Here is a 268,797-nt window from a genome sequence, read left to right as displayed (position 1 = left end):
TTGCAAACATCGATATTTCATCAAAAGAGCCCATAGGTCAGCATAAGACTTCCTTGTGGTGGTTGTCATCAGCCATCGTCTTTGGCCTCTGGGAGCTGTATGGCTTTGCCCACCTGAGTGGCAAAGGAAGGAATGGGAAACCAGAAACTTTTCTTCCTGCGAATAAGATCCTAACCATCCAAAGCAAATGTGTAAAGCTGCACTGCGACAAGGAGGAGTGCCAAAGATTATCTCCCCAGAGAATGCAGTTTCACCATTATCCCTCCATCCGTGAATGCTACAATTGAAGTATTTAGAAAATTCCAGCACACCCCAGGCCAGGAGCCTTTGAGCAAAACAGCACCCACAAAAATATTTAGAAGAGAAAGTATACGGCACAGGAAGTGTTACTCATTACTGCTATAAACTAGTCTTTAGCACAACAGTTTTGCTGCAGAGCTGTTTGTTAGGATCATAAAATTTTATGCTGCCAAGATAATATACAGAGGGCCAAAGGGATTTTCCAGGACAAAGGGCCGAAATAGGTTTGTGTGGCTGAGACGTGGTTTTTGTGTTGTAGCACCCCATTATCTCTGTCCTGGAAGATGAGGAGCAGATCCAAGTGGCCTTAACACGTGAGGACACCAGGAGGTGATGTGCACTCTGGTGCGAAGAGGGAGGGCATAGTCTGATCATCCCCACCAGGGAGGCCATGGCCAGTCTCATTTGATTGGTGATTGCTTGAAACTCTTGTTGTTTAATTATGATTTAGTGCAATGTGTGCATGGTGAATTATGGTGGTGTTACGAAAGGAAAGCTCTGGCTGAATGTCCGGAACAAGATCTGGGTTGTGAAACCTCTGTGTGGTGAGGCAACGATGGCTCAGCTGGCCTTCAGGGCTGGCTCAGGTAAGGCTGTGTCAGCACCCTACCACCCATCCCACTGCCTGGAGAGTGAGCCATGACCTGGGACATCATTTCCTCACTGATAATCCCTATGCCAATGGGCCTTGTTTGCACATAAAAATATACTTTGACACGTAAAGTTCCAGCTCCTGCTTATACCTTTTCAGTTAAGTTGGGCAGGGTGAGACACAGCCTCATCCAATAGCATATACTGGTTCATAAGCTACGGGGTTTCATTGGCACAGCAGCAAAATGTGTGTTTGCTAACCCTTATGCACATCAAACAGGTGCTGCTGGCACAAATGTGTTCTGCAGAAGGTCCCAAGGAACCTCAAGGTTCAAGAACAGGGTGCCATAGAATCATCTCTTTTCCGGCCAGCAATCCTTGGAAGTCATTCAAAACTACCTGTGACTTCTCCAGTTTAGTTCAACTGGAATTGGGAATTAGCAAGAGAAGCATGTGAAAACATCTGTGTATGCCAAGGTAGAAAAAGCAACATACAGAAGACTGTATCTAGGTAGCCTACATATAAGTCCAAGGGAACACTATAAAGAATATACACATTTAAGCATTTATATGTTTTCCAGTAGATTCTTAAGAGCCACATTTTAAATTCATGACGCTGAAAGTCAAGAGGCCTTGACTCAGAATGAGATCAATCACCACTAAGTCTCTGGTAGGAGCTGGTGCTTGGTGTTTCATCACACAGTCACAGTGTGCTGTTGAGCTGTATCTTTTCGAGCTCTGTGAACTAGGCCCAGTCTAGAAAAGCTCCCAGGTGTGTGTTACTTTAGACATACAAAAAGCCCTTTGTACCTCTGTGATTTGAGCCGAGCTCCTTATGTTCTTCTGTGGTATGGAGCTGCACATCCAGGTTCATGAGTAGGATCCAGATTCTAAGCAAGAATTGAGAACATCAATGCCTTTGTGAAATTAAACTTCTCAGTCAAGTCATGGATATTTTCCTCCAGATAGTCCTTAAAACTTAACATTAAAAAGAAAGAAACCAAACAAATCATAAATCTAGATGCGGTCTAGAGATCTCTAATGAGATTCAAGTCTACAGCAAATACTCTTCTTTCATCAAGAAGTGGAGAGCAGGGTGAAATCTGCAGAAAGTACCTATAATTCTAAGCTTCTTAAAACTCATTAAAAAATAAAATCAGCAACATAAAAGCCTAGTCTAAGCAATCTCTAGTTCTCTTTTGGGGAACTTCTTTAACTAATTTATAGAAATTAAGTTAGAATAAGCTCCTGCAGTATAAAAGGCTCCAAATCTCACAGGAATTTGTTAGTGGTTTGCAGTAGGCTGTGATGAGACTCATCTGAATAGGACAAAGTAGGATAAACTGTATGTGGATATCCAGCTACATAATCGTTTTCCTAGTGTGCTTGCAGGCATGTCCACATATCGTCTGAAATGGAGTCTTGTGAACACCAATTCGGTGGGTATGAGCAGAAGAGAAATAAAACTAAATCAAACAAGCCGACAGACAGATTGCATTGTATGGGAGAAGCTGTTCACCGTTTCTGTGTGGACCCACGCTGAGACACCTCATCCCCACGTACCACGCTCCACCTGACAGCTACAGCGTCCTGAGTGGTGCATCAGTTCGGAGCTGATGTGGAGCTAGGAGGGGGGCACGGAGAATCCTCTGCTTTCATTGTATTTTTGACTTTGGCACAATCAGCTTTAATAGGTTGGTTTAAGGATCCAGTTACAATATCTGCAGGGAATCTCAGGACCAGGACAGCTGGGCTTGGGCAGCCAGCACCGCTGTGCCCAGCAGCTCAACTACTGCTCTCATCCATTGGCCTAATGCTGGCACAGGCAATGACAGCAGAAAACCCAAATAAGACTAGTCTTTGCTTTTGTTTCTTCATCTGTGGGAAGTGCACAGAGGACTGCAATTGGAATCAAAGGGTTTGCAGTGAGGAAAATAAAAAAGCCCAAGGGACTCCGACTGGTTTGAAAGACTTCAAGTTTGTTTACATCCCCTCCTTTTTCCTTTTCCCTCATTATCTGGGGCTTTGGGAAGTCTGTAGCACGAAAACGTCTTAAAGTAGAAAGGCTGGGACGCTCAAGGAAAGATACACACTGAATAAGGTTCCAGCGTCAAGTGATCTTCTAACAACCAGCAGTGGTAGCGTGCTCAGGGTTACTTTCATGTGTGGGCTTCAGATTTACGCAGCCTATCTTGACTCAAAGGACCTTATGGCTCCTGCAATTATAAATGGGACTGAATGAACTTTTCAGCAGCCCTGTTTATATTTACACATTCTTGTCTGGTTCAGAATTGGATGGTTTTTTTCGTTTTTGTGGGTCCTTTGTGTTTTGTCTCTGTGACTGCAGCATATCTGAAAAAGAACCCTGAAATGTCAACTGTATCAAGAGGAGACAACAGTGACTGTCTGGGATTACTCTAAGCACTTTCTTTCCTACAAAATAAGAATGATAAATTTATATCTGCTTTTATGCCTAGGGGAATATCTTAAGTATTCCAGGAATTATCTATTGTTTAGACAATTTTTGTTGTTGTTGGGGGAAACAGCAAAATTGGGGACATTGCTAAGACATGCCTGCGTCTTCAGAGTTTCCTGAAGACTCATATGCAGTAACTGACCTCCCAGCTCCTCCTTCTATCCCAGCCACATGCACCTTCACTACAAGGCTTTACTTGGGTATGGAAGTCGCATGTCAGTGCAGTGGTCATGTGGTGAAGTTTTGAGGGTACTCTATTTTTTCAGACAGAATATTACAGCTCTCCCTCTTCTGTTACCTCTGTGGCAGAGACCAGGGATATCTGGCACATCTTAAGTAGTCGTAAAATTTAGATCTACCTCTTCCTTGTGAAAAGTTGGGTTTCTTCTCATTTTTTAATGTGTTTTAAAGTTGATTTGCTTTCTAAAAGAGCAATATGACAGAAACATGTACTTCTCCTGTTATAAAAAAAGCATGTCTTAAAGAGATGAATGTGTTTCTGCTAAATCTATGTTAATTAGTGACACCAGCAAAATTGAGATAACTTCTTCAAGTGTTGGGGTTTCCTCTCTCTCACAGCCTTTCCACTGTTTTTCCATCAAAATCAGTAGAAGTAATCTGACTCAGAGTACAGTAATTGAGGCTTTTTCTGACATCTCCAAAATGCAAGTGAAGATCTAAAAATGAAACATTTTTCAACCCTTTGTTGAAAAACCTATACACTACCACAAATCTTTCTGCTTCTGTCTTTTTCACAAGGAACACTTTTAATCCTTGCTTAATTCTCTCTTGAAACTTGTTTTACTGTGTTCTCTTCCATCTTCCCCTTATCCATCTGCAATATGCAAAAAGAACTTTCCTTTCCCCTTCTGCCTCTATTTTACTTTCTCTTCTCTCATAATGACTCAGGAGAAAAGGAGTCCGTCATCTGTTGTACAGAAGAGACATGCACAACCCAGCGTACTCTTTACTATTTTTCATAACAGCTTGACAATATTGAGTCATTGCATCCTATAAGACCTTGAAAGTTGCAAATCTAACTGTAAAACTTCACATTCCTCTTACTGAATTATTTTTTCAAACTATAATACTAATTTATCAAGACCTTTTTACATTCCAGTCCTGTTCACCAAAGTGCTTGCTACCCTTCCCAATATAGTGGTCTACAAAATGAGAAGTACGAAGCATACTCTTTAATGCATTATTGAAGTTACTCATGAAATATTGAATAGCAAAAGACTTAGGCCCTTGTAAATGTCCATTTCACCCATTTCACACATGTCCATTTCTTTTCTTATCACAGATCACTCGTAACAACTTTCTGAATACAGTTTTCCAACCAATTTTTTATTTCTATTGATTTACTGCATATATGTAATGGGCATGAGGATGTCATGTGAGCTGGTTGCAAGACCTTGCCAAATGGAAGAGATATTGCACCTCCACTATCTACAAAGAATATAATAGAAAGAATAGAATAGATCTATTTCCTTGTCTTGGAAGGATGTTACCTTACTTCAACATGATCTGTTCTTGAAAAAATTTGTGCTAAATTATACTTTTGTCATATTTTTTTTTCTGAGACTTACAAATTTCTGGTTTGTGTCTGACTGTAAAGTCTTTAATGAGTAAATGAAATTTCCAATTCAAAGTAAGTCAGAAATAAATGGGAAGTTTTTCAAAGGCTGAACTGAGCAAATTCTGCAAAATAAGCAAGATGGTCTCAATTCACTTTCCAGTAGGCAGTTGTACAATGATGTGCAATGGGGATGCAGAAGCAGAGCAAGCGCTGATGCCAGTAGGCATCCCTTCACGTGTGCCTCCTCAGAGCTAACCTTTTTGTCAAAGCACACATTTAGTGTTTACCAAAAGACCTACATTCCTAATGGCTAGATGCTATTTGGTTTTGTTTGGCTTTCAGATTGCAGCCTGTGGTAGGAAGAGTTAGAGGGTACACCATATGGGAGGGATTTCAAAGTCCTGCAGTATTTGCATCCCTCTGCTCCAGTAAAATCAGTGGCAAAACTCGGGCTGACTTTGGTGAAAGCAAAGCTGGGTGATGTTTCAATGTGTTTGAAAACTGTTTTGTATTTGATCCACTCAGTTAATTGGCTGAACAATACATACATTAAATAAGAACTCACTGGACACCTCTTCCCTCTTACATACCAAACCTGGTCTGCTGGAAGATGTAAAGTCCTGCACCCTCCTCAGCAAAGGACGTCAGCAGATGTGAGAAGCGCTGCGGTCCCTGGTGGCAACCCCTCCACTGGACCCCAGTCCAGCCCACCCGGTGCCATCCCAGTGGGGCTCTGGGGGCTGCAGTGAGGCTCCCAGAGGGAGCACTGGAAAATGCAGAGGTGTCTCATCCCAGGTCGAGGTTAACTTTTAGAGTAGAAAGGATTAAAAATGCAAAGAGTGTGGCTGCTTGTCTTTAAAGCACCCCTGCCAACTGCAACTTCATGATTTACTGTCCCCTCCAAACCAGGGCTGTCACAGCTCATGTCTCAGCAGGCAATACTCGGGGGCACTGTGGCAAGGATCAGCCAGTGTAATCTGTATTTTGTACCCCTGAAAAGGGACATAGCCTGCTCACGTGGAACAGAGTGGGCAGAATTATGGCTTTTTATTGTAGACCAAAGTGCTCTCTTCTGCAGGTCACTTCAAACCTATTTCTGATTTTAATGGGACTAACGGTAGTACTAAATAGTCCCCTTGGTAGCAAGTGAGTGCAGCCCATTCGACTTAACAACAATAAAATAAACATAACATTTTCCTTCTGAAAATAAATGGGAATAATAAAAAATGAACCTAAACCAGGTATTTAAGTCCTGAAAAAGACCTGTCCTTTTTGTTATTTCAAACCATAATAATTTAGATTTATTTCAACTCCTTCAATAGCAGCTAGTGGCAATGAAGTAACAGAGAAAGAGCATAAATCACTGAATCAGAGCTTACTAAGTCATGTAATATCATGACCTATATATTCCTATTTAGGTGATTTGCTACATTTGCATAGTTCCAAGTTGAAAAGAATGTGTGTTTCTTTAGGAACATATAGCTGAGTGGTTGGAAAAAAGCATATAGAGGATAATAATAAAAAGGCATGCCGCTGAATGTGGAAAGACAAGGCTGAGTTACTGTCGTACTTTTTCTCAAAATCCATCTGTTTATCATAAATTTTCATGTCTGTACAAGCATATTAAGAGATATTCAGTGATGTGGTAGTTATTGGAATCATTACAAAAACAATAAACCTGAGGAGAAAGCCAGTTTTTCAGCATTTTATTTATTTTACAGGACAAGCAATAAAACGCACTTGTAAAATTTTGAAACTTCACAGTTACACCAAGCAAGCACTCAGTAAGAAAAGCCTAGTTTTGCAGCAGGTTTCAATTACATCTATAGTGGATTTCAGGGCAGTTACATCAGCTCCTATACGCTGGGCAAATCAAGAAGCTGATTAGCGTACATGAATTGTGCAAATAGGGAGCTTGTGGTTCTTGTCTTGGTTGTTTCAGCTCCATTTTCTTCTGGAAACACACAGGTTTCTCCAGAAGCAGTCAGTGTTTTCAAAATAGCTCTGTACTGAACTGTAGGCAGGATTTTACCTGCTCAGAGAACAGGCTGATGATGAAATTGCTTTTCCTGAGAACCCAAGAGTCCATGAACATGTTGGCTGTATATTTGGGTTGTCTATTCAGATTTATTTTAAATTCTTACCTTACACAGGCACAATTTCTATTCCACTATTAAGCAGAAAAAAATAAAATATTAGCAACACAAACATTGTCCCAATTTGATCACCGAGCAGACTGTGGTGTTTGGTGAATAGGTTTTTAATAGGAGAGGGAGGAGACTTCACAAAAGATTAAATGATTTCTTATTTGGTGATGTTTTAAAAGCAAACTGAGCATTGGAAAAAAAACAGCTGTAGCCTAAATATGGCCTCTCTAAGCTTTAAAAAACCCCAGTACAGAGTCCTGCCAGGCCTTTGGGAAGACAATTGCAAAATCAGCAAGCCAAACACCACAATCAATTGCTCGTCTAGACATAGTCCTCCCACCTCCTTTCCAGCCCTCATCTCTCTCCTCTGCCATTCCTGAAATACCTCAGCAGCGACTGCCTTCGCATCCTTGCAAACAAGCAAGGAATCCCCCTGTGATGGTCCAAACATCCTAGCGATTTATTCCTTCTTGCCATTTGACTCGGGGAACAAGTTTCCATGGAGGCAAGAGGAAAGCAGGGAGGAATCGTAGGTCTGAAATGATGTGCTGCCAGAAGACATGGGACATGTTTTATGCAGGCCCAAGGGGGGCAGTGTCCGTGTGGCTGTAGTAGGGGGGTGCCTGTGAAGGTGGTGAACTTGCCAAGCCACCCAAGGAGGAGCTCATTGCCTCGAACAGTGCTCCCACGTGGAGCAATGGAGCCCCATGGAGGCATGGGAGCCATGAAAACCTGCTAAAAAGAAGGTGCAAGCAGCCATAGGAGGACTCTTTGCCTGTATGCCCTTTTCCTGGCCTTCCCTCTCTGCTCTCAGCAAACTTGGAGGTGAGGAGAAGACTGAAGGACCTGCAACCCAATGATGCGGCTGAGATGGAGGCAGGTGGGGTGACTCCTTCTGCCCACAGGGATGTCTGGCTATGGCCATGGGCCCCATGGGCTCTGGGGTTCACAGTGGCGGTAGCAGATCCCAGCTGTAGGGAAGGGGTTTGTAGGAGGGCTGGTTCCCCAGGGGGTCCCAGAGCTGGTGGACAGCATGGTCCTTGCACAGGCACTGAGAAGGCAAGGGGCTGGTGGACGCACAGGGCTCTTGGTGGTCAAGGAGGCTGTGAAAGGAGGTTTGCTGGGAGCTGGGGTAGAGGGCTGGGTTTGCTGGAGCAGGGGGATAGTGATACTGTAAACCTCAGAGCCATCAAAGGGGAGCACACCGAAAGGGCTTCAGTCGGTTGAGGACTGCAGAAATCTGGTGAAATGCAGGACAAACTCCTGTCCTGTCGTTGCATGGCTGGCCAATGACTTAAGAGATTCAGTGCAATTTCCTTTCCAAAATATGTTGTTTTGAAGTAAGCCTGTACATTTCACAGATGTGCCAATATACTGGCTGACACAGCTCCTATTCCAGAAGAAGAATCTATTATTTCTTCTTGATAGGAGGTCAAATAAAGAAGGGAATGGACTGGAACCACATTCCAGTATATTTGTTATTTCCAAGCTCCTAATTGAGAAAAACAGAGTTGCACAACGTTTTTTGCGATTTCATCCATGATTGTTCTCCGAGGGATCAAACATTACAAGAGACACTCATGTGGACAGCCTGGGCAAATATCTCCTTTAAAATTCCAGCAGGATGAAGAACAAGATTTTCTGGAAACCACTCAGTGCAAAACACCATCCAAATTCCATTTGAACGAAAAGGCACGTCCGCAAATGAAACACGCGGCCAGCTTCAGGCTTCAACAGCAAGTCCTGTTCAGTTCAACCTCTGCTGTCAGGTGGGAAAACTCCTGTACTCTTAAAAATGCTTCTCTTTTTTCCTGACAGGATCTTGTGGTTTTAGCTTCTCACTTTTGGAGTCTCCAGGGTGAGACATTATGGCAACAACATCTATTTCGCTCAACAGAAAAGGGCTGGGGAGTCAGCTAAAGCCCTGGACATCTGATTGCCTGCACACTTCACGGTTAGCTGTGTTTTGGACTGCTCTGCACAGCTCTCTCTGGCGTGAGCCTGACCTAGAAGAGCCCTAAGCAGCACAACTGTGAACCCTTCAGCGCTCCTTGGACTTGGTACATGGCCCTCGTTAGTTTAGCTGTGAAAAACTGTCCTCCAAGTCCTGCTTCTCTGGAAGACCTGAGCATCCGCAGTCTCCACTGCAATTGTTTTCATGGCGTATTCATGGCAGTCTGGGATCCAAACCCCTTAATTTCCTTTGAATGCTTTGATCTGGCTTTTTAAAGAAAACAGTGAGCTCTGTTGTGTGCCTGGAGGATGTTGGGTTAATGGCTGTGTTTTCTTTTTATCCTGCAGTTCAGCACCCTGCTGAAACCTACAGCTCTTCAGTATTTAAGTTTTGGGAATCCAAGATAGTTCACTACTCTGTATTGCAACATTTGGCAAGACAGCGCTTTGCCTGTGATGCCTTGTGTGCCATGTATGTGTTTCTGAAGGGCTGGACAGCTGATTTAATTGTTATTTGCTGTACAAGGCACAGGCAGAGGAGCACACACATGCTTAGCCAGAGGGAAAGAAGTTAAACCACTGATCCCAGAAATACAACCAACGTGGTCCAGGATGACTTAACTGGGTATGTCAGCAGAAATCACCTCCATTCCTGGCAACAGTGCTGCAAGGGCAGAGGAATTTATAAACAGAAGTTGTTTCTTGCCTCCAAAAGAGTTGCACCTGCAACACGTATTTTGACTGAAACTAGGACCATAAAATTCATATGCAGGGACTATCCTTCCACATAATATTAGGACAATAGTTACAGATTAGAAAGACCAGTCAGGCTCTCCTTCTGCCCATCTTGCTGGCTACCACAGGGTATTGTTCTGCTTTCAATTTCTTCAGCTGTGGAGTTGTTGAGACAATTTCTCACCACATGAAGGACTGCGCTGGGAGGAGTTTCACCTGACCTCTCTGGCTGTAGGTGTCACACTCCATTTTGGCACAGTTGTATCTCATTATCAGACAGGAAACAAAAAGTCATTGCTTTTCTTCACTAGCATTTGTGGTGTCTAAATAGTATCTGCTCCTCCCACTGCTGCCATTTAATCAAGGTGCATGTTCTGATGGTGGTCTTGCCCCAGAGGTCGTGCTGATGAGCCCTGTCACCCCAGGGAGTGACTCTTCTTAGCCACTTCCTCAGTCAGCCCAGTCTAATCATGAAGTGCCTCAACTGGACCTGTTGCTGCAGTCATTTCACAGAGGAGGGGAGCTACATCCCGATTCTTGGACAAGCATTTTTGAGGGACACCTATGCCTGGCTTGTATTTCTACTCCAGCAGCACTTTAAAACCTTATATCCAAGTCACTTGTTTCTGCACTGTGTCTAGATGGCCCTTGGCTTTGCCGCTTTCCAAGACCTCATCATTCTCTACAGCTTCCTGAGGAGGGGAATCATAGAATGGTTTAGGTTGGAAAGGACCTTGAAGATCATTGAGTTCCAACCCCCCTGCCATAGACAGGGACACCTCCCACTAGACCAGGTTGCCCAAGACCATGTCCAGCCTGGCCTTGAACACCTCCAGGGATGGGGTCTCAACAACCTCTCTGGGCAACCTGTTCCAGTACCTTACCACCCTCAAAGTGAAAAACTTCTTCCTAATGTTCAATCTAAACCTGCCCTCTTCTAGTTTAAAGCCATGCTGCCTCGTCCTATCGCTACCTGCCCTAGTAAAAAGCCCTTCCCCAGCTCTCCTGTAGGCCCCCTTTAGGTACTGGAAGGCCTCAATAAGATCTCCCTGGAGCCTTCTCTTCTCCAGGCTCAACAGCCCCAACTCTTTCAGCCTCTCCTCATAGGAAAGGTGCTCCAGCCCTCGGATCATCCTCGTGGCTCTCCTCTGGATACACTCCAGGAGGTCCATGTCCTTCTTATGTTGGGGACTGCAGAGCTGGATGCAGTACTCCAGGTGGGGTCTTACGAGAGTGGAGTAGAGGGGCAGAATCACTTCCTTTGACCTGCTGGCCACACTTCTCTTGATGCAGCCCAGGATACGGTTGGCCTTCTGGGCTGCGATTGCTCACTGCTGGCTCATGTTGAGCTTCTCGTCAATCAGCAGCCCCAGGTCCTTCTCCTCAGGGCTGCTCTCCAGCCATTCCCCACTAAGCCTGTATTTGTGCTTGGGATTGCCCCGACCCAGATGTAAGACCTTGCACTTGGTCTTGTTGAACTGTATGAGGTTGGCTTGGGCCCACCTTTCCAGCCTGTGCAGGTCCCTCTGGATGGCATCCCTCCCCTCCAGCGTGTCTACCTCGCCAAACAGCTTGGTGTCATCAGCAAACTTGGTGAGGGTACATTCAACCCCACCGTCCATGTTGCCAACAAAGACTTTGAGCAGTACAGGCCCCAGTACTGACCCCTGAGGAACGCCACTCATCACTAGTCTCCACTTGGACATTGAGCTGCAACACTTTGAGTGCGACCGTTGAGCCAGTTCTTTATCCACCAAGTGGTCCATTTGTCGAATCCGTGTCTCTTCAATTTAGAGACCAGGATATCGTGTGGGACAGTGCCAAATGCTTTGCACAAGTCCAGATAGATGACATCAGTTGCTCTTCCCTTGTCCACTGCCACTGTAACCCCTTCGTAGAAGGCCACCAAATTTGTCAGGCATGACTTGCCCTTGGTGAAGCCATGCTGGCTGTCACCAGTCACCTCCTTTTTTTCTACGTGCCTCAGCAGAGGAGTGGAGGAAGTGGAGAGGGAGGTGCTGAGTTCTTCTGCCTGGTACCCAGTGCTATGACGCATGGGAATGGTTCACAGCTGCACCGGAGGAGGTTTAGACTGGACATTAGGAAGGATTTCTTTACCAAGAGGGTGGTCAAACACTGGAACAGGCTTCCTGGAGAGGTGGTCGATGCCCCAAGCCTGTCAGTGTTTAGCAGGTATTTGGACAATGTCCTTAATAACATGCTTTAACTTTTGGTCAGCCTTGAATTGGTCAGGCAGTTGGACTAGATGATTATTGTAGGTCCCTTAACTGAAATATTCTATTCTATTCTATTCTATTCTATTCTATTCTATTCTATTCTATTCTATTCTATTCTATTCTATTCTAATTTCTTTTGGGGTTCACGCCTCTGGGATTTCACCTTGTGTTAACTTCTTTCAGTTTATAAGGCTGAGTGCAGTTTTTGATCTCATGATCTGATCCTGTTCCGCAGATTTCATGGCAGTTAAAGGGGAGATCTTTTCTCTCAGCCTGCATCTGTCTTGGTGGTATATCTGCAGCACAGAGTGTGATATTTACACTCTTTACTTCTCTGTGAAGAAAATAAGTAGTTCGTGGCCTCTCACCGGTCACCATCCTCCGGCTCAGATTAGACTGCATTCACTCTGCAGGGACCTCACAATTTAGTTCGAAGTAGTCACGGTTTGAATTGGCTTGTTGCATTTTCTGCTTGTGTTGTCAGACCTATAGCCCTATACCAAAGAGCTCTAAAGAGAAATCTGCTTTCTCTGAGTAAACCTGCAGCAGTCCAACTCTGCATGTATCCTACAGTTCAGCCCTTAATGATAAGTTTACAAATGAAGGATCATTGCTCATTCAATAGACAGTCATTTTGCAGCTAACACACTCCTGCAGGCTTGAGGAAATCCAGTAAAGTATAGTAAGTGAAGGAGTCAAATAAGGGGAAGAAAAATGTGCAATGCTATAATTAAAGCCGCCAAAGAAAACAGGGTTCTGGCACAGCAGTTATTTAAAGACAAAAGCTCTTATCCACACAAAAATTAAAGTACATACTAGCCTGATTTCCAAATACAATGTGACTTGTGCAGCCATAGTGCCTGTCTCTGTCTTTAATCTCCTTTCAAACAAATTTTGACACCCTACCCTTCCGCCAATTTTGGGTAGGGAAGACTGCAGGTATCAATTTTGAAGATACCACATTCTTAGAAAACCAGCAGCCATGTAGGGGAGGAAAATGCAAATAAAAGCTACTGTGAAAGGGAAACCAGAGAGAGCTCCATCCTTACCCACTGCATATTGCGGCAGCCAGGGTGTGCATGGTGTCGGGCGGCACAGCTGGCAGGGTGACACGAGCAGGTACAGGTGATATGGGAAGGAACCGGTAAGAGGTTGGGAGTCTTGGAAAAGATATGGGACATTTCTTTGGCTGTTTTAATTTTGGAGTTATAGTTCTTTTTCCCCTTTTTAGGCTTTGTGGTTTTCTTTTTTTGGAACTAATGCCATATGAATTCGATTGTATATGGGATAGGCAAGAAGCATAGCCAAAAAAATAAAATAAAATCAAAGAACAGCAAGTGCAGAGGCCGGGACAGTGTCTGGGGTTATTGCAGTAGGATACAGGTCACTGAACAGAAAAAGCCCACAAGAAAGCAGATTTTGTTGGCTCTCCTGTTCCCGGACCCGGCTTGGGCTTTTTCTGGGACTTTTTTCCCCTCTTATTACTTTCCAGGCTGGCTAAATTTCTCAATAACTCCTTAAATTCAGAAGCAAACTGTGGTTACAGGAGCATGTCTGTCTCAGCAATCACAGGATCGCACATTCTTGTTTTCCCTTCCACCGCCACCAAGCAGTCCTCAGTCACAAAGTTTAGGTCACTGCTTGAATTCTTGCACCGTTCTGCCTACACAAGCCTGGGGCTTTGTGAGATGAGGATGTCAGCTAAAAAAAAAAAAAAACCACAACCCAAACCAAAACCGAAATGGCTTGAGGCATCCTTGACTTGCATTGCGGGTAGTCACGTGCATCCCTCAGAACAAGGGTTAAAAATGTTACCAATCCAGAACATCACCCTTGAGCCCCAGGTGAGGGGGATGTCTGAGCCTCACAAGGTGTGAGGCAGCAGAGAAGAAGCCTCCAGAGAGGCTGGGGCAGGACCTACACCTCTCCTGAGTAGCAGTCTTCTACTGTGGCCACAAGCTGTCCTGAACTCACCTGCTATTAAACCTACCACAAAAAGCATCCTTAAATGACGGCGTTTATGGGGCAGTGTTTACAGGCAGCATTCATAAAAGTTTTAGAGAAGCAATACATAAGGAACGTTGCTCTTCCTCCTGGCTGGCAGCTGCCAGCTACGCACAGCTGAATCCATAAGAATTTAGCTCCACTCTGCTTCTTCCTGAGGTCCCCAGCCCTTATCTTTTAGTAAAAAGCACGTTCAGCTTTACCTCAGGCTACCTCATTGTGTAATCTCAAACATCTTTATTCCCTCGGGCACAGACATTTGCGGCAGACTCACTTTACAGGAACTATCATCTCATGCACTGGAGACTGCATCATGCTGGGCGTCTGGTCCCCGCGTTTCTGCCCCTGCCAACTCCACCGATGTTTCAGTTTATGTGGTGCCGCTGGTGGGGGGAAGCCTACCCCAGGTGGGCACCCTTTCAGCTGGGATCCTGCTCCCCATTTCTCTGTGTCACACCAGGATCAAGTTTGCTTCATCCCAGCAAGCAGGTGGAGCAGTTATTTCTCTCCCATACATACACTGAAAGACTCTTCCTAATTCCCAGTTTGCCTCAATAAAGGAAAAAGACTGAAAACAATCTAATATTATGTATTTCATCTCAAGGCAACTTCGTCTTTGCCAGCTTCTCCTGGGGGAGGGCAGGCCTGCATGAGAGGGACACCATGTGCCTGAAGAGCAGCGGAGGAGGTGAGGGCCCATCCTGACCGATCGCTGCTTCAGTAGATTTGGATGTGGCCTCACTTACTGGAACAAGAATCAACACTGTAAATGTTTGCTATGCAATGAAGCCTAATGAGCCTTTCTTCTCTCAGCGTTTTCATGTTGTCAAGGTGATCAGTAGGCAAAAGGCACGGCTGCCCAACCACTCCTGTCTGTCAGACTGCAGATATGCAAAAGTCAGGGATTTCTGCTTCTTTGCAGTGAAAAGAATGATTATTGTTTCTGACTCAGCTCAGGAGATTTTGTCATGTCTGATTTTGCTGGAGGCTCCAGCCCTTCACACCAAGTTATGGTATCACACAGCAAGAACAGCTAAACAGCCCCAGATGGCCTGGTTGGTTCGCTTTAGCCTCCTAGGTTTTTAGCAGCACTGTCATATACCCTGTTACTCTTGGACAGCGTAGAGATTGCTTTTCTGAGCCAGGTTTGTCAACAGTCTAGGTGGATTCTCCAGGGCTCCGTTCTGGGACTCAGTGCACTTTGGCTTGGCGCATGTTTAAAGTACACTTCGGTTTGGAATAAATCATATCCCCGCATACTACCATGAAGGAATGTGGATGATACTCTTGAGGTTATCCACAACATCTTTGTGGAGATTTTGGGAAGAAAAACAAATAGCACCCGTCCAGATATTTTGAAATGCTACCTCCGACTGTGAGGGAGAAAAGGTTTAAAGAGAAATTAAGCTGTCGTGAGTTGTTTGGACTAATAACCACCGATAGAAGAATAAGCTTGCTTCTAAAAATATTGTTCAGCCGAAACCTCTGTGGCTGATTTTTTTTTTTACTGATCTATGCAGTAAGGCACACATTATAAAGAAAGGCTAAATATTCAGTGACTTGCTCAGTAGCTAGTGAGCTCTAAAATACAGTTTCATTGCACAGATGTTGGCCCGCATAAACTGAAAGACATGGCAAATTCGGTATTGAGTGTGGTGGAGAAGCATCATCATCCATCATCTTTTAAGGTAGCTCATTTTACTGGTAACGACTCCAGTTGTGGTCTCAGTCAAGATACTCTACCTGCAAAGGCTGAATTAAAAGGATCTGCAGTGACTTCTCAGTGTGGTATAGTATTTGCTAGATTTATTGAAGTGTTAGTTTGGGGATTTGCTGTTCAAGCATTCCTTCATCGGGATGCAAGAGATACTTTGACAACTTGTTCAAAAGAAAAATCTGGTCTCCATTATGTGCAAGTGCTATGTCATATTAAGCTGTAATAGGAAGACACCATTCTTTTAGCTCAGTTTGGGTCATTATGACTGTATCCTGCCATTGATCTATATCTGGGTCTCCAAGCCGTGTCCATTAAGAGGCCTGAAAAAGTATCAATGGCAGGATATAGCCCTTTGTTCTTTCACATTACAATCACAAGGAATTAGAGCGGTATCTGGCTCCCAGGACTCTGAGTTGGCCTGCAGCTATTAGCTTTATGAGAATGGCTTGCATCCCTCAATGAGAAAAGCCTTTGGAAAAACAGGCCATCGTCGATAGCTTCCAAGCTCTGATATTGGCAAGTAGCAACTACTTTCTTGTTGTAGGAGCATACCAGCCATTGCAGAGCTTTGGTGGTGGTTTGTATTTAATAACAGTGTGTTCTCGGGTCTTTCTGGCAATGCTTCTTGACCTACCTCCATCTATTATGTTTTGATCCCTCATCAAACAGATGTTTGATTTCCCCAAGTGCTTTTGCACCCTGTACTAGCCCCGTATGAGCAGCAGAGAGGAGGGAGGGGAGAGCTCAGAGCATGTCTCTCTTGGAGTGTCCAAAGCTGCCTGGCTGCTAAGGGCTCCTCGAGGTCCTTAAATCCCCAACATCCTTGCCCTAGACCCCATAAACTTGCTGCATCTGTGGTTATGCGCTCTGCAAAGGACAGTGGTGGACACGCTTTTGGTGGTCCCAAGGAAAGCTCTTTCTCTCCAATGTCAGGTCCAGCCTCTTCCAGTGCCAGGACAGGGTAGGTCTAGAAACACTTCAAACCCAAAACATATGAAATACGTTTGTTATAGCTAGATGGCATAGTGTCAGCTCAGTAAAGCAAGATTTGATGTGCTGTCATAAATGTCTCTGGAGAAGTAAATCTCGCTGATAATGAACCAAAGAAAGGTAGCAGCCTTGCAGTCAGTGATCAAAACCCGTTCCACCCACTTCCATTCACAACCCATTTGATGTTTTGCGTCTAATGCCAACCAGAAGCCCATCAAAGCTCTTAAAGTACTTGAGCAGGAATACTATTTTGGAATTTAGGCCAAGTAACTCAGACCAATTCATTTGTCTAAATATTTTCCTTGCGGAAACTTATTTTCATCCAGAGCACTCTTGTGAAAATTATTTAGGCATTGTATCTGTTGTGAAAAAAAAAAAAAAATCCTCTATAATTCTGCAGTCTTTGGGGCTAATTTAATATTGACTACTATTAATAGATCAGGTTAAAAAAAGCACCCTTTTTAAAACTAGCTCTTGCCTAATGGAAGGAATTTAGATGAAGTCTTTTATTCATACAGGACACGTGCAGGAACTTAAGACTGTGTGTTTATACATATTATTTTATTAAAAGATTCATAATATCCTTCTGAGCCATCCCAGAAGTCGGTTTTACAATGAGATACTTGTTAGTGAAAGGAGGATAATTTTGATGATGATTTTATGTACAAAAATTTTCTAATCACAGAAAATCTGCAACTTATTTCTGAATTGCAAATTGAAACCTCTTTTTTCTGTATTTGTATAACATTATCAGGTACGAAGAACAATGCAGAAAAGAAATATCCAGAGCAAAAGAAGTTTAAGCATAACATTATGTGGTGTTCCAACTAATTTATAGAAGTTTACTACTGTACTGATCTAGTGATTTCTCACATGGACTTCAGTTCTAGAGGACGTACAACTGACCAGCCTACCAACTCCCAATTAACCAATACTAATGCGTAGGTCGTGTCCAACTGTTAATGTACCTATTTTTAAACATTTTGCAGTTTAAAACAACGTTAAAGGAAAAAGATCTTGGTGTAACCCTTTAAAAATAAAGTCTGTTTCACTATCAGTCACAACACTTGCATATTACTGTCACCTTCACGGTCAGGGTGACAGCGGTAATGTGCTGAATATAACACATGGGAAGCAGTTTCAAAGCTGTCTGCTTTGTCAGGTGTGAGGCCCAAAATCCACGGGAAAGGGCAACGAAAGGAGCAGACTCGGAGCTCCGGTGGGATCACCACTTGCCCTGTCTCTTGACTCTTGTATGTTCGTTTCTGCCAGCCCCACATCCCTGGTGACTTCCGTTCATGGGGTTTCCTTTTGCTCTTTCTTTCCATCAGTTTGGAAGGAAAAACTTGCTGTCCCCAAGAGCTGGAGGCAGTGAGCCCTGAGCAGCCCAGGCACGGGGCTGTAGGTTGGCTGTGAGCTTTGCAAACTGTATGGCTCAGCAGAGAGCCCATGGCACATCCTTCACCTCGCACCCCCGTCAATCCTTTCACTCCTGGCTCGTTGAAGGAACCTCTGAGAAGAGCAGGAACACTTTGAAAATTGAACACGAAGAGGCAATTGGGGGGTTCAGGAGAGGACACGAGCTTGATCAGTAAAACACCATCACACTGAGCTGCTTCTCCTTGTAAATCTCCTCAAGTAAGCGAAGATGCAAAACAATGTCTCCTGCTGGCTCCAACCGTTCCTGCGTAGGAGCACAGCTCTGAATTCAGTTTCCACAAGGGAGATTTCTTTTTCTTTTCCTTGGATAGTGGTTAAACACAATATTTGGGTTTTACGTTTCTGTCCTTCCTGAAGCAACGCCTCCCCTGCGTGTCCCAGGCTGCTGCTGCTGTATGATGGAGAGGCAAAACACAGGCTTTTGTTTTGGACTACCCATGGGTTTGGAGGCATTTTATGCCTCATCATAGCCAATGCTGGGAGTCAAAGCTCTCCTATGTCTCCTAATTACCCTTCGGGGAGACTGTAAAACAGAGTCTTTATGGGAATCTCTGGGCTGCCTATGCCTAGAGGAAAAATATGAGTGTGATTAGCCACGTTTGCTAACCAGAGCATCACAGTGATCACCTCTATGTCCCTGTGCCCAGCTTGTGCCAGGCTGCTTGGGGGCATGTTTACAACTCGCCTTCTCACAGCCATTCTGAACACTGACACTCTCTTGGGAGGGAAAAAAGACGCAATTTGTTAAGTATCTTCCTCTTTCTGAAATTAGCACTTCATCCAACCTTCCGCCAGTGGACTGCAGACGTCCCGGTTTAAAGTAGCAACACTGCAATGGCTTGGTCTAAGGCAGCCGAGGGCAGTGGCGGGGTGCTGTGGGGAGAGGCTGTCCATGTACCGCTGAGGCTACAGCCAGATTTACTCCTGGTGTCTACCTCCACCATATTACCCGTGACATCCGTGGCAGCGGGGTGCTGGGAAAGGTGCTCCTGTGGCTCTCCAGGGCACTGCGGCTCTGTCTTGACCTGCGCTGCCCTGCCAGGGCTGCCTCAGGCCAGCCTGAGAACACACGCAGCCAAAAGCCAGCCTCCTACCTGCCGCTTTACCTCCGGCCATATGGGATTTCCCCCTTTCTTTAGTGCCAGCACCAATGCTTCTGACACCACAGCTAGCACACAGCAGGGGATGAGGGAATGAAGGGTGTTTGAACGGCTGGGGACTAGAGGGAGCATTAAGGCGCCACCTTTGGTCACCATCTAGATTCTATACACATGTATATAGAGAGAGAGGTTATAGCTTTAAGTGCATCATGAAGCTGCACCAGGGTGTCCTTGAGCCATACACCTGGCCCCACATCTGCAGAATAGGCACTGTCACCTGCCCCTTGGGGTTTGTGTGACACCATGCTGAAGTGCAGCAAAGAGCCAGCACTGAATGCTGCTGCATCAAAGAGAGGGTCTATTTGTGTTCAAGAGGAGAGGAGGTGAAAAGAAAGAATTTACATGTAAAAACAAACAAAAAAAGAGAAGTGGATAAATACATTAACACAATTCCTTCTGAGATACTGAGAAAAGGAGAGGTGAAAAGTAAAGCTAATGCAAAGCTAATGGGAGAGAGTAATCTTGTCCCAACAGCCGTGCAAATCCATGGAGAGCCTCGCAGGGGCAGGGCTGCCCGGTGTTCCTGGAAAGAAGCTGCTGGGCAGCATCAGGCTGGGGAACATGCCTTGTCCGTGCCACGCTGCCATGCCTGCCCCTCTGGGCAGGCTGCCCGCCTCCTCGCTGCCCTCGGCGCCTCTCAAAGGGAGATGCAGCCGCAGATTGCTCCCTTCACACTTCCCCTTGGCCTCGGCGCAAACACTGAAGACACAAAATGCTGGTCCCTGCCTCCACCCATGGAAACCTGGATATGCTTCTGGCCCCGGCCCAGAAGAGTCACGTCGGGCTGGTGGTGCAAATAGCACCTCATTTTGTGGATTTGAAGGTGGCGGGGCAAATTAAGGATAAAACATTTTCTTTAGGCTTAAAATGACATGCTTTTGCCAGATTTGAGTCACACAAGCTGTTTTAAAACTCTCTTAGAATGCTTTATTTTATTTTTCAAGAGTAATAATTGAAGATGGGCCAGATTAAAAGCTGTGGTCCAAACAGTGCTGAGCTTGGGTGGGGGTCAATAAAAAACTCCATCACAATTTTCCAGTTTGGCTCATCCCACTGTAATAGACAGTCTCCAGAGGCACCACAGTTGTAGGAGATTTTTGGAAACTATCTCGTACTCAAACGCTCTTCGTGCTCGAGGTTTTCCTTCCACAACTTCACTTATTTTGAAACTCATCAAAGTGCAGTTTGAATGAGTATTTGCTTGGCTGTGGTGAGCTCAATTTTTAAAGGGACAAGGCTCATAAGTCTGAAGATCTGGTAGATCCCTGCCAGACTGAACTGTGAAATGGAGTGAAAAGCAGCAATTTTGATTTGAAGTTTCATATGCAGAAATCTTTCTATCCTGGGGACCTTGAACCCAACCAGCTTCCTCCTTGAAGGAACCAAAAATTTCAGCATGAAACCCTTCCTGGAAAGACTTGCATGCTTGAGCTGATGAGGTCATGTGAAGAAACTTTGTCTGTAACCACAGAAACTGAAAATTGGAATACAGTTGATGAGCCTGAGCTTTATTTCTGTCAAGAAACGTCCTCTTTTGCTAGGTCTGGATGCCTGCTCCTTCTCCACCTCTGCTGTGCTTGATGCTGTTGGTCCACCAGGAAAGAAGTATCCGTCAAGTGCCTGGTGTTGTCCACGTCAGTTAGGGACTGATGTCCACCTGGTTCCTATGTTACCCATTCCCCTTGATGCCTGCTGCTTCTTGGGATCAGTGGCAGCAGCCTCTGATGTCCCAAGTGGTGAGCAGCAGTGTTTCCAAATCACAAAGTCAAACTACTGGCATCCCTAAAGTGCACCTGGACATGCGGGTGAGTGGCAATGTCTCCCACAAGTCACACCCCTGCTGCCAGCTAGAAGTAAGTGGGAGGCATTGGGTTGGTGGCATGCCTCCAGGACGTGCACGCTCCTGGGCTGGCCACTGAAACCAGCTGCCAGGAGCCAGGGCAGCCAGGTGTGCAACTGGGGTTGGTGTGGCTGCAGCATGGGAGGCTGGCCATGCAGACGAAATCAATGCAAACTGAAGGTCTTGCTAAGGTTGGAAGGACATCAAACATACACACGCACGCACACACACACACACGCACACACACATATCCTGCTGCCCACACCACACTGAAAGGCACTGGACCTTCAGAGGTGCAGGGACTCCAGGAGACCTTGTGGGCCAGAGGCAGAAGAGCTGGGAATCGGTTGAGGAAAGCACAGCCTGACATCCTTGGCTTCAACCCATGTTCCTATGTGCCCTTTTCCCAGAGTAGGAGTCTCATAAATAATGTACTCAGAGGGTTGTCTTTCCCTTGACAGTCTTCCTGGCCTTAGCTTTAAAGCCACAAATGCTTCCAAGTGATGTCGAACGTAAGGGAAGCAGATATCTGCTGCTGGCGCTTGCCTTTTCGTGACAAGCTGTCCCAACACACAGAGGCAATGTTGGGTGCGAAGCTGCTGAAGACGACACCTTCTTCTGTTCGCATGCATTTTTCTGAACTCCATAAAGAGCAATGACAGAAGTGTTAAAAGAAGTTAATTTAAATGGTTGCCAGGAGGTAATTGCAGACAAGCCTCGCTCACGACGAGTCTCAACTTAGATTATTGATTTACTGTTTGTGTGGTACACACCTTCACGTTTCAAAGGCCAGGAAAGTTTTTGCAGCAATGCCAAAACATGAGCAAATAACACAAAAATTAAATATCCACAAGCAGAGGTACTGTATGGGAGATTCACAGCCTCAGGAGGTGCTCTACTTTCAGGTCCTGCCCAGTGTGGGCCTCTATCCCAGGGTTCCCTGTGGGATAACCTCATTCAGATAAAATGACAGATTGCTGCACAGTCTTTCCAAGGAAGTTACACACTTGCTAGGAGCCTCTTTCAAAGTGAAATCCCTCTGAATCGTCCCGCTGAGGTTTTTAGATCAGGCCCTTCAATGTCAGAGGTTAAAGGAGCATGGATGAGATAATTTTCAGCAAGAGCACATAAGAGGAATAAAGGCCTGCACCTCATTTTCCACGACAATTTTCTATATAGGGATTGGAAGTCATGGGCACGAGCGCTCCCAAGTCATTATGCTTCATTTCTGGAAGATGGTGAAGATGAGAAAAATGCCAAACTTCAAGGTCAGGTACCTTCCCTGTGAGTAGCATCTTTCTCATGTGGTTCCCACTTTGATACCAGCCAGTGGGGTGAGCTGGTTATACACAAACCTCTGTTTTCCATGTTATTTGACTAGGAAAGGTCCAAGCTGGTAGAGTCTTAAATGGGAAGACTTGAACTGCAATTTGTGATCATTCTTCTCATCCTCAGTGCTAAAAATATGGCTGATATCCTGACTTTATGGTAATGAACGACAAGAAATGCCTGTACGCAACGGATGTCAGGTTGTAATTTTAGAAGCCTAGCAGTACAATGACAAACAGAATAGAAAATATGACTGCTGTCATTCTAGCACAGGATAATAAACTCTTTCTGGATGTGGTAAATTCAATCCCAGAATGATGCAATAATTTAGACAATAATTCACAACAGCCGGCAAAATCAGACAAAGTTCCCATTGACTTCAGCGAGGGCAGGATCGGTCCCAGAGGACACTCTGGCCTGCTTTGGCCAAAAGCTTACAGTATTTAACCTCATGTTTTCCAGTGGAGAGAGCCACGCAAGCCATCTCTTACCTCACTGTGTCTCAGTGCTCTGAGGCTGCTGTAAGAAAACATCTGCTGAAGAAAGCACAGGGGGACAGGATGGGACGCGGAGGGCCTGATTTAGGTACCAAGCTGGCACATGCATTTCAGGTCCTAAGTAAAGCCGTTCTCCAGCAATAAGTGCCAAAGTTCCCTGTATGATTACCGGTGGCTTTGCAGTTGGGTCCCCACAGACCACCTTCCAGCCAAGAAGCATGGGTGCATGAAGTGAAGCCATGGGTGTTGTCCCTAACCTGCAGCTGTGGTGATGGCTGGGCATCACCTGGTCCTGGGCGCGGACAGTCCCCCATTCCTAAATAATCTCTTTTGTGATAAAACCCCAGACTGTTTGCCACAGAAGGTGAAGTTTTCTGAGTGCTTTGAAGTGATCTAAGTGTGGGCTGCTGCTGATGGGAGCCATCTCATTCTCCCCTCGCAGGGCTGGTTCCTGCCGTCCTCTGTGCTGCTGGGACTACTCATCTTTTTGTGGTAGACTTAGCTTTGAGCCAGAACATGTCCCCTGGCTGACTTTGACATTCAGCCTCACAAGCCTGAGGTCCAGGACAGGAGAACCTGGTTTTGGGGGACTGACCCTTCAGTGGCATTTCAAAAAGACAGCCCGTTTGTGAGCAGTTCTTCTGCTCATTGGTGCCACAAGTAAGGGTGAAATCCTGACTTTTGCAGTAGAGGGCAAAAAGTTTTGCAACAGACGGGATGTCTGGAGCCACACAAGGCAAGGATAAACAAAAGAGTCATTCATTATTACCCCTGCTGTCATTCGAAGCTGGGGTAATAAACCTTATGGATGTCGTGGATGCAATCCCAGTATACCACAGTGATTTAATAATTTACGCCTTCAGCAGCCGTGCAACCTTGCCTGAGCTGATCATGAAACCATATCCTACAAGGTGCTGAACAGCTATAATCTTACCAAAAGTACTAAAATAGCCATCTAGAGAGGGTATCAGCTCTCCTAAACTGTCCATTTGAATTATGTTTGCACAAACTGTCCCGGGTGAAGGACTGGGATGCAGAAGACGGGTATCAGGTACCATGCAGGTACTGACCTGCTGTAGACCTGAGCTGAGCTGGATCACTCACATGTAGCCCAGCTCCTGGGGATGCACAGGGAGTCGGGGCTGCTGGCAGAGGCTCAACACCCTCCCCAGATGTAACAGTCTTAGTTAAAGCAGGCTCCCAGACACGAGAAGGACTAAAGGCTTTGGCAGGCGGGAGCATCTTGAGACAACGTGGAGCTGCCAAAAGCAATTTAGGGAGCAGATCTCTGAAGATGCACCCTCTCGACTGCACATTCAGTGAGGTGGGCTGAAAACGTAAGCAGGCTAATTGCGGGCCTGGCTCCGTGCCCACGTCTGGCAACCCTGTGCCAGCACAGCCGGCCAGCGGGTCCCAAGGACACCGCGGCCCCTCTGCACCAGCTGCAGCAGGTACAGGCGCCCTCCTCCCAGCCCAAGTGGCACAAGCTGAGCTTCGTTAGCATCTCTGCTGGTATAACGAATTAGTGGACAAAGAGAAACAAGAGCAAGAGTTGAGGGTTTAAACAGGGGAGCAGTCTGGGCCCGGAGGGGCCACCAGACCTCTTTTTCCTTTCTTTTCGGCAGCAGCTGACAGGCATTTCTGTGAGCTCCTGTTTCAGCAGTGAGGCGGGCAGTTAGAGGAGACAGTGAAGATATTTAGTTCCCCAGGCACTCCCGGGGTGAAATTCTGGCCATAGAGAAGCTGGCGGGAACGCTGCCATTGCCTTCCACTGAGCCATGATTTCACCCCATAGGTATTAGTTTTTCCTCTCCTCCCAAGACCAGTAAAGATATTAGAAAACCACAGCTATCAGGGTGCTGCAAATAAATACTCCAGGCCACAAACCTGGTTTCTTTGTCAAGAGGGACATAATGAATGTAAGAGGACAGGCCGGAGAGCGGTGGGGATGCAACACAACGAAGCACGATTAACACCAGGTGGAAGAGACAAAAAAAAGCAGCTTCTGTCTTCAGTAGGAAATAATATTGTGTTCTGCAAAAATAATCAGCTGACACATGCAACTTAAAGCACGTTATGAACTTTGTTTTCCTGCAGTTATAAACAGACTCTTTCAGTGGTACACTGCTCACGGCCTTCAGCTGCCTTTCTGCCCAAGAAACGTGCAAATCAGATGAGATGATTTATGCCCAGCATGACACACAGAAAGGCCCTTCCTGACAAAAGATCATTTTCTTGATGAACTAAGTCTAAACGCAAATGAACTTTTTATCACCGCAGGAATGAGATGGCAGTGTGTGGCATGGGACCAGGGAGATGGAGATGCTCCTCTTACCTTTGCGCTTTCTCCAGCCTGGGCCAGAAGATGCACCAGGTTCAGTTTTCATGTAGGGAGAAGCAGAACAGTTACACTGACTAAAACTTCTTTTTCCTGTTTTTCACATCAATGTGGCACCACTTCACCTGGTCACCGAGAGGGACCAAGTGATGGTGCCACCTATATGACACACATGGTCACGAAGGCGCTTTCCGTGGGTGACCCTTGCAGGCTGCTCCCTTGGGCTTTATCTGAGAATTGAACTCAGTGTTTTAAGGTGGGCTGGTTATGAATGCCGGGTGCTGAGGAAGTGCTGCGTAGTTAACATGGCTTCTTTCTAAAAGCATCTCATCCTAATCTGGACCTCTGTCTGTTTCTGTCAAACATGATAAGAAGAGCTGCTGTAGTGAGTATAAATGAAACTAACCAGGAAAACAAAACTGATGGTAACATCAAAAATATAGATGGGGAAGGGTGGCTTTTTTTAGACACTTCTCTTATTGTAGCCCAGAGGAAATCAGCTGTGTTGCATATTTTTTTTAAAAAGGGTTCAGACGCGAAACCTGCCAAATGACCCAAAAGCCATGCAGATGGAGGGGAACACAGTCCACTGTGGCTGCCAACCCACAGGTATGGAGGGAATTTTGCGAAGTATTGCATCTGGTAATGGAACTGGGGAAAGAAAACCAAAAATTTACACAGAAGACAGCTTGCTCCTCATAAAATCTGCTGAAGATCAATGGCCTTTCCCAAGATAATTGCTGAAGATATAAATGCATTTACATGCTGCAGCCAAACATGGCCTTCTTGTTTTCAGTGTTTTTTTCATATTTGTGCATATGAAGATACTCAGCTACGCTGAGGGCTCCTGCCCGACCAACCTTCAGGAACTCACACAGACAAAAGCCCAGCACGGAGCCCTTGGTAGGGCTGCAGCCTCCTGGGCTGACCCTGAAGGAAACCAGCTGAGCCAGTCAATGGGACGTGGACAACATGGAGTCCTGGCTCCTGTCACCACTGGCTTTTCAATCTGGAGGTTTCCTCTATGTGGAGACTATTAGGATCTTTGAACTGGTTTGAACCTGTGTTTCACATCTCTGCTGGGAATGAGGCAATCTTACATGAAACCTTGCTGCTCTCCCTCAGTAGAACAGAGTTTGAAAAGGAGGAAAAATGGTCTCAACTTTGATTGAGTGACTTAAATTTCAGTGGCCACCAGCACTGATCCCAGGGCAGCTGCCTGCCTCCAATGTAGGGAAACCATTTTCCCAGCTGCTTTCAGAGAAGGGGGTGAAGTTGTAAAACCAGCTCTGCTAAGGGGGTGTCCGAAGCTGCTGCAGAGACCCTCTGGCAGATGAGATCGGACCAGGAACATTTCCACAGCCAGATCTCCACAAACCTGTGAGGAAAAGTGATGTGCAGAGCAGAGACAGTTGTGACCAGACAGATATTAGACAATCCCTGAGATGCCTTACAGCAGTGGGGATCCTGACACAGGGAGGAAGGGGAGAGGTTTGCTTGGAGCATTTTTTCCCCCCAGACCTGCAAATTTTGAGCTTTGACTATGCCTAAGGTGTCTCTGGTTCAGAAAATCCTTAGCGTCATCTGCATTGCCTTAACCATCACAGTATGTCAAATAATGAATGGAGCAGTATCTTTCAAACTGGGCAGTAGTTTGAAAATATTCTCATGAAAAATACCCAAAGAAGTAATTTGAAACTCCAGAGAGATCACTAAGCGGAAAAACAGGCAGCGCACTATCGAAAGTTGACAAAAGTCCCTGTCAATGGCATCTCCTCTCCCAAGGAGAGGGAGGCTGAAGGAATTCCTGAACTCCTAACTGGAGTTAGCATGAAGACAAGTGGGGGCTGGATATCCAAGCTGTTCTTGGGCACAGGAATGTCAGAATGGTCAAAACACATCAAAGCACGGTCCATCCAGCCTAACATTATTTCCAAGCCAGTCATCAGGAGAAGAGCCACCCCTTCTGTCTCGAACCTCCCACTTGCTTCGGGTGCCCCCAGTTCACAGCAACACACATGCAAGACTCAAGGGCCTCCCAGGTCCTGAGATGGCATCCGAGGGCCATGGTGAGACATTGTGCCAGGGGGGCCAGAGGAAAGACCCTAAACCTCTGGAAGTTCGAAAGCAGATGGGATGGACAGGCAGGATGGAGATTCACCAGGGGAGCACAGTGGGGCAGCTCACAATACTGTAGATGTCTGTAAGGTATGCAGTGAACATCTGGTAAAAGGATAAAAATACAAAGCAGTGGTGGATGATAAATAGAAGTACAGTGAAAAAGAGAGGCTTGGCACTACGTCTGACAAAGCTGCCATAGGTAGAAGCTGTCGTGTCAATAAGTTTTGTACTTTATACTCCTAAAAATACAGTGCTCTTCAGCTGTAATCTGTGTTGGGTACTGTAATGTGCTTGGACAAGAGCTAACTGATGGGTTCTCCTTATATACCGTATATTATTTAATGTTCTGGTCCCTCTCACTTCTTGTGGTTTTGTGGCTGAAATAACTCCGATGTTCAATTTTTCATCAAGAAGTAGGTCCCTCAATCTTTGCTATATTTTCTAGGCTCTTTCTGTCAGTCATGGTCTATTCTGCTTTGTTTTGGCTTGAGTTCATACAGCCCACCACCTTTTCTTTTGGGATGGTCTCTGTGAGCTTTCCAAAGAGATATCCACAAAGATTGGAAGGGATAATCAAGGAGTTAAGGTCAGACTACTACCTGATGGGAGGGCAGCATTTTGGAGTTAGGCTGTGAAATCTGCTCTGATATACAATATCTACAACGAACTGGGAAGATGAGCCATGAGCTGGGGAAACATCTCAGACTGATTGTCACGCACATGAAGTGCAATGTCCAGGGGAAGAAGGTCACACCATGCAGCATGCCAGATCTGATCATGCCTCCCATAAGGGGATCATGCCTCCACCTGAGCCAATGTGTGAGGGGTGTTCCCGCAGAGCAAGACAGAGGTTCTCAGAAGGGTTTTCCTTATTCAGATTTGCAGGGACAGCTGCCCAAACATCTGACCCAGCATTAGCAGCTTGGAGAGGGAGTTTCACTGATGTAAAAGCCCAAAGGAGAAAAGTAGGACTGTCACCCACTGATCCTCATCCAAAACACCAAAGACCCCCCTGGTCCAGCACAGTTGGACTGTGCATCGTTGGACTATGAGAAAATATCTTCCCATCACACCATGGGCTTGAAGAAGTGGGGTCCAGCCAGGGCTGTCTTAGGGCAGTATCATATGCAAACTCATCACAGCAGGGACAGGGAATACAGTGAGAGAAGTTTCTGTAATCGCCGGGGACTCACTCACGCAACCTGGCTCCACTAGTCATGCCCCTAACTCAGGGCACCAGCGTTTTCTGATTTCCAAAAGAAAACAGCAAAAGAATTTAAAAGCTATTTTATTTCTTCTCTGGAGGTTGCTGGTATATATAGAAGATGGAACATTCTTGAAAAATGGGATTTCCAGCTCCCACAGGTGAGACCTTTACTCTGCAGCCTGAGTTGCACTGTGCTGTGGCTCTCATCACAACAGGTCCCTTCCGGAAGGTGATGGTTTTCAGAGGATGACTCCCTTTAAAGGGTCCCTGAAAGACAGCTGAGAAAAGGCAGGCTATTTTTCAGAGAAGTAAATAAACGCAGGGAACCCACACTGCCACAGGGAAATGCTTAGGAGTCGGGGACACATGAAACATTGGCAAGCAGTGCCGGAGAACAAGCGGTTTGTATTTCTGGCTGCTTACCCTGTGTGGTTTCTCCTGCGGGCTTTTTTCTTTTTTTTTTTTCTTTTTCTTTTTTTTTTTTTTTTTTGCATGCAACACCACACCTAGTTTGTTTTCACTGTCACTTGGTGTAGGCATGCAATGGGGGATCTGCTGGCAGACAGTGCGATACAGAATGATATTTCCACATCCCAACAACTTGCTTACATACACCATCACGGTAAATGCTCTCTGCGTGTGTTCTTCAGTCATGGGGTCCTTGGAGACCCAGATTTACTACAAAGTTAAGTGATATTGGAGAAATGTCCTAACTGCCAGCTGATCTACACTAACTTTTACAGTTAATCAGTTTTACTATTCCCTGCTCGCTTGGTTTTTTCAGTAGCTATGAGGACATCCAAGCAGATAAACAGGAGAAAACAGGAAAGCTCTGGTCTCAACTTTAGTATCTTGAGTATTTAATTTTTTCTTGTACCAAGAGCAACTGGATCATATTTTGCAATCTAAACTTTAATGTTTTATTTTCTTAAGCTGAGGCTACCAGAATTTTGCGCTTGTGCAAAAGTAGTACAATTATGGTGTCTCTCTGCATCGACACCACAAAAAAGAAGTCAAGCTCTCATTAAACCCATCCTCTCAGAAGACTGAAACTTTCTTCACCACATGTCAGCCGAGAGCTCCCACATGGGCAGTACCAAGCCTCTTCCACAGGGCTTTCTAGTGACTTAAACTTGTCAGTTTAAATTTATATTTCTGTATGTTTTTTGAAAGGAAAACATGCCAAAAAAGTACTTTGGCCGGGCTCCCCCATCTCCCTGGCCATGTGGATGCGCAGAGCCAGCACCTCTCCTGCCAGGCGGCGGCTCGGTGCCTCTCGCAAGCTCTTGGGATTCTTGGAAACCCTGTGTCCTCACGGCCAGGAAGCAAGCAGCGCTGGGACATTGTGTAAATCTTCCTGTAAGTCACTGAATGCTTCTTCGAGGTCCCGAAACAGGGAAGGGAGGAGCCTTCTTCAGCCGAATAAGCCTCCATTCATGTTTAGCTGAGAGGCAATCCTTCCTCAGTTTTCACGGATCCTCCCTTCCAGTGATAGTACTCCAGCAGCCTCGGGCCTGGGGAAAACATCTCCAGGGCTGCCTGCTGCTTTTGGGATACACCACGAATCTGTCATCAAACAGAAGTGCTCTCTTACCGCTTCCCAAAAGCAATGAATTTCAAAGAGGTTGGCACCTTGTCCCCGGGGCCTCATAACACCTCCTGCTCCATGCCCTCTGCTGGGAGGGATGCTCAGGAAGGCAGAATGCCGTTAGCGCTGGTGTCAGGCCTGAACTACTGCGTATTTTTGACGTAGGTGGGAAGACAGATTGATAGAAAAATCAGAGTCCATCAGGAGGAACAGTTCTCCACCTTAGCTCCGAGGACGATGGTAGTACTGACACGCAGTTGTGGCTCCCCCATCTACCTCCTGTACTCTGGGAAGCAAAACCTTATGAAAAATAGAGAGTTGCAAACAATTTGTTATAGATACTCGGCTCTGGCCCTCAGTAGGATTGCACTTTGTACAGCTAACAAGCTGCGTGCGCCACATCTCCACAGGAAAGCAGCAGGAAGACATCGCTCACAGAAGACTGGTCTCAACACAGCTTCCCCACAAAGTGTGACTCCTTTTACTTTCATAGATACTTGACCTGCCTCTGTCAGTGGGACCCCAAAATCCTGCATTGTATCAGGTCCAATATGGTGTGGGGGGAGTTTGTTTTGCAATATGCTGCTCTGCTCTTTTAGAGAACCGCTGGAGGAGCCTCTGGCAAACAGAGCTGATTTTTTGTGCACGAGCTGGACAACTATTACCCTGTCTGCTGCCCTCCAGAGAAGCTTTCTTGACAGGGGTCTCACAACGGCTGATTTGATGAAGGAGAGATGACCGCCGCTCCAGGAGGAGCTGCCGCCAGCCTCAGTCAGTGGGGAACCACACCAGGCTTCGCTCGGCAGACTTTGACTCTCTGGCTGCCACAGGATTTGCATCTCTTTGCAGCAACTGCAGTTACCTCACAAAAGCATGGAATGTGGGGGACACACTTTGGTGTCTGGCTATAAAGTACCTGGCTGGGGCCTTGCACTGTGGGGCCTCACGTTATTTCTGACCCTTTGCATCGAAAGGAGACAGCAAACCAAAAATATACCTTTGGGTCAAAGAGGAACCACCTGTGGTTCAGAGGAGACCCAGGCCAAGCGCGATACAGCATGAGAGCAGCCGGCATGCTTTGAATGTGCCTGACATGGGGCCGGTGAGAGGCAGTGGCCTCACGATGGGTGCCCAGTCCTCTTTTATTTAGCAGCATAGGGGCTGGAAACAAGCTGGTGAATGGGAATGAGAGGTTTTCAGGGCAGGCTAATTTTCCAAATCATCTCTTCTAGTGTGTTTTGATGCTTAAACTTTTTCCAGGTAGTATGGAAAGGAAGAGAAGACAGGTGGCATCCAATGGGGGAAAGAACAAAATAATCAGGCCTCTGCTGGCAATTTGTTGAGAGGCCTTGAGCAGTTTCTTTATGGCATGTTGTTTAACTTTGTCTTCCCCAAGATCAGGCATGGTCTTTGTAGGGGCCGGCTGCAATGCCAGCCAGCTGTGGTGGCTGCACCACTGCGGCCTCTCCTGCAGGGAGCTGGGCAACAGAGTTCAGAAGTGGTCCCTGTGCCAAAGATGTCCCCATCTGAGACGGGTACAACACCGCACAGGAGAAGGACAGACAGAAACTTTATATTCAACAAAAGTACTTTGTGAACCTTGCACATTTAAGTCTCATCCCCCATCAAAAAAAGTCCCAGTGTATGCAGCTGGATGCGTTGGATGTACTTGGAATATTTGTCTAGCAGTAAGAGACTCCCGTACCAAGAGTCTTTTGTGCCAGCAGCAAGAGAAACCCGGTCTGTCACTTGCGGTAGAAATTAAAAATTTCGAAGAAACAGGAGGGCAAAGTAGTTTTCTGTCTGGCCATGAGGTAGCACCGTTGAGCTATTCACAGCAAACCCCAAAGCTCCTCTCCCTCAATTTTACAAGCAGCCCTTCTGGAGGCACAAGCTGCCTGTCATCTTACATTGACCAGATCAAGAGATTAGGTTAACCACTGTGCTAAATCTTTTGCGATGAGTCTGGCCATGCCTACCTCTCTTGGCCATTTTCCCCCCTCTGTGATCTTTCTATGATCTTACATGAAAATCAGCATTTTATCGATCGTGCTCACATCGTGTCCTTTCCCAGCGTGTTTCTGGGCACCTGCTGAGCTCTGGTGAATGCTGGTTCCACCAGGTTCTGAGCAGACAGGTGCTGTCTACGGCCATTCCCTTCACACGGCTCTCCAAGGGACAGAGGATGAACAGAGAAAGCTGGACAGGCTCCGAGAGCAAGGATGTGGAAAGCAGGGGCTCTAAAAAAAAATAAAATTTACAGATTTGAGTGAGGAACTGAATATGAGCTCCTAGTTTCAGGTTGCACCCTAAAAGGGTTAATGTGGGTTTTGGTTAAGTTGATGAAGAAATAGATAGAAACAGGGAAGAACTGGCAAATCTATTCCTGGACAGTCAGGTCTGATTACATTATTTGCCTTTTGAAGATGTTGAAGAATTGGAAAAGAGTTCAGTTTGCTGCCAAACAGAGACATTGTCTGGAAAACATCATATCATGGCCTACAGGACATCCACTTTCCTCCAAGGCAGCCTCTCCGCATTGTTTTTGTATGCTGTTGCCAAGCAAATCAGTTGGTCAGAAGAGGGTGAAGAAATCCAGCTTGCAGAGACGCCTTGCTGGCCCTGCAAGCCCATTGCTGTAAATGACGTATTTCCTCCAATAAAAATGATCTCAGGGAAAAGAATAGAAAGACTATCTAATGAAAAGCTATTTCCATCTGCATCTACAAGGTTGATGAGACCCGTTGAAAGGCAATTAAAGTGACCCTACCCTTAACATTTCAAGGAGGCTGCAAGAATGTCAGATTAAGTTCTTCAGCCCTAGAAGACGTTTACATTAGGAGAAGGAAATTATGCTCTCTGGAGCTTCTAGGGCCACAGGCTGTGTGCTGAGGTCTGATGAGATTTACTTCCCTGCGCGGCGCTGCCAGGGGCACTGTAATCATTGCCCAACATTTGTTGCTGATGTGTCTGATCTACAATTGGTTTGACAACAGCAGTGACTGATTTGGTTGCAGCAAGAGATAATGTTTGCTTTTGAGGAATACAGCAAGACTTCCCATGGGCATGGGAAGCTGGTGGCAGATGTACACTGGTAACTTGGAAGAAAACGTCAGTCCCATTGATGGAGGCAGGGCAGAGAGGGGAAAATATTACTAGAGAACAATGGGGGAAACGGGATTTTACTCAGCGTATTGACTACTCAGCAGCAAGCCTCATGCTTTATAAGATGGAAAATGACCTGTAGTTCCAACAAACACCATAGGGCTGCAGCCGTGGAGGCAAGCCTTATGGGAGAGAAAGCTATGGTGACCTTGGAATATCTTTTTGGATGCCTCAGTCTGAGCTGGAGCAGCTGTGCTGCAGACAGCCCTACTCCACTGAGGACTAAGTGGCGGCCCTCAGGGGTCAGCACTGCTCAGGCTCTTCAGCCCTCTGGCAGCCTGTCTATGTGAAGGTTTGCTGGGAGGCTTCGGAGGAATTCTTTCATAATTCTTACACTCAGTGGAAGACCCTCCTCAGTGAAGGGCCTGCTGACAGACAAAAGTTTCACACTCTACTTCTTTCTAATCCTCCAAATGTCCCAGTGAAAAACAGTCCTCTAGTTAAAATACTGCAACAACTCATTCGGTGCTGTTGACACGTACCAAGTGCAGACAGCCATGGCAAACGAGCAAGCCTTACTGAATGCACATGTGTGATAAGGGTACATAAATGTCCCCCATCAAACACTTCTTCTGCGTCTGGCTCTGCTGAATTTAAGCTAACAGTGGCAGCGATGGAGTCTGTGGCTATTTTTTGCACCTTCCAAAACAGAGGTTTCCAAACACAAGCTCACATTGCCCAGAGGGTTTTGTAGGACCAGTGGCTCTTAACAAGAAATGGAGTAGGCAACAGAGAAGTTTGTGAACTGCTGTCCCATACAGAGCAGGTGTTTGGGGTGTTATTTTTCAGGTTAAGATCTTAACTCTTGGTTTCAGTAGGATTTGAAGGGGTTTAAGACCACACAGGCCTTCCTCTCACCAAAGAATTTGAGCAGGGTGCTGCTCGCTCTCTGGTCCACAAGAACTGAACGATGAGCAGCTCCAGTGACTTACCTTGCCTGACCCCACAGGTCATTGGGGGCACTGAAGTTGTGTCCCCTAGATGCTGTCTAGGGACTACTTAGTGCAAATCATCATCCACCGGGTCCTCAAAACTGAATCTAAGTCTCATTTTGCTTGCTGATAGTTCAAAACCCTGAGGGTCAAGCTTTTAAAGGACATCTAACAAGAGAAAGCGTGCATGACTCTTGGGCTGATGTATGTGTTTCATGCTGTCATTGCATCAAAAACAACTCTCAGAGACACCTTCCAGATCCCTACACCAGAGTGGTGTGGAAAAGTCCTCTGTTAGTGAGTCCTTGACTACTGGACAGCCCAACTATCATGGAGAGGTATGAAGTGTATCTGGACAGTGATTTGGGTGTGGGGCTCTCAGTGCCTGAGGAAGAGGTGGTTTATCATCTCATGCATTTTGCTGGGCGTTTAAAGCAAAAAATGATCCATTCCTAGAGAAGAACTTTGCTCTCACTCACCCACGAGGGCAGCAGGCTCCAGAGAGCGGCAAGGGTGAAGACTGAACCTCCAGGAGATTTCTCACAGCTGAATTTGTTCATGCCTTTCTCATCTTTTTGAGTTGCCAAACTCAGAGAACTTATCATTCATGGAAAAATTTTCGGCAAAGTTTTCCCCCAGCCTTTGAAAACATGTATGGTAACACACAGTGTTTCCCCACATTAGTGGGAAACAGCCTCTTTACTTTCTGTTGAGTGGAAATCTTCTAGCATCATCTCACCTGTCCCTCATAACAGAAACAGAATAGATGGCAGAAGAAAGAATATTGTATTTAACACTGCTTTCCTCTCCCTCTTAAAGGCTCTTGCATTTGCAACAGATACATTTTGGGAAGAGCAGACTGAGCACACCCCCACTTCTCTGGTGCAAGATGAACTTACTTTCTGCATCGCCCCCAGCCCTTCCCACCAAATCCGCTCCTTTGCATTATAGAAGCAGGACCCCAATGAAAGAGAAAGGTAAAATTTAGGCCACAGAAAGTGGGTGCGAGACAGACCAGCAGCAGGAACCTACATAGCAGGCAGGGGTGAGAGCAGATAGTCACCTAAATGCAAAAATACATGTCAAAGGAAAAGGAGAGTGGCTTCAGCGTAGCCCTTTAGAAATAACCATTACAGACCACAGCATCCTATAATGGGTGTTGGTCCTCTGTGTAAGGTGACCTGGTTATATGAACAAACCAGGCTGAAGCTCTGCTTTTCCATTTTAATTAGCATCTGCTTCTCAGCTGGTCCTTGTCAGCCCTCATGGCCAAGCATGAGATGCTCCAGCATCTGGAGGCCGACGTCTCAGCTCGCCAGTGCATAAAACATCCAGTCTCTGACAACGTAGCTGAAAGCAGCCTGTGCCACAAACACGCAGCTCCCGCCAGCCCACCTTTGACCAGCCCTGTCCCCGTGTCTGCCCAGGCGAAAGGCACAAAAAGCTGCTATTTAGTGGTGTTGCAGAGGAGGGGCTTGCCGAGAAGTGCTCTGCTCCCAGGTCCCAGCGTTGGCTCGAAACTCAGGCAAACATTTCTCAAGAAGGGATATCTGCAGATCAAGCATCACGTGCCTTCCAGGGAAAAACACCCAGTGCAAACAAGAAGAAATCAGCTGATCTGCGCAGAGCAGGGGGAAAAAGCCACACACAGAGCATGATTTATGCTGCCTCTTCCAGGATGTGCCCTGGAGAGGTGCTCCACAGCCACGTGTTACAGCCTCGCCAGCACCAGCCGGGCACACCTCTCCTTGGCAAACTCCCTGGGCTGGCACAGCCCTGCCAGTGGTAGCCAGCAGCGTGCGGGGAGCAGGATCTGCTCCTCCCAGGAGAGCTGCCAGCAGCCACCCCCAATGCCACAGGTGGATGGAGGCAGCAGAAGGGGCTGGGGGAGGTCAGGTTTGGGTTAAGGTGTGCTGGGGAAAAGGTCTGAATGCATGGTGCTGGGGAGGGGACATGAAAGAAGGCTGATGGAGAAAGTTTGTCCCCTGTCCTTAAGTCCCTGACATGCCTCATCCCCGTCCAGCTGAGGTCTAGATCCCTCCCCAGACCAAGGTCTGAGCAGCTCCTGAGCCTGTTTAGTACTGCTCCTTCTCTCTCCTGCTTCTCCTGCCTCCTCCAGCCTGGGAGGCAGCCCAGCTCCCCTGGGGCCTGGATGCCAGGAAAGAGGCAGAGATGGTTTGGCAGCAGCTCTCTGCTAAGGACTCTGCACCACTGATAACCCCACCTGATCCCCACAAATGAAACAGTAACGCACAAAGGATGCTTACTCCATCTTAAGGAAGCGCTTTATGGTTATTCTGGGTCAGACAGCTGAGGGGCTCTAAAGAAGTCTTCACCTGATTATATTTCACAAGACTGATCAAATACAGTGTTATTTTTCTTTTGCCAGTGCTTGCAAAAACAATAGGAGGATATCCCTGCTCCCAAATTTAAGAATGTCAGTATCCTTCACATTTTTCAGAAAGCTTTTTTCAGACCTATTTTCAGAACGTAAGTCCTTGGGGCCAGCTCTAACGTGGATGTGATGTTACTGTACTAGTGCTGTAAAGCCCTTGGGTTTTCACCCCAGACAGGCCAAAAATGACCATGGGGCCAGCTCCAGGTCTGCGGTTCCTAAGCTGTGATCCACGCCACGGGAATCACTCAGGGCCCTGGAGAGTGAAATACACAGTTGTTTCCTAGTGTGAGTTTAACAATAAGGATGTGCAGCTCACCCAGGCAAGGGGGTTTCCCACACTGGAAAAGAGGACAGAACAGGGAAGTCAGAGGAGCAGAGATTCTTAAAATGAGATCAATATCACACCCATGCAATACAATAGTAAGTACGAAGTAAACTGAAAGCAACAACCAGGAAATCCATTGCTGCTTGGGATTTGCCAATCCCCAGATGATGCCACACGAGAACAACCACCTTCCTCGTTTTGATCCCTTTGACAGCGCTGAGGCAGTGAGGGATTTACCTTTCTCATCTCCAACCACCATCTGCCAAGCAGCAATATCCTTTTTCCAGGTACCGAGTTCCCAATTAAAAACACTGTGTAAACACCACACAAGGCTTGAACCTATCTGCTCAGACTCACTTGGCCAGTACAAGCTTGTTTGGGAGGGGACACACTGTCCTGGCAGCCTTTATCTTGCATCAGGCGCTGTCGGAGCAGCTCCAGCTTCATACCCGACCAGGTGTTGTCCTGTCCTGCCTTCTGCAGGCAGAAGAACAAAAAGCCAGTACAACCCTGCAGAACACGTTGTGGTGAGCTCAGTGGGACCCCACAGTGTGCTCACACCCCACCTGGGTCAGTCCTGGTGGCAACAGCTGAGCCAGCAACGCACAGAGCCAGTGCTGGTGCTCACAGAAAAGCACCCATGACCTTCTCCTGGTTGGGATCGTTGCGAAACAGCCCAACGCTGAGCAGTGCTGTGGGACGGATCCTGCATGAGAGCACCCCCATCTAGCGGCCTGAGCCGTCCCTGTGGCACCCCAGGCAGGAGGGAAAAACCCTGTGAGGAGAACCAGGGATTGCAAGAAAATCACTGCTGCACAATGACGGTGAGTAAAGAAGAGTGACAACGCGCATCACAGCAGCCGGGCTCCTCTCCTGTCATCCTGGGTGGGGTTCATCTCACCAGCTTTAGATGCCTTTACTGTAAGTGGTCATGCCAGGTTCCTCGCGGTCAACAGAAGGGAACGGCAAATTTTTAGGGTTTGATTAATTTCATTCTAGGGTAGACATCGCAAATTGTTAGTCATGCTCTAGAGGGCCTCTCTCTTTCCCCTGACTATTAAAAGAGGTTGAGTAACTAACTGAAATGTAAGCATCTATATGGTGGACATCTACATTTGGAGAGATAGATCCCATCTTCTTTGTCTTATAGCTGTTATTGAATTAACTTGGAATACAGATCTTGTTTCCTGTGGATGTCAAGAAGACAGCAGAAACTGCCTGGTTAAGTAACACTCAAACAATGCTTTAAGAGTTGTACATGAACATATTCAGTAGAACATCATTCCCCATCCCCTGCAAAAGAAAACCCAGTTCTGATCAAAGCATTTTCAAAGCCCCTAAATCTCTGTTTTTGAACACTCCACCCCTGTTACATACAAACACCCAGATGACTGAGATTTCACAGACAAGGATGCTTGCATTGTTGCCTATGGCATGGAAATACTTCCTTTGTGCCCTGTCAGCTCCAAGGAGTACTGAGGTTATTGTACATATAAGGGAAGAAAAAGTAGAAATGCTCTACAGAGATTACCAGCTTCCTTCCTCCTCCACTGCAATGTCGTGTCGCCACCCAAGTGGCCTTCTTGACTCAGTGAAGACAGCGGTGCTGCCTCACAGGCAGAGGTACTGTCAGGAGTCATCGAAAGATCTGTCTCATCTGTTTGAGAGGGAGGTGGGATAAGGTGGACCCCAGAGTTCCCTTCCACATCAAGTCTATCAGTGATTGCCTAATTAGTGATGGCAACCAGGACTAGGGCAGTGGTGAACAAGAGGTCTGAGACACGGGAAGGGGTAGCAGGCTGGGCCTGGCACGTGGGACAAGAGGAAGGCGTTGGGAAGCGGGGGCTGTCCCCATCTCTTCTCTCTAAGCACCAGGTGGGGAGAAGAGACGGGGACAATTATGGAAGGGTAAGGTCAACCCTGTACGTTTAAAGGAAGGCACGCAGGAAGGAAGTAAGGAAGGATTGGCAGAAGTAGTTGTGCCAGGCAGAGCAACCTTGCCTGGAGCGACTCCCAGCAGCACCCACCTGCAGGGAGCCGGGGGAGAAGCGTCCCGCACTCCTCCTCGCTGACCCCAGGCAGACAGATGGCCACTGCTGCTGCACATGGTCCACTGCTGTGTGGTGGCTCATGGGGTTTTCACCCACATGCTGCTCTGAGGAACACAACAGAAACCAACAGCTCGCTCTTGCAGCAGAAAATGCTTGGGTGGGAGAAACAGGCAGAGAAAACTAATTACTGAACAGCCTGATTAAGGCACTGTCATTCAACTTTGGGAGCCTGGTGGGCAAAACCAGCTCTGATTCTTCTGCTTGAGCCTGCCCAAGGCCTCTTGGCTCTTGCTTTACCATGACTATGTCAGGTCCCACCCTAAGAGCCGAGCAGGCTCTCAACCACCAGGTCACTTCCAGACCCAGAGATGGGTCCTGCCTTCCTCCAGCTCCTGTGAGGATTTCCAGGCCTTCCTCCTCTTAATGCTACTGGCTGATACCTACTACCCACCCAGGCCAGCCAGTTTCTTTATCCCCTCTCTCTTCAGGGCTTGAAACTTCTAAATAAGGCAAAAGCATCGGCCATCTCTTTCTGACACCACCATAACTTGGGCAGTAGCTACCCTCTGCTGAGAATTAGTGCCAAGTCCCCTCAGAGGGCTCTCCAAACTGCTCTGTATGAGGGCTTTTTTCTTACCGCTCCCCCTTCCTGGCACCTTTGATAGAAATTATGCCAAAGGGACTTCTCTGGAGTGAAAAAAGATGACATTTGCCAGACAAACAAGGTTCAGGCCCAGCTCTCCAGTGGGAAACCTGCTTTTGAGCCTGTGGCAGTCTTCAGGAGGCAGCAACGGGCTGGTGGGGAGCATGCTGGAGCAACCATCACAGGTCCAGCTCCTTGGTAAACCCTGAGGAAACACGGTACTGTGCCAGCAAGAAGAGCCAGATCCTGGAACTGAATTTCTCTCTGGGTTTGCCTGGTTATCATGTTAGAAGAACAGCAGGAGCCGCCAGGCTGCCAGGCTGCAGAAGTAGATAAGGCAAAAGACGAAGACTGGGCTGGGGTAACCTAACAACAGTTCATTTTTGGGGGAGGGAACATACAAGCAGGCAATACTGGCTTCAGAAGAAGGTCATGTCACAGATGGTGCTGCGCATCAGTGATTTTAATAGGGAGCATGAGGTGGGATGGTGCTGGAAGCACACGGATTTGGAGCATAGCTAGGAGACACATTCACTCTGGTGGCAAAGCTGTGTGGGGTGGCTTGTCCCCACCTCATCAGGTGTCCTGATGCAAGTGTTTGTGAGGCTGCTGTAAACCTGGTCAGGTAGATGGTCCAGGTTTTTCCAAAATGTCCCCCTCTTTTAACAAGTCCCAATTATTTAACTGATTCGATTGCATCAGTGCTATTAATAGGATGCTGAGCCACAGCCAGAGTGGGGGAGCAGGAATCTCTTTAAGGGGGCTGTACCACAAGAGAAAACATACCACAGGGTTGTCCTCATAACACCATGGCTCAGCGGGAGGTGAAGCACGTGCATCTCCAGACATCCCAGTTGAGCCTGCCTATTTTTAAAGTGGCTTTTCTCAGCTGTGAGCCTCTCCAGTCATTTCCATCATGGGCGTAGGATGTCATGGCTGCCAGAGGATGGCTTTTGGAGAGGGTGAGAAGTAGGAATTATAGCTGAGCTGTAACACAGAAAAGCTTACTAAAGAAAGCAAAACACATGTTTCAGGGTGGCCTTTTTTTGTGTGCACAGTTTGTTTTCATCAAGTATTTCCCTTTTTCTTCCCCTATAATTCATAAAATTTGCTTCCTTTATTCTTGTCAGCAGATTTGTCTGCATAAACATAGTGACTACTGTTTCAGTTTCCACTCCCAGAGAAACACAGGGCTACACTTATCCAAAGTGCCTTTCTTAATCAAATAAATTAATTTCTGGTACACCAGGTACACCTCTGGTACCTGATGGCCAACCCTGTGCACCATTGCCCCCTCTATCAAGACTTACTTGTTTTCACGTAAGAAAAGTAAGAGTCCATATCCAGGCAGTACATTTGTTGTGGCCTCAAGTGAATAATAAAACACGTATTTCCTTTCAATAGCTTTAGGGCAGGACAGTGCAACAGTGACAACTGTGACAGAGGCTAAAGAAATGGAGTGAATTTAGTAAAATCAGTCAGACACCATACAGGCTCGACGCTTGTGGAGAGAATTTGCCCTTGATGTTAACCAGAACTGCGTATATCCAACATACGTTTTTGGTAAGATTCAGCATGGCAACATTTTCAAACTAGTAAAAAGCTGATTTCCCTTTTTACCATTTAAAAATTCTCTACATTTAACCCCGGCTGCTGGGGAGCCTTTTGTTTAATCAACACATCCACATTAACTTTGTAGGCAAACCTGCTAACACCAGGCAACTTTGCGTTAAAAGTAATAGCTCTGCGCAAACCCAATAAACCCAACGATTTGAACTTTTCAGGTAAATCACAGAGGGACTCCAATGGAGAAGCAGATGAAAAATGGGAATTGAAATGGAAATGTGTGATTTGTTCAGAAGTTTGGTGTGCTGTTTTCTAGACTCAAGATCGATCTCCTAGGATCCTATTTTACCTTAGGTTATTTTAGGAACCTAGAACAATTATTTGCTTCTTCCAGTCTTTGCTTACAGAGCCCAGATCCAGAATCTTACACAGGTAGGAATACAGCGCTCCTGTCTTAAAACCTTGTCTTTTCCTCGGTACCCACGTGAGCTTTGGAATAATTAATTTACTGTTTAATGACATAAGCTCAGAGCCAAAAAGAAATGTCTTCTCCAGTCAGCCTGCTAGCCTTTGTCTCCAGCTGTCATGAGTACAGAAGGTGGCACATGGGAAGATGCTGTTAAACTTCATCTCCAAGCACCACCCAGCATCAGTCCCAGCCTCCGGCCCCATGCTGCCCTATGCCATAGTCCTCCTGCAGCATCCGTTTCCTGGAGCTAATGATGGGGACTGGCAGGGTTCACGCTTTCTCCTGCTATCCAGGCAGCTTCTCACACAGCCTGTTATAAGCGCGCTTACGGGATTATGAGTTGAAATGACCTCCTTGAAACTGCGTGGAGTATTGCAGAGAAGGGATGGAGACGGGAATCACATCAACATCCAAGTGCCTCAGAGAGCTGCATTGCGCAGCCGGGTGCCTTAGCCCCGTATCAGCTTCTCATGCAGACAGAAGTTCTCACTGATTTCTCACAGCTTCTCAGACGGCAGTCACTGGCACTTACTCCCATGAGCCTTGCAAGGGTGTGGTGGGCCTTAGGTGCTCTTTGCCTTAGCTGCATGCCATGCCCATGGCACATCATGCTTTTTGTTTTTCCCATTTGGTGATTTTTACATGGAAACGATTCCAGACAAGAACCTTATTCTTCAACACTCTCACCCATACACAGAGTTCATTAAAATCTTACTGGGTGAAAAACCAAGTGCCACTGGTGCCAACAGAGCTTTGAGACATCCTTGACATGTGCAAGCCTTGTCACTCCCTGCTGCACAACCGACTGCATCCCAGCACAGCTTCAGACACAATAGCCACAGCACAAAAAGGCCCTCATAGCGATTTGTCATCACAGCAGCAGCTGCTGTCCATCTCTACTCCACCCACCCAGAAAACACGCACACACAAATGACAAGATTTTATCTGTCAATTAAACTCCCATCCATTGCCTTAGGAAACTCTCACAGGAAACTTGACTTTGGGTGTGCAGTTTCACAGCCTAATTCTCCCAGTCTGAACTCTTTACTTCTGAAACGCATGAAGACATTTGCCTGGCCAGAGACACCGCCTCCTTTGAACTGGAATGGACACAGACCAGGGCCACTTGGGTCCTGTCACCAGGTCAGCCGTGCTCTAGTGCGCTGGTTCAGCAAGGGAGAAAGCAGGCACTAGGACCTTCTTTGGCATCAGGAGTCTCAGGAGAGAACAGCCCAGTTTCAAAATTTCTTTTCTGTCAAAAATATTTTTTTTGCCTTTCAGGCTAGGATAGAGGAGCTTTTTTTTTTTAAACGTTATTTTCTTCATTCCAGATATAAGGGATGCTGTCCCAAGTGTTCCCATCATGTCATCTGTCTCGTGGGCAGGATTCGCTGAGTCTTTCTGAAGATAACATCAGAAACATATGCTGCAGACAGACAGGAGACAGAGGCTAAGCAAGTATTGGAAGCTCAGTTTTAACACAGCCCCCTCACCAACTCTGTTAATTAAGTTATGCTGTAAGAATAGCAGCTTTCAAAGATTTCCTATTGACTTAGCTAAGACATGTTAGGAGGAAAACAAAACTATTGTATACACTAAATGAGACTGAGTGGAAAAGACAGATCTGGGAATGGCATTACAGTAATTTTGCATTTAACTCTGGTCATTTCTTACAAACCCTGTGTCAGTTTACTACCTCATCTTACTTAAAACCTTGTTTGTTTTTAAAACAAGGTTTACAATTTCTCAGCAAAAACACACAGTTAGGTAATTGTGGTCAAGTTCACCTTCACCAAGAGAGTGGTGATGTGTCTTCCACTGCCTGTTTGGTTTTGCTTTCCTGGCTGTGGTTTACCTGTTAAGCCACTACTGTCACTCATGAAGAGCGTGCCTGCAGAAGCTCTTCTCCAGAAGTTTCTCAGAAATGCGCACCTGTGTTCTGGTGACGGAGCGCCTGATCCAGCAGCGGGAGTTACCTTGAACATGAGCTAGACTAACACACTCCTGAACGAGCCACGCAACAGCTTTCTACCCTGGAGGGGCTGTTGCCTAGCCCTCCTGCAAACGCTCCCTGACAGAACCAGCGAGTGCAGCTTGTCACACAATGCCTCACAGACAAAGCTTAATGTACGCGAGTATCCAGAGAGGACTGGTAAGCTCCAGAAGACTGACTTGCACAAACCTCAGCATGTCCAAGATTTTGCCGCAGAACAGGTCCTATTCAGATGGGTGGTGGTTCCACAGGGTCACGAGCCAATCCAGGTGCAGGGTGCTGTGCTCTCAACTCTTTCCTTCTGTTCTTTCAACATGGACTGACCCCTCCCTTGCAGCAGCAACAGCTGTGTAATAACACAAGGAACTGGTTCCAAAGGCCGATACAGCTGAGCAATAAGTGCTTTCTTTGCAACTGTAGTTTGTGGCTGGCTCAGGTGTCCAATCTGGTTCACTGCAGAGTCCTATGAGTGCAATGTTGATCCAATAAAAGGGGTGGGGTTGGGAGGAGGAGCGAGGATGGGACTCAGCAGCCACAACAGAGATTGGTTTACACTCACAGGGATCTCCATCCACAGTCCGACTCTGAAGAGCAGATGCTGCACCAACAGGCACCCCTGGTGACCACTGTGAATCTAAACAGACTCCAAACATGCACACAGTTTTCAGAAATAAAACATTTCTTTTAATTGGCAAGTAGAACACACGTTACAGGTCATTAGTATTTTATAAACAATATTAAGTTACAAATACATGTTAAAAATTGCAGTTCATGGCAGCTAAAAGCTTGGAGTTCAAAATGCGTCTCTGCAATGCTGCATTATTTCCCTTTCCCCAGTCTGCTGGGTGAAGATGAATAAAAGATCTTTTATTATCTACTAGGAGGTGGTCTACTATATACTTAAACAAAAAGAAAACCTCATTCCTAAGAGCATCACTAACAGAGGCATTCAAAGAACTTCAGCCATCTCAAATCATGTCAGATACAATGAGGACACAGTTAAGAGTTACTCCATAACACTTTAAGCAAAGATACAGATATCTTCACATTAAACTGAGTTCAATGCTTTCTGTTCCAACTCAGCTTAAAACCAACGCTAGCTTCTACACCACAGAAGCTTGAAGTCCAACATGCAGGCTTCCATGCCATCAAAGCTAGGTGTTTGTAAATCAGACCCTTATGCAGAGGAAAGTTATGGTGTACAACTAAACAGCATACATAAATATATATCTTATATTTAGCAGATCTCTTCTCCCCTCCTTAATGACTTTTGTTGGTATTAGTGAGATACACAGCTCATTCCATTTTCACTACACTCAGAATATTAACAAGTTACCACTATGTGTGTTAATATACTAAATATCCTTTAACAAGTCTCTTTAAAAAAAGTATTTAAAAACATTTTTGGAAAAGTAGAAATCTATTTTCCAGAAAAGCAAGTGGTACTAGGATAGCATGCACTCCAGTGCTTAAACATCCTTTCAGAGAAAACCCATCTTGATGGCTTTTGTGCCTGGGAGTCAGCGTGTCTCAGCTGCCAGACTTGTATTCTAGTCGTCCTTCTCACCGTGGTGGTAAAAGGTCATCAAAATCAGCTTATCCTTCCTTTCAGTTGGCAGACTTTCAAAGATTACCAATTCACTGGACTGCATAAGAGAGACATGTAGCTTTGACATAACTTCATTTCTTTCTTCCTCATATTTATGCGAGTCAGTTTTATTATGCCGCTGAGATTGCATCTTCAAAACCAAAGTCTGCTGAATGTGTCTGGAGAAATGACTTTGTATCTCAAAAATATCAAGAGTACCATTCAGATCTGAATTTCTATTAAGAACTGTGCACATTTAGCAAAAATTATGCTGCTGTAAAAACAAAAGACCTGCTCCTTGGCCTGCTCAGAATACAAGCTACAACGCAAGAGATTACACCAGAGGGTTTTCCCTCTGCTTCTTTTCTAAATGCAGGCATTAAAAGTAAAGTGTTACTAAGCTTTTCCTAAGAGAGCACGCAGGGGCATGGCATAATATACATTAACCAAGAACAAAAAACAGTAACAAACAACCATTCTAGAAAAATCATAGACTCGTAGAATGAAATGCTGCATATTAGCAGCTTGCTTGGTTTCTGAAACATAAGGAATTGCATGGAAGTTGTCAAGATGAAGTCCACACACCTTGATCATTGAACTGATCACTAGATTCCAAGAAACCAAAGCAAATTTAAAAATACACGTGACAACAACTGCCTAGAAGGCAGAGTTTTATCATCTGTCAATAACCAGATGAATAAAGTGCATAGCAACTACTGTAACAGTTTCTTGAAAAGAGAATAAGTTTAGCAAGTCTCAAAGTTTGTAAGCTTGACACTTATCCATACATTTTGCTACATGTGTGGCTTCCCTTTTGTTTTGCTGTTTAGATTCACTGATCGACCCTTCAGCACTGTCCTGTGATTTCCTTTGCACTTCATATGGAATGTGCCGATATCTCTGACTGCTGCCTGATGTAGGTCTGGAAGCTCTTGTCACCAATGGGATGTTCTCTAAAAGGGAAGAAAAAAAAAAAAGGAGAAAGTACTATACACAGAATTTTTTGTCAAGACATCAAAATGTCAGAACAGCAAGTGAACAAACAAAAGCTTTTCCCTAAGTTTGACTTTCAAAGCTGTAATTGTAATAACACTGCATCTTATTGGAACTGGAAGAACTGATTGAATTGATCCTCTTTTTTGTCAGCCATGAGCAGAATGCTCCTTTATTTACATGTACACAAAATACAGTCATGTGGCTGTATCAGCCACTCTTCCCATTTTTAAACCAACACTCTAAAAAAAGCTCGTAAGTACATGTATCTTCTAGTATTTACTGCTCATTCCATGAGCACAAGTTCAAAATATAAAAAAAAAAAAACCAACCAAAAAACGAAAAATGACAAAACCCCCAAAATCCCCAAACCCCACACTTATTTTTATGAATGAAACTGAATTAAAACAACCATTTAAAAATTCCTTACTGTCCTTTAAAATATTGTAATATCAATCCTAAGTCACAATCTTACTTTGTATGCATTTGCAGGATCTTTTTTGAACATGAATATGGTGAAGCCCAGAACATAAGCAAGGGAAATACCATTTCCCAGGGTTGTTTCCCTGTTTGGACAACCCATTATACTTACTGGCTTCCATATTTTGTCTTCTTAAACTTATCCCTCTTATATTGAGCATGTTCCTGCTCTAAAGTTCCAACACCTTCAATAATCAGCTTTAGTGTTTTATATGTCTCCTTAGGGTCATCAATGATGAATGTAGAATATTCTTCCTCTTCAGGTCCATCGTACACAGATTTGCTGCCACAGGCCTCTGGGGAAAAAAATAAAGCACAGGAATAGGTATCAGATAGGCAGGGGAAAAAAAAAATTGAGACAAGCAGACTGAAAATACTGAGTCTGGGGTTCATACGGTTCCTTGGTTTGCTTCTATACGACCACCACAGAACCGTGGCTGACAACAGCAACCGCAGAAGGAGCGGTTCCCTGTCCTTTTGCTGGGGTGTTGGTAGGCACGGAGGCTGTCCCATGCCCGTTCCCTCCTCCTCATCTTGTAAGGAAAGGGCAGCAAGCCTGGCAGCGGCTCCTGGCTTGGTGTGAAGCTGTCCTTTGCTGCACAGGCAACACTTTCATCTCAGTTACCACTAGCAATACACCATGCACACACTTTGGGAACTCTGACACAGCCCTAAGTCTGCCACTGTGCCGCAGGGTTGGCCTGCATGAAGTCAAGTATTCACTTGTCAGAAGGACAGGTTCCATCCCTAAGCAGCAGCTAAGCAGCAAGTACAGCACTGCATAACAGACTGAATTCAAAACAATTACAGGTTGAAGTAATCACGGAAGATGTCTTACCACATTACTCCTAAAAGATTCATACAACAAGCGTAAGCAGAATATATCACAACTACTGCCGGGCTGCCTGCTTAAGGACATATCCTAAGGAGGGGCAAGCCATATTATCTTCTTATCCTACCAGGTAGTCTTCCTGGCTAAGAGATCATGACACTGATAACATATGAACATTTGCAACACATTCATCATGTGATCTACTTCTGCATTGCAGCCGAGTGTATTAGAAGGGGAGAGAGAATATTTTACTTTGTCTCTATTTTTGCCTAGCTTTCTAGCTTTACTGCTCTCTCAGTCTCAACTTTCGAGTTACCTTCCCCTTGCTGCACTGCCTGCGCCAGACCTGCGTCCTTTTCCCCGACACTGAAACTCGATGCTGGCTCAGGCAGTGAGGATTCGGAACAGGGGAAAGCTGGGCATTGGTTCAGACAGCTCGGAAGTGGTGGGGATCTTAAGTTTGCAATTGCACGGCGGCCAGGAATGGATTAAAGTGCTTTCCAATCCGTGTGTTTGACACCACTGGCTTATCTCATATTATAAAATAAAGTCCTATTTAAAGATCAGTGCCACAGTGAAGGCTTCCCTACCACTCCCTAGGCTAAATTGGGATTTCAAGTCTGGCACCACGTACACCGGATACTTTTCTTGGCATGCCGACCAGTACTAACTTCCTCTGCTGTCTGTTCTTTCTTTTATTCTTCATGTCACATCTCTGCTCCCCTCAGCTCCTGAGGGCTTCCTAGACTAACCTTCACTTTTCAACATTTCACAGACATCTACAGGTCATCTTTCGCTGATAATTCTGAAAGAGTCTTCCTGAGAAACCATTTGTATCCAGCCTGTTCTTGGGATCTGAATCAGGGAATGTGCACATGACTTCTGGTAACACAAAACCATGTTCCACTGAAACCTCAACTTTGCTGGTGCTTCTTTTCAGGATCAGTAAACTTCTGGTTTAGTGCATGATTTGTCAATTCAGAGCATCCAAGTAATGCTCTGTGCCTCCTCTATTTTAGGATGCTGTGGTTAAGACTGTATTTCAAACAACTGTTTATTATGCAAAGAACTTTGTACAGACTATGAGACTGCAGAGCACACCAAAAATAATTCACACAACTGCCTCAAGACAGCAGAAGGAAGGGGAAACAAGTTAAATAATGGTCACTGTGTTCTAGGGTGTGAATCGCAAGGCTGGTCTAGCTAGAACATAAAATTTTTCAGGTTTTTTTGCCTTGCTAAGTGTACTGAAGATGCGATGATCTTTCATCCTCACCTTGCATTTTCTCCAATTTTGGCATATACAAGTTGAAAAGAGAGTAGATGCGCTCGGTTTCTCTATCTCCATCTATATCCAGTTGTATATTTGCTGGCAGGCCTCTGTAAGGCATCAGGAAGAGAGGTAGAAGTTACATGCTATGGCACAAAAAGCACTTAACAAGAATGAAAATAAAAGTGAGTACTCATGAAAGCCAACAGACTGTACATAATGGATGTCAAAACTTCCCATTTTTCCCATGAGAAAAGGTAGACAAGTTCAAATTTCTTTATGCTTAGATTTATCCAGCATGCTTTCACTCAGACTTGAGAGAGGACTATTAGTATCCAGACACTTTGGTGAATCAGTCTGCTATAACCAGATGGAGGAGCCAAAGCACTGAACTCCCAGCTGTCCAGGTCTTATATTCTGAGACTAACTATCAGTACAGACTTGCTGCTTCTCTCATTTTAGATGAAAATAGCTTCTACGAACCAGACAGTACCTCTTCATTTAACAGAGAGCATAAGTGGGCCCCTTAGAAAAAGATCAGTTTAGAATTAAATCTAGAAGCAGATGACTGTTTCAGGAATATACAAACAGGACATTGAAGGGATTTCTGACATTTTTACTAATGACAGATAATCAGAACCAGAATATCTTATCCCAGAGTCAACTCCTATCAATGTCTTGAAATGAAAATCTCAGCATTTTGACCAAGATATGCAGATACTGACAGTATCAGAAATAACAGTAAAGATGGCCTTTGAGAACACCGCAACGCCTGCGCACCCGGCAGATCTTCTTGGCAACTGCATACCTGCAAGTCACACTGCAGAGATGCACATACCCCTGGCAATACCTACACCAAGGGCATGTTACCAATCCTTACCCCGTGCAAGGTGTGCAGCCAGGAGTATTATCTGCAGTAGCTTTACAGCAAAGCCAGTGGCCATTAAGATAAGCAGAGGGATGATACACCGTGAGGCGCTTCTTGTTGCATTGGCTAACTTTGGTGAGGATATCAATCCAGTCCTTGGCCTCCACGCAATTATTTGCTTGGATATACAGGACTCTTCTTTCAGGCTGGATTACCTGGAACATCTGCAAATAAGGAAATAAGCCACAGAATAAACTACCAGAATGTGTTGGTGAACCTAAGACTGGCCTCAGACTGATGAGTTATTAAAGGAAAAACATAGTATACTAAAATAATGCACCAATAAATACTTTTCAACACAAACCAAGCAGCAAATATGTCCTTAAAACAGCAAATATGTCCTTAAAACAGTAAGACCTTTCACCTGGTACAAGGAGTAAGATACTGTTCCTGTAGGAGATGATTTACAAACAGCTAATATCAACGTGCTGGTTGGGCCTCAACAAGATTTGTTGTCAGCCTCAGGGATGCAATTTTAGTAATGCTGCAGCTCCAAGTTTTGGAAAGCTGGCAGAGGGACCCAATGCAGGGCCGAAATTAAATGCTAGTCAGCAGGGGGCAGAAAAGAAAAAACACGAGAGTTTTTTCTTCTCTATTGCTGAAGCAAAGCCTCAGCAACAGATTTGCTTTCATACTGCCATATCTCTAGTCTTTTTCACACCTATTTCAGCATGATTCTTTCCTTTTAATAACTTCCACACTTCTGCACCCAACTATGGCTGCTATTAGCAAATCACAGCAATACAGTTTCTTTTTAATCACCATAGGGTAGTTCAAATAATTACACATTAATTCTGCATTACAGCTTGTGCACTGAAAAACTAAACTAGAGCTTTCCTGCCTGTTCAAAACAGTGCCACAATCGTATTTATTTTCCTTGTCTTGAAGAAGCAAGTTTCTGACACACAGCCTTATTGCTTGATTATACTGATCATGCACTGAAGATAACTAAGTTCAAGTTAGTGATCTTATCTGTAAATTTTGGAAAGGTAAATGCCAACCATCTTCATTTCCTCTAGCTTCTGCAAATTTTAATGCGTTGTCCTCTCTCTCTCTCTCAGGTATTCCTAAATTATCCTTCCCCCCCCTCCCACTTCTTCATTTGATTATTCAAATCATTAGACATTACACTGCCTATATCACATGGAATACTATTTTCTGGTTTCTCTGTACTACTTAAAAAAAAAAAAAAAAAAAAAAAAAAAAACCACAAACACAAAAAACCAGAGGCACAAAGAAAAAAAAATCCAAACACAAAAATACCACCAAAAGCACACCAAAATTGAAATTCACTTTTGTCTATTACAAAGGCCTGAAACAATGGCCTGGATTCTGCACCTAGCTGGTCAGGAGAATATTGCAGATGGGTACCACACGCAATCTCTTCTTCCCTTGTGACACTTTCAGGTGCACATCCTGTGAAGTAGCTTGCAAATATACTTCCTAATTTATGAACGAACAGAATTTTTTAATTACGTCTCTTCTATCACGAAAGGGAAAGCTGCAACAGTCATCTCCCTGGATTTAGTATCCTTATAGATGTCAGACAATAATTAGAAAGGTGCAACACAACAGCAGTCTAGGAGCTGCTAGTGTGATCAGTCCAGCACTACCAAAATACACACCAAAGACAGAGTCCTTTTAATAAAACTTTTCAGGACATAACTGGCAATTTGATTCTGGGGAATAGGGAAGGAAGGAACGAGGAAGACAGGAGCATGTAGCTTAACTTTCCCTTAACACAGAACTACAGAGAAAAGAATTTTAATGTCCTGCTGGGGTAAATGGAGCCTTCTGCATTACAACAAAGGAATAGATTTAAGGAGTATGGCTTTGTGTAAGGGGATACCAACCTAAGTGAGCTAACATATGGCAACTGTTACTGAGAAGCCCACAACTAAGCCAAGAATTTCAAGTGGTTGCAAGACCCTTACACTACCAAAACCACCAGTTGCTTCTCGAACAACACAGAAGACCTGAACAGTTCTTAAAGCCACCCCCACACAGCCCAAACTGTGCTTAAGGAAGATGAAAGCTAGTGGCCTTACTGCCAGACAGGCAGATTTATCAGAATTGAGGAAGACATGCTTGGTGCAATTCAGAGCACAGATACACAGAGAATATTTATAGAAAATGTGGATCTTTAATCACACTTAGCACCCATTATGGAATATCCATCACAAATACATCTGCTGTGGTGTTTTGAGAATTCTGTCCTTGCTGCAGTATTCTGTTTAAGTATGGCAAAATAAATGGGAATATATTAGCATGGGAAGGTGATAATGGTATTTTCTACTGCTTATGGAAAGACTCTGAACCTTACTTTCCAGAATGTACATAATCGCCTTCATTTCCTAGGTAATACTGAATTCAAGCAACCAAAATAGAGCACTTTCTGATGTTAATAATAAAGGGATATTTTTCCTATAATAAATCTTTACAATAAAGGGATATTTTTGATGCATTCTAGCTCAGTAGGCTCAGACATAAGTTAAAGACTGCTGCCACTGAAGAGTTGATGAGAATTACAGCTCAGCTCCTTTCCACACACAGTAAGTTTTATCTTAACTGTGTGGCTACGTTTAGTTCAATCAAGTTATTTTGCAGAGTACAGCTGGCAACAGTTCATTGCATGTTACAGCTGCCTTCTGATAGCTTGAGAGTTATTTTGCAGCTTGGTTGCTTTTGTCTATGTAATTAACATGAGTTTTAAACACCATAGCCAGTTACAGTACAATGAAACGTGCTCTAGAAGCAAGTGATCTGAAACTTATTTCACCTTTTAACAGAGAGCGAAATGCTACCAAAATAATACCTGAAACATGGAAAATACTGAGGAGCCGAGCATTGTATTTCACTTTAACAAAGTGCTGTTTGAGGAACCTAATTATCTAGGGCAGGTTTGAGCACTGCCCTGCATGGTGTCCACAAGCAGTGTAGATGGCAGGAAAGACTTAAAGGCAGAAAAGCTAAAAGTCACAAACATTTATGTGTATAAAGAAGTCTGTAGTAGATGCATGTTTAGAACTGGAAAACACTGAGCTGTTTTTTGGTTTGTTTTTAAATAAAACTTTGTAAGGACTGTACTCAGCTTTACAGGCAGAAGAGTATGGAAAAAGCTCCCAATGCCACCTGAACTGATCGTGTCCGAGAACTGTTCTTGAACAATGGATAGTATGTCTTGCATAGAGAAGTTGGCAGTAGTGTTCCATGCATGAGAAATACAGGTGCATTTTATTCCCTAATGTGGCAATCAAAATGCTAAACCATACTGCCACAGCACAGATGTTGTTTTGGCACATGACCTAACCCAAATATATACCCACTTTCGTTAACCAATAAAGAAACCCTGACAGCTAAGAAAGATGTGATCCTTCATAATTATAAGCAGCCAGTTCCTTCCCAACAGAGAGGTCTGACAGAAAGTGCCGGGACTTGATTATCTTACCTGTGTTTGACATTACGAAGCCCAGACAGCTGATCAGCAGTGGTCAGTACTGAGTGTGCTGCAGATCACGAAACCTAAGGACTGCTGACTGGGCTGTTAAGAATCTGAATAGGCTGTACTTTTGGAAACTCCTGCTACTATATACAGAACAAGCAGCTGTGGTTGTACATCTTTCAATAGAAACCCAATCCAGGTTACAAAAGGGAAAAAGGCGATTAGGCTGGTGGATCTAGACCAGCCTAACAAGTAAATTAATGAAGATGACCTACTTACATTTTTCATTTTGAAGGATTCCTCCTCCAGTCTTTCCACTGCCAGAATGTTTTCAATTGGAATGCTACACAGAGGGTGATCACCTGTAAAACACACACACAGAGAATCAGAGAATTGCTGAGGTCGGAAGGGACCTTTAAGATCATCAAATCCAACCATTAACCTACCCTGACAAAACCACTTCTAAACCATGTCCCCAAGTACCACAACTACCCTTTTTTTAAACACCTCCAGGGATGGCGAGATACTGAGCAACTTATTCACAACTCAACTTCACCCTCTGCCCTTATTCTAAGGGCTGATTCCATTCATTTGAACATCATTTTGACTGCACATGAAAAAAATATTTCACTCAGCAGGGATTTACTAGCATGGTCCTTAAGTCTTAAGCTCATTTCTGTTATGCTAGCAAACCTCTTAGAAATTGACTACTGCAGCTGGATGCAGTATATTTTCTGAGAAGGTGACAATGAAAGAAATCATTCCCGTCAGCTGAACTGAACTAGGTTGATGGTGTTGACATATGATCTCAAAGTGGAGTGTGAAATGAAGACTGGCATGACCTGAACATGTTTGCTTATCCTTCTTACTCCCTATGTATTTATACGATGGAAGGAAGTGGTATTTGTTGTGTACTACTGAACAGACAGGAACAATTTGCGAAGAGCAAATTACTTGATATTAGGCAACATTAAGTGAACACATTTTTGCAGGTTCAAAGCTTGCAGGCAAATCCCTGCTTACTGCAGCCAGTTGTGCCAATGCTACAGAATTTAAGAGAAGAAGCTGAGATGCATCTGAGAATGTTCCATACAAATCCAAATCCCAGAGTAAGATATTTGTATCCTGAGTTTTCTTTCCTTGGACAATCTACTACATAACTGTGAAACCTACAGATGATGTTGATCACTGGTATTAGACAAATATTAACAAATATTCTGCTAATTTATAGGACACTGTGCTATCCAAGAAGCTTCTCTAATAGTCAGAGCAGACATACTAAAAAAAGGGGCAAGGACATACAGGCTGACAGACTTGCCTGCACTGTGCCTTCTACAATTACAGATGTAGATCTCAGTCTTCTGTTCTTACACAATCCATATATTTAACCTTTGCTTTAATGTATCAAAAAAAGACTGGCAAACTTTTGTTACCTTTGCTTTTCTGATAGGTAAACTCATGGTTTGTCAGGCGAAACCACCTCTTCTTGAAGTTTTTCATACCAAATCGTTTTCTTCCTTGTGCTCTCTTGATCATGAACCTAGTAAACAGGACAACAGTTGTCAAAATACGCCAGATTTTATATATACATGCATATGAATATATGCATATATAAAAAATATGTATTTATGTACACAGATTCATACATATATACACATACATGATGGCACTTGCAAAGTTTTAGGAGGAGACACACAGTGTTTTCTAATTATTAAGGCCTTGTCTTGACAAGGAAAGGAAAGTCACATTTGGATAGGTTTAGTGCATCTGTTGGTTAAGCCTGTCCTTTTTCCAGATATACATAAGGGGCAGGACACATAGCTTGACTTGTAGTCTACATAGGGGCTCCAGTTAGTTAGCTGAACTGCAGCTTGTGCCCCTTTCCTCAGTTAGAAATCCAGCTAAATGGTTTCCTACTACTGCAGAAAAAGGACAGAACACAGTTAGTACTGCTCTGCTAAGCTTGACCTGTTAACTCTACAAGCTTTTCTTATTATTTCTTTTAAAGCTGTGAGATCACGCAAAAGGTTTAGAGAATGTTTAATAATTAAAAGGCAGGTCTAAGGCCTCTGGAGCACAGGAACTGTACTCTTCCATGCTTTCATCACTCTCAAGCTCTAGAAACAAAATCAGGATGTTCCACAGCTATATTTGCAATTGCACATTGATGCTGCAGTTGTAAACATGTTTTCAATAATGTACAAAGCAATCTGACAGCTGAAAGCTAGAACCCCCCCTTTTTTGGCAGAGGACGGGTGTCCATTTAGTGATTTGTGAGCTTTAATTAATTTCAAACCCGAATAAGCTTACAAGAAACTGTGATGCATACAGCACCTTCCTAACCACTAAATCAATCTAAAAGCTTCAAGGTGACTTTGGAAAGCCTAGTGACTTCATACTGCTTACCATCACCTTTGGTGGAAAAAAAGAACGAGTATGCAGTAGAGACTTGATAACTCTACATTCCACATAAACTATTGTGCCAAATACAGAATTGTATAATGGAGACAGTAAAAACTACTTGCTACAGAGTAGTTTTTATCAAGTAGGAAGGCACTATACAGCACAAAGAGCACACAGAGAACCGAGAATGATTTGGCTGAAGATTTTCAACAGCGGAGCTAAAACGCTTAGAACAGCTAATACTGTTTCTCGCTTCTGATATCTTTGTGAGAAACAACTACATTGCATCCAACCGAACCACAGGTCTCTTTAAAACTCAAACAGAAACCCAGGTTCCCGCAGACTTCAACGGTTTTGTAACCAGCTGGGCTGCTGCCTGCTGCCCATTCCAAGTTGTGTGGGCAAAAGCTGGCAAGGACTGTACAGGGCAACCAATTTTTTTAAAACCAGTTATAGCTACACACCTCTTCTATTCCTGAAAAGGTCAGACAGTTATTGACTCCGTCCTTATTCTTGCATTACTTAAGAAATATTTCATAAAACCATACGATTCAGGTCATCACCAGGCCCACTGGCTCTAGCCTTCTTATTTCAAAGTTAAGGCAGATTTCAAGGGAAGAGCAGATATCCTTGGGCTGGACAATATGCTCAAGTTAGCTTCTCTTCCTTCTCATGCCAACTCTTAAAAGGTGACTTAAAACTGCAAATTCTTACAGAGCCTCCCTCTTTGAAAAATGCAAATTCCATAGTGCAGAGCCAACAGCACATTTCTAATTAAATCCTTCATAGCTGACGTAGCCAAGAGAAGAATGTGCTTTTATTTCCCACAGATAGGTGACAAGCATTCAAAGCCACAGAAGTTTTAAGGTCAATTTAAAGGATTTCTTTGTTTCTAACATTCGCAGAATGTGTGAGAAGTCAAAGCAAATAGTCAGAAGCACAAAAGGAAAAAAGTCTAAGATGAAACCTATTTCAGTGTTGGAAGGTTGGAGATACTGTTGTTCTTGCATTTATGGTAGACCTGAGTTTGGATCTGCTTTAGCCTTGCTTGGAAGCATCAGCAGGCCCCTTTCACCTACAAGAATGGCAGGACTAGTTCTCCTTTTAATTCTCTTCCTTTTGGAGAGAACCATGCAGACAGCTGTTAAGCAGCAATGGCATAATCAATGCCAGCAAACCCAAGTGCCAGTGACTAATCTTTGGTACTGTATGTTCATTCAAAAGTACATACGCTATAGCTTTCCATCTAGATAGTCTTGATAGAAGTAAAGACAAGTAAAAAAAAGGCAAATAAAAACATTGCAAAAGCAAACAGAAACCCCACTAACCAGCCAATCAATCTGGAGGAGAATCAAATCAAAGGCTGTGAACATTCCCACTCACTCCCGATGATATAACATTGCAATAATGTCAGGAAAAATAGACAGCTGAAGGCTACTCCTTAACCTTGAGAACAATTTATATGAATGCTACTTAAGAAGTGCCTAGAAAAATCTATGCCTACTTCTTAATCACTTCCAGTGAGCTCTGGCATTTATACACTGAATATTAAGCAAATCTCAGTGCTTCTTGGAGCCTCTGCCTACAGATAAAAGGCCTTTATTCTCTATTTACAGCAGGTTTCTGTTTAAAGGAAGGAAAAATAAAAGAAAAAAAAAAAAAACGACTTGGTCAACATCAAGAAATACATAACAATGTTCTCTGCTGGGTTTACGCAGGCATTTCAGGGTTGTTAAACAAAGTACTTCCTCCCCAAAGTTAAGTCAGACAAGTCTATAGCTGCGAAGGAAGGACATGCTATCAGCTGGTAGCTACAGCAAAGCACCAACTGCTCCTACCATCTTACCTGCATGAACTATTACCATCAACTTTCTTTACTGTTAGTTTAAGAGTCCTTACAACAGCAGCCACAGGCCGAGCAAGAAAAGACAGAAAAAAATCAGACAGGAGCAAAAGAAAGACAGAGGCAGAAAAAATGTTTTAGAGTTAGAGGAAAAATGTTACAAACTATACATTTATTTTCAAAAACAAAAGAATGATAAATGTACAGAATTAAAATAGACAAAGTTGCTTCTAAGGACAGACACTCATCAGAGATGTGAAGTGAACTGCAGAGGTTAACTGGAAGGGGTAGTCATGTTTTCACCAGAAACCTAATTTTTGCATGACTTAGAGCTACCGTGAAAGCTTACTTTCAAGCAGCAGTTCAGCTTACTGAGCTCTGACAGGAAGAATGGGGATTTTTTTACTTTCTTCCACCCAGCTCAAAGAAGCTGTTTCCACAGTACACTTAGATGATCTTAACAACTCAGTTTTGTAACATAAAAAATGTCAACAATTAGTATCTAAAACTAATACAGCATATGGAACATGCTTCCAAAAAAAGGAAAGGTACTAAAAGTAGAAACTGTTCCAAGTGCATCACAAGTTTTCCTTGAAATGGCCATGATAATGATTAGCATATGGATCTTACAGGGCAGCAAAAGCAAATTCCATTTGCAGGCTTTGCCCTCACTAAGATACTCGGTATCTGCCTTCACAGTGGAATTTTACAGCTTTTGTTCACTGGAATTGAGAAAAAAACAACCCAACTTGACTTTAACACAATGCTGATTTAAGTTTATTTTGCCTTAGCAGTGATAATTAAGCTCTACAGGCTTCTTTTTCTTCCATTTATTTCAAAACATACTTAAATTAAGATGTTTAAATCAAACCAAGAGATGTTAAAATCAGCTACAGCAGCCACAGCGAGTAGAAATAGCAACATAAGAACCTTCCTACATTCTTCTCTGAACACATGGATGGAATAGGGGTGGCGGAAAAAGATAGCTGCCTTAGAATGGTAGCAAGCACACAAGTAGAGGGTTTTGTTGCACATGCATGCTTACCCTTCTTTAAGCAATATAGGTTGCTCTATGCTCTTGTGATCTCTCCTTCCTGAAGATGAAATTAAATCTAGAAACTAAAAGGTGAAAACAAGCATAGATAAAAATGGCAGTACTGCACTACCCAAATGAAAATCTTTAATATTTGTACAGGACAGAGCTACAAGAAAATATTGTAAAAGTAGTTAAACAGAAGGTAATGGCAGAAGCTTGAGGAATTTGGGAGGTTTCCTGGGTTGTAAACTAAAAATAGCACAAATGCTCTTAAGCAGAAAAACTGCAGATGACCAACACTTCTTGTGCTTCTCCTCTGTTATACATTTTTCACTTCCTTTTGGACTAAGCAATTTTCATCACAGATCTGCAGCATTCTTTGAAGCATGCACATCTCGAGCTCTAAGCAGCAGCTTGTTAATCCAACCTAATTATTAAGTAGAAGTAGTTCCAGAGATTCTACTACTGACATGCATATATAATTTGATAAAAGTTTATTGAATATTACATTTATCAGGAGCCTGCTTTTTCCAGTACACGCTTCCTGGTTTACTAACAGTATGTGTTATATTCTAGGATTCCAAGCATCAGCTTCAACAACACAGCAGGATTTTCACAACATTCACATGCATTACTTACATTTTTTACTGCATCTGCATATTTCTGCTCATTAAAATAGTCATAAAAAGTAGCCATGTAGGATTCCTTGAAATTGGCCTGAAATACAAAGCCAAAACCATGCATATCATAACACAGTCTATACAGAAAATATTATTGTTAACAGCAGTAAGCCAGGAGGCAAGACACTGCAGATGAGGGGCTTTTTTTCTGGCCAGAGGTATAATAAGCAAAGTGCTACTTTGCTGTTGTACAGCATACACTTAAATTTTTATTTCAAAAAGGTATCAGAATGTATTTCAAATGTTCAGTTACTACGGTTAATAATGCATTCTTCAAAAGCTTCAAACTTCTGCTTTGGCTTTTAATCTTGGTCCTAAAAGAAGCTGACAAAAAGTGTGAGAGAAGGAATTCTATTGTCTCAAAGGATTCATAATGAGGTACAGATTCTTCTACAGTTGCCTGTGTGAATCCTAACTAGACCACCAGTGACCCCAAATTATCACTGACTGGCAGAAAACTGAACTGGTACAAAGAGAAAAGCATAGCCCTTACTGGGCATTTCTTCTCAGTTGAGCTTTAAAATACTGAAACAATCTGTAAAGCCCTGTAGAGCTGCTATCATGTACTGAAGTAGAGAACTTCAGGGGTATTCCTGATCACTATCTTTCTTCCAGGAGGAAGGACTGAAAAACCCTGACAGACTTCTAGGTTGGTCTCACAATTTTGCCTTACTGAAATCTAGTTCAGATTAAGACAGATTTAGTTTTCCTGTGAGCATGAGAGGCTTATAATCAAAGTAATCATAACCAGTTTTGCATAAGCCTAGTGCAACTCAAGCATTTTAAAGACTTAATTACAATGAGTGATAAAAGATTAAAAAAAAAAAAGAAAGAAAATCACTTTCCTGAATTAAGCCTTTAAATGAAAATGGCATACTTACAGATTTAGATTTTGATAGGCTGCCTAGCGTTTGAATGGTTTTAGAGATAAGTGTCAAAGTTCGAGAAGTCTGAGGATCCTAGGAAAAAAAACAATATTATACAGACTAGCTATTTAAAATATGGAACAGAGGAAGGTAAACTACATTTCTTCTTTCTTATTTCACTTGCAGTAAAGTAACAAAGTTAGAAAAAAAACAATAAAACACTACAGGAAAAAGTTGCTTTTTTTAAAGGCTTTTGATTCTTAAGCCATCATGCTTCACAGCTACCCTACTGCTCTTCAGAGAACCAGAGGTAATCACTTGCAAAACAAAAACAGAGATTTCTATTTTGAAGACTGTCCTAGTCCTTCCCACTCTTGGTAAGGACAACTACCAAGTCTTGGATAAGTTGCTTAACATCCAAAACATTTCCAACATTGCTGACAATCAATCTGGCATTAATGTAATGTGGCAAAAATGAAGCAGTGACCACCTTTTCCACAGCAGCTTAGACCATGTACCTTGTTTGTCCTTAAATTTCACTGTTCCTCCCATACCTCCCAAGTTCTTCACATACACAGTCATCCAACATATGCTTCATATCCAAGACAGACACAGCAGATCTGTGAACTAACAAAGGTACTTCCCCTAAAGGCTATTAAAAGAACTTGATAGACAAGACTATGGTGACAGAACCATATACATAGCTAGAAAAAATTGATACAGTACTTACTGGATGGTGTGGTGTAAGCTGAAAGAGGTTTGGAGAAAGAATGGCAGGAGCAAAGAATCTCAGGAAAATAAAGCTGCTAACAGCTGTATACCTCACATCTAGGTCACCTATTAAAAAAAAAGACCTCTACTCAGCATTTCAGTAATCCTTTCTTAAAAACCTTATGAAATTATCAGAACACCTTTAGAAAGCTAACTCAAGCATGTGCTGGGAACATACATATTTGCGAGTTACAGGATTAGCCGATCATGGGGCATCTGGAGCCAGAGATCAGCTAGCATAAACCAAGGAAACATCAATGACAATCTTTTTAAAAGAAGTGAGTTCACGACACAGGCTACAAGTAGAACACCATTCACTTTTCCACCACATAGGGAATTTCATATAAACATCTTCTATTTCATCTATGCAACTAAAGTACAATTAATAACTTAGTTTATGAAATGTCCAGTACAGAGGCCAACTCTGAGTTATCTAGTTATAGCCCCAAGCACAAGTGCTGTACAGACTCCTAATGTATCTATTCCAGTTGGCAAATACAGAAAATACAATTTATTTATTTTCACATAAAAGAAAGAGCACAACAGCACAATCAATAGCTTTCTGCTTGAGCCTCTCTACTATGAAGTGCCTGTTCAAAAGGTGAACTTGTGTTACTCTCTAAAACTTCTTTATTGTAATCTGCTTCCCTTCATGAAATACACAGGTTGGTTGTTTTGCTCAATTCTGGTTTTATATTGCCTGCTCATTCTCAGAGCCAAAACAATCAGGAGGGAACGGAAAGAATTCTCTCTTGACAGCCAGAAAACCTTTGCAAGCACACGGGCCTCCTAGGGCAATGAGCTTGCAATGACTCAAATAATTTATAGATTGGCTTTTATTACAGACTGACGTATGAGTAGAAAATAATTCAGCTGCATGGAGTCTGCAGAATAAGCCATTACAAAAACCTGAACATTTGAAATCTGAGCATACTTTGCAAATATTGAAACCATAAATACATACCATCGTAACGCTCTTTTTAAATGTTGTTTTCCTTTGAAAGGTGTTTAAGGAAAACTCATACAACGATTAAAAGTTAGGGGGTTTGTAGAATGAATAATCAAAACCAGCACTAATATACATTCCAAATGCTATTTTGGATGAGCTGCTGTTCAATTACTAAATCCCATCATGGGTCACGCAGACTGCTAGACTACATCTACATTTAAAAGCTATCGGTAGCGTAAAACAAAACTATATAGAAACTCACCTTGAAAACGTTTGGCAGCTGATTCTCTTAGTGAAAAGAAAATATCACACATCACTGTAGGGCAGCTTACACCAGATTTTGTAATTACAGTAAAAATGCGATCAACATATTGCCTCAGATTTTCCTGAAAAATGCAATGATTATGACAAAATTAGAATCATTTTCTGCTCTGGAAAATGGTATTATTCCTGTTTTTATTCATAATGGCATCATTACAGAGTCTCACTTTGAACATTACATACTTGCAAAACAATCTCGCACTCAATACTCTCTTTGGTAAACACCGATATTCAAGTGCAAGAGTAAAAATATTATTCCTATCATCAAGTATATGGCTATACGGCATATCGTTCCTTTTTGTAGCACCATTTTCAACGTCATCAGTAGAGCCACTGATTTAGCCAGAGCTAAATTATCCTTGTCCATAAGGGTTGGGGAGAAGTGATTAACGTTTTACAGATACTGCATTTATAGCATAACGTAAAGCCATTGTTAAATAATTATAACAGTTTGTGGTGTTAAGAAAGCCTCCAGTGTCATCTAATGAATGACAAAATTATTTGTAACATCAAACATCTGAGGACCTCAGTTAAACTTGATAGTGTAAACAGGGATTGAATCTTCAAAGTCTAATGCATACCCTGTTATTTTCCAGGTTTTCACCATCTTTTAATTTCACAGGATCAATTTCACAAGGCTTATGGACCTGACAAATCTAGAAAAAAAAATAGTGAACAATCAATATATCAGTTTACCTTCAAGTAGAAAAAGTTTTGTAAAAAGCACAATCTGTTAGTTTTGGGGGGTAAAAAAATATATTATTTAAAAAGCTGACATTTTTTGATGAAACATTAAAACAACAGCCGAATAAATTGTCAAATCATTTAAAGAAAGTCTGTGGTCTGAAAGTATTGCCCAATCACTGCACTAAAATACCCATGCCCACCATTCTGGACTGGATGGATAATAAACTATTGTTACAATACATGCATCCATACACAGTTATTTAAGAATAATTTTATTCCTTTACACCCACTAGATGAAATGTATTACTTATAGCTTCCCAGCAGCTTTCTGCTGTATATATTCTTTATTCATTTAAGTTACTCCTTTATTAATTTCTCAGAAACAAAAAATGTTAGATTTTATAAAACAGAGTATTTTAGTTAAATAAATGGACATTTTCCTTTTCTTTTAATACAATCCAACTGTTTCTGAGTTGAGTGACTCAGCTGTGGCTAAACTAACACAGGATTTTAACACAGAAACAGGCTTTTAAGAATTATTCCTACAAAGTCATCTTAAAATGGGAAGGGATAAACAGTATCTGCTCCCTGAAGGCCTTTTACAATGACATTTTATCAAATAAACAGTCTAAACTGCTCTTACCTCATCTATAATTGGCTTTAGTGTAACTTGCAGATAATGCATCCCTGCCAGCTTCATTGTCTCGTCAATGCACTTGGAAGTTAATGAGTTTCCTCTGAAAATGGTGTTTGGATCTCTGGAAGTGAACAATTTTCTGTAATTTAGTCTCTCTGTAATAAACTGCTAATATATGGAAATAAAAGAAGCGGTGAAAGGTGACGGAATGTGCAAACAAAATCTCCCTTTGACACCAGCCTGCCATTAAATGCAGTCATGGAGCATTTACTGCACTTCCAGGTTATAACAGAAAAGCAGTAGTCACAGTAAGTCCAGAGGGAATACAGATTCTGTTCTTTGTATTGGCGCAGTGTGCTCAGTGCATCACCCAACACACAGCAACACACAGCCTCAAATCAAAGGGGTTTACAATCTAAATGGGGAAAAATGCACCCAACTTTCACATGGTACTGAACAGTGTTAATTTGAGTACAGGAAGGACGCAGCAAGTACTTGTACAAAATGAGTACTTGTAAGCTGGGAGGGAGATGAAAACACCGGCTCCAATGACACAGCCATCTTTTCTAAGGGACTTTGAGCACTGTCCTGTGACAACAGTATTGAACACAGTGTAGATTCCCATTCTGCCCCGAGAATCGTGTGGATAGCTGATGCCATGCAGACTCCCACATTGTACTGAAAGGCAACTTGAACCAAATTCTTCTTATACTAGACATACAGCCATTGTAATTAGTTAAGCTTTAGCTAGGCTGCACTATCATGTGTACTTCTTTTTAGTATTCCTTGCATTTTCAGAATGCAAGTAATTTCATATTAATTTTGTACTTGCAATTCATTGTACAGCAATTTGCGTTATGCAGATAATCAATGTCTCATCTACACCCATATGGTCAAAACCTGTGCCTACTGACAGCAGATCAAACTTGGATATGAAGTTATTTGCTTGTTCTTGTACACACACCGATGTCTTTTCTGTTGTTTATAGTTTACTACAGTTGTACCCATTTACAAGCAGTAAATAACAGGATGAATTACTTTGCTGGATTCATCATTTTGTTTCATAAAAAAAGTAAGCTCACTGCCTCTTACAAATGCCAGAAAGCCCTGAAAACAAATACCATCTTTGCTGTTTTATCTCAGGAACATGACTGACTAGGGAGCAGCAAATTTCCTCATACTGCAGCAACTGAGCCATTTCAGCCAACCTGCAGCACAGAAAAAATACACCTACCTACAGGAAGGAAAACACTCTATCCCTCAGACACTCTGAAAAAAGCCAACCCACACAAAGACTTTATTTTGTACTGAGGAAGCTGTTACTTTAGAGTCATTCCCTTTGCTTCCCAACTGTCTCTTCTGCTGTCAGTCAAGAGCATGACTATATAGGCATGAGACTTGTGGCAAGAAACGTTCTTTAGGACCTGCCTGGTAGGAATACTAGATCTTGCACTACTAACTGTGAGCACACCAGTAAGTCAAACAAGGAACTTATAGGAAGTGACCAGGAAAAATATCTTGTTTTCTGCTATCCACTGCCAGATGCAATCCCATCTTTGTTCTTCAGCCTTCTAATGGGAAAGATTAGATGTACAGTTTTACTTAAACATTCATGACTAGGAAGAAACTTACTTTTTTTTTTTAAATAACTTCAACAAACGCTTTTACTCAGTGCTAGATGATTTATTAGGACACTATAAAGCTGAAATGATTTCATATGAACAGCTGAAGGTAATGTAGGATTTCACAGTTATCATCAAATATAATTAAGACTGAGAAGAGTGAAAATCTGTGCTCTCAGACCTTAGAATAGTCTTGCAAGTAAACTTTGCAAAACATGATGAGAATTCCTCCTAAAGTCAAACTCACCAGATCTTCAGAGCAGTGAACGTGTTTATAAAGAACCCTGCCGCTCAGCTGGAATAGGAACAACTCCAACAGTTTCTTTTGAAATTACAAAATTCTAGTTCTAGAAACTGAGTAGAGGGTCCTAACACTAACCAACACAGAGCAGGTATGTTTGATAGCAATTTCGTTTTTTGTACTTACTGAGTTCTCTTCACTTCAGCATTTGCAATGGCACTTATGAAAGGCACAATTCTGCCATAGTGTAAGAAAAGCCTGACAAGAGGTATGGCTGCTTCTTGTTTTTCTCTGCAAACTTCACCCAAAATGTGTGCAGCTGATGCTGAAACAGGCTGAACAGTGGAAAGAAATAAAAACATTGAGAGATCTTTCCAGAAGAAGCATCTTCTTTCTTTCTCTTCCCATTAGCTCCTTAATGCAGAACCCCACACAACAGTTGCAATGGACAGTTACCCAAACATGCCCGTACATAACATGGGTGGGCGTTACATTCCAGTTTTTGTTGGCTGTAAGTTCTGATCGCAAGAGGGCAGCAATTTAAAAACTATTACAGTACAGTCTCTTTTCCCACCCCATTTTTAACAGCTCTTTTCACTGAATGTCACTGTTGCCTGGGAAGCAAATGAAGAGGAAGAGTTCTAACCCTTCTCAATTTCAAGCCACAGTAAGTACAGAACCCATTTCTTGTCCTGAAAAGAAAAGCACTTGTTACAATTGCTAAAACCATACATAACAGCACATGTGATTCAACCCTCTGACACTTCAGGATTAGCTCTTGGTTTGGGTTGGGTTTTGTTGTTGTTTATTTCTTTTTAATTATGCAAGTAAACCTGTTCCTCTCCAGTAAAGGAAAACCAATTAATCAAACTGAAGTTTACTTCGCATTTTCACATGTAAAATTAGAAAGCCACGGAGAATACGCTGCTGCTAAAACCACTGGTGTTCCTGGGTGTGCCTTCACCCATCATACTGCATGCTGATAAAGATCTTCTCTGCAAGGACTGAAAACAAGCACCAGGGATATGAAGAGCTTAACAAGGCCCCCAGGTCTGAAAAGGAAGAAGCTGAAGACTCTGGTAATTACACAACTATGGTGCCAGCAAGATAGTGACAAACATTCAGAGAGACCCCTGTGAGGATGATCTGCAGGTGAAGAACAAGCAGTGCAAGCAAATTACCTCGACATCTGCAGATTTTAGCAGGAGGTCTCTAAGTGGACTGTAATAGTCTGAGGAAAAAACATGGTCCTCGGTGTAAACCACATTTAACCTTAAGGAACCAAGGTCATCAGGTTTCAATGACTTGTTACCATTATCTCTGGGCTGCAGGAAATACCTGATATGCAAAAAATAAGACAGAAAATTTGTGCTGAAGCACAAGATTATCTCAGGCTATACATGAGCATATATAAAATGTACAGATACACACAATATTTATATAAGTGTCAAATTCATGAGACCTCTGAATCAGACTTTTTAATTAAGTTTGCCAGTCTATTTTGCACCAACTGCAACATGGGAAGTTCTGATCAAAGATTTATGTAGGTATGATTAAGAACCCCCACACTAAAACTATGGCGCTGCTGATGAGCTGCAGTAAGTATCATAAAGCCAGCGTATTAGAACTCCCACATGCAATACAGAGGCAGATTGAAATCTCTGTATATCACATTATCAAAACTTCTTGTTCTTACATTTGCTAAGATTACTTTGGCTTGCATACAAAAAAAGATACAAATTAAATCCATTTAAGCTTTATCACATAGCAGTAATTACTCTTAAGTCTTCACAGCGGACATATGTTTCTACTTATTCTCCAAAAGAAAAATGTCAAATACCATGCTTCGTAAGAACTAGACTGTCGGAGAAATTTCAAAGGGAGTCTCAGTTCTCCTAGAAACTCGTCTCCAAACTTCAAGTTACTGGCATTCCAAAGATCAACCCTGTAATAAACCCAAAGATTTTTAAAAGTTTCATAATAAATAAAAAAAATAAAAACAAATAATCCCAACCTCATTTTCAATTTTGTTTTTTCCCCCCTCAAGCCTATGAGTTCAAAAGTCTTGAAATTGTACAACAGTGGTTTCCAAACAGTAAAGAGACCTTAGATTTCTGGAGCCTTGCAATTCACCTCCATGAAACATCAGTGAAAAAATTCATCTAGACTACCTTTGCCTGATCTGTACTGTTTCCATTATCCATATTGATAAAGATTCAGGGGGCTGTTTGGCTATCCCAGACAATGGAGAAATACAGGTAAAATGGACACCAGGGGAAAAACGTGCAGAGATATTTAAGGACTCCATACTGTTCATCCTGGTCTAATTCAGGACTACTAGCAGCTAAGCAGCAGCTTTACAGAGTTAGGCTGAATGTCTACACAGTCCTCAATGCTCCAGCTCCTGGGAAGATTCACTGTGTCAAGCTTACAAATTCGTGGCATTTAAACTAGCCCTGTACAGATCCTCAAAACCTCAGGACAGGTCTACCACTTTATATAGCCTGTGTATTAACTGAAGCCTACACAATTTTTGGCACTCAGTCGTTCACATTTGGGAAGTTCTGGTATGCATCTCTAGATGGTATTTCCTTCCCTTTCACATGTTCTTTAACATTAGGATGTAAAACAACTGTACTGAGATTCAAAGTAGAAGTACTGGTGTTTTTAGATAAACACTATAATACCCATCTTGAAGCAAGGGTTTCAAACTCCAGGGCATTTGTTTCTGTACACATTTTAAGGTTTCTTCTGAGCGGCATTTTTATTATAAAACAAGATCAGCTGAGAATTTCACAGCTAAGTGACAGTCTGAATGTGCTTTAAACTTTGGGGGAAAAAGATATACGGGAAAAAACACAGGTTTTCAAATAATGAAGATTTTTAGAAGAGCAACTTTAATTTGGATAAGGTACAAAAATTATCCAATTATGGACACATTTACACAACCTTCCTAGTCTCAAGCAAGTCCCAGGAGGCTTGTCAAGGAATGGATGTTGGTAGTCCTGCTAAAGGTTTATCCTACCTTATGCAAGCACAGAGGACACCACTTTTAAATCCTCTGAGCCTTGTATCTCTCAACAGTGTCTCACGAATCAAGTTTCATACACTAGACATACCATCAGCTCACACTGCATGCCTGCTGGGTAAAGTTCTTCAAACTGATATTTTGACAGTATTTCTGCAGGGCAAGAATTCCCCAAAAGGAAAAAACTTCTTTGAGAATTCAACTTCCTCTCCTCTTTCTCCACAGCTGGTTGGTTACTATTTTCCTAACTAATTCAGATGGCTAAAAGCAGCTTCAGGAGGAGAGGAATCTTTTGAGAAGATTCTTACATAGTCAAACTTACAATTTACCAAGAACTTACAAGCTACTGGTTTCTAGTTTATCCAAATTCTTTCAAGATACCCACTAGCAATAACACTTTCAAACATAGGCTGCTGGGGGGGAACACCCTTTGGCTGCCTAAGTTACAGCAGAAAAAAAAAAAAAAAACCAAAAACAATCAGTGCAAAGGATCTGTAGGAGAGGAACTAACAACTCAGGGTAGATCTCACACTACGCAGTAAGCAAAGCAGGCATGCAAATTCTGAAATTATTGCTTTGTGTGCTTGAAGTACAAAGCATAAGCAGCATTTTAAAAATCATAATACACAGACCTCAGAGTCAAAAATATTACTGTTTCCCGAGCTTTTTAAAAGGCAAAATTATGCTCAGTGTTATTCTGAAGCTGGTCAGACTGTAGTCACAGAAAGAAAGAAACAACATAGAGGGGGAGGAGAAACAATGAACTTCACCAGAACATCTGGTCCCTAAGTGTTGATATGCCCTGCCTGCAACTTCCTACACCCACTCAAAAAGAGAAACTTTCATAGCTTTAGAGAGAGAAACCATGAGAGACTAAGTCTCCTCTTTACCCTGTGGAATGGTATTTTTCTCAGGAGAGAAAAAGAAAACAAACCCCCAAACCTATAAATTGTATGATCTGTCCAGGGGGCATGGGGGCAATCTAACTATGACTAAATAGGCTGGAGGAAGTGAGCGGGGGTGGAAGGGGAACCTGAGATAGAAACAAAAACATTCTGTCCTATAGGGGACAAAACTTCTGAGCAAAGAGTTTGCCCAACCACAACACTTTATCTGCTTTTGTCTACTATTTAAGTGCTTAATCTTTTCCCAACTATTTTGGAAGCCTCCTCACAAACTATTCATCTTTACCACACTGTGATGTGTTGGTTTTAAGGAATGACAGACTTTTCTGAATCTCAGCTCCACATACGTTATCATCGCAGACGGTCATTTTTTCAGAGAATATACTAAGTAAAACAACTGTTATCATTCCATTTAGTCCAGCAGTACAAAATAAGAATCAACTGAAGTATCAAACAATGTGTAACCACTGTCCACCAATGTCTAGGGTCCCCTTCCAGAGTCACAAAACTATCAGAGAATCCTAGCTTTCATTTAAAATCAGTGCATGGCTGCGCATCATGGTTACAAAGACTAGACTGGGACTCCCAAGACACTGTTCAGCTGCCCATTCCATCACATACATGCCCTGGGATATGGGACGTGTTACTTCATACCTACCTACACCATGCAAAACTTCGCAGAAATATGGTCTGGTGCTAGGACTAGGTCATCTGCTCTGCTGCAACACTGACACCGCCACAAAGCAGCATGGCACTGAACCTGGACCTTCGCTCTTTCTCCTATGAATTAGCTGTGGGTTGCCCTTAAACTAGCTACCTTTGCACTGCCTGATGCAGACGTTCTCAGAGAAAGAGTGGCAGACACAAATCCATTAACGGTCTTGTCATTCTGTGATACTACACTAACAGGTTACATAAACCAGCAGCTGACCATCAAATTAGAACAGCCCTCATCCACTCATTTGTGAACATAGATAGGTCCTTCTTGCTGAGAGTAAGTACTGTTTCCCCTCCTTTCCCTGGTCTCCCCTCCTTTACTTACAGCCAATTGTGCTTCTGAAATGACTAGGGAATGTTTTGGGATTTAAGCCCTCACTGTCTCTCTAGTGGGAATACATGGGGAGGAAAGGGGTACCACCACTCTCCCTCAACTTTTCTTCCTCCAAATCCTAGCATAAAGGAGAGGGAGATTTCTCAACACCTCATGCAGATACAGAAGTTTTCAGCTTCAGTGCAGCCATATCGCCAGATGGCCTGAGTCTCTAAGTTTCAATGTATGGGATGGTATGACACATGCGATACCTTTAGGTTTTGCACCTCCTATTGTTTCTTCTCCACTCTTTCTATCCACCTGTCTCCACGGACACTGTTGACAGTCCTCAGCAGATTTTAAAATAGTACTAAGTGGGTGGCAGGGGGGTGGGGTGGTGTCTTTTTGTTTTTGAAATCAGAGTTGCTTCTTTTCTGTGCAATGGATTTCACATGTATCATACCCAGCCTTGCAGGAAGGGGTTAAAGTTTTGCAGGCAAATGAGAAGAGAAACTGCCTCTGCCCCAGAGAAACTCTTGAGTTTCCTTTCAGGGAAGAAGGACCTTATATGGGTTGCTAAAATTAAGTGATAAAAGAAAACAGACCTGGTAACTGAGAGCATCATAGAGCTTCTGGGCTCTCTTGGGAAACTGAGGGAGGGAGGAAGGAAAGGGGAGCCCAGACATAAAAGGCTGCGCTTAATGACAGCCACACATTAGTGTACACACAGTGGATACAGGACACCAAGGAAAATAATAAGGATCTCACCTGCAGCAGAACCATCAGACATATTCAGATACGTTATACAAGATGGTGGAGGTAAATGAACATACAGTAAGGAAGACTCATCTTGATTTATCAACAGTAAACCCATGGTCGCCACTTTGAAAAATCGAGCCCGCTGCAAAGTTACACAACTTTGGAAGACAACTTTATACTAATAAAGTGTTTTATATTACCTAATCTCCATTTTGTCAACTTCATCAACATCTTCAATATCAAAATGGGATTTCTTGTTGTAGCTACTGGGTCTTGTAACCTAATAAAAAGGAGGAAACTTTAATAACTTGGTCTGATACAAAAGCATTCCAATGTTACTTGTACAAAGCTCTGGAAGATCGCAGCCTTTGACTATCAACTGTGACTTCAGTCCTGATTCTGAAAACATTCATGCATGTGAATAAACGTGTTGACTAAACAGATTCCTGACTATACAAAAGCGGTGGCTACACAATCATATCCAAGAGTAACTAGATACTCCATACTTTCTTTACAGAGAAAGGACGTCTTTAATATTACTACAGTACTTTGGGTTTACATTGACAAAAGAAAAAAAAAAATCATGGAAAGGAGTACCACTTTTATAATCTATCTAGGCAAATAAAAGGGCAATTAATAATTAGGGTTTAAATACAGCTGTACAACCGATGGCCTGAGGCACTCTGAAGAGGGAAAAAAAAACCAAAACCACCCTTAAAAACATTTTACAGTGGATCCAGTTAAAATTGGGAAGTTCTGCCTGTCCTGATATCCTGGAAGTCAATTTATCATGCCCATAGAAAAAATACCAAGCTGATCAATAGTCCAAGAGAAGCTAGCCTGTGCTGTGCATTTTAGAAAATAGAACCACGTACACAGTTCACCAACCATATTTGTAAGACTGATAAATGACAAAGCATAGGCAGAAAATAATGGGAAGATAACTATAAGTATAGAGCATTAGCAAAAAACTTTTTTGTACAAACATTTCTTAAAATTTGTTTTCTAGCATGAGTATAGAAAGACTTTGATGGTTGTATTTTTGTATGTGTCAGAAACTTGAGAAAAAGGCTACCCCACCCAGCTGAAACCACAGCAGGAACTGATCAAATGCAAGTGGGTATGATGTGTGGGTTCAGCTCTTGGTTGCACACAGAAGCTGAACTTTATTGTACATTTGAACACGTTTGTGGCTTAATACTTCCCACTCACAAAAACTGGCTTTTATTGTAAACCTGACTTCTTGGTTTTACATTGCACATCAGACGCAAATGGTACAAACAATGGAGGCAAAGATAGAGCTGCACAAATGGACAGGAACCAGAAAAGAATCTTCAACACGAGACACTCAGAGCCTTTTTTCTGTGTGCATGTGTGAGGCAGGCATCATGTTCAAGGTGATACATAAAAACTAAGAGGTACTAGCAGCACTGGAGACCACACCCTCTAGACTAACTGAATCAAATGCACCTGTAAGCCCAAGAGCATGGAGGATTTAAATACAGCCTACAAGTTCAGCAGCTCAGCAGAAATTTTCTTATGTAGATACAGTGCAAACTGTGCTACATAACTGCAAATGACATTTTCTATTATTGTGAAGCTAATGGAGTAATTTTTAATAAGGAAGCCAACTTTTAAGTCCTTTATTATCAGTAACATGAATTGTTAAAAAAAGTTACAGCATAGGTGTAACTTATGGCATGTCCCTTTTAAGTAAACACTTTTCTGAGAAGTTTTTACTGGAGTCTGCATCTACAAGGTCTCTCTGTTCACCTGTACAACTGCTTAGTGCGCAGATTAATACAACTCAAGAGTGGTATTCCTAAAAAGATAGCTGTATGAAGTCCATCCATTCCAAGGATGGAATTGAAGATGAGGGAACTCCCAGTCCACAGTGCTGAACTAGCTGCCAGGTACCATTTTACAAAAACGGGGCACAACTCTGCTGTGCTGGTCCTTTTCTTTAAGCAATGCTGGTGAGCCATTTATTTAGCTGCTCTTTTTTTTTTTTCCCCCAGCACATGAAGGCTTGCAAACAGGTCCCCTGCACTACCTTCTTCAGTTCCTGTGAGAGGGGCATTTTCCTGTAGCTGCATATAGAACTCCGAGCCCCCACACCATGCTGCAGCTGGAGCGGTGGTGAAAATGGCTCCTAACCATCAGGTGCAAGTTTCGCTCATAGCGCCCCTTAAACAAGCCTTTAGATTTCCCAAACCAAGGATAGCTATTTTCCATTCAGAAACTTTTTGGTTGTAGAAAGGGAAGCACCCATTCACTGCCTTTTACAGATCAGCTTCTTCCTTGGAGGCGTAGCCAATCACTGTGCTAACAAACTGCAGGAAAGCTGATGAAGCGGTTTGGAGGCAGTAAGTGACACCGCTGTCAACAGCATGAAAATGTGCAGCTCCACGGGAATCAGAGCACTCTGTTTGCATGCACCAGCCACAGATCTGCCCGTGTCTCATTAGTGAATGTATTTCCCAGTCATAGCAATTCTACTGAACCTTGTTCCTTGGAGACATTTAGCCTGATATGTACTAACTACTCGCAAAAAGACATAAATCTATGATGGCTCTGTCTGCGCTAAGGGTATGTTTATGTTTCAGCATTCCGGCTGATTCAGACATTTCCCCCATTCAGGCATTTCTGCTCTTACCCACACAGAAAATACTTTGCTCTGAGTTAGCAGAACAACTGGGGCATGGGCTTGTGTTCAGGTCTCGCTTCTGCTGATACTTGCACGCAACCCAGCTCTCAGCTTAAAGACAAGCTAAGCAAGCCTCCAGCCCCCTTCCACAACTCCAGCTAGAAGATGCTTTCTGTTTCTCTCCTTCCTCTCCCAATATGGCACCACCTGCCAAGTTCAGTGTTTAAATACCAAACGTTCGCTGTTTCTGCAGCGCACAGATGGCTGAGGAACCAGACAGGTGAAGTTTTGTGGTTTACAGTCTGAATTCCTGGATTACATTCTCACGAAAAAGCTCTCGCTGACAGACACCTCCAGAACTGCCTATGTTAAGAATAAAGAAGCCCACTTTAGTTTATTTACACATAGCATCACTCTTGTGTCACTGCCAAAGGCCGCAGCTCTGGGCCAGGTGACAGACTGAAATCCTGGGCAGCCCTGAGTAAACACAGACACCTCAGTGCAGTTTCAGCACTCAGTACCATGGGATCTCTCCCCCATCAACCATGCTCACGCAGCACCTCCACAGAGTCTCACAGAGTCAGGCAAGCAGGCACAAAGGCTCACTGCTAGCTACAGTTAAGGCTGCAGGGAAGATACATCCTCGAAAGAAATGTGTTGGGTTAGCGGAGGAAAGACTACCTTAGAAAGCTATCCTGGGTAACCCTCAGGGCTTCCACCCCTTTGGGCAGTGAGAAAGTGCTCCTGGCAATAAAGAATTTGCTATATCTGTTCCTTAAATCCAAATACATTACATCAACAAGAGCACGCTTCTGCTGGTATGATCCACTTTAGATTAGTCGGTACAACTATCAGGTTCTAGGCAAAGACGGTGGCTTGTAGAAGGAGGGGGAAGACACCAACAAGCCACTCACTGGCACTGCCAAGAATGATACGCGCACTTCAGATCTGCACAGTGCAACAGCACTTCTATGGATCATCTCTCCGCAGCTCTCCTTCCTGCTGTGGCTGCCTGTGCCCCTGAACTGATTTGAGAAAATACATCCCTAGATGCCAACCCTTTACCAGCAACAACTTCTAATGCAAATGTAACCTGAATGATGCAAGCTGTATTGGCAGAAAGGGCTTTTCAATGACATGCCAACTGCATTGTACTACTCTAGCTTTTCATCAACTTCACTATGCCAGATATGTTCTTGAGCTGCCTATTGAAATAGAACAGTTAAGTGTAGACTGGGACTAAGATGCAAAGAGAAAAAGAAAAGAGAAAGATATACATACTTAAGAAGACAGAATGAAAAGTTTCAAGAAGTAGCCAAATTATAAACACATGCACATATATGTATGGACACACCACAATTACAGCTACTCTTGCCAGAAAGAACCAAAATGAGCACTTTCATAAAAGTTATACTTTGTCTTAACTGGACATGTTGAAAATGCTCTGTATTAAAATAAAGCTGCAGAGGTTTCACCCGCTTGGGAGGAAAGGCACTGGTATTGCAGCAGACTGGTACATCCAGAACATTCAGTTTAAGTATATTTTTCCTCTACAGTTTTCAGTATTCCTAGGAGATAACCTTTCTCTCATTGACTGGGAAAGACAGGGTGGAACAGCTATAGAACCACAGGCTAAAAAAAAAAAAAAATAAAATTTCTTGAATTCCATTTTTAACCGTCCTTTTTTAAAACTCTCCTGGGGTGAGTCGCGATGGAGTGTACAGCCTGCTGCTCAGAAGTGCCCACCTTGAAGCTTTTCCTACAGAGCACCTGAGCTGAAGCAATGTACTGCTCCCTGAGCAGACAGCCAGTCTGATCCTGGGTAGTTCTTTCCCCTGCACTATACTCCAAAACAGTCTTCAAAGACAGCTGGCACAACACGGAGCAGGATGCTGTGCCAACTATCTACAGTATAGTATTTCAGCTTATCACCCATTCCTTTGAAATACCAACCTCAAAATAAAACACTTCATCAAAATGTGGATTGTTGGTCTTCTTTTTAACTTTAGTCTTTTTGGCTTCTGATCTGAATTAAAGAAAGAAAAAAAAAAGGTAAGAAACAACATTAGCAGAAGTGTGATCTTAGAACAGAGCCACTGAGGAGATCAAGTCATCCACTTGATTTATCTGATAAAACTGGAATGCCACATGGATCCAAGCACAGCAAGTCATACACATTTGCACATATTTAACAGAGGGATTCACTGCATGCCTATTTCTCTAAAGTGGCAGTAGTCACAGTTTGTTATCCTCCCTTAAACACAAGTCCTTGAACCTCAATTCTGTCTCTCGCTTGATCCAGCAGAATCTTACATCTGTACAAAGGAACTGGCAAGAATGGGGGTCTGAGCAGTAAAATTTGGGGGAGGGGGATGGTCTTAGTCTTGATGTGACTCAAAAATTCCTCATACCGTAAAAGCACAGGAGACAGGAAGACTGACATCACTATTTCTGTGTTTTATATTTTATAATCCTGGCCTGAGGAATCAATGAATGATTTTCAGCGGTGTTAAATAATCAAAAACCCCAGAATTATTTCCTCAGTAAGAATATTTTTATTGCTATATTACTGCCTTTTTTCCTGCAACCCCAACAGCACCTAGTTAATGTTATGTTGTTGAATTATTATGAGCGGTGCTGAGAAGTCTCTCAATTTCTACTGCTCTGTAGGAACAAGACATGGCAGACCTCCCTCAAACCACTCACTGGGCAACAGGCCTGACAAGATTTAGCGCTGCCCATTCATCCTCTATGGGCAGTGCCATCCGCCTGCACCTGCCTTTTAGAATACAGACATCTAACTACTTGGCATTGGGCTAACGCCAGCCAATGCATTTCACACAGGCCAGCCAACAGCTGTTTGATGATTTCCAAATGTTATGAACCTATGCTTGATTTGTTCTCATTACCTACAAGCGAAAAGCTCTGTGTTGTCCTGTGTCTCCAATCTTCCCCTACAGCTCTGCAGTAACAAGAAGGCATAGATAAAACAGACACAGATGGAGAGGCGCATCAGCCATGTGGAAAACTGACCTACTAATCGTTTCATCCTAGAATCTATCCCTCATTTCTCATGCAGCAAAGCTTAGCTAGCTTGTCACTGCTTATATTAACCGGAAAACTATATATTCTTTTACAGAGGTCAAACAAAGCTGGGTCTAATTCCCAGTGCTGCTACAGGCTTCCTGTTTGACTTGAATGGGCCAGTCCACCAGTATACAATGTTTTCCCATATATAATACAGACATAGAATCAGTTTTCGTCAGGAAGTCTGATGGCTCTCTAAGTACAAATCACACAATAAACAGCAGCACATTTGTTGAAATTTTTATGCTTGGCATTGCATAAATGTGGCAGAATAAAGCAGCTTTCCTACTCTAATAGGAGAGGCATTGAAAAATCCAGAGAGAATGATGTACAGATTAAAAATATGCCACTATTCCTAGGAGGAGCTGAGATAAGAGAGACTAATCACCCCCAGGACACAGGGCAGACTGCCTATCCCATCTCATCAGTCACACTTGCCAATCAACCTCTTTACAGTAAGCCCATCTGGGAGGGGACTGGGAAGCAGGATGTAGAATGGGAGGCAATTAAGGCAAGTACAATTATTGGGCAATTACAAAGCAGTGGATGGGATATAAACTGCATGCTGCTTGCTGGAGATAGGAGGCAAGCCTCCTCCCCCCCAAAAAAAACCCAAACAAACCCAAGACGAGGCTATGCTCCTTATTCTGAAGGGAAATAATGTTATCAGTTGTCATACATTATCTGGAATTAAGGGCAGAGGAAAGCAGACAAAGGTAAGTTTGGACATTCAAGGATAACAAGGGTTAGTCAAAAAAATCTCCTTACAGTTTCAGTAATAGCCACCCAGTACCATATGAAACAAGTTATAGGCTTAAAACATCAAAACATACAATTCAAATACACAGCTTATTAATGGAGATAAGGCATAACACACCTAGACAAAGACGAAGAACACAGACCGGTCTCAAAAACTCCTACGCATGCAAGGTACGTATTTGTCAAGAATGCATCTTATTTATAGTATTTTCAATAAATCATGGTAAAACATTATGAATAACCATGGTGCCAAATCTGATTCTTTGAGGTGATAGCAGAGCTAGCTATTTTGTTTCTAACATGGCACAGACATAAAAGATGACTCTAGATAAGCAGAAACAAAATAGCGACACCCAACAGCACGGGAGTTTCTTATCATAGAACAGGAACATTTAACCCCAAATTTAAACTGAAAAGTACTGTGCAGAATCTCATTACTAAAACCTCATTCCAAATTTTATCCATGCTATTATGTCCACATATATCAAATTATAGGTTTGAGCCACCCAGGGCTTTTGACATACACATTAATTTGCCACACCTTGAAAGTGAAAAGACTATAAAGAGTCACATACAAACATGCATACTCTGTAAGATGTTGATGTATTCAGCTTTCTCTTCTGCCCCTGCCCAAAATTAAGCAATAAATTTGCTCAGAAACTGGCCTCCAACTGTGAGCTGAGAAGATGCACAAATTAAGACTTAACCACAAATTACATACTCCAGGATATTCAAATTATTTACATAAATCAAAACTGAAAAAAGCCTCAAATTAGTTACTCTAGTATAATTCAGTAGTTCATACATGCACACACCAACACTTAACATATTCTAGTGGTGTCTAAATACTCCCATCTGTCCATCTGAGAATGCAAATATCTAATAGACAAAGGAAACAGAAAACCATCCTTATAAAATGGAAGCTCTTATATGTGCAATACTTGCCTGGAGGGTCCTGCTAAGGTAACAGTGGCATAGGGATCACATTGCCCATTCACAATGGGCAACCCTTGGCACTCTAAAACTCTAGAAAATAAGAAAATGCAGACAAATAAGTCAATTAAATGGGAAAAGTGAAAATAAAAGCAATGTGTTTTCAACCTGTTCCCTTTCCATAATACTTTACACTAGAGAATTGAAATGTCACTAAGCTCAAGCCTTTAATTTATACCTAAACTTGAAAACACATTTTGGTCTTAAACACTAACTTTAACAGGGTCAAAAATACTGTTAAATTACAGAGAAACCTTAACTTAAAGGATTCTTATTATCCAAATACAACAACTTAAGGTTCATAGGTTCATGAAATAAGAGTCTGCTGTCAAGATGGGAGCTGTCAGCACTTTAAAATTCTGTGACAACTTATTAAAAAAAAAAACAAACAACCACCAGAATTTACTTCTGTAACAAAAGATTAACAAACTCCACACAGACATATCCCAGCAGTAGTCAAGTAGTTTCTCAGAATCACATTCACGAAGGCCTTGGAGCTTTTGACAAAATTTTTCATGGGCTTATTCGTAAAGGTGAGTTAACTACAGACCAGTAGATGGTATGACAGCAGCCATCTTTCTCGATAAAACTTTTAAATAGCAAACCTAAAGAAACACATTCAGCAGCTCTGCACGTAAGAAGTCAAAGAGACACTGGAGGGACAAAACAGAACAAATTGGGTTTTGCTGCAAGCCATTGTGAGAAATCTGCACTTTTGCACTCTCATTTCAACAACTCTTTGGAAAAAAGAAAAAAAAAAACAAACCACCAATCCACACAACCCCCCAAAAAACAGTGAAAAAATGTTCCATGTTTCACAAGTCAAAACCTACTGAGGAATGCTGCACCAATTGGAAACAAGCCAGTTGCCAGGACTCTCCCTCCTGAAACAAGTTTTGGTTCCAACAGGTAAGCCTGTTGGGCTGCTGTATTTACACAATTATAACTGGAAAATTTTGGTGAAGATGAACTCTGAAGCTCTTTGCGCAGGTGAGTAGTACTATACTTGCAGTGTGAAATACCTTGGAAAGTTCTGGGTGCTATAAAATCAGCAAGAAAAGTCATACCCGTTTTACTACCTTCAGTGACAGCAACTTTGATACAAAAAAAAAAAAATATTTAAAAAAAATCAATAGGGAAAAATTCAGTAAAATCCCACAATTTTATCCACAAAGCAAGTTATTTGGTAAAATACGATGTGGAATTCAAATACAAGTTAGCTACAGAGAGCTATTACTTACTCTTCATAAAGGGAGGAAAAAATTTAATATTCTGCACCAATACAGGAATCGTTTTTGTACCAGAGGAAGTACAATCTAGATAGGTTCACACAGTCCTAAGAAGTACACGATGAGTGAGATGTGGCTTGAACTCATTCCTGTTTGAACAGAACAATGGTACACCAAGTGTCAGTGTGAACCCCCCAGCCCCTTCCACTGCTTCCTTAAGGCAGCCTGAAAGTTCCTTAAAATGAAATAGTAACTCAATGGCTTTATAGCAGTCAGCCAATTTTCTACTTCTACAGCTCTCATCCATACAGGAAGAACTATGTGAAATTTAAACACAGAGAAAGCATGTTCAGAGTATTATTCTTGTTTTAATAAAAGCAATCCTTTCAAGAATACACAGAAAACAGAAAGCGATCCCAGACAGCACGATCTATACTTGAGGACATGTAGAGGTTATAAATCACCATACAATAAAATCACAGATGAATCTGAATGATGGAAAGTGTGAAGTTATCCACACAAAAAAAAATACACATACCCTAACTATATACATATACAATGATAGGATCTATTTTCTTATTACCACACAGAAGTAGTTTTTTGTGGATAGTCCTCTGTTGTTGTCACATCAACCACCACCAAAGGTTAAAAAGACAAACTATCATTAGCTGGTCAGAGAGAACCCAGCAACATAAATCATTGGGCACTTGCATCTTGAATTGTGAGTGCTCCACAAAACATGGAGAAGAACAACAGGATGGCTCTAACTGCTTGTGGCTCTCCCAGGTTTGTACTCTCCAGCTCAGAAAACACAAGTTATCCATTCATGAACAGTTTACAAAATCATGAATGGTGCGAAGAACATTTCCTCACAAAATAAGAATTAAGGGGCACATAATGAAATTACCAGACAGCAGGTTTAAAATAAACAAAAGGAAGTTCTTTTTCCACACAATGCATAATGAAATTGCAAAAAGTACTGCCATGGGACATCATGGAGGCCAAAAGAATACATGGATTCAAACCAGGACTACACGAACTCAAGGAGTGTAGTTTGTAGGCAGCTATTAAAGTTTAATGGTCCAGAAGCCTCCTCGAGCTCAGGAAAGCCCAAATTGCAGATTGAGAAGGGTGTAACACTGGAGTAGTCATACAATATTTGAAGTACCACTCACCAGCAAATATCAGAAACAGTACTCGGATAGACTAGAGGGACATTTAACACAGTAGGGTAGTTTTTATGTTTGCTGGGGAACAACGAAACCAAACCAAAACAAAAAAACAAAACTAAAAATACACAGATGTTCTCATACAATCATGATGACTTAAGAGTATGACATTTCTTTGTGTGCAGTTGGAATAAGAAAAGCAAAAACAACCTTGAAAGAAACAAAATGTGGGAAAACAGGAAACAGACGCAGACATAAACGGTATCTCGAGCATTTCAGGTAATTTAAGTTTAGGTTATTGTTTAAGGATGCTGGAGAAAGCAGGTAAAAGACTGAGAACTTCAGATTTTGAGGAAGGAACGCTATGTCTGGAGAGGTGCTCATTCTTGTCCTTATATCTTACTAAGCATTGTGGGGAGACAATAAAATTCAACAAAACACCCGTCTGGTCAACTCATGTTAGTACAGCCTCATTAGTTGCAGGAAACTAATCCTAGAGCTGCTTTCATTTCATGGGAAAGTTGCTAGGTAAATTAACAATGCTCCTCTACCAACCCGGTACCAAAATACTGGCTTTAACTGGTAAGCAGGAAAAGAGCCAGAACAAAATGACAGCTACTCAGAGACGCGGTAAAATGGAGCCTCAATTCTGTCACAGAAGTGTCACGTTATTAAGACTGACAGTTCATACTTGGATTAGATGAAAAAAAAAAAAAACAAACCATACAAAAAGAAACATATAACAAAGGTATAATCTTGGGGGGGGGAGGGGGGGGGCACACTGGGAAGCAGTGAATAAAGCCAGTAAAAATGAAACACCTTTGCTCTAATCATCTGCAGAATTAATTTAACATATGTGTACTAGGATAATGAAAAAAAGCCTAAGCAATCAAGATTATTCAAGAATTACAAGTTGACTCATCAGGCCCCAGAGGAAAAATGTCTGGTGGCTGCTAGAATCTTTGCTGCCCAACTGGTAGTTTCTGGTGATTAGCTGTCTCGAGCCCAGCTGGGGCAGGGCAAGCCATCCCTCGCAGCTAGCCTGGCTGGGCTGGGCTAAGGTTATTGCTGGGTCATATGGGAAAACTCTCAATGCAGCTGCCTCACTATATTTTGCTTGTGGTTTATAAAATTAACAGGTTTCAAGGAACAAGACATTTCAGTTTTCAATGTGGTTCATGACCAAACCTTCACAAGAGTAAATAAGCTACGGAAAATTCCCAGAGGGTAAAATAAAACCTCAAACCCAAACATACCGTGAGCATGCCTTCTTGCCTTTAAATTATGTGATTACAGAAGTTGAGAGGGAGGCAGGGAGAGAAGGTTTTGAAAAAAGAATATTTTTCAACAAAGACTAAGCAGCTCACATCTGACAGTACAGGCATTCCTTCTGCCTCTGGGCTGCCAACCAAGAGCTGTAGGCTGTGGTCTCCGAGACAGCCCCTACGCAATCATACTCAAAACCAGGCTTCACAGGCGAGCAACATCAGAATGATCCAAGCCTGTGGGCGTTCCACACCCCTTCCTTGGAATCGTAAAAATTATTTGAGAATTATAGGCTTTCTGACTAGTTCAGGATGCACATGTGTCATTGGCATCCTTGTGTGCCAGAATGGACAACCAACACAAAAATGGACACAAAGAAACCAGAAGGGATATAGCTGTTCTTAAAACGTGTATCTGTATTTACTGTTCTTTCCAGACTAAATCACTTCCAGTGTACCTAGTCAGGCTCAGTCCTTTCCCCAGTTTCAGCCTAGGGTAGGGAACAGCACACTGTTCCCATTCTCTTTTCTCAGATCAGACTCTTTTCTCACTGTGATTCCTCAACAGAAAACAAATACATCTTTTTTCTACACAATCTTGCTTTCTATCACTGTACATAATCCATGTATTTTAATTGCTTTTACATACATATTGGGTTCCTGGGATCAATCTTAACGCTTGGCAAGCTTACAGATGTATTGTATTAATCTTCTATTTCCAGCCTCCACTTGGTCCACCTCTCTTTTGTTTCCTAATCTTGAGGCTTTGTCCCATCTCATATGTGTAATTTTTGGCCACACTCAGGTTTTTCTCTGTGTCATTTCAAAGACATGAGACTTCCTCCTCCTTGCTTGCTCTAGTGATCTAATTATTTCTTGAACACTCAGTACTTTGTGTGGTAAGCCTGACCAGACAGAGAAGTATCAACTTAAAAGCAAACTTCGTGCTTCGTGGCAGTTTTGTCAGAATCATCATCAAAACAATCCATCTTTGGCTTATACTAAGTACTTGTTTGGTAAGGTACATTCCCCAGTATGCGACTTACTTTCTTAAGTTTTTTTCTGGATCTCCCCCCCCCCCCGCGCCCTTTTTTACCTACTGACTACAGGATCATCTTGTAGCATACATACTATCCTGAGTATTCTGTCTTCCAGGAGTAATGGAGCACCTCTGAACAGTTTTCCTTTGTGAATGGGCTTCTCAGGGCACATAAAATAGACTATTAATCTTTAACTTCATGATACAGTAGTCCATTCTTTTCATCTAGTCTGACAGTAAAGAAGTGGTGCTTCCCTTTTCTTTCCCACATTGACGTCCTTTTCTTTCAGTGCAGCCTTGCATCACAATCCAAGCTCTTCACTCATTACCAGCGGTGTAAGAAGAACTTTGAGGTAATGCAGCATGGTGGATTTCCACGTGTAACTTGGCCGACCTCACATCTGCACTGGCACACGGCAGGTGTTCTGAGACCAGTGAACTGACTTCTGTCTTCCACTGCAAGCAGGAAGTGTTCTCAGCCCTCCTTCTCATTCTCTTGGTCTGTGTGTGACCAGAGCCTTGCTAAACCAGTCATAGTCATGTGTTTTAGATGGCCTTTGCCTGGATGTATCCGCATCCACAACTATGAAGCACAAAGGAACTACATCTAGTTCAGAAGTTCTCCAAATCATAAATTCCTGGAGGCCAGAAGAGTGTACCACCATATGAATGCTCTCATAATTCTTCATCTCCTACTGGACACACTCAGAGACAGCATACTGGGTTTTGGTCTGCCCAAATGTTACATCTGAAGTGCACCTTCAGACAAACCTTGCAGTTCCCTCTTCACTTCCACAGAGTAATTGACTGATGTTCATTCAGGACTTCACATAAACACACAACCTTTTTTTGCCAAGAGGCTGACCAAGTGGCTTGTTTCTTCTGGAATAAGGCAAACATTTTCTAAATTTACTTAATCCTGGTTTTAAATTACACTCTACCTCTATCACCAAAAACACTAAGATAATTACGTCCCAACCTCCTCAAAATTTCTTTACCAGTCCATGCTCTGACTCTGCCTTGCCCCTGTCCCCAGGGAATAAGGAGGCTAGCAATACCGCATCCATGTATTGAGTCAACCTTTTGTCCTCTGGATGAACATTTGAAACCAAGGGATCATGCCCACTCTCAATAAGTGACCTCTAGTAAAAGATGATTTCAAAAGTACATATTACTTGACTTTGGGAAGTGATCTACTTGTGTAAAACCAAAATTTCCTACTATTATTCTCACCTGTTGATCTCTCCAGGAAACCTGAAACCTGAGTCTTTATCCAATCCTCAGCCACACTGCTGCTCTCCAATCTATCCTTCCATCTCTTCTACTGCCTCTCCAGGGAAAACCACTCACCTTTCAGAACTCCAGCAGTACCCTATCCTCTTTGGATGATACCCTCCTCCTTTTTTGTGTTTCTGTTGTTGTTTGGTTTTGGTGGGTTTTTTTGCTTGTTTTGGGTTTTTTTTTTGGTGAACAAACATGTTCTGGCTTACAAACAAGAACACTCTTGCCATCCCATCAACCTCTGAGAGGATTAATGCTTAACTGGAGCTACTTTCCACCCCCTCAAACGACAATTCACTTTGCCACAAAGATCTGTGGCACTAAATGAAATCCTGCACCATTCAAACAAATGGCAGACCTTTACCTGGGACCTGCATTTCTCTCAATGTGTATTCCCTTAAAATAATGGCTGTACAGCATTTGATGCATTGACTCAAGCATTTATATACAAGGTAGATACACTCAAAATCACCCCCATTTCAGCTTCTGAAATCTGGATAGAGCTTATGGAGATCAGAGGATCAGGCTGTGCAAACAACTATTTTGATTTTTCTCTTTAAAATATTCTCCAGAGCCTCCACACCAAAAGCACAACAGAAACCTTGAAATTCTGAGATTACAGCTGCAACCCCACATAACTACTGCCTTTTCTTCCCCATTCCCAGTTGGGTTCAGAATAGCTGCAGTTAAGCAAAACATTTGAACGTGTTCTTAAACTCATGTTATCCTGAACAAAGGTTCCTTCCTGAGCTGACCTACAACTGTTTTTGCAGCCTCACACAGCACCCAGATTAGCTTTTGGTCTTAACTGGAAAATTCTGTATGTGTAACATTTCTGTCACGCACACACAGTTCTTGTTAATACAAGGCCATTAATGGTGTTTTCCTTCGGACAGAGCAGAGGAAGAGGAATTGACTGTTAATGTTTGCGTTCAAGCAACAATTTATTTCCCAAGTATTTAATGAAGATATTTTATAGCAAAACAGGAACAAATATTCACACAAAGCCAATCAATAACATACTGAAAGCAAATGAAAGCTAATAAGCACAACCTCTGCTTCCCCAATCTATACCAAATATTAGATACTACAGTAAAACTACAGACAATGCAAAAACTGCTTCATTAAATATAAAGAAGAAATACTGTCAATACATACGCATCCCTAAAAGCACTATCACTTCAAATAAACTGCAAAATTTTCTCATGTCAGTACACATCTAAACATTTATTAATAGTTTAAAAATCCCATGGACTTTTTTCTTCTATTAATATGGGACCTGTACTCCATGCTACAGTTCGAATCATCCAATTTGCCTCCCAGTATCGGCTCTAGAAAGACTTTTAAAACCACGCATTTACAGAGTACCATCTGTACTCTGTACTAAATAAAGAGAACAGACTAAAAAGTGGGTGTCAGCCATCCTGTTCTCACAGGACAAGGAGTTAATCCATTAGCAGTTAAGCCAGTTTGTGAGTCAATTACAGAAGTGTTGCAAGCTTCCTAAAAGCCACTTCAGAAGAGTTTTTAGCTGGGTTAATATAAAAAATGGTTAAATTATCTTCTGTGACAGTGCCCTGAGGCCTTGAACAAAGACACAAGCTTGCTGAAATTTCGAACTGCACTGATTCAGTGACTATTACTGGCACTGACATCATCACTTCCTCCTGCCTGGGTCTTGCACTTGCAACCCCCGTTATTAACAAGGAGCAATAGCTGAATGACGAGAGAGTAAAGAGAAAGGGTAAGTAAGGAGGAGGAGTTGTTTCTAGCACATGTTGATTTTCAGAGGAGACAGAAGACCCAAATACAAGTTGCAGAAAAGCAAGAAGTATGTAAAAATTATAAGGGAATAGCATCACAAAAGAAGAGGTACAATCAGGAAAGGATGAATTTTAATGACAGAACTATATTGGTTCTTGTATGGAAAGTGAAGAAATTTGAATTTGATGTAGTATAGCAGGAAGCCAAGGAATGGGTCAGCACATCAAGGCAGCTGCAGAAGCACTTTTGTCAAAGCAGCATGGTGAGGAATGTAAAGGAGTGAAGCAGAAAATGACAACAATTACAATATGCAGCAAACGATTAGATCTTAGACAACAGCTTTAGCTGAGCTGACTGTGGCCTAAGGCAATATTAAACAGAAGCAATGAACTACTGTCAGTACAAGCAGATAAGGAAAGAAAGAAGACCAAAGACCAAAAGACAGCATGCGAGGTGGACAGAGAAAGGCAGTTATGGTTACATAATGAAGCCAGCCAGTGACACAAACATCTCCCATGTTGTTTCTCTTCGCTTGGAAATGTAGGTTTGTCTTAAGATGCACAGTGTGCTATATGGATATACAGGGTTTACAGAAAGCAAACTGCAATGATCTCTAAGTTGAGGACTGTCCAAGTTTAACCTGCTCCCAGGAAGGAGCTGCCTGCACAGGGCACAGTCCCTCCTTTCAGGCCGTGCCTGCATGGCACTGTATATATGCATGAACAGATAAATAAAAACAAAACAAGCTGCATGAGCACATCCTGATTTTTCCTCTCTGCCAGCCAGTGGGGACCAAAAGCACCTGCAACTACTAGACAGACTGATAACCACATGACAAAAAGGAAGACAAAATGAAGAGGCTAGTTTTGGAATGACAAATTCATCCCAAAGACAGAGTGTGATACTTGGAAGGGCAAGAGTTACCAAGCAATTACCTCAAGAAAAAGCTTTTGAGCCTACTGGCAAGGATCTGACCATGAAGTAAGTAAAAAGATAAGAGGGGGAGGGACCAAAACCAGAAGCTTTAAAGAACTTATGACAGGGAAAATGAAATAAGGCACCCAAGGGGGGTGGTGGTGGTGGTGGTGGTGTATTCAACTATAAGAAACAAGACAGCAAAACAGAAGCAGCATGTCCTTAACTTACCTAGGGGTTTCCTACCTAACTGGTGAGTACGAGTTTCCTCCAAAGTGCTGAGTATAGTCAAGTCAGACAACTATCCCACCTTGGCCATAGATGGTAATATTTTAAATAAAAATTCAGACATGCTGGTAAGCGACTTGAACAGATAGACATCTGTAACAACTGGGAGAGCACAAAGTACAGCAGATTGGAGGAAAGCATCTAAATCTCATGCCACAACACACTTGAATCACAGTGCACAATTACTCAGAACTCTTGGGCCAACAGAATGCATCAGCTGGAAGTCTGGATCAAATCTCAACAACTTTTGGGTGACAGGGGGTGCGCACAGGAAGGGAAGGCAAGGGAATGCGATGGTTTAATGACAGCAGTGGCACCGACAGAATGACAAACCCAGCCAGCTTCTTCTCATCCCCACCCAGTCCAAGTATAATGATTTCTGTACTAAATAAATCCTTGAAGACTCTTTCACATAGATTCTCACATCATATATTTAATTAGCTGTATTATATAGTAGCAAATGCACCCTTCTAAATGAAAAAAAAAAAAAAAGAAAAAATAGCTCACAGTTTAAAAAGAAGTAATTATTTGTGGACCTAGAAAACAATCAAAGCTGCCTTCAAACACTACATGGAAGCTACAACCTTCTGTATTGGGCATGCCTTGGCACACCTAAGGTAAGTGGAACTTTTAATGCTTTCACAACACAACTTGAAACAACTCAGAACAACTTTTGATTACATTTATGTGAATAATCACAGGATCTGGGATCTTGATTAACGATACTCACTATTAAAAGGGCAGTGATTTTTCCTACACGTTAAGGAATTAAAATTAAGCTGATTCATCACCACTGCTGAAATATGACAGCAGTTAAGTTGCAAAGTGAGTCCCAACGTAATGCTGATGCATTGAATTTTGATAAGAGAACTGGACTAAGGTTATCCAAATTGTGTCACAGTTAACATGAAAATGCTCTCCAACTAGAATTTGAAAGATAATATTAACTTGATGCTGTCTAGACTTATACAACTAGAAAGTTGTTAACATATCTCATTGTGATTGCAGACAATGCAGTGATAGAATCATAGAATGGTGATCAAGCAGGGGAGGTAGAAAAAGAATAAAAATCACACAGTATCGGGTATTTGACAGTAAAATCAAGGCATATCTCCAAAAACTATGTTTTATTAAAGAACAAAATACAGAAATATTCAGTCCAAATCAGCATTCAGATACACCCAGTCTGTGAAAGGCAGGAAGCTGAACTGTGGAGTCTTCTCAACATACAGACCAGGCTTGTTCAGTTTCATTTACCTAAATTTTTTACACTAAGGCAGATAGAGCTATTCATTTCAAGAAGCACAAACATCACAGGCATCAAAAAGCACATTTTGTAATAGACTTTCCAACGAAGTTAACTGAAAAATCCTCCACAGTGCCTCCGACTTGGCAAGAGGAGAGATCAAATAGGATTCATAAACCATTCGTTTAAAAAACAGCTGTCACAGGATAGCGACTTGCCTACTTTTTATTGTTCCTCTGGTCCTGCAAGGCCACTTACTTCATTGCGACACGTGATTATGCTAAAATCACTGAAATGAGTACTGAAACATCTCACATGTAAGGCAATACATGTGCAGCTTTTCAGAGCTGGTGTAACACTTTCAGGGATCAATTGCTGTCCTTTCTTCTTATCAGTACTGGGTATGCTGTGATGACTGTTGGTGCCCTTAGCTCCTGCTATAGCCTTTCCCTCACAAGTTTCAGCAGAGAAAGGCACCATCTCTCCTGGAGATGTGCTATAATGTTCTGTGCCTAGAGAATCACACTTTGTATATAATACAGAAATTGCAGGAAGGATGTTTTGGGGCCATTGTGTGGAAACACCAAAGAAAGTGGGTCCTGCAGACAAAACCTTCTATTAGCAGTGAAACCTTCTTAATAAGTCATCATGCTCTGCAACACCACAACTGTAAAGCACCAGACTCCTAAGAGTCTCCACAATTTTTAAGACATTAGGAAAATGCCCACCTGGAGTGATCCTGCCTGACAGTTTCTCCTGTAAAAATGTATAGACATACTGCCTTATAGGTAGTGTTTCAGAAAAAAAATTGTAAATGATTTAGACTTTTGTGAGTGACGGCCTACTACTGAATCATCACTGAGCAATACCCAGGAGGTGTCTGGAGAGGAAGGCATAGACTTTTAATGGAAGACAAAATATCTTGACCAGTTGGATGGGATAAAGCACCAGGTAAGATTTCCTGCACAATGAGAGTACATCAGAATGCTAAAACCGGTACCCTACCAGGAGCAAAGCATTACACATATTGTAACCCTATCCCATTTAACTTTCTACTGTGAAAGGTCAGTCATGTCCCATCCCAAAGAAGGCTCGCTTATGTATATATAGAACAGCGGTTATACTGTTGTTCATACAGCACTAAGATCCTTGGTGATCAAAACCAATGCAAAGTAAGCACTTTAAAAAAAAAAAAAAAAATAGTGTCTTGTCACTTTAGATCTTCTTAGGAAAAAACAGGATGCAAATTAGGGCACAGTCAGGTAGACATCCTGGTATAACCAGCTGTAATTAGTAGCCCACATCAGCTTTATAATTCCAGTTATTACTCAAAGAGTTCATACTTGCATTAAGTTTCTCCTTGTATTTTGGGGCCAAAAGGGATCACTGGGATCACACAGCCTGGCCTCTTTCAAGACAGTGATGAAAGCTCTCACCTAGTCAAGTTGTGCAACAAGTTCATGATGTCTACTGCATCTCCAGAGCACCTTCGTGAAAGAAATTTCAGCTTAACTGAAAGGACTCACAATGATTAAAATATCCTTACAACGTTCTACAGGAAACTGTTCACTGATTAATGGTCATGACTCAAAAAAAAAAAAAAAAAAAAAAAAAAAAGGCAACCAAAAAACTAACAAACCTATTTCTCACTAGATTAGCCTTTAGCTTCTAACCACTGGGTATCACTGTGGTAGGAATAAGTAACAATACAATCAGAAGGAATCCCTCTGAATATCGTGCATACTGTGGTTTCATCACTTTGAAGTTTTTCTCGCATGAATCAAACACTCACTCACTGTGAGACACATTTACTACGTCTTTTACTCTTCCTGTAGCTCTTCTATGAACCCTTCCGAGTTTAACAGCATGCCTTTTTAGCCTGGTCTCCTAAAGATACAGGCTTATGAGAAAATGCTTTTTGTCTACATTTGGTCATCAGACTCCCACTGATGATTTTTTTTTAATTCAGTTGGCGACTTCCACAAAATCTGAAAGAGTGGTAGAAATCTCAAAAGATACTCCAGTTCTAGGAATCTGGTTAAATCCAAACCTGTGTAGAGAAGAGAGCACCAGCTGACATCCCCAGGGAGGAAAGGGCTGCACATGGCAGTTCAAAGATTCTCTGTAGCCTTGGACTCAACAGTATATAAATAGTGAGAGTTGGCCATTGCACTGTGCCACCTCTTACAAACATGATCTTCAGGCTAGCAGGGCAGGAAACTGGACAATACAGCAGTGACTGTCAAACAACTAAAAGGGTAACAGCATGTGCAGTCAGTACACTGCAGCTGTATACAGTCTAGCTGAATTCTTGCTTCTGTTTGAAGCTTGTATAAAATTATTACAAAACCATCAGCTTGGAAGCAAGTCAACTGTAAAATGAGTTAGAAATCAATTGCAGACACTACTGCCTCCAAAAGCATAGCCTCCTTGCCAATTTCTGTGCTTATTAGAATAGTATCTTCCATTCTTTCAAAATATTTCCCTTTTCTCTTTGTGTTTGAGAGAGCCAAATGATTAAAGGAGGAACTAGCAAACTACCTTGTACAGTGGGAAGGTAAAGAGTGGGACAGTGAAAATGATTGATCTCAAAGTGCTATGAAATTAAAAATGCAAACTAAAAGACTTTTAATCTTTCCCATTCACAAGTGCTTTGCTATGTTAAAATACGCAATTAGCAACACAGATGAAGTGTTTCACAATCAGCTCTTACTGAAAATGCCAAAAAATGGCATCCAAGATTTACACCAAGAAGGGGGGGTGGGGAGTACAGTAGCCACCTGGTGATTATAACACTGTGGACTTTGGAAAGAACTGGTCATAGTGCATAACCAGTTATGCTCCCAGTACAATGACATACACAGAAACACGAACATGATTTCTAGCTCATCCAGATGGAGTAGGGAGAGAGATACTTTCTCATTATTGCCACACACACTGTCAGACTTCTTGAAATAACTTCCTCTCAAATAGTTCTGTGAACAACAGAGTTAATGAAGGGCGTTTCCTATGCCTTCTGTACCATGTCTTTACTCTCCTTCTACTTGCAAAAAAAAAAAAAACCCAACTTCAACACCTGGGGCCCTGTGACTTCCCCTTTACTCTCCAGCTTCCCCTACTCCTATCACACCTTGATTTCTCCAGTTCTTTTATCTAAATATCCCAAGCACTATTTAAGAGAAACTTGAAGAGAAAAGTGCAATTTGTAAGTTATGTGCTATCACACGGCTCCTTTAGAAGCTTCACCTACATTGGTTTTGGATGGTGCCTGCCACAGAAGCGTTAGGAATTCCAACAGTCATTCAGAATGAAACAGCATACAAATATATTTACCTTTGTATTATGCTTAATACAGTGTACTTCAAAGAGCCTTTTGATAAAGGTCACGTTGCAAGACAGCTAACTAACTTTTCCTAGGGCCCTATCTCAAACATAATTGAACTGCTCCAGCCGATCACCATTAGAGGACATCAGTGAAGTAAAAAATTGCAGATGTTTGGGCTACTGTCAGAATACACAAGGTGCTAAGGATTCACAGTTCTCAAAATCCACACGTCTTACAAACTACAGGAATGCTCTCTAATGCCACCAAACCACTGTGACCTCAAGCACATTTAGAAGTTAAAAACATTTATCAAAAGGATTTATGCTTGAATAATCTGCCTCCGTTTATAATTCCAGACTATGTTTACTCTGTGTAAAACAGGAAGTACCCTCACATTATTTAAACAGTGGCACTTACTGTTGAAACAGACTGACTTAGGAGTTATATTCCAGTCTTGAATTATGAACTCGGTTTTATACATATTCCAGAGTCATGTGGTGACAATTCAACCTCAAAATGGTGAGCACTTTAAAAGATGTTCTGCTGGAGGTGGACTACTGCCAAAGGGTCTAACTGAAGAAGTTGCTCTTGATTAGGATTACAGATAGAAAGACACTTGTTTGTGATTTAAGTAAACAAAGAATTTCATGAACTGAGGAGAAGCACTGAAGAAATACTGAATGCAACGCCAAAGAAGGTGAAACTGAAACTTCATTTAGTGGGAAACCTGGCAGCAGGAGGAGATGGTATTTATAGACACGGGGAGGTTTGAAGGAGAGTGAGCGATTTAAGCTTTATTTAGGCTACAACACAGTAAAGAGAAGTTTTGGTGGGTAAGGAGAAGCAAAGGGGAGAGAACTACTTAGGTGGCAGGCTGTGTAATCTCAATTCTGCCAGAGCTAGGTGGAAGCAAAAAAAAGCCACAAATGTACTATGCTAAAGCCTTGGACAGAGATACATATCCATTCCTTCTCTCTTCCCCTCCCTGATCCCCAAAACCCATAGTATTGCAGCACGACATGATAAAAATATTGGGATACTACTGGATTTAATCTCTGAGCAATTTTCCCCCACCAGTTTGTTATGGAACACATACAAGATTAAAAGCACGACCAAGATACAATCCTGCAGGAAAAGGCGCAGCCTGATGCAGGATACACTCTCTAGAGAAAGGAGATTGGGACACATTTTAATAGATGCATGAATTTATTAAAAATGAAGCCTTGAAACCACTTTATGCTCTCATTAGCATTTCCTACCAACAGCAAACAGAAGTTGAAATTTTTCAAAATACTATAAGGTGACCTGATTGATGCATACATTAAACTAGCCTGCTTGTACTCAGCAATACGGTTTTTTTTCCCTTCTAACTGATTCAGTTCATATTTCAGGCAGGAAAATAAGCTTCATTTGACCCTGCAGCGAGTTCAAAACTGGTTGTGTGCTGGATGTCTCTGCAACAGACTAGAAACTTCTCTAAAGCAACACATAAACTACGTTCTGTAAACCTGGAAGCAACAAACCCAAGAGGCAGGGTGGCTCAGGGACCCATTTTGAATGTAGGGAAAGAGCGCTGAGAGCTGTAACATCACAGGAAGAGCACCCACTGCCGGCTCTGGCCTCAGGCTACTTCCAGACTCAACAGGAGCTTCACCCTTGCACCAGGCCAACATACCATAAAGAGCCTGAGACTCAGCCCTGCTGCCTCACATAGTAATAAAATACTGTCATCAGCACAGTGCCTTCATGAGGGAGCACCTCCTGGTTCCTGTTGACTTTTCTTGCAGAGCACCACCTCTAATTTAGAAAAGGAAAAGACAGTACAGCACATCACACTCAAGAGAGGAGCAAACCCTGTTCTACGCCACTGACAAATGCCCAGAGTCCACACCGCACCACCACCACCACCTCTTAAGAGAAACCTGTAATACTATGAGAGATTAAAGAAATTGCATCAAGCTAATGGGTCCCAACATTTGCTGCATTAAAATGGCATTCAGAAAAAAAAAAAAACAACAACCCACAAAACAGCACAGAAAAGCATTATCTAAAACTTTTCTGGCTACCCTTTCTGCATTTCCACTTTATACTCTTATCAGCAGAGATGAGCTAAGACAGAAAGAAGACAAAATTTTGTCTTCAGCATCATAGATAAAATATAGCCACGCATTTCCAAGTTCTCTCTTTAATCCAATCGTTTAGACAGTCTCTTTACCTATTTCTGGGATCTGATGAAGATAGTTATGTACAAGAAAGAAAGTATCTCCAACGTAAATGAGAAAAGCAGGAAACAAGCTCGATAGTAAAGGAAAATCCTCAAATGACTCGAAGATTATGCCTGTATGTTTTAATTTTACACAAAAGTATTTAAAAATATTCCATGACTGAAGGACTAGCTGCACTCCTGTAGTTTTTCAAGGTGTCTCCAAATGCAATCACAGGTGACAACAGCAAACCTTCACCAGAGAAGAACACCATGTTTTCCTCTTAGATTAGGATGCAGACTGCTGATCCACAAGTAGGAATGGTCACTATCTCAGCCCTTCCAACTAGACTTGATATATGTGGCTTTGCCCTTCAGGAGCTGAGACTAGCAAAAAATAGAGGCTGACCCTCTAAAATTTTCAAAATGGAGCATTGTTTTTCTTAACATTAGAAACATCACATTGCATAAGATAATTTTAAACAGTTACGTAATGTCAGACTGATTTAGGGCAATGGCTGTCAACCTGTGAGCAACGCACTGCCCATGCCACTTTCCAGCAAAGCTCAGGGACAAGGAAATTCAAATCTATAATGTGAGCAATCAGAGAGGAAGGTCAGGTGTTGCTCACTGCATGCTCTGTGCTCTATTCACACGGCAAAGAAGGCTGGGGAACCATCACCAAGCCCCAGCACTTCCACCCCTAGGCAGAGACCTTCTGCTTTAACCACACTTGACAAATGACACCTTCCTCCTTACCTCCCTCTTCTTCTTCAGAAGGGCTTTTAAAGCTCTTAAATGCCCACAGCTCAGTCACTGTTCTCTTAATGACCCCTGAAGTGTTTATCTTAGGGATGTCATATCTACTTATTGTTTCCTTTCCTGCTTACTCTTGCAAACAGCCCATTTAACTTTGTTCCACATGGTCAGAATACATCTTGTAGAGCTCTCAAGATTGTTGCATGGCATTTAAGTTTAATTCATAAATTAATGCAGAGCCACCACATCTTCCACACCAGGACTACAAATGCTTAATCTATCAAATAAAATTTCAGCATTGCTAGTGTATTTGTAGATTTACGCATCACTTACTGGAAAACTGTGTTACTACACATGAAATACAGCAGTGACTACTAAACCAGCTGTATAGATTTTACTGGGGGAGGTGAGGCGGGGGGGGGGGGGGGAGAACAAAAGGAGGAGCAGGGGAGAGGGAAGCTCTCCAAAGCAGATGTTTCCAAGCTTTTTTAAACCTAAGAGACAAGATATAAGACAAGACTTGAAGGAGCAGCTGGGGACACTGAATAAATACAGACATTTAAATGTGACTAATTACATACACATGCTGGAATTCTCAAAGGAAGATCGATGAGCCAAGCTCCCAGCTCATGCTGACTTTCAACAGGAGTTCAGTGGCCTATTCCTTCAGGCATGTTGGAAGTCAGATGTCATCTTGCTAAATACAGAACACTGCTTCTAAATGTTGCCTCTGGTAGCTTAACCACAGTGAAGCCTACGGATTTTTACAAAGCTATCTGCAGGAGCCCTCCTCTTCATTAAATAAATATGAATGCATGTATCTGCTGATCCTAGCCTATGTTGCTCTGTGAGATGAGGGAAAGTTGCCTGGACCGGCTCAGAGGCCTTAAAACCTCTGGGGAACCACCTTTGTATGCTAAACACAAATGTGCTGCACAGAATTTGCTCTAACAGTGGTCGGGAAAGGTTTACAAAAGGTATAGGGCTCATTTCTGAGTACTTCCGTTGTGAAGCAGGAAGGATATCTGTATACCGAAAGTGATGGCTCAGAAAAAATGTAGGGAGAAGCACGTGCCATTGTTTTTCTGATGTATTCATGGAATATCAGTACACTCACTCTGTTCATGACCTAGTTCAAACACTTCAATTTGGCAGAGCTGCAGAAAGAACATACTTCCCTGGTCACCCCATGATCTTAGTACCTTAAAGTGTTCATAAAATTATGGACAGATTTCTGGCAGGTGACAAACAAGAGATGGCCTTCACTTCACAGCCAATGGAAGGTGAGGCCAGATGTTGGTAGCCACAACAAGCAGCAGCTGAGGTCCAGGAAGGCTGTGGTTGTAAAGAGCATGGAAGAAGACAAGATCTTTTGTGAGTGAAGGACAGAGGGGAGAAGCCAGAACCTACTAAATAAAACTTACTTTTTCCAAGCACTCAAGATGACTCACTACATGGCACAACAGTAGTTAGTACAAATGCAGTTACATGAAGGTACCAGGGGGGGTACAAAGTCCACACGTGTTGTCTTTTATCTGACAAGCACTTGGGCAAAAGTCTCTGCTCAGCAGGTTGTAGGTCTGAAGTAGAGGTGAACATATGACATATCAAGAGCCTGCATCTTGAGTCCTGTAACAGGGACATGCGAAACTTAGAGACCCAGCTGACAACTGTGTCCAAGCCACTCACTAGGACCATGAGGTTTCACAGCAGTTCCACAGAGGGAGCCCACAAGTAGCAGAGTGTTCCCAGAAGGAGCGCGCACAAGTGAGAGTTGTGGTTCTTACAGGGGACGACAGCAGGAGCCGCTGGGGGACACAAGAAGTCTGAGTGTGGTGCCTGCATCTGTACTGTCAATGTAACTTTTAAATCTACTAATTCTCCTCCTTATAATCTCTTTTGCAGAGATTCAGTCCAGGACATTGTGCTGTAGCAGCTGGCAAAGACTTGAGACTCCAAAGGGCTCTGATGAAGCACAACAGCTTAGTATTAAGGCTAAATGAAAGTATTGAATGCTTCCTGAGGAAAAGCTATTAGGTAACAGTTTTTAAACTGATTTTTTTTGCTTCCGCTGCAGAGGCTAAAGAAGCTCACATGACTTTTGCATTTCAAAATAATCTACTACTTAATGTTCAAGAGCTCAGCACTTAACAATTTTAATTTGCCCTTCTATTCAGATGAATTTTCCCATCCACCCGTCCAGCTGACTGTTCACAGTGTGCTCCATAGGACTGCAGGCTGGCTCAGTGAGGCCCCAGCTGCTGTAAAGTCAGTCTGGAATGTAGAGGTGGCAGCAACACAAAGGCTCAGGAGGCAGACTGGTGAAGACCTACAGGTAAGCTCGAAAGAAAACTTATCTTTATTTATTTTCTGGATAGGTAAAAAAGTTTCCTAATTAGACCTAGACTTTATTCAACCTGCATACGTGTCTTTGAAAACAAGCACTATTCTGGGGCTTAAAAAAGCATGCATCTCTAAGGTATTTTTAAACAGCTGCCCACTGGAAGCAGCTTTTGTTTTCCTTGCAAACCTGAACTGTTTAACCAGTTATATCTAGAGGCCATTTGTGGGGTGGTGTTTATCTCTGCTGCCATGACCCCCATTAAAAAAAAAACACATAAAAAATTAAAACTTGAAAAAAGGAAGTTAAGGAAGTTCACAAGACAAGTGTTAGATTCATCAAAACAGTCTGTTTTTAAGATGAAGTGATTCTTCATTCTTGCTCATAGTTTTACAGCCTCATCCTACTTGCTCACTGCAACAACTTCAATAAGCTGTTCACGAGAAAATCAGTTATCTTCACAAAACTCAATCAGAAGCTGCACTCCCCTAATAAACCCAGTCTGTTCTTTTCACTCATGAACTACCTATAACAAAGGTTCTGCCTCTCCTACCTTTGCTGCTCTTCCCACTGGCAAATTCCAGCTACACAGACATTTACTTCAGCATTGCTTAATTACCTCACTCTTTTCCTACGTGCCTACGCACTAGAACCAAACTATCTATGAGCAAACCTGAACAAGATTTCAGGTCATGTGGAAAAACACTAAGAGCTGCAGTTTGCTGTATACCTTCCTAAAGCAAACAGTGTGGCATGAAAAAACATGCTGGACTACATTCTGAAGTGCCTTTTTTTGCCCCTGATATAATCATCTCCCTTTCTTTTTATTCATCATTCCCTTTCTCTTTCTCACTCGTAAGACACATTGCCATGAAAACCTGCACCAACGGAACTACATACTCTAGAAATACTTTTATTTCTCAATTCCCTTACCTAAACTACTAAGCTCTACTCTCACTTACCACTCAAATAACAAATAGTTATGGAAACTAGCCAGAACGCCCAGGTCAGCTACAGAAGAGAACATAGCAATGGGAAAAGGTGGCTTCAGCAGACAAAAAAAGCTTGCTTAGGCTCTGCGTAGGGCTGGATTTCAACCAAGATAAACTCTGAACATTATGTTTCAATGGTTAAAAGCTCAGGATTTTTCTATGCATTTCAGCTAACACATTGTATTTATTGAACAATACCTTGCAAATCATGGTTACAAAATGCTTTGCAAACCAATTTAAGTATTTTGTCTGCATTGTAGAAAGTGAATAAAATAGTCTTCAAATCAAGGCTGTATAGGCAAAAATTTGAATAAAGATTTAAAACCTGTCTGGTCAAATGAATAGAAAGGTAGAAAAACATGCTGCACACTGCCATATTGTTAAAGTTGTCATTGCCTGATTGCTTTTCATGAAGTAGAAGCTGCATATGTTATGTGTTAAGAAGGACCTTTTCGGAAGCCTATTTTTAGCTTTTCAGAAATTTCACTGAAAAATCCATTGGTACTATAGTGTTCCCAGGTCTCAATTAACTGAAGAGAAAACCTTTAAAAGACAGTTGGCTGTGGCATGGCATACTCTCTCAGAATAAAACAAAGCGAGGCAAACACTTCTCACTTCTCAGGGTCCTTCAGTACCACCTAACTATTCAAAACAGACCATAGTGAGAGTACAAGGATGTCCCCGTTAATTTATGTTTGCAGAGTCCCAGACAGCACAGGGTCTCGACCAACAATTAGGGTTCAAAGGATATGGACGGGGGGGGGTGGGGAGAAAATAAAAAAAAAAAAAAATCTGTTGCTCAGGACATCCGTGCTCCTTTTTGCTCTCTAAGCACAGTATCCTCCAGGCCTGCTCTGAGGACAGGCCAAGGTTAGTGATAAGCCCCACTGTCCTGCATGTCCCCCCCACACATATACCCTCTCATAAAGCAGAGATACAGTGGGGTAAAAAGAAAAGAAACTGCCTTTTCCCACCTTCTATTTCCCCCTTTTCTGCAAAGCCCTAGGACCTATAGCAATACAAATAACACTTCAACAAAAGATGCCAGCCTAGGACTTTGTAGATGCAGATTTGAACCCTGGTTTCTCAGAACGCATGTGGTCATCAGTCATATTCAAATGGTACAAGGGAAAATGACACAATGAGAGTCCTCAAATAGTAGTTAAAGGAAGGCTAGGCCCTCCAGGTGGTGCAAAGCTATACTGACATAGCAACTTTTGTTCTGAAAGAGACACAGCTGTGTTGCCGTGGCATTGTGCCCTGGTTAATAAATTCACAGAATCACAGAATTATCAGAGTTGGAAGGGACCTCTAGAGATCATCTAGTCCAACTCCCCTGCTAAAGCAGGACTGCCTAGAGCACATTACTCAGGACTGCATCCAGGCGGGTCTTGAAAATCTCCAGAGAAGGAGACTCCACAACCTCCCTGGGCAGCCTGTGCCAGTGCTCTGTCACCCTCACCGTAAAGAAGTTTTTCCGTGTATTTGAACAGAACTTCCTGTGTTCTAACTTGTGCCCGTTACCCCTCGTCCTGTTACTGGGAACCATTGAAAAGAGCCTGGCTCCATCCTCCTTCAACCCACCCTTTAGATACTTGTACACCATAATGAGGTCTCCCCTCAGCCTTCTCTTCTCCAGGCTAGAGAGTCCCAGCTCTCTCAGCCTTTCCTCATAAGGGAGGTGCTCCAAGCCCTTAATCATCTTAGTTGTCCTTCGCTGGACTCGCTCCAGCAGTTCCCTGTCCCTCTTGAACTGGGGAGCCCAAAACTGGACACAGTATTCCAGTTGTGGCCTCACCAGTGCAGAGAGGGAGAATGACCTCCCTCAACCTACTGGCCACACTCTTCCCTATGCAGCCCAGGATTCCATTGGCCTTTTTGGCAACAAGGGCACATTGCTGGGCCATTGCTGGGCCATTCACTGCAGCTTAGAGCCTACACAGCCACTTGCACCAGATTATCCCTATTATTCACTCTGCCTCATCACAGCAGACTATGGAAAGAAAGATTTCAAAAGCGCCCACTTACAAAGCTCTGGTAGGGCCTGGATGGCTAGAGGGTATATGCACAGGCATGCAAGATCACGTACCCCAGCACATCCTTGTATCAACGGTGTGCCTAGAAGGATGGAGGTCAACCACCTGGCTCACCTCCATTTGTTAACAGCTCCTAAATGTAAAGACTACCATGACAGCTTATTAACAAAGCCTTAGCAAAGGCAATAACAAAATAATGTCAAATACTGGTGTGAAAATAGGGCTGGTCAGAACTTTCCTTGTGGAGCATTTTTTCTATTGATACCATTGCCAAATTGCTAGATTCCTGACAGAAGCCAGCCAGCTCTGCTACTGCTCCTGAAGTAGCCACCTGAAAGGCTTTGGTGTGGTCAGACAGCAATGGCCTTCCAGACTCAGCCTCACAGGAAGGCGAAATCTTGACTCTCATCTGAGTCCTGTGGCTTCTACATTTCAATTAGTTTGAGTGAGATTGGATGGCTGATTCCGAGACTGCTTTAATAACCGATGGCAGACTTTGTTTGTCAAGTCAGCTGTCACTAAACAAGTTGTGCTACAAATTTGCTTAGCTGGTAAGGTCCTTAATGCAAATCAGAAGGACATTAATATTATCCTTTGATATCCTTTTAGTATTTATGCCATGACTAAATTGGATAAGTGCTTTATTAACATTTAACACTACTCGGAAGAAAATTATATAGAGTATGTGGAGAGAAGGAGAAAACAAAAAAATCTCACATACTATAAATTCATAAGGATATCATTGATTAAGAACATTCAGTGTCCAATCAATGTTTTGATTCCTCCAACTATTTTTAAATGAAGCATTGCACACCATCTATAATTACTTTATTTCTCATAACTCTGCAGTTACATTTCAAATCCTACCGTGTTGCAAGCTTATGGCAGACGACACCAGTGTCTGTTATGACTTCACTCAGTCTCAGCTCGAGGTGGACCTTCCCCTGAAACACACCAAAAACATCATATGAAAAATTAGTTTTATGCATAGCCAGCCACACCATTCCAACTTAAAACAAAGCAAGTCAGTTAATGCAAGTAATTTCAGAAGGAGTTTAAAGACTAAGTAACAGCTGTATAGCTAAGGTATTTCACCTGCCAGAAAAAAAAATCTACATTAGTAGCCATTCCACTAAATTCCAGTGCATAATTCCCACCATTATTTTATCTCCGTATGTCTTACTAATTAAGGCGTATGTAGTGTCTGTGGTTTCACACAAAAATATTGTGTTGGAGCTTTATCTATATTTAACATTTTAAATATTAAGCAAAGATCTGCAACACAATCATTTAAAATGTATCACAGCAGTGTGTTATAAATTAATACCTACAGGTTTTAATCATTAGAAAAATAAAAATTATGAAATAATATAAACCGTGAGACAAGTATCAGTAGAGCTACATTGAATAACTGATAGAAAAAAAAAGTTCAACCTTGTTGCTAGCATACATAGCATCTACTATTACACAGTCTTCAACTCCTTACCATCACATTACCTTTATTATGACTTGGGCCAAAATATTACACTCAAATATACTGAGAAAATAAAGGCAATCATGAATACAAAGTGCATTCCTCTTATTAATTCTATTACATTAAAAAAAAAATAATCCACTCCCACTGGCAAAACCTCAGCACCAGTCTTACAGTATATATAAAGCAAAAACAAAATACATTTTGTTATTGACCTATTCCCATCTACAAGAAGGGCCAAAAGGAGGGTCCAGGGAACCACAGGCCTGTCAGTCTGACCTCGGTGCCAGAGAAGGTTATGGAGCAGATCATCTTGAGTGCCATCACATACAGGACAACCACATGATCAGGGCCAGTCAGCATGGGTTTATGAAAGGCAGGCCCTGCTTGACTAACCTGACAAGGCTGTCTATGACAAGGTGACCTGCTTAGTGGATGAGGGAAAGGCTGTGGATATTGTCTACCTACACTGTAGTAAAGCCTTTGACACGGTTTCCCATAGCATTCTCCTGGAGAAACTGACTGCCCATAGCTTGGATGGGCATAATCTTTGCTGGATAAAAAAATGGCTGGCTGGCCAGGCCCAAAGAGTGGTGGTCAATGGAGTTAAATCCAGTTGGTGGCCAGTCACAAGTGGTGTTCCCCAGGGCTCAGCACTGGTGCCAGTTCTGTTTAATATCTTTATCAACAATCTGGACAAGGGGATTGAGTGCACCCTCAGTAAGTTTGCAGACAACACCAAGTTGGGTGGGAGTGTTGATCTGCTTGAGGGTAGGATGGCTCTACAGAGGGATCCAGACAGGCTGGATCAATGGGCTGAGGCCAATAGTATAAGGTTCAACAAGGCCAAGTGTCGGGTCCTGCACAGGGGTCACAACAACCCCATGCAGCGCTACAGACTTGGGGAAAAGTGGCTGGAAAGCTGCCCAGCAGAAAAGGACCTGGGGGTGTTGGTCAACAGCTGGCTGAATATGAGCTGTCAGTGGGCCCAGATGGCCAAGACCACCAACAGCATCTTGGCCTGTATGAGGAACAGTGAGGCCAGCAGGACTAGGGAAGTGATTGTCCCCCTGTACTTGGCACTGGTGAGGCCCCACCTCAAATACTGTGTTCAGTTTTGGGCCCCTCACTACAAGACAGACATTGAGGTACTGGAGTGTGTCCAAAGAAGCACAACAAGGCTGATGAAGGGTCTAGCGAACAAGTCTTATGAGGAGCAGCTGAGGGAACTGGGGTTCTTTAGCCTGGAGAAAAGGAGGCTGAGGGGAGACATAGCTCTCTACAACTACCTGAAGGGAGGTTGCAGAGAGGTGGGGGGGTCAGTCTCCTCTCCCAAGTACCAAGTGATAGGACAAGAGGAAACAGCCTCAAGTTGCGCTAGGGGAGGTTTAGATTGGATATTAGGAAAAAGTTCTTCACCGAAAGAGTTGTCAAGCATTGGAACAGGCTGCTGAGGGAAGTGGTTGAAGCACCATCCCTGGAGGTATTTAAAATACGTGTAGATGTGGTGCTTAGGGACATGGTTTAGTGGTGGACTAGGCAGGATAAGGTTTACAGTTGGACTCAATGATCTTAAAGGTATTTTCCAACCTAAAAAAATTTATGATTCTATTTTGACTTGCCAGCACTGCCCAATCATCTTCTGCAAATCATCATGGTCATAACTGAGTCATTCATATTCATAACCACCTCCCCTCCACCCTTTTTACCAAAGGACCCCAAAATCCACATGGGTGTCATCTTTGACTCAGATCTACCTCAATTCATACAAGAAGTCTGTTGCCACCCCTTTCATAAGATCTTCCAGATTTGACCTTTCCTCTTTCTGCACCTGCCCAGAACTCTTGCCAGAGACTTCACTGTCTCTTCTGACTGGTTACAGCAACCTCCTGCTCTATGAGGACATCTATCTTGTGTTAACAGAGGAGAGTGAAGATCAAACCCCAGCCTCAAGTTGCACCTACACTGCTAAGGTCTACTTCCTTTACAGGAGATTTGTCTGGACAAAAGCTGGTGAAAACAGTCTAAAGCAGGGCAGGGAGTGCAGTAATAATTAAGTAACATGGACATGCAGAAGTTCAGTTCAAGCTCATTCCTTGATCCTTTTACATTTAGCTTAGCAGTATAAACAAACTGGAGTCAGTGCCTGAATACTTGTCCTGAAGAAGCCTATGAGAGATTCTACATCTTACTATGACAGTCATTCTCTCCCCTTCCTTGTATACCCCTTTCTCAGTACCATCACCTTTCTGCACTATCTTGAATGCACGCTTCACACTTTATTGCATTTTATGCTTTCACTCCTTAAACCTCTATCACCTACTTACACCTTCAGTATTCTGACTCAATAGCATTTCTTCCTGAGGGCTGGAACACAGACCTTTTGAGTACATGCGGCAGATGATACTGGTTTTCATCCAGAAAACAAGAAAAAAAAAGACCTCCCCAGTATAAAAAGCCCATGTTGCAGAGGCATCACAGCAGCTCATTGGCATTTTGAACAGGGAAGGACCCAAACCTGTGTGGGACTTTAAAAAGATGGCTCCTGCCAGGTGTCTTTTGCATGATTTTAAAGAAAATAACAAAAACAAACACTGCAAAACCCCAACCTGTTGCATTTGGCTGTCAGACTCCTGATTCTTCATGTCTGTTTCAGCAAGACACAAATCCTCCTTCACCCTTGTCAGTGTAAGCAAATGTCAACATCTGTCATCTTCTTCTAAACTGAAGCCTGTCCTCATGAATAAGACAAGGATTTCTCTGCATAAATGTGTAAAGCCACTTCTAGACCCATCTCTAAGACTCAGTACCACTGCAACATCCATCAAACCCACGCATAACAAGGGCTAAGCACACAAGCAGCTGAGAACTCCGGTTAAGCAGGACCTTTTTTTTGGCTTTAGTTTTACCTACTTTTTCCCTTACTCTTCACCAGCTCTTCCACCGGTCACATTTTTATCACATGAGTTAAACCACTAGCCTCTGGAGAACAAGTTTATATGAACCTGTAAAAACACTGCTGCCATCTTCATTGATATACTGCACGTTACCCTTACTAGAGAAATCAACACTAATACAAGTTTTGAAGAAATCAAGAGATCGGAAGAGAGATTTAAGAACCCTAGAGAAAACACCCCTTTGTAGAAAAATACATGTAGAAAAATAATGAAAAATATACATGTAGAAAAATATCCCTTTGTAGAAAAATAATGTTTTTACTGAAATATTTGTGCTGATCGTAAACAAAGGCGAGACTGACCTCTCCCAGGAATGAAAGAATGCTTCAGTACACTTAGGTGAGCCTGAATGTAAACCTACTTACAATGCCGATATGCTCTCTCACACAGACTATGATGGAAGCTCCTTATTTTAGAAATCAAGCTGCAAAAATCTTTTTAAGTCAGCAGCACTTCACACATTTTCCCAGCTACACTAAGTACAAAAATATAGTGCTGCCTCCTTTGGGCTGAGAGGCATTTTTTTCTTGTAGCTCATTTTCCTCTCGTGAAGACTTTGAAAATGGTCAGCTGCTCAAAAAGTGACTCAAAGCTTCACACAGCAAAACGGACATCATGGGATCACTGGCACTGGCAGCCCTGTGACTATTCCCAGAACACCTCTTTACTTCCAGTTAAAAACTCTAATACATAAATATGTTAAAATAAGGCCACAGTAACATACTTGCAGGCTTATTTCACAGAAAATACAACTCCTACATAAACAGAACGCTTTTTCCCCAAATCAATTATACTGTTAGGCAAAACATAAGGATTCATCTGAATAAATTTACTCCTGAGCAATGCCATTAGTTGGTTTACAATACACCAGATAACACGTTTTTCCAAGGGAAGACAGAAAACTATGCAATGAATGAAGGCTGAGGGGAGACCTTATTATGGCGTACAAGTATCTAAAGGGTGGGTTGAAGGAGGATGGAGCCAGGCTCTTTTCAATGGTTCCAAGTAACAGGACGAGGGGCAGTGGGCACAAGTTAGAACACAGGAAGTTCTGTTCAAATACACGGAAAAACTTCTTTACGGTGAGGGTGACAGAGCACTGGCACAGGCTGCCCAGGGAGGTTGTGGAGTCCCCTTCTCTGGAGATTTTCAAGACCCGCCTGGATGCGGTCCTGAGTAATGTGCTCTAGGCAGTCCTGCTTTAGCAGGGGAGTTGGACTAGATGATCTCTAGAGGTCCCTTCCAACTCTGATAATTCTGTGATTCTGTGTGAATCAGTATTATAAAATTAACAGATTATCTAACCAACAGAAGGTCAATTGATCACCAACACTGGATTAACTGCACCACAGAAACAGGGAGTTGCCATATCTTTATTTACTGACAATTTATAATAAAGAAATTCTTAATTTTATTATCAAAAGAACAACTGTGATAGTAACAAGAGCCTCTAATTGTACTAGATGTGCACAGTTATTGACAGCATTTACCAGTAGGAAAGATCAGATAATGTGGCAGGATAAGAAGTATGTTGTTCCTGTTGTACAGCTGAAACATGGTGGCTTGGTCCTGCTCAGACAGCACCCCTGTTGCAGAGCCAGGGATTGAGTCCTGTGTCCTAGCCATAAAGCTTTTTTCCTTCAGCATAGAGAAAAAAAAAGAAAACCACACAAAACAACAGAGGAGCTGGAGGTTTGACAATTTTAAAGTAGAATGCATTAATTACTAAAAACATTTCCATAAAAAAAAAAAATCAGGAAGTTCCTAGAAGCAGCTATGCTCATTAGCATACCCTTCACATTTGGAAGGGTAGGACTTTTTCAAGGAACAACCTGAAGGAGTGCCAACTCAACTGCTGAACGCTTCCTTTTTCACAAACTCTGGCTGATATGGATGGGTGGGTTCATAGGTCATACGTCCTTCCTAATTACATCTAGCCACATAATGGGACCAGCCGACTTCTATTTTTTAGTTCTTGATTAAAGAAGCTATCAGTAGATTGAATTTCTTGTAGGGAAGTAGACAGTATTTAAAAGGAAATCATTAACAAACAAAACTTTTAAAGGGTCTTACTGAGGAAAAAAAAAAAAAATTACTATGCATGTTAAATATCCCCTTTACTAAAAAATAATAGAATCAAGTTCCAGTCTTGTTAACATTCTCATAATGCTAACAGGTATCAGGAAGAAATACATGCACAGTTATCTGAAAAATAAACTGCAACTGATCGTAAGCTTGCAGAGAAAACAAAAATCAGAATCAAAGTCCTGTTTTTATAGACACAGGAAAACCCTGTCTCCAGCCACCCCATTTCTCCTTGGAATGCAACTGGGAGTTATTGTGGACTGAAACACCAGAAGACAGTTGTAAAGCAAGTAAAAGTGTAGAAATGCTACCTACCTGTATCATGTTTCTAGCAATTGCAAATTTGCGGTTTAATTTAAACACAGTATGTTGAAGGAGAAAAGAAAACACATGACTGGAGATTATCCTAAAGTTATTCTTATGACAAAATTCTGCCATCCTGGCGCGAAACATTTTTAGTATCTCGAAGCGGTGGGCCTTAGTTAGAGGCAGCATTTGCAAAGTTATCAGGACGCCACTGGGAGCCATTTCTGAGCGCAGTTACGTACACACACACATTTTGGTCTGGAATCTGACACACACCACGTGATCCAGAGACTGAGTGTTGATTCAGATGTAACATCTGATCTAACTCAAAACAGATGCAATCTGTTTTTTCAGGGAAAGAGTTATGAAAAAACATCAACAAACACTAAGAAATTCTGTGCTCTAAGGCTCTAGTAAATGCACAAAACACTGACAGTGTGCTTAAGTTCAAAAGACAGGAGCCAAATCTACCCAAATCTCTTAAATCATATCTTTAAGGAAGTATCAAGCAGATCTCCCTCCTTTTTGCTACTGCTAAACAGGTTTTAGAAATCTTTCACTTTTTAAAAAACAAAGGAAAAGAACAAGTCGTTACTTAATTTTAAACAAAAGTATATAAAATATAAATCTGCTTGGTTGAATATTAAATATCGAGTCAATTATCTTCATATACAGCGCTCACACAGCACTATAATTCTCTCTTCTACAAAAGAACAATAGCTGATACCACAAAAACTCCTAAAAAAGGTATTTGTGTACTGTTAAACCTGCTGGACAGGAAGCTTGTGATCATGCACCATTCTCAGTAGCCTACCCGATTTTGCTGGGGACTTTCCCCTCCAAGGTGGGAGTGCATCCACACAGAAGTTTTCCAAACATTTATCCCACCTGGGAACCCTTATCCCAGCATAGTTCCCCAGCCTCATTAGCTCTGTACCTCAGCTCAATCCTGCCCATTGGCTCAGGAGTGTGGAAAGAGGGACTGGAACACAACTTCGGCTCTTTACTCTTTCTCCTGGTGGTACAGAGTGACTGCAGGCAGTCTCACCCCAGCTCTTGGAGATGGAGGAGGGAAGAGATGTAATAGGGATGGGTTGTAGGAGAGGGCTAGGCTAAGCCAGTGACATTACTAATGCCAGCTCCTCATTATTTTGGAATCTCAAATTTAGGACTGCGATACCCCTGGTGTGTTGGTTTACCTTCCATTGCCGCAAGCTATCTGGAGAAAGGAGTGTTGGAAGAACTCAGTGCTGCACACAGACCATTCCAAACTATGGGATAAACTCTGCTGTTACTTTCTCTGTCTTTCCAAATTTTATTTCAGGACATAGCAAATGTTGTTAAGACAGATCCTATCTAATTTGAAACCCTCTTAGGCAACTTTCAGAGATATCACTTTCTGGCACCGGTAAAGCTTAAAAGCAAACAATAAAACTGACCCAAACTCTAAGGGCTCACTAAATGCTGTCCGTAAGTGGGAGAGGGAAGACCAAGGCTGCAGCTACTGCTTTAAGTAAATCCAACCCTGCAGTATTATCAGCTGCCCCACATAAGGTCACAGCCTAATGGCAGGTCCAAAAGCAGGAGGAAGAGTTTATTTGCTGCCCTAACAGCTGTTCCCTCCTTTAGCAGAAGGTAGCAGGCGGCTGGGAAAGGTCTAAGGATCACGCTCCAGATCACAGCCTGCCTGCTGGACCACTGTGTGGCACACAAGAATCTGGAACAAAATCCAGTCTATTGCTGAGGAAAGTGTAACAGCTGTAATGAACACCGCATGGATTCATAAACACTAGGCAAAGCAGAACCAATGTCTGCTTGGTCGCCATATGTGCAAGCATGTCAGAATTGCTCAATAACTGGCAAACATCTTCAAATGGCACAATATTAGCCCTCCTGTTTCTCTAAAGGAAGAATAGCTCCATATGGTCAAAATCCTTATAATTAGTCATGTCTTCCTCTCAAATACTTTGATGCCTTACAATCTGTAGATATTGTAAATGAAAGCCACCTGGCTTTCATTTCCCCAGACAAACTGTGTTCTACAGATACCACAATCCAGGTATGTTACTTTGAAATAATGTAAATTTATTATTCACCAGTACCACACGCTGTGTTACCAACTAGCTTTTTAAAAGTAACAGACCAAAACCGGATAGACTGTCATACCCTTTGTACTGATAAGTCTGAATACAATGCTCTCACATTCACATAGGGAGGAAGTCTTGCCACAAAGCAGGATCTGGTCAATAACTGGTCTTTCGTTTATCAAACATTATTTACCATTGTTGACACACGATTCAGTTCTCGGAAACAATTTTGTCAGTAGGCATGTAGCCTTGAGAATCTCCCCATCCTATCAAAACAAAGATTTCAACTCTTTTCAAAACAACTCAAAGAGAAACCTAAAAGCCACTGTTCATAATATAGAGGGTAACACCCATTTATTTCCTGTGTGTGGTGGGAAGCTGATACCAAACCTGGAAGCAGCTGCTTCTTCTTACAATTTGCATATACCCATGCTTACAGTAGGTTATACAAAACACATCAGTGACTCATCTTTACACCAGAAGCATCTAAATACCTAAACAAAGATAGTTAATGTCAGTGTTGGACAGTGGGCACGCAATGCTCTTAACTGTTTAACAGAGTAGATAATTCTGTCAGTCACTGGAGCAAAACAGCCCTATACAGCTGCTCGAGACAATTTGCTCAACCTAGTTTTTCTTAAGAATAGGGGTTTGAAGATAAGTAACAACCAGCATCAGAGCCATTCCAGTTCAACACAATTTGCTCTACATATATAAAAAGCATTTATTTAGACAACAGGAAGCGGGCAGATATTGGAGAGATGGTGGCAACTTCCACAGTATTATGGAAGTAGGGCAAAACAACACAACAGAGTAACACATTTCCAGCTTCCTCTGCAGATCTGGGATAATCTTCTCTGACTGTCACAAAGGACTGAATGGAGAAGAGCAAATTCAAAAGCTTGTGGTGAAACCTTGGCTCTGCTGAAGTCATGGCAAAAATCCCACTCTGGCAAGGCCAGGATTTCATTCATGAAGCCTGACACTTGGGATACAGATTCTGCATTCAATGGGAAGGTGCTGATAAAGGAGGAGAGGTTTTTTTGAGCAGCACAGAGCTCCCCGGATATATTCTTCTAGCTAATATACAGGCATCATTTCAGAGCCAGTAGTGATTTCCGGCACAACAAAAGGATTTTAGGCATACTCTCCAAACATACCTGTAAGTAATGTTTTTCACTAATGATGTATAGTCCACCACTTGACACTTCTATCAGTCCATACTCAAGAACAGGCATGTTTAATTAACAATAGTCAAAGGCCTATGTAGGCAAAATGCTAATGTGGTAGAAAGGCTTTTGGTGGCTGAAGAAAGTACTTCTTAACATCAGTAAATCTTTTGCACAAAGCTTTGAGTACAGAAGGTTAAAATGTGAGACAATTAGCTTCCTCAGTATTGGTTATCTGCCCTTTACATGCCTTTTTTTTTTTTTTAAAGTTGATAGCCAAATAGATACATTTCAGAGACATCAAAGTTCTTACAAGGAGGAAGGGGAAATGAGCAATTTTCAAGTTTTTATGTCAGATCTTTTTGCTCCCAACAATGAGTTTTACATAAGACCTTGAGCATGACTGGCTTTGGAAAAGCACTCTGTCATTTAATAATGAGAACTCAGCTGTAAGAGAACATGACCATTTCACATTTGCCAGTGCTGTGGAGGAAGTAACTCCAGGCACACTTGAAAAGGGGAACTTTTAAAGCAAGAGCCTGTACAGGAAAACATGTCAGAATGATCTAACTCTCCTTGTATTTCTCCCCCGCTTTGGCATATACAGACTACACAGCTTGGAGTATGCTGGTGTATTTTGATGTTAATCGGAATGTCTCTGGATCTTTAACCACTTCACTGATTACATGCACACAAAGGGTATTTGGGCTGCAAAGCTCAAACTTCACAAAACAGACTAGAACTATGCAGGGCTAAAGTTACTGTGAAAAAAAAAAATGAAGGGGAAAACTAAAACTGTTCCTGTTTGAGTAAAGATCGCATGTGCTCTTGGGCTTAAATTCCACTGAGAACACATGGACCACTGAGAGCATCTGTCATCTACAGCCCCAGGCAAATATCTGAATGGGTTACCCAATTACTGTTGGGTAAACTTCTGCATGTGAAGGAAAGGCAAACATTCATGGATCAAGAAAGATGTACATACAATAGCATGGCAATTTTTGATCCCAGTCATCAAAAAGCATGAGAATCAGAATATAGCAGGTCCTGAAAGACAAATGACTAGTAGAAAAGACACACATCCTATGGAAAGTGTGCCACATCATGCTTTAGCTGACTTCAAACAGCTCAGAAAGTTGTCTTCTGTTGCTAGTCCCTGTCCCTCCCCTCCATCTGAGGCTGCTGGATTGTTCATAGTCTATTTTGATGCAAAAGTTAAACCATTTTCAGTAATGGTTCAATTCATGTTTTACTTCCCACTGAAATGTTTGGGCACTCATACTGTCAGACACAGGGTATTTAGCTCTGGGCGTTGTAATGTCACACTGAGGAGCAGGCAGGCTCCATCAGAAGATGGAAACTTAAAATTCCTTCAACTAAATCTGCACAAACCCATCAGCTTCATAATTTCAGAACAAGTTTTCCCTTCTGGAAAGTTAAGCCATGAATTATGCATTTAACAGCTGCTGTCAAGTTTCATTCGGCACTCTGTATAATAAGCCTTCCTGATAGCATTTAACATGTTTTAGTATATTTAAAAAGGAAATATTCAGAAATCATGTCATTTCATATTTGTATACCAAACACAAATACAGTTTTGCTGGAGTTTAATAATTTGTTCTCCAAAGAAAAACTTGAACTTAAACCACTCACAGCACAACAGTTTCATCACCCAGGTTACACCTAAACAGCATTCAGGGTGTGCAGTGACAGGACTACAGCAGACTATGCAGTATATTATTTTCAAACTAGTGAGAGCAAAACCAGCCAGTGAGATCTGGGGGCATTTATTTACCAACAGAATAAGAGCCTGTTGACCCCAAGGGGCAATTACCGTCCACTGCTGAATGACACAGTGCTGTGTTCTGATGGCTACTGTTACCCACCCACTCAGATGAAGGGAAATTCAGGTGTACCTGATCATGCTGATTATCTCAGCTAACTAGTTTGTTAGACCAAATGATGAACCAAAGCCACAAAGGGCATGTGGGTGGGTAATGGACCAATCTGTGGGCTGAGCAGCTGCACAGCACCTGTACCACTTGGCACAGGACTGCGCACCACACCATGCCAGACCCCAGTACGTCTTGCTCTCAAGCAATAAATGGATGGGGCATTAAAGCATCTGACAATAATGCTCATATCAGTGTAAACTGACAATTAACACAGTCCTGCTGTCAGTAACATCTTCATTTGCCATGAAGTTTATCAAGTCATAATCTCACCTTGCACTCCTGACGACAGAAAAAATCTTTATAAGACAGTAAGAACTAGCAACATTGGAAAACCCTAAAATCAAATCCAAAGCCTTAAGCTAAATGCCTTGCAATTATGTCTGATAGAGTTAAACATTATCACTTACATTTTGATTTTTTTTAATATATAGGCTTATTTATTTTGTACAGCATCAGAATATTTAGAACTATAGCTTCTAAATAAAATTTGAGAAAACTGCCCAAAAATATTAAGAAATCCACTTAAATTCCATTAACACTAGAATTCTATTTGTTTGTTTGTTGTATTACTTTGCACTTACAAAAAAAAAAATAGCGAAATCTCCACATCACATACTATTCCTTAGCTAAGTATGAAGACAGAAAACAGTCTTGCCATTTGAAAATTTTTATCATTTCTGGAACTCGTACAAGTGAGGTCCTGTCCTGGTTTGAGGTACCATGGCAGGTACAAACCATGTCAAGAACAATTTTAAATTCTATTCATTAAACTTCAGATAGACAGCTCAAAATATCAGTTCTTACATCAGAAATGTTACTATCCGTAACTTCAAATCTGTCCTTCTGTTCTGAAAAATGAGGCCAAATGTGTCCCAGAACTGGGCATCTGAGAACCACGGCACCCAAGATCACTAATATTTCAATAATCCAGTCATTTCAAGCTGGTTTTCCGTTTCTGACTCTGCTTATTGATCTGCTTAAAACCTGGATATTTTTAGGCTTTGCACACAGTAAAGTCCTATATAGGCTTAGCACTGTCACCCAGTTTCTTTCATATCATGGCCTAATGAATTAGAAAGAATTAGAAACCTGGTCTCTGGATATTTTTTATTTATTTTTTTTTTTAAATTCCTCACTCTGACTTGTATGACCTCAAGCAAGTCACATTCTTTTTTTGACACTTATTTCTCACTGTATTCAAAGTGTGGGAATGACAGTAGCTTACCTCAATACAGTGCTGTGATGCATAACTAAATAGCCATGAAGTGCTCTACAACATGGAAAACAGTACTAAGGCCACTGGCTGACAAAACCAGAAGTAAGATGTAAGAGATTCCTGGCACACAGCTCAATGTTTAATCCACTAGATTATGTGGCCAATGCAGACAACTGCTAGCATGATAAAATTGATAACTAGCACGTTAAAATTGCTTTTTGACTACTAGTATTTGCATGCTTCCTTGCACATGTTAACTACTTAAAATTTCTTAATGATTTTCCTTAAAATTGAGTAACATTGTAAAAGTAGTTATCATTAACACATATATTCTTTTTTCTCTTGTAAATGAAAAAGTGATTAGAAAAAGATACAACTGAGATACCACAAATGTAAAAACAAACAAATAAATACTCCTTCATTTGGCTATCTTCACTTGCATAGGAATTTGTCCAAAATATTTACAAATCTGCTCCTACTATTACGGAAAACAGAAAGCCCTCTTGCAGGCTCCTTAGCGTAAAGAAGTTGGAACATCTAACTAAGTGGATAAAAATCATCAGAGTGCTATTCATATTTACACTAGTTGTAATAAATGCTTATCATAGAGCCCAGAAACCGCTTTTAACAGTTGGGCTCTAATAAAGATACAAACAGCGGAAGTGATAAACTGTACAAACAATTACAAACAGAGGACATGCTTTCCAGCAAATATTGTGCTCCTCGTCTCTCCAAAAGATAGAGCAGCCTGCAAACCTTTCTGTTATGAGTTCACCGCTTACATTACTAGTGCTGTCTTAGAAAGCACCCTGGTCTTAAAAGCTTCCACAAACTCGCTCTGTGTAAATATTGTAACAAAATAAACAATGCAGAAGCTTATCCAAATATTGGCAGGTTTCAACTGATAAATTAAAAAGGGAAAGTTTTCATATCCTGCAGGAAATAAACACTAAATCTATTGTTTCAAAGTCACTGTCATAAGAGCTTTAGGGTAAGAAGAAAGGGAGACCAGGGTAAACAGGATAGACCTCAAAGTTAAAAGGCTGTTAAAAGCCTTTCCATCACATTGGCATTGAAATGTGGCACTAAAGAGGATCAGTACTTTACAAGAGAATGTTACAGACTGAACAGGCTGTCATGAGGCTTTCTTTGCATCACATGCACAACAGTGTATTAATTGTCTCTCCACATAAACAGAAAACCTAACCTTGAATGTATTTTCAGATATGCTTCACTACACTTAACCACACTACATGTTGGAACGAGTATTTTCTGATGTGGTATGTGCAGACCTGCATGCAGGCAGAAAAGCCAACACATCATGTCCAACTTAGCACACAACAGTATCTAAGCAGCATTTCCCCTTGCATTTATTGAAGACAGTTGCACAGGTCAGAGACTCATGTCTGTGACGTCCTAAGCAAATACTGTGGTTTTAAATTGATGTGTAATATATAGTTACAGGGAAAAGAAAAAAAGTAAATGACATATTGACTTGATATCCTGCTACATCATTTTTATTTCTTGCTTTGCTATAGTGACTGTTTTCACAAGACCTAACATTGTAATAGAAAATAGAATCTACTTTAAAAGAGGTTAAGTACAAAAAAAGAGGAGTATCACTGTGTACCAAAATGTGCAAAGTACTAAACCCTAAATGGAGCTCAACTGATACTATCATCACCATTCCCATGGTTTGGAACAGGGCCTAGAAATCTGGCAAGGAGTGGTGTTTTGGTTGGTTTTTTTTTTGGTTTGGTTTTTTTTTTTTTTTTTTTTTGGAGATGTACTTATTGCCATTCCTGTGACAACCTGCCTACATAATTAGTTAAAACAGTACCTGCAGTTACTATTTTCAGGCTGACTGAGGAATCAACAGTTATTCATAGGGTTTTGAAGTTATTTGATACTTTAGATGACCGTACCCCTCCTTGTATCAGTGACCCTGATAGTTCAGATAGTTTTAATTATTTCTGTGGGCAGAATCCTGGCCCCATTGATTTACGCACACTCGTAATTCACCCTACACACACAAGTTGCAAATATCACTGAAACCTAATCCATACGAATGAGCAATGTATCCCTTTTGTAGGGAAACAACACATCTGTCCTAGAGCCATGGAACCCATAAAGCTGCCATGGCCCTTTTACAAATACTCCTTTGCCAACATAATCTCACCTGTACTTCTGAATCAGCATCAACATGCTGGAGTTGGAACCAGGTGTCTCTGTTATGATACTTCTGCAGATCTTCCTTCTGTATAGCTACCTTTCCTGGAAATAAAACAAACCAGAAGCACAGTTTAAGACATGCTATAGCTCACCCAAAGTACAGTTCCATCAAAAACAAGTTTTAAAATAATGATTTAAGGACTGTCCTATTCAAGAAAGACTCCAGAGCAAGGAAAGATTTCTTCAGGGCATACTTCTTTACACAATACATAATTCTTTATGAGCAGCTTTTCCCACTTTGTATGGTGAAAGGCTTAAATTCTTAACGTCATACTCACCTAACAGACTGAAATCCTGGGCTCTGTGGATGAGCTTGTAAGTATGCTTATAGTAAAAATATCATTATTACTTCTTCGATGTGACAAAGTTGTGAGAGGAAAAGCTCAAAAAATGTTGGAGAGAAGGGTGCTGTTTGTTTCTGGTTTTTGAGGCACACGTCTATAACAACCCCAAAAGAAAGTTCCAGCCTGGGGTTATCGCTAACATTATTTTAGGATAAGGCTTTTCCCCATGTATTTTTGTAGGAGAAAGGCAGCAACTAGAGATATCAAGTCACAGCAGATTCCCATATCTGCATTTTGAGGCTCTGTTGACCTACCTCCCTCACTCAAATCTTGCAGGGTTTGCATTCTGCTATCCAGAGCCACCCAAGTACTACCCCCGACTATATAGAAGGAAAAAAAAAAAAAAAAAAAAAAAACCAACCACAAAACACAGTAAAGCATTTCCCTTCACCTTTTTAACCCCCTCTTACCCCTACCAAATTAGGTGTTTTGGTAGTTATGGCAACAGCAGCCAGTTCCATGCTATGAATTAATGTACACGCATGATAAGGGAGAATATATATGTAAAGCTGAAACTTTTATCTTGCCCAGTCTCTCTCAGGCATTACATAAAGCACTCTCTGAGGGGCAATGAAACTTTTTCCAAGCATCTTTCTTTGGATATACAAAGCAGAGCATGGCATGCCTGAGGAGCACGTGATACTCAAAAGAGCTTTGGGCTGGGTGGTTCCCCAGGCACTGAGCAAAGCAGCATGTTCAAAAGGAAAGAATCCAGGGCAGTTCACGAGGCTCAAGAAAGCTGTTTGTTGGCATTGTGGTTTGGTAGCAGACTATCTCTGCTAGTGCACGTTGCTCACATACAGTTTGCAACCACTGTTTTGCTACAGAAACACAGGCTTTTTTTAACCAAATCCTGATAGAAAAAGTATACCAATGGACACGGTCTTAGTGGGAGAGAGATTTTCAAGGCTTCCCAAACCCATGAAGTTTCGCCAGAGGTCAGTGATACATTACCCCAGCAAACGTTAACAGAATGCATTTAAAAAAAAAACCAAAAACAAAACAAAAAAACCCCACGCGATTGAAGCCTACGAAAACGGCAAACACGAAGTATTCTCCCGTCTGAAATCTAAAAGCTTACTAAAGTCTCATCAGTACGTTATGACACCCTGGCATTCCCTCAAATTTTGGCCTTTTCCTTTAGCTGTTTGCTGGATGGCTCCACCCAGAGCTGGGCTGCTCTGCGTACCCTGCTGCAGCTGCTGCTGCATTCTTCTGTCACCCTCGGGCTGCTGCTGGTGACAGTTTCCAGATTTCCAGTCCTAGTTTCTAAACTATTCTGCCATCCTTCCACAGCCGCCCTCCATAGTATCTGCCAGGGGCTCTGCTCTGGCTTCCACAGAACTGCTGACCCATTGCTCCCAAGTCTTTCTCATTTTGCCCTCAGTGCTCTCGTCCTCTTGCTTGCCCTCTAGAGATTACCAGATCCATCTCCTGGCAAACATTAGAGATTAACGAGGCAGATTCATTACCAGGCTCTTTATTGGATATGCACAGCAAGCGACTTGAAACTTCTTAGAAAAGCAATAACTAAGTTACACAAACCTACAAAATAATATGGCAGAAACGGTAAATAAGACATCTTAACTGTGCTGAACAGCTGACACCAAGTTACCCTGCTGAGAATCTCTGTAACGATGGCTGTGTGTTTTCAAAGCTTCTACTTTTATTCTTCAACCACAGTAGTTTGTGGGCAACCCAGTTTTGCCAAAACATTTTGAGAGAGGAATTTAAATGCATGACCTTCCAATAATTGCTTTGGACCTCATCTGAAATTGTTTACTTTCACTGCTTGCTATCCTCACTGTACCCTTTAATCTCTTGCAGAAATCCTCCACCCGACTGCAGTGTAGCGTGCACTTCCCAAACACCATCGTCTGTATCTTTCAATCAGTCTCATTTGCATTCGCAGTCACCTCCCATGCAAGGAACGTCCTTGGAGAAAACTCAAGGACGATTTCACCAATTTTTGCACCTGTATGTAGCATAAACAGCATTATCACTGTCCCCCCTTTCAGCAGGGAGTTCCACTGCTCTCTACATTAAGGATGGCAAGATAATCCAGATGAGTCTGACCATACAGTCGGTATGTAACTGAAGCATGTGTTTGGAGGTATTGGTACATGCCTCCAGCTCCATGAGGGTTAACATGGTGGAACAACTGTTTTGATTAGGAAACTGTTTGAACAGCACTGTTTGCTCTGCACACAAGCAAGTCTTATTAATGAGTGAAACTTATTGACTGGGCTGGCTGGAATCCAGGGTTTTTCACTGTATACCAAGTGATCCACAAAGGATAAAAATCTACTATGGAAAAAAAAAAAAAAAAGGGCGGGGGGAGGAGGGAAGGGAGAGTGAAAAAATGGGCCTACACTTTGGCTAGTCTAAACATATGCAAAGGCATATTACTGATAGGGCAGATTGTTTGATCTGCCCTGTTAAACAATTCTCTGTGTACAGGATCACCCTGCACAATTTCTGTTTATAACTCTTTGCCTGTACCAGCCATGTCCATATTGCTCGCCCAACCCAGACTCCTCCTCACCAGGCCTGCGTAAGGCACAGTGCAGATTGAGCACGGTCAGGTCCTGCCCTTCTCTATACAGTCACTGCTCTGCCAGCAGCTGAACTACGTCTGACCTGGCTCAAACAACTTCTCACCTCACCAGAACTAGGTTAAATCTTGGCCAATAATCACAAGCTGTTGGCACCTGTCATTTGACCTGACACTACATGATAAGGGCCTACAATTCTCCTTTAAAATAAACCTGACACAAAAGGTCAGAAAGGTTTACCACCCCTCAGTTACAGGACATTTTCCTCTTTGTGGTTCTTCAGCACGCTCCCAAACTTGAGCCCATTGTCCCGTGCTCTTTCTCAAGACTTTGGTGGCTGCCAGGCAGCAGTGAGAGACTCCAAAACTTGCACCTGAGGCACCCAGCCACTCCTGCTGGTTTCCTCAGAGCCGCCCCAGGCAGCAGAGTCTGGGTCTGTTTAAGCTTTTCAACACTGTACGGGAGGAGGCAGTGTAATAAGTAATTTGGCAAAAATTTTGCTTCAGCTAAAAATGAATGTGTGCTCGCTATGGCTTCAGCTAAGATGGGTGTGTGCTTGCTATGCGTTTGGAAAAGGGATAGTTTTAAATAGGATATCAGACGAAAGCAACAGTTAGAACTACCGAAAATTTGCAGAACAAAGGGTGGTGTAGTTAGCTAAGATAACCACAGAAGTGTAAAGAGTGAAGAAGCCACAAGAAGGACATGGTGATAAAGACTTTGGCCCTCCCTCCATGGACTATCAGGAAGACCCCGGAGAAAGCATGCCGCCTGGGAGGGGGGCATGTTGCATTCCCAGAACTCATTGTTTATGTATTTGGGGGTGGGTCGCGTTCCAAAAACTCATTGATTATGCAAACCATGTTCCAAGAAGAAACATGAATAATTATAAGGAATACGAAATAAAAACAAGCGGTTGTAAAGGGAAAAATGAGGCACAGGAGGAGAAACCCCCTGTGTAACTCCCAGCGCTGTAATAAATATTCTTTGCTCCACCGAATTTGCCCCAGACTAAAATTCAATACAGTGAGCGCGTTTCTCACAATTTGGGGGCTCGTCCGGGATACCTGAAGCCCACGTTCGGAGCCTTGGACGGGTGAGTAGACCGGGACGGCGCGCCACTGCTGATTTCAGCAATCCTCGGATTCTCCCCGCCCTCGGTGACGGACCAGCGGCAACAGCCTGGCGAAGGGGCTCGTGGACCAAAGAGGGGTCCCAGGGATAACCGCGGCAGCCGATAACACTTGTGCACGAGACCCGGGTAAGAAAATTGACTGTTAAGTACTACTCGGGCGGCTGGGTGACGGGGGATTGAGAGTGGTGTGAATGAGACGCGGACTAGATCTGCGAAGCGAGTGCGGAGTCTTTCTAACCGCGGTTCCGTATCTCCGCGAGGAGACCGGCCGGTGAAGAGACGAAGCGAAAGGCTGGAGTTGAGAGATCCCCCGGGGAAAAAATTGGGACAAGGAAAAAGTAAAAAGGAATTTAAGGGAAATTCCAGGAATACCTCCAGACAGTCCATTAGGGAGGAAGTTGTTACAATGGGGGCAGGAAGGAGAGTCCTGCACCCGGGATAAAGATAAAGGAAAGAAGATTATATATTGTATGTTTAAATGGACCAAAGAGCCCATAAGGCCAGAGAAGTATTGGCCAAAGTATGATTCTATAGAGGGGTGGCTGTGTCAAGCACTAAATGTATACGTTAACTCTAAAGAATCATTTGATGAAGAAGAAAGCAAGTATGCAGCGTGTTGGAAAGGAGCTGCAGGGATTTTTAAATGGGAAATACAAAAGGAGAAGGAGGAAGACCAGAGACCAGTCTGGGATCCTCTTGAATACTTACCTCCCCATATAACCCGGACCCTCCGGAAAGCGCAAAAGAGCCTCAGGTCCCCGTTAGAAGGGAAAGCCAGAGGAAATGGAGGAGGGAAGTGAGGACGTCCATAGTGGAAGAAAATGAGAAGATGACGGAACCAATCGGGCTGCATCCTTTATGGGAAGTCCCGATGCCAGGAGTTCAAAATGGGGCAGGATTTGTGAATGTGCCCCTAACCAGTACAGAAGTCAAGAACTTTAAAAAAGAAATGAAGAAATTGTTGGAAGATCTCCTAAGTTTGTCAGAACAATTAGACCAATTTTTAAGTCCAAATGTATACACTTGGGAAAAAATGCAATCCATCATGGGAACTTTGTTCTCCCCGGAAGACAGATAAATGATTTGTTTAGCAGGGATGAGAATATAAGAAAGGAAAAACGTTCATAGAGTGGCGGGGGACCAAAAGTTATCCCTACAAAGACCTGATTGGAATCAAAATGACCCCGCAAGAAGGAGAAACGTGTCTGATTATCGGACGTTAATTATAAGGGGAATTAAAGAAGCAGCCCTGAGGGGGTCAAATGTGAGCAAAATTTTTAATAAGTAAATAAAGGAAAGAGGAATCTCCGACGGAGTGTTTGGAGAGGCTCCGAAGGAATATTCAGCAGTTTTCTAAGAATGACCCAGAGACTGTGGCTGGCCAGGAATTATTAAAAAGTAAATTTTGTCACCCATGCCTGGCCAGATATTAAGAAAAAAAAAAAAAAAAATGAAAAAGATGGAAAACTGGCATAAGAGAAGAATCAATGAGTTGTTACGAGAAGCACAAAAAGTATATATGTGAGGCGCGATGAAGAGAAGCAGAGGGAAAAAGCAAAACTAATGGTAGCGACTGTAAAAGAAATAACAAAAACTACAGCGCTCCAGAATCCAAGGCCAGGGATGAGACCATACAAGATACAAGGAGCCCATATGCCACCGCTTAAAAAAGCCCATATGAATGAAATCAGGAGCCCCAGACGGTGGAAAGTGTTACTATTGTGGGCAAGAAGAACATTTTAAGAAAGAGTGTCCCAGGCGAAAGAGAGATCGAGCGTTACGTCAACAGGAAGAATACACTACCAATTAAGGGTGTCAAAGGCTCTACCTCCTGGGGGAAGAAAGAATTAGTGAGCCCTTGATAAATTAAAAATTAGGCCCCCAGGAGGAAATTTACACCTTTTTAGTAGACTCAGGAGCTGAGAAGTCTTGTATTATGAAATTGCCTTTGAATGGGAAGATCCAGACACCGGGAAGAAGCAGCAACTCCGCTGGACCTCCCTGCCTCAAGGATTCACAAAATCCCCAAATCTATTTGAACAGACACTAGAGAAAATTTTAGAGGAGTTCCAGGCAGAACCCAAAGTAAGAATCTTGCAATATGTAAATAATCTCTTGGTATCAAGAGAGAGAGAGCAAAAAGTCAGAAGGTGACATCGATATGTTTGCTGAAATTTTTTTTTTTTAAGAACAAGAATTAAGAGTCTCAACAACAAAACTGCAGTTTGTACAAAAAGAAAGAAAGAGCATTTAATTAGTGAAAGAAAAAGAAAAATCAATCCAGAACGAATTACAGCACTAAGTGTCCCAAGAATGAAATGAGAAATAAAGAAGATTTTAAGGTTACTAGAGTACTGTAAATTATGGGTTAAAGGATACACTCAATCAGTAAAATTTTTGTATGACAAACTAGTAAAAGAAGGTCCAATAAAGTGGACAGAAGAAGAACAAGAGCAATTTAAAGAATTAAAGCAGAAGCTAATAAAAGTCCCGGTTTTAGCCCTCCCCTCCCTAGAAAAAACATTTCACCTTTTTGTAAACGCAGAAGAATGGATAGCGCATGGAGTCATAATGCAGGAATGCGTCGGAGAAAGAAAACCGGTGACATATCTATTCAAAATTAATAGACCCAGTATGTTGGGGGTGGCCCACATGCATACAGGAAGTAGTGGCCACAGCAATATTAGTAGAAAAAAGCCAAAAATTAACTTCCAGAAGAACCCTAATCGTACATATACCCCCCACACTGTGAGAACTATCTTATCTCAGAATTCTGGCCAGTGGTTAACAGATTCCAGAATTTTGAAATACGAAACCATTTTAATGGAAAAGAATGATTTTACCCTCGTAGTAGACGGAAACACGAATCCTTCACAATTCTTGAATAGACAGACAAGTAGGAGATGGAACATGATTGTTTAGACTTTATAAATTACCAAACCAGGATAAGAGGAGACCTAATAAACACACTGATGCCCTATATATATATATAAAACAAAAACAACAACAACAAAAATATCCAAAAAATTTTTTTATAAATGATTCCTCCTGATGTATAGATGGAAAGAGAGCAAGTAGTTATGTCGTCATCAATAGGGGAAAAAAAAAAAAGCAGTAATTGAAGAAAGATTAACAGCGAATTAGTCAACCCAGAGTTGTGAACTATACACTCTGAAGAGAGCTTTAGATTATCTCCAGAGAAAAGAAGGCATTATCTATACAGATTCGAAGTATGCATACGGAAATTAACCATGAGAAGGAAGTCTGGTGTTTTTGCTTTGACAGGAAAAAGCCCTGGAGAGCTTTCAGAAGATGCATAAGAGTCAGTACTGCTGCATGAGAGCAAGAGACAGCAAAAGCCTTGAAAGTGCCTTCGGACTAGAGTGGCATCCAACCCCTTCGACCCTACTTTACTGCGATTGTAATTGTTGCGTGTATATACGGTTTAAGTGTAATAATTGTAATAAGGTCATTTTAGGTCCCCGTGGCAGACAGGAGCAGTACCTCTCCCAAGTCTTCGATCTTTAGTGGATCTGATGTGAGTATACCCCAATAGATAAGTGTAAGTAGATTAGATATTATTGTTGCAGAATCCACAGAAAATTACGTAATGTGGACCAACCCAACCAGAATGTTTATAGATCCTTAAACTATCAACTCCAATACAAGTTCCAGGAACGAAGAAAAAAAACCCTACTGTGCCACAAGAATCAGAGATACCGAACTAAAGAGGATGGAGGGCAAGACCAGGTTGGCCTCTGTACTCGCTGCCAAGAAGAACTATTTCTCGGCTGTTGGAAGCACCCCAATAGGCACGAGAGGTAGGAGTATAAGCCATGCTGGACCTCCACTTCTAGTGGTATTATCACTAGTGGTATCTCTAGTATCTGGTGACGAATGCCAGAAGTGCTCTCAGACGGTCTCCTGGGGTAGATAGTCCTTTTATACTATGACTGTGCACATGCATATCAATCACCAATGTTATACCGGTGAGAGTTTAAAAGTGTGCAAATACGGCGAACAAGAATATTGAGTTGGACAGAATTTAGGAATAGGTGGAACAAGATTAAAGTAAGGTGTCCTAAAAGGAAAAAAAAAAAAGAGGCTCTGCTTCACTAAGGCAGGTCACTAGGATATTCCAGACAAGATATGGTAAAAGAAGAACTAGTGAAGGGCGTGACAAAGGTCACAAAACAGAGAAGAAAAAAAATTAAAAGTACAAAACAAGAGCATATACCAAGAAGCTGCAAAAACAGTTACAAAAAGAGTTAGGATTCCCCACTCTTGGACAAAACTTGTTTTTAAATCTAGCAACAGACATAGCTAAAGAATGAAATGTGACTGACTGCTGAGTCTGTGGGGGGACCTTTAATGACTGAAGAGTGGCTGTGGAGATGTGCAAGTTTGAGTCCGATTGAAATCCTGGAATGGAATTATACCCTCACTTGTTTGACTTGGGAAGGGGGGAACTTTTCAGATCGAATGGGGGAGACCCCATGTAAAAAATAAAGTCTTAAAAATAGATTCAAATTTCACCCGAACTTGGTTTCCTTAAAAACCAAAGTCATACCTAACGTTTCAAAACGAAGCCAAAAATTGTACCCGGTGTCCTAGTTTGAGGTAAAACAGAACCAATTTTGTTCAGTAACTTCGTTTCTTAATGAAAACATTCTGTCGGTCCCATCTGGGGTCCGCCAGGTCCCAGTAGCGGATTTTGGCCTAAACCACGACACCCGGGTACCAAAAAGTAGTCTCTTTAAACGTAAGAAGGAGGGTATGAATCCATTCTCAGGAATGAAAAACAGCTCACAATATTAAGAGAATGTAGAAGATACAATGAAAGAGTTTTAGCAGGCACCGGATGAGTTGTTCTGGATATGTAAAAACTGGGCATTCTAAATTCAATGGTAAATGCCAGTTGGTGAAATGAATTACTGAAAATAGCTTGGTGGAAGAAATTAAGACTGATTCTGCTGTGTGCCTTTTGAAAGTTTATTATTTCTGCCTTGTTTAACTATCCTGTTTCATAAGATTAATTCACAGTGTAGTCCAAAGACTGCAAGTGGCAGCCACTCCTCAGAAAATCATGATCTTGAGAAAAACCAAGAAAGAAGAAAACCTCGAAGAAGCCACTCAAATTCTTGCTAAAATAGAAGAATCCTGCGAGATAAATGTAAAACGCTTCAGCAAAATTAGATGATAAAAAGAAAAAGGGTGGAATTGTAATAAGTAATTTGGCAAAAATTTTGCTTCAGCTAAAAATGAATGTGTGCTCGCTATGGCTTCAGCTAAGATGGGTGTGTGCTTGCTATGCGTTTGGAAAAGGGATAGTTTTAAATAGGATATCAGACGAAAGCAACAGTTAGAACTACCGAAAATTTGCAGAACAAAGGGTGGTGTAGTTAGCTAAGATAACCACAGAAGTGTAAAGAGTGAAGAAGCCACAAGAAGGACATGGTGATAAAGACTTTGGCCCTCCCTCCATGGACTATCAGGAAGACCCCGGAGAAAGCATGCCGCCTGGGAGGGGGGCATGTTGCATTCCCAGAACTCATTGTTTATGTATTTGGGGGTGGGTCGCGTTCCAAAAACTCATTGATTATGCAAACCATGTTCCAAGAAGAAACATGAATAATTATAAGGAATACGAAATAAAAACAAGCGGTTGTAAAGGGAAAAATGAGGCACAGGAGGAGAAACCCCCTGTGTAACTCCCAGCGCTGTAATAAATATTCTTTGCTCCACCGAATTTGCCCCAGACTAAAATTCAATACAGTGAGCGCGTTTCTCACAGGCAGGAAACAGCAGAGCATGGTGAACTGTATACAGTATGATTTCAAAACTTAGTTTGGATTCTCAGCCACTAGACCAGCAACAATGAGTTAAAAGCGTTCTTCTCATCTGAACTAATTTCTTTCCGAAATCTGACATTTACCAGGACCTCAAGTTGGGGGAGGGGAGGAAAACCCCACACACTCCTCCAAGTTTTTCACCCACATAGCAGCAATTTTCTTATATCCCCCCAGTTCAGACTGAACAGATCTTCACTGGCACAGTTATATCCTAAGCCCTGTGTTCAAAACAAAGATGCAGCCTGTCACACCTGACCCCTTCCTTCTGTGAATCTCTTTTCAGGGAAAAGACAATCTACCAACAACTTACTATTTCAAACACTCATGAACAAATGAAGTTAATACATAGGGCCTGGGTGGTCCCAGGGGTGCAAATTCCACTTTACAGTCCCTGGTGCAAACTGATTTAAGAGCCTCCTGCTTCTCCCACCCCTGCACCCTTGTCCCTGCAGCAGGCTGTACTGAAACTGTTGAGGAAACCGATCCAAATTAAAAAACACTGAACAATGAAAATAAACATTCTGGGGGAGGAGAAGGGAAGTTTCAGGGGTCATATGTGGGTGGCGTTGGCATTGTTAACACACAGATAATTTCAAATGACCTGTTTTATGGCTTCCCCACTCAAGAGTCACATTAACACAGCTAGAAGATAGCAGAAGGTCAGTAATTTGGGCACAGAAGCAGAAATATGCAACAGAGATGGGTAGGGATGTCTGGCTTCACTGCTTGGGGAAGTGTTTGTGGAAGCACTACACCCTCAAGCGCCCATCCCCCACTGCACTTTCAAAAGCTCTTCCCAGGCAAGTCAATACAGCCCATTAGCTTGTCCCTGGACATGCCTCAGCTTTTTAATTCAGGGCCTAACTATTCCATACAAAGACTAACAGAGTTGATACTTTGGCTCAGGCATTCTCCATCCAATCACAACTACCTTCTCTCTGGATTACCTGTTGGTGACAAAAGTATTAGGCACTAGTGTAAGGATTAAATCTCATGTTTTAATACTCATTTGCCACTTTGCAGAATGTTTGCTTCACAGCTGAGATATGAATATTTATGTCAGATGCTAGATTAGCCAAAGATACATTCCTTTACCAAAGTCAGACAGCAATAGGACAGGAGTTTGCAATTTTAAAAGGGCACCAGAATCTACCCGAAAAATTATCCAACAGGTATTTTATAGAACCCTAAAAACAGAGCATTTCAGGAGCTCTTATATCTTCTCTTTAAATTATCTTTGTCTTGGAATATTTGCACAGTGAAAACCACAGAACTTCACATATTGCTGCCAACTGAGCTGAAGCAGTATAACGTATTATTTTTAATACAGCATACTCCATTAACACTGACTGCAGTATAGTTAATTTATAGCAAAGGGTTAGGTCTGAGTCACACATTAAAAGGCCCCAAACACCTAATTAATTCAGTCTTCTCTCAGCTCTGAGTATAGACTATTTTGCCTCCTATGTGCTGCAATATTAGGCAGTAAGAGGACATGGAAGCTAGTTCATAAGCTGCTTCATACTAGTATATTAAGTGCATAAACATTTTATCAGTGAATTCATTTAAAATAACTGACATGAAGGATAGTCACTTGCAATAGCTGAAAAGACTAAGGACAAATCAGAACGATGTTAATCAACATTTTAGGCTGTGAAAGACTTATGAAACTTTAATTACCTTAAAATCTCCAACAAAGAAGCACCACTACTGTTCCAGACTACCTGGAATTTTAGTTATCTATATGAAAGGTTATCTGTCATCAAATAAAAGTACAGAACTTTGCAAGACACAAAGGGCTAGATGCCTGCCTTGTTCAAGAACAGCACAAATTCATTCACATACACCCTCTCCCCCACCCCCGTAACACAGAAAAAGATTGAAACAAGCAATCTCCCTACTTGAGGATTAGAAAGATAAGGATGAGAATTAGGGGCAACATAAGGCTTCAGAGCCTTAGAAGCAGGAGCATGGCTCCCTCCCAGATCCTGTGCAGTGCACCATGGAAGCACAAGCACTACTAGACTATCTGCTAGCATGGGTAAGAATTAGCGGCAGCAACAGCAGAATGCTTCCAGCACAGCAGCAGTGCATCCTACACAGAGTACTGAAGTGAACTATAGTCATGACCCCAGTTTTGTTTGGTTTTTTAACAATTATTCCAAATATAATAAGAATATCACTTATGAAAATCATTTTTCCCCTTCATGAGTTTTATCTTGGATAATAAGGCAGAGAAAAGCAGGCTGTCGATGGGACATAGCTTCTATCCTTAAAAGAAGGAAGCTGCAGCATCGCATGGACTATCTCCTACCAGAGTAGTTTTCCTGGCCACAACCCTAAAGATCTTGCCTGGCTTACATCAGTTTTGACTCTCCCTTCCTGTTAAAAACAAAACAAACAAAAAAACCAAAACCAAAACAAAAACAAAACAAAACCACCAAAACAAAAACCTACCCAACCACACCTCTGGTATCAGTTCTCTGCCAGCTGCTCTCTAGGCCCTTAAAATGTCCATACATTTGACAAATGCGGTATAGCCCATGACTGGTTGCAATGGGAGAGCAGTCCTAAAATTTAGACTTGCAGTCACTTTTGTCTGCCTTACAGTACGCAAGACGACCCTGAACGTGCTGCCTACGCTGAACAACCATCTCTTTCATCCGCTTCATCACCAGCCCCTTCCAGGTACTGCCACCAGAAGCCACCACTACTGCATCTTCTTCACGGTCCTAGTCTTTGCTTAGTTCAAGCAAGGCATAAAGCAGACAGAGACCGCCCAACATCTGCTACTGCTGAGTAAGTCAAGTACCGCAGAAAATACAGAAAGCTCAGTTCAAACTATAGCAGTGAGAGGATGGATCTATGATGATACTGCAAATACAGATAGTGTTAACACTGCCATTTGGTAAGGAGGAGGGTTGCATAAAAGGACAGTCAAGGTTCTAGCACATTATGCTCAGTAGTTTTGTTTATAATATGTGTATTTGTAAGAGGAAAAAGGAAAAAATATGTATTTTTGAAAGCTCAACTTTGTTTTCCTGCCTTTGTGACCATCTGTTATGTTAAAAGATATTGTGAGTGCATCCTAACAATTTATTCTATGCAGAAAGTATTTATTTTAGGCTTTCTATGCAACTGTAGAGAACCTTCTCAGGATAATTCTAGTTTATAGCTTCTCAAGACTTGTCATTGTGGGACAGAGTCATCTGTTTCCTTTATTTCATTAGTAGCTATATTTATACCATACTGAGATATTATTCCCATGTCATCCAACAGTACACCACCAAAACAGTAAACCAAGTTGTGACTGCTGCCTAAACTATGGTCAGGAAACAAAGGAACACAGTTCTCTATTAAAAACTCGATCTCTACTTCACGCTGTATTGGAAGATCTTTCCTCCACTTAGCCAGCAAGAAGCATAGTTTAGCAGGGATGATTCTTTTTCAATTTTTATTTTAAACCAATAAAATAATCAAAAGGCGATGCTTCAGCTACATTTGGCAACAGTTACCTTAAATAACGGTAGATGGTTTGCTGGGACACTTCGTAATAACGGTGGCAAATCTACAAACACCTCCTCAGCTTTGTAAGTAGTCATTAACAAAGGAACAGTCACCTCAAACATGCAAGCCTCAAACAACTTTCAATTCCAGGGTGTTTTCCTTCTGTGAGAGTGTCCATGAGCTATGATTTGTTTTCATCTACTTTAGTCCAGAGTAGCTAAGTTTAATTACCTCCAAAGGCAAGTTTGTTTTATTGCCTTACTTTGCTTCAGCTCACATACCATTAAACAGGAAGACAGTTACAACCTGCCAGGATACAATGGCCATAAGAGTTTCAATACGTTGTAGAACACACCTAATAACCTCTATGAAGGTGACTTACAACAGTTAAGTTATAGTAAATGTAATTAACAGAATCATTTGCCAGTCTTGTCCCCACTGGCTTTCTGCTCCTTCATTGAAGAACTTAGGCATTTCACATCTGTGCTTTATTCAGTACCATTCCACTAGCATCCCTAGCCAAGCCACCCCCTCAGTCAGGAGTACTACAAACTTTCTTCTGTAAGTTCTTACTCCCCAATGCAGTATGGAGGCCAAGATTTGATACAGTGAATTTACTTCTTCCCCTCAGAACTTCACAGGGGGTGCATTTTGTTCTGTTCAGGTTCCTGCTTAACACAGATGTTCACAAGTCAGTTACAAGAATCTGTTACCAAAACAAATGAAGTGCTGGGGGGGAAAAAACAAACATGATCTGTGATTTAAGTAGAAGATAAATAATTGTTTACTTGTCATCTAAAGGGCATATGATATTAACTATTATCTCAGCACAGTGTTAAATGACTTGGTGTGGCACTCTTCTCGTTTTTTAACTGATCTATATATCGAAGGTCACAGCCTGAACTGTTCATTAGACACCTAGGAGAATACCGGGTCAGGGCGTATAATGGAGATTGTTTTCTTCACTAAATTGAGCTCAGTTATTAAAGGGTGAGAAAAGCCTTCAGTCCCACTGTATTCGCACAGCCCGCTTCATTCAACATTTCTAAAGAGCTGAAAACTAAATATCAAAACATAATCATTCAAGAACATATGATATATTTGCCTTATTTAGCAGCACTATTATCCTAACATTCCATCTACTGCATCCAGCCAGTGCTATCTTTTTTCCCCCCACTACTGCTGGAGGGGTATCACTTGACAGTTTTTCAGGTTAACCCCATCTCCTCAATGTTTTTCTCATTGGAACAACTAGATGGAAATAGATATTCTACGTATTATACAGACACATGTTCCAAATTGGCCCACTACTCCTATTTGATCATTTGGAGACAAATGAACAAATCTAATTTTAAATAGGATTTCCGATTACCTTCAGTAGTACATTTCCTACTCAAAGCATCTCAACGTACTATATAAATCAGTATATAAACTCTCACCAGTAACAGTTAAGACATAATATCAATTAAACAGCAACTTAAGAGTAGTTTATTTCCACAGCAACTGTATATTTGCTACACTGTATCTAAAAAAAAGACAAATCATATTTCAGATCCACTGACCTCTGCATTTTATTATACTTGCATTTCAACCAGTGTCCAAGATTCTTTCAAGACACGGTTGTTCAGGAGTTGTATCTGCTTAGCTAACAAAATCCTACATGACTTAGCAAATTAGGATTAGGAAAATGCAAATGTAATAAAAAACATGCAAACTCAAAGATATCTTTATCTGCACAATCCTCCCATCCTGTAAGCCAAAATACTACAGTATGTTCCAAAACATATCTGCCACACGTGTTCCACTTTCTGAATTTGTTTGGTTCTCCTTGGAATTTTCTGTCAGAGGTTTCAGGGGGTTCTTGTTTTTCATTTTCTTGCCCCCACTCCTGCTTTTGGTGGCTTGAGCATTCTCATCTGTCACACACTGAGTTGCATTTCGGATGTTAAAGAATTTACCATAACAAACTTGTACTTCATATTTGAATAAATAAAAGCATGCCTACTCTGAGCTCCAGTCACCCTGGAAATCAATATTAGAACATCAAGAGAAAGTTCTGGCAATACTAAATAGTGATTCAAAAGGAACTCTGCTAGCCAATCACCTTCAAAAAATAGCCACTTGCCAAATTCTCACTATTTTGACACACATGCACTGTGTTCACCCTCTATCTCAAAACACCCTCAAAACCAGCCAAACAAACAACACAAACAGATGTTTTAAGCATACCAGATCATACAGGAAACGGGCAAATTCACAAGCTCAGTAGCATCTGAACTTAAAATTAGTCTCCCTGGATGGGAGACAAAACCCCCAACTCCCTTCTCTGAGAAAGTTCATTGCTGGATGAGCACGAGTATCCATATTTTCTTCAGCAGGAGTATCTCATGATGACATAATATAACAAGCGATCTTTGTAATGCACACAAAGAGCCACTATTTGCAGAATTCAGCAGTTCTGGGAAAAAAGCCTAGTCTAGCACTACTCTGACCAAACTTTTCCAGTAGGGAACTCTTCCAAACCTCCCTTGCTCAAGATTCTTCAAGGAAAGGTCTCTAAAGACCAAGCTGAACGTACGCATAGAGCAGCTATTGCTTTTAAATATTACAGACTTTGTTGCAATGAAAGAGTTCCCTACAATCTCAATGTAGACAGGTAACACTGGAGTTTTGACTTTTAGAGCTACATCAGTATAGTAACACATCAGTATAGTAACACACCAGTCTGCCTACCTATGTTTTCTGTCACACATACGAAAATCAAACTTGCCGTTTCCTGAAGAGGTAGTGAAAAACAGAAACCTGATAATCATTCAGGCATCCAAACAAAAGCCTCTCTCTTATCTTCTCCAAGTCCTTTTCACAAACTGCTCCCACTACCTTTAAGAAGGTTACTCTAGCAGCTCCTGAAGAATTCCCCTCCAATGTCAGAGCTTGATTATTAAAACAGGAACTTAAGAAACATGGAGAAAAGGAAACAATTTGCACTTCTCTATCTGCAATTTCATGGGTCTGGCTTGTGTTAAGTGTTCAGAGATCCTTGTTCCAAGAGAGGCAGTAAAGCCTCGAGCAAGAAAAATCCCAGTCTATGGCTTGTTTATGGGTCACCGCAGTTGCGGAAAACCGGTGACATGCAGGAGATCAGATGAGGCAATTTTAACAATGAAAAACTCATCAGTTGAAAGAAAGGAGATCTTACCTTCACCTTGTAAGGGGAAGCTAGAGATTAGAAGACTAAAAAGTTTTCCAAAAGCTCGCTCAAAAATCAGAAACTGACCCTCTCCTCCCCAGGATACTAGACTGCTAGATGCTGTACACACATGAGCTCACTTAGGGATATAGAGAGAATGATGACCCAGTTTTGTACCACATATGTAAAATGTAAAACAATAATTAAAGACCTAGTGACTGCATGATAAACTACTGTAATGTGAAGATACATATGAAGAGATCTGCACCACCACTCCATCCACTTTAACATGATGCATTATACAAACTGTTGCTCAACATGAGACAACTTCCTCACTACAGACTCTGTCAAGATATCCACACGTCATCGACAGCTATCGTCATGTTATACTGAACTAGAAAAATGGTAGTCTAGTAGACTTAGATGAAGAAAAAAAAACCAATCCCAAACAGCTAAAATAACTTAAAGTGGAAACTGTTACCCTCAATAACAACCAGGCTTTTACAAGACTTTCATCCCTGAAGAGACAAATGGAGTGTCATGCAATTTGCTGCAAGTGAAGTGCACAGCAAACGATATCTGGAAATGCAGAGGGCTTGCCTATGCTAAAAAAGCACTGGAAGTCTTACAGAGCTATTCTGTAGAATAGCTCCCTCCGATACTCTCTATAAAATTGTCATCGTTGTACTGTGGGTACCTATGACCAGCACCTTCTGCATGCTATTAAGGTAGTCATAGTTTAACAATACTGCATGCAGGTAAGCGTAATGAGCCCTGGAAAACTGTAAGACTAAAGGGCTTGCATTTAGGGGGAAAAAAAAAAAAAGAGTAACAAATAATGTTGTCAACGTTTAAACAATGTTTTATTACCTATTTCAGTTAAACTGCAATCTGTATTTGCTACCATAACAGACAGCATTTATCTCCCAGCCTTTTTTATGATATGTAATAATGAAGGCATTGTTGTCACTTGACAAAAAAAGGGCAATACTGAACAGTACTTACCACTGTTGTTATCAGTTCTATGAAGATTCCAACTCATAAAACTACATACAATCTAACAGTTAAAAAACAAGAGAAGCAAGCTATAAAGAAAATAATAATATAAGAACACATACCTATGATGGAATCCCTTCGAAAAACATCTCTGTCAAAAATATAAAATGACAGATGGCGAAAGGTCCGAGGAATTTCACAGTAAAAGTCTTCTCCATAGAAGGGGCTGGTTAAAAAAAACAAACAAACAAAAAAAAAAACAACACACACACAAACAACGTACACAAACACACACACACAAAAAAAGAAATTAGTGTTGGTATCCTGGAGGAGTCAGTCTGCTTATACTTCACATCTAGAATATCACTCTGGACTGACGGTCTCCCCAGCCCATGAATGTGCACCTTCCACACTGTTGCACTTTGACTCTTCCAAACTCTCTTAAATGCCCACAGAACAAGATTTCTTAATGTGAAAAAAAGAACAGATACTTCTTTTTTCCTGGAAAACAAGTGCCCCTCAACAAAGAGGGCAGAAACCAGATTATTTGTTAACATACTGTGCACTGAATAGTGGAGAGAGGCCCCTGCTGCCACACTATGCTTACAAAAGACCATTACAACAGAGATCACAAAAGCATACACATGAACAGGATGAGCAAGATACAGAGTGGTTCATGGCACATATATTTTGATTGTTATTTATTTTTAAAAGTATTTTGTTTATTTAAAATAAAATGCCTACAGGCATTGCCTTCTTTCTCATCCCCTGCGAAGTTTCTTATTTAAAGTCAGATTCAGTAAACTGATGGTAACAGCCTTAGAGCTGGCATGATGCTTGTTACCTGATAGCGCTGCATATCTGTCTATTTTTGCTTACTGGAATTGTATAGAATAATTTCTTCTACAGTAAGCCCAGATTTAAAAAAAAAAAATATTTATCTCAGCATGAAAAGCTCTTTAGAGACTTAAGGGACTTTCTTTGAATCCTACCAATTTACATAAAAAAAAAAAAAAAACACCACACCTCAGACACCTAATAGCAACCCTTTCAATTTCTCTGTCCAATTATATGGTTAAGGATTCACTTGTAAGAATGATAAGCATATATCAACATTATTTATTCATTGACAGGTCTACCATTTTACCAGATTTTTTCATTCCAAGTCACTCATGCTTCAGTAGCTCTAAATAGGTGGAAGCAATTTGAGTCATATGGACAAATACAGCAAGCACTGCAGATGTAGACTTAAAAATAAATCTAATTCCAACGGATCAAAAGCCAGCAGGTGGTTTTCTTCTCCTTTTAAACACAAACCTCCTTATTGTCTTGGCTAAGCACAAAAATGGGAGACAGAATCGTGCTGTAGCTTTAACCATTATCAAAAGCTTTTTATGTTAGATAATTAGATATCCCAAAATTACTAAGAGCACCTTGCAGTAACTTTCAATTTTTCAGCATTTTGTCAGGATACTTCAGGATATAAAGGGTCTTTGCTCACAAGCTAGCAAGGCTCATTGACAGAGCTTTAAACCAGGCTTGAGTGGGACAGTATGAGGCTTGCCCATGACAAGCTGTGGTACGACAGGCAACAGGTGAAGTCCCTGCTGACTGGAAAAAGGGAAACATTTCACCCATTTTTAAAGAGGGTAGAAAGGAGGAACCTAGGAACTACCAACTTGTCAGCCTCACCTCCGTGCCCATTAAGACCACGGAACAGATCCTCCTAGAAGTTACATTAAGGCACATGGAGAACAGGGAGGTGACTCAAGACAGCCAGCATGGCTTCACCAAGGGCAAGTCCTGCCTGGCCAACTTAGTGGCCTTCTATGATGGAGTGACTACATCAGTGGATAACGGAAGAGCTATGGATGTCATCTATCTGGACTTCTGTAAGGCCTTTGACGCAGTCCCCCACAACATTCTTCTCTCTAAATTGGAGAGATATGGATTTGATGGGTGGACTGTTCAGTGGATGACAAATTGGTTGGATGGTCACATTCAGAGGGTAGTGGTCAATGGCTCAATGTCCCAATGGAGATCAGTGACTAGTTATTTCCCTCAGGGGTCCGTACTGGGACCAGTACTGTTCAGTATCTTCATCAATGACATAGACAGTAGGATCAGTGCACCCCCAGCAAGTCTGCAGATGACACCAAGCTGAGCAGTGTCGTTGACAAGCCTAAGGGACGAGATGCCATCCAGAGGGACCTGGACAGACTTAAGAAGTGGGCCCATGTGAACCTCATGAGGTTCAACAAGGCCAAGTGCAGGGTCCTGCACCTGGTTCAGGGCAACCCCCTGTATCAATACAGGCTGGGGAATGAAGGGATTGAGAGTAGCCCTGAGGAGAAGGACTTGGGAATACTGGTGGATGAAAAGCTGAACATGAGCCGGCAGTGTGCACTCACAGCCCAGAAAACCAAACATATCCTGGGCTGCATTGAAATAAACATGGCCAGCAGGCTGAGGGAGGTGATTCTCCCCTTCTACTTCGCTCTGGTGAGACCCCACCTGGAGTACTGCTGGCCAGGAGGAGTACTCCAGGTCTGGAGGCCTCAGCACAGGAAAGACATGGACCTGTTGGAGCAGGTCCAGAGGAGGGCTACAAAAATGATCAGAGGGAGGGAACACATCTCCTATGAGGACAGGCTGAGAGAGTTGGAGTTGTTCAGCCTGGAGAAGGGAAGGCTCCAGGGAGACCTTATTGTGGTCTTTCAGTACTTAACGAAGGCCTACAGGAAAGATGGGGACAAACTTTTTAGCAGGGCCTGTTGCAATAGGATAGGGGGTGATGGCTAAAGAGGGTAGATTTAGACTAGATATAAGGAAGAAAGTTTTTACAGTGAGTGTGGTGAAACACTGGAACAGGTTGTGCAGAGAAGTGGTAGATGCCCCATCCCTGGGAACATTCAGGGTCAGGTTGGATGGGGCTCTGAACAACCTGATCTAGTTGAAGATATCCCTGCTCACTGCAGGGGAGGTTGGACTAGATGACCTTTAAAGGTCTCTTCCAACCCAAACTATTCTATGATTTTAGATCACCATATACTTTTGCTTGTATTTCTGCCTACAGTAAAAATACACTCCCCCAGAATCGCCACATTCCCGTGAGACCTAGCTGACAAAACTCACTCAAAACACACAGGCACTGCAAATTAGCTAACCACTCTGCATTTAAAGGGAATATGCCACATTAATTTCATGAAGTCCAGAGATATCACTCAATATTCTGCAAGAACATTATTTAAGTCAGTGTTCCACCACCACATGGAAGAACACATTGGATAAACAACAAAGCCCAGGGCTTACCCACAGGTTAAATTTCTACCATTGAAACAGTTTCCCATTGCTTGACATAAATGCATCCAGCCACAAGTTGCAGCAACCAACATAAGCCCTACTCAGTCACCCCTACTGTGAAGGCAGGGGAGAAAATCTAACAGCTGGAAATGGCAGCTGGTTTGACTGTTTGTCCCAACTACCCCTCCAATTCAGCACTCTTGGTTATGTCCTCTTTACCCATTCTGCTCCAAGACATTTTATTTGGAATCACGAATTCAGCAGCCACTGCTTCAGGCACAAAATATTTGAGTTCTTTGGTACAAGCCGCTTCTACCAAACGAGGAACTATCTGACTGTCCCAGCAGCCATGCTTCTGCTGGCAACGCCGAGGGCCTCACTCTGTACGCATCACTTGGTGCAAGTTTTCACGCACAGGCTTAACCCAAGGGGGCTACAAAAATGCATAAACATTCCCCAAATATCTAGTGCATTATACATGCAAAACACTTGCATCGTTCTGAGCCCTAATACTCTGTTCAGCCATAAAATTGTCCTTTCTGCTGGAAGAACATGACAGATGAATTTACTCACTAATGACCTTAGAATGAAATGATACTTAATGAACTGTGGATTATATACCCAGTTCTCTATCAAGAATACAAGAGAAGCTTCAGTAGACTGAAAGTCTAAAGACAATGTAAAAACAAGACTTATACTGAGCATACTTTAATTCAGCTCAGCTGATTCTGGGGGAAAGGACAGGGAAGAGACAACAACTGGGGCCTTTGGCAAGTCCCCTATTCATGTTTGTCACTGGTGATGGTTGGGGGCAAAAATAACTAAGACCACACCACAGCAAACAAGCATGAGATTCAGAAAAGCAGAGTGGACAACAGGAAGCATCTAGTCCAATACATGGTAGCAGAAAGAGACTGATTAACAGAAGAAATGCTATGAAGGCTGACTTAGGCTGACTTAGCCATGCAGGGACCACATCTGGTCACTACTTTTAGGCACAAGCCTTATTAGCCTGAGCAGTGCCTCCTGGCTGGTACTCTTCACAGGATACATTATTTGCACCTGCTGTCAACAGAAGAGATGCTTTGTTCTGCTCTTGGCTTTCACCATTGTAGATTCACAACCTCTCTTCACTCGGGTAATACCCCTGAGGTGCACTGCGTTCTTAATTAATGTAAGCAAGCAGACTTCCAACACAAGTGCATTCACTCTGCACCAGATAATTAGCCAAAGTTTTAACTGCAAGGATACACATCCAGATAAATTTGATATCCCCCTGCCCCAATCTGGTGTAGCTCTGCAGTATCTTTTTTCTGAAGGAATCAAAAGTAACCACACAAATGCTTCTAGCTTCCACTTAAATGTGTGCTTTTCCTCCATGTATCTCTTCAGAACAGTACTTGCTTTGTCTCCCACCCAGACCAGAGCAAGAGGTCACAGCAGTCAAACCCCATGATTTACTTCCCAAGCTAACTTATCTTGAGCATGAACCCCAGGGCTCCAGAACAGTTCTTCCAAAAGAACAGCTAAATCCCTCTGTGAGTGTCCCCTCTCTCCCAAAAGCCAGAATCAGTCTGATGGGGCTTCAGCGAGTACTTTTATTCTGACAAAGCAATTAATAAAAAAGCAGCAGCATCTGCCTACACAGCCCTCAGGAGTCTGACAAGATCCTCCAAGACAAACACTGGAACTAGCCTGGCTGAAAACTTGGGAATCTTTCAGAACCAAGTGAGTTCACATTCAACTTCCAGGTTTTGAGCTAAGCTTTCCTTGTAGAATAATCAACCCTACACTGAGAAGTTTTAGTCATTCAAAGAGGAGGAGAAACAATGAAGGCCCCCTCCCCCAATCTTGCAGCGTAGCCTGCACATCAATACAGTCACAATGGAAGGGCATGGGCAAGACCAGTGTTGTCATTATTTCAGTTTCTTCTGGACTCCACACAAGTGATGGGATGTAACTGCCGAGACCAGGATCTTGCAAGGACAGAAACAGTGGACCTCTGCTGTAAATGCAGTTCAGCTCCTACCAAACTTTTTATAAAAGCATTTTCAAACCCAGCTTCTTCAATAGACTACCAAATTTAGAACAGTTTTACTAATTTCTTTTTTGTTTTGCTATCACAGCACTGAGAGGAGTAACAGTGCAGCTATAAATGGGGTTTGTTCCCAAGTTACTGTCTCTTGTTTTCCTGATGGCATTAGAAACTACAGAGAAAGACCTGTACCCATTTTTAAATCCTTTCTCCAGACTTTCAGGCAGACTGATTCTGTAGCCTTCTGACTCTTTCAGGGCTTGACTCTGCAGCTTCTACTCCACATACCCTCACTTCATCACCCATTCTCATATCTTTTCCAGTACATACCCATCACCTTGCTGTGCTCTGGAGGAGGGAAGGTCTACCTCAGCAGTCCTTCTCTCAGGGAGTGCAGGGCTCTCTTACTGCACAGCTTTTATACAGCCCCTACTACCGACACATATACTAAACAATCCCCCCTCAAGACACTTTCCTGAGGATGGTTCCACAGCAGTCGTGACAGAAGAGACAAAAAAAAAAAAAAAAAAAAAAAAAAAAATAGTCCTCAAGTAAAAGCATAAAGAACAGTGCAACGGATTTGACTCTTCAGGAATACCCTCCCCTCACCAAAAACTTGCTTATCTGAATGCTCACAGGAGCAGGAATACCAGGAAATCAAAACCAAAAAGTCCCCTCTAGGTATTGTTTCACTCCCATACAGCTATCCAACTTAAAGCCCTACCCATTTTAAGGTATCTATTTTTGAATCTCTTCTAATGAGAGTTTTGGCAATGGATATTTTTAGGAAGAGACAGGGAAGGAGAAGAGAAACAAATTACTGTGCAGATCAAGTGGAATGAAAGCAAATAAAGGAAGAGAATCCTCATCTCAAACACGATGAATGGGAACTTCTTCCCCTAGAAAAGGTTCAAAATTTGTTAATTTTGACATGTTTTACTATACTCCAGAGGCATACTTGCAACTTTAATTCCGTACCTTCAGATATCTAATGAAATCATCACAAATAATATTAACAGAGAGGAAGAGGCTTCATAAAATAAATCTCAGTGTAGAAACGTTTCTTTAGTTTCAGGCTGTGTTGCAAAACCTCGTGCTTGTTTCTCAATACTTCGGATTCGCCAAAGCAGTTTTGTTTTTGTTTTGGCACCAGTACTTCAGTGGATGAAGTGAGAGAGTTGCATGATGAATAATAATGAAACCCTGCAAACCAGAATTCTTTGTGTATGGATTATTTTTTTTTAAACTGCTTTTGTGATTGAAAGTAAGGACTATTAACATGCCACAGACAACTCCACATCCTCTATTTTAGAACGTTTAGAAATACTGGATTCATCCTGTTGCGTGAACTGAAGACCAGAGTTCACATTGCCGTGTGAGCTGAAAGCAAAATCACTCTGTACAAAGGAGTACACTTGTTTGTTTCTACTGCTAAGCTTTTTCTACTACTTGGCTAATACGTTTTATACTATGCTTTGCAGCGTATGTAAAGGGAGTGGGGTAGAGAAGAGAAGGTTTATTCAAAGCAGATAAAGCAAGCCAAATAAAATCTGAATACACTTCAGTCTCCTACTAGACACAGAGCTAGAAGACAACTGGCAAGTAAGACAGGCTCTGCAAGAGCCAAAGTCGGCAGATGTCATGGTAGCTTCCTTACGCAATTTATTAAAAATACCTAGTATTATATCTGAAGCACAGATTTGGCAGAGGACACGCTGCAGGAAGTATATGGCAAACGAGGCAACATCTAAATCCAAACATACCATTTATGCCCACTGTTAGAGAGCAGGCTGCAATCTTCCAAGCATCCACCGAGCCTAAACAAGTTTTTCCTCATGTCACTGTGCAGAGACACCCAGATGGACAGTGCTGTGTTATATCCAAAACCACCCCTACTACAGAGACAAAATGAAGCAGCGTGCATTTTCTCAACCCTATGCTCAGAAGAGAGAGACAGACACACACTAGCTATAGTTATCATCCTCACTTGACAGTTGCTGGTTTGGCTCAATGAGGCTTACGGGGATTATGATAACTTTAAGCAGCAGCCGTTTGGCCCTCAGTCACCTCTTAAAATATTCTGTAAGATGACACACACAAACAACAGAAGTCACATTACAGCTGCATTTACTTTTTTTTTTTTTTTAATCACTCAAAGCAGCCTACAACAGTAACAATTGTTACTCACATTGGTGCCTTTTTGGGTGGATGAACGCTCTCATTCATAAACCTTGCCTTGAGTCTCAAGGCTCACTTAAATTCTCCTCCTTCCATTAAGTCTTGCTTCCCTTCCTGGCGACCTTCCCAGCTGTATTACTTCCCTACAAAACCATACAGTCCTTGCCTTCAATAATGCCCCTGACCAGCCTGAAGTTGTACCCATACTCATCCCATTCCCTTAAAGGGTGTTTTCAGAATTGAAGTCTATTGACATTAGGAATTCAAGCCATGGTTAGATGTAGTTGAGTACAGAGGATGGCAGGCCCTGGGGCAGAGAGCACACCAAGTAGTGAGCTGGGAGCATGAGGAGAGAAGCTATAGAACATGTAGACAGCAGAACACGCTACAGCATCCAGCTCAAGGCCTCTTTACTTAAAGCCTCCAGGCTGGGGAAAGTTATTTCAAGGAGGTGAGCTGGCAACATAAGAATATGGAAGTAGCTAATGGAACTAAGTTGGATACAACAGCTAATTTTGGCAACACTCCAACTAAGGGAAACAACTTTGTGTCTAAAATTTGAGAAGTGGCCTGCATCCAAGATGTTATCGGAACACGAGAGAAGTTTAGCTATGCAGCCACAAACTCCAAACATCGGAAAATAAAGAGTTTAAGCAAGCCTAGAATTAAAAAATAACAACATTAAATGTGGCAATAGAATTATTAGAGAAAGTTGAGAGCTACTGATTGAATTTGTTAACTGATCTAATACTAAAACAAAGACACAGCAACCTCTTGTTAAAGAGAACACAGCCTTAACTGATTTTACAGCACATTTCACTGTTCACTCGCAAGCACACTGCAGACTTGTAGTTCTGTTACCTTCATTGCAGACTAGCAAAAAAAAGACTGGGGGTGGGGAAAGTGCCTCTGGCTTCATTTGCTGTTTCATTCAGGCTTTGATCACTATGTTTAGCACGTGAAAAATTCCTCAGTGAAATAGTGGAGAACTAAATAATCACAGACTCAAGACGCTTGGCTCATCTCTCTAAAGCACACACTGTCAGCCATTTGATTCTTAACGTACGACAGTTTTTGCCTTTATTCACATCCTTGAAACAAATTTAGAGATGTCACATTCCTTCCATTCTTCACCTATGATTTGAGAAGCTGCCTTGATTTCCTGTTGCAGCTGACACTGCCCTTTAAGTGAATGGAAACATTTGATGCAAACAGCAAAGGCAAAGTCAGTCTTAATGCCAACAAGCCAAGAAAGTTTATCCTCAGGGAAGACCTGTAGCCAGGAACAAGTCCTGGACGGTGGAGCCTGAAGTTTGAAGCTACTCATGGGAGAAGCTAAGCGGTTGGTTCAGCAAAGGAAATTAATGGACAAAATTCTTGTCGGGCTGTCTGCTTGCAGCTCAGAAGTTATAGATCTGTGCATTTAAAAAAAAAAAAATATTCTCAGATGTTCCTTAGGACATAAAATACACAAGTCCCCTTCATGTACATCTCGGCTAGGTTATATGGACTAGATCCAATTTATTCAGTGCCTTTGCAGATGATGGTAATATAAATATTGAACAACAAATACAAAACAGAGAAGTGTATTAAATCCTGGCTCTAACTGACCTCTTCCTCATATCTTATGACTTGCATGTGACCTTCATAGAATTGACTAAAAGCTTGTGCCAAGGAGTTTATGAAAACAGTGCTGCTTGAAGAGTTCAAGATTCTGTTCCTGGGAACCTGGAGAGCTTGCTCTGACCAACCCACATGTTCACTGTGCTTGTCCAAAGATCCCCAGAGAAGTCGGATGGCTCTGAACTGCCCCCACATAAACACTACTTTCACATTGCTCTGTGGTTTCATAGAAAGGCCTGCCCATGTTATAACCCTTGACTTGTTTCAGTCAGACGCTACCAAGTTATCCTCACAGCAGCCCTCAAAATCTTCCAGTACATGACAGCAGTGCCACCATCCAGTTTAACAGAAGCCAACAAAGGCTGGATGGCAGAAATTACTGAAGTTCCTGATTGTAATTTATGAGTCCCACCTGACTGCTAAACAGAGGAGTTAAGGTTCACCATGCTAGCTGCTCTCAATTTTTGAGACACAAACTTATATAAGGGCATCAGGCTCACAGAGATTCTCTTAAGAGTACTGGTAAGGGCACTGGACTGGGCAACAGGATGTGCTGGTTCAGTTCTTGGAGTTCTGAATAATTCATGCTTTCTTGATTTAAGAGGCTACAGCTTTCAGCTGTCTTCTCATACCTCTGCCACAGACCTAATAAGATAAAAATGTGCTGCAGAAGACTAGGACAGAGCTCAGGGAAGCAAATTCTTACACTGTCCCACTATAAAACAGAGGAGATCATGAGTCAGAATGCCATCATATTTTAGAAGTAGTGGTGGTCTGGCGAGGTTCCTGCCAACTGGAAAAGGGGAAACATAACCCCTATTTTCAAAAAGGGAAACAAGGAAGACCCAGGGAACTACAGGCCAGTCAGTCTCACCTCTGTGCCTGGCAAGATCATGGAGCAGATCCACCTGGAAACTCTGCTGAGGCATGTAGAAAACGAGGAGGTGATTGGTGGCAGCCAGCATGGCTTCACCAAGGGCAAGTCATGCCTGACAAATTTGGTGGCCTTCTACAAAGGGGTTACAGTGGCAGTGGACAAGGGAAGAGCAACTGATGTCATCTACCTGGACTTGTGCAAAGCATTTGACACCGTCCCACACAATATCCTGGTCTCCAAATTGGAGAGACATGGATTCAACAAATGGACCACTCAGTGGATAAAGAACTGGCTGGACAGTCGCACTCAAAGAGTTACTGTCAACGGCTCGACGTCTAAGTGGAGACTAGTGATGAGTGGCGTTCCTCAGGGGTCGGTACTGTGACCTGTACTGTTCAACATCTTTGTCGGTGACATGGACAGTGGGGTCGAGTACACCCTCACCAAGTTTGCTGATGACACCAAGCTGTTTGGCGAGGTAGACACGCTGGAGGGGAGGGATGCCATCCAGAGGGACCTGCACAGGCTGGAGAGGTGGGTCCAAGCCAACCTCATACAGTTCAACAAGACCAAGTGCAAGGTCCCACATCTGGGTCAGGGCAATCCCAAGCACAAATACAGGCTCGGCGGGGAACGGCTGGAGAGCAGTCCTGAGGAGAAGGACCCGGGGGTGCTGATTGATGAGAAGCTCAACATGAGCCAGCAATGTGCGATCGCAGCCCAGAAGGCCAACCGTATCCTGGGCTGCATCAAAAGAAGTGTGGCCAGCAGGTCAAGGCAGGTGATTCTGCCCCTCTACTCCACTCTCGTGAGAACCCACCTGGAGTACTGCATCCAGCTCTGCAGTCCCCAGCATAAGAAGGACACAGACCTGCTGGAGCACATCCAGAGGAGGGCCATGAGGATGATCCGAGGGCTGGAGCACCTCTCCTATGAGGAGAGGCTGAAAGAGTTGGGGCTGTTCAGCCTGGAGAAGAGAAGGCCCCAGGGACATCTTATTGCAGCCTTCCAGTACCTAAAGGGGGCCTACAGGAGAGCTGGGGAAGGACTTTTTACTAGGGCAGGTAGTGACAGGATGAGGGAGAATGGCTGTAAACTGGAAGAGGGCAGGTTCAGATTAAACATTAGGAAGAAGTTTTTCACTTTGAGGGTGGTAAGGCACTGGAACAGGTTGCCCAGAGAGGTTGTTGAGGCCCCATCCCTGGAGGTGTTCAAGGCCAGGCTGGACGTGGCCTCGGGCAACCTGGTCTAGTGGGAGGTGTCCCTGCCCATGGCAGGGGGGTTGGACCTCGATGATCTTCAAGGTGCTTTCCAACCTGAACCATTCTATGATTCTATGAATCTGAAGGCTCTGCCACAGATACCCCAAGCAAGCCAGAACTGGACATTCATCCAAGTACCTCTGGGAAGGAGAGATAACTGCTTTGTTTCTCCCATTTGCCAGTTCTATTTAAGCTTTACAGCAGAAGGCCTGCCTGGAAAAATATACATTTCTGCAGTGCTTAGTAGAAGCTTAATGACACTCAACTGAGTGGAGGGGGGGGGAGGGGGGAAAGCAGCAAGCAGTCCTTGAATTCCCAAGTACACAAGACAGTGTTTAATTATAAGCCTTTTCATGCAGACAACAAATGCATTTTATGCAGTTATGCTAGAAAAGATTGGCTTCTCCAGGACAAATCTGAACGAGAAGACATTGTTTCAGTCAGTAGTGCTAGGGCTGCATATGAAACACCTTTCAATTCAGACATTCACACAAAGCATCTTATTTTTCATAGACTATATGAAAATAATTTTTTGAGCTTACTGGAAGATGGGGGAGTTACCGGTATCAGTGACAATACAGGCAATTCTTAAAACTTACTTTATAGCAGGCCAGCCCCTTGTCAGCCATGAAGTGATAGGAAGTAGAAAATAGGCACGAACAACAGAGCAGAGCCAGCGTTCTCCCCTTCAAACTACAGTCAAAGGCTGTGTCACCCACTTCAATGCCAGCCACACAGATGTTCAGGCAGGACTCAATTATTTTAGTCATGCGTTGGCCCAGCTTCACATCCCTGCTCCCATCTAACATCACATACCGCAGCAGTTATACCTCAGAAAAAGGGACTAAATGCATGCTTCACTATCAGGTTGGCAAGCGCCTGGCAAAGAAACACCATACATGAAAGCAGGTATCTCTCTGCTGTATACAAATTACATGGGCCTTAGGGCACATAAGCCTCGCCTGCCCAATAATTCACGGTTACTCAATGGGTTGAATCAATTTACAAACAAGCATTAAAGAATGTAACAGCATGACTGGCTCCTCAGCTACGTGCTCATCTTAGAGTCTTACAAAAAACAATAGGCGACTGCAGTACAGTCTGAAATAATTTGAAAAACATCTTCCTCTGGAAGTCTATGCACTTGTTTTAATAGATGTAAACACAGTCATAAAACATTAAGTAGCTGTTTGAGTGTGCCTTGCTAAATAAGAGCAATTCCTATTCACAGATTAGGAAGACATCCCCGTTTACCATCCATGTATTGGGGATTTTTGTTCGCTTTTCTTTTATGCAACAGAAAAACAAGGACAGAGAAACGCAAAATTCAGCTGATAACAGTGTCTGTAAGTGGATATTCAGGGACTGTGAAGAAGCAAGTTTTTCAAAAATAGTACTTGCAATTAGAAGCTCACAGAGGGAGAAGGCAGACTACCACTGAAGACAGGAATTCACTGGGAGAAAAAACTGAGATCATCTTTAGTCAACCCTTAGATCAAATAAAATAGGACTGTAAAGGGATTTTGGGAGGTCATCTGGTCCACCACTTTTCCAAAGTGGGAAGATCACCATATTTTGATCAGAACTGATTACATAGAACCTGTTAAAAGTCATCAGCAATAAATATGGAAAAAACAAGGCACTCTATTCCAGTGCTTCAGAATCTTTAACAACAGGAAGATTTTTCTTCACAATAAACCTTAACTTAAACTTCCTTCCCCACTGCAATTTAAGTCTATTATTACTTGCAATATCCATACTGGTGATACAGAGCAATTAATTCCCTCCCTCAAGTTTTTTTTGGGGGGTTGTTGTTTGGGTTGTTTTGGTTTTTTTAATATATTTACATAGTTATACTTACTCTTTTCCCTCTTGTCTAGGCTAAACAATTCCAACCTTTTAACCTTTCCTCATCAGTTGTGTTTTCCAGACCTCTGATCATTGTGTTGCTCTCCTCTGAATTCACCTCAATTAATGAAAAGAACTTAGCTCCGCAGGAAACCAGAAACCTTCCAGTTCTACACAGCCTCAGTGTACCTCTTCAGCTTTATAATGATATCTAAAGACAGATGGAATTTTTCCCACTGAAGGAATTACACTTGTTGTTTATTCCTACTATGAGTTTATTTTCTCGACAGAAAAATACTTGGATTAGTTCAAGGAAATTACATCAACTATTCTCACACACCCCCACTCCCCACCACCCACTTCCCTGCAAAGCACTAATGATCACCCAGAAAAAAAACCCACTGTGAAACTTCTAGTTATGAGCAGAAGGGCTACAGTTGTGTGACACAAGAATTAATTTAAATGAGTTACAAATTCACTGGTATGTGACTGGTTTAGGGACACTGCATGGCCAAAAAAAAAAAAAAAAGAGGCAGTCTTTGCTTTTTCACTTTTTTTTTTTTTTTACATATAGTACAAAACCAGGAAAGTGTTAGCATCATCATTCAAAACCACTCTAATTATGTTTAGCCAATCTAAATGCCTCAAGAAACAAAAGTATGGAGCAGTACACCATATCAGAATATAAGATGAGGAATAAAGATTTAAAGACAACAAAAAATTATGTGAGAGAACAACTAAAGTGACTTAAGTCCCACTTCAAGCTACTCAGATTCATTCTTAAACGCGTTAGGTATTTCTGAGGGGTTGGGGATGGGGGTCTAGAGCTATTTCCCAAAGTAAATTATTTGCAATAACAAGACAAATACCAAATTCCTAACTGTATTACTCAACTCTCACTCTTTTCCCACTTTTTATCTTAAGATAAAAGTTATAAACTTGACTGTTCCTTGCTGCTACTTTCTCCTCAACTCCAAAAAAGTCCGGCTTCCCTGAGTATACGTATATGCCCAGCTTTGTTCCCTTTATTTTTTTGATGTTTGGGGATTTCCAGGAGAAAGCATTTTAACTTTTGCTACATGCTTCTCATTCTGTTTCATTCTACGTTTGGCTTCCACAACCTCACAGGAAGGGTCCAAGATAATCAGACAGGCATCTTGTATTCAAACCTCTCCCTTCAGTTGCAGGCTCATGACAGGAAAAAAACTTCCTAACCACCCATTAGGGTAGCTAGACCAATGCAAAATTCTAAGCATAGATAGATGCGAAATGGAGTTCAGTGTTCCCTTTTAAGTCAAGATCTAAAAAGCTTAGAGAAGTTCAAAATAAATATTGCAGAATGAAAGGTGCACTGGCTGTACATTCTTAGGAAAACAGTTAATATGGCTTGCCTTGGTGAAGATCTTTTCCCATATATACAGATGGGAATCATAACATTAATAGTTCTACCACTAGTGTTCTTAAAATGGGAAGAAGGATCATATTCATCTTCCCTCCTCCCCTCAAAGAAGTATCTTTGGAACATTAGACAAACACAGTAAGCAGAGAATGGTAAGAGTTAACAGAACATGTATACGTGTATTTGTTACCATAATGACTTCTCCACTATTTTGGTCCTGAAAACCTCCTCCTGGTCCAGGTTTACAGTACAGTAGCAATCCCTCATCTTGTTTGGCCCTGGATATGTAGGAAGATTTTTGGCTTCACCTAAAGACAAGAAAGAAAAAAACCCAAAAGGATTACATATTAAAATGTTATCCATAACTTAGTCATCTGTCAACTAATGCAGTGTCAGCAACATGGCTAAAGAGAACTAGTACGTTGTGTTCTTCTTCCCAAATGTTCTCTATTAAACTCAGCAGCAGTATTCAGTTTCCAAGGCAGCAGATAAGATACCCATAAGATCCATATAAGATATCCCATAAGATACCAGGAACACAATACAACATGGTAAAGCTTTCAGATACAGTGCACTGATTTTATCCTAAAGGCATTACCAAAACACAGCAAACAATGACTGACCCGCAGCTCTGCCACTCTCAACAGATGTGGAGATGGAAAACAGTCACTTCAGTTAGAGCCAACAGCTTTACACCAGAGGTTGGACTTCAAAGCACTTTGTTGAGGTAATTAGCACTTGTGAAGCTGCCTAAGTTTCTCACACAAAAGTACCATGCAAGTCATGAATATTCTTCATAATAAACATTTGTTTCAAAATTGCAACAAGAAACATGCACGTATCCTACACTTAACAAGAGAAAAAAGTAAGTTTGAGGAACTAAGGGTAACCAAGAGACTACAAAAAAAACCCCCAAGAATACAAAACAAGAATAAAACCACAGCTTTCCCCTCTACATATCCATTAATAACCAAAGCTGAGCACTAAATTTCCTTGGCAGACTGATAAAAATCAAAACTCTTAGACAGGAAACTGGGTAATGGTCCTCATGGCTTTGCTAAAGCACCTTAGCACTACATGGATGAGTGATTTCATTCTAAAGACAAAACTTAGAACTCTCCAAGAATAACTAAATGTAAGCCTACAATGCACGTGGTCTTATTTACCTTCACTCTTCCAGTACCCAGACATTGTAAGGACATACCATGGGAACTAGATCATCCTCTCCTGGTAAAATACAGGGAATAAAAAAAATAAAAATAAAAATAAAAATAAAAATAAAAATAAAAATAAAAATAAAAATAAAAATAAAAATAAAAATAAAAATAAAAATAAAAATAAAAATAAAAATAAAAATAAAAATAAAAATAAAAATAAAAATAAAAATAAAAATAAAAATAAAAATAAAAATATACACAGACCAAGGGAACACAGGTTTGTTTGCCAGTACAGAAGGGAACTCTAAATGACAGTAACAAATATAACTTTTTATCTGATGTCTGCAGCTCAGCTTAAGTGCATTTTACTAGACACATACTTTTCCCAGTCTCCAGGTCCCAAATAGCTTTGTACTATTAACAGAATCATCTTACTTCTTTCAACCCTATCTTCAGTAAAGACATACTTTTCTCCTTTCAGCAGAGTTATTCAACAGCACTCTGATGCATATGCACGTAAATTCTGAAGAACTACAGCAATGAAAGTTTAAGCCAACCTGCATACTCAGCTTTAAAGGAAAAGCATAAAGTGCCAAAGGACTCCACGTCTTCCTGTCTGTGATCGCTTTCTGGCACACTGTTCACACACTTTTGCTAACTGACTCGTGACATGCCCTTGGAAACACCACACATCCATACTTCTCACAAACAGCCTGTAAACTGGAGATGGTACATGCAAATGTTTTCTAAAGCTAATCAGAGAAAGTAAAGAGAGGCATCGAAAAGCGACACGAAAACATTGTTACAGACAGTAATGCTTTGCTGCAGAGTTCTTCTAGAGAAGTTTGCGCTCTCAGCTCAGCTGATGCAACTTAATAGCATTCCTCCCACTTCCTTCAGAGTTGTGAGAGACTGTACTAAGAAAAGCTGTCTCTGCTATAATTCAAAGGTGTGACTGCAACATCTGTTGGCATGCCCAATGTGGCTTTAAACTAAGCTGAAGTGCTAGCAATAGTTTAACTGCAGCAGCTCTAGGTAAAAAATACATTAAAGGTTATTGATGGCTTGCTCAGTCTGCATTGAAGCCTATTGTTCCATGGTAAACCTCCAACTTTTACTCTTGTTAGTCTGAGTTCAAGCAAGTAACAAACCAAACGTACAAGCCTCACGCAGACTGAGGTCTCTGAGTTTGTCTACTCTCCCCAAGTTTTTTAAATTTCTCTATTCTTACATTAAAGCCATGTGAAGCCAGCCTCTTTTTTGGATGACTGGGTAAAGTTCCCCAGACAGAGCGAGCGTGCGTGTCAACAGGAAGAGTTTCAATAGCAGAACGATAAGGAAGTCTTCCTCTGGGTCTGGCACATTATTCTCATGGTTCTTCCAACACAATGGGACAAAACTTTTCAAGCTCAAAAATTAAACCAAAAAACCCAAATATGCAGTTTCCCTTTTTCTGCACTCTTCCACTTCCTACTTCAACATGAACGCACACACACAAAACCAATTCCAGATTTTGAGATCTCCATTTCCACTTTTCTGATGTGCACAATATTCACTTAAGTGCATAAAGTTAATAGTGATGTCAGAGCACTCTGTAAGAACTGCATTTTGAAAACTCAGGTCTCCTCTTTGTTAAAGGATTTACAGTAAAGAAGCCCACAATACTGAAACCTAAATGCAATGCAAAGGAAGACACCATTTAGCATCACTAGAAAACGACTGCCTGCACAGTCTTCACAGCAAATTAAAGTTCACCACCACCATGATATTAGAAAGTGAGGCACAGAGGAAAGACAGAGGGAGAAGACATTTTACAGTAATTTCTTTCTTCAAACTGGAAAAAGGCCCTGAAAAACCACCGAGACTAGAACAAGGGATGAATTGACCAACTCAATATATTAATCATGTTACTGACTTAAGTATGAGCTTAAAAAAAAAACGTTTCTTTCCAATGCTGGCAGCAGCCAATGGCTGTTTAGATTCCTCTAGCACTGAGCAGTTGAGAAAGAAAAATTTGTCAAGCTTTCAAGCATAGCTAAAGACTCCACTCTCTAGCCAGACATTTTATGTCAACAAATGCGCTCTGTTAGAGCTTCAGTTGCTCTTTAGATTCCACCAAGACAAAAATATTCCCTCTGTGGCACTATTTTGCCATCTACAATGAAGCTGAACAATTTGCTCTGTATTTTTTTGGTTCTGCCGCTACTGAAATGAAAAAAGAAAGCCCAGAATACTTGATACAGTCAGGCACCATTTCCATATTCTCAACAACCAGAGCTGATGAGATCATTTAATTTGGGCAAGAATTTCATCATTTAACCTATCTGTACAGAAGAGGAATCTTCTTGCATTTTCAAGAGGCAGCTCTGCTCCCTCCTACCCCCCCCTTCATATTTGTGAAGTACCTGTATGCTAGTGAATTTGGAGAGGGTTTGCAGACAAAAGGTTCGTATACTCGCTTTTAAAGCCTTCAGTTTTCCACTTCTGTTACAAAGAAACAGAATGGTTCTTAAGATGTCTAAGACCTTGACAATTTAAAGCATACAAGCACTTTGTTTCGGAGCATAAGGCTTCCAATCTGGAGCCACAGAGGCAGAATAATCAGTTCAAGTTTGCACTAGAATTTCTCTCTATCCGTGTACTTCTAATATACATGGTCATAATTTAACTGTGTGATGCACTCAGCTTCACACAAAGTACTTAAAACTAGCAAAGCTGATTTTAGCTATAGAAAAGTTATCATTAGGTATTTTGGACAAGTCTTAAAAAACAGACTATACAATTCTGAATACATCACTGACTTGCCATCTTCTCCCCACAAATACTGGGTTACTACAGTTTAAAAATGGACTACAATGGCAGTACAGACAGCTTAGCTTGAGCTATGCACAGGGAACACAAGAGGCTGGAAAAAGAGAAAGGAAAAACTTAAAGTCATATACATCTTCCTTGTTCCTTCCAATGTAATACATTCCTACCCTGCTAAGATGCTGGCAAGAAACAGGAAGCAAGAAAAAAGGGCTCTCCTGCACATACGGTAGAGAAGAACACTGCTTAGATGCTTGGGAGCACTGGGACCTGTGCTGTTCAACATCTTTGTTGGAGACATGGACAGTGGGGTCGAGTACACCCTCACCAAGTTTGCTGATGACACCAAGCTGTTTGGCGAGGTAGACACGCTGGAGGGGAGGGATGCCATCCAGAGGGACCTGCACAGGCTGGAGAGGTGGGCCCAAGCCAACCTCATACAGTTCAACAAGACCAAGTGCAAGGTCCCACATCTGGGTCAGGGCAATCCCAAGCACAAATACAGGCTCGGCGGGGAACGGCTGGAGAGCAGTCCTGAGGAGAAGGACCCGGGGGTGCTGATTGATGAGAAGCTCAACATGAGCCAGCAATGTGCGATCGCAGCCCAGAAGGCCAACCGTATCCTGGGCTGCATCAAAAGAAGTGTGGCCAGCAGGTCAAAGCAGGTGATTCTGCCCCTCTACTCCACTCTCGTGAGAACCCACCTGGAGTACTGCATCCAGCTCTGCAGTCCCCAACATAAGAAGGACACAGACCTGCTGGAGCACATCCAGAGGAGGGCCATGAGGATGATCCGAGGGCTGGAGCACCTCTCCTATGAGGAGAGGCTGAGAGAGTTGGGGCTGTTCAGCCTGGAGAAGAGAAGGCTCCAGGGACATCTTATTGCGGCCTTCCAGTACCTAAAGGGGGCCTACAGGAGAGCTGGGGAAGGACTTTTTACTAGGGCAGGGTAGCGATAGGATGAGGGAGAATGGCTGTAAACTGGAAGAGGGCAGGTTCAGATTAAACATTAGGAAGAAGTTTTTCACTTTGAGAGTGGTAAGGCACTGGAACAGGTTGCCCAGAGAGGTTGTTGAGGCCCCATCCCTGGAGGTGTTCAAGGCCAGGCTGGACGTGGCCTCAGGCAACTTGGTCTAGTGGGAGGAGTCCCTGCCTATGGCAGGGGGGGTTGGACCTCGATGATCTTCAAGATGCTTTCCAACCTGAACCAGTCTATGATTCTGTAACTGGTAAAAACAAGTAAAACTTTGAATATGTTTCTAGGAATAAGCAAATATATAAGTACATGTATACATTTCCTTAAGGTTTTGTCATCTTAAATTTTTTGAAGCATCTGGTAGTTTTAATTGAATTTAGATACTTGGCACTGTGTCATCTTTGCTTTTGACGTATTTCCCCAGGCACAACCTTCTGAAAAGCATAGAATGCATGATAGCCAGGCATTATTTCTACCTTTTGGAACATAATTTGCTGCTCCTTGCTTCTAACTATTGGGTCACTAGCACACATCTGCCAATCTGACTGCATTAAGAAAGACTTTCTAATGTATCAACAAATTCAGCTTGCTGTCTTCTAGCAGCAACATATTTGATTTTCTCAAGATGGCATGGGAGAATCATTTCCCAAACTAATTCAGAAAACAGACAAGTAAACGAAAATCTACCTCCAAAAATTAAACCAAATAAAATCAGCTGAGCTGCAGCATTTGACTTCAGGGAGCATGCTGAAAGACTTGAGTACAGACACAAAATACCTAAAATCTGAAATGGGCAACATATCCAAACCAACAACAATCCACTTTGTTTTCCTGAATATAGCAGAAACAGTCTCCAAAGAAGCTCACAGGCAAGCATGTTAAGAACAAAAACAGAGCAGCAATGTATGCCAAGAATGAAAAGCGTCTCCTGTAAGCTCTCTATACCAATACAGATGCTGGAATCTGAAAAAATTATCTCAAGCACTCCTTTCAAGTTTTCCTTCTTCTAAAAAAGCATTATTCCTTCAACATCCACAGATCAAGCAAAATCAGAAAGAGGAATATATGCATACAGACACCCCACTGATTCCCTATCAGAATGTATGCTTTAAAAGCTCCTCATGCACAAAACCCAATATTTTAAATATCAAGATGCCAGCAAGTTTATAATCAATACTTAAAGTAATTTTAATTAAAACAGAAATATAATACCACCCAATGTTGATTAAAACACGCAGAAATACCTAGAAGCACATTAACTTTTGTGCCTATGAATGAATTGAAACTAAACGGAAACAGATGCATTAATGTTGAATGTTGAGAAAGCAGTTCATTTTTTTGTAAGGTGTGCTTTTGGGGCATGAGGTGGGGATAAGGGGAAGGGTATGACTGCAATACCTCAAGAGGGATATATAAAAAAACCCAACCCTTTTAATATTAAAATGGTCATACTTAGAAAACTTCTGTTCACATCAGAAACCAGGTTTGTTGCTAAAACACCAGTATGATAATTACATGAAATTAACATGTTTGAAAGCAGAATATAGTTACATTTGTATATAATTCCTATATGTAGATATACCATGTGTACCTCTCAGACTAGAATTTTTCAATTCATTTTTGCTTTTCCAAATCAGAAAAAGCAATAAAAATTAAAAAAAAAAAAAAAGACTGAAGTTCCAAGAATCAGTGTACCCAGTGTGTGACTATGGAGTTACATAAGCAGCTTAGTATTCTTGTGTATCTTTATAGTAACCTAAAAACATTTAATGCTTTTTAGGCAATATATGCCGAGTGTCAAAAATGTACTCTCCCCTCCACCTACGTATATAGGTCATACTGCCTGAAAATAAGAAAAACGCATGAAATTCATGAATATCTAATCAAGAATATTGATATATTTAAAAAACGAGATTTCTTTTAAAACAGATGTGGCTAGAAACACTATTTGTTCAACAATCTCTCTTTGCTTTAACCATAGGTATTTACGTGTGCATACACACACACACACACACACACACTTTGCTCTCACGGAGAGACAGATAGCATTGGATTTCTAAACCAGGTCAAAAATAGCCATCTGTGAACAGATTTTGATGATCTGGAAAATGAGATTTTTAGATGACCTGTTCTTAATCTAAGCCCTTGCCTGCCAGCCTCTTTCCACATGAAACGATCATCACATTAGAAGACTCAGGGAAAGCACTTCCTCAACAAAACAATACTGACAACCTAGACCTTAGCAACAACCCCAGAGCAACCTGATAGCACAGCTCGGACTGCTTCAGAAAGTAACCAGCAAGGAAACAAAGCAGACTACATTAATTACAACTTTTTAGACAAGAGCATCATGTGGAAACCCTCTTGGCTTTGGGGCAATAAGCAGCATCAACCCCAAATCCTTTGGCCCTAAACATAAGACCACCACCAGCTGATATCTCTGTGCCAAACACTATTTACACCTACTTAGACCTAGTACTTACAGTGGAGTTTTACTGCCTTCACAGCCTAGCGACAGGAACATCTGGCATCCATTAAAATCCTTTCTGCACAACCCACTTCACCAGTACACATGGTGCCATACTACTACACTACCACCCTTTCCCTTCACATGATTAAACTTATTCTATACCAGTTCGGAACCTTCATATAGATCTTCCTCTTCTCCGAAACCTGTTCTGAGACAGGAGATGACAGGTCTTTATCAGCTGTAACAACAGGCCTAATTAGCTACCGCCCCCATAGCATACAGACTCAAATGTATCACTCAGAATGGCTGGTAACCAAATTTCCTCTTTCCTATACGTGTGGGAACACATTCCAGTTCTCTTTTTGCAGCCCTGAAGGTCCAATAAACCATCCAAATATCTTGCCTTTACTGTCCTGGGCATAACAGAAGCAACTGAGGACATTTTCACTGGAGAGCAATGAGAAGCTGCAGGCTGACAGCTTTACTTTTCTTCGTAAGAGGCAACGAACATCGAGGAGGCTCAAAAGATCTTGTCATGATCTCAAGTACTTCAGTGGTCACAGCACAAGGGCTGTTAATCAAATCCCAGGGCTGAGAGGAAAGTTTCATGAGAGCTGCTTGCAAAATTAAGACTTTAGTTTGTACAAGAGGAGAAGCATAATTCTTCTCAACTCATTAATGTAACTGGTTGCATGCTACTTGCCAATACTGTGGTATAACAGCAGGAATCGAGTTTCTCTGAAGATTCCCTTAGGATGGTAACTTAATCCCACAAAACAAAAAAAGTGTCCAGTCCAGCTGCTTTTTAACAAGACTTAAGCTATTTTGTGTAAGAGGACACTGAATAGATCATACTAAAGTCAGACACTGCCAGGATAAAGGTGTTTTCAAGGAGTTTTCATTCAAATTCAGCTTTCCTGTGGCACTGTGGGGCTAGCATTCCAAGTATCTTTGATGGAACTTTCTTGTATTTCTACAGAAAAACTGATGAATTAACCAAATAGTTTCCTTACCTGTATTGATACAATGCTAGACTCAGCTCCCCACATACTATTTTTCAATCCAGTTTATATTTTGAAGAGGATATCTTGCACCAAGACACATCTCATGCAATTTCCCAGCTGAATTTGAGAGAGGCTCTTCGGGTTTTTCCTACTGGTTTCAGCAACGTAGAGACAGGCTACAAGTTGTTCTGTGCCTCTGAATTGTCACCTTTGTTTAGATCGGTGGCTTGTGCAGTTTTTTTGTAGGGTTTTTTTTTGTTGTTGTTTGAGGCGGGGGGTTTGGAGTGTTTGGTTAGTTTTTAGGTTTTTTGTTTGTTGTTTTTTTTTTTTTTTTAAAAAAAGAAAATAATCTTCCTAAAGTTATAAAAGACCTTCTCTCAGCACAGTTTAAGTCACTGAACATCTGTTGTGGGAGGCCATGAGGGAGAGGATTCAGGCCGCAGGAGGAGCAGAGTAGCTGAGAGGAAGTAACTTTAAACAGGCTACTCCATCATGGAGCTGCGCTGGGCAAACAGCGAGCAATTTCAGCTATTTTTAGAAGAACAGTATGAGACAGGAAATACAAGCAAATGATTTACAACATCAAACAAGGCATGACCAAAATCCAACATCAATTCAACCGCTCCTTTTGAGAGATTTTGTACTTTAGGATAATTTAAGATAGCTGCTCTATAGTAAGGAGCCTAGTCATCACTAAAGAACAAAAGTAATGTTCTCAAAAACATCAGCATAAGCAAAAAGAAGTTGCTGTGAAAACAAGTATCTATTTTTACCTGCCTTCATTTATATTATTCACATACAAACCCAAAACCCAGTTAAAAAAAAAAAAGACAATTTTTATGTATGTACACCCCATTTTTTTTAGAGTAGATCATAAAGCTATAGATGTGTGAAAAAAAAAAAAAAGCCACAAGCAATGAAAAAGGAATGATACCCTCTCTCTTCCAGGACATTAATCACTTCTTTCACAACTAACGCTAAAAACTTTTACAGTAACATGAAAAATAAATCTGCCAAAGGTTGTGTTTTGCTTAGATTAAAAACTAGTAACAAAAGGAGTGTCTGCTGAAAAGTTGAAGCTTTACCGGCAACGTGAAGAAACCATAACCGTTTCCTCTAATAATTCTGTTGTCCACAGTTGTTCTTGCTTTAGAATTACTTATTTAGAAATGTCTTCACTAACCAGAGTTTCACAGGATCAAGTTTAAATCAAGTTCAGCTTGGCCCTTTGGCCCCACAGTGTTCAAAACCAAAATAAAACCTAGCTATTGAGAAACAGGGTGACTCAGAGCACAGCAGTTCAGGGCAATCGTGAAAACCACCAAAGATTTAGGAATTAACTGAGCAAGAATGTCTTCCTCCACATTCAGAACACACTTCCTATTACAAAATTAATCATCATGAAGGAGAGAAAAGGTTTTGAAATATCCCCAACTTGCTTTACTCTAGTCTTTCTTCAAAACCAGCAAAAATAGGTACTTTCCTAGAAGAATATTAAATTCATTTTTCCATTTAAAGATCCAAACTCAGAAATATCCTCCTCCAAACTTGCAGTAATGAGTGGGTTCAGTTAAATCCAGTAACAGGCAAAACTACAACTACTTCAAACTTGACATGGTCTCGATATTTCATTAGTCCACTTATTCCTCATGTGTTCCTTCATATAAAAAGAGCATCGTATGTACTAAGGTACAATGTAATAGGAAATCCTTTATTTTAAGAAAAGTGTGATCATAACCAGTTCTCAGACTATGTGCTTATAGATGTTTTTTAAATAAAAACATTAATTTAAGGAAACTCATAACTTTCTAGTTACAGTCTTAAGCAGCTGAGAACTACCACGTTGCAAACACGCCTCTGTACTGAACAGAATGCTCAAGTTAGGACATCATCAAAATTATCCACAATATTTGTTTAGCTTTAGTTACTGGATCTTCATTTACAAAGCACTTTTTCCAGTAGAGTGAAACAAAAATAAATGCCACTTTCTCATTCCTAAGATTGGTGATCTATAAGGATAGATAGACTAAGGATATGATCCATAGGTGATTTTTCCATGCTGGTAGACTTGAAAAAAATTAAATTATCTCAAAGAAAGACTTAATGCACTGTTGAATAGCCTGTATTGCACAGACGCACGCTGACAATGAACAAGTTTTTACATAGATGCTGCTAATGTCTTGTTGCTACCTTACAGTCCCATTAATCAAATGAAACCAATAGCATCTTTCCTTACGACACTTTAAGATGCTTAGAAGTATTTGAGCTTGGCTAACAAAGTGATCACGTGCCAGTGTGCAGTGATGTGCAATTAAACTCTTAAGACTGCATATGTGCAAGGATATGCTGCAACTGATCTACAGACAGATTTCTTTGTGGAGCAAAAGAGGACAACATGCCTCTGCTCTGAAGCCCAGACTGCCTTAACCACTGCCACCACACAGTTTGCCCCAAGAATTTCTAGAAGCAGCTAGTTACAGAACATCCACACACTGACAGAACTGCACCGTAGCTATCCAAGATCCTAAACATTCAATTTGCCATGTCAGCGGGCTTACTACAGAACTATTTATTTTTTTTTTTAAACATATCAGCACAGGGTTTTTGACTTGTTTCTAAAATAAAATTTTCAATTAGAAACTATAGTCGAAGACAAACTGACCTAGATGTAGGGAGGAAAGGACATCAGCTACCACTGCCTTCTGCGTTTGCTCTTTGCAGATGTCTTCTGAATGCTCTGACATGCCGAGTGGTAACATCCCCTCTGTGAGCCTACTGGCACAGGTCCACTAGGTCTAATAGGGCTCAGCAGACATGCTACAAATGCTTGCTCAGACTCCATGAAGATAAAGAATATTGACATAAATTCAGGCAATACCTTATCTCCAAAGTGCAAATATTTCTATGTAATTCTAGCTGCTCCGTTTCTTGATTTTTGTTTTCAAAGGACAGAAGTGTTTTTCCCACTCAAATATTAAGTATACTTCAAGGAAAAGATGTTATATTTTGATATGACTTTATGAAAGTACCTTTTCTTCATAAATCAGAAGCCACTAAAAGCAGGCTCTCAAAACAAACCACTCCATCCCACCTTATAAGAACAATACATACAACTTTCAGCTAATCTCTTAGTATTTTCAGATTTAAATTTGGCATTATTATATAGACAATATTTATTTATTTAAAGAATCAATGTTCTGCCTGGGTTCCTGTAAGGAATATTCCTCCCCCTCTCCAGTTAGTGCTTTAACAATAGAGGATGTTGAACAAATGGCCCTTTAACAGAGTCAGTAGCAGTCAGACTGCTCAACTAGCAAGCTAAGCTATATTGGACAAGCTATATTTCCATCATCCCAAGGCACCTTTGCTAAGACAAAAGGCAACCAAAGGTTTCTTCACAAGGAGGAACAAGAGATGACGATGTTAGAGGAACACACTGAAGGTCAGAAAGAGCGTTTAGCAAGAGCAGTTTTAAGAACATCCTAAAATATTTTCAGACCTGCTGACAGCAGAATAACAAAGAAACAGTTAGCTAATATATGTGACAGGAAAGTAAAGAATTACTGAAGAAGTGAAGAAACAATTTTGGATCCAAACAGGCCACTTCATTCTGGAGTGAGGGGAAAAAGTAGAAATCAAAAATGTAAAAATTCTTTCTTTCAGTTTCATACAAATTGAGAAGTATTATTAAGCCTCTTTGCTTATGAGTTACAGTGTAATATTAATAGTAATGTTTCCCCTTTCCCGACTGTCCATTCGTCACAATGCTAAAGCCCATGCAAGACTAAAATGGGTGCATGTGAATAGACTTAAGATTAAGTCTTTGAAAGTTTCCAAGTTGCAAGCTGACAGTGTACCAGATTTTTTTTAAATACAAGCTGTAAAGTTCTATGCACAGATCTAGCGCAGTACATGGGACTGACAGTGTAGAGCAAAACATACTGTAAAAAACAAGTGAGAAATCCCCCATCCAAGTTCTCAGAGTCCTGAGCGGTGACAGCTGGGGAAAGAAGCTTTCAAGTAAACGAAGTTCATGTGCATGAATACCCAAACATTCACTTGTTCTTGCTAGACATGAAGTCACAGGGTCAGGTTTCCACCTCACAGAGTACAAGCCAATTCATTTTGGCTAAAGCTTTTACCAAACATACTCATCTCTTCACCAGAGAAATAACTGCCAAAATACAGGGTCATGTTGTCTTCCCAAAGAAGCCAATGCAGTAGGAGCAAACAAACTTCAAAGAAAAACATGTCTCTTATTTCAGTGGTTATTCTTATAGAAATGGGAACAAAATTCAAAAATAAATTTTATTCGTAGGGAGACACCCAGAGGCTGAGCATTTTTCAAAACTGCCAGTGATTTTTGGAAGCTGGGCATTCCCTATGAGGATTCCCATCCACACCCACAAAGTTCATCCACAGTTGAATTTTTAATATGTCTGTTTAGACACTACATGTATGTCTCACACAGAATGGAAGGAAAACTAACAATCTGAACTAATAACAGTTGTGAATGTCTGACATCTGTAAGAATCAGCTGAAAACTGGAGGCAGAACAAGACCACCACAAAAAGCTTCACAAAATACCTCCAATGTTTGAACTTTCAACAGATAATTTAATTTTCTACCCCACTGGTCTGCACCTTCACCTACTTCAGGAGCATTTTCCTATCAAAACACTGTTAACAACTTGCAAGATGGAAAATAACGCTGTTCAAAAGAGCCAGAATCAAAGTTTAATGTGGAACATGAATTCATCTCTCCTTCTACTCAGGCTTTCGTCTGTGAACTATGACAGTGTTTATAACCATTCATTTCAGCAACTTCCAATCCTCCACCCTTTCATAACCCTAATTCTCTCTCAAGGCACAAACCAGACATTGATCCCAGGAATATTCATATGATTCAACATTCTGCACAACTTAAGTGTCTGCATTAGCACCTACTGTTCACACAGGCTCCTGCGTAAGAGGATTTGGGGCACAAACGTAACTGGTTTTCTGGATCATAATTTGAAAGACTTCCTCTTGCTGTCCACTGACTAGATAGGAAGCCTAGCCAGCTAACATCAGTGTCCAGTTTAAATGCTTACAAGCATACAGTACATATTCTCCCTCCTCTCTTCCTACTTCTGATCTAGCCACCTCACATTTTCTGCATGGCTAGTCTTTTAGGCTGCTATTTTCTACAACGAACCATCACCCCTAAAATCTTCTAGTACCAAGATAAAGAACTTCCAAGAGCCTTTGTAACAACATATCACACATTAGGGACTGGAAATTGTGTCACTGTCCTAATGTTGTTTGAAACCTCATCAGAAGATTTTGGCTCCAGCAAACACTTCCAGGTACAGACAATTCTGCAAGAAGAGTTTCTGCCCCCAACACTTCAAGTTCGATTTAAATATCATGATAAGAGGCCATCCATGTCAATAATTTTTGTTGTTATCACTGTTTTTTTTTTTAATTTATGTTTCACAAAGTTCAAGCTACTACCACAACAGCAATGTAGTTTTTGTTCTTCACAGCATAATGAAGGAAACCCAACTTAAAGCTAGATGTACTTCAGCACACTGAACAACTTTGAATTCACCTGCCTTACAGCAAATTCCTTGTTAGTACCAAGAGCCCTAAATTTAATACGCTGATTTCAGTGGGACTCCAATAATATACCAGTTACCATGACTATAAAACATTTTTCAAGATAGTGATGCTGCTGAACTCAAACAGCAAGCAGGGGGGAAGCATGTAACTGGTAAGCAAGGCATCAACCTGCAGTGCAATTTATTTTTTAAACAAGATTTCAAACAGTGACTAATCTGATCACCCTGAGAGGGGGAACATCATATGAATCTTGGCCTGAGGAACAAACCTAACCAAGAAGGAATAACTCATTGTGCAGGCAATGTGATGAGAACCAAATGCTAGATCATCCAACTTCAGTAACTTCGGCAAGACAAAAAACACATTTACTTCTTCACTCCTCACCTATACTCAGTGCTAACACAGGCACAACAGTGCAGAAAAATAAGCAAGAAGATGCTGAGCATAGTCATTTATTTATAAGCAGTGATCAAAACCACTGAGTTCAGAAATTAGTGTAAATGTGTTCACCTAAAACACCACTGGTATAAGCAGCTGAGATTTTGAAGTAACATTTTAGCCAAAACCACAATACTCCCATGTAATTTCTATAAATGCTCATACAATTAAAATCTGTATTTACAGGGAAATGTGTAACTTTCCATGAAGTGTTTAGAAGCAAGCTGTTGAGTTTTTATGCAAAGTATAAAACAGGGTATTAGAAAGGGAAAGTGACCTACTTTCCTTTTCTAAACTATGCAAAGTGTTAATATAATGAAACTCAATTGATCTTAGTTTTCTTTTATTTTTTTAGTTTCGGTTTACAAGTTAGTAATACCAGCTGCAGAAGAGGGGGTGAGCAAGATACACTGTCTGTAAAGCATTCTGAAAATGTTAAGTATTTTGTATACTTACTACTAGTGACAAAGCAGAATTCATTTACCTATGCAGAAGTGGGGGAAATTAAAAAACATGAATGAGACACAACTGCTCTGAAATTCATTTGCAAGGTTTTATTTTTATAAGAATGTTCAGTTCCACAAAGCTGCCTAACACAGCACAAACCTGCTCTGACTTTGCTTCAGTAGCAGAGGTCCAACTGTAGTGAGAGCTGTACAAACGCATAAGAGATTTTCTTTCTTGAAATGCTTACGCCTACACAAATATTCATACATGATAAGGGAGGATTAAGCTTTAAAAAGGGAAGGGCAGGTGAAGGATATTTGACAGGATGGAGGTATAAAGGCACAGCATTCCCAGAGATGTACAAAATGCATATAGAAATGTGATGTTGATTTAAATTAAGAAGTGTTATACTGAAAACTTTTTCAAATCAAACCAGTATTAAGGCTGACACAGTTAGTGACAATGGTTTGCTTTAACAACACACAGCCAGAGCAAGCACTGCAACAGAGCTTATTCCTCAGCCCAATGGCCAATAAGGACAACACACCCCAGGAAGCTTAAACTCACACCTTTGAATCCACAGTTATGTGCTGCAACTGCTCAGTTACCAAAAGCCAAAATACACAAAACCTTTGTCAACCCTGTCCTCAGCAGTTTACAGAACACATCAAGCAGGCAAACCTCCACACGCATCAGCTTATAGTTCATTTTTCAGAGCCCAACACGAGTGCTATAATACACATCATGGATTTTTTGCAGATACAGCATGTACTAATTTTATCACAAATTTAAAAATAAGTCAAGCTGTGGTATCACATGCAGTCAGTGTCAACAAGCATCTATACACCAAACTATACCTGTGTAATATCTGCCTATCTTCAAATAATCTCCTGAAACCCCCATGCAAATTCATGGCTTACAAAAGAACAGCAGACTAGAGTCAGAGAACACTTCTGATAATCATGTGTAAAATAAAGTTGATTTCTGGATTATATCACACACTTTCACTGACTGTGAGAAAGTTCCTCACTGACATTTACAATAAGCAGCTGCAAAACTTAAAGCATGTAAATAGACATGCCTATCCAAAGACTATTTGTTGGATAAAAAGAAGCCCATTTTTACCTTTTAGGGTAGAACACAAGTTACACACAGTAGATGCACACAAATTCACATGCGTGCTGAAGTCATTATTTTTAATGCTGGGGGATGGGGATGAATACACCAGATATTTGGCTACCAAAAAAGACCAATGCTTCTTTACAAAGATCATCCAAGAATGGAAAGCCATTTAACTTCAATTAACCCCTTACTCATTCCACGTAGTTTCAAAAATGGTTCATTTGTTTTTACAAAGTAATACCACACAGCCGAGCTATTCTGTGCAAGAAGTTTGTATTCCCATGCAAGAAGTTAGCTCCTTTGGTTTGAGATTTGGATTCCATCCCAGTTCTGCTGCAGACTCCATCTGTGATCGTGCATAGTAAGTCAGCTAACTTCCATACTTGAACTAACTCCCTCTCTAGCACTTCATACTCAAAATGCAACTTTGGATGCCTCAGAAGACAGACCATGCTGGAGTACTGCATTACAGTATGTGCTAATGCAGCTACATGAGATGTTGTGGAAATTGCATTTGAGGGCTAGCTACAAAGCCAACCAAGCCTGACCAACATGCCTTACACCAAAGGACTCTCTTGCACAGCAAGTAAAGATCAAGATCCTCTTGGTCTGGAAAGCCTCTTGCCTGCCTACCTACCTACGTAACAGCACAAGTCGGGGGAATCAAACACAAACCAGGATTTACCAACACAGAGTAGGAGAAGACAAAGCATCTGGTCCTCTTAACAAAAAGGTAAGGCAGACAAACAGCTCCTAGTAACCATGACAGGAAATATCTTATTGTTAGCAGTGAATACTTCCAGCAGTACTGTCGTATACAAAGAGAGAGAAAAAAAAAAAAGGCTCCCAAAGACTTTATTGTGGAAAGAACACCAATTCAGGCATGCAAAAGGTGCTATAACAGCTGCAAAGCAATCTGGCAAAAAAATGCTTCATGACAGAAATTACTTTGACAGGAAAGACACCCTTTATGGGAAGCTGCCTGAGGTAAATTGTACCAAAACAGAGAGGCAGAGGAACTCCGAGTGGTAAGAAGGTAGGTACATGGAACAGAAGCGCAGGATAACAGAGACAGAAGCCCTAGAACAGTTCCCACTGAGGCATAAATTCATCTCTACATACTCCAGCACTGTTACATCCCAAATAACTCACCACCCTGCTGCCAGCTATAGATTTGAGACCTGAAGAAAGACACGACCTTCCCAGAAGATGAACCATTTGTGAATATGGTTAAAAGTCTTCAGCACATCTTCTGAAATACTTGACTAGTGGGGCTTCTGCAAAAGAAAATACTTGTTTCTTATCTCCAGCTCTAACTTGTTCTGAAATTAAAGTGCTCCCATTGTAAATTCAGAAGTGAAACAGCGGATGCACCTGCAAGTGGGAAACAAATCCAAGTTTGCTATTCAACCAAAGAAATTGCGTACAAAGACAAGCAAAAAATATCACTCTCTAAAAGAAATATCTACTTAGGTGACAACATTTTGGGTCACTGTTATTTGCTTATTTCCTGAGTGGTTTTATAATCATTAAATCAGAGCTTCTCTCCTTTGAGAGCCAGATATAACAGAACAGGTTTCTGTAGTAATATGTTCTTAGCATATAGAAGATATTCCTCCAGAGAAGGACAGCAAACAGTATTTAATAGCATAAAACCAGTAGGAAAGCTCAAAGGCAAGTATTGTAATTAATTTTTAATATTAACTGAGTTGCAAGTTAGTGTCTCTTATTTTCTTGAATTCCAACAGTCATTCTGCTCCGAAACACAAAAACGTTAAGAGGGAGTTTTTAAGCAGGGAGCAGCAACTTCTTCACCTGTTTCAGTAACACTGTAGCTTCATAGCCACTTGAAGCCACCACAAGCCAGCTGACTGCTTGTTGCCCATCTTCCCGTTGCATGCTCTTGGAAGAGATTTGAGGCTGCAGTCTCACAATTACTTGGACTACAGGCTCACTTTCCAAGGTCACTCTTAATAGTGTTGTTCTATAATGCCATCATCTAAGGATTCACCCAAAAGCAGCAAAGCCTCTGACAAAAAGAAGCCACTCTACTTACAAAAAGGTCCAATTCAAGCAGTGATTATTCTTTCTTCAACTCTCTGCTCCCTGACTACAACTTAATGCTCTCTGCCAGTTAGTCTCCTCCACTCACTTTACTGTTGAGCCCTCTTATTTCAAAAGAAATACTCATCCACCAAAGGCTTCCACAACTTACAAGATATTTCCCTTTCATTTTGATAGAAAGCACTGAAGAAAGCCAATCTATGTAAAACAGTACTAAATCCCGTCCATTCTGCAATGCTTGAGCTCAAATAAATGGATTTAAACTTGTTTTTTCATGGTGTTCTTTGACGGTCAATTTGTCTACTTTTATTTATCGTTCCCTTTAATTCAGCTGAATCACCACTGTGACTGAAGCTTATATTGTACAGCATCTCTTTCATGAAGTCCCTTGCTCCTTACCAAAATGAAGTCTAAAATACAAATTACCCACAAGATAATCATCCACTGGCCACATCACATGCATCCATACCCTACTCACTGTCAGTAACATTTATTCTCCATCTGATAATTAAATATTTTCCCCAAAATAATACTTCCTGTACGTTTCTTGGTGCACATACTGCACCTAATTCTGTACCAATGCACACTGTCAACTGAAGAGCCTGTGTCACTGCCTCTCCATCTCCAACACTTCCCTTGTGGGCAAATATAGCTAGCTATTGCCTCTGCTTGATCAGAAAATGGTGGTTCAGTCAACTCCCCGGCTGCCTGCCAACCATTGCACTCGGAGGGCAGAAGCAGCAGATGACAACCGCTCTACAAGACAATCCACAGCTACAGCAAGTGAAGCATGCCCCATTAACACAGATCTCTTGAGCTATATTCAAATCCAGCTACGGACGAGACATACCAGAATCACTGCATTACCAAACAAACTCATTATAGTTCCTACTGTAAAACTGCATTTCCCCTCCCAAATGGCGCATTTATTCACTCTGGTACACATGCAAGCTGAAGGTAAGCAGACCTATTAGACTTTATTAAAAATACTGTCTTGAGATTATTCACAACAGCTGCTTCCTCTTCAAGCTAGAGGAAAACAGATGGCAACATAACAAGAGCTAGATAAATTTTAAAAATTAACTCTAAAACATGACACTTGTACAGCATTCCTTCCACCCATGCATCTCCAAATGGGATAGTAAAAAAATTGATTCCAAACGTTATTTTGCTAGTAGAATATATAACAGCTTGATAGTGTAATTAACATATTAAAAACAAGGGCAGAACAAAGAGTACATCAAACTGAAGAAAAAAACTGCAGGTTGCATAGAACCCTAAATCACAAAGCTGTTGCTGTAGATTCTCTACAAAAACACTCTGAACATAGTTTATCTCCTCTCTCAAACACCTATAAAGTCTGACAGCATCAAGATAGTGTAATTACAGGTGTGGAGAATAAGGGTGTGTTCTTTTTAATATTCATTAGCAACCTCAATCAAGATTCATAGGAGTGGAAAACAGCAAGAAAAGTATTTAAAGTCATACTAATTATCCCTGTGAACATAACGACAGGATTTTATTTTTGTCAGTCTGGCATCAACTGCAGCCCATCTACTGCATTTCATGCACAATTCCATACACTTTAGAGTAAATTTTAAGAAATTATAATACATCACTATAACATTTTAAACACAGGTTGAGGGAGACCATGTATTATTGAGCTACCACATTTTGAAACAACTGTTTAAGTATTTCTAAAAATTCCTTCCAAAACAGCAGTATTTTTGGACAGACAGCAATGAACACTCAATCGGTTGTTTCTTCTACAGAACCAATTTAGACTAGGAGAAAAAATTTTGGACAGAAATGAAAGCTATGCTTCTGACCACCTACTTAAAGGAAACACAGAGTTTAGCATAAGTGAGGAGTTTATCTTTTTTCCCTGATGTGCTTAGGGCTGAAATACGGTATGCAGCAGACCCCTGAACTTCCAGCCCAGGTTTCAGGACCTACTAACGTCTATTAGACTCACATTTAGTGTAGCGAAGAAAACAATGCTACACTTCACCACTTTTCTGGGCATTTTCTTTCCTGGAAGTGACAACTTACAACATACGTCTTTTTTGCAGGCAGAAGAATTTATTTATTTTAAAAACCAAAAAAGTAGTCTTTGCCAATTCAAACATCTTTCCAAACCCCACTGAAGATCCACAGAGAAATATTCCCACTTACATTCTCCTACATCATTAATAAGCCTCCACCACCTATTCTATCAACATTTCTAAATAACCAGATGTTAAATAACCAGAGCAGTCAGATACCAGTTTTACAGTGACAGCAAAATTGGTCCAAAAGAAAACTTAGATTGTAAGTGTGTGTGTGTCTATTCATCCCCCCTCAAAAAAAAATAATAAAAAAACTCAACCAAAAAACAAACCACACACATAAGTTGTGCCAGGTGGCTAGCACATTTAGAAACAGAGATGGTCCTAAACCCATCTCTGGATAAACTCAACCATATCATTGACAGCATAACCCAAGCTATGGTTCCTGTGATTCTTCCGCCTATAATGTTTAGTTGTAGTAATTTGTAGCCCATGTGCTCAAAACTGCAGAGCTTGTGGTCAGTAAAGTATACATACACACCAAAACACTGTTCTCCATAATAATATATAGCAAATCTATATAGAATAATAAAATATACTACACATACAATACCATAATTACCTGTATCATATATATAATGTATTCTAATTAATGCAATCTATTTTATATATATTATATATATTATATATATTTTATATTGTATACCCATACATTATATTGACATACATGAAAACAATAAAACTTTCAAGAAACTTTTAAACTTTTAAACTCTGTTCAGCTGACAATTTAAAAACATTTATCTCGTTTCTGACTAAGTACTCTGCTGGTTTTTGATACAACTTTATCTGAGTTATAGAGCTTTTTCTTCTACGAGTATTATCAAATATCATATGATGCTAATCTTTAACTAGATCATAAGTACATCTGAAGTGTCTGGAACAGTGAAATTGTTTGGAGAGTAGAAGATTGGATTTTGCAACTTGATCACAGCATTATTCAGTGCATTTGTGATCTCAAGCAAGACAGTGAAGTCTCAGATATGCTCATGTACTCTCTAGCTGTGACTGTATGAATCAACTTCCTCTATTTATGGAAAGAGAGTACTAAATTAACTCTTGCCTTGGCATTTACCATCTACAAGCTTCATTCTCAAATTCATGGGATATCCTCTGTCCAGCAGTCTGCCATTCTAACTAAGTTGTGTAACTCCTGCTGGCACGGCTAACCAAAGTTGACATGTCCACACTGTGGAGGGGAAAAAACACCACAAATTGTTATTCTCTGGCAAACCATAAAACTCAATTCAGTGGTGTTGAGACTGCCATTCCCCATTATCAGACCCACACCCAAACCTTTAAATTATACCTTTTCTATTAGTTTGCTCCCTTTTGTAAAGGCAAAGTAGGTGTAAACACATATATCCAGAATTTGTCTTGTAAATTAGAAGCTGTATTTCTGATCTTAAGCACAGACCCTGCCTTGTTTTCTTCAGGAATCAGAGGTAATAAGTGCTGTCAGACAAGCTTACATTCAAAAGGAAAGAGATGGGGCACACATACAGCTGATAACTGCAAAATAAACACCTAAAATAAATCTGCCAAGGAATCCAATTACATCACTGAGCTTTAACCAGTCACAGGGTACTTGCAGGAACCAGAATACACCCATTTAACAACAAGCTTCCTTCCTCATCCCTTTGCTCCCCTGACAGATCTCCATTAAAAATGCTTTATGACAATCACCTATATCATATGGATTATTTAAAATAAAGTTCTCTCACTTGTTATCATTAAGAGATGCAAATTACCAACAGCTCACACCCAGAGAAAGATGTCTGCTGAATAGATCATACAGCTCTCTGGTCTTCCCAGAAAGGAGGAAAAAGCCAGATAAGCATGTCCTTTCAACTTCTCTCCACTTCCACTTCCTTACTGTACCCTTCAGCTCAAAGTACCACCTTAATCTAACCTAGAGAGTGCCAGAACGAACACCACACTTAAGTAGAAGAGCTCATATAAAACCCCAGCACTAACAGTAAAGCCATGCTATAAACAAACATTCGATAACTTACCATATAGCTCACTGCTTCTTGGTTTAGGGAGTTCCTCTACCACTTTCTTTACATGACAGTTATGAAAATCTTTCCTCCTGCCCACCTCACAACTGCTGTCTCTCTACATCTTTGCTTAACTTGATTCCCTGTTATCTCCCTGCTCTTAAACAAGCAAGATACCCTTAAACACGTAGGAATGCTCACTGTCTTGCATCAAGGAATTACTAAACTCACACAGTACAGACTTTATGTGCATCTTAAGTGAAGATAAAAATCTCTGAGCAATTTGTTTATGCAGAACAAGCCTGATTCACTTTAGAAAATACTAGAGAATACTATCAGATATATCTTCCATGATACGCATTCAGTCTACAATTCAAACTATTTTGCATGAGTTATCTTTCACCTTTCTGAAAAAAAAAAAAATAAAAAAAAATACTGATAACTTCTAGCTCTTTTTTAACCAGGCAGAATTAAAGAGGAAGACTGAGGCACCGCATGCCTACCTATAAAACACTGGTCATTGCTTTCCCTTCTGTGGAAGCAGCACATTGCAAGTACTGCTGTTACAAGACGCACCACCGTCTTTCAAAGCAGCAGGAAACTTGAGTGCAAACAGAAACCTTTCATCTGGAGTCCACCTCTGCACGGAGAACCACTGGTTGAGCTCAGAAACTAATTTTTTGCACAACTTTTCCGCCTGTTGCAAAAACTCCTTCAATACAGCTCCTACAGAATTTGCACAGAGAAGTCTAAAAAATCCTTCTGGGGAAGCGGGTGGAGAAAAGAGACAGGAAACAAAAGAACATTACACTTAATAGTTCTCTTCTGTTAATCAACGGAATAGTGCTGACATGATGTAAGGGCAGGCTTGTCACAGCCTGGAGAGAAGAACATGCACCAGAAATTTTAAATAAAAAAATAAAAAAATAAAAAAATCAGACATGGTTTTCAAACCACAGAAAAAAAGAAGAATAATAAATCACTAAAAAATGTCATAGAACGAGAGCAAGATATTAGCCAAAATAGATGGATGAATAAAGGGACAAAATGCAGCTGCAAAAGGTTAAAGAGGCTTCAAAATAATTTATTTTCTTTCTTTCCATCCCAACAGTCCAATTAGCAAGCATTGTTACATACCATAGCAATAGCTACCTAATACCTAGTGCCTCCCACACACTCCTCCTTATCCACAAAGAGCTGTGGAAATACTCACCTTCCAATGTAAGTCACAGTAACTTCAAGAATCACAACAGGGGGAGGGGATGGCGTGGTGGTGTTGGCTCCCCTAGCATACAGGATGCATTTTATTGCCACAGCTACTGTTACAAAACACACAGCCCTATTTTCTGTTATTGCATCTGCACTTCCTCTTTTCACCCTTTAGGATTCCCACCGTGGCTATCCCAGGATCAGGAACTGCAGAAGATTCTATGAGATAAAGGCTAGCCCAGACAAGATCTTACCAAAACATCAGTGGTGCCAGGCCCTGAGCACAACCTCTCCCCCACCCCTCAGGCATCTGAGTGCCTCAGCTCAAGGCCAGCCATGACATGATACAGCTGCAAAAGCTCAGATCAGGCTGCTGGGAAGACAGAGGTGTGAGAAAGCACTGGAGGAAGCCTCACTGGGCACCTTTCTCCACTTAGGAGCTGGATTCCAGCTCAAACACTCACCCTTGAACCTTGCCAGAGCTACACAGCAGGTTTGTCCGTGTCTTGCCTCACCGATCCTGACCCTCAACCGCTGACTTAATTTCCTGGTGTTACCTTGAACCTACCCATCACTACAAACTTGTCCAGCAATCACTGGGCTCTTGGTTGTCCCTGGTTAACACCATGGACCTGCTCTACGCTTCCTGTTTGGCCACCATAGGACTCCCCACTTTGTTGGCAAGACCACTGCCCTGCCTGCTTTGCTGTCACACTCAGCTTCCAGTTTGCCCTTCTTTATCAAGTAACCCACTTTGTGCTCTATGACAAGCGGGATAAGATGCCCTCACAGCTTAACAGAGCCACATGAAATGAATCTTTTGTTCATTCAGTTCTGCTCCAAATATTAGTAAAACACACTACACCAGCAGGGCACTGGGAGTTCTATTACTAAGATCACAAGGACCACTGGAGTATTTAAGTAATCATTGCTATCCAGAACAGGGCTAGACTTGTCAAGGCTAAGCAAAAGGTTATATTTGAAACATGAGTGACCGGCAGCTCTTCAAAAAGGTAAGCAGCTAGAATACAAAATGGGATTGATTATTAAGGCTATAGCAGACTTCTCTACACTGTTTAGACTCCAAGCAACTAGAACAGAAGTTGCAGTATATGTTGTACACTTGCACAAACCAACACTCTACACCAGGACTGGGACATTTACACGCAGTGGAATGCTAAAAATTCTATTACTGTCACCTTACAGAAAGGCAAAAACTGGTGTTAAACCCTGCAGAAGAACAGGGAGAGTCTGAACAAGCTCTGCTGGGGATGGGCAGGGGGGAGTAGGGTTACACAGAGCGAAGAAAAGGGAAAGAAACAGTTTTGTACCAGCTTCTTAATAACAGCTTCCTCCTTAGTTTCTATTCCCCAGACCCAAATAGTCACTGAAATTGTTTTCTGCTAAACTCTTTCTCCTCCCCTCAAGTATTTCAGCTAAAACAGCTATCATCATCTCAGGAGAAGCTGGCTTGTCCTGCAGATGTCCAAATGACAAAACTAAATATTAGGCAGCCCCTGGCTTTAGAATAGGAATTTAAACAATTAAAAGAAAGTCCCCAAAAATACCAGAAAATATAAATCGGCATCTTTGCCAATCCTTGTGAGAGCTATTTGCTCTGGTATTGAATTTAATTTCCCCAGCAGAGATATGCAAGGCAGGACTTTCACTGCAAGAGCCCTACCGCGTCCAGGAGAACACAGAAGGCATTTGACTCAATGTGCAGATTGACAAGAACAGGATCTTGAGAGGAAGGAAACAAGACTTGGCTAGGCAGAGAAACAGAATCCTGCTTGTCCTCCCTTGTCCCTTCCCCTAGCAGGGCGCTCTCACCACCCTGGGCACCGCTCAACCAAAGCCAGTTAATTCCATCTCTACATACAGCTGGGAAAGTTGCCCATGAGGCATCTGCCCTGTATGTCTCAGGAGGGGGAAGGCACATCATGAATGCAGTAAGAAAGAAGAAAGAGGACTGTCACAGTGGAATAACAGTGTCCAATGTGCTGTTCAGATCTCAGATCCTTGCTGCTTTTACAAAACTGCCTTCCAGAAAAACCTAGCGTTAAACTCAAATTGTCACCATGACTGGTAGATACCTTTTTCCTACACTGTCTGCCCCTTAAGAGAGTCACCCCTGCCTTAGAAAAGGCTGGAAAATAACTCAAAGAATTCCACTGTGTGGTAAGGAACAAAGTGGAAGAGCCCATCAGAAGTGCTATGGCAGGTTTTGAACTAAACATACATGCAGGAAGCCACGTATTCCACCACAGAAACAAAATACAGAATAACTGCTCATTACACCAAGTACCACCCATCCCACGGACTGAAAGCAGCACAGCATTTTCCTTTTCTAAGCAAGTATATATTGCTGTAGTGGCAGGAAACTTCATAGACTCATAGAACGGTCAGAGTTGGAAGGGACCTTAAAGATCACCTAGTTCCAATCCCCCTGCCATGGACAGGGACACCTTCCACTAGACCAGGTTGCTCAAAGCCCCATCCAATTTGGCCTTGAATACTTCCAGGGATGGGGCATCCACAACTTCCCTGAGCAACCCGTTCCAGTGTTTCACCACCCTCACTGTAAAGAACTTCTTCCTTATATCTAATCTAAATCTACCCTCTTTCAGTTTAAAATCATTCATCCTATCGCTCCACACCCTGATACAGTCCCTCCCTATCTTTCCTGTAGCCTCCCTCTAAGTACTGAAAGACTGCTATAAGGTCTCTCTGGAGCCTTCCCTTCATGAGGTTTGCACAGGCCCACCTCTCCAGCCTGTCCAGGTCCCTCTGGACAGCATCCCTTCCCTCCAGCATGTCGACCACACCACACAGCTTGGTGTCATTGGCAAACTTCCTGAGGGTGCACTTAATCTCACTGTCCACGTCACCGACAAAGATGTTAAATAGCACTGGCCCCCTAAGGAATGCCACTCATCACTGTTCTCTACTTGGACATCGAGCCATTGACTGCAACTCTTTGTGTGACCATCCAGCCAATTCCTTACCTACTGAGTGGTCCATCTATCAAATATGTCCCTCCAATTTAGAGAGAAGGATGTCATGCAGGACAGTGTCAAATGCTTTGCACAAGTCCAGGTAGATGACATCGGCTGCTCTTCCCTTATCCACCAACACTGTAACCCTGTCATAGGAGGCCACCAGATTTGTCAGGCACGATTTGCCCCTAGTGAAGCCATGTTGGCTGTCACCAATCACCTCTATTTTCCATGTGTCTTAGCATGGTTTCCAGGAGGATCTGCTTCATGATCTTTCTGGGCACAGAAGTGAGACTGACCGGTCCGTAGTTCGCCGGCTCTTTTTTCCCTTTTTAAAAATGGGGGTTATGTTTCCCCTTTTCCAGTCAGTGGGAATGATTGAATTTTGTGCCCACAAAGGGATCAGATCAAGGTTACAATGGACAACCCTCATGACAGTAACCCTCAATTTCAAGCGTTTGACTCTGGAAGCTCACTGGTGCTTAGCAGACGCAGGGGTAGACAACGCAAGCTTTCTAGACACTGGATCCAGCTGCCAGGAACATGAATGATGACGTATGTCTGACACCATAGCATCACAGTGAGACAAGTATCCACACTGTCTTATAGGCAGAACAGCAGCTACACATTTCAGTGACTTTCCAAAATCAGGCTGTCTTTCAAATAATTAGTATAAAAACTCATTTATGATTAAGGTTAATTAGGGAATTAATGAACTGAAAAAATTACACTTGAGGAGACTGTAAAATTAACTAAGTGGGCCAAGTTAAACTTACTGTCTAGTGTCTTGAAGGTTTGGAGCTGAACCATCCAATCTAGATTATTACGAGAGTACAAACCAACAGAAACATAACTACACTGTGTACAGCTAAACCATAATTGCTGATATGATTCTGACGCCTGGGCATAACTAAACACCTTTTAGAGGCACCACTAATACAATAAAAGCACTGACACATCACCACCACTGCCTCCTCCAAAAGCACAAAGGGAAGCAAATTCCCACCTTTAAAGCAAAGCTACAGGGTCCTGCCTTGCAATTGACTCCATACTCTGAAGGGAGTATGTGGAAGCTCCTGTCCTAGTCTCACATGCTGGAGAGCAACAGGGGATCAGGCCTAGCCCACTACCCAGTATTTCCTCCAGGCAAGTCACCTCAAGTAGTGGAGTTTTTGGATCACATTCCAAAACACCTAGTTAACCCCATGCAGTACAAGAGGAGTTTTGATGTATCTGCAGCCTGGCACTAATTCAGGCATGTAAGTTCTAATTTGGTTCTAAGCCCTTTTTGGATAAGATATTCATGCATGACTCCATCTCATTCTGAACGGTCTGTTAAGCACAGTATTTGCTCCTACCCGGTGCGCAATGCAGTATGCATGGTACTGCTGAAGTAGGGATCCAAGCATTTGCTACTTCTGCTTACTGCCAAAATCAAACAGGCATCATACAAAAAAAGAGAGACGTGGAGTTTGACATGGCACATCTATACCTCAGTAACATTTCATGGGACTAGGAGAAAAACACACTTTCTATTCCAGACATTCACTTTGCACATTAAAGCTCATATTCAAAAGCATGAAGTACAAGTTACTTGCAGGACTAGATTACCAACTCCCATTACCAGAAGCAGGGCATCAGCATACCAAAAATTTGCAGGTGTTATCAGGGAACTCTAATAATGACAACATATACAGCATTTCCCACTAGACTATTACAGTGATTGGTTACATTTAATACTGGAGCTGCCTTTAAATGTCATTCAGTTTATATTTCTTTACTTTCAAACCCACAACTTTCTGGAACACTGTCACAGAAGCAGGTGTCAAAACACACTAATTATCAGCCTGTTAGAGCTTCACTTTTACTGAAGTTATTTTGCTCTATTGCAACATCCCAAATTCCCCCAGGCACTTTTTATTCCCTGTCAAAAAGTTCTGCCTCACCACTCAAAAACAGACAGTCACGAATATGGGTCTGAATAAAAATTAGCTTTCTCCCCCCCCCCCCCCCCCCATCAATTTTGCTTAGTAGGCCTAAAAAATAAAAAGCCACGAGGGAGTAGGAGACAATAAGTACACCACTTACACTGTCTTGAAATCTAGTTCCTTCCAACCCTAACATGCAACACCAATTTCCTTAAGTCCACTGCAGGCAGAGAGTATAGAGGCTGTTTCTATACTTCAATATGAGAGAGAAGAGGCATAAACAGTTCTCATAGCTTTAGTCAGGGGTGGATTTACGACCACTGACCATGACCTCTTTTCTCCATCATCATCTCTGAAGCACTAAGACTCTAAGCCTATTCTGCAGAAACTCCCTGAAGCTCCTGTCTTAAAGTATTGCACACTCTTAGCGGGAGCTCCGATGTTCGCACTGGTCAAGCAGAATCAACCAAAGGCCACTGGCTGACAGTGTGAAGCAAAATTAACTAAGCAGAACAATCTACAAACACTGGGTAAGACTAATATTTACAGAAATAAGAGTGGTGTTGGCCAACTCCTACCACACATTTGGGGCAAGAGACGCTAACAGAGCACAAATGTGGTTCCTCGGGTATCTTAACAACTTGACATTTGAATATTATGCAACATCAGCCAAGGTCCCAAACATCAAATATCTACACTGCAAAATGCAAGTCTAAATTTCCAAAGAGGAATAGATCAGAGAACGTTTGCAGAAACAGCGGATGCTATTCTGCTTATCTACTGGGGAATACTTTACACAAAAGTTCAGAACTTAACCATTACACTCATGGAAGCGAAACGCAATTCCTCCTGATCTCAGGAAGTGAACTAGATTAATGTCTCAGTGCTACAGGGAAACACAGTCTGAAGGAGGTCTCTAGGACCAGACTTGGTCTAGGCTACTGAGAGTTCGCATAGATCAAGACAAGGACTTTACTGACAGTCAATGCAGGGCACAAAACTTATGAGAACATAGTTCCTCTCTGACTTGAGCAGAGCAGGTGCAAGTTTTCTAGGACCTTTTCTGCTTCCCTGAAACAAAGCACAACACAGTCTTAAAGTAGCAATTGTCACCTACAGAGCAAAGTCACTTTGATTTTAGCCAATTCTCAGCCGCGCTGAGCAGTATTGTTACTGCTAGGGGTGTGCTATCTTATACTGCACCCACTAGATCTGCTGAAAGACAGACTTCAGACAACTGCTGGAGTTTCACAGTTCTGCCATTATTTGTGTACCTTGTGGGAAACAAGTAGCACTTCCCCAATTTCCTTATAATACATTAAATAAATATAATGTGCAACTCCCCACACATACAATCCTTTTAATGTAATCAATTATACAGTTTATGGTAGGGACATCTGAGAAAAAAAAGTCAAAAGAAGATAAGCAACTGGAGTCAGCAGATCTGAAAATCTGATCTGTAAAGGACAGACAGGTCTCACAGTGCTAGCATTCCTTGCTTCTCTCTGCTAAATTGTATTCAAAGAGGCAGCTAAAAATAAGATAAATACTTCCCCAATATTAAGTTCTCCACGAGAGAAAATGCTGCCATTTCAGAGATATTCCACAATTCAAAAATGGAAGGGAAAACAGCTAATGCATTTATAAAGAGAAGAAAAAATGCTTATAATGCAAGTCTCGTCTCAATAGCAGGTGTTTTGTGAAGAATCTTTTGAACATGTATTGTACCACTACAGATCTTTCACGACTACGGAGAGCTCGTAGAGAGAGCAAAGCTACGATCTCAGAAACAGCACTCACAGTTAGCAAGTGATAACAACAGAAGAGCCAGCCACTGGACTATGAAGAACTTCCATTTGTTTCGGAAAACTTGGGCCAGCCACTCAGATACACAAGTATTCATAAAAGCACAATTTTTGTCAGATGTTTTCATCGTAGAACAAAACACAGTCTTGCAAAAAATTAAGAGCAATTCTGTTAGACCACTGCATACCCTCTCTTTTTTAGTGACTATTAGGGATCTGGAATAATGCAATCCTAACTAGTAAATATAACTTAAACAGCACTGGTTTGCAGGGGATGGATTGTTTTTGTTTTAGATGCACACAACTCTCACATTTCGTCATACTGTCAGAGCTCAATTTTCCAAGGTTGCATTCATGTGTTCTGTAGCAGTCACCAGCTTTTCAAACCAGAATCTAAAAGAAACTGTAGGATGTCACACCCTGTGTCTCCTGCAAAATAGATCTAATTTTCCATTACAAACTGGTGATTGTTCCTGGGCAGGGGGAGGAGGGAGAGACAGGAGGAGACTAAGAAAGGGAGCTTTTATACTATCTAACAGATTTTTCTTCTCTTTCTACCACGCTCCTTCCTACAATTCTACAAGCTGAATGACCGCCAGAAAAATCAACGAAACTATTTTTCACCGAAATATCAAAACAAAACATCTGAGAAGTTTCACGACACAGTTCAATTACACCGTTAAACACAAGGAACATATAACCACCTTTAAGAACTCACTAAATGCTTTAAAATGCACATCCTAGAAGAAGATACCAAGAGAAACAGCTTTCAGAATGCCACACTGTAGTACTGAATGGAACAGGAAATGAGGAACAAAGAAAGGAATTTCATAGATTCCAGATGTACTCTAACACCAGCTGGGAAATACAAGCAAGAATCAACTAAAGCCTTGTAAAAGTCTACCACTCACTGTTTTCTTCTAGAGTTCTTGAACAAAAGTAAGTAGCTGTAAACAATTTGTAAATAGAAATAGTTTGGAAGAAATTGGAAACAGTAGGAAAAATAAACTTCTACCCCCTCCCTCCTATTTCTAAGGAGTTTAAAACCCAGCCATGAATGCATCTGTTTTTGGAGTTGCTTTTCTCAATATAAGAACTCTGTGTAAGCAGCCATAACAGAAGCATAACTGTAAATAAAGTCTTTCAAGTGGTCAGTTTTTTAATACTTGGAATATTAAAGCTTGAAAGCAAGGAAAATAACAAACAGTACAGTTGATTCATACTACACACTTTCTGTGTAACTGGAATTGAATGGGAATTAAAATTTGTAAATTGCTAAAAAACCAAGGTATCGGTCACTCAAAAACTTTGTTCCTACAGCTATAAATTAAAAAAAATAACCACTCTAGGTTAAAAATCCTGGAAACAGAAGTTCTGCACAAGTTCAAATACCCTTCTTCTATGTAACCTACCCTATGTAATCCAACATCTGCAACATTTCACATGCCTTTTCTGAAACACACACTCAGGCTTTTCAATGTAAGCTTCTTTTAAATGTCTTTTGAAATCTCTGAGTAACAAGTACAGTGACAAAGAGACAAGTATATTTCCTCCTAAAGTCACTGTAAAAGATGAAAAGAAAGCTTAAGCATGCATGTTATGGAACACAGACCCACAAAATTAGAAAATTTCCCCTCCTCCCACTATTGCAAAAATAGGTGTTCTTCCCAACTTCAAGGCTTTTAATGAATTTGTTGAATGTGGCAAAATTGAGATGCTTCATCTAATGCTTGTCCACCTACTAACAGCTTATAAAATATATTTATATATAGTAGTCCACCTACTACCAGCTTATAGATTAATATTTATGTAAATTAAACACTGCATCAAATGCTACTTGTTCAAACATACCAGTCATTCATAAATAAGTGAAACACTCTCCCTCTTACCATCACATCATACTAATCCATTTCAGTTAATGGCGATGCAGTCACACAGTTACACACCTCAGCAGGTAGGGAACAGTAAGATTCAGTGGTTGGGCTAATGAAGGGTTCTTTATTTTGCCCCAGTGCTCCCGGAGAGGTAATAACAAGCAAACACACGAGTCTAGTCAGGTAGAAAAAAGATAAGACTTCTGAGGTCTGGAAAGAAAACTGAAGAGCTTAGCTTGAACTGAAACTCTTGATCAAAAGACCTCAAACTTTCCACTGAATCTTTAAAGTGTTTGGCACTCGGCAGTGACCCATGAAAATTTTTGAGAAATTAAAATAAGAACTGGATTTTTTTTTCCTTCATAATTTTGAAGCTTCGCATGTCATTTTGCAAAACTTTCACCCAGAAAGTCTTCTATAGGAGGAAAACAACATGTGAAGTTTCAGGGAAGTTGCTTTCCCTTGGTAGAGGTTAGGATAGGAGAGGAAGGAAGTTATATTTGTTCTGGTTTTATTCCAAAACAGAGCTTCCAGTTGGATCCTAAATTCAGTCACCAGCCCACTATGCTGAAGAATCAAATGGGCACCACTAAAGAATAGATATCTACTTCACGAGGTGTAATAAATGTTGCTAAAATGAGAAGGTAAGAGAGCTATTCAGAATCTGCAAGTCTATGATCAGCTTTTCAGTTTAATAAAATATAACTTGTTATGAACTCCAAGCATATCTCAAGCTTCTCCTTGATTTAACCACAAAATAGGTAACCCTCCACTATTAGAAGGTTTAAAAACACAACATTAAGACATACTAGTGCATGCCTTAAGTGACTTGCTCCTCAGATGCATTAATAGTCCACTGGCACACACATTCATTCATCTTTCTTCTTTGGCTTTCATCTTTAGCTGAACATTTGTTGGTCTGAAATCATTATGAGTAATGTAACTGTCTGATATTTACATCTTTTATAGTATTCAACAAAGACTACAATCCTCTGTCTTAAGTTTCTTGCTCTCACACGGGGAAACTGTAAGATTTATTCTCCAAACACATCAGTTTGCAGAGGGCTTCCTCACAAGTGAACTGTCACAACATGAGAAGTATTAAGTACCCCTTAACAACCCCAAGTGGATTTTGCCTCATCCTTTCCCCCCCCACCTCCTCCAAGAGAAAACTTGCTACATGAGCTACTCAAAGAATTAATTTGGCTCTCACAGAAATATAACTATTGGCTTCAACAGAATTATTCACAATTTACACTCCTATAATGGAGTTCAGTCAGTCCTTCATCACTCAGAGGCTAAGAAACGATAGCAGGAGTACCTGAAGGTCCATTTGCAGCCTATAGTGTTTATACACTTTAAGAATTTTAACCTGATGTATACTACCAAAGGTATTTTAGAAGTTGGTTTTTTTAAATTGTATTTTCTAATCTTGCTGTAGGCAACACCCTTCAGTGTTTGCATGAGAAAGTCTTCCTTAAACAGGAGCATCAGTGCAACAAATAGCTTCATACAATAAGCGTTTGACAGGATATCTGCATAAGTAAAAATCTTACTCTGATGCAAAGACAGGGAAGGGGGAGTTCTGTTTAAGTATAAACATGATAATCAACATTAGGTACTCCAGCTTTAGAAGACAAGTGTCTGCTGAAGAAGCAGAGCAGTATGTGCGAGTATTAATCAATTAATAACAACTAAAACACCTCAACTTTCACAAGCAGCTAAGGCTCCTGAACCAAGTGTGATATGCAAGTAGTTTTCAGGTGTGGAAGGTCAGAGATACAGATATATCAGTTTGTCAGATTGACTTCTTGGTGGTCTTGCTGGAGTTTTAACATTTGTTCTCCAGAGCAGCTGACCAAGTCAGTGTATATCAGAGACTAACAATTATAGCATCATCAAGAAACATGTACTATTGAAGGGGAGTGGACTGAAGAGTGTAGAAAGATTCAAGCAGTCTCATGACACTGTAAGTACACAGAAATGAAAGCAGGGGATGCACCTGATGTCCCCTCTCTCTTTTTTTTTTTTGTTAGCAGAGGAGCATCAGTCAACAGCATGTGTTTGGGGTGGGGTGGGGGAAGAGTGCTGCATAGCTGGGAGCAAGATGAGTAGGGAAGGGGAAAAGCAAGACCTGCAGCAGCAACAAGCTACTAATTTGGGTTAGCATATCATGATGCCATGCCTTTGCCTTCACCTATGCACCTATGAGAACAGAATCACAAAGCAAGGTACGAAACATGGAGAAGAACAGCATCAGGCTGAACAGAGACACGAGAACACGGGAAGAGAAGCTAATATTAGGATTTACCTAACCCAGTAATTTGAGAGAAATTTCTTTTCAACCAATAATAATAACATTTAAAAAAAAAAAATCACATGAAAAACACCAACCAGTCTGAAGAGTAATTCAATGCAATGAAAAGTTTTCAAAAGCGTTTTCTGGAAAACCACAAAACTAAGATACCCAGCACTTGCATAACATCCTCATGTAAGAGCATTTGGTACTTTGACCAGCACATAATCACCTCAATGAGAAGACAACAAAACACTATTAGTTCTCATGAGAGAGATTAGAGAACTTTTTTTTTTTTTTTTCAAATGTACTAATTCCAAAAGTGGACAAAAAAAAATAGAAAGTTTGCTTCCTGACATCAGAGGCTCTGAGCAGATCTGTTCAATGGTTTCATTCCTGTGAATTTACCTCTACACACTCTATAAGCCAAGTCACATTGGCTTCCACTCTCATATATGAATAATTTTTTTAATTAAAAAAAAGTTAAGTTATGGATAATTTGATGTCAGGCTGGCAGCCTCAAACGCAAGCATCTTCCATTTCTTCAAAACTAAGTTCACTGCAGCATTTTCCACCACTACCTTCATTTCCTACTCTCATTTGCAGAAACTAGGCTTTGGTCTCCACTTTTGCTCCAGCCATGGCTGTTCCTTACAGTCCACAAACAGTCATAGCACTCCTCCTCTAGAAATCGCACTGGTTCCAGGTCTTTTCCATGTAGCACACCGAACACAAGTCAGAACACAACCACCACCAAATTCAGCAGAGTTTGAAATACTCAACCAGCTGTGAAAAATCTGCATAATCTATTCCGCACCTTCCACAGTCTGTCAGACTCAAGCCTTAAACAGCATTGCAGTCAATCAATAACTAGGTAAGTTGCCACTTTATTTTGCCTATGCACCATCAGTTTAAGCTGTACTTGTTAACTTTTTAGTGTGCAGAAATGATCTTGAGAAGTCTTGACTATATTCAGGGCGAGATGCAAATAACTTTTCTTCCTTTTTCTAATTGTTGGTCCACTAACTTTGAAACACTTGAGAAATCACCGTTATCTTTATAAGAAAGATTTTACATTTCCTAAATAACAATTTTCTATTATATATATCTATATATAGATAGGTACCTCAGAAAAATTATCTCATCCTAAAAATATCTATTCAACAACCTTAAGCCCCATTTAAATGGGGATAAATCCTTTTACAGTATTATGCAGTGAGCATATTTAGTCGTACTTACCTCCACAAGTAACCACTTAAGACAAGGCACTAAATCCCAACAGACAACATTAAAAGGGACATCTCAAGGCAAAAACGGATTTCCTTGTTCAACCCTAGGATTATTATACTTAAGGGAGGCCTTAAGTTTGTCAGAGACAAGATAGTTCCTCCTTAACCTTACAGAAATTCAGAGAGGCATCTCTCAAACATTTATTCCGTATCAAGTTTAACTGTGGAAGGGCAGTAAATACCTTCTCTTGGCAATCAACCTGCTTAAGCACTAGTATACGAGCGCTTAAGCAAATACCGCCTGACTTCACCCAAGACCCTCAGTTTCCCAAAGAAAAGTTCAATTGCTTTCACAATGTCTTAAACCACATGAACTAGTAAAGAAGGCACAGCAAATTTAAAGAGTCAGAGAGACAGCAGAGTCTACAAACAAGCAGTCCTCATCTAGTCAACTGGACTGTCACAACATAAGGAAGTTTTTGAGTTATCCGAAAATAGCGAGTTTATCCTTTGAACAGGGTAAGCTGCAAGTGGAGCACCAACTTAAATCAGGTAGTAGCCAACCTTTATCACAAAAATTTCACAACTTTGTGCTTCTGATCACACTTAGCACTAAGGAGTGCAGCCAGAAGTCTCACATTTTAGACTATGACCTCAACACCTGTAACCACAAAAGGCCCATCCCTGGCTCTTTCTAAAGATGATAAAAGAGCTTTAGAAGTTTATGAATGTCTTCAATTGAGACAAGCCCTCACAGTGTACAAGTGGACCATTATGATCAATGAGGTCAACAGAATGATGAGTAAAGGGTCCTCCTCATTACATTACAGCCCCTGATAGCCTCCTGTCCCAATTATTATTTCAAAACTATGGGACAGTTTAAGTTCTATAACAAGTCCTGCTACAGCTAGAAAAATACAATTTTAGAGTACAGCCTAACACTCCTAGATAAGAGAGTACTAGATTTCAGGGACATGGAAAGCTTGTTACTTTATAGTGAGAATTCACAAATGAGCCGTTTCTTTGGATCTTTCAAGAATAAATAATTTCACAAAGTAAAATCTGGCAGAAAGTTCTTCGCTAACCAGTATATAGCCTTCCACAGCAGAAATGCTGAATATGAGCTTCTATTTTTTTCAACTGAAAGTTTAATAGCTAATACCATTTAAGGAGAGAAAAAAATAGCAATTAAGTACTGTATATTTATTAAATATTATTAACAGCATAACACAAGTCATGTTGTCAAGCAGAAGGACTCTCTTTGTAGTTTTTCCAGCCAATCATCAGCCATAGAGCCTTATGTTGTTTCCTTTCGGGTTTTGAAACACTGACTCATGGAAATATCAGTACTGCACACTTCCTCAAAGTGGCAATCTTATAGGAAGTGTTTGTTTAGTCTTACATGACACATTGTTTTGTTTATGCATAAGGGATTCCGGTAAAAATAATTTTTAATTAAGGAAAAAAAGACAAGAGGGCAACAGCTTCCCTTATGAGAAACCAAAATAAATCAATTTCAAATAGACATTTGAAATAGACATTCATTAGCACAGATACTACTTTCTTCTTTTTACTGTATGTTACTTCCTTGCAATAGACATGAGCAGAAGTAGCCAGACATTGAGTTCTTTCAATTCAACAAACCACAAGAGAAAACAGAAACTGGACAAGAGGTAGCACAGTAACAATTCCTCTTAAAACTGCTACCACAATGACAGAGTACATATTGCTGCTCCACAAATTCATTATCTCAATGAGACTTTTTTGGAAGCGGTACATCATTGGCAGTGGAACCAAATGAGGGAAAGGGAAACACAGGTTCCCAGGAAGCCCAAGGGTTCACATTTTCAGTAGATGAAACAGATTGCTCAAGCCAAGCCGAAACACGACTAGAAACAACACTACTCAGAATGGGAAAGCATTTAAGAGATCTGGGATGTAATTACCCATCTAGCTAAATATGGCTGATTCTATGCAATCCATCAATCCCAAAAGAACAAGTTACACCAGCAGTAGAAAATGCCTTTATTTACCTGCAGCTTCTTGCAACTATACAACCAGACCCAGCCGTAGCAATACATTAGGGGATTCAAACATCTCTAGGCTACAGATGTTTTGCACAGCCTGAAGCCTCTAAGCTGCATCAACCTCTCTATTAAGAAAGGTACGCCACCATGGGTGCCCCACCCTGATCTCACAGTGTGTTTGCACTGATTCTTCAAAGCACCACTCCTACATTTCATCAGATTTACACTAAGGCATGTGTATCAGTGCCCCCATTTGTGATGTGCCAGCAAAGGTACTACAGAGAAGGAAACGTCTTACCGGATCAAGCACAGAATATCTGAAACTCAGATATCAGTCCCAGCTTGGCCATGAAACAAGCTCCCAAAGAACAGAACTGATCAATTCTAGAGCATGATAAATCAAAGCAAATCAAGACGGGAAGCAACTTATCCCTTTGTCGTCAAATAACTTATCCCTTAACCCATCAAAAGATTCAAAGCCTCCTGTCATGAGAGAAGAGGGAAACCTACAAGATACTACCAAATAGGAACTCCTAAAAGACAAACAAATTTACTCTTGGAAATAGCTGACAAAAGTAGTGCCCCTCCAGTGTTCACCATTTCCTTTCAAATCCACTGACAGATGTTTTTTGCAGGGAGTCTACAAGCCTCCATATACCCTTTCTTCAAGATTAGGATTGCTTTACAAGGCCTATTAGATTAAAAATACTTCCTCAACCCATCAGGGCAATCCTGCCACTTCTATTTTTCCGACAAATTTCACAAAAGATAGTCAACTACAGAAAGGTATTTAACTTTTGAAAACAAATCCCAGAAACTTGTCCTCCTGCCATGAAAGCTGATAAATATACCTTCAGATACTTTCTAGTGAACAGAAGGAAAGAGGTCGCTTTTTTGTGTACTTATTATCGCCCTCTGCTGTATTACAGTAGAAAACCTGGGCACAGCAGTGCTCCAGAAAGCGCCTGGCATTATTCTTGCAGTTCATTGAGTAAAAACCTTCTGCTTCTAAGGCAGAAGTGAAGCAGCTGTGTACTAGTGATGCACGCAGGTTTTCCTACTTACTATCCACACTAAAAGGCAACAAGAATCCTTATTGCAATACTGCACATTAATCAAATGCTTAGCTCTGATGAGGACTCTGATAACTGAAGTCAGCAGTAGGATTAACTTTAGTCCATGATTTAATGAGATTAATCTCAAGTCTTTTGCTGCTGTTATTATCTTTAATCTCTTCTACCACTCAAAGAAATCCCCACACTCTAGTGACATCAATCATTTAGGTATAGCAACATCACTTTCTTCTCAAAAAAAAAAAAAACAAAACAAAACCAAAACCAGACACTCGCATCCTATACGTGAAATGTGTTCTTACTCTTTTCACTAAAAAACCACCAGATAGGAACAACCTGCAATAACACCACTTGCACGGTGTCCAAATTTCTCCCTTGCGAAAAGACTCCCCCCCCCCCCCTTTGAAAAGAGACAAAAAACAAGTCTCTGACAATACTTCATAGTCTTACTCAATCTGTTTTCTGGATGTATAAAAGAATACAAAATCAACACATAATTTTAAGAGTAAAATTTTATAACGTAAACTAAAAGTCTGCTATCACTAAACTGCCTGCTAACAATCAATAAGGAAACGATCCTAGCAATGAAATGCTAATGCTATTATCCAATAATGAGATTTCCTATGCAAACTGAAGCTTCAGTTTTATCTAACATGACAATTTGTGGTTGCAAATTTGCTTTTACATGCATGGATATGCAAGAGGAGATTTTTTTTCAAGAGAGCTAATAGGAAGCTACAAGCCCAACTCAATACCCACCACTGCGAGCCCGGCACTAAACTTTTCCACTTCCCCCCAAGCTCCCCGCCACCGTGCCCCGTCGAAGCGAGGCAAACCGCTCCCTCTGCATACGGGTTTGACTCTATTACGGAAACGAGGGATTTCCCTCCCAGCCGGCACACTCAGAACTATACCAGGGAGAGTTTATTCTGCAGGCTGACATCTGTCGCTTACTTTCTAATAATGTGGTTTGGAACTCGATCAACAGCCAGCAGAAAGAGTGAATCTCCGAACGCGAGCCGTCGGAAGCCGCGGAGCAGCAGCAGCAGCCTCTGCCCTTCCCGCTCACCGAGGCAAAGGGCTGAGGCACCGGCTCCTTCCCGCAACCCGCTTTTTTGGCCGGTTTCACACCAGCTTCGCCAGTGACACGCAGCACTGAGACTCGGTGGCCGCCTTCAAACTTTTAGCGCGTAGCTTAGCAACGAAAAGGGGAAAAATAAATAATAATAAAAAAAAAAATTATCGCGAAATCCGCCTAATATCCTGCGCCGCCCGGGCTCCCCCCGGCCAGCCGGACACGCACCGCGCTGCCGGCCTGTCACCGCAGCACCCGGCCGCTCCGCAGGCACCGGCCGGCCGGCCCTCACAGCGCCGCTCCCCACCGGCCCCGCACCGCCGGCCGGAGGCGCCGCCAGGCACCGCCCGGCTCACCGCGACCCCCCGCCGCCACCGCCCCCCAGTCGCTCCCCCGGCGGGACGGGACGCGACGCTCAGGGAAGCGCAAAGGAGCGGCCCTCGCCGGCTGCCTCCAGCGGAGCTCACCGCCCGCCTCCCCGCCGCCCCCCACCCCGCGCCCTCACCGATTTTAATCCTGACGCTCTGGAAGACCCGCAGCCCCTCTTCCTCCACCGCCATGGTGGTGGTGGTGCCGCCGCCGCGCCTGGCGCTCAGCAGTGCTCGAGCCCCGCCGCCGCAGAGACGCAGGGGCCGGACCGGGGCGAGGAGGAGAAGAAAGAGGAGAAGGCAGGCGAGCTGCTCCGCCGCGACGGGAGAGAGGGCGAACGGAGAGCTCAGACCGCACCGCGACGGGACTGCTGCGAACGAGCAACCGAGCGGAGCGGATTAGAGCACAACGCCAGCCTCCCGCCCCTCAGGCAGCCAGCTCCCGCCCCCGCCCACTCATTGGCCAGCGGGAGAGCCGGCCGCAGCGCTGATTGGGCCACTGCCTGCCAGGGGTGAGAGGGGGAGCGGGGTGCCGGTGGAGCTGGGCGGAGCGGGGGGGGTGGTGGTGGTGCGGTGCTTTGCAACAGCTGGAGCGCGGCGCGCGCCGGCCGCCCAGCTGCGGAGCGCGCGCGCCGCGCCTCGGTCGCCCCCTCAGCCGCCGCGGGGCTGCTGCCCCCGCCCCCGTCCCGCCGCGCCGTGAGGGGAAGGCGGCGGGTGTTGAGGGGCGGCTCCGCTTCTCCCGGACGCTGCAGTCCCCCTCCCCCCTGCCCCGCCGGGACTCCCGAGGGGGCAGCCGGGGGGAGGGGAGGGGGGGGAAGGCTGACTAACTCCGTGGCCCATTTCCAACGCCGGGCCGGACCAACCGTCGGGGAGCAGCCGTTGGCCGCGTCCGCGGGGCCTGCGCGTCATGGCGAAAGGGAGGTAAGGAGGGGTGTCCAAAGCCCTCTTTCCCACAGAGCCAGAAAGATGCCCCCGGGTGTTGGAACCCATTCATTAGCGGGGAAAAAGCGTCCCGTGTTAAATAAACAAACCCGCCCGGGCGTTGGGAGCAGGCCAGGCTGTCTCCTGGCTCCATTTGATCCGCGGCAAAGCTGGCTCTACCTGATTGCACGGGAAGAGCAGGGAATTCAGATTTCAAGACTTGAATGATTACAACCTTAAACAGCAAGAAACAGGACCTGTGTCGGTATTCGGTGCCAAACTTTGGGTCTTGTAAAGGCAGTAATTGAAATCCTCCTTTCCCCAAAGGTCTGCCAAAAGCAGAGCACAAAGCTCAACAGAGGTCTACAGGTGGCATTATTAAAAAAAAAAAAAATCAAATTACCTTTGGTGCAGACAGTCACTACCCCCCCTGAGGAGGCTTAAAACACCCCTACGCAGAACAGCCTGGGGACATCACAGTCCAGCATGTCCAAGACACAACAAAATGCCCTTTCTCAAGCCTGCAGCAAAAAGAAAGAAAAAAGAAAGAAAAAAAAACAGAGGAACCCCCCCATCAAATGCTTTCCCGCTTTAGCTGTAATTTCAGGAGTGAGAGAAAGGCAAACAAAGGACAATCTATACATATATTAAGAAGGTAGTATTGAAAGAACCGAAATATTAAAGGGCAGCAAGAAATCAGAAGGCAAATCCTAAGTCAGTCATAGGCAGTATGAAGTCTGTAGGCAGGAAGTTGTCCAGGAAGCTAGAAGAATACAGTTGAGCAGGCCATCATTGCTTGAATCATGGCAGGTTCAATATGTAATGAATTCTCTTTATTTAAAAAAAAAAAAAGTGAGATATTGAAATATATAAGAGCAAATGAAAACTTGAGAAGAAGCTACAATGGCAGTGGAAGTCAGCTTGTAGGAAAGCCTGTGACGTCTAGGTTTTCCAGCACAGGTATGGTCCTAACTCTGAAGGGAGCTGGCAAGCACACAGCCAAAAAAGGAAGCAGTGAGTTATCTGAAGGAGCTGCCCGACTTACTGTATTCTCCTTGTCTGCATAGCCAAGTGACGTATGTAATTTGATAAAAATATTTTTATAGCACAAGACTCTGAAGGAATTTTTTAAAGCAGAGGCTTCCATTTACCAACATCCATGCTGTAATTCTCTCTTCCTCGCTGCAATATGCCCAGTGTCCCCTGTAACCTCATTACATTATCCTCATTCCACCTACCATGTGTAGTCTTTTCTCTGTAACGCTCCCAGCCCACTGCAGTACTACAGCCCCTCTGCCTGCTAGTCCTTTGCATCCCCCATGATACCTTCAGTGCTCTCTGTCCTAATAACCTGTCGTATTTTCTTTACCATAGCCCCAGTATATCTTCAGTGCTCTCTGTACTAATAACCTGTCGTATTTTCTTTACCATAGCCCCAGTTTCACCTGTCACAATACTTCTGACTCCCCTATTTTTGTCTCACCTTCCAGCTGAACAAGAGGCAACACAAGCAGCAGCCTGAACAGAAGCTACAATAATGCTGATAAGACAGCTCACATTTTAAGAAGGACGTTGACTCAGGTGAGCCAACCGGTTGTTGCCTCTCCGATGCTGGATGGGGCAAAAAGTTTTGGAGTATGCATGTTACACAAGTCTGTTTTAACACTCTACATGCTGACAGATAAAAAGGAATATACAATGGCTGTAAATAAAAACAGGACCATTGAATCATCTCACTGAAGAAGAACTGCAAACAACTGTTATACAAAATGCTGTAGACAGGCAGAAACAAGGACTTTTGGCTATAAGCAAGTGGATAAAGTCTAGATAGAAGCAAAGGAAAAGAGATCTTATTGTCAGGATCCTTATAAGTTGACCCCAAACGAGCTCACAAATTGAGCTTATAGAGCTCTTTAAAAGCATGCTATCTTTGTACTTGTGGTGATTCAGTAACCAAAGAAACTTCTACACACTGGTACTGGGACCTGATAAATCTTCCCCAACAGCATCAGGGAGAAACATGCTTCCATGCTCTAAATATTATAGATATGTCAGATAAAATATTTTACTTCTGTTTTCTCTGTTTGCCTTTGGTACATAAAGACTTGAGTTGACCTCATTTCCCTATCTGAAGCTTTCCTCATTTGCAGAAAGTTGACTTCAAAATAGTCATTAAAAAAAAAAATAAAAAATCAATTTATCAATTCTCTTCCAAGCATTTGCTGCTCTAAGAGTTACTCTGAGCAGATATTCAACAGACTATCCTTCCCATTTTGCAGTTGTGTTCTTTTCAGACAGTTATGGCACTTCCGTCTCCTTTATGTCCAGGAAACAAAACCAGATATCTACCTATAACTCAGTTGTTATAAGTTCACAAAACCATGTCGGTCCCATCTGGGGTCCCTCAGGTCCCCAGTAGTGGATTTTGGCCTAAACCACGACAACATAAATTCCTTTTTGTGCACCCAAATTTCCAGTCGCAGTCCACCACTCTTAAATCTAATTTAATTTGACCCAGCATAAATCCATTCTTATCTAAGGTAATGGTTGCCCCCCACATCCTAACCTCAGGTGTTGCTTCCAACCTCTCTCTACTAGCACCGGTGCTCACAAGGGGGTGTGGCGTACCACGTTTGTTGGTTAAAAAAAAAGCCAAACAAACTGTGATGACTGCCATTTGTATATTATGAAAAACAACAGGCCCATAAGCCATGACACTTTGAAATGCTTTGCCCATGATCGTAAGAAACGTGAGCAGAAAGCATCCCAATTCAAAGGTGTGACTGGGGCACAGTGGCATGCTGGGCAGCTTTAGGAGAGCGTGCTTACCCACAGCTATACTTCCAGGTGGTTTTTCAGGATGCCCTAGCTTTAGCAAGAGCACAGATATATCCCGGAAGGCTGTGCCAAAATTCAACCATAAACCCAACCTTTCCTTTAAATGTAGTCAAATACCACTAACTGCTGCACTTAAGTATAAAAGAAACTACCAAGGTGGCTACAGAGTCAATTAGCAACAATCAGAACAGACCAACATTAAAAACAGAACACTGAAACATCAAAAAAAAAACTAGTAATTTTTTTTTTAAATTACAGCAAGGAAGAAAAAAAAAAAAAAAGCTGGCACCTTCTTACACACTTGGCTGTAGAATAAACCAAGCTTCCTCACATGAGAATCTACAAATTGTTAATTGTGGCTCGCTGTGCTGTCCAACTACTCTTCTGGTTTCCCACCAGCTCTTTTCTGCTGACACTTTTTGACAGTGCTTTTGTGTATCAGCGTTTTAGTTTATTTTCTGTTGTCTTTTGTTTTCTTGACATAAGGCTAAAAACTTTTTGCTTGATCTGTAATAAATATCTGTCTCTAAATCTACATGCTGTACAGTCCAACAACGTAAATGAAAGGAATGTTTGAAAACTCATGTGAATATGTACTTTTAAAGATGTTGAACGAATTATAAGAAACAGCCAAAGACTGTGCATTGCTTTTTCAGTGTCTCCATTGTTGAAATGAAACCTCAGCAGCAGCATATCACATGTGTGTATGTATTACAGATAACATGTGCAGGCAACATGAGGTTTGCAGCTGCTAGCAGTCTGACCAAAAAATCTAGGCGAAGTGAAATGCTGTTTTTTAAGATGTGGATGAGTCTGTTAATGACAATATCTTTTCCAAGTTTTCTTCATCGAAGCCATATGGGTTTATATTATCAGCTCTTCAGAGGATTCTTGGGTCTAAATTAGACTACAAAGAAGGTCATTTTCTGTGACTCATTTGTGCCAAGCAAGGAAATAATTTCCTCTCTTGATCTACATGATAGCTTTCTCTCGGGAGGAAACAGACTATAAGAAGTTTTCAAATCTCCTTTTGCATTATGCAAGAAACTAACAAAATATGAACCTACTATCCCCTGGGTACCACAAAGCTGCTACCTATATTTCTGTGAAGGAACAACATATTTAAGACAAATCTAAGAAAATATCACTGTAACACAAAGTGAGACTATGATCTGATAACTCAGCAAGATACCGCGATTGAATTTTAGGAAGACATAGATAATTTCAACTAATAATATCTATACCAGGTTTAAAGGCAGTTACTATCCATATAGAGATGCATGGTATGGCTACTCCAACTAGGTTGACCCAAGAAACATTTATCCCTGGCAAAGTGAGTGGGGAAGCAAGGATGTCTTTGGTACTGTCTCTGAATCTTACTCCCTGACTCTGACTGGTAAATTCAGCCCTTGCAGTGATACCTTTCACAGTAAGATAGTAAAAGTAGTCTTTTTTCTTTCTTTTTTTTTTTTCTCCTGAAGTCCTAGAACCAACCAACTGGTCAGGAAAGGGCTGCCGTCCTTCCCCCGTCTCCATGCATAGTGAAGTATGGTAGACATATAATGAACCTATGTAAGTAGGAAATTAAGAATGAGTCTGTGATTACCTGTGTCTCCAAAGGCTAAGAGTTTGCATCTGATGTAGCTACACAGGAATGAAGAAACAGTAATGAAATTGCTTGTATGATTAGTCTGGCAGAGAAACACTTTGGCCATTACACTAAATGAAAGAAGGAAGAGAATGATAACAAGAAGTGGTTTTAATTAGCAAAATCTCAGCAACAATGGCAAAGCAGCACAGATTTCACAAAAATACAGAGGCGACAATGTTTAGTTGAAGGAGAAATATGGGAAAGAGTGGACACTACTGAGATGAACTCTGTATGTGTGTGTACTAGTATATACACGTATGGTGCACTCACACTGGATAGAAATAGATCTATGCATCAAAAGCAGAAAAACTGGGAATTACACTACAGTTACTACACTTAAGGAAAGCAAAGATCTCTACTGTGACCCCTGAGTACAGGAAGAAAAGCATGTCTACCTGTTGTTTTACTACTTGCCTTTTAAAAAAATCTCACATTTTTGCTGGTTGTGCTGGAAGACTGGGCCAGGAAGAGGCCAGAAGGGGGAAAAGAAAAATGGCTTTAATTACAGGAAAAAGGGGCCAGTGAGAACTGTTTGTTACAATAGCTGAGACAATACAACTAATTTTCATGTTGTATGCTTTTTTAATTTATTTAAAAAAAAAAAACAAAACAAAACACTTTGCTCTTTTAATTCTTGTTCATCACTTCTAAAAATCTGTCAGTCTAATGTCCTCCTAAAAAATGTAACTACGTTAAAATCCAAGTCATTTCAGCAGCAGGCACAGAACGTTCAGGATCCCCATGAAGTTTACCAACATGAAATACCTTCTGATTAAACTCGTAGAAGCATTGTGTTCTGGGTCATATCTGCTTTACTTGAGCCTATAAACTTTGCTTTCCTATTAAGGAACAAATCCCTTTATCCTTCCATAAAAGATTATAATGTAATAAAACTGCATTAAGATCTTACAGAAAAAAAAAACAGTGATTATGTACAAGAATGAAATGCAGTGAATTTTACTGCAGTTTAATAAGTATGCATCTATTCTCATGTCTCCCACATTGGCCTTCTGTGGAACTGCTATAACTAAGTGAAAACAGCAAATAATCTTGAGAAAGAAAAACTGAGCAGCAACAGGACTTTCTACTTTTTATAAAATACTGGGTACTGCTGTTTACGATAGTGTGTGGTTATGCAAGCAGGCATATAAACACCAGTATTTCACACATCATTGCATATTGGCAGCCATAATCACCACTCATATTTTCTCCACTTTTATGTCATCAGCTCATCTGCAGTCTTCTTTGTTCTTTATGAGAGTTAATTTGATAACACAGGACTCCATCCTTACTCTCCAGCTCTGAGGCAAAACTTCAAGCCCCCTCAGTTTAGCAGCACCAACAGTATCTCTTCTGAGTGGACTGCGAGGAGAGTGCTCTCCCCATCTTCTCCCCCCCGTCCCAGCAGGTTGTACAGTCCCCAGAGGGAAGCCACTGGGATTATACTACCAACATCTACACAAACCCACCCATAAAACAAACACTTCTCTGCCTCCTGGAGATGTTCAGTTTCGTGCTATAAGCAAGATATATATGACATGCTATAAAGTTTACATTGGCTTTGGGAAGCTTTGCATAATTCATCCACAATCAGCACTGTGAGTGACACAGCTATCCCACGTGCAGCTCTAAACCTTGAATAGACTTTTCCATGTAGTCATGCGTTTACTATGGGTCAGATCCTGTGGTCTTTCATTTGCTCAAAAATCCCATTGAAGCCAATGCTGGCAGGTCAGCTTGCAAATGCCACCCTCTCTCTGCTTGGTGAATAGCTCCCATTGAACCCACTGGGATTACTCATGTGTGTGAGTAACTACTAACAAGAGCAAAAGGAGAAAAATCACGTCCTCCTTAGGGGACTGCTAATCTGAAAAAAACCCTTCCCTCAGTCAGCAGTACCACTCAGGCAGAGCAACTCTGCCAGCAAGATGCTACCTAGGAAAGGCAATGTGGCGCAATTTGGCACCATTTTTTTTAGCATGTAATTCTTCAAAGCATCAGCTAATTATCCAGGCATGACTGCATGGAGGAGCTGTCTCCCATCACAGTACATGAGTGAAGATAATCTTGTACCATGAAATACAATTAGCCAGATGGTTATTTGGAGGTTTTTGGATAGAAGCAATTTCTCTGATCTGGGAGATAAAAAAATCAAAGCTGAATTAAAAAAAAAAATAAAATCATACCACACTTGGTTCCCAAGCATTTAATTACATATGATCATGGTTAACTACTAATTGGCTCTAATTATGCAATCTTATCTTATTGCTGTTGGAATCACATTTATAGCCACTATATAATGTGTATATTTAAGTCAATATCTGAATAAACAGTCTGGAAAACACATAATTTGTACCCAGATTTGGTTACTAGCATGATTATCATCTGCCACCTGCTGGAAATAGCTGTGATATCTCAACTTCCACCGATGGAAGATCTGGTCACTCATCAAACAAGCAGAAATATCAGAGCAAAATACGCTTCTTATACCCAGGAGCTTGTTGCTCTTGCACCCACTGGGAAAGTTTAATTTGCACATGGGGGTATTTACGTGCATTCACAGAGAAGCCATAACATGACATTGTTTAAACAAACAGAAATTTAATTTGCTATTGAGAATGTTTTCTGCCTGTGTCCGACCAGAAGGCAAGATATATAATCTGAAACTAATGCATCCAGCTAATCCCATCTCAAACTGGCATAGCATTCTTGCCACTCTGCTGGAAATAGCACAATTGCAGGTCCCCCTGCGCCATCCTCACAGAGGATTTCTTCCTCTACCCAATACAGTCTAGCATTGTTGTTGAACCTCATTTGAAGATATTTACCATTCTGGCTTTACGGTGGCCCATAAAACCCTTCAGGAGAACAAAACCTGCCTGTTGAAGACATCTGCTCTCACTCAAAAAAAAAACAAACACACACACACACAAAAAAAAAAAAAGGCAGCGAGAGGGTTTGGATGAGGTATTCCTCAGAGTGCCAGAACCTTGTAACTGGATGCCTCTGTGCCAGCAAGCAGAGTAAGCAATCCAAGTAAGCCAGAGGGTAAATCCGGAGGCAGCACTGCAAGACTGGCTTTGCTCTCTTGTTTGTGTGGAACAGGCTGAATAGTAGCAGGACGCACAGGTAAGACTAGCAGTTCTCGTCAGCGTGCTGGCTTATTGCATCTGACTGGCCGATGATGGGACTAATTGTATTGGTGTAATTTTCAAGTTGGCAGATCTCCCCGGGCCAGTGGGAAGAGACAGGTACCACTAGATTAGGGTTTCAGACCTTTTTTTTTTTTTTCTTTCTTTTTTTTTTTTTTTTTCCAAAAATCATACCCAGGCCCTGAAGCAGCTGACTTCTACGTCCCCAACAGGTTTAGAAGCACCCAGAGTTCACATTTAGATAGTGATTGCATTCAGGGAAACAGTGCCTTTTTCTGGGTACCTTTCAATTATTTCTGAGGTCAAGGAAGGAGAATGAAAAATCACAGAATCTCCTAGATTGGAAAAGACCTGTAAGATCATCTAGTCCAATCATTAACCTAACACTGACAAGCCCACCACTAAACCATGTCCCTAAGCACTGTATCTACAAGACCCTTAAATACCTCCAGGGATGGGGACTCCACCACTGCCCTGGGTAACGCGTTCCAATGCCTGATGACCCTTTCAGTAAAGAAATTCTTCCTAATATCCAATCTAAACTTCCCTTGGTGCAACTTGAAGCCATTTCCTCTTGTTCTATTACCTGTTACCTGACAGACTAGGTCGACTCCCACCTCTCTGCTACCTCCTTTCAGGTAGTTGTAGACAGCGATAAGGTTTCCCCTCAGCCTCCTTTTCTCCAGGCTAAACAGCCCCAGTTCCCTCAGCTGCTCCTCATAAGACGTGCTCCAGACCCTTCACCAGTTTCATTGCCCTTCTTTGGACATGCTCCAGCACCTCAATGTCCTTGTGGTGGGGGGCCCAAAACTGAACACAGTACTCAAAATGCAGCCTCACCAGCGCCAAGTACAGGGGTAAAATCACCTCCCTTGTCCTACGGGCTGCACTATTCCTGATACAGGCCAGGATGCTGTTGGCCTTCTTGGCCACCTGGGCACACTTCTAGCTCATGTTCAGCTGGCTATCAATCAACACCCCCAAGTCCCTCTCTGCTGAGCATCTTTACAGCCACTCCTCCTCAAACCTGTAGCATTGGTGGGAGTTGTTGTGGCCAAAGCGTACGACCCAGCATTTAGCCTTATTGAAACTCATACAGTTAAAGGAAGATGGGGATACAAGTAATTTTTGAAGGTTATCCAGGTCTGTGGGTTGGAGTGGAGAAAGAAAGACAAAAAGAGAATACACATCCAAGGACCTAATAAAATTACAACTAATTCCTCATTTTCTCCACTAACTTGTTTTAGCCATTATAAAGCAATCAGATGTTTATAGCAGAAAGAAGTAATATAAGCCCTGAAAGCAATATAACAAATCTAAAACACTGAGCAACACATTAGCAAGAATTAACATTGGCATCTGCTATTGCACGCCTCCCGTGGAGCAGAAGGGCCAGTCCTGCCCAAGGCGTGCAGCGGTGCCTGCGTCCTGTGGCAGCACACAGCATTCCCATAGGGAATACTAACCACGGCCCGTTCCCTCAACACCTGTACACCACCGTGCACCCACCTGCAAACACACAAAATGACATTTCTGTCAGCATTTGCTTTTTAGCTTAAAGCGTTTGTGGCTTCTTGGTGGTTTTTGTGTTCACAGGAGGTGGCTATGCCTCCGGTCCCTCCCAGTTTTCTCCTCTGTGCCACTCTTTCGGAGGCTGCCACCTCTCTGCCAGGAACATGGGCCTTGTCCACACCGGCAAGTTGCCCTCATTCCAGCTGTAAATTTAGCTATGCCTCATGCTGACAAGCGGACTGAGGTTTCCTCTTGTGAAGCCTGACAAGGGTTTGGTGCAAAGAAGAGACCCACAAATTAAAAAAAAAAAAAAAAAAAGCCAGACAAAGAATCGGCAGTACTTCCAGCCTGCGCACACCTGAAATCTTCTCATGGCTGCAGTGAGGTTTGTATGCAGAAAAAGGTTAATTTTCCCACGCAGATGGAGCACATGGCTGAATGCAGATGGCCAGGTGGATTCCTCTAGCTCCAGAGCAGCTTTCCAGTGGCAACAGCCTGCTCCCAGTTACCTTCTCCAGGGCCTTCTGGGGTTACCCGGAAAGCGCCCCTCTCCTCAGGCAAAGGTGGGGGACAGTGCCCTGTCCTCACCTCTGGGTGCGTACTCCACAGCACCCATGCCGTAAGGCCTGCCTGCCTCGGAAAGCTAAGGACTTTAGGGACTCATGGGCAAACTGGCCTCGAGGCAGAAGCTTAGTCAGTCATCCGAGAGCCCTCTCCTCTCCCTGTGTGCCCTCCTCCCACATTAAAACCACTGAGGAAAATTAGTTAGCAGCATGAGTCTATTTGGCATTTTTGCTGCAGATCAAGGAAATGCTGGATCTTACCAAACATTGTCCGAAAGATTTAAAATTGTGTATGTGGATATAAACATATGTGTATATATAAATAAAACTCTATATAATTATGGCAATGTTTTTCCCTTCCTCTTCCTCTTTTCCCTCCCCCTTTCCCTTCTCTCAATTTCTTAGACAATAAGTGGGAAACAACCTTTTTTTTTCCCCAGCCAAAAAACTAATTCCTGCTCCAAGCTTCCAGAAGGGGTCAAGTCTAAAGGAAGCATCTGGTAAACCTGCTTTTGTATTGTAGTGGGAGCCATAGCCCTCACGTCCCCCTTCCATTTGCACTGCTCAGCACAGCCAGCAGCTCGTGCCGCGCTGCGAAGGGTTTGCTCTGCTGCACACATATGCAGAAAGACGCACTCTGCGTGACCACAGGCAGCCCTTAGATGGAAGCAGCTAGGTACGCTGTGTGCACAGACAGAGCAGGTCCCACTCACCCCAGCAGGTTTTCCAGTTGCTTTTTTTATGCCCCTGACTACAGATGGACTCTTCAGCTACTCAGTCGGGCGGTTTGCTTGTGAGTTATATAAGGGTGTGAGCTGGCAGGGTCAAAGTCACAGCATTGGATCCTATCATGTAACAGCCTGAACCAACAAAAAAAAAAGACAAAAAAAATGGCTTCTCTTAGCATCTCCAAATGCCCATCCAGGGACAGGCAATGAATGAAAGGAGATTGAGCCTGATCCTCAAGCACACCCACAAATGGCTCCAGTCCTGCAGTTCAGTTTATGCATGTGCCCAAAGCTGGTCAAAGACTTCATAGAATAAGGTAAGGAACTGCCATGACTTTAAAATAACCAGGAAAGCTGTCAGCAAAAAAAGGACTTGTTTTCCTCTTCACACATACAGAAATCCTTTACAGCTTAAGAAACTGTAAGAGGCAGAGTGTACGTTTTCTAACTACATATACAAAGTTCATAGCAAAAGCAAACATCGGAAAAGGCACTTGTGGTCACAGTGAACAACAGTACCTCCAAAAACATGATCTATATTGGGAATGCAGCAGGAAAAGCAGCATCATCTTTAACTTATTCTGCAACTGGGCCATAAGCATAGGCAGTTGCTGTAGCTGGCAGCTCATGCACCAGCCCGAGCTCTTCTTCCAGCCAAGGCGGTGGAAAGGGCACCAACTTACCTGGCAACATAGTTCAAGGGGGAAGTAACTCAAGATTCAAATTCCCAGCAGCATTACCACCTGCAGACCTTACAGTCTGCATTATATGAGCAGGTTTGCTCAAAAATTAGACCAAAAGAAAAAAAAGAAAAAAAAAAAAAAGAGATTAAAAAGCAAACCCAGAAACCTATGAGAGCCGTAGGGTACAGAGATCTCAGAAAAGAAGCTCAGCACAGTCCAAGATTTCCATACTAAAATATTAGGCTGGTATTGACTATCTTGCATTCATGCTATAGAAAACACTCTCTGTTTTGCGTGAAAGCTGAATGTATACGTGTCTTGATACATACTGGAAAAAGCATCTTTTTGCAAAAAATCTTACGTTCTTTATCTACTTATTTCTCATCTGTTATTCTTCAGCAAGTAGCTTTTGCTGTCAAGAAATTCTATGCAAGTCCTTTTGCACACAACATGGAAATTCCCATGGCTGTCACTTCATAACACTGTATAACCAACAGAATAAACATTTCATAAATATCTGTTTTATCTTGTAGAGGTAGTAGGTCCAGTCCTCTGGTTTGTTAAGGGTACTTCACAAGTCTGCTTGTGAAGAGTAGTGAAATGCTACTCTAAAGAATCCCCTGTTGTAGTTGTAAATTTAGACTGTGAGATTAGAAAGAGGTAGGACCTGCTGTTCCTGTCTTCCAGCACCATCTTCTGACAGAAATGACCTGCTGGACCTTAGGTAGTTCAACATTAAGACAGTCAGTTCTGAAACTGCTGAGCTTTGTTTTCCTTACCCCAGAACAACACAAAAACCACCACCACGAAAAATCCACCTGAAACCAAGTTCAGTACAAATGCATAGATGGTCCACAGCTTTTGAAGGCAGAGGAAGCACAGGCAACCACAATAGAAGTTTAAAGCCACTTCCGTTCTGTCACAAACTTTAATTAAGAAGCAGCTGAAAAATTATTCCCACTGATTTCAATTTCTTGGTGGACCATGGTTTCATCAGTATTAGAGGCTAAGTTTTCCTTATATTTTAAGGGCTTCATCAGAAACAATGAGAAGTTTCCTTTGATAATGGTGCCCTTCAGATCTGTCCGTAACAGATCATTACACATGTAGCATTTAAAAGATGGAGGCCAAGACCCTGCCAAGCAAATGAAGGCTTCAGTATTTCTCCTTGTTCAAGAACAAAATATAACTGTATTGTGTGCACAGTTAGAATTTATATATATTTGAAGAAATGCATGTTAACTCTGTACTCTTTATTATTTTTACTGACATTCGCCACATCTTCCTGTTACATTAACAGGAAAATAATAAGAATGCAAGCAGCTGGAAAAACCTACTCTTCAACTCCTTCCATCATTTGTCTGAAAATAAGGGTGTTTGCTTCACAGCTCAAAATTAGTATTTATCAAGGTTTTAATTTTATGCCTGCTTCTGTTGTTTAAGCACCATTTCACATCAAGTATAACAAAAATCACAAACACCTATATCCAACCTTACTTTGCTACTGAAATACAAAAGTTAATCAAGATAGAGATTCAAGAGAGCACTGGCCCTGATTCTGTGTTGGGCAGTTGTGTGACAGATGTGTTGCTTTTCCTCTGCACCCACACGAGATGCCATGTAAGAAAAACCCGCACAAACAGCCATGTGCCAAAATGGAATATCCCCTGGTTCATCCTCGTACAGATCCATTCTGGTCAGTGAATTTTGGTGCTGTCAGCCACAGGTTCCCTCCTTCCGAGTGCTTTTATATAATGCGCATTATCTTACCTGTTTCAAAAGACCCATGACAGCTTCAAGCTGTAATTCAAGTCTTCTCCTTAGGAACTATGGACCTTATCAAGAAAACGCATGAGCCAAAAGCAAAGGCCTTCGGCAGCCTGCAGGACCCAGCTTCAGGGTGCTCAACACCACAAGGATGGAAACATCAAATGAACCATGTCAGCTTAAACCCAGCTTTGGAGGTGGCCAAGCTGAGCTTGAATGAGCAGAAGCATGTTGTTCATTTTCAGGTGGGCCTAAGAAAACATCTTTGCCCACTCATCTCCCTGCCAAGTATAGCCTACGAAGAATGAAAGCCTAGGTGGCCTGGTGTAAGAACCAGTGGTTAACTTCGTAAATAAATGGCTTTTGCAAGTTTGTTTGAGCTTTCTGTAACTCATTAGCAATCAGATAGCATGCAGATAAAGCAAGGTGAAAAGGCTATTCAAAACCAGAACTATTTCCCTACGAACACATTTGCTGTGGCTTTTGAAAGGTGAACACTTATCAATGAAAAAAAAATAATGTTTTAAACAAGTTATTGCAGTGCAAAAGATAACACCTCCCACTGTGGGTTTGCTCAGAGCATTACCGAGGCATGCCGTTTGATTCAAGGCTCAGCAAATATAGCCCACTATACAGTCCTTTGCATATTTACGGTAGTGTGCGAAGCATTATTAATAGCTTACACCGCTGTCTTTCCTTCATCCATGGGAGGAAGTCTGGCTAGTGAAGTACAATTGGTGATCTATTTTATATATGAATAAAATACTCTTTGGAATGCATTGCTATAACATTCGGTTCTTGTTTGCTATTCGTTAAATGTATTGTTTGAAATGCTACCACCAGCTATTCATTCTTTTTCTGAGCAGCGATGCCATGACAACCCCCACGTGACTGGCTACAAACATACCACAAGTCTCCAGGGCTTCGTTTTAGGAAAGGCTCAGGCTGGTATTACTCATACTCTTTTTTGTTTGTTTGTTTTTAAAGCCCAGATTCAGAGATGCTCTATTTTGTGCAAGATGCATCGAGCCTACCAGCCGATTTTCTCATGTGGCAACAAACATCTTCAGCTAAAATGGGACAAAGCAAAATACGAAGAACACAAGAAAAGGGTAGGTACAACTGTTTGATAAAGAGCAGAGGCCTTCGTGAAATAATAAGTTTACCCAAAAAGGCTACAGCACCTCTCTACTAATTTTTAATACTGCTATGAAAGCTACTGATCAGCAATAAGGTACAAGAGATGCATTTTAAGAATATCCAGCAAATATAGGTATAGCTTTTGTGTCCATTTAGAATTATCATAATTAAGTTGACCAAATTTAGAAGTGAAAGAGATTCAGTCATCTGCTCCAAATCCATAATAATGCAGGATTGCTCCCTCTTGAAAAATCTGTAAGTAGTGAATACTATCAGTAATGATTCAACTGTATTTCTACCTTAAGAAGATTTTATCACAAAATAATTAGGTTTAATATGAAGAAATAGTTCTTCATTATTTCCAGACCGGATCTGTTTCATTAACTGTATAAAAATATCTTCCTTCCTTCCTTCCATTGTTCCCATAATTTGACTTGCAGGTGGAAAAAAGTTAAAGATGAGGCAGATAATTGAACGTGACATATTTTTCTAACCAAATTGACAATATTGAGAGAAATAAATAAATTTCCTTCTGTGTGAATTAACCTCGAGAGGCTTACTATTGTATATAAGCATGGCTATTTAAACAGTGGCTCTTGTAAAGCAGGGAACTGATATTAGTGTAGCTGAAATACTCTCAGCATCCGCTGTGCATACAGACCTCTTTGTTCAGTGTACAGAGCACTTCATACACACGCTAAGGCATTCAGAGGCCAAGAATAGAGGTTAGATATCATCATGATATATAGTGAAGAAATGTATTTATTGAGGACAAAACATTTCCCACGACTCAAATGCTCTTGGATTAAACAGAAGTGTTAATTTCTGAGTGCAAGCAAAGAGAAAGAGTAACTATCATGTTGGGCAAGGGATGGCTTAGAAGGTACAGAATTTTGTTCCTTATTGCAGGGTTCACACCTGGCTCAAGCAGTGACTAACAAGGTGTCCAATGGCCAAAGAGTGGCCTTTTCAAGTGCCCCTGTGTTGTCATGCTGGCGCGCTCCTGAATTCCCACGCTAGTTGCCCAGAAACTTCACCGTGCCTTCCGTTGGCGTGAATTCAGGCTTGCTGCGGTAAGTGCCAGCTACCAGAGCAGTGGTACCTGCGGGCTGGGGTAACTGAAGGCAGCAGGGCAATTCGGCAGGTTGTCCTGAATGACGCAGCCCACGTGTGGCACAGGCTTTTGCTCTGCCAAGAGGGACAGGGACCGCTCTGAGAAAAGGCTCTAAGGGCCTCTGCTTGGTGATGTGCAGGCTTTGCATTGAAGGAGCTCATGCACACACACAAAAAAAACCCACAAAAACAGATCAAGAGAGAACGGGGAAAAATAGGGAACAAGCGAGAATAAAAGGTAACACACCAAAAAAGGTACACTTATTGGAGAAGACCACTAAAATGATGGCAATGGTTAGGGATAATTTTCTCCATGATGCAAAGGTACAAAAAAATGCCAGTACGTTTCTATGTACACAAGAACACATACATCCAGTCTGAATAATTTTGTTATTTTCTTAACAAGAAAGGAATGGGACAGGACGGGGGGGGGGGTGGGGGGGGTGGTGGTGTCACAGAGTTACATCTCCTCTCTGCAAAATTCTGCAGAGATTTAAATATAAAATGGCTCCAAAACAACCATGGCTCTGGAAAGTGCCACACAGAGATTAGTGTTAGCTTAGAAAATACCAGGTTTTACCTTTTATTGTTGTGCACATAAGGACAGAAGACAAATTAATCATAACACTTTCCAGAAAATCATATTATATTGATACTAATTCCACAGAAGTGTTATTTCTCAACCCACCTTTTGTTGTTCAAGTTTGAAACAGTTTGCATATCTATAAATCAAAATCAGAGTTTGCATAAATATCACAATTTTTCTTCACACCGGTGATTTCTACTGCCTGATACAATAACAACCCTATTTTACAAATTGCATGTCTTTGTAAAGTTATTTTTAAAATAACTTGATAGCATGATAATTTAAAGCACCTGGAGAAGCAGAGGAGCTAGCAGCAGCAGAAGCCAAAACCACCAAAACTCTCAGAGATTTACCAAGTTTAGTTCTGTTACCCAGTAAAAATCAGCTACTTAACATGATGGGATCTAGAAAGGATTAAGATGAGCGCTCTCATCTCCCCCTGAAATCAGCTGGAGCTGAGAGCAGTTAGCCCCTTCTGGGAACCCACCTCCTCAGAGACGACTGCCACAAAAAAAAGCCGCTGAACGATTTCACAAGAAACCAAGCAGTTCAAGGGAATTTCAGGCAAAGCTAGAAACGGCTAAACATTGTCCCAGTCAATGCTGTAAATTATTCACCCCATTATAAAAGAAAGGAACCTGTCCTGGTAGCATGTATGACAGGTCTGCCATCAGGGATTCAAACTTGGTTCTCAGCTCATTACAAAGTTGCTAGAGAGAGATGTGGAAACCTTCTGCTGCAGTCAGGCAGTGCTTTCATCATGCCCTGCTGCATGGGATTTGTGCTGGTGCTGTGCCTGCTGCTGTTACTTAGCCGCCTCTGGTTTTTTAAATAGCAAGTATTTCTTCTTTCTGTATTACTGAGTCTGCCTGAGCTGGAACAGTTCAAGTATGAGGTATAACAGTGGGAGACCACAAAATATCATAGTATTGTTTTAACCAATCTGGTCTCACTCCCTGTAGGACCCCAGTCTGAGAGAGAGAGCAGTCTTCCCTCTAAATCCTGTCTCGCTCCACTCCCCATTACCAGCTTTTCTTCCACAGGGTTTCTTCAGGCCAAGGCAGCTCACAGATTATTCTTCTTCCTCGTACGTTGCACAGCTATTTAGGATAACATGGAGATAAATATTACTGGGCCACTGAACTATCAACTCCAATTATTAGAATAATTAGATCCACAATTTGCTCTAGATGATCATTCTAAAGTGCTAATAATGAGAGGTCTGGGAATATTTTCAACACAAGCCCTTTTCCAGTATTGCTTACCTCTTTCTGGCAGCATCCTAAATGTGCATCCCTTTGGAAGATCTGGCACAGTTTAGGAGTACCTGGAATCTTTCTCTAGCCTTTTTATTTCTGCTGGATGCCTAATAAAAACTGCCTGCCTTCTCTTAGACAGTCTTTCCTGTGTCATAACATCAACACCAGTGTAACCAGACTTTACGTATTTTTACATTTCTCTAACATAAAGAGCACTTTGCATCTCCAGCAGACTTTAAAACAACTCCCTTTAACATTTTCATTTCCCACTACTCTTCTTCTGGGCAAGTCTGGCTTTGCCGATGTAATGAATCATATGTTTAATAGTGTTACTGCTGGTTAACAAAACAGAACAAAAGAATTAAAAGATTTCCCGTAATGATATGCAAGGGTATTTCCAACAAAAATGGATAAACATTCCATTTGTGTTGCAGATCCAGGGAGCAAAACCACTAGTGGACACAAGTGCCCCTGCAATATACAGCCACCTTCATCTGAAGTTAGGGAAGCTGAAGGTATAATATTGGTTATTTCAATGCACACTAGCATGCTTACCTTCACAACTCCTCTCAAAGAAAACAAAAAGACTACCAGGTGGTCACAATTTCAGGGCCTTTTTTTTTTTTTTTTTCGCCTCTCCTTGGTGCAGTGATTGTTGCAACAGGACTATCAGGATCCATGAATAGCACACTCCCAGCAACATTAAATAACTGATTTTATCTTTATGATTATTGATGAAATCAGAGTGCTTCAGATTAACAAGTGCTAAAGTGTTCAGATAGCCTGCTAAAAGGTACTTCGGCACAACCATGAAAAAAACATTGCAAATAAAAATAGCACAATCATCAAGATACACACAGAGCAATGAACTGAATAATAGGATGTTAACATAGTCAAAGCACAAGAAATAACAATGGGTAGCCTTGACTGGCAGTTATCCTTCAAAATCTTACTGCTCCCAAGAGGGAAATTTTTATTAAAACGCAAGAGTGGAAAATAAATGGTTACTTAATTAACTCTGCTCACTAAAAGGAAACAGTAATGATTTAAAAAACTGAAATGTGAGCACAGTAGAAAATACGTGCAGATAAACCCTGTCAAAGACTTAATTTCCAACACAGTGCCCCTCAGGCAATGGGAGCGTAGCCCATGTAAGGACTTCAGAATTAATTTCCTTAAAATTGTTTATCATCTCACTGTGCGGCATCATAATCCCCAGGCACCTTAAAATCATTTCACTAGCAAAACAATTCATTTCTCCTCCATGCATAAAATCATATGCTATATTAGGACATGGATTCAATTGCTGCCGTTAATTTTTTCCTATTACTGTAAAAATAACACTGATAAAGTTCCTTTGAAAATGAAACATTGCATAACCCCCCCACACACAGAGGTTAACAGAAAAACACCAACAGGAACCCACTACTCTTAGGCATGTTGCTTTGAACTAGAGGTCCTTATACCTGGAAGTGAGACTGTGGTCCTAGTCTCTTTCCCATCCCTTGTCTTTCCAAACTGCTACAGAAACAAAGAAAAATAAACCCTCTGATGTTGCAGTCTTCTAGTGGCCAGTTCTTCTTTACAATTGTTCCCCTCAAGGTCATTCAGAGCCTGATGGGATTACTTAGTGCACCAGTTTTAGGTCCTTTTATACGACAATGTGACCAGCATCTGACCTGCTTTGGTTATAAACCCCAGCAAACAAAGCAGATGAACTAGATTCCTTACAGTAACCTGCTGCTCTAACATGAGCCACTCAAAACTATCAGAGCGGGATGAGCAGGATTTCCTACTCATTTCATACAGGACATGCAATATCTTTGGAGCGCCTAGAATCAAATATGGGGAAAAAAAGGGGGAGAAAGGAGAAGAGTGAATTAGTATGCTCAAAACAAGACTATTTAGTCAGTGATTCTGTTCTGAGAAGAAGGTGTTGAAGTCCAGCTCTGAAAAGAGTGCTTTCCCAGCTTTCCTCCATCCATCCTCTCTCTGGTTACCTCCAAATCAGTCCTGCTGGAGAAGGCATTCCTGGGACTCAGATAACTGAAAACAAGTTTTTCTCTTCACCTCTCCCCCATTTCTTCCCAGTCCCCACAAACACACTTTTAGCATGGACTTGTGTTCTTCAAAAAATAATATGGTAACATTTTTTACAAATTAGACAATGGCCCAGGATATCCAAAGGGATTCTCCCTCTTCCACTGCACTCCTTCAATTTTCATCCCACTTTTGAGACTAAGGCATTTTGCCCATTATACAGTTAATTTCAGAGATTATTAATAATTTTCCATTTTAAAACTGAAGTTAAAGATGCTTAAAATCATGCTAAGGATGAACAGAACCTGCTTATACTGCCTCATACATCTCTTTCCATATCATCACACCCAAACCTCACTGAAGTAAATGGAAAAATTGCCATTTAATCCAAAGCCCACCAAAGATAACAGAAAGAGTCCCATTGCCTTCAGAGGAGCCTGGATGCGTCCCATCACGTGTTTGTACAGTGTCCATCACAACAATCCTAGACTTTGACAAGAGTCTATGAAGGCTGCTAGAGACACAAATGATAGTGATGATCCTGGAAAATACACTGACAAATATTTATAGAAATTCTGCTTATACAGATGAAATGCATTTGCTAATCATGCAGGCTGCTGCTGCTGTGGTTGCAGGGAAGTTTTTCAGGGTCAAATTCACAGCATTGCAAAGGGCTTTCCCTCATTGCATCACCATTAAAATGGTGAAACAAAGGGTTCTCTCAACACTAGCACAGAATTTTACCTGATCAGTGTCTGGTACACTCTGTGAAGGGGACAGCAATTTTGAACACCCTGTTAGGTATCCATGGTACATCACTGCAGCTTTCTATAGCCTTGTAAAAACAGAATCATTTCTTTATCCCTTCTGTACACAAAGTTGTAGGAAGATCGACTTTCCATCATTGAAAGAGAAAATAATTTGCTGCTAGAGAAGGTGTCCTGTATCATGAGAACAAAGGGACAAATCGACAACAAAAATAACTATAAGGCCAAAAGGTAACATCAACAGCACTTTTTCTATGTAGTTATCAAGTTACCTGCCCAGTGACAAACATAGCTAAGGATAAACTGCTCTGTGAGGACACATATTTTAAAAGGCACCCTAAGGTATAACCAACACTTCAGAAAGCCATTTGCCTGCCCTGTCACATGAAATTCAATGCCAGGTCATTTTCCTCCTACCCTCTGTTGAAGGGAAGATGACTTTAAAAAAGTTTTTCAGTTTAATAACTGAGGGGATGAAAAAAAAAAGGGGGAGGGGGGGAAATCACAGAGAGAGAACATTGCCCTACTTTTAAGGGAAATAAATGAAGCAAACCTATTATGTCTCAGCAAAGCTGTTGTTCCTGCTAAGTGAGTCATTGCTGCTGACTTTGCCAGTTGTTCCTACAGACACCACCGGAAAGAGGGAGATCCAAAGCTTAGAGATGAAATAAAAACAGAGAAAAAAAAATAGAATAAAAATTAAAAAGAAAAGTGGAGCAGGAAGCAGCCAGAAGTAAAAATATGATTTGCTGCTCAAAGGAGACAAAGCAAAATACGCCTTAAGGCTTTATCACCGGAGAGACCCACCTTACATATTTTGGATTCAGGAGAAAATTCACCCCTCAAATGGGGCACAGTAAACCAGCTAACAGCAGGGACAGGCTTTTGAAGTGAAGAGAATGGTTTGTATAACTCAGGTGGCAGCTGTTACCTCCTGTGATTCATTTACAGACAGACTACTTCATGACAGACTGACTGCTCATCAGCCCTAAAGTGTCTCCAGACAGCAAAATGCAGCTCAGGTGCAAGTGACCTAGGTAGAACTCACTACAAGTCACCGTCACAAATATCCTGATATTTGCACAGTTCCTTGGGAAGACAGAAATGATTTGAAACAGAGTTGGGTTTGCATGATGTGGACATGACCACATCATAGCACTTAGGGTTTGTCACTAGTGAATAACACCCAGATCAGTGCAGGCACCAACAAGCATCAGTTAAACTCTGCTACTGAAGGCGTGATTCCACAAGATATGGAAGGAGCAGAACATCTTCCCCCTTTTCTTTCCCTCTCTCCCTTCCTGATTCAAGTGGCAAACTCTTGTTGTTTTCTTTGGATCAACTCTGGTTTTCATCAAACCTCTCCATTAGCTAATTAAACTTGAGACAGCAACAGAAAACTAACCCAACAAAAACAAACAAACGTGGATAGTCTTTCTGCCACTTTCTGCAAAGTGATGAATTGCAGGGCTGGTGCAAGGGGTGAAGACCACACAGCTGGGAGCAGCGGGGTGGTGAGCAGGGTAAGGAAAAGAACAAGTCTGTCCTTTTTTGGTGGCAGGAGACTGCTACGAGATCAGCTCAGCTGCCTGGGAAAGAAATCACAGAAAGTTTCCAAGGTGTTTGAGGCAGTATGCTTATCTCCATGCTTCCCAACTCTGTTCATCAGGTTTCTACAGAAATTAAACGTATAAACCAAAGTAACTGAAGTTGATTGTTAAGGGTATCAGACACCAGCTATGCCCTCACCTACAGGACTGCACTACAGTACTCACCTATAGTACTGCACTACAGCAATTCCAAGACTGGAGGGTTGGCATTAATCCAAGATAAAACTAGCATTTCTCCTCCTGTAAAATGTATCCAACCTCCCTACAGGCAGGGCTGCATTTGGAAGACACCAAACAAAGACTATCCACTTAAGAAGGACAAAAGGATTGGGTTGCTAGGGCCAGTTAATGCAGATCAAGGAGGAGCAAGTCCCTGTAGGAAAGGTATAAAACCTCTAGGCAAATTTCCCCTGACATAAGATTGACAGGTACTTCACATTCTGGGTTCCCAGATGTGGGAACATGAACAAGCGTGAAGAAGTTTGATTCTGCTTATATGGTTTTCTTCTCTAGTTTAAATGGAGAAAAATGAAAGCAGGAGCTGCGGAGAGTGAATCGGGAGAACCGTGCCATTCTGGATAGAATTAAAAAGTCCCAGCCTCAGTATCAAGTTCAGCAATGGCATGCGGATTGGCTACGAGCTGAAAAATATATGGCCAATATTGCGAGATATCCTTGTGGGTGGTGTAAATCACAGAGCTGAAAGGTAGCCCTGAGCTCCTGTTCTTTCCTTCGCAGTTATTTCTAGATCGGAACTGCCCATATAGGGCATTTTGGTGTGCTTTTGCCCTAGGCATTAACTGCAAGTGGCAGCCAGCCGCACAATCAACAGCCTTTCTTATCAAATGAATCCCAGAGCCCTCTTCAGACTTTATTAGGTGATTTGTAAGTGCAGTAGTTTCTACAACCCAACTGTCCACCACAGAGAGATGGTGCTCTCAGAAATAAATTTAAAAATAATTTAAAAAAAAAAAGAAGCAATGGCTTACCAGTTCCCTGAGAGAAACAGCCAAACACTGCAGCAACATTTAAGGAGACTGAGTGGGCATATGCATTGAGGGGTCCAAAACCACACTGGCCATTCTGCACAAAGTAACTAGCTTATTTTCATTAGTAACAGAGGTAAAGAAAACAACAACAAAACAGCTATATGAGGTATTAGCAAGCTTTCCCAGAGAAAGAAAACTGGCTGTCTTTAACCTTTCCACATCCAAACTCCCTGGCTTTGAGCTCACTAACTCACAAACTCCCAACTTTGCTCCCAAGCCAGAGGGAACATGCCCTGCCCACCAGGCAGGGAGCTGGCATCAGCTCTGCCTTTACCCATCCTCCCTATCACCTTGGACTGCTGGGCCTCCATGGTCATGTGTCTTGCTTTGGGAGGGATGTCCTCTGCCATGTGAGTCTAATTCAATATATACAGGTGTTGCTCAGCCCCTATAGTCAGTGTATTACACATTACCTCTAGCCTGAGGCCACTGAAATCTTTTTGAAGTCTGTAGTTTCTGAACATACGTAAAAAGATTTTCAAAGGTGTAGCTCATCCAAATCTATCCAAGTCTTTGGAGGACAGTAAGTAGTATTTCTTTTATCCCAGGACTATCCTTCTGCCAAATCTTTGGTCCCAGTTCTAATTCCAGAGGATTTGCTCAGGAGAGGCATAGCACTCAAAAGAAAAAGCAATAAAAATTGTGGCATTGTAAACAAGAAATGGAACCTCTTGCCAACTTCTGTCCAGAGACCATTCTTGAATACAGCTATATCATTTTTAATAAAGATTTCCAAAACTATTCAGTCTGAGGGAGAAAGCAAGTATAGAAAGCTTCAACGCAAACAGTTAAGGCTTGACGAAGAAATAAGCAACTAAAGGGAGGCTTCTACAATGGAAAATATTAGGTGGCTTTAATTACTGTGGAAGTATCATCACAAGCCAAAGAATTATATTAAAAATACTAAGGTTGTAAAGCCCAGTGCTCCATAACCAGAAAATACAAAAATTATGGCTGTAAGTTATTTTTTCAGGTATTTATACATTCACCAACTTTTGATTTTGGCATATTTTTATAAATGCATGAGCAAATTCTCATAGAGAACTAAATACATACTGCAACCTTCCCCACATCAACTGTTAAGTCTGTGCTCTGTAATGAACACCTGTAAGAATTAGTCAATAGAAAACACTTTTTTCTAGTCTCCAGAATCAAGGCAGTGACAGGTTCGTTATTTTACATATGTGTATATTGATTTATCTCTTTCTGGCAGGAAGAGCAATTTAAAAAGAAAACATCTAAACAAGACAGAAAAAGAGAAAAGCAACTGGAAGAAGAAGGTATGAAAAGTAAGATGAAGGAAAAAGAAAGAGAACATGTCCACCATGGAAAGGGAAAGAACAACTAGAACAGGACCGAGTTCCAGAAATACCAGCATTCCAGTAGTCTCCTGTGAAAGCAATTTAGGAAGTAGCAAATGGCTCTTACTCCCTCTTGGATAACAATGGCATTTGGAAATTTTACTGTCCTCAGCCTTCTGCTTTGCCCTTATTCTGGAAGCGATTCCTTTCCTGGTGTTGTGGACCAGCAGAACAAGGGTTTGTGAGCCCATTTTGTGATTGCGACCCTGTGCAGCAGCATACTTTGGTTTCTGTAGTTTAAGTTAAAATATCACTGTTCCTATGCAGGTGATAATTTCTAGCATCGGAAAAGACTGGACTTATGAGTGTGGTAACCTTTTCAACTACGCAGCTAAACTCAGCAAAAATTATAAGCAGAACTCCAGCTTGATCTGGGGTGCCTGGGAAAAGCAGGTGGAAGGACTCGTATAGTTTTGGATACTAGGGGTTTAAGTACCCTGTAAGAGCGTAGATATTAAACACACCACGTCTTCAGTATAGTGAAAAAAGCATAAAGCAGAATAGCATAAAAGCCACTTCCCTTAGAATTACCAACAAAACTCCTTTGAATTTATAAAAGCCAGCAAAGAAAGAGCCTAACTGGCAAAAGGATTATAACAGAGCAACTGTAGCATAGCTAATTGATCTGATTCAGATTAGGGTTTTTTTTCCCACATGACAATTTTCATCTCAGTATCCAAAGTCTTCCCAGCGAGGACCCAGTTGGCCAACAGTGAATACTTCAGAGTGAGGCTTTTGGAAAGTCTTCACAGGCTCTCTGAAGGAGAGGGTCTCTGAAGGCTCTCTGGGCGAACGCCCTCCCAGCACAGCAACAGAGACCACTTCCTTCCTGACTCATGATTTTATGCAGTTTTTGTGTCAGTCACAGTAATTGCACTCACAGAGCAAAAATACTAAAAATACATGAAATTTGCTTCTAGCTTCCCTTTTAATGGGATTTAGCAGCTTGAAACGAGGAGAAACTGTGCCATGTGACCCATCGGTTCTCTGCATGTTACAGTCTACCACTCTTTTAGACCATCATTGATCTACAGTTCAGGGGACAGACACTTCTGTTCTGAAATGTATATTCTGTATTACTTATTTTTTAATTACACTTCTTCAAAAGAAAATGTGTATTAAAATCAAATGGATATTAGTATAGCCAAGCAGCGTAGCAGCAGTTCCCTCAGAAGAGGTATCAGTCGAAAACAAGCAGGGAGGAAGAAGTATCGACTCTTGCTTTATCTGAAGTAGAACTTAATCTGTAATCATTCTGCAGGCTTCCAACTTTCCAAGCAGACACCCCAGCAATAAATATTTACTTCCTGGCACTTGGAAATGCTTTCTAAGACATTTTCTCCTTTCTCATTTGCAATATGGTTCAGTGAGTAATGTTTGAAATGCTAATGATGAAAACTTACTTTCGGAAGCACAGAAACTCTCAAGTACAAGACTATGTCTTTCTAGTCCTGAACTGAGAGTAGAAATAACAACTACCGTAACCCCCAACTCTCCAGTACTTCACTGACTCTGCCATACAACTGTGCACTCCTGACTTCAGAAAATTCAGTTTCCCATGGCAGGATCCCCAAACTCACCACACTAGAGAGAAAAGCTTCACCATACCTAAGTGCCTTGGTCAAGAAGGAAAAAGGATTCTTGTTGCCCAAAGCAATTGTAGGACTGCCCTGATGTGCTGGGGCAATACCCATCCTAGAGTTCATTGAGTACGCCCAGACCCAATGTAGATGGGGTGACCCCCACACAGTGGTCAGCCTCAGTGCTCCATTGCTCTCAAGCCAGCAGCCATGACGGGACAGTGCCAGGACAGACAAACACAGCCTTTGATTACAGGCTGTTGTTACAGCAATCGCATCGGGCATGCACATGTCAACTCTTCCCTCCAACAGTAGCTCATTTCATAGAATCATAGACTCATAGAATGATTTAGGTTGGAAGGGACCTTGAAGATCATCTAGTTCCAACCCCCCTGCCATGGGCAGGGACACCTTCCACTAGACCAGGTTGCTCAAAGTCCTATCCAACCTGGCCTTTAACACTTCCAGGGATGGGGCCTCAGCAACTTCCCTGGGCAACCTGTTCCAGTGTCTCACCACCCTCAACGTGAAAATTTTTTTCCTAGTATCTAATCTAAATCTCCCCTCTTCCAGTTTGAAGCCATTACCTCTTGTCTTATCACTACATGCCCTTGTAAAAAGTCCCACTCCGTCTTTCTTGTAGGTGCCCTTCAGATACTGGAAAGCTGCTATATTTCTAAAAGAAGGGTTATGCACCCTTTAAACAAGAGCCAAAAAGACAGTAATTTAAAGAACCCAAACTCCCTTCGCTATCAGAAGGAAGACGCCAGATTGGCTTTAATAGCAATTCTATTTTTTAATTAAAAAGTCCTGTGCTCTTATGACTGAAGTCAAACACCCCTGAAGTCCTCCGCTTCACGTGGTTCCAAGTTGGATCTTCAGGGCACTCTGTAAGGGGCCAGCTATCCTTAAGTTATATCACTGAACCAAACAAAACTCTTGTTTCCTTTTCTTCTTTAAAAGTTTCAGATTGGGATGATAATAACCTAAAATATTTGACCGAATGCCATGTGCCTTATAATTAAGTAGAAATGTTACTCTCTTCAAATCCCTGGCTCCAAAGTTAAAACGCTTTCCTACTGAAACACTGGTATGATTACAAGCCAAATAGTTGAAGCAAAAGAGAACTAAAGTACCACTATAGAGTGTTAAGAGTGTTAAGAGTTATGGGAAATGTTAATCTGAGGTTCAAATTCTGCTTCCGTTTACACTATTGTAAATCCAGCCTAGCAGCCTTATCTTCACTGAAATTGCTGTGGATATACAAACTTAACATTAAGAAACCATGTCAAAAGAAAACTCATGATGAAGTTTTAAGGATGGGTGGGCTGAGCTTCACTACCAGCTCACTGCCATAGGAGACAAGAGGTGACTCTGCCCCTTTCAGCCCTCTCTTTGCACCCCTTTATCATTCTGTTTATCTCATACCAATACTTGTGCTCTTTAAACCCTGAGCAAGGTCAGTTCTAGGATAAAAGTCACAAAGGAAAACTTTTTTATTTTATTTTTTTTAGAAAGGAAAACAGTTTTCTAGTGGGTTAATGTGTTGAATCAGTTCATTGAAGATGAATTTAAGATTAAGGCCGCAGCTGATGCAAGGAAGAAGTAAAGCCACATATTCCTTCGGTAAAGTGGAAAAACAGTTACTCACTGCCTGACAGTATTTAACACCAAAATAGCTCTCCTAAGGGTCAATAGAAACACATAGAGCCTAGCAAAATGGTCGAAACTCAATAATCCATGTTGGTTACCATGGAAAAATTATGAATACAGACACAATCAGGGTTTGTCCAAGTTAAGAATGACTAATCTGGTATTCACCACCAGCCGCCTTTTAACTGGACAGACACCAAGTATGAGTGTATTCATTTCATTATTTCTTTATATTTACCACAAGAAAAGGAATATTACTTAAATATTCCTGAATTATTGGGCTTTTTCTTTTTTTTTCTTTTAAACATGGAGTTTTTATGATTTCAGGAGAAAACTATTCGCCTGGATTTCCAGGCCCTGAGCTTAAGCAAGAATAATGAGTGGATACCATATAACCTGCAGTTTAAATAAATAAATCAGGCCTTCAAAAAATGTTGCACTTGTATTATTGCATTAAAAGCTGTGAAACTGAAATCTGAATTGTGAATCTTTTTATTTGCTTTGTAGTTAGAGAACATGCAGGGTTCATGTTTTCAAGTTTTTCTTTGCTCGTACGAAGTTAAGAAACCTTCTTTTGAAGGGCTGACACTTGACACCCCAGCAGGAACTTGAATTTAAAAAAAAAAAAAAAAAGAAGAGAGATACCACAAAAGTTGTAATAAAACTGTAACAGTGAGGATCTTTTTTCCTTCCCAACACTCATTTTTGACTCTCCTTGCTAACCTCACTAAAGTCAGCTTAGTTGCTCTACGTTTTAAATGTGTTTCTAAACTAAAAGGTAGGCTTTATATAGAAGGAACGTAGTATGTGTAGTAGCACACTTAAATTGCATGTGTTTAAAAACTAAATCAACATAAAAGAAGTGCAAAGCAAGCAGCAGTGTCAGGCAGCAACAACCAGAGGTTACCAGGACAGAGTACAGCATGGTGGTTTGTTTAAATCTGTGGTTTACACTGCTGATTTGTCACTTCAGAATTAAAATGCATTTATCCCTCCATACATCCTACTGTGAAGTACAGAAATGCGACTTCCACTATAGATACAAGGAAATATGGCATAGAGGCTACTGTCACATTAGTCAGAAGGTCATATTTGCACCTGACTCCAAACTCACCATTCATACATACTTCTTAAAGATCAATTTACATTTCAGGACAAACCAACTAGATCACCAAGTAAAGCAGCTCAGGTATAAGAAGAATTTGAACTCTACTCTTAAATATAATATAAATTTAACTGTCCCCAGCCACTTCTGCAAATTCAAGCACATTTATTTAAGTCTGTACACAGATAACCACAGAGTTCGAGGTCCAGGTTCACAAGCCAGTGAGAGGTTGGTGCTCAAAATATCATGTGTGGATGTCACTTCCTTGGCAACATGAGGTCCAGTTATTCTTTTGCTTTTCTACAGACGAAAAGCCAGAGTCTGAACAAAAATATGAACCGCGATGTGTGGATGCACTAGAGTTTGTTGGGCTACAGGAAGACACTGTGTAATTTGTCATCCTGAAGTACTGTTACAGCTCTCCAATTTACAAGCTAACTTCTACTGGGAGTTTGCAAACAGTATCTATAAAACCATACATGGGGGAAGATACAGGACATCAAGAGAAAGAATATCCCCAGGATGGGAAAGAAAGAGCCTACAGGAAGGAAGATGGAGGTATGGTGGTTACTGGGTTACTGTATCAGAGGGGCAGGTAATGAAAAACCTCCATGCTGCTCTTGTTCCAGCCCTCATGCATCATTTCTAGCTGGAGCAGCCAAGGAAAAGTTAAATGAGGAAGGGAAGCTGGAATGGAACATCCTGGTCACCTCTACATCCGGCACCGTCCTGTGTTTCCTTATTAGCCAAATATAACCCAGATTTATTTCACTGTGGTATTTTCTTTTGAATCAGCATATTCTTCATTTTTTAATTGAAGCATATGTTGCCAAAGCTGTAGGAAAACATACAAGCTCAAGAAGGCAGCTAACGATTACTGCCATTATACATGTATGTAGAAGTGATATATTACCACCTCCAAGCAATTCACCTATCTGAAAAAGAGAACAAAAAGGATGTAATATTACCAAAACTATATGGAATTACTAATTTTCTTATAAATAGATATTTAAATAATGCTGAAATCTTTCTTCAGCCTACAGAAGCCTGACATTTACATATGTTGTTAAAGGAACAAAAGAAAAACCTTTGGTAAAAACACAGATGCAACTTGTGAAGTGAACCACAGCTACCTCTCTGCAGTGTTTTCTTGTAACATTTTTAAGACCTTTAAGAATCTGATAAAAGGAATCCAGAAACAGACAAGAAAGATTTTTTGCTTTCCTACCCATTTCTTTGATGCCCCTGACCAAAAGAAAATTAATTTTACATTCTGCATCAACCAGCAAATTTTGAGTTGCATTTCAATTTTAAAACTTAGAGTTTTCTTCATGAATTAAATATGGCACCTAGTAATACAATCACTACAGTAAGCCTGGGATTTTAGTTCCAATAATACATTGATTAAACTCTGCCCTCAAGAGTTTCAGTTTTCAGTATGACAAAGGTTGCTTTGATTATCTCACATCTGCATTATCTATGTATTAGGGTTTAAGTACAGTGCCGTGATTTGGAAGGCATGTGGTATCGTGCCTGTCATATATAATCTATACACATACGCACGAATTAAAGCCCATTGAGCTGGATTCCCTGGAGCCTCCCTGGAGCTCAGCTGGCATAGCTGCACTGAAAATTGGTCCCATTATCATGAGACAGACAATCACTTCTTGCCTCTGCCTTCCCCGCCCCCTCCAGTTGTCCTTCATGGGGCTGCTTGCCGCATCGTTTGTGCACTGCCAGTGCTTTGTTGCGGGGACTGTGGCCTTTGAATTGCTCCTGCCGCTTTGCTAACACTGCCAGAAACAGAAGCATTTGCTGATCAGCATATTATTAATAATTGGTTTAATTTGGTCTCCCCATCTCTGTCAGTCTTCCACGCAACAGAAGCATGCAGAGCAAACCTGGGTAAGCTCTTTTAACAGTCTACATAGTACAAGCTTCTTTTCACTTCTAGACTCCTTAGCTTGAAGTTTAGCCCAAATTAGAATATATGCTAACAGGTTACAGTGCAAGAAAGTGTGGTCTTAACTAAGCATAGCTTGCATCTTCCTGAGGCAACACAACTTGGATTTTGGGCCAGCTGCTGGGGACCTCTACGCAGCAAACAGGGTGCAGCTGTATCTTGGACACGCTTACATAAACACCTGTGAAAACCCACTATAAAGGACAAGCAAAGAGGGTATAAACCATCAGGAAATACTGGTTACCCACTAGTTAAAGTTCCTGCAGCTTTTCTACTTTGTCTTTTGCAGAAGTTCAATCTCCTTTTGCTAAGCATGTTTGTACAGCCTTAAAAGCAAGCTTCTTGCATGAAGTTCAAATTACTTCATATTTCCTGCTGTTTTAACCTGAGTTAGTCAGCTTTGGTTAACCGATTCGGGTTAATGCTTAGACTTAAGTGTTTTGTACTACTGATACATCCTTCTAGAATATACTAGCAGCCATTGGCTAAAGCATTTCAACATCACAGCTACATCCTAGGCTAGACAAAATGTAACCGATAGATTAAACAACATGAAAAGATCCACAAGCTGGCAGACGCACCATGAAGATACAGACAACCTGAGTGGTTCAAATTCATTGGTGGTGCAAATATACGTGGAGGCAGCTCTCTGTCCGTTGGATTATGTTTGAACATCAGCTGAAGTGAGCCTTACCTCAGCTGTGAAAAATCAAAGCCGTATTTGCAAACCCTTGACAGCATCAGCTAAAAAAAGTATAAAACACAGATGACATTATAATGCTAGTCATGAAAACCTGCAAAAGTTTGCAAATCTTCAGATACGGGTAAATAGAAAAAAAAAAAAAATTCATATTCACCTCTGCTGGAAAACATCAGACAAACAAAATTACAGCAAGTGGGTGCAAGTGCATAGACCTAGTCTGGACTTGCATCAAGATTGATTTCAAGTACATTAGAGATCCAATATGAATGTTTTGCACAACTTGTTTCAGGCTTTGCTTTTGTGAAGTGAAGGCAAGAGCCCGTTTCCTCTATGTTGAGTGCAGCTAACAGGAGTTGTAAAATGGTTTTGGCTGCCTGACAGGGCATAATACTTTTATCCTCTGACCTTGCTGAGAAAAGGGCCAAGGCTGGCATAGATGCACACTTGCACATTTTTTCCATCGTATAACGGATTATCCTGATGCAACTAATTATTGCGGTGTAAACACAATTTTATTTTGATGCTTATCATTTCTCAGAATGAGAAACACCTTCTGCTACTGAGTTTGTAAATACATACACTTTTTTAAAACCTTGCTTGTAATTGTGTCTTTTTATAGGAAGAATAATATTTTGTATGCTATGTCACCGCCAATGCCAGAAGTAGACATTAGAGTTCAACATATACGGTCTGCGCGTTCTGTGCAATAAACATGCTCACTACAAGATACATGGCCTACATGCCAAACCCACCTGAAAGTTGGGGGGAAAAAAGTATCTTGGATTTGGAAGTTTAAATTAGGTGCCCAAATAAAATAACCTGTTTTCAAAGGCACCCAGCAGTTTCAGACAGAAAGCAAACAAAAAAAAATCAAGCCTTCTTTTGTTGGCTGTCTAAATATGGTTCTATATCTTAATTAGATAATCAAATTTGAATTAAGAAGTTTGCCTCCATTTTAAAAATGTTGTTCATCTGACCACACTTGTAATGGCAAACAGCTCAAGCCACTAAAATCAAAGGGTAAGCTAATTGTATTAGGTAAAAGCATGCAAAGGACTTGACTTTACAAGCCCTTCATACACAAAACTCCCACTGCCTGCAGGATTGGGACCTTACACAGAGATCCAAGACCTTCCTAGTTCTTTCAGGTCTTTTTTTCATGCTGGAAGAGCTAGGTTGCCATCTGGCACTGGCTTGCAGCAGCTATGCCAAATGAACTTAAGCAAACATATCAGCACAGGTATGATTAACAATTAGAGGGGGACAACTACTGCATTTTAATTTATCTAAACAAAAGCTCGTGGGGAGTCCGCACCTCTGAGTTCATGTCATGTCCCACTTTTTCATCTCTAGAATTTATTCTTCAACTTCAGTGGTCTGGAGAAGGGTTCATCCAAATCACTGCTCCCAAGCATATTTTGGGTTAAACTTTTAGGATGAAACTTTTAGGATGAAACTTTTTGCCTTGAACCATGCATACTCTGTTCAACATAAATATATATATACATATCACTAAAAAAGCTCTTTTGATAAGTTCAGTAAAATGCTTAGATTTTCCTAGTTTAATTGAATTCACTAGTACTTTTAAAGCTGTCCCCCAATATGCCTTTCTGTTTAACTTGAAATACAGTTTGGCTCAATTATGCAACTGAAGAAATAAATTTATTTGCACAGAAGAAAGCAATAAACAGTTCACAAGTTAGAAAATGCATTTTAATGGCCTTAGAAAGACTGGGAAATTACTAAGTGTAGTCATATTTTCCACAAAAGTGACAGATCTTTGCAGGTCTTTGCACAAGTCTCTTGGAAGGCGTTGAGCAAATCTCTTGAATAGTGGAGGAAAAGGCAGTTTTCTCTTTACACCACAGAAATGTGTTCTTTCTAGGCTCCAGGTGAGGGATTTTTATCCCACGGAAGTGAAATGCATAGCTTTTTTAAAGCCCAACTACTTGTGGCTTGCTTGCAGAGAGTGACTGTGTTAGTTTAACTGTGGTGAACATGTGAAGTTCTAGCAAGTGGTTTTCAAATCCTCCATTTGTGCAAGGCCAAACAATTCAACTTAGCTGACTCTGTTAAGACTGAAAGGCCAGACACCGGACTGAGTTCATTCAGAAGAGAGCACAGGCTGTTTAGATTTGAGAGATCGGACAGGAAGATAAAGAAAGCTGCCCTGTGTGCGTGGTTTTGTGTTTAGACAGGGCTACCAACTCTACTCCTTTCGTCTCTCACCCTCCTGCTTTGGGGATTGAACTACCTCAACTGCACCCATGCAGTGACCGTTACCTGTGACACTTGTGCAGAGCAACCCTGCTGTGTGTGCACAATGAAGCCATTATCCCAGGCACATCAGACTGTTCTCACCCATGGTAACAGACATATTTTGGACTCTTGGAGTTACCGTGCTTACTCAGGGTAAATATATGTCCTTGAGCAGTAAGTCTGGAGTACCCTGAACATGCACGACACCTAATGCCTATCCACAATCAGCATCACAAGTGCAATAAGTCTCACAAGTTCCTTCTTCTCTATTGAACAGAAACACAAGCAAGCATGTCAGCTGGGTCTGCGTCCTGGGTGTCCAAGAATTTATGTTGCCCAAAGAAAATGCTGCTAGAGGTGCTATAGGTCAGGGTCTTCCTCCTAACAATGAACACAAGAAAACAGAGCATCTCTGAGCAGGTCCTGCCTGCCAGACCTTTGGGTCAGATTGTGATAATCACAATGCAGGATAGAGTAACTTACAGTTTGGTCCAATAAGCCACATAAAGCTCGGTGAGATCCCCTTTTCTCAGCCTCAGTCCTTTCCTATCAGCCACTGCCAGGCAGGAAGAGTGGAAACAGAACAGCACACAGAAACTGTCTCTATATGGCAGCTGGGAGCTTTCCTCCTCCAGGGGAATTCCTTACTGGCCATTTGCAAGCACAATTCAATCCCCTGCATCAGCTTAAAAATAAACTAGAGAAATCTGGTGATGAGAGACAGAACCTGGGACCTCTCTGCAAGTTGCTCCTCAGCTGCACAGGCCCTCCCTCCAGCCATAACCTTCTGGATCTGTAAGATCTCCAAGCAGGTTTTGAACAAGGTCCAGGTAGGTACAAAGATTTGTACGTGCCATGAGGTCGGTTGAATGGTGTCCAATCAGGAAGTCAACAGGTGTTGGCTTTGCCAGAACCAATGGGAGGCAGAACACATGCCAAAGTTGAGTCAGTGAGCTCAGTTTTGCTCACAATGAGCAAAAATCATAACTTACATAGCAGTAACACACACCGAGGTCGGTTTGCTGTGCTACCGAAAAAGTGCATTAATCTAGAGGCTAGAACAATCAAGCCAGCAGTTAGAAAAAAAAGTACCTCTTCAGACTCATGCCAAACCAACAGAAATGCCACTTACATTCTTACAGCTAGCATCCAAATAACTGATCACATTTCATCATGAAGAAACACGTTGCTATTGCCCAAGGCAAGCACAGAATCTACTGAGGAACCAAATGGGAACAAATAAGATATTAAGCCTGAACTTGATGAGCAACATTCCAGTTCCTGCCATATTTTTTGGTGAGGCGTGTATTAGGAAGGCAGATTATTCTATGGAATTTGTTAATTTTCTGTGAAATTTACCTAACTGTCGCAGAGTGCAACCCTGAAGATCAGGAAAAGATGTATACCTCTGGCCTTTGAAGGACAGGGAAGATGATCTAGGTTAATATACTGAGGAACGCAGCTCTAGGTCTCTCTCACTTCTCTTTTTTATTTATTTTGGTAGAAAGGGATGAGCAGGCATGTATATATGTGTGCATATCTCCTTGCAAGTATTGCAAGGTAGGATAAATTGAGAAATAACACAGGCAGAAATGAAACGAAGCGATTTTAAAAGTGTGTTAACACAGTGATCATGAGACCTGCTTTGAAAGAGTACGTCATACAAGAACCTGGTACTTATTCTTAGCCCAGAAAAAAATTTGCCTGTGGTACAAGCTCTTTTGTTATCAATATGACTAGTGAAGTATGCTGACATTTTGTTCACCAGCTCATAGACAGACTCTAATAAAACAACCTAAATCATTCCTACAGTAAAGGCAGCCAATCACCACAGCTACAATAATGTTACTTCCCTGTTTTATAAAAGCATTGAAAAAGTATCCTCAGCTTCTGTAAGCACAGTGAATTAAATTGCTAAGGAATTACAGACTAGCAGCATTTCTAGGATCAAATTGACCACACATACCTCTGTTCACTCTAGAAGGTCCCTGAGCAGCTCTTCCATTTCCTTCCTATCTATAGCGAAAGCTCAGTGTATTTCTCCCTCATCCTTGTCACGTTTATTTCTCCCAACAGTGTTGCTTCTTTCCTGTCTGAAGATAAGTAATTCAGTATTACCACATAAAATTCTGAGGACAGATGAGTTAAGGGTCCTGTAAGATGTCCATCAAAACCAGATTTTTGCTCTGCAGACATTTGTGGAAGTGCTTGAAGCTATGATTGCCTGTTATTTCCAGTCTCTAACGCCCAAATCATTACTGTTCTACCCACTGAGGCCTAAAACATTCCCTAAAATACTTGCATTGATTAGACATAGCTTTTAAAAACTATTACATCCAAGCTGACAGACAGATGATAATAACTGTGTGGTCTCATAACCTTGACCAGCAAACAAAATAGAGGCATCATAGCAAAGCCTTGCTATAACTAGTTTCCCACAGTTTCAGCTTTCCTCATAGCAGCAACCACAGATTGCGCGCACTTTGGGGCAGGGCTCCTTTTCCCCCCGTTTATTTAATTTTCAGTTTGAAGATCTCTAAAATCAGAAAAAAAAGACTCAGTGGTTCAGCGCTTTAAGTTGCAAAATGCCAGGACCACCTGAAGCTTCCCATATCAGCATTTATACAAGGTGCCATTCTTTCACCCTTCCCAGTGCTGAAGAGGAACTGAACAGACAAGAGGAAAACATTGCTTAGGAGCCACTTGCCTGACGTGCACATGTGCAGCAAGCACATACTCCTGTGTTTTGTAAGCGACCTGTCAAGTCTCATCCATAAAACTCTTTCAGCTGACCTCTGTCTGAATCTATCACAGCAGCACCAACAACTCACCCACTCCAGAACAGTGGTTCTGGAGCAGAAGAGGGGTGGTTGCACTGTAAAGCAGCAATGTCTGTGCTTCCCACTAGGTCTCTTCTCTCCCTTCCCTCCAATACACAAGCAAGAAGGACCTATACTGGAAGAGATGCTTTCTAGGGTTGCAGCCTGCAGTATGTCTTGATCACATAATATGATATTGCTGAGGAAAGCCATATAACCCAAAGAGGTGTGCCCTCACAACACAAGCCAGTGCCTGCAGCTGCACACACTGAACAAGATGGAAATAACAAAGGCTATAGAAAGCTTTCTAATTTCCCATGCAACTCAGGACAAAGACTTGAGGCTGATGCAACACTCATCTCTCATTAATCTAAAAAAAAAAAAGAGGAGATTATTTTCAAACTTAAAATATGTGTGAAGTATTCATTAATCGCCGTTAAAAAATAAAATATCCAATGAACAGGGCTCTGTCTGCTTAGCCATGCTGAACAGGAGCTAAAGGTACCGGTTCTGCAAGAGGCATCCTCAGACCCTGCTGTCTAATGTGACTCGGTGGCACCTCAGATACTTTGCAGTGGGTCCTGTTTGGTTCCATGAATCTAGACTGAGACAAGGCATTTATCTCAGTTTGCTCATCACAAAAATACTAAAACTACGTGTATGATCATTGCATGCTGTGATAAATAAGCATGGAAGAATGCAAAATACAAGTTATGCCTTTGTAAAGATTGCTCACAAATCAGAAGACAGATCCACCCCCCACCCCCCCAGTTAAATCTTGTTATCCATTTTTTCATCTTACTTCCCGATGAAATAAAACAGCCAGAGAAATAAAACACAGCCAAGTCTTGGAATGGTTAATATATCGATACAATTTCAGTTGGCAAACAAACGTCCCTAAGACTCATTTATAACCATGTTTAACAGTGACCCCTGGTGGTGTTCGGCAGCATCTTTGCTTTTTGTTGGGTGTTAGGCAAAGAATATCAAATAAACCAGACTAAAATAAATCTGCCTTTATACTGCAGGACCATATCAAAGTCAGCCTCGCAAGGGTCCATAAAAGCCCAACCGAGAGTGCAACACTATGTTGCTGTGTATCGGTTGGCCATTTCTCTTCAGCCTTAGTATTGTAAAGACCAGGTTTCCAACGTCTGGCTAAGGATTGGAGTATTAGTTCACAATTTATAAAAATAAAAACCAAGCAAAAAACATCCACAAGAACTTCCATTGGCACATATTATGGAGATCTAGATGACAAATTTGTTGACAACATTTTATTTTAATAACATCTCACTAAGGAATTATCTTCTTTTTACAATCGAGCCTATTGTTTCAAATATGATTAATATTTGGGTCATGTGTTTACATTATTTGCATATTGCAAAAAGCCATGGCATAATATCTATTTTCGCCATAGTCAGGGTCTACATTTGGGGATTTGAAAGGACAGTAAATGCTGGCTAGCTGTTTCTGAGTCATGCAGGACTGCTGAAAAGGAAGAGACTGAGCAATAGCTAAAGACTGGAGCAGGAAAGTAAAAGACAGGGAGAGAGGAATCTGGAAATAAGCAGAAGACGAGAAATGCCAGATCCTAGGCATAATGGCTGCATGAATACAGAAAAATGAAGCTAGAGAAGACAGTGAATTTTATGACATTTTTGTGATCCGTGAGAAACATTAAAGACAGATGGGTACAGGTCTCCAATCACTACAATTACCTGTGCAAACCATAAACCATAAACTAAACCATATGTAGCCATAGCCACATGTGAAGTGTCTAGTTTGACTTGAATTTAATCAGGTATTTCTATCAGCAAACCCTAAATAAATAGATAAATAAAGAAAGAATTGAGAAAAAAAAAGAGAGAAAACTATTAAGACCAATTCTACTGTGTATTTTACTTTGGTACTTATACAGCAATTTGGATCAATAGAAGAGTTAATGACATGAAACATGTCCAAAAAATCACTACCTAATACGTATCTTCACACATTTATTAGACCTACAGTGGAAAATAAACTACAAATGCCATCCTGCTTTAAAACAAACAAAAACAACAGAAAGAAAAGAAAATAAAAAAGAGAGACAATATGCAATAATGGTTATGAAAAAGAAAAGTGTCTGTCCTGGTTTCAGCTAGGGTAGAGCTAATTTTCTTCCTGTGTGTTTTGGATTTAGTATGAGAATAATGTTGATAACACAGATTGGTTTAGTTGTTGCTAAGTAATGTTTACGTTAAGTCAAGGATTGTTTCAGCTTCTCATAGAAGCTGAGCAGGAGCTTAGACAGGACAGGCTGACCAAATGCATATTCCATACCATAGACATCATGCTCAGTATATAAACGGGGGTTGGCCAGGGAGCAGGAATCTGCAATCTGTGCTTGGGACAGTCTGGGCAATCGATCACCGGGTGATGACAGCAATTGCATTGCATCATTTTATTTTCTCTATTCTAGTATTATTATTATTATTATTACTACTATTATTATTATTATTTCTCTTCCATTACTGTGCTATTAAACTGTCTTTATCTCAACCCACGACGGTTTTTTTTCCTTCCTTTTCTCCCTCTTTTTTGAGTGTGTGAACGGCTGCGTGTTCCTAGTTGCCGGCTGGGGTTAAACCGCGACAGTGTTTTAACTCTACAAGTAACCACTGAAAGCTCTAACCACCCCTTAATCACAAGTGTCACTTTCCACTTAGGCTAAAGATCAATTTGTAAGTTTTCAGTTTTCCAAAAGACGGCAGAAATTGACAGACACACAAACCCATCAGCTGATTCGAGTCTTGTACAGCAACACTAGAGGGCAGGAGAGCAGCTTTTAGATAAGAGTTGCGATTTCAACAGTTCATCGGGCCAAAGGTGTGCCGAGGAATTCCTCTTTCATAAGGGTACAAAACTGAAATAAGGTATTTCTGTTCTTATAGACTGCTTACCACTGCTAAAAGTATCATGATTTTTATTCCTGCGTACTAGCACAGGCAAGGCAGTCCAAATTGGAGCTGAAGAAATTAGTTTGCAATGAAATATCCTTTCACTAACACTCTTTATTTTTAAACATAAGCCAGCATCCCTCCGTCCATCTCTTCCACTTATGTAATCTTTACAGGCAGATTTAGTTAATGTTGCATTAGGCTTCTCTCCCTGAAAAGGAATTTTATATATTGTTTGGAATATCACAGTCAATTGTAAAGAGTTCTTCAGATTCAGTGGGCTTCCTTCCCCATCCATGGGCTGAGGACCACCAGGGTCTGCTCTCACAATTAATTTCCTTGATACAGATGGTCAAGATCAACAGCCTCTCCTGGGCCAAAAGCATCTCTGACTATTGTACAAGGAAGATGTGATCTTATTTAGCCTCAGCGAGAATTAGTGTCTCTGACCGCACATAGTATTTCACAGAATCACAGACTGGTTGAGGTTGGCAGGCATCTCTGGAGGTCATCTGGCCCAACACCTCTGCTCAAGCAGGGCCACTGAAAGCTGATTGCCCAGGACCGTGTCCGCACAGCTGTTGAGTATCTCCAAGGCTGGACACTCCACAACCGCCCTGGGCAACCTGTGCCAGTGCTGGGTCACTCTTACAATGAAAAAGTATTCCCTGATGTTCAGATGGAAGCTCCTGTGTGTCAGGTTCTGCCCATTGCCTCTGATCCTGTCACTAGGCACCAGTGACCACAGTACTTCTTTATTTCTAAGATGCACAGACATGCATAACTCTTTGTCACATCAGAACATTTTTAAATCTGCAAGTTGGCACTAAAACAAAGAAATCAAAACCAGTTTGGAACCTCAGGTTAGGAACTTCTGTCATAGCCAGCACTATCTTAAAAGGGGAGTGCACAGGGTCCCCCTGAACAAATTACAGGCTTGAAACTCCGTCACAAGAAAAAGCACGCTCAATTCTCACTCCTACACATGACAAGTGTCTAGGGATGCAAAATGAAGAGGGGATTCACACCACGAGCACAAATCTGTCAAAATGCAAATGTGATTATGCAAAAGGACAAACGCACCTGCAAGAACAGTTTTTGCGATCTATCTAATATTTAGATAAAACGTGAGTTTTGTCTACTTGTTGTGGGAACATGTTCTTTTTTTCTTTTTTTCTTTTTTTTTTTTTTCTAAAAAGTTTCCATGAAATGGTGAAGTGCTTCTCTGATACGCAGGCTGATGCATGGTTCAGTATGCAACGTTCAGGATAAGGACTATAAAGTGATTAAAGCAGCTTTTTATTTTGGAAGCTAAATAAATAAATAAAAACAACTCCTGGTGAGAGACTCAAGGGATTAAGTTTAGCATCTCAGTAGAGTTGCTGATTAGTCAAAAATACTGTTTTCATCCTCTGGAATGAAATTGTCATCCATTTCAGCCAAACAACAAAACTGTACAAGAACATGGAATCCAGATACATGTCTTTGAAAAACCTGTAACCTTCAGAGCAAGAGCAACAAAAGGAGTTAAAAGACAACCTTCAGAAGGTAATGATAGTGACAACAATAAACATGGAGAGGAGAAAAAAATGAAAGAAAACCTCATTCCAAAGATGCTACAAAATCGCTTTTCAAGGAAAACAAAAGTTGAAGTATACATACTTACATTCATTTTAGCTACTCTCTGCTTCACATGTGTTGCATCTCATGCAGCCATTAATTCCTTTTCTTTATGAAACTGAAGGACACAAGTGCAAAGGTATACCGTCTTGGTGTAAGAAGGCTGTGTCTGTCCTGGTACAGCCACCTGAGAAATGTAAAAGTTGTTTCCTGTGTATGATTGTTTCAAACATTGCATCTTAGTAACAGAACAATCAAAATCCGTATTTCTTTAAGAAGAAATGCCAACAAACTGGATTTCAAGTTAGCTAACCAGAAAACACATCATGGATTTTTTTGTCCACGCTGGTGAACTGCAGCAGTGAGCAGTCCTGTTCACAGTTAAGGGAGATGAGTAACCAGCTGTACAGCTGCTCAAGCTACAAGCCAAGAAATACGTGCTAGGTGTCATAGTCAACAGATAAAGTTTTCTCATTACTCACTATCTCACTGTCCCAAAGTCTAGTGAGCAAACCTTTAACCAAGCAGACACATTCCTATAATACACAGCATGCATATTTCAAGTAAACATCAGATTTTTACTTCAAATGAAATGTCAGACTGATCAAAACTATGCCCCAACCCCAAAGTTCTTAAAATATCAGAGGATGTGTATGTTGCATTACTTACAGTTCACAAGCATCTTCTGGTCTGCTTCCTCCCTTCTCTCTGCATCCAACTATCTGACTGCTTTCTGCTCCCATACCTGTGCTGTGTCGAACAGTAAGAGTTACTGTTATGGCATGTAAAATTTTTTTTTGTTGTTGTTTCCAGATTGCTCTGCTGCAGCCCTGAGCATGAAAAACACACCTGAGCTACCTGTCTACATCTTTCTGTTCTGGCAACGGAGGGGTAGAGGGAGAAGATATTTTTAAAAGGTCAGGCCCCTAAGTCCCACTACAAGGAGGACTCTATGGACTATTTTGAGAACTTAGATACCCAATGCACATGTAGACACACAGGACAGGATTCAAGTCCCTAAACATGGCCATCTAGTGTCAATTTAGGTATTGCTGTGAATACATCTGTCCTCCGAACCCCAGACCAGGGCTCTTCAGTAGACTAGTCCCATAGAGATGACACAGGAACTCTACAGCAACTGAGAGAATACTTAAAGTTAACAACACTCCTACACGTGGAGAAATTAATTGAGGTCCTAGGGTAGGCTCCATTTGATATTAAGTCACTTACATTTGGGTAACTATGAGATGGGTGCTTAAGGTCCCATTCTAGTCAGTAAAATCTAATTAACACAACTAATGGAGTCCAGAGAGCCCCCAGTGCAGACTATGTTTGGTCAGCTGAATTATTGTTTTTGCTCCACTGACAATGAAAACTTCCAGAAAAAAGGCAAAATCTAGACTGACAGCAAAGTAAGCCAAAAGTATGTCATCTGCCTCCCCGTATATCTAGCTTGGCTCACCACCTTTACTATTTTTGGACTATGGCTACATAGATGCTGCAGGAGAGGAGGCATATTACTTTGCATACTGGGTGGCAATCGATTCAGGTGCTTGTCAAGAGAAATCTAAGGGATATAAGATTTAAAAGAAAATCTTTAATATATAACTCTTAGGGCTAAGTCTTACTTCTACACATACTTATACAATTTCTTTAAATTTACATAAAGTGGAGCCTAATTCTAGTCAGTAGCATAGCTTTGTAATAAAAGTTGCCTTTTATGGTGCAAATATTTATTTATTTCTCAGTGTTAAAAATTATCCTGAAGGCTTTAAGTTTCATTGTGAGCAGCATGAAGAAGTGAAAGAAAATTGTATTTTCTTCATTTCCTTAAACCAGGTTTCTCTTTGTTGACTTCTGAGCAAGAAGGATTAAACATTCTTAAGCTCATCCTTGGCACCTCTGATAGCCATAATAGACTAATACTGCATGTATGAAAGAGAAATCAGCATGAAAGAGGCCACTCTTCTAAAATTAAACTCTTGGAAAAAACAAAACCAAATGTGATCTTGATTACTCTGATACAATCAATGGGACTCACTCATCACTACTGCAATGAATCAAAACCTGCTGCAGCGAACAAATATAAATACCAAGATTCTTAATTTTAGAAAAAAAAAAAAGACCCAAACAGCAATAGGTTTGTAACATCCAGATAATCACAGGAAGAAGAGTGTTCTACAAGCAGCAGACCTGGTTTCCTACAAACTGAGCCACATGCTCAATATAAATAAACAATTTGCCAAGCCCCAGCTTCCCTTTGTCCACAATACCTTCAGTCTCTGTTCTCCCAACACATCCTCCGATTGTGATCCCGAGCCATACACACCCTCACTGGACTGCTGGCAGGCCAAATGGAGCAGATAACTACTTCGCTGAGGCTGCAGCCTTCCTTGGGGGAAAAGGGGCAGTCGTCCCAATCTCTAATTTTGCCATTGACATTCTCAAAACTTGCAGGAACTAATTTTGCTATTGGAGACCTCTGTTTACCAACAAAACTCACCTGACAATGACTAACAGGATGAAAGATGTTATGGAAGAGGCAAGACTGATTTACAGCACAGTTGTGTAAGCTAAGATAAAATAAGAGAAAGAAAAATTAAATAAAGACACTCAGTTTAATTGCAGATTGCTTTCTTGACAGCTTATGCAGTTGATGGTGGGCAATCAAGGTCGGATACAGAAAGTAATACCATGCCATTGAGCCTAGAAGTAGAAGAGACAATACTACTTCCATATGAAAAGGCAAGAATTCTGTAAGATAATTGAAGAATACTGTTGGGAAACATAAAAAAGCCAATTACTTCACTTTCCATCCTGCTCCACCTCTGTGCATGCCATGGATACTCCAAGTTGATCCAGTTCAGTCCATTTCCAGATTCACTTTTTTCAGACCCATTCAAAATCAAAATAACACCTTTCTCCATCTCCTTACCCCAAAGCTTAGCCATGCTGTGGTCAGCAGAGAACAAGTCACACCACGGGAGTAATTCAGATGTTTTGCCTTTGAAAAGTGGGGATTGCCAAGGGTTGCAGCCTGGGAGGTCTGCGGTAGTTATACACAGGGTTGGAAACAAGAGTCCACATGGGTTTGGATCAAGAGGACAAGCTTCAAAATGAGGTCAGTAGAAGGTCACTCTCATTTTCCAATTATCTGGACAAAACAGCTGAGTTACAGGCTGTCTCTGAAACTTTCCCAGAAAGATTGACACCTGCTCCTGCGGCGTTTTGGGGAACCTCTCCCACATCAACACACGCCTCTGTTTCAGAGGCCTCGCTTCAGTTACAATACTCAAGCTAGAAACAACGATACTTTTCCAATTTCAAAGAAAACTTTTTTATGTACAAACTCAAAGTGAACCTACCCACTTTAACTGGATCAGGTTTACATGTGCAAGCATCAAACTGACTCAGAATTTAATTTAAAAGCAGCAGGAGGAAGCTATGTGCTAGCACCAGCATACAGTACCTATAGGTATTTTTAGAACAAAAGAAAGAAAGAAGGTTCTCACTGTAGATAAAAATACCAAAACTTCCACAAAGTGAGAAAGTTTTAATATGACTGTGGAGCCCTCCCCTTCCTCTCAAGATTTAAGATATTAGAGTACAAATTGGTAAAAAAGTTTGTTTTAACTGACCCTCTATACCTTCACAACTGTTTTAAGTACTATTGGCAAAGCAGTAGATACATCAACACCACTTGACCATTAGTTTTGCTTGTTACTAGTTTTGAATTTGAAAGAGAAACTTAGATGTTATTTGAAACTACTTAAAATTCAATTTCCCCCCTGTTCACAAATAAAATAATTTTTAAGCTCCAACCACCATTTCACAGAGATCTTGCTCTTCACAGCACCGTGCATCAGCCCCATCTATTTGCCCACACACCTACATCACTCCCAGTGAAGGAGAAGAGCTTTGGAGTCTATCCATGAGGACACTCTCTTTAAACGAACAACTACTTCATGAGCAACGAGGTCAGAGCATCTTCCTGTTGCAGAAACAGGACTGGAGCCCATCTGAGCAGAGCCACTGGAGCAGCACTGCCGTAGCCTCCCAGTGTAGCTTAAGCAACAATTTCTCAGAGCTCCAGCCCCAGAAATAGCTCACTCAGAGGAGCTAACTTTTCAGGAGAACACGAGAAAGCAGCACATAACACACAGACGTTACAGAGCAATCTGAGATGATACCCTCTGCTTTGACAATGTAAGAACTATACAGATGCTAACAAAGTAATAACATACCCTGAGTAATAACATACGCTATGTGCATTTCTGTGCCCGTTTCCTCACCTTCATAGAGTGTTCCCTGGGCCTTTCCAAGATCCTGCAGACTACAGGTCTCTTCTATGCTTCAGATCAGCTCTCTCTGGCTATGGCTGCTCTTAACCGTTACCCATCCCCAACAAGAGCACTTTCTTCTCTTCCAGCCCCCACACTTCCTGTGCATCTTTTATTTCTTCCCCAGCCAAAACTTTTATCTTAGAGATTAGCACCAACTCATATTTTTTTTATTTTATTTTTTTGTTCCGCATTTGATTTTTCAAACTCAGTCCTCTACTGAGATATTTAAACTAAAAGACAGTAGATTCAGGTTAAGTATAAGGAAGACATTTTTTACAATGGGGGTGGTGAGACACTCGAACAGGTTGCCCAGAGAGGTGGTAGATGCCTCATCCCTGGAAACATTCAAGGTCAGGCTGGATGGGGCTCTGAGCAACCTGATCCAGTTGAAGATGTCCCTGTCACGGATGAGTGGAATGCACTTCACTCAAAAGAGAGAAGCAGCACCATGTTTTACTGAGGTAAAATAATAATTTGACAGAGTTCAATAAATCCAATTGCAATGGAATTTAACAAAGTTTACCAGTGGTTTACCAAGGTTCAATAAGTTTGACGGCAATGTTCTCCTTATTAATTACTGCATGGAAGAAACATACAAAGGAAAATTGAGTTAGAATCGAGTTAGAATGATTCACACTAAGACTGACGATGCAAAGGGTAAGGAACACCCTCCCATTGAGTTATGAGGTTCAGAGTGGACCCCCTTGCTTTCTAAACTCCTGATGGAGCTTAGGTGCAGCCAGGTCCAGTCTTAGTCTCAAACTTAGACAACAGTTTATGTCTAATGGAATTACCTATACAAAGTTTATAGTAACACTGAGTAGCTGCATTAGTATTAATTCATCATGCTATCAGTCATTTACTGAGGATATGTCACGAGTAAGTGTCGTGGTTTAGGCCAAATCGGCTACTGGGGACGTGGGGGACCCCAGATGTGACGGACAGATTCTCCCCTCTACCCCTCTCCAAAGAGAGAGGTAGAGGAAGGAAAAAGAGACTTTAGAAGGAACTAAACTACTTTAATGAAATATTAATAATAAAATAAAAAGGAAATAATGAAATATATAGAAAACAGGATGACAATCACGACACCGGCTGGCACTGGGGCAGTCCCAGGCTGGACTCAGTGATGGGCGGGAACTGGATTCCGGATCTGCATTCAGGATTGGAATCAAAGGCAGACGAACAGCCAGAGTCCTCCTTGGACATCAGCCATTGAAGAAAGAGAGAGAGATGACCCTTTGATCCCTCAGCTTTTATACCGACCATGAGGCAGATGGGATGGAATATTCTGTTGGTCAGTTTTGGGTCACCTGTCCTGTCCACTCCTCCCTGCAGGTAGGACCGCACTACGCTTTTCCACTTCTGACCCTCCAACGGGGCAAATAACAAAGTTAGCTGCCTTGGGTGTTAGAGCAATAAGTTAAAGTGAGAGCCTCTCTCCGTACCATGCCTTGGCATCAACTATAAACATTGGTATTACCACTCTGAGAGAGCAAACATTGTCTGCACAATATGCTGTTAATTTCAATAGTTAGAAGAGGCCTAGCTAAGAAGCAAAGTTACTGAATAAAATTGGTTCTGTTTTACCTCAAACCAGGACAGTAAGGTGTCTCTCTGTGTTGGACAAGGAAAGATCTCTCGGTCTTAGGTAAGGAATCTCAAACCTTGAGAGGTGTCCCTGGTCAAGGGGAGAGTCACCCGGTGTGCAGTCCAGCTGCAATTCAGGGAGAGCTCAAATTGGGCCCATCCTGATGGTAATTTTTATAGAGTGAAGTAGTTGGCTGCTAGTCGATAGTACAGACAAGATAGATGTCTTAGTTTTAACTCTGGTATCTTGTTCTGTACTTTGGCTATCTTGCATTTTTGGGCTTCGAAACCGCCTTTCAAAATGTTTTTCCGAGGCACCTTCACTCCCTTGTACGTGAGCCAGGAGCTTTCCAGCTTGCAGGTTCACCACAGGGTGTGAGGCCTCTTGCTCCTTAGTCAGCCTGAACCAAATTACAGCCAGGGGTCAAGCGGATCCGTCTCAGTCCCTGCTCTTGGCTGGGGGGTTGGGCTAGATGATCTTTGGAAGTCCCTTCCAACCCAAACTATTCCATGATTCTATGATATTTGAATTCATTTTGTTCTCTCTGAGTTCCTGCAGTTTGCTGCCCTGATATCTCGTGCTGAATAAAAGCCACTGAGGTCCGGTGAGTCACCATTAGACCTGGTCTAAGAGGTAAATGTGTCACTTATAAGCAAATTGTGGGCTCCACCACTCAGCAGTTTCTAAATAGTACCAAAATCTCACTCAAACTTCTTTTATTGTACACAGAAACATTCACAAACTGACAAATACACATGCTGTTAACTGTATGAATTTCAAGGAGATTTTAAACCAACAAATAGAGTGAGTGGAGTGGTAGCACCCATGACAACCCACAGGTTTCACAGAGCTGCAGGTACAAAAGCTTGATTGCATTCTCTCTTCTGACAGAGTATGGTCAGGCAGCCATAGAAGGTATTTGGACACCTGAAGGTGTCTTCAGGTAAGATGAACATGACAATAACGCTCATTAGATAGCACTGTTGGATCTACAGAAACCACTAACAAAAGGATTTGTCCCTTCATTACACGAGCTGATGGAAAGACAGACATGGATTTTGCTTTCATAGAATCATAGAATTGTCTAGGTTGGAAGAGACCCTTGGGATCATCGAGTCCAACCATCTACCCTACTCTACAAAGCTCTCCCCTACACCATATCCCCTAACACCACATCTAAACGTCTCTTAAACACATCCAGGGATGGTGACTCAACCACCTCCCTGGGCAGTCTATTCCAATGCCCGACCACCCTTTCTGTGAAAAATTCTTTCCTAATGTTCAGTCTAAACCTACCCTGTTGGAGCTTGAAGCCATTCCCTCTTGTTCTGTCATTAATTACCTGTGAGAAGAGACCAACCTCTCTACAGTGTCCTTTCAAATAGTTGTAGACAGTGATGAGGTCTCCCCTCAGCCTCCTCCTCCTCAAACTAAACAGTCCCAGCTCCTTCAACTGCTCTTCATATGATTTGTCTGCTAGGCCCTTCACCAGCTTCGTTGCCCTCCCTCTGCACTCGCTCCAGCACCTCGATATCTCTCTTGTATTGAGGTGCCCAAAACTGGACACAATACTTGAGGTGTGGCCTCACCAGTGCTGAGTACAGGGGCTTTCCTCAAGGTCTTGGTTACCAAAACATGAGAAAGTAACAGACTTACAAATCCACTTGAGTAAGAAGAAGAAAAAAAAAATCTGTGTTTTACTGCAGGCATGAAATGAGTATCTACCATCTGCAGCACACATGCTCGGCAACGCCAGAGAAGAAACAGCCCCAGAAGGCTGACACAGTGTGAGGTGAAAATCCGACCTGACTAATAACAGGAGGAAATCACTGAAGCCAAGCGGTTTTACATCAAAGTACAGCTACTGCAAATAGATCAAGAGGGGGCACAGGGATCCATTTTTCTCCAATGAACACTGCTTGTGCCCAGCTGCCATCTTTGTGGCCTTCTCCACGCAGTGACTCTGACACCAGTTTTCCGTCTCCGTCAAAGCACAGACAGATGATTGCTTTTCTTCTACCAGTTGTATCCACTGCAAGAGGTACAGGCCACCGTCTGAACTATTTCAATTCAGGCTTTTAAATTAATTAATTAATTAATTCACATTATCTGCTTTTCTGTAGTAGAAGCCAACATTTTTCAGCAATGTCCTAGTGGATAATGATTCCCTATTCTGTGTGACACCAAAAATGACTCGGCAATGAAGGACTTATAGAAAACCTCCTGAGAGGATGCCTGCCATCGCTGCAAAGCCTTAAGGAAACATTTTCACCTCAAGGCCACAGCAGCCGAAACTGGGGGTGTGCAAGTCTCTGTAGGGGCCCTCACAGAGCCAACCCTTCGCCTCAAAACCTGAGGAGAAGAGTCTTGGGATAAATTTACTGGGGGATGGACTGCGGAGAAAAGTCAGAATCCCCCTCAGTGACTTACCCCCCGGGGGCCCCCAGCGTTGCCGGAACGATGCGCTCGGGGCGCTGTTTCCGGCGGGGGGGGACGGGCGGGAAGGGGGAGCGGGAGGACGGGAAGGAAGCGGGGCGGGTTTGAGCGCGGCACCGCCGGGTAGGGAGCCTGGCCGGGCGGGCGGCGGAGAGGCCATCGCTGCCGGCGCGGCGGGCTGGGCGCCTGGGCTGCCTCCCCTCTGCTTTACCCACCGCACCGGGCGGGAGGATGAACCTGGAGCGGCTGAGGAAGCGGGTGCGGCAGTATATCGACCAGGTGAGGCGCGGGGGAAGCGGCGGTCGCGGCGGGGTGGGGTTTGCTGGGCAAGGGGCGGTTGGTTTTCCTTCAGAGCCCGGCTCCCGGGGAGGGGGGGAGGCCCGGGGAGGGGGTGCAGCAGGTGCCGGCCTCTGTATCCGGGGAGGGGGGTTAATTTTGAAATAATGCCTCGTTTCCTCTGGAAAAGGAAGGCGCGGGGGTGGGAGAGGAGCGAGGTGGGCTGGGAGCGCCGCCGGCGCTCTCCCCGCGGGGAGACGGGGCCTGTGGGGTCCTCGTAGCCTGACGGGGGCCGGGGGGGTGTCCTCCTTTGGAGGTGTTCCTCCTTTGGAGGAGGAAGGAAGCCCGCTGTGGGAGCGCAGGATCCCGCCCTGGCGGGCCGTGCAAGCTGGGCCACGCCGAGCTGGTGGTTATAGGTGCCCATTGTACTGACCCGCCACGCTGCGGGCTGCTGTCAGGAGGGCAGGCTTGTTCTCGTCTGTTGATGGATTCAGCAATTATGTTGCTGCAGGGCAAAGAGTCAAACAAATAATAATAATAAACACAACAGGAAAAATGCGTTAATAAATTAGGTTATGTATAGCACGAAGCTGCGCTGCTCAGTTTCTAGTTCAGAGACTTGGTACTGGCATAGCTTCTGAGAGAAACCCAGCCCTTCGGTTATCACAAATATTTGTGCATGTGGCCAGCAGGTCTGACTGAAAGATTGATTGGGGAACCTAAGTTAATTTGGTGGATTTTGTTGTTTTGTTTTGCTGTATTCATTTGAGTTAAACTGGTTCACCAAGCTGCTTTGCCATGCAGATATGTAGATACCTGTGCAGTTCTGAGGAAGGGGCATCAGGAGGAACATGAGACTGCTTCTTTGTAATGTAGTCATCTTATACTACTGTAGAACTGCTCAACAGAAGTCTTAAAGTGCCCTATAGGCCTGGATTACGCCTTTCTTTTGTGCTGTTGAGAGAGTTATTTAAACCTCAGTTCTTGTAGGCAGCTATTACATATGTGGGGTTTTGGTTTGGAGTTGTTTTGTTTTGTTTTGTTTTTCCCTGGGAGTGCAGACTGAAACCAAACTATTTTCTTGGCAAATTTTCTGGGCATTCTTAATCCCCATCAAGGAGGGAATGTGGGAACACAGGATAGAAGAGACTACTTAGGTCATGGAGCATAGTGCTTTGTGAGGACTGGAATACCATCAGCATGCATTTCAGAAAAGTCTGCCAAACCTCTACTCCAAAAGCATAAAACATTCTTTAAGGTTGTGAACAAACTCCACAACTGTAATGTTCTGGGAAAGAGCAGAAGTTATTGGGGCTTTTCTAGTGTTGCAAGTCCGTGCAATGGCAGGATACCTGTTAGATGTCCAGCAGATCCTGGGAAGCATATTATGCTTCATAGCATGGAGGAGGGTAAAAAGGAACAACATTAGCCCTTGCTGATCTCCTTTGAGAATAATCCCAGCCAATTGTATGAGGTTTTCCCTAGCACGCCAAATCTGATGGGAACTTTAACTCAATTAGTGGGATATACATGCAAACTCTGCTTCTATCAGATCACTAGTTGCCACCAGTCTTCTCTATTTCACCTGCTTCTCCTGAACTGCAGACTGCAGTGAAACTGTGTGTTGAAGAGTAAGGGCAAATTCACATAGGGACTATGTTTTGTGTGAGGTTAAAGCATCTTGACTGGGGAATGAAAATTTCTTAATCAGAGATGGTGCTGCTGAAATTTCCTGAAATCATTTGTATGTCCCTTTTTAAATACAGTATTCTCTTTCTTCTAAAATGTAGCGTCTATTTTAACTGGAAGGGAGGGATTCTTGCTACTTTTTAAGTGACAGCAAATCAGCTAATGATCTATTGCCATTTTTATGTTGTACATACCTCTTGGTTGAAGATACCTGCATTTTATTGAAAATAAACAAACAGCCCTTCCTCGAATTACTTTTTGCTATCCTTTAAAAGTTACAGTACTGGCCCTTTTAAACTGTTTCTTGAACTTAGAAAGATCTCAAATGTGAATCGACGTTCATTAGAGACTACATGCATAAGATGTTAAATGTGAATGGTGTACAGTATATTTCAAAATAATCCAGGAAAGTTAACCACAAATAAATACTAATTATTACTATCATGCTTTTACAGCAGCAGTATCAAAGTGCCCTGTTTTGGGCAGACAAAGTAGCTTCACTTTCTCATGGTAAGTAGTTACTTTTTACATTGTTTTTTATTAACTTGTTTCTGATAGCATTCTGGTTTGTTGGTTTGTTTTAAGCTGTGTGGCTAAGTGTTGAAGTTTTGAGTTTGCTGTAAGTGCTTTTCTGTGATCCTTGGCATGCAGTTTTTCCAAATAGAGCAGGGTCTATCTTTCCTTCCTGTTTGAGCTTTGTATTAAAATTAATGTCTGGCCAAACCTTAAGGTTTGCCTACCTAAAGAAACAAAACAAAACAAAAGCTACAAGAGACAACAGTGGTTTCCTACAGGATTCACTGGTGCTCTGGGTGACAAGTAGAATGCAGGTTTACTGAGTAAGTTGATGCTGGTAGCCTATGTTTGCCTACAGCTATGGTCCATTTACATTTCTTAAAATGATTCTAAGGCCTTGATCCCACAAAAGCTTTGGTTGCCAGTAAAGTAGGAGAGTACTAAGCTGTGCTTCTGCAATTGTAACTTCAAGCTACAAAAGTGTAATGCTTTCACTTTCGCTGCTAGGTTCCCACTGATCTTTTTTGAGAGAGACAACTCTGGGTTGCGTTTTTCTGCCCAATGTTCAAGGGCAGCGTAACCTACAACTGCTACTTTTTATTTTTTTTTTTTAGATTTGTAGTTGTCTCCTTCTCATGATACACCTCTAGTATAAGATTTTTTGTATTCACTGTCCAGTGCACTATATCTGATGTCTTTAAAGTTAAAATCTGATTATTTTTTAATTTCTCACTGATAGATATCATAAATCATAATACCAAAGAGTGGTGCTCAATGGATTTAAATCCAGCTGGCGGCCGGTCACAAGTGGTGTGCCTCAGGGCTCAGTGTTGGGACCATTTCTGTTCAACGTCTTTATTGATGATCTTGATAAGGACATAGGGTGTATCATCAGCAAGTTTGCAGATGACACCAAGTTAAGCAGGAGTGTTGATTCCCTGGAGGATAGGGAAGCTCTACAGAGAGACTTAGATAGATTGGATCACTGGGCCAACATCAGTGGTATGAGTTTCAACAAGGGCAAGTGCCAGGTCCTGCACTTGGGCCACGATAACCCCATGCAGCACTACAGGCTTGAGGAGGTGTGGCTGGAAAGCTGCCTGGCAGAAAGAGACCTGGGGGTTCTAATTGACAAGCGGCTGAATATGAGCCAGTAGTGTGCCCAGGTGCCCAAGAAAGCCAACGGCATCCTGGCTTGTATTAGAAATAGCGTGGCCAGCAGAAGTAGGGAGGTGATTGTGCCCCTGTACTCAGCACTGGTGAGGCCACACCTCGAGTATTGTGTCCAGTTTTGGGCACCTCAATACAAGAGAGATATCAAGGTGCTGGAGCGAGTGCAGAGGAGGGCAACGAAGCTGGTGAAGGGCCTAGCAGACAAATCATATGAAGAGCAGTTGAAGGAGCTGGGACTGTTTAGTTTGAGGAGGAGGAGGCGGCTGAGGGGAGACCTCATCACTGTCTACAACTATTTGAAAGGACACTGTAGAGAGGTTGGTGCTGGTCTCTTCTCACAGGTAATTAATGACAGAACAAGAGGGAATGGCTTCAAGCTCCAACAGGGTAGGTTTAGACTGAATATTAGGAAAGAATTTTTCACAGAAAGGGTGGTCAGGCATTGGAATAGACTGCCCAGGGAGGTGGTTGAGTCACCATCCCTGGATGTGTTTAAGAGACGTTTAGATGTGGTGTTAGGGGATATGGTGTAGGGGAGAGCTTTGTAGAGTAGGGTAGATGGTTGGACTCGATGATCCCAAGGGTCTCTTCCAACCTAGACAATTCTATGATTCTATGAAATTTTTTATACATGCATATTTTAAAAAAAATTAAACTTTGTGACTCAGTAGGATCCTAGAGTAGGGGAAAATAGTTTTCTAGTGAAGTAAAAGTGAATATTCTGTATGAAAATGTTTAAAGATATATTATAAATTAATGACTTGTAATTTGTTCTTTTATTTTAGAGGAACCACAAGATATCTATTGGTTGGCCCAATGTCTTTACCTAACAGCTCAGTATCATAGGGCAGCACATGCCCTTCGATCACGTAAGTTGGATAAGGTAAGTCATTTTAGTCAAAGACCTACTGTTGTTATTCCACTTTTAAACCTCTGCTGCTAACCACAGTGACTTCTTCACCATCAGAGGATAAGGTTTATGGGAAAAGTGATTAAAAAACCTGCATGATGTAGTTATCTGAACCAGGTATAGCCCTGTGTTCAATGGGCTAGATTGAAACTGTTGTCTCCAGATAGAGTCACAGAAAAGAGATTGGGTCCAAGGATGTAACTGCAGCAGTGTAGTGTCACTTCAGGTGTAGTTGTTTAAATTGTCCTTCCACTTTGCTAATGAGTAATGAAGGCAAGAGTGAAGCAAGTGTCCCTTGAGAGTTTAATAGTAGAGAAAGTGTTACAGACTTAGTCATTTTGGTCAGGAGAGATTTTTGGAGGTGAAAGGGATGAAGAAGCCATACAACTAGAAAAGGAGAGAGCAAAGTGGAGTCTAGCAGTGTAAGTAAAAATGCTTTCTCTTTATAACTAATATGTATGAAACTTCTCTTTCAGTTATACGAAGCATGTCGCTACCTTGCAGCTAGATGTCATGTGAGTACATTTTTTAACCATCTTGTGAAGATTAGGTATCTGACAGGCAATGTAGATCTCTGTGTTCGTTGGAATGACAGGTTTAATTTTGTGACACTTGAATTAATTCTTTAACCTTTGGTATGGTTGCTGGAGTATTTGTTGTGGTACTATTCTGAAGAAATCCAACTGACCTTTTTTTCCAGGAAAGAAAATACTCCTTTAATATTTTGTGGCGAAAGAATATGAATAATTTTTGTCTCATGTCTTTGTGTTTACATTTTTAATTGGCTTGTTGTAGTCTGACCAAAGGAGATGTGATTTATGGTTATATAAATACATTTAGCAGCTTTATACTCTGTATAAAATGTGATATGTGAATAGTAAAATGCAGTTCTTTCGCAGGACAACTGAATCAATTGGTAGATTAAATATAGAAATTTGAAATAGAATAATGTGCTGCTTATGGAATAAGATCATTGTATTTTATTAAAACCTGTATTAAATATTTTTAGAAGCATATATGCTTCTGTGATTGCATAATGCTGAATAACAGATTTTTCTGTAGGTATTAATTTTATAATTTTTTGCGTATTATAGATGACTAGTAAAATAGTTGACTGTAGTTGTAGAATGACACATGTCCAAATAAGAATATGTATGCATGAAAAACCTGCTGATAAGCACTGATTGCTATAATCTATGCCTTTGAAATGTGACACTGTGTTTATCGGTGCTTTATGTACAGATGTTTCAAATCCCAACCTTGTTTTTTACATGCACATGTTTGGCTAGTATGCTGCAAAAGAACATCAACAGGCCCTGGATATTCTTGATATGGAAGAGCCAATCAACAAAAGACTTTTTGAAAAGTACTTGAAGGATGAAAGTGGATTGAAAGACTCTAGCACAGACTGGGAGATGTCACAATCCTCTGTAAGTGACATTTTTTAAAACAATTTTTTTTCTAACTAATAAAAAAATGTGTGATATCAGAAAGTGATTTTACAGCTGTATGAATCTGAAACTGTGCTTAAGCTTTCTTTTTGGATAACATAATTTCCAAAAATGCTGAATTGTTCTCCTTTCAGTCAGAAGTCAGCTTGCCTATATGAAAATAACTTGGTTTACAAAAATGAAGAGTGTTTTCAACAACTTCCCATAAATCATTTGCAGATACTTTGCAGGAAGTTCATGATCTAACATTGGTTTTTAGAGTCTTTTAGCTCTGCTGCGGTTTCAGTCTTGATAATGTAAGCTAATGCTTCTTTCAACTGGGCTGCAGATTGTGAGATAACAAAGCAACTTTTCTTCTCCTCTAGATATTTTTAATAAGGTATTTCCTTAATCACTCAAGTGTTGTTCTCAGTGGGACATTTTTTTGATTGCATCTGAAAATGATGTGACGTGAAGGTGAAGTTTTTGAAGCTCAGTGAAAAAATTCTCTATAGGCACACAATTAAAAGGGATCACTACCATGTGTAGGCTGAAGAGTCTATGAACAGTCTTTACTTTTGGAGTTATAAATTGAAGTTTATTAACTGAAACTACAGTGAAGGTGATTGACAGATGGCATTTTCCTTGTAAGACTACAGTAGCAAAATGGATTAAATCATCAGTGTGAACTTATTTCAAATGCTGGTATTAGATGACTTAAGGGAGAAGTGGATTAGACCGAGCTACTGCAGTGCACCTTAATGGGAACATTTAAGCTACCACTGCAAGCAAAGAAAGAAGTCCTCAGTTTTGGGTGTTTGTTCTTGCTCCCAGTTTCATGGTACTTCATGGCCCAAGTGTTTGTGTGGCTGATTATTGAACTTAATTGGGAAAATGTTTTGACTGAAAAATAGCCCAGCCAAAAAACTCAGCTTCTGTCAGTCTTTACCTTCACTAATGCTTGTGATAATGTAGTTCACAAACATGAGGATGGCTTTGGTTTGCCAAAGGAGAGAACTACTGAAGTGGATGCTGCTAAGAGAAATTTTAAATCGAACTGTTCTCTAGGAACGCAGCTTCTGCAAACTTGATTAGTTTGCACAGACAGTAGTTCCAGAGTAAGAGTGACTGGCCTCCAAGCTGGTAGAAATATTACCACTGTAGCAGCCCCCCTGGGGTTTATAAGTTATTAATGCAGCTATACTGTTTCTAGTATGTGAAATCCTGAGAGAGTTGGTCTTTCTGGTTAGTCTGATGGCATAGATGCGTAAGGTGTAAACTTTCTGCAAGTAACTTGCTGAGACTTCTGTGGCCTTCTGACTGAATTGAATACCCATCTGGAGAGTTTTAAAAGAACATGTTAGTTATTAGACATCTTAGTACAACTTTAACTATGGTAATAATGATCTTTCACTACTTCCGTGTCTGAAACATCCATGTTTTGGGTTGAAAAGAAGGATCAATTTTCTGCTCAAAGTAGTTGAGTCCATTGATTTGGCCTTTTTCATCTCTACTGCAGTCATTCTTGTCTTGCCTGAAATATATGGTTTAATAGTCAACAAAGAAGTGTGTCACCTTTCAAAGTGATGATTTCCCTGTATTGAATATGAAGGGAATTTAGTATAAATAGCTTACAACTAAATATCAGAGAGCTGGATGCCAGAAGTAGAAAAGATAAACTATCTTCCTCTATCCTCCCTCTACTTACTTCAAGCATGTGTTCATTTGGCAGTAGGTAATCTGACAGAGCGTTCATTTTATTTTTTAAGATAGTAGAGACAATATTTTATTTAAAAACAGCACTAGAAAACCAGGTTCCATCATACATGAAATGCTTTTTACCTTTCAGGGAGCCCATTTGATTTGTGCTCAAAACCAAATTGCAAACATTGATTCAGTCTTTGACCTCCAGCCCTGCTTTTCCACCAGATCAAGAGCTCTATATGCCTTTTGCGAGGGAAGATCTATGATGCTTTGGATAATAGAACTCTAGCAACATACAGCTACAAAGAGGCCCTGAAGCTTGATGTTTACTGCTTTGAAGCATTTGATCTTTTGACGTCACACCATATGCTGACAGCACAAGAAGGTCTGGATAGTAGTATTTCTCGTATACAAGTAACATTTAGCTGCTTTCCCAATATGCCTTTTTCCTGGATAAAAACTAAAGCAATGCTACAAGTAACAAACTTTAAAATGTTAAGAATAGAAAATGTATGAAATAAGAGAAAATTATAATCTGCTCAAATTTACATTTGAACTTTATTTTTCAGTCCTTTGGTGCTAAGAATTAAAAGAAACAAAGTAACCCAGCTGTCCTGTCTCTTAGCTCTGGCAGCTCCCATGCTCTTTGACCAGCCTAAACAATGTTTTTCGTGTGTTCTCAACTTCACAGGCTTTGAATCCACAAAACCCTACTAGCACTTGCTTAGTTATAGTAGGCATTGCTTAATATAGCAATGCAAGTGATAAAATGTAACATGTAGAATAAATAAAAATAGTGGTGTGTTATGTCATCTTTATTAAGATAAGGCTTTCTTAAGAGAAGGCTCCGGGGAGATCTTATTGCGGCCTCCCAGTACCTAAAGGGGGCCTACAGGAGAGCCAGGGAAGGACATTTAACTAGGGCATGTAGCGATAGGATGAGGGGGAATGGCTTTAAACTGGAAGAGGGCAGGTTCAGATTGAACATCAATTGAGGGTGGTAAGGCACTGGCACAGGTTGCCCAGAGAGGTTGTTGAGGCCCCATCCCTGGAGGTGTTCAAGGCCAGGCTGGACGTGGCCTTGGGCAACCTGGTCTAGTGGGAGGTTTCCCTGTCTATGGCAGGGGAGTTGGACCTCGATGATCTTCAAGGTCCTTTCCAACCTAAACCATTCTGTGATTCTATGATTAAATTTTATTTAAAAGTGTAGAGGGAAAAACTAAGAATTCAATCATTAATTTCCATAATTAGTAGTATTATCTCTTTTTAGTGTCTGTATTGTTTTCTTCCTTGTAATTTTGCAATGAGCATCATAAAAATCTTTGCATCTCTAAGTTACTAAAATGTTCGATCTTACTATTTCTTCTGTAATATGACCAATTCAATTTTTTTTAAATTCACATAGAAAAAGAACTTCTTGAATCTCTACCTCTTAGTAGACAATGTACAGAAGAAGAACAAGAATTGCTTCACTTCTTATTTGAGAATAAATTGAAAAAGGTAAACCCAAAGCTGACTAAAAAGCTGGAGAATTGATTGAAAGTCTTGACTTCAGATGTATATTTTTTTTTAATTCTATTTATTCTTAACATTGGACTAAATAAAGCCTTTGTAGCTTTGATTATTTTAAAAATTTTGATGCAGTAGATATCACTTTATGGAGGTAGTATAATAGTTCTGTGTAAACTTATTTTCTGATGCGGTGACAACTTGAAATTCTGATTAATTGAGTTTTTTTAGCTTTATTTCTTGAGAAACTTGTAGGTGGGGAAAAAGAACATTAATAATGTATGTAAAATGTCAGTTACCTGAAAATATTAGGATATAACATTATTCCAGACTAGTTTTTCCAAAGATAAAATGAGAGCACTGAAAGCCAACTATATAGTGCTCAGCACTCATTTCTACAGCCCACGCTTAAGGTATTAACACTGGCAAGTATATTTCATGTTCTAGATGAGCTTTTAAGTACATTATAAAGAACCGTTTTACCAAATAAGTGTTTTATGGGCTTTCAGTTTAAACCTTAGAATTCTAAGAAGCTTAATACTGCTTAAGTACTCTTTTAGAACTAAAAATATTAATATCTGTATAATACCATATTATATATAATTACCATCTGATTTTAGGTTGGATTCAGATGTTGTTTCTTTTGTCTTTCAGTATAATAAGCCCAGTGAAACACTGATTCCTGAATCAGTAGATGGTCTTCAGGAAAACCTGGATGTGGTTGTATCCTTAGCTGAAAGACATTATTATAACTGTGATTTCAAAATGTGTTACAAGCTTACTTCTGTGTAAGTATAGAAAGCAACTTTGTTTTCTCTCATATGGTGTAGTATATTAATTATGCCTGGACTTACAGTGAATATCATTGTTCAGTGCATTGACATACATAACAATTTGATACAAAGTTTTAGGTATTTAAAATGTGTAGTTTGTGTCTGGCGAGACACTTTATTTTTATATGTAGCAGAAGTATCCAAAGCAAAACTCCAGTTAATCTGCACTGTGCAGCACTTCCCTTCCTCCAGTCTCTCCCTTACTCTGGTACCTTCAGTTTTGTGTGTTCTGTACCTACTTCTTGTTTGACCTTCAGAATGAACAGGTTTGGATCAGTTGGTTAGTTGGGAAGTATAATTTCTCTGGCTGATTAACAGTTATGTTAATTTTGATGTGCCGGGTACTGTGTTACGTAGCCCAGGCATACAGCGCTGCTCAGTTGTCTAATCAGTCAGAACAACAACATGGATTGCTTCTCAACTATTTTAAATGTGAATGCGTGGTTGTGGAGCTATTTTTTCTGCTGGCCTGACAACTAGCTTTTTAAGAAACTGTATTTTTGTGTATGTACTGCATAGTCTCAGAATATTAGTAGTATAAAATAGAAGGGGGTTTGTTTCGGTTTTAGTTTGTTGGGTTTTTTTTATAGTACAGTGTTATAGCTGAAGCAAGCCATTGCTATTTAGAATATCCCATGGAACTGAGTACAGGCAAGATTTTGGGGAATGCTGTAGAGAATGCTAACAGGGTGAATTTAAACATTTGAATGTAATCATGAGCCTATTGAAATAAATTACTCCAATTACATCATTAAGATTATATTGCATCTTTGTTTCTGAAACTTAATTGTCACACCTGGTCTCTGAAGGAGGAGACTATTACAGATGCTAGAGCTTGGAAATCTGAGTTTGAAAAGTCCATATAACTTCAAAGTTTTAGACTTTCTTTAAGAGAGCATTTAACATACTTGTTTATATGTTCTTTTATACTTTTCATTTGAAATACTTTGAACTATTTAAAAATGTCAACTAAACTTTTAACTGTTTCAAGGTGTGGTTCTCTGACAATGGATTAATAATGATGTACTTCTGATTTAAGAGATTCTGTGTATAGATTTGAAGACATAATTTCTTTCTCTGCTTAGTTTACCAAATGCCAAGGCTTACAAAAAGGGCACATGCCTAGAAGCCATGTCCGGCATGCAGTCCGTTCTCTGCGAGACTGTCTTCCATTTCTAAATGCCACAGGAAATAAAAAATTTAAAACTGAGCTAAGTATGTTTCCTAAGGCATACTGCTTAGTGTTAAACTGAGAAAGCTGAGGGCCATTGCCTGGAAGTTGCTGTCAAACATCTGGAAAAGAAGAACAGAAATGTTGTTGCTTGCTGTTTACTGGTTAAATTTGAAGTGACTTGCAAACAAATGTACGTTGTATTCTCTCTTTCTAATTGATATTCAGCTTGCAAGAATTTTCTGTTATCCTTTTCTGTTAATCTCAATTAATTGTTGTTTTTCTGGTCTTAAGATAGCCTTTATTATGCTGTTAATAGTACCTTCTGGTCAAAAATAGTTTTCCAGTGCCTAAAGTGGTAATTAACTGGAACATTACACACTATAAAAGCAGCTTGTTTATAACACATAAAAATTTTTGAAATGTGCATTGCAGATTTATTTTTTTTTTTTTAGAGTGATGGAAAAAGATCCTTTCCATGCAAATTGTTTACCTGTGCATATAGGGACACTTGTGGAGCTTAATAAAGCGAATGGTAAGAAACACAACATTTAATATGAATCTAAAGAAGATTGCAAAGCTTCAATTTAAAAAAAAAATAAGGATGCCAAGAAACCCCCTAATAAACCATTTAAAAATTTACATGTATTTTTCTTCCTACCTGCAGTTTCAAGAAAACAGTGGTAACTGGCAAAGAAAGGAGTTTTATAGCTGACAGGGCAGGGGGGAGTAGCTGTGCAAAGAGTCTTTATTCATTCATGATCATGAGCGTCACTGTCTTTTAATCCCTGGGCTATGTAGCCAGAAATTTAGTGAGCTACACTGCTTCATTTCTGTTTGATTTCTGTTTTGGGCAATCTTCTTAAGAGGATCTAAGTGTACTTTTTCTGCTCAACAATAAAATAAAATATATTAATTTAAAACTAGAAGGAACTCTTCAGCAGTGTGTATGCTTAGGTAGACATGCTTTTTCCATGTTAGGAAAAATTCTAGACTCTCCTTGCCTTTGCTGTTGTGAAGGCCTCTCTTTAGTTCAAACAAGTTAATAATCATGCAGCACCTCTGTTGGAATTACAAGAATAGCTTACTTGCAGCTGGGATGGCTTTTTCTCATTTCAGACTGCATATAAACATCCAAAGCAAGTGAAGAGCTTGAATGTCTTTAAAACCAATTGGAAAATAGAATAAGGAGCTCATATGATTTGCAGTCTCTCGAAGGATGGTGGATTGTATGTACTCAAATAGGTCATTAGGTGTACTAGTACTTCTCAATGTTTAGTAAATGTACTTTTCAGTCACTTTACAGAAAATGTGGCCAGTACTCTGATTTTTCTTCTAAGTCTGCCTTGAGAAGCATTTTGTAAATAAGTTGGTATTTTGTAAGCCAGTTTTCGTATTTGATTTTTCTGAAGCCAAGAATTGATGTAAAGTACTCCAGGACAAACTCATCAATTTAGGAGCACTGTGCTCTGATGAAATAGAAATATTATGTAGTGTAATGCTATTTCTTTTGAAATTTCATATGCAATAGAATTGTTATCCTGTATCTGATTACTTCTGCTGTTGTTAGAAAATCCATAGTAAGTTAACTAGAATAACTAAAATTATTACTTTTATTAGAAAAGTAGTCACTTAGAATTATTCCAAATAATACAATCATTTATTTGCTTTTGTCCTATTTTCAGCATGCTAATGCACAGGACTCTACTTTGAAATTGATCTAGCCAGTATGTTATACCTTTTAAGTGTATGAAATTCAAGACAAGATACATTCAAGTGTAATATTACAGGCATTTATTTTAATGTATGTTAATGACCTAAGTTGTTGCAGAATTCTTAAGGGGTGGGATGTATAGCTGCTTATTTACGTGCTGTGAAGCCTTATGGGTTGGTTGGTTTGGGTTGGTTTGTTTTTGTTTTTTTTTTTTCCAGTTAATTGCAAACCCAAATCTATTTTGAGGCAGTTTGAAGCATTACTACTAAACAGAAAACATTTTTGGTCACTTGTGCATTAATAATGTTAGATGTTCTGGATATTTTGTATAGAAAGCAAAAGGGCTTGAAACATCTTAATGGTTTAGCACATTTTAATTTTCTTTTCTTGTTTCTTCCCACTACATAGAGCTTTTCTATCTTTCTCACAAACTGGTGGACTTGTACCCAAATAATCCTGTAAGTTTTTCTAAGCCTTCATTACCTGGTAGTTTTTTCTAGGTGAAAGCACGTTAAAGTTGTAATGTAATTGTCAGTTTGAGCAACAGAATTCAAAATCTGTTTCTGGATGGAACTAGTAAGAGTGGTTCACTTCTTTTATTTTCTATGCATTGTAATTTTCTTATACCAAGGTTCTTTTTTAAAACAAAGTACTTGTAAAATATATTGTGTGAGGTATTCAGTGTGAGGTATTCACTTTGTAGCATTTGTTTTAAATTATTTTTCAGTAATAAATGTATATCACTCTCCGGGCAACCTTTTCCAATGTTTGATCAGCTTCATAGTGAAAAATTGTTTTCATTTTACTCAGTCTGAATTTCTCATGTTGCAACTTGTACCCATTGTCTCCCATCCTGTCCCTGCACCTCTGAGAAGCATCTGGCTCTGTCTTCTGTATTCCCAACCATTAGATAACTGAAGACAGCAATAAGCTTTCCACTTAGCGCTCTCTTCATGAGGCTGAACAAACCCAGTTAGAGAAGTTCTAACTTGTCTGCTATATCAAATAATTCAAAAAGCTGACTGTGATTTCAGTGAAAATGTTCCTAACTTTTCTAATTATATGTTCCTAACTTCTCTAATTATAATCTGTTCCTCTGTTTTGCATCACCAATGGTAATGTTTCACTAAAATTGGTATGATATATCTAATAATATTCGATTTTGATTTTAATGTGTAGGTGTCATGGTTTGCAGTAGGATGCTACTATCTCATGGTTGGCCACAAAAATGAACACGCCAGAAGATATCTCAGGTAATTTTTTTTTTTTTGCCAGTTTTTCTTAGTTAATCTGTTCCTCAATCACTACATAAATATTTAATGTTCGTGGGTTTTGTAAGCCCATAAAGTAAACAGAAGTCTTGGTAAACTGGTTACTACTGAAATATTCCTTTTGTTGACACCCTTTTTTTGGTATACCAATTTAGACCTCAACCTTCTACATGCTTTAAAAATGAGGTACAAACTTACATAGAATCTCTTTTGGTAATCACCTTCCTGTTATAGGCAGGTGTAGTCCCTGCATTTGCTCATGCTGCCAAGCCAACTACAGCTACGTGCTCAAGCCTCCATTCTCAGCTTAAGGACACTCAGGCATTCTCCCAGGTTCAGTTTTTGTATCTTAAAGGGAAGACTTAGACAGAAAATTCTGACATTTGGCTGTCTAGTTTTTTCTGTGTACAAGCAGCCTTAGACTTTTTAGGTTGGTAAGTCAGTGCTGTGCTCTTTCCTGTAGGTCTCCTGTATTGCATTTTTTTATCCATACTGGGGAGCGGGACCTTGCTGTGAAGTAGGGCATTTTTTTTTGGTGCTGTAAGCTTAAACTGAGAAAGTCTAAATCAACCTTTAAGGCTTTTGTTTTCCTTTGAGACCTTTATAGACAACATATGTAAAGATGGGTTAGTAATTTAGATTGTTTAAATGCCTGGTTATTATGAGCAAGCTATTTAAATTCCTGACACGTACTAGTGTGAAATTCTTCAAGAAGCTGTCTGGAGTGACGTAGGTGGTTTTGGTAGTGAAATAAAAAGCACCTTTATTAAATCTGCAAGCATCCCTAGCCACGAGGGGTCTATAGACGTGTTGGGGGGGAGGGGGGCGCGGGGCAGGAAGGAATCAGTATTCAGGGTAGTTCTGGTAAAGAGCAAAAAAGGTCTGGTAAAAGAGAAATCGTTAACAAGATACTACGAGGCTAGGGACAACTGTGGGCTAGGCACTACTTTTTAGAAAAGGATCTGGAGATACTGTGGATAAAAACACAAGCTCCCATATCATTGTTTTGGAGTCACAGGGCATGCTGCACAGGGTAGAAGACACAGCTGGGCAGTGCCCGGAAGCGTGTAAGGCAAGTGTCTTTCTGGCTGCTCCAGAAGGAGCTATCTGCATCTTTCATGTCTTGTAAAAGGGCTTACCTCATCTCAGCACCAATGAGGAAGACAACATCTGTGATAGAACATAATCCATCTTTTATAATAATAACAAAGCTGTATTTTAATGTGTCACTTGACAAGTCAACATGTGTGGAGAACTCACGATGGATGTGGGACGTTTGAATTGAATTCAACAGAAGGCAGTAGACAAGTATTCTGGAGAAGGTGGACAATTAGGAAAGTTTATGAAGTGATTGAAGCTGTCTAGGATGTAGGGTGGTAAGATGCAAATGTTTGAATATGTAAAGTTTTGTCCCAAGAGCCAGAGAACAAACTGTTCTCTAGGATCTGTGATGAGGAATAATGAATTTAACTGTGACAAACAAGATTTAGATTAAATGTTATGAAAAAAGGAAGTGTTTAAGGACAGTCAAGCAATAGAATAGATTACTTGTGGAATGTGTAGGATCTCCATGTCAGAAGCTTTTAAGAAGAGATGGGGCATATCTGTCATGAGCTGTTTAGTTATGAATGCCCTTGCCTTCAGACTGAGAAAATACCATACAGAGCTTTCTAATGTTCCTGTCAAGTCAGTCTTTCTGTAAAGACTCCAGGTTGCAGTCTTGATACTCAGGTTGCAGTCTGCAGCTCAGGACTTGAGCAACATTTGGTATATACTTCTCTGATGTGCAGCAACTGTCTGCAATGTGACAAATAAATACTCTTGTCTTCATTAAGGCTAGTATCATTATATGGGAAAATTTCAACACGCAGTTCAATCTAAGAGTTTATTCAGTGTTTTCATATCCTGCCTGTGAAACTTACATTTGCTAGAATACATTTATGTTGACATGTATAGCTACAATTTTGTAATACATTATGAGTCACTACTAACTCACTGTATTTTGACTAATTGACCTATTATATCATTACTCGTGTTCAGTAATACCAAATAATTCCTGCTGTCTGTGAACAGCAATAGAAATACAGTGAATTCTTGAAAATGTGTGATACTTTAAAGTGCTAAATAAATAATTTGTTGAACTTTTAAACTTTGTTTGCCAATAGTCATTAAAGATTATCTTAATAGATACCTAACTATGTGGCATAGCATTGCTATGTAAGTAGTCATCTGAAGCGCATGAAAGTTAATTTCAGATGTGTTTGCTTGTGACCTGCCCTTGTTTTCAGCAAAGCTACTACACTTGAGAGAACCTATGGACCTGCATGGATAGCATATGGACATTCATTTGCAGTTGAGAGTGAGCATGACCAAGCAATGGCTGCATACTTCACAGCTGCACAGCTCATGAAAGGGTATGTCAAAAATGTCATATTCAGAAAAATTAAAATTAATCCATAATTAGTGTAGAATATTGACCTATATTCCTTTAAACAGTAGCAATACATTTGCAACAATTATCTGGTAGAGAACAAATCAGGAAAAAAAAAATTCATCATCTGCATTTGACTGCATTATTTGTACTTGATTATTTTTGTGATTTTTCTAAAGTTCTAAAGTCAAGATTTATATTTAGGTAGTCTGTGTTCTACCTGAAAGTTCTCTGAAATTTGTGAATCATGTTTGTCATACCAGGTCATAAACTGCTGTACAGTAATATCTTTAACAGCTGTCCACTGCTGTGGAGAAGGTTATAAAATGAGTAATGGACCAATTGTGTCATATTGTATGTAAAACTATTGTATTTATTGGTAAATGTAAGCCCTTTATTTTTACTTTTTCTATATTCCAGTTGGTAAGTGAAATGTAGGAAGGACACTAGGGAAAAAAACCCAAACCCTCAGAACTAACTTAAGCACTAAGAAAATACATGTAATTCCAGAACAAGTTACAGTTATGTATTGAAGTTCAACTTATTGTCAACAACTAACAAAGATACAAAGTCATATAAACTGCCCCTTAGGTTAATAGTCCATTTAAATCAGCTTTTTGCTTGGATGTACATAAACATATGCAAACACAGTTGGTATTTCTTTATAGTTTCTGACGTCCTTCCTGATAAGTGCATGATACTTTTGTTTTTTTATAGGTGTCATTTGCCGATGCTCTATATTGGACTGGAATATGGTTTGACCAACAACTCCAAGTTAGCTGAAAGGTTTTTCAGCCAAGCTTTAAGCATTGCACCTGAAGATCCTTTTGTTATGCATGAAGTTGGAGTGGTTGCATTTCAAAATGGAGAGTAAGCTTGCAAAATGAGATTAAATATGATCTTAAATATGGATTATTCTGAAGTGTAATGTGCCAGTATACCTGCTAAAGTTCTTATATTGAGCTATAGAATCCGAAGTTTCTTTTGGTTCTAGTTTAGATGGTGTTTATCCTAAACCCTTGCTTTCCGCGTTGTTCTTCCTCGTTTAAGATTGAATGAGGAAAGAATTTAATGCTTGAGGAACTTGCAGCGATCAGTTGTTATCTTGTGTGTGCCTGTCATGGGGTGGTTGCATGCCTTGAAAAGGCACCTCTGCACACACAAGTGCACACATGCTATAAAACTTTGTACAGCAAAACATTTTGTCAGCTCAGGAGGTTCCAAATATATTCTGGAAAATCCTAGCAGATGTTAGAACCGTTTACTACTTCTTGGTTTGCTTCTGATTTTTTTAACTTTTGTCTTGTTAGCCCTTAGAAGCACATGCAAAATATAGCCAAACATAAATTACTGTGTTTTACAGCTAATTTCACTCATATGATGAAATAACGTCAAAGAGCTGTTCCTTGTAATACAGTTTTCTCATACTGCTAATGAAAACTCTTCACTAATTTACTTTTCTTTCCCTCCACCCTGTCAATTCTTAGCTGGAAAACTGCAGAAAAGTGGTTTCTTGATGCACTGGAAAAAATCAAAGCTATTGGAAATGAGGTATTTTTCGTAGTAACATGTATGATCATAAATTTTTAAAACTCCAGGAAATTCTATAATATTTTCGAACAAAATATGCTTATTTTAAGGTAGAAGCAATACAATATAAATTTGACTTTAAAACTTGTGTCATCTACTTATAATTGTGTATGTTGGGTTTTTAGATGAGATCATCACACATTGTCTTCAGTGCTACAGGAAAAAGCAAAAAGTATGTTTCTGTATGAAATTAAAAGAAAATAAATGTTGACTGGAAAGTGGAATCCAGGTCTCATTCTCAGCCTGGGGTCTTACTAGACCAATGGTTCTGGGCCTGAGGGTGGAACTGGGTACACATGTGAAGATGGCTTCTGCCACCTTAAGTGTTAGCCATTTCTTGAATTACTGCCATTTTTGTTTGGACATAATCCTGTAGGTATGGATTTGTTTTCTTTCTACCAGATAGAGCCACTGTGTGGGAATGGGCCCAGGAATGTTTAACTAACTTCCTGAAAGTAATCAAAATAATCACTGGCAAAAAGTTGGTTAGTTAATGTGCTCGTAGTTCCAGAGATTTTGTGAATCAAAAGTCAACCATTACAACCCCAATTCCTCAAACACTGGAACACACAAATGAGTTTGCACTGATTGGTAGTACCATTTATTTTATTTGTGTGTCGTCATCTTGTCTAAAGAAACACATTGTACTAGGGTAACTTAAGATGCCTTAATGAAAGTAGTACCACCTTGTAACAGGCTTCTTGTGAATTTGACGATAGGTTTTCTCAATTTTTAGTTTAAATTTAGTTAATGAGGACACCACCTCATGCTGCTATAATTGTTAACATGGCATCTCCTATCAAAATAATGAAATTGCTTCTAGAACAAAATAAACCTATAAAATGGAAAGCATTGCAAAAACCTATTATCTTCATCTTATCTTATTATCATGCTTGTCCAATCTGATAGCTTTCTATGATATTATAACTGGTTGGCTGGATGAGGGGAGACTCGTGGATGTCATCTACCTTGACTTTAGCAAGGCTTTTGACACTGTCTCCCATGACGTCCTCATTAGGAAGCTGAGGAAGTATGGGCTAGATGAGGTGACAGTGAGGTGGATTGAGAGTTGGCTGCGGGACAGAACTCAGAGGGTTGTGATCAGTGGCACAGAGTCTAGCTGGAGGCCTGTAACCAGTGGTGTCCCCCGGGGGTCAATACTCGGTCCAATTTTGTTTAATATATTCATTAATGACCTGGATGAGGGGGCAGAGTGTATCCTCAGCAAGTTTGCTGATGATACCAAACTGGGTGGGGTGGCTGACACCCCAGAGGGCCGTGCTGCCATCCAGCGTGACCTGGACAGGCTGGAGAGCTGGGCAGAGAAGAACCTAATGAGGTTCAACAAAAGCAAGTGCAAGGTCCTGCACCTGGGGAGGAAGAACGTAAAGCACCAGTATAGGTCAGGGGCGGACCTGCTGGGAAGTAGCTCTGAGGAGAAGGATCTGGGGGTCCTAGTAGACAGCAAATTATCCATGGCCCAGCAATGTGCCCTTGTTGCCAAAAAGGCCATTGGAATCCTGGGCTGCATAGGAAAGAGTGTGGCCAGTAGGTCGAGGGAGGTCATTCTCCCCCTCTACTCTGCACTGGTGAGGCCACAACTGGAATACTGTATCCAGTTTTGGGCTCCCCAGTTCAAGAGGGACAGGGAACTGCTGGAGCGAGTCCAGCGAAGGGCAACTAAGATGATTAAGGGCTTGGAGCATCTCCCTTATGAGGAAAGGCTGAGAGAGCTGGGAGTCTTCAGCCTGGAGAAGAGCAGGCTGAGGGGAGACCTTATTATGGCGTACAAGTATCTAAAGTGTGGGTTGAAGGAGGATGGAACCAGGCTCTTTTCAATGGTTCCCAGTAACAGGACGAGGGGTAACGGGCACAAGTTAGAACACAGGAAGTTCTGTTCAAATACACGGAAAAACTTCTTTACGGTGAGGGTGACAGAGCACTGGCACAGGCTGCCCAGGGAGGTTGTGGAGTCCCCTTCCCTGGAGATTTTCAAGACCCGCCTGGATGCAGTCCTGAGTAATGTGCTCTAGGCAATCCTGCTTTAGCAGGAGAGTTGGACTAGATGATCTCTCGAGGTCCCTTCCAACTCTGAAAATTCTGTGATTCTGTATGATTCATGTGGACAAGGCACACATTTACTAAAACAAACTGCACAGATTTATATGCTCACCAACATATAAATAAGGTTATTCTGTTTCAGTTAAAGCTGTATTGTTCAAATGAATGCCACAAACTTTGTAGATCAGGCTTAAATTTATGCATATGGCTAAATTCTTTTGTGTGTGGCATTCTTGTTTATTGAGAAGTACTAAATATCAACGTATCTATAAACACATAAATGGAAATTTAGAATTAGAGCGGGAAACACCAAAAATAACTAGAGATACAAAGATAGTCTTACATTGTTATAAATTGCAAAATCATAACGCAATAAAGTCCAAATGATTTTTAATTTTAGCAAAAAGTGTTAAGGATTTTTTTAGCTCATATTGTCTTCTGTGTGCCTCAAATGAGCTAATTTATTTAGAGCAGATGAAGTTAGACTATGGAGAAGACAGTAAAAAGACCTTCAGTATTTATGATTATTTTACAAACACCTTATATGGGGGTTCTTCAGTGCTCCTAGGCTGAGAGACTTGAAGTGTTTTTTAAGTAGAAAACAAATTATGTTTGGTTTGCATCCAAGTTTTACTATCACTGACCCTTTAAAGAAATGTAATTGGGTTTGGGGACAGAAAAATTAGAAAAAATGAATTACTGAATAAATGTTTTGAGCTTAAGTATGTGTTTTGAAAAGAACTGAAAATGCTTGTGATGTTTTTCTTGGTCATGAATAAATTGCCTTGCTCATGTGTATATTTGTTTTTTAAGTAGACAAAATTCAGTTACGAGCTGCAGTGATTTGAATTGTTGCATTATTTTGCAGGTAACAGTTGATAAGTGGGAGCCATTATTGAACAACTTAGGACACGTTTGCAGAAAGCTCAAGTAAGCAGAAAGTACTGGAGCTACATTTATCTGGAACACTACACAAATGTGTTCTCTTTAGGCCTACTTCTCCCTTATGTCAAGATTACGTACCACATGAGAGCAGTGTAGAAGCACCTTATAAGAAAAAGATTCCCTAAATCAGCTTGTGAACATAAATACATTAATCACCCCTTATATCCAGTTTACCACGTGCAAGTTAAAGTACTTGATGTGAAAGCCTTTCCTTAACTATTGATTCTTATTAGATAGAAAGTTGGTTGTAGGCTTTTAGATCCTTGTATGGGTCTGAATTCTAATTGTCTGCTGTCCCAGTCCTGATGTATTTGAATATGTCCACTGATGTAATTAACATAAAGGTGGTTTTGTGCTGATTAATTGCTTGGATCAATGCTTATGTTGTTTTCCTTGAAGTAAAATATTCAGTGGCATTAACACAGCAATAAAATACTGTTTTATGGTTTTTGATAACAGAACTATTTCGTATTTCCATTCTAGGAAGAGAAAAAGAAATTGCAAAGTACATAAGCAAGCTTTAACAGTTTTAACATAGAGAAATGTTTTCTCATTAATTAACTTAATCTGATTTTAACTAGTGTTTTCTGTTGTTTAATCAGTACCATATATTTTTTTTTGTAGTGTCATGGTTTTAATGGTTCAATTGGTGTATACTGTAATTTTTGTTTCAAAGCTGCTAATGAGAATGTGTTTATGGTAGATATAAGTTGTACTTCTGCTTTGGCTTTGGTAGTAATTGCTTTGTGCTTGAATTGCCGATAGTCTTCATTTTCATTATGAAATACGGATGTATAATAGTTACCCCTTCTGCCAAGATCAAACAAAAGGCACTACTTCTGGAATCTATTCATGAGTATAATTGCAGGGTTTTTTCAAATACTTGTTTCAGTTATAATTTCTTTTGTCTTTTTTTAATCTCTACAATAAGCTTATATCACACCTAGGGCAACTTGCATTGTATGATTTGCTCAGGTTCAAAAAGCCGACCTAATGTAAACCATCGTTCAAGAAAATTAAGTTGAGAATTTAGGCAGCTGTACATATGCTTTGACAACTTAAAAAATTCTGGATTTAATTTACTAGTGTTCATAATACATGCTGTTGGTATTATGAAAAAACCTACTGGATATGTATCTGCTTACTAGCATTATGTGATTGAAATTTGAAAGCAGCATATTAAAATACTGTGGTAGTTAATTGGACAGGTAAATACTGTGAATGAAAATAAAATTCAAATCATGGGAAAGTTTCATGCAGCAAGCAAACAGCTGCATAATGTTTCTGCCTCAACTGTTACTTAATTCGCTCCAACAACTTCATCTGTTGCTATTTACATAACTTTATTATAACTATAGACATGAAAATTTCTTCTGAATAGACAGTTTTTAACAGCTTGGTACTAGGATGTCAAATGTGACAATTTAATTTCTCAGAGTAATGCCATAATGTATGTTTAATCCTTGTTTTATAAAATAACAAATGCAATAAGCAGTCTAATTAATGGATAATTTTCAAAGAAAGGGTGGCTGGTATTTGAAAGAAATTATGGATATGTGTAAATCTTCTTTTCTGATAGAGACGGTAACAAAGTGGAAGTGACAAAAGTGTATGAAGCACTTAAGGGTTGTGGAATTTCTGCCCAGAAAGCTTTTCTCACTTTGAACAATGAGTGATTTAGTCTCATATTGCTGCTTTGCTCCCCTGGGGAGGAAAATGAAAGCTACAGAAAGAAAGCTGATGTTACAATTGAGCAGCATTAAATATCTAAAGCAATTTACCATATCAAATTGTTAAGATCATCTCTAAATGGGGACTAGCTGCAGGCAGCTGTTGCGATATATAAGGGGAACAATGATTTCTCAATTATGTTGAGGAAGAAAATTGCCAATATCCATGAATCTTTTGTGCATTCCATTATGTTCAGAGTGTGAAGCAATAATTTTTAAGTTCTTGCAGCATCGTGTGCCACTGAGCTAAGGAAAATACCCATATAATACTATATAAACACCGTTCAGCCCGAAGCTTACTAATAGATTGTCCGTATTTAACCCTAACAGGAAATATGAAGAAGCACTGGAATACCATCGCCAGGCTCTAGTATTAATTCCTCAAAATGCTTCTACTTACTCTGCCATTGGCTACATACATAGTCTAATGGGCAACTTTGAAAGCGCAATCGACTATTTTCATACGGTATGTAACTGCCTTAAATTAAAGTGCTGGTCGCAGATTCTGTTATTTCTGTTTTGGTTTTGGAACAGAGAACCAGAATTTTATCCAGCCTCCAAATTAGTGTTTATTTTATAATCTTTTTTTTTTTTTTTAAAGATTCCTAAGTTTCCTGTTGATACTGTAAAAATGGCTACTTTGGGAAGCTTAGTACTTGGATCCTTCTTTTTTTATAAATTGGTCGAATATTATAATTGTCATATACATTTTTCTGTACAAAAAAATTCTCATGCAGCTGAAATGATTTAAAATACTTCCAACCTATGCCTTGAAGTAGGAATTTTACAACAAGTGCAACATTTAAAGATATGCTATTTTCTGTTGTCTCAGATTTATCTTTATTATATGATACTTGTATATTATTGTTGCAGGACAGTTTTAGCGATTTCATGTTTTCATAGAGTAACAGTAAATTTTACTCAGTTGACTTTTTAGCATACAAGTTGATTGGCTTGAATTTAGCTGCAGTTCTGTTTACCTAGAAGCTTGTATTACATACATTTAGTTGTAATTACTTTAAGCATGTCTCAATCTATTTTGTTATAGATTGTAGCTTAGCTATACAAAATTAACTTCCTCACAGGTTTTATAATAATTGTTTTAGTAGTATGCTATTCTTCATGATTTCTGAATGATTCTCTGTCTGTATACATACCCTTTTCTGGTTTTGTTTTTGTGCTTTGCTTGCTTACTACTTCAGCCAGTTCATATGATGATATTATTTTGTTTGTGCAATGTTTTGCTTTACAGTGAAGACTATGCTCTGATAGCATTGTCAAGCAACAAAACAACAAACTCAGAACCATCGTGGACTTAAGATGTAAATGGTTTTATTTGCTACTGAATACTTTTTACTGTTTTGTTTTGTTTTGTTTTTTATAGGCCCTTGGTCTTAGGAGGGATGACACATTTTCAGTCACGATGCTTGGACATTGCATAGAAATGTATATTGGTGATTCTGAAGCCTACATTGGTAAGTCTTTCACTTATGCAACTCTTAAAGTCATCAAGTCCTTTAAGAGGAGTCTTAATTCTTGCATCAAGAAAAACTGTCTACCATTACCTAGTTAACTTACAAAGCAGAGTATGTTCGTGTTTGTTTTTTGTTGTGGCTTTTTTTTAATGGCTAAATGAGTCAGAACTTACCAGCAATTGCAGATGACCACTGTTTTTTCTAAGCATCATGACAGTAATTTCTTTCTAATATAAAAAAAGGAAAGACTTTGCCATTGGAGGTGGTGATGGTTTCTTTTATAGAAAATATTGATTTGTGGCAGCTTAGAAACCAAAGGGAATGGGGAAAAATAAAATAGAAATATGGAGTTAGAAAATCAGAGGACTTGATTTCAGCTAATGCTGCTGTAGAGAGATCTGGGCAAGTCATTTTCACCATGTCAAAACTCTGCTCTGTAGAGACAAGATAAATTCTTCTGCCTCCAAAACCAGAACTTTACATATGGTAAAAAAAAAAAAAAAAGTGCTTCATAATGATAATATATTATATTGCCACAGTTTAAATATGCTATGAAAGCTTTCTGCCCCCCCCCCCCCCCCCCCCCCAATTTATAGTGACATAGTTCTGCTTCATTGAACTCAGTGATTTATCTGTAACGAACACAGCTGATGTCCTGTCAAGCTTGTCAATGAGGCTGAAGCCAGTTCATGCAGTTGAAGCAGATGTTTCTTCTCAAGATTGTCTTGCTCCATATGTAGTTGTTTAACACATCTGGAAGATCCATGCAGCTGTGTCACATGCGTTAATGCAAATCATGCCGTGTATAACTTAAACAACAACAAAAAACCTTTTAGAGAATTGGGAAGGGAATTGGCAATTACTTCTCCGAACTGACTTTTGAATCTGAGTTGCACTTCCTATATTGTGCTTTTTTCAAAAAAGAGGCTGCTGGATTTTTTCAGAACAACTCTATTCAACTTCAGTCATTAAGCAGCAACAGCTCCCTGTTGGTCTGAAAACAGAGAATCATAGTAGCTTCTGGACGATAGTTTCTTTGACATAAATTTTTGAGAGTGTTCACTTGGAATAAGCTAATGGTTTGACTTCTTTCCTAGGAACAGAGATCAAAGACAAATTGAGATGTTATGACTTTGATGTACACACAATGAAGACATTAAAGAACATAATTTCACCTCCCTGGGATTTCAGAGAATTCGACATAGAAAGACAAACTCTGGATGAAAGTGGCATAGTAACATTAGAGACATCACATCAAAGGAAAAGTACAGATACTAGTCGCCCATTGGAAGAAACATTTGAGATAGAAATGAATGAAAGTGATATGATGTTAGAAACATCGATGTCAGACCATAGTACGTGACCATAAATGCTGGTAGAGAGCTCATTTTGTTTAAGTGTAATATGTTTGTTTTAGCATTTTTGTTATGGTGTTACACTTTCAAAAATTTGCTATTTTTATATGAATTCAAACTAATACTCTGTACTTAACACCAGAGAAATAATGCTTGCCTTAAGGATGATTAAAAAGTATACATGATGGACTATTTCTACAAAATTAATCATACACGATGAAGTAAAAATAAATTTTCTTTTTTTTTAAAACTGTTTACTGATCCATGTTTCTGCCATCATTAATATTGTGAAGGTTTAAAAACAGTACTTAACATGGAACCATTAACAATGTTGTTAAATTGAATAGCCAGTCTAATATAGTATTATTGTTGCTTCTGAGTTTTCATCCTGTCTGTGAGGAACGCTTTCTTAGTAAATAGACCAAAAGAATCCATAAAGTTTTATACTTACTGCTTTATAAATATGTATTCTTTTAAGGAGCAATTTCAGTGGTTTTCCATCATTTGACTCTAATTTGGCATACATTAAATTGATGACAAAGCATGTTACTTTGTTATACTTTCTCCTAGTCATTAAGTTCTGTTCTTTATAGTTATTCTATATTGTATTACTGAAACATCGTTTAAGAACTGGTTTTGGTAAGCTGACTAGACAACAAATTTGAATGGTGTAAACATTAAGATAAATCAGCCTTACCCACAATTAGTGTTATAATAAAGTTGTAAGCCACAGTGTACTACTGTAGGGACCACAGTCACTCTCTTTACACATAGTTGTTTTGTCAATGCAAAGGATTAACTGAATAATATACACACACACAGTTTTCACAAGCATGTAAAGTTTGGTATTTTTAAATGTCATTGGTTCACTGAAAAATGAAGAAGTAAAGCGTATGCCTCTGAAACAGAAGCACTGATTTGTTCATCCACTAACCAGGACAGGTCTGTTTGCCTTCTTAGCATGAGTGTTGAACGTATTTTGTGTAAATTTTTCCCTTCCCTTTCTTCTTGCCTGTTCCACATATGTCACTGTGTGGGGCTTAAAATTAAAAACTTAATGCTACAAGCTGTCATATTTTCTTCTGTGACTTGCAGCTAAGTTTTGGCATTTAATGTTTAGAATAGATTTCCTGAAGTGTAGCAGTCCAGACCTTAGTGTGAAGTACTTCAGAACTCAAGAACTAGCAATTTTTCTGTAGACAAAGATTTTTCATGAAATACAAAAATGATTTTTGTCATAGTCGCCAAAATAAAATCATTGGTCTAAAATGTAATTTCTACACTGTATCTCAGTACGTGTGTTTACAAGTATACTTTAAATGTAAAACATATGTTTGGTTATTGTTATATAATTTTCACCCACTTTATTGGGGCAAGGTATAAAAAACCTGACATGACATATTAGTGTGATTCACGAAATATTTCCTATACCTTTTTTTGGCACTTTATGGAACTAAGAGGAGACAAGGGCTGAATCTAAGTACCTGTATTGAAACCTTGTAGTCTTTCTCCTGTCCAGCAGTCCATCTGTCTTGATTAATGGTCCTTTTAATTTTAAGACAGACAATGTTTACTTTTGCTTTTGCAGATGACTGGATATCAAAGGATGGACTGATACTGTAATCTTATGAGTGTAATTTTGTATAGAGTTTTACATAAACTGGAAAATATAAATGACTACTTCTCATCCCACTACATCTGTCTCATGGCTCACTGAGTTCTCAGTGGCCAGGGTCTAAATCCTAAGGAAGATATCCTTAGTAGACACCCCTACTTGGAAGAAATTGCTGGGTGGGAAGGCCTTTTTTTATCTGAGGACTCTAATTAGCCAATCTGAGATACCCACTAGTGAACTGAAATGCTAATATTCCTTTTTCCTCTGTTTTGCCTTCTTATTTGCTTGCTGCACTGCTCAGACAGACTTTTTTACTGTGACTGATTATGTCTTCATTCTTTGCCTCTTTTTCCTGATAGTGCTCTCATGAACCCCCATGTGGATCAGGGAGACTTCATCACATCAATGTGGGCCACATACATAGTTTGAATCCAGGATACTGGCTGTTTTCTACCTGTCTGTTAAATACTGAACATGAACTCAAGTTCTAGATGTACCTGCACTTGAAAATTCAAGGGTATTGAGTGAGGAAAAGCTAGGGGAACAGTCCGTGTTTTAACAGCAATTGCATATGCTCTCACTGTTGACATGTGGTTGGGTCCAGGAGGTCCCCTTGCTTTTCTCTACGGTACCATAGAGAAGTCTGCTTCTGTCCCAGTGAGAGCAGGAATTGTTCTGTGGCTTCACAGAGGAAACTATGGATGCTCAAGTTACCATTGGAGTATGTGTCCAGCACAGAATTCAATACTAATCCCATATTCTCTTAGACATTAGAAAGTAAAGTGAATGAAAATGTTTTAACTTCCTAGTTCTAAAGCACTTCACCCAAAGCTGCATGTTCTCAAAAACATGGGGTGAGCCATGAGTCTGAAGTGGAAAAGTCTTTATCCAAGCAAGTGGGAAAAATGAATCATTTGGGTAACATACACATCTCCTGGCCAGCGCCGGGTCTTTTTTCTTCATCATTGCTGAGTAAAAAGTTCATAGAGGGGGGGTTCTGTTCTTTTGGTATCTGGTAGTTTGTGTATGGTCCAGGTGACGACTTATGTTTGAGGTAAACTGGAGATTTTTCCTGGGCACACTAGAAGAGTCTGGCCAGTTAAGACCCTATAAGGAGTGTGTATCGACAGCTATTGTATTAGGCAAGTTGCATGCTTTAAAGGATCTTTTGGTAGCTATTTTTACATCTGTTCTTATGTATCCTGGATGATTGTAAACAGGAAGACCATCTCATGGATGAGATGACAGCAAAGGCTTGCTGCTTCAAACAGAGCAGCCTGAAGGCTATTGCCAACAGATTCTCAAAGAGCTGAAATTCTTTTCCTCTATAACACTATCTATGTTTTTTGATCCAGCATAGGTAAATTTAATTTTCTAGTAAGACATTGTGGCAATTTCTACATGGAAGTTGGCAAAAAAGCCTAGCAAATCAGGCCTTCTGTCTAATGTCAGGCATGGATAGAAGCCCTGGGTTGTTTCCCTTTTTCTATGTTACTACTATTTTCATTGACAAAATAGTTTAGAAGATTGATAAAAGTTAATATTTCTTCCTGCGCTCTCCGGTTATGTTCTGATGGCATGTTGGCTCTGATGACAATACTGGTTTATAGTATTCCTGCCCTGCCCGTAGGAATCTGCTTACCCCTGTGCTACTGCCTCAGTTGTGTTAGTACAAATGTATTATTATGTGGTTATGCTGTGAATCAAATCAGGGAGCTGGTCCAGCATTTAAAAGTCTTTCCTCTATCTGATCAGTTCTCAGGTTCAAAGACAGCAAACCGCTGCTGTGTTAGTGCCATCAGTGGGGCAGAACGGTAGGAGTGGGAAGAAACGGATGGAATAGCAAGAATGGGTGTTGCTATAAAGACAGCATATCGTGACACTGCACCTTGGCAGGTATCTGCTTGAGGTTTTTTGGCTGGCTGTTGCTGTCCTTCATTTATTGGCATTAAACGTTACCTAGAAGAAATGTATTCCTAGACTGTGAATGACTTTTCCTGGATGTCTGAGGAATTCTTGATATGACTTGGCTTGACTCCCAGCCCTTCAGGCAGCTACAATTAGGTTAGAGCTTGTGAGCTGGTTGATGATGTATGTCTCTCAGACAGGACTTTAGGGAAAGTTTCTCTCTCCTCCTTTCCGTTCTGTCCAATCTTTTGATCTGCTCTTGTTATGTTCAAACCCTTGTCTTTGCACAAGCAGCTCCCGCTGTGCCCTAGTCTTCTGCGCTTCCCAGCACCTGTCCTGCTCCCGTCCTGCTCTTGCCTGGACTCTACTTCCTAGATAGTGGTTGGTGCCTTTCTGGGTTATTCTGACATTCTGATTTTCACCCTGACTCTAGGTATTGTCCTTATGACGTCTTTGGTTATTAATTTTTGTCTGACTTGACCTCAGCTTTTTTACTTTTGCTTTGGCTTTGGCCACTGGGTACAAGGGTCCAGGACTTCATCAGGTTGAGGAGCTTATCAACATGTCCCCAAAACAGACATCCTCACTCTGTCACATAATCTGATCTCTTGCAACAATCAGTCTTGTCCCAGAAAGGTGCAACCTGGCCATTACCTTAAAGGTTTTCAGAATTGGTTTGAAAATCCAAAAGACATTCTGCTGCAAATGGTTCCAACAGTTTCCTCGCAGGTACTATTGCCTAAAAGATTTGAAGAGGAATAACACATTTCAGAGCTTCCTCAGCCAATGCTACCTGCTTTTATTATTCTGCATCGAACGGTGTATTTCCTTCATGTTGTAGACAGCTGTTTGACGATGGACAATACAGCAGCATCTGAAGACTGGCAATGACCCTGTGTATTCTGCTTAAATTGCAGGCATTTTTGCTCATTCTGTCTAGTTTCACTAGCTCCAGAGGACTCCATTGATACACCCATGACATGTGCCCTTACTTTGGAGTTTGCTGTGCCCCAGGCCTGGGAGAAGTAGTCCCAAGACATCCCAACTCACCCAGAAATTCAAGCAACTTTTTGGATCTAGGCATTGCAAAATTTGTTGATTGAAATCTAGGGCTGAATAAGCCTTTATCTGATTCAAGTCAGATCTTTCTTACTTCCAGTAAGGTCTGTACTTACTTCCAGACCAGTCACCTGGAAGACCAGTTTCCGCTGGGGGGACTTGATTCAAGGACACCTTGCAGGTGAGAGATTATTTTGAAGCTATATTGCTATATACTTCCCACATTCTTGTCCTCATTCTGCCCATTACTGGTGACCTCCCCAGGGAATGGCCACTGCCAAAGACTGGACTGCGGCACTGTCTGACTCTACAACCATTTGTACATCCTTATTTGATACATTTCTCTTATTTGTTAAGATAAACCAGATGCCAAACATTTACCACTGTCTGACAAAAGCAGAAGACCATGGGATGTGAGGCTCTGTAGGAGCAAAAGCAGCAGCTGAAATTCAGGGAGGCAGTCAGAAAGGCAAGGAGACATCAGCCAGAAAAGCCCTCAAGCCCGCTTGCTGCATGGCCTGGGAGGCTGAGGCTGGTGGTGGCACTGCTCTTCTGGGTTGACAAGATATTCCCTGCAGG

General features: G+C 41.3%; 3 protein-coding genes across 3 annotated transcripts; 2 read left to right on the top strand and 1 right to left on the bottom strand.

The window, feature by feature from the left end:
• Positions 1 to 45,933: 45,933 nt before the first annotated feature.
• RASA3 (RAS p21 protein activator 3) lies at positions 45,934 to 188,468 on the bottom strand. Its single transcript, XM_082498841.1, has 24 exons — positions 188,240 to 188,468; positions 148,216 to 148,333; positions 133,623 to 133,726; positions 115,869 to 115,963; positions 101,308 to 101,384; positions 78,541 to 78,621; positions 75,703 to 75,775; positions 71,303 to 71,382; positions 67,221 to 67,325; positions 66,562 to 66,718; positions 65,567 to 65,715; positions 63,524 to 63,638; positions 62,775 to 62,849; positions 62,135 to 62,258; positions 60,883 to 60,989; positions 60,168 to 60,245; positions 59,246 to 59,323; positions 58,616 to 58,689; positions 54,758 to 54,864; positions 53,604 to 53,686; positions 49,835 to 50,046; positions 48,961 to 49,064; positions 46,965 to 47,148; positions 45,934 to 46,332 (listed from the first exon to the last, which is right to left on the bottom strand). The coding sequence occupies exons 1-24, from the start codon at positions 188,292 to 188,294 to the stop codon at positions 46,257 to 46,259; spliced, it is 2,511 nt and encodes an 836-aa protein (XP_082354967.1). The 5' UTR covers positions 188,295 to 188,468; the 3' UTR covers positions 45,934 to 46,256.
• Positions 188,469 to 202,509: 14,041 nt separating this feature from the next.
• CFAP97D2 (CFAP97 domain containing 2) lies at positions 202,510 to 211,135 on the top strand (the record flags this gene model as incomplete). The annotated part of the gene is given in 6 exon segments (XM_082493670.1): positions 202,510 to 202,570; positions 202,905 to 203,029; positions 206,450 to 206,530; positions 208,941 to 209,053; positions 210,946 to 210,961; positions 210,965 to 211,135. Coding segments are annotated over 6 exon segments (567 nt in total).
• Positions 211,136 to 240,294: 29,159 nt separating this feature from the next.
• Positions 240,295 to 264,771, top strand: CDC16 (cell division cycle 16). Its single transcript, XM_082487097.1, has 17 exons — positions 240,295 to 240,328; positions 242,293 to 242,390; positions 242,894 to 242,932; positions 243,707 to 243,847; positions 245,777 to 245,936; positions 246,957 to 247,051; positions 247,715 to 247,848; positions 249,520 to 249,599; positions 251,187 to 251,236; positions 251,958 to 252,031; positions 254,338 to 254,463; positions 255,198 to 255,350; positions 255,968 to 256,031; positions 259,000 to 259,061; positions 261,137 to 261,272; positions 262,191 to 262,281; positions 263,379 to 264,771. The coding sequence occupies exons 4-17, from the start codon at positions 243,749 to 243,751 to the stop codon at positions 263,642 to 263,644; spliced, it is 1,590 nt and encodes a 529-aa protein (XP_082343223.1). The 5' UTR covers positions 240,295 to 240,328; positions 242,293 to 242,390; positions 242,894 to 242,932; positions 243,707 to 243,748; the 3' UTR covers positions 263,645 to 264,771.
• The last annotated feature ends 4,026 nt before the right edge of the window (positions 264,772 to 268,797 follow it).

Source organism: Vanellus vanellus (genome assembly GCF_965231255.1).
Source record: "Vanellus vanellus genome assembly, chromosome: 1".
Taxonomy (NCBI): Eukaryota; Metazoa; Chordata; class Aves; order Charadriiformes; family Charadriidae; genus Vanellus; species Vanellus vanellus.
This window is presented reverse-complemented; position numbering and strand designations above follow the sequence as displayed.

Bases quoted from the DNA above. Each gene is read 5' to 3' on its own strand.
- RASA3 (XM_082498841.1), bottom strand. From the start codon at position 188,294: ATGGCGGTGGAGGAAGAGGGGCTGCGGGTCTTCCAGAGCGTCAGGATT. The intron at 133,727-148,215 runs GTAACAAATACA...TTTTTTAACCAG, and splicing joins ATAGTGGAGAAGTCATTATG to CCCCTTCTATGGAGAAGACT. The intron at 71,383-75,702 runs GTTGGTATTTCA...CCTTTTTATTAG, and splicing joins ATGAAGTGTTTTATTTTGAG to GTTACAAGACCCAGTAGCTA.
- CDC16 (XM_082487097.1), top strand. From the start codon at position 243,749: ATGGAAGAGCCAATCAACAAAAGACTTTTTGAAAAGTACTTGAAGGAT. The intron at 256,032-258,999 runs GTATTTTTCGTA...ATTATTTTGCAG, and splicing joins TCAAAGCTATTGGAAATGAG to GTAACAGTTGATAAGTGGGA. The intron at 262,282-263,378 runs GTAAGTCTTTCA...CTTCTTTCCTAG, and splicing joins TGATTCTGAAGCCTACATTG to GAACAGAGATCAAAGACAAA.